General features: G+C 45.6%; 2 protein-coding genes across 2 annotated transcripts; both read left to right on the top strand.

Moving 5' to 3' along the window:
* The first annotated feature begins 37,009 nt into the window (after positions 1-37,009).
* On the top strand, positions 37,010-48,908 carry DUSP5 (dual specificity phosphatase 5). The gene is made up of 4 exons (XM_030204767.1): positions 37,010-37,526; positions 40,688-40,821; positions 43,817-44,036; positions 47,358-48,908. Exons 1-4 carry the CDS (start codon positions 37,151-37,153, stop codon positions 47,756-47,758), a joined length of 1,131 nt encoding a protein of 376 aa, XP_030060627.1. The 5' UTR covers positions 37,010-37,150; the 3' UTR covers positions 47,759-48,908.
* Positions 48,909-93,847: 44,939 nt separating this feature from the next.
* SMC3 (structural maintenance of chromosomes 3) lies at positions 93,848-284,490 on the top strand. Its single transcript, XM_030202767.1, has 29 exons — positions 93,848-94,006; positions 102,911-102,986; positions 105,519-105,557; positions 108,873-108,940; positions 119,684-119,755; positions 133,241-133,320; positions 135,932-136,010; positions 147,601-147,718; positions 154,830-155,005; positions 155,714-155,794; positions 160,047-160,211; positions 161,326-161,447; positions 173,164-173,377; positions 183,625-183,728; positions 198,441-198,540; positions 209,655-209,815; positions 224,225-224,366; positions 230,912-231,062; positions 233,707-233,859; positions 240,292-240,443; positions 249,173-249,331; positions 249,996-250,103; positions 250,455-250,563; positions 263,857-264,104; positions 272,910-273,122; positions 275,414-275,605; positions 277,555-277,732; positions 281,876-281,982; positions 284,053-284,490. Exons 1-29 carry the CDS (start codon positions 93,992-93,994, stop codon positions 284,122-284,124), a joined length of 3,654 nt encoding a protein of 1,217 aa, XP_030058627.1. The 5' UTR covers positions 93,848-93,991; the 3' UTR covers positions 284,125-284,490.
* The last annotated feature ends 3,868 nt before the right edge of the window (positions 284,491-288,358 follow it).

Below are 288,358 nucleotides of genomic sequence, written 5' to 3'. Positions count from 1 at the left end.
TACCCCCTTTATGGCCAAGAAAGGAAAACACAGTGGGTCCAGCAGGGGTCAAAGGTCGTTGTCTGTCTAAGTTGATTCTTCCGTGTATACTTACAAGATCAAAGAATCCTTCAAAGAGCATTCCACATGCAAGACAAGGGTAGCGATGATCTATGAAAGTACATATCTTAAAACCATATATTACATCCATATATTTTAGATGTCATATTTACTGATATAATTTGGATTTTGGCGCCTGCTTTGGTGTGTTTGTTGGATATTGTGAGGTCTGCCTCTGCCTGTTTAAAGATAATTCATGCCTTCCTTTTGTGTCGGTATCTTCTGAGCTGTATCACAGGAGCAGAAGTAATCTATTTGCAGGTATAATAAATCTATTTAGTAATGAATGATGTGAGTATCTCTTACTCTGTCACACCCAGTATTTTTTTTGCAATTTGTTCAGGTGTTTAGTTCTGCCACTGACGTTTACAGAGAAGCTAGAAAGAATATCAACTCCTTGCAAGCAATGAGACAAAGGCAGGCTCCCCTCTCCCTGAAGGAGTCATTCCTTAACCTCAGTAGGCAAGTTGTTCATTGATCTATGTACTCAACTGGCTAGAAGCACTTTATCATTTACTCAGCACTTTGAGGGATAGGGGAATGGGGTCTATTTATATGTGCATGTGCATTAAAAAATCTCACTAAAGGGAAATGATATACTGCCTTTCTGTGGTTTTTTTGCAACTACATTCAAAGCGGTTTACATATATTCAGGTATTTATTTTGTACCTGGGGCAAGGGAGGGTTAAGTGACTTGCCCTGAGTCACAAGGAGCTGCACTGGGAATTGAACTCAGTTCCCCAGGATCAAAGTCTACTGCACTAACCACTAGGCCACTCCTCCACTAGCAACATTCCATATAGAATCTCAAATAGGGAAAGGGAAATGGGACTTGATATACCACCTTTCTGTGTTTTTTTGCAACTACATTCAAAGCGGTTTACATATATTCAGGTATTTATTTTGTACCTGGGGCAAGGGAGGGTTAAGTGACTTGCCCAGAGTCACAAGGAGCTGCAGTGGGAATCAAACCCAGTTCCCCATGATCAAAATCCACTGCACTAACCACTAGGCTACTCCTCTTTTTAACCAGGGATGTAGCCAGACCTCAGGCTTTTTGGCGGGGGGCTAAGCTCAAAGTGGGGGACACAAATTTTGCCCCTCCCCCATCATGCAACCCCACACACCTGAACTGGTGGGGGCCTCAAGCTTGGCGCTTCTCTTGGCTTGCTGCCTCCGTACAAGGCCCCTACTACTGCGCATGTTCGGTTTGCTCAAAACTGAGCATACAAGGGAGAGGCCCACCTCCTACACATGCGTGGTTTTCATGCCTTTATGTGTGTGTGTGGGGGAGCGTGGGCCTCCCTCGCACATGCTGTTTCACAAAAAACAAGCATGTGCGAGAAGGGGGAAGGGTTGTTGGCAGTGGTGTACCAAGGGGGGGCGGTGGGGGTGGTCCGCCCCGGGTGCATGCCGCTGGGGGGTGCCGTGGTGCGCGCCTGTCGGCCACGACTTCGAATCGCTACGCTAAATTCTCTCGTTCGCTGCAGCTCCCTCCCTCTGCCCTGGAACGAGAGAATTTAGCGTAGCGATTCGAACTCACAGCCGACAGGCGAGCACCGCGGCACCCCCCCTCTAGCGGCGTGCACCCGGGCGGGTGTCATTTTGCCAGGGGGGGGTGCATCGGCAATCAGCCCCAGGTGTCATCGACGCTAGGAATGCCACTGGTTGTTGGCATGGCAGCAGCCCAGGAAATGCATCAGGCATCAGTTGGAGGAGGGCTTCTGCTGGCAGGGCTTGGGGACCCCCACCAGACAAAGCAGAAAGCAGCACCTCAGTTTTTTGGGGGGGCCAAATCCAAATTTGGGGGCCCAGGCCCTCAAGGCACCCCTTGGCTATGCCATTGCTTTTAACCCTCATGGCTAGCTTTAGCCCTTATTTTTAGTGATGTTGAAAGGGAGACTTTGAGGGGCATAATTGAACGGCATCAGCCATCTCCGTGGCCGGCCATCTCCGGGGCCAGCTCCGTAAATGGGCGGAGCCAACCGTATTTTTGAAAAAGATGGCTGGCCATCTTTTTTTTTTGATAATACGGTTGGGGGCGCCCAAATCTCAACATTTAGGTCAACATTAAATATGGTCAGCCTAAATGCTGAGATCGCCGGATTTAGAGATAGGCGCCCTCAGTTTTCGCTGATAATGGAAACCGATGGCGCCCATCTCAGAAACGAACATATCCAAGGCATTTGGTCGTGGGAGGGGCCAGGATTCCTAGTGCACTGGTCCCCCTCACATGCCAGGGCACCAACCGGGCACCCTAGGGGGCACTACAGTGGACTTCGTAAATTGGTCCCAGGTGCATAGCTCCCTTACCTTACAGAACAGGCCCCTGTGGCCCCACGTAGCTACGCCCCTGGGAGGGATATGACTGAGGTCTACAAAGTCCTGGTGGTGTGGAGCGGGTGGAGGCGAATCGATTTTTCACTCATTCAAAAAGTACAAAGACCAGGGAACATTCAATGAAATTGCATGGAAATACTTTTAAAACAAAGAACAGGAAATATTTTTTCACTCAAAGAATAGTTAAGCTCTGGAACTCATCACTGGAGGATGTGGTAACAGTGGTTAGCATATCTGGGTTTAAAAAGGATTGGACAGTTTCTGGAGGAAAAGTCCATAGTCTGCTACTGAGACAGACGTGGGGAAGCAACTGCTTAACCTGGGATTTGTAGCATGGAATGTTGCTACTATTTGGGTTTCTGCCAGGTACTTGTGACCTGGATTGGCCACTGTTGGAAACAGGATACTGGGCTGGATGGACCATTGCTCTGACCCAGTATGGCTACTCTTATGTTCTTACTTATGTGGTAAATCAAATTTCTATTTTCCAAAGATATTCAACAACACACAATCACATCCGTCATCCTTGCAGAGTCTGGGAACGTGTAGTGACTCTGAATTTTTAAAATGTCAGTGTTTTTTTTTTTTTTCAACTCTCTGTTCCACATCCTGGGTTCACCAGTGCAGAAACATTGATGATGACGCAGCGTGTGGTGAGCCCAGGATGTGAGTGACATAGACAAATGAAACGTGGTGTCTCCAGACTGTGCGACGTTGAATGTATGAGTACCCAATTCACACATTTTTCAAAAAGGAAGCTTCGGCAGACTTGATGAAAGTATCACTGTAGAGAGAGGAACGGAAGTGTGTTGCCCAGATGAGATGCACGATGGACTTGGTGAATGTGTAATGCTATTTCTGGGACTGCTTTGGCACCGGTGGAACAAAATATCACATGTGAAAGATCATAGATAACTTCAGTACACACCAGGAAATCTGTGGTCATGCCAAGACGCTGTTTGCGTAAATTTGACGGTCTCTTCACATCTTTGAGAAAGGGTTGTTGACATGTTATGACTTGGATCTTTGTGTTGAATGTTTTTGGCACTAGAGTGCAGTGGCGTAGCCAGAACACAATTTTTGAGTGGGCCGGCGGGTTGGATGGGTGGGCACTACAACCCCCTCCCCACACACACACACATGGTCCAGCACATTTAAAGTTATCGGCGCTGCCTCCACTCACCTTCTGCCACTGTGGTGCTGCCTCCTCTCCTGCACTTCATGGTCTCCGTCTCCCACCCCCGCGGCAGCGCTCTATCGGCGCTGCCTGCCTGACAGCTGACAGACACGGCGCGACGATGTCCTGCTCCGGGACCTTCCCTCTGCCGCGTGCAATCTGCCCTGCGTAAACAGGAAGTTGAATCAACGCAGCAGAGGGAAGGCCCCGGAGCAGGAGGATGTCGCGCCGCATCTGTCAGCTGTCAGGCAGGCAGCGCTGATAGCAAATTGAAAGCGCTGCCGCGAGGGTGGGAGACAGAGACTGTGAAGTGCAGGAGAGGAGGCAGCGCTATGGCGGGGGTGGGAGAAGGTGAGGATGGGCCTGAGACAAAACTGGGTGGGCCTGAGCCCATCCAGGCCCACCCGTAGCTACGCCCCTGCTACAGTGTAAACCAAAGATTTAAGAGAGAATCAAGGGTGGGGGGAGGACTACGGGGGACAAAGTGTAACGGGTTAAACTAGTGATAAGATCTCTGGAATCATGCATATTGCTTAAGTTTCTTTGGCCCACAGTAAAAAGTGGCCTGCAGTAGTGTGGGTGCATATTTTGGGCGTGCACTGGGCCATTTTTTACCACGGCTGGGGAAAAGGGCTTTTTTAATGGGCCAGGAAATGGGCGTGCGCTGAAATTATAACTAGCACACGCCTATTTACGGACTAAGCCCTTACTACCACTGGACTTTGTAGTAAGGCCTCACATGCTACCCAGCCCAGGGCCGCCGAGAGAGTGGGCCGGGCCCGGGGTCCCGCCCCCGAGGTCACCACCGCGCCCCCCCCCCCTCCATACCACCCCCAAGGTCACCGCCACCGCTCCCCCCTCCACCCGCCCCCCTCCGTCTGCCACCGGGCCGGGCCCCCTGCATTGAAATCACAGCGCCTCTCACCTCCGTGTGAAAGCGTTGCAGGCAGCAGGGCAGCAGATCGCCTCCCTTCAGCCCTCCTTCCCTCCTTGTGTCCCGCCCTGGTGGAAGTTACGTCAGACGAGGGAGGGACACAGGGAGGGAAGGAGCCCCCCTTGGAGGCTCGGGGAATTTTGTCCTCCCTGCGCCCCCCTCTCGGTGGCTATGCTACCCACGCGGTAACCATGCAGTGTGCACCAACTTCTGATTACTGCTGGGAATTCATTGTTACTGTGTAAGCCGCATTGAGCCTGCCATGTGTGGGAAAGAGCGGGGTACAAATGTAATAAATAAATAAATAATGCCAACCCCCCCACCCCCCCCCCCCCCCCCCGCAGTAGAAAACAGAAAATTACTTTCAACCACGGGATTCGGCACATGCCAAACTCAGAATTCCCACTGGGCACACGCGCTAGACTGACGGTAGTGCCGATTTGGCGCAGGTTACCTGTGCGTTAGCCCTCCCTGCGCCTTAGTAAAAGGGCCTCTATGTTATTTAAGTCAAATGTGCTGAAGTTGGTTGTACTGGGTTTTTTTTTCCTGAGGTTTAATAAACAAATCTAAATTATCAACAAAAATAACATTATATTTCATGGATCAAAACCATTTTTATCCTTGAAACGAATGGGACGTCTAAATATGTAAGATGGACCATTATGCTGGAAAAAGGAACTCACTGGAGAAAAGAGACGATGGAAATGTGATAGAAACATTCAAAAATCTGGTACAGAGGTGTCAAACTCATTTCAACGATGAATCAGATTTGCTATAAACATATAGGAAACAAACCATAAAGAAAGAATGAATTATTAACAGTATTGTACCCAAATTAATATTATTAGTACCATTCAACATGTCTACATTGCTACAAAGGATAGACAAAGAAGGGGGCATTAGAGAGGAAAAGAAGGGAGAAGCCCAGAAATCACCTACAGTCTGTAATGACAGTGGTCAGGAACAGGAGCGTAGCCAGACTTCAGCGGGAGGGGGCGGTGCTGACCCCCCCCCCCCCCCCCGCCATTTTGACCCTGCCATCGCTGCCACCACCACCTTTGACTCCCCCCCGGCGCCAACCCTTTTGAACCCCCCTTTACCCCGCCACCAACCCTCCCCCACCGCCGTCGTCACCGTCAGATACAGGGCCGCCGAGAGAGGGGGACAGGGGGGACAAATGTCCCCGGGCCTGGGCCTCCGGGGGGGGGGGGGCCCGGCACCGCTGCAGTCCGGCCTGCCCTCCGTAGCTCCCGGAACTAACCTGAAGCGCCTTCACGTTCGCATCGCAGCAAGCAGCAGCAGCATCAGCAGGGCAGACCACTGCTTCCTTCCGTGTCCCGCCCTCGCCTGATGTAACGTTCGCGAGGGCGGGGCACGAAAGGAAGGAGAGGTCTGCCCTGCTGATGCTGCTGCTGCTGCTTGCTGCGATGCGAACGTGAAGGCGCTTCAGGTTAGTTCGGAGGGCCCGGCAGCGGGTGGAGGGGGGGCCCGGCGACTTCGGGTGGGGAGGCGCGCGACGTGACCTCGGGTGGGGGGGCCCGGGGGTGGTCTTGTCCCGGGCCCGGCTCTCGGCGGCCCTGGTCAGATACCTTTGCTGGCGGGGGACCCCAACCCCCGCAGCCGAAGTCCTCTTCTCCAGCGCGACCGCGTTGCTGATCTGCAAGGCTTCTGTTTCTGTGAGTCTGACGTCTTGCACAGAAACAGAAGCCTTGCAGATCAGTAATGCGGCCGTGCCGGACAAGAGGACTTCGGCTGGCAGGGGTTGGGATCCCCTGCCAGCAAAGGTACCCGACGGCGACGGCGGTGGCGGGGGAGGGTTGGTGGCGGGAGGGGGGGGTCAAAGGGGTTGGGGGCAGGGCCAAATCTACAGGGGCCCATGCCCCCGTGGCCCCACGTAGCTACGCCCCTGGTCAGGACCAACTAAACCAAATAAGAAATCCTTATGTAAAAGGGTGAAATGGGTTCTTACTAGAGATTAGTGAGTCCCACAAGGGAGGTGGAGGTGGTGTTCTGAAGATTTAGAAATGGAATAAAACCAAGAGCGAAGAAAGTTCTGGACTTCGTCTGGGGGTGGGATATGGATCGTGACTTCATGGAGCAGCCAGGAGCTACTCAAGCATGGCTGTGCTAGTGATATGGCAGCTGCACAGGGCACAAGGGAGATGAGGGAGCAAAATTCACTCCCCATCCGTTGTCTCTCCTGTTCTTTTGCAGCACAGTAGGTAGGGTGGGGGCACTAGGGGGTGTGATGCATAGGCTGCGATTCCGGCTCAGAACGCTCCTGGCTACAAATGAATCTAAAGAATGTAATGAGCCTCAGTAATACCAAAACCAATCTGCTGGTAGATACTTAAGCAGTAAATCAAAACTCCATTATCCAAAGATACTCAACAATGCTTCTGACACGCGTGGGAGTGCTCCATTCTGCAGTATTTGAAGGAGCGAAAGGACAGGATTGCTTTCACTTGTGGAAATGCAATTTAGCAGTACAGTGGATAGCAGAGCTGCTTTGGATTTGAATTTTAGATGTAATTATTCATCTTTCCAAATCTGAGCTAAAAGAGAGTCATAGGCAGGTAGAGTGGGTGGATCCCTTCCCCAGAGGTCTTATAATCCAAGGTTCTCATATACTAACATACATTGATAAGTTAACACGTGTTAATGAGATTTAATGCCTTTTGAATAAAGCAAGGCTCATTATATCAGTGGGACAACCTGTGTACTAACTTTATTAACAAACATTAACTAGTTAACACAGAATTTGTGTCAGAAAACGTAGTGTTAACTACAACAGTAGAGAGTCTCAATTATCCATCTTAAACGGGACCGACCCGTGGTCAGATAATAGAAAAGTCGGATAATACAGAAAACAATGTAACCCTATAAAAAATGCGCATAGCCAGACCTCAATTTGGAGGGGGGGGGGGGGACCTGAGCCCAAAGTGAGGGAGCTCATTTTACCATGACTCCCCACTGCTCTCCACCCCGCCACAAATCCACATACCTGGGTTGGCAGAGGTTCCCAAGCCCTGCCAGTAGAATCCTTCCTCCAGCGATGTTCGCCGGCACCATGCTGCCTACCCTGCTTCCCCCTCCCCTAGTTCACTAAAGCTAAGCATGCGTGCACGTGGGGGGGGGGGGGGGAGAAGCAGGGCAGGCCGCATAGTGGTTGCTAACATTGCTGCAGGAAGACTTCTGCTGGTGTGCCTGGGGGACCCCTACCAGCCAAACCAGCAGACTTTGGGAGACCCAAATCCAACTTGGGGGGGGCAAGGCCCTCCTGGCTACATCAGCAGCAGCCAATCTGAGCACAAATACAGTGATGACATCACCAGGGGGGTCTGTCGGACATGCTGGATGGTCAGATTGTCGGGCAATTGAGACTGTACTGTAGTGTTATTAAACACTCATGGACCATACAGGTCTTTATCTGTCGTCATTTACTATGTTATGCATATAGGGGGGAAAATCTATAAATTGCACCTAAAAAACTTGGCACCATATATCTGTATTCTATAAATTGGGCCTAAAGTTAGACATGGTTTATAGAAAGGAAAATGGGACTTGATATACTGCCTTTCTGAGGTTTTTGCAACTACATTCAAAGTGGTTTACATATATTCAGGTACTTATTTTGTACCAGGAGCAATGGAGGGTTAAGTCAAATGATTTGGCCAGAGTCACAAGGAGCTGCAGTGGGAATTGAACCCAGTTCCCCAGGATCAAAATCCATTGCACTAACCACTAGGCTACTCCTCCACTAGCAACATTCCATTAGAAGCCTGCCCTTGCAGATCAGCAATGCGGCCGCACAGGCTTCTGTTACGTGCAGGACGTCAGACTCACAGAAACAGAAGCCTACGTGGCCGCGTTGCTGATCTGCAAGGGCAGGCTTCTACATGGAATGTTGCTAGTGGAATAGCAACATTAACATTCCATGTAGAATCTCAAATAGTAGCAACAGAATCTCAATAGTAGCAACATTCCATGTAGAATCTCCAATAGTAGCAACATTCCATGTTCCACTGCACTAACCACTAGGCTGCTCCTCCACTAGCAATTAAGCATGGGGATCGCACCTACATTTAGGTGCTGCCATTTGCACCAATGAAAATGTAGTGCAGTATAGGTACAGAGCCCCCTTATTCTAAGATTATGTGCCTAATTAAAAGCCATTTCCAAGCCCCCTTTTCAGACTTCTGCATAAAATGTAGGCATGGATCCCATTTGCCAATATTAGTGCCAATAATTGCTTGTTAAGAAGCCAATTATTGGTGCTAATTACCTCATTATTCAATTAAAATGCAAAGTGGAAAAATTGGACACATGCATTTTTTAGCGCTTTTTATAGAATAGGGGGATAGTGCTACCAGTTCTTCATCCTAACATCATAGTACTGAAACTTCTTTGTTGGGTATTTCAATTTTTCTTTACTGTGCACTTGAGTAGATGATAACCCTGTGAGTGGTTCTGTTTGGTCCTGGTGGAATTCAGCGGTTTGCTGCCAAGAAGTAATATAAGGGTTAGCAGAGAGAAGGAGTTGCCTGGTGGGCTGGTTTCCCACCCAATTGGGCTGGTTTTTAAGCCAGGATGCGGGAAATTATCGAAGGTTGCGGGCTGCGGGAAATTAGGCTTCTTTTTCACTGCATCTGTGCAGGGTGTGGGCTCTTTTTCGGGGCTTCTATTGGTCCAATTTGGTCCAATAGAAGCTTTTCCGGGGCGGGGTTGACATCGGGGGCGGGGTTTATGACGCCAGAGGTGTCATTGGGGGCGGGGAAATGACGTCAGAGGTGACGTCAGGGGGCGGGGTCTGTGACGTTGGAGGCGGGGTCGATGACGTTGGAGGCGGGGTTTGACATTGGGCGGGTTTTGGGCTGGTTTAAGACTGATTTTGGGTGGGGAAAATTTTTCCCATCTGGCAACCGTTGCTCCAGAGATGCTTGAGGTGGTGGTTGGTGGCACCGTTGGTGACATTATGGAACAAGCTGTGAAAACCTCCCAACGCACATTTCCTTGTGCACCCAATTCCTCCTATGTTCAATTTACTTATCCGTTAACCCTATTAATATTACGTTTGCTACAAATTGTATATTCTTCTTCCAGCTTTGTAATTCTTTATATTGTAAGCCGCATTGAGCCTGCCATGTGTGGGAAAGCGCAGGGTACAAATGTAATAACTAAATAAAATATTCAAGTGTACAGTGCTGGGTACATCTAGTAACGCTATAGAAATGATAAGTAGTAGTAGTAATAGTAGTATTTGGGATTCCGGAATCTTGCTACTCTTTGGGATTCCGGAATCTTGCTACTCTTTGCCCCTTATCCCTTATTTGTCCTGTTTGTCTGTCCTGATTAGATTGTAAGCTCTTTCGAACAGGGACTGCCTCTTCAAGTGTACAGCGCTGTGTACGTCTAGTAACACTATAGAAATGAGAAGTAGTAGTAGTAATAGTAGATATGTATTTATTTGTTCAGTATTTGATATACTGCCCTTAATCTGAGCAGTTTACAAAGGAAAGTAATGATTGGAGCAGGAGAGAAAACAAACAAGCATAAATGACATAGCAGAGGACAGAGTTCGATTCATGGAAAAAACAGAAGGATGGGGAAACAATATCCATAGTTTCTCCTTTCTTTTTTTTTAAATATCCAATTAATCTCAAGGAATTTTATTATTCCTAGGTATGAAAACACGGTTAAATCATCATGGATTGGTTTTCTACAGCTGCAATGCGTCTCTGAGAGAAAGGTTAACCAAAAGAGTTCATTCTAAAATGGAGTTTCACACACAGGAAAACATAGAATTTACTCTACACAGTCTGCCCACGCTACTCTACTGAAGGATCTCTCCCAGCTGTCAGCTGTACTTCATTTCATTCATTTTGTGAATTAGCCTGACTTTACAGTTAATCAATAGAAATCAAACAAAATTAAAACATGGAAAAGAAAATAAGATGATACCTTTTTTTATTGGACATAACTTAATACATATGTTTTAATTTTGTTTGATTTCTATTGATTACCTTTAAGAGTGGACTAACACGGCTAACACACCTCCTGACTTTACAGAAAGCTCAAGGCAAGGTACTGCGGTGGGTCGTTTCATGCTCTTGGCTGGGAAGTGGAGCCAGGTCAGCCTACCGCCCAGACCAGGTGACTAGCTACCTACCTCCAGATGCTGCCAAAGCCCAACAGCTGCCTGCTAACTGGCACTGACACCCTGTTTTGGGAACTTGATGCAGCTGTGCCATCCCGCTGCTTTGCAAAGTCACTTTGCCTAGCTCCTCTTCCTAGCCCTGCACCATTCTGGGAATTTGAACCAGGACACAGCTAGCCAGTCAAGTTTCCAGGACATCCACTGAATAAGCATGAGGTACATATGCATGCACTTCCTCCATTCCATGCAAATCTATCTCATGCATATTTATTCTGGGTACCCCGAAACGCTGACTGGCTAGGTGTGTCCTGAGAACTGGGTTGAGAACCCCTGGTTTAGACCAATACACAGGATCCCCATTATTTGTACCCTATGTCTTTTATTACTACCATCAAGATCTATCCAAATTCTGCTTGATTACTGCCTCTTCCGCTGGTAGGTTAATGCAGAGCAGACGAAATACACAGAAGAACAAACCTTCGCAACCTTGAGCTACTGAAAAGGTATGAGCAAATCTAAATTTGATCCATCCTAATTACCAGACAAGGAAACCAATACCAGAAATAGACAAAATGAACTTTAAACACTTGAATACCCCACCTACATTGTCAATTACTGAACTTTAACGCACTACCACTTGATCTCTTACCCCGGAAAAATCTTTAACGCTTGACTGCTTGATTCACTTGTAATGTACAGACTTTACTACAATACCACTATGTATTTCTTGATCCGGAACTGTATAATGTAAGCCACACTGAGCCTGCAAATAGGTGGGAAAATGTGGGATACAAATGCAACAAATTAATTAAGGGGAAATGGAAATTGGACTTGATATACTGCCTTTCTGAGGTTTTTGCAACTACATTCAAAGTGGTTTACATATATTCAGGTACTTATTTTGTACCAGGGGCAATGGAGGGTTAAGTGACTTGCCCAGAGTCATAAGGAGCTGCAGTGGGAATTGAACTCAGTTCCCCAGGATCAAAGTCCACTGCACTAACCACTAGGCTATTCCTCCACAAGGTAACAAAGACACATGAAAGTGCAGACAACAGTGTGGTAGGGTGCTGGTAAAAGTCTTTACTGTGAACAAGACTCGACAAGGGCCGAGTTTTGGCCACTAGGCCTGCATCAGGAGACTCAGCAGTAGACAGTTGGCTCCTATTGTAGGTCTTCCAAGTGCTCATGATCACATGTATAAAGACTAGTAAACAAATGCCATTCAAACAACCATAAGTACATAAGTACATAAGTAGTGCCATACTGGGAAAGACCAAAGGTCCATCTAGCCCAGCATCCTGTCACCGACAGTGGCCAATCCAGGTCAAGGGCACCTGGCACGCTCCCCAAACGTAAAAACATTCCAGACAAGTTATACCTAAAAATGCGGAATACACGCTACCTCCAACTGCTACAACACGGCACATGTGTGTCAGCATTCTGACAGTTGGAGGTAGCGCTTATTGTGGTGATTTGATGGCGTTTAAAAACTGCTTGAAGGATAGGAAACAGAGAGTGGGGTTAAATGGGCAGTATTCACAATGGAGAAGAGTAGTTAGTGGGGTTCCTCAGGGGTCCCTGCTAGGACCGCTGCTTTTTAATATATTTATAAATGATTTAGAGATGGGAGTAACTAGCGAGGTAATTAAATTTGCTGATGACACAAAGTTATTCAAAGTCGTTAACTCGCGACAGGATTGTGAAAAATTACAAGAGGACCTTACGAGACTGGGAGACTGGGCGGCTAAATGGCAGATGACGTTTAATGTGAGCAAGTGCAAGGTGATGCATGTGGGAAAAAAGAACCCGAATTATAGCTACGTCATGCAAGGTTCCACGTTAGGAGTTACGGACCAAGAAAGGGATCTGGGTGTCGTCGTCAATAACACACTGAAACCTTCTGCTCAGTGTGCTGCTGCGGCTAACAAAGCGAATAGAATGTTGGTTATTATTAGGAAAGGTATGGAAAACAGGTGTGAGGATGTTATAATGCCGTTGTATCGCTCCATGGTGCGACCGCACCTTGAGTATTGTGTTCAATTCTGGTCGCCGCATCTCAAGAAAGATATAGTAGAATTGGAAAAGGTGCAGCAAAGGGCGACTAAAATGATAGCGGGGATGGGACGACTTCCCTATGAAGAAAGACTAAGGAGGCTAGGGCTATTCAGCTTGGAGAAGAGACGGCTGAGGGGAGACATGATAGAGGTATATAAAATAATGAGTGGAGTGGAACAGGTGGATGTGAAGCGTCTGTTCACGCTTTCCAAAAATACTAGGACTAGGGGGCATGCGATAAAACTACAGTGTAGTAAATTTAAAACGAATCGGAGAAAATTTTTCTTCACCCAACGTGTAATTAAACTCTGGAATTCGTTGCCAGAGAAAGTGGTGAAGGCGGTTAGCTTAGCAGAGTTTAAAAAGGGGTTGGACAGTTTCCTAAAGGACAAGTCCATAAACCGCTACTAAACGGACTTGGAAAAATCCAAAATTCCAGGAATAACATGTATAGAATGTTTCTACGTTTGGGAAGCTTGCCAGGTGCCCTTGGCCTGGATTGGTCGCTGTCGTGGACAGGATGCTGGGCTCGATGGACCCTTGGTCTTTTCCCAGTATGGCATTACTTATGTACTTATGTTTGCTTACTTGTATTTTATATACGCAATTGTGAGAACTGGGAAGACTACGATAGGAGACAACCGGCTAGCACCAAGACTTGTTTCTTTGTTGCCTTGGTAGGTTAATGCAGACATCCATCAGCAGAATGGAGTAGCCTACTCCTGGATTCTATACATGGGCGCACCCAAATTTGCACTCAGTCCTAAGAGCCGGGTGCAAATAAATGAATTAACGAACTATTAACTATCATTAATTGGCTGCTACCAATCTATTATTGAAGTTAATTGGCACTAATTTGGATTTGCGTGTGGCTCGTGCTGTGAACGATTCTGTAACAATCCATGCCCGAATCCTCTGCACAGCCTCAAAAAGGGCATGGCCATAGGTCAGGGGCATTCTAATGAATTAAACACAGTGTTACAGAATTTGGGAGATGAATGCTCAAGTTGCACACCAAGTTTTATACCAGGTTTCAGTTGGCATAAGTCCTCACACCCAAAGTGAGTACGAGAATCCCCATGTGCCCTTTATAGAACAGCGCTGAGTGCTGATTTTTCCCAGTGCCTAGTTTTGGTGCCATACAGTGGCGATCCTAGTACATAAGTACATAAGTAGTGCCATACTGGGAAAGACCAAAGGTCCATCTAGCCCAGCATCCTGTCACCGACAGTGGCCAATCCAGGTCAAGGGCACCTGGCACGCTCCCCAAATGTAAAAACATTCCAGACAAGTTATACCTAAAAATGCGGAATTTTTCCAAGTCCATTTAATAGCGGTCTATGGACTTGTCCTTTAGGAATCTATCTAACCCCTTTTTAAACTCCGTCAAGCTAACCGCCCGTACCACGTTCTCCGGCAACGAATTCCAGAGTCTAATTACACGTTGGGTGAAGAAAAATTTTCTCCGATTCGTTTTAAATTTACCACACTGTAGCTTCAACTCATGCCCTCTAGTCCTAGTATTTTTGGATAGTGTGAACAGTCGCTTCACATCCACCCGATCCATTCCACTCATTATTTTATACACTTCTATCATATCTCCCCTCAGCCGTCTCTTCTCCAAGCTGAAAAGCCCTAGCCTTCTCAGCCTCTCTTCATAGGAAAGTCGTCCCATCCCCACTATCATTTTCGTCGCCCTTCGCTGTACCTTTTCCAATTCTACTATATCTTTTTTGAGATACGGAGACCAGTACTGAACACAATACTCCAGGTGCGGTCGCACCATGGAGCGATACAACGGCATTATAACATCCGCACACCTGGACTCCATACCCTTCCTAATAACACCCAACATTCTATTCGCTTTCCTAGCCGCAGCAGCACACTGAGCAGAAGGTTTCAGCGTATCATCGACGACGACACCCAGATCCCTTTCTTGATCCGTAACTCCTAACGCGGAACCTTGCAAGACGTAGCTATAATTCGGGTTCCTCTTACCCACATGCATCACTTTGCACTTGTCAACATTGAACTTCATCTGCCACTTGCACGCCCATTCTCCCAGTCTCGCAAGGTCCTCCTGTAATCGTTCACATTCCTCCTGCGACTTGACGACCCTGAATAATTTTGTGTCATCGGCGAATTTAATTACCTCACTAGTTATTCCCATCTCTAGGTCATTTATAAATACATTAAAAAGCAACGGACCCAGCACAGACCCCTGCGGGACCCCACTAACTACCCTCCTCCACTGAGAATACTGGCCACGCAATCCTACTCTCTGCTTCCTATCTTTCAACCAGTTCTTAATCCATAATAATACCCTACCTCCGATTCCATGACTCTGCAATTTCTTCAGGAGTCTTTCGTGCGGCACTTTGTCAAACGCCTTCTGAAAATCCAGATATACAATATCAACCGGCTCCCCATTGTCCACATGTTTGCTTACCCCCTCAAAAAAATGCATTAGATTGGTGAGGCAAGACTTCCCTTCACTAAATCCGTGCTGACTTTGTCTCATCAGTCCATGTTTTTGTATATGCTCTGCAATTTTATTCTTAATAATAACCTCCACCATCTTGCCCGGCACCGACGTCAGACTCACCGGTCTATAATTTCCCGGATCTCCTCTGGAACCCTTCTTAAAAATCGGAGTAACATTGGCTACCCTCCAGTCTTCCGGTACTACACTCGATTTTAGGGACAGATTGCATATTTCTAACAGTAGCTCCGCAAGTTCATTTTTTAGTTCTATTAATACTCTGGGATGAATACCATCAGGTCCCGGTGATTTACTACTCTTCAGCTTGCTGAACTGACCCATTACATCCTCCAAGGTTACAGAGAATTTGTTTAGTTTCTCCGACTCCCCCGCTTCAAATATTCTTTCCGGCACCGGTGTCCCCCCCAAATCCTCCTCGGTGAAGACCGAAGCAAAGAATTCATTTAATTTCTCCGCTACGGCTTTGTCCTCCTTGATCGCCCCTTTAACACCATTTTCGTCCAGCGGCCCAACCGACTCTTTGGCCGGTTTCCTGCTTTTAATGTATCTAAAAAAATTTTTACTATGTATTTTTGCTTCCAACGCTAATTTCTTCTCAAAGTCCTTTTTTGCCCTCCTTATCTCCGCTTTGCATTTGGCTTGGCATTCCTTATGATCTATCCTGTTACTTTCAGTTGGTTCTCTTCTCCACTTTCTGAAGGATTGTTTTTTGGCTCTAATGATTTCCTTTATCTTACTGTTTAGCCACGCCGGCTGACGTTTAGTCTTTTTTCCCTTTTTTCTAATACGTGGAATATATTTGTCCTGAACCTCCAGGATGGTGTTTTTAAACAGCATCCACGCCTGATGCAAGTTTTTTACTCTGTGAGCTGCTCCTTTCAGTCTTTTTTTCACCATTTTTCTCATTTTGTCGTAATCACCTTTTCTATAGTTAAACGCTAGCGTACTTGATTTCCTAGTTTCACTTCCTTCAATGCCAATATCAAAACCGATCATATTATGATCACTGTTATCAAGCGGCCCTCGTATCGTTACCCCCTGCACTAGATCATGAGCACCACTAAGGACTAAGTCTAGTATTTTTCCTTCTCTAGTCGGCTCCTGAACTAGCTAGGTCGGCTGCCACCCGGGGCGGATTGCCGCTGCGCACCCCCCCCCCCCCCAGGGTGCAGCATGACACCCCCTCCCCGGTGCATCAAGCCCCCCCCCCCGGCGCAATTACACCCCCCCTCCCCGGCACATCAAGTCCCCTCCCCGGTGCATTCTTGGATGCTGGAGGGTGCAGAGAGCAGCTGCACGCCTGTCGGCTCCACTGGCTCCCTGCTCCCTCTGCCCCGGAACAGGAAGTAACCTGTTCCGGGGCAGAGGGAGCAGGGAACCAGTGGAACCAACAGGTGCGCGGCTTCACCCTCCAGCAGCGTGCACCCAGGGTGGACCGCCCCCACCCTTGCTACGCCACTGGTTCCATATACTGAATCCGACCCCTAGTGGCTAGAAGAGTGGGCTCAGAATTTGGACATTTTCAGGGATAATGGAACAAGATAAAAAAGTCTAAGGCTAAAATTGGTGCCCTAGCAGTCCACTCGAGGGATTAATCCCCCAGTGGTCACTGAACCCCTCCCCCCCCCCCCCAAAGATGTGACAGTATATACCAGGCTCTGTCACAGCTTCAGATATTATGGCCATTCCTATTAGAGCAGCAGGCTGGTCCCAGGAGTAGGCTACTGTCAGAGCCTTCCAAAACTGGTTGATATCTTATTGATCTCTTCAGTACTTCCATTTCAGTTTGATCTAGCTCCCCTTCACACTGCCTTACAGCACCTCTCTCACTGGCTTTTCCACACAAACTTGTTCTTAATCCAGCGAAAACTACTGCCTGCTGGATTAGTGGACCTCTTTTTAAACCCACAAGTCCACTTTCATTATTCAATCTCCCAATCACCCCTGTGGATTTGTTCAAGTGCCTCAGTATTATCATTGATTCCAAACTAAAATTCAAAAAAATAAATCTCTCTGGTCATGCAAAAGGGTCTCTTTTGGCTCTGCAGGTTACGTTCCATCAAGAATTTTCTGAATTTTTCTTCACTTCACACCTTGCTTCACACATTCATTATATCCCGGCTCAACTACTGCAATACAATTTATGCGAGTCTACCTCAGTCTCAACTTCATCGCCTTCAGGCTCTACAAAACTCATGTGTCCGTCTATTGTTCAAGGCTTGGTGATTCAACTCTGTTACTCTATTGTTAGCATAAGTGCATTGGCTCCCTCTTTTCTATCAAGTACAATTTGAAGTCCTTCTTCTTGCCCATAAAACCCTCCACGCCAACAGCCCCCTTATCTTGCATCACTCATTATCCCATACACCCTTTTTCCTGTGTTCTCCATTCTTTGGACGCTAATCATCTAGCAGTGCCAGCCCCCAAACAAGGCTCACTATGAATCTATCCGTCACTTTGCCTTCTTTATCTTAGCACCACGTCTATGGAACAGTCTACTTCCAGACATTAGGTCTGAGCAATCTTTGCCGAAATCCAAGACCAAGTTAAAACCCTTTTTCTTTCAAGCTGCCTTTGGTTTTATGGTTACCCCTTCTTAAGCTGCTTGTCCTTATGTGTAAATTCTAAGACACAGTAGTTATTTTTCCACCCCTTCCCCCTTCCCCACTACCCTCTCTTTCTTACTCTCTCCAAATTTGTTAAGTATGAATGGTTATTATTTATTCGGAGTTCCTTTCTATGCTTGTATTATTTTATATTTTATATTCTATACCACCTTGACCTTCTGTATGAGATATATCAAAACTCTAATAAACATAAGCATTGTCTTCCACTGATCGCTTGGTAGGTCTCAAACGCAAATTGGTGGTCAGCAGAAAACATCAGTAAAAAGGAACATCTTGAGATCAGTTTTGAATAGAACAATTGCACTGGCTTCCTATCAAAGAATGCATCTCTTTCAAAATCTGCACCTTGGTCCATAAGATTATCTGTGGAGTAGTCCCAGATTACATGATTGACCTAATCAATCTCCCAATTAGAAATAGTACCAGTTCATCACGGTCTTACCTAAATCTCCATTACCCAAATTGCAAAGGACTAAAATACAAGACAACTCATGCGTCCAACTTTTCTTACATAGGCACGCGCCTGTGGAACGCATTGCCACAAGTGATGAAAACAACTTATGATTACCTAAAATTCAGAAAGTCATTAAAGACTCACCTATTTGGATGGACATATCCGAAGGACCCAACTTAAATGACTCAACCCTGTAACACTTCACTATTAAAGATCGTATTGGACATTAATGAACTCTTTTACCTCAACCCAACTTGATTGAATCTTATCTTCCCTATCCCAATACAACATTTTGTACCTATCCCGTACCGGATTTGGCGAATGCCTTCATGGTATTATGTAAGCCACATTGAGCCTGCAAATATGTGGGGAAATGTGGGATACAAATGTAACAAATAATAATAATAATAATAGTATGTTCATGAACAATGTCTTTATAAGTAGGTAGAACTAATCTATTTTGATTAAGAGATCTGAGAGCTTGGGACGGACAGTAGTGTATTAGATGACGAGAAAAATAAGCTGGTTCTCCTGTGGTCAGTGCTTTAAATACTAGAAGAAGGATGTACTGGCTGCGCGTTTGGTTGCTATTCGAGCTTATAAGTTATTCGGTGGGTAAGAGTTAACCGGTGAGGTGATTTCAGATAGGGTGTAATATGTTTTAATTTGCCAAAGTTATTGATAATCAAAGCACTGTATTCTGTACCAGTTGTAGTCAATGACATTCTTTAAGCCTAATGTCTTTATAGAGAGAATTGCAATCATCTACTTGACTGATTACCAGCAAATGGATGAGGATATTCAGCACCTGAGGTTGTAGTAAGGATTTCACTGATCTGTTAAGACAGAGTTTATAAAATGAGCGACAAACCACTTGGCCAACTTGTGACCGAAATGTGAGATCTGTGTCCAAACTGACTCCGAGGATTCTAGTAGTGTTAGCCTGAGGAACTGGACTGTCGCATACAAGAATTGGCTGGGCAAGAATGTTTGTGGAATGATAAGTGAAGAGCAGAACCTTTAATTCGGTTGGATTGAGACTGAGATGGCTATCCAGCAGCCAGTTAGTTTGCAATTGATACGTGCGATCATCTGAAGATCCAAGGAGTCAAATGTACAGAGGAGCAGGGCCGCCGATAGGGGGGCCAAAATTCACGGGGCCCGGGCCTCCAGGGGGGCCCGGCGCCGCAGTCCCACCCACCACCGCCACCGGGCCCCTTCCACCCGAACCCTCGCCAGCAGAAGTGCTGTCTTCTGTTCTGACTCCGGCGTGCGCAGCCCACACAGACGCGCTCCTCTCAGCTGACCTTCGCTGTACTCTGCAGGGCTTCTGTGCGTCTGACGTGCAGGACGTCAGACGCACAGAAACCCTGCAGAGTACAACGAAGATCAGCTGAGAGGAGCGCGTCTGTGTGGGCCACGCATGCCGAAGTCAGAAGACAGCACTTCTGCTGGCGGGGGGTTGGGTGGAAGGGGCCCAGCCCGGTGGCGGAGGCAGGTGGGACTGTGGCGCCGGGCCCCCCTCAGGAGGGGCAACGACAACAACCTGGGGGGGTGGCAGTGGGGGCGGGGCCGAGGGCCCGGGGGCGGCCTTGTCCCGGGCCCGGCCCAGTCTCTCGGTGGCCCTGCAGAGGAGTTAGATATCGTCCACATAAATGAACATGGTAAAGTAAAGGGATTGAGCCAATGAGGGTAGAGGTGATAGGAAAATGTTACAGTGTCCCACATCCACCTCTAAAAATGTGCCTGTTACATTCTCCGTTTATTCTTAGCCACTGGATCTCAATTTTGTTTTCTTTAAATGGCCACATTGAAGATCTATTCCCAGCACTAACGTCCCACCTCCTTGCCAAAAATCTTACCTCCCTTGTAGGTTTTCTCCCCATCACCAGATATCCCTTTATCTTACCCAATGGGCAGAAGATGTTTGAGGGGTTAGGAGCGATCCCCACTTTCCCTTGCCCCGCTGGAAACCATCTTTCAAAATAATGCCAAAGCAGCCTTTTTTAAAAATGTTTTAATTGAACAGCAAGGCGACCAGGATGGTAGAGTGACTGGGAAAGGGGCAAGGTGGCATGGCAACCTGGGCCTCCAGGAAGATTGTTTAGAGGGAGATGGGGGCATGCACAGGGCCTAGTGGCCCCCTTAACTGTGTCACCTTCCATTGTATGCTTCCGACTTGCTCTGCCTAGCAATGTGTACTTTTCCCACCCACTGCAATGTGTAGAAAATTACCTCAAAATATACTAACAGTAGTGATGTATCACACTTTAGGAAATCCCCTGGTAAATTTATACTCTGCATCACAGTGCTGCTTCTAATTGCTGGGGAGGACAGGCAAAAACTGTGTTCAAGCTGCCTATACAATAATCCATCCACCTATTATCTAATGTAGAGAAGCCAACAGTTAGGAAAGCTGACAATTTGGAGCGTCTTCCAGAGGCACGTCAATAAAGGCCATTCTAGAAGGTTTTCTCTTACCTCATCCTACTGTATCTTCACGCAGAGCTCCTGAAAGCCGCCCTCTCTCACTGCACTTACAATAGCAAGACTGGAACCGTGAGTGGGAGGCATCTGCACAGCTTGCCTTTGGCATTCTGCACCTCCCGCACCTGCTGGGTTTAAGAATCAGTCTAGAACTGCACTTCCATATTATTACAACTTTAAAAGCTATACACAGCTATATACTGCAGTTACCATGTAAAAGCCTTAAATATAGCTCATCTTCAAAGATGTGAGGTAAATGAGAAACTTCCAATCGTTCGAAAGCCTTTCTGTGGTTTTTCTGTAGAGTAATTCTTCTAAATTATGTGAGCCAGATGAGAAATGTGTCAGAGAAAGGGCAATGAAACATTTTGATCATAAACTAGAGATACTCTTGCGTGATTAGAGACGGCAAAGGGCTAAAAGAAATCAGAGACTGTAGCAATCCCAAGTTTAAATTCCCAGAGGGAATCAAATGGAAGGGAACTTGCATGCCCCTGCGTGCCTCTGGCACAGGGTCAGGTAACAGAGAAGGAAAAATGTGAGCCCCACAAGAAGCCATTAAAAGCATTCGGAAGGCTTGACACATCCCCCTGTGTCAGGTATTCTCCTCTGTTTTATGTGCCTCGTTAATAAAAATGCTTTCTCTGTCTCCTTTACCTGGCTGAGGTGTGCAATGCTTGTTGTGTGGCTCATCGGCTCAGGGGTGCACCTGACTGTCAGGCAGTCCGAGAACATCTAGTGAAATGAGCAGCATGTCCTTGCCAAAATTAGTGTTCCTGCTGGTGACCTATGCTTAAGTCATTCCTACACTCCCAAACAGTATGGTTTGCTACTAAAGCAAGTATGTAACCTCATATGTACAGTAGCTTCCTTCTCCAGTTCCTGTTAGCAATGGCAAAGTGCTTTGGTAGTCACAGAGATATAACTGTATTGTTTATAATAGCATTATGGGAAGTTGTCAGGGCTGGTCCTTCCACTAGGTGGACTAAGCATCTGCCTAGAGCAGAATAATTTGGGGGGTGGCAATGCCAACGTGTCCTGCAAGTCGTCAGAATAGTGACAGACCTGCACATGGGCTCAAGACCTGCAACCTGCCACCCTTTCCAACAGGATGTTTGGGTCAGAGGGGGCAACACGTGGCAAGTCTTGAGTGCACGTGTGCCATGCTCAGGGCTGAAGACAGAGTTAGGGTGGAGGTGACCACAGTGGTGGCAAGGAAAAGAAAAGAGAGGAGAGATACTGGACTCCTAGTGTGGAGTAGGGAAGAGAAGGGAAATGTAGGACAACAGAGAAGAGGGGTAGGGAAGGGGAGATGCTGTACATACGAGGGAAAGAGGAGAAATGCTGAACCATGGGGATGGATAGGGAAAGGGCGATGCTGGACTACAGTGGGGGTAGGGAGTTGGGAAAAGGAGATGCTGGGCTATGGGGTTGGATAGAGAAGGGGAGATGCTTGACTACAGTATGGGGGAGGGGAGTAGAGAAGAGGAGATGCTAGATTACAGGAGGAAAGCACACGACTGAAGGTTCGCTTAGGTTGTCAGATACGCTTGGGCCTGCCCAGGCAATCGTTAAATCAGGTTAGCTTAATTTACATAGCTACTGGATGTAGCAAACATCTCTGTTGGGTGCATGGACTGGAATGAGGATAGCAAACATCTCCGTTGGGTGCATGGACTGGAATGAGGATAGCAGCCACAGTAGGAGGAGGGAAATGGATCAGCAGTGTGGGAGGGCTGGGGCAGTGAAGGCTATGTAACTCCTACTGCGGGTTTAGCTAGTTATTATTCTGCATACAGACTAATGCATGTTTTATATTTCCAAAACCTAAGAGCAAGAATAATGTGTGTGTGTGCAACTATTAATCCGTGACACATTCTTTCAGAAATTATTTCATAGTTCATTTCATTCCATTACAAACTGTTCTGAAAGAATCTCATATTTCCTTATGGCTCATTGTACTTCCTGAATATGTAATGTATGCACCTTATGCAAAAGAGAGAGAGAGAGAGCAGGGTCAGAGTATTTATTATTTGATGAGAAAGAGACGGAGAAACCTGATAATATACTATTTGTCCATAGGTAAGGAGTTCTTCCCCCCTCCCTCCTCCAGTCTGACCATTAGCCCCTGCCTACTGAGACTCCATCTCCCTCCCTCCCCCTTACCACCGTCCTCTGTATTTTTCTAAGGCCTGACAGTTTTGTTGCTGTGTGGTTTCCACCACCTCTGCAGGAAAGCTATTCTAGGCATCTGCCATGCTCTCAGTAAATATACTCGAATGCTTTAATGACTGGGGCCATAATACGCATGATATATTACATTCCAAGCAAGTTTGACTGGCTACATGAGTGTTTTAACTACTATATTAAGCATGTCGCTATAATAGTAAAGGATATTTTGGGGAATTCACTAACAAATACAAATTTAGTCTCTTTGCAGGAGGTGTGTTGCATGTGATACTTTGGCTTTCAGCTAAGATCTGTTAATGTTAGCTGTGAGTCACCTCAGCGGTGTTTTAGGTCATCCAGTTCATTCCCTGGTCCACGTTACAATAGCTTACATTGAGGTATGATTGCTAGAGAACTGGGCATGATTAAATAAGACAATGCTGCCTTTTACATCAGACAAATTGTCTGACTGCAGGGACGTTAAGCCTTTTCAAGAAAAGAAATTTAGACAGCCCCATGTGCTTCAATTAAGTATCATTGTTCATGAGGTGAGAGTTAATCTTAGCTTCTTTGTAACTGAACAGAATCTTCTGGACACTGTGATAGCTTTGATTAGAGCAAAGGGAAAATGTAAGAGGGCAATTTTCAAAGAGATTTCTGGGGCTGAAAAAGCATGTTTGCCCATGGAAATCAATAGCCTGAAAATTGTCCATGGGCAAAACAATGGGCCTAGTGCAAAAACTGCACGTCCTGTTACTGGCTTTGGGTGGGGTGTTTCCAGGGGTGGGAATGGGTAAGGACTAATACACAGCATGTGTACTTTTGTGTTTTCGAAAGCAGGGGTGCTTTCCTTTTGGTTGAAAAAAGCATTTTCACCAAAAGGAGATACAAGAGCATGCAGGACTTTTTCTGAGGTCATTTTCCAAGTAGTTCACACTGAAGTTCACAAGCGAAATGTATCCTGAACTTTAAAAGGTAGGAAGTTTGACATTTTCCCTCCCAGATGCACAAATGTTATGTGCTCTAACCTGCAGGGCTCTTTCAGACCAGAAAGCTAAGGGAAGCTAATCTGGTTATTAAAACATTCTGGGTCCGATACTCAAAACTACCGCCTGCATTAGCATGCAGTTAATGCTGGGTTTGTGCACACGTTACAGTGTGCCAAACGATCCAATGGTTTCAGTGTGAGTGAAACCATTACTGCAGACTGCATTTAAATGCATGTTAATGCAGTCCTTATCCATCCCGCAGCCATGCTCAAAAGAAAACATTTCACTTGCACATTTAGCACAGGAAATGTTTCACCAGGTCTAGAGCGGCACAGAAGGGTTGGTTAAGAGGAGTGGGTGCCTAGTGTTACCTCTTCTCTCCCTCCAATCGGACTAACCTGCCCTGGACTGCTGCTTCCTGCTTCTGCCCTATCCTATAGAACTCCCCCACCCCTCAGCCAAACCCGACCCAGCCCCCCCCCCCCCCCCCACTGAAATTAAATAAAAAAGATTCACAGGTGGTCTAATGGTAAATGTCTGATGCTTAATCACTAGTGATATTCCCATTGGCAGACTTCAATAACTGGGAGGGACTCTCGGAATATTTACTACACAACTATTAATGCCTGCTTAGAACTGGTCCCCACCTTCTCTGAATCACAAGGTGGAAAGTTAAGTCAGCCATGCCAAGGTGTGACATGTGGATACTCCAGCCGGCCCACGAAACACACAGTCAAGTGACACAGTGGTTATATTTCAGGAAAGGGTCTGCACAACCTGACCAGACTTACACCTGAATCAGCATGTAGGGAAGAGGCCTGGAGAGGACAGTGCCAAATAAATTCAACAGGAATATGAGTCTTCACTCTACAGAATTCTAAAGTGTGGTACGTAGATAAGAACTTTTCTGGGAAAGAGTAAAAACTGTCCCCTCAGTCACCTCTTTTTTAGACTTCCAGATAAGCGACTCCATATATGGACTCAAGAATTTCACTGAATCAGGGTCAGTAGGTCAAGGGGCTAATCTGAATAGGAAAAGCCATGGCTGCCAGTTAGCCGTCCCTTGATGGATCACAACTTGCTACTAAAGGATGCCACTTTAAGAGGGCAGATTCCAGGATCTCAGTCCTGGCCTGGTATTTTTATTTATTTATTTTTTGTTACATTTGTACCCCGCGCTTTCCCACTCATGGCAGGCTCAATGCAGCCTACATGGGGCAATGGAGGGTTAAGTGACTTGCCCAGAGTCACAAGGAGCTACCTGTGCCTGAAGTGGGAATCAAACTCAGTTCCTCAGGACCAAAGTCCACCACCCTAACCACTAGGCCACTCCTCCACTGTTGCTACTATTTGAGATTCTACATGGAATGTTGCTATTCCACTAGCCAATACACCAAACCAAAGACAAAGAACTGATGATATGCACCCCATGTACCTATAGGATTTCTTCTATATTTTTTATTAATTTTCTGTACTTGTAAAATAACATAAGCCCAAACATCTGAAGATTCAAAAACATGAATATACTCTAGAATATGTTTGGGAATCCTCAGAAGACACCACTTCCGGCACATTCAATAATGATTGTTTTTTAGCCTAGTGGCATAGCGTCTCCTCATCGGACAATCCCTTAGGTAACTATTTTATAGTGCTTTTGCAAACGCACACTGCAAAAAGTGCTCAAAGCTACATGTGCTCGCTGCTACAAGTGCTCTAAATCAAAATCAAAAACTGTTTAAAAGGACTTATCTTAAGTTCCTCTCCGTGTTAAATACTGTTGGACTCCAACAGTATTTAACACGGAGAGGAACTTAAGATAAGTCCTTTTAAACAGTTTTTGATTTTGATTTAGAGCACTTGTAGCAGCGAGCACATGTAGCTTTGAGCACTTTTTGCAGTGTGCGTTTGCAAAAGCACTATAAAATAGTTACCTAAGGGATTGTCCGATGAGGAGACGCTATGCCACTAGGCTAAAAAACAATCATTATTGAATGTGCCGGAAGTGGTGTCTTCTGAGGATTCCCAAACATATTCTAGAGTATATTCATGTTTTTGAATCTTCAGATGTTTGGGCTTATGTTATTTTACAAGTACAGAAAATTAATAGAAAATATAGAAGAAATCCTATAGGTACATGGGGTGCATATCATCAGTTCTTTGTCTTTGGTTTGGTGTATTGACAAGTTGAATTTACCAAAGATTCCAATATTTAGGAGATTTTGAGTGGTTTCGCTATTCCACTAGCAACATTCCATGTAGAAGTCGGCCCTTGCAGATCACCAATGTGGCCGCGCAGGCTTCTGCTTCTGTGAGTCTGACGTCATGTAGAATCTCAAATGGTAGCAACAGTGGAGGAGTAGCCTAGTGGTTAGGGTGGTGGACTTTGGTCCTGAGGAACTGAGTTCAATTCCTTCAACCACAGAAACAGAAGCCTGCGCAGCCTTCTACATGGAATGTTGCTAGTGGAATAGCAACATTCCATGTAGAATCTCCAATAGTAGCAACATTCCATGTAGAATCTCCAATAGTATCTATTTTATTTTTGTTACATTTGTACCCCGCGCTTTCCCACTCATGGCAGGCTCAATGCGGCTTACATGGGGCAATGGAGGGTTAAGTGACTTGCCCAGAGTCACAAGAGCTGCCTGTGCCTGAAGTGGGAATCGAACTCAGTTCCTCAGGACCAAAGTCCACCACCCTAACCACTAGGCCACTCATCCACAAATGGTTCTGACAACCAAAGCAGCGGACGGTGAAAAAGTCTGGCATGCCTTCCCTTGCTGGTGGCTGCCTGTGCCCGCTGTCAGCTGGGCTGCCCCAGATTCTCTACAAAACTGCATGCATTGCACATTAATCCTCTACCATGGCAGACAGCACTAATAAGCATGTTCTGCTCTAGAAAATAAAATCATGTTAGTTGTGTGCCGTGAAATACAAACTGTAGCCCAGCTGCAGCCTTTTGAGATCAAAACAACAGTACCCCCTAATCTCTACAGTTCAATGCCAGTTTAGCCTATGACAACATCCCAGAGAAGTGAGAGAGACCTTTGCCGAGCTCCAAGAAAGTGGACTTTTTAAAGCCATTACATTTTGACAAATCTTTTATAGATACAGAAAAGCATTTTCTTCAGCTCCTGGGCTTCCTGTTCACTAAAAATTAAAATTTGCAGCAGGGTCCCTTCCCCTTCCCTCCCTGCTCCCATCCCTCATCCTCATCAAGTGAGGGGCCGGTATAGGAGGTGGAAAAGTCATCTCCCCCCCCCCCCCCCCCCCAATCTCAAGTATGAGACCACTTGCGCTTTTTACATAACCCTGGATGTGGACACACAGAAGAATGAAATCCTGCAAATGGAAAGGTGGAGGGAATTCAAATCCTTAACTATTGGCTACCTCCAAGCATTCTGCAACTACAGAGGGTTTCATAACCTTCTGTATTATTTTCCCCATAGAAAGGGATACTGCCTTTCTGTGGTTGCAATCAAAGCAGTTTACATTTTATATACAGGTACTTATTTCTGGGGCAATGGAGAGTTAAGTGACTTGCCTAGAGTCACAAGGAGCTGTAGTGGGAATTGAACCCAGTTCCCCAGGATCAAAGTCTACTGCACTAACCACTAGGCTACTCCTCCACTGGCAACATTCCATGCAGAATCTCCAAAAGTAGCAACAGAATCTCGAATAATAGCAACATTCCATGTAGAATCTCAAACAGTAGCAACATTCCAGAATCTCAAATAGTAGCAACAGCAACATTCCATGTGGAATCTCAAATAGGGAAAGGCAAATTCGATTTGCTATACTGGCTTTCTGCGGTTTTTGCAACTATATTCAAAGCAGTTTACATAGTATATACAGGTACTTATTTGTACCTGGGGCAATGGAGGGTTAAGTGACGTCCAGCGTCACAAGGAACTACAGTAGGACTCAAATCCAGCTCCCCGCCGTTCTCAGGCCACTGCATTAACCATTGGGCTGCTCCTCCACTCTGACAAGATTTACCCTAACATTTCAAGGATTATTTAACCACAACATCCTGTGCCTGACTTCCTGCAAATCCACCCTGCCCTTACATCTCCATACTTACAATTCAACATGACAGTAAGAAACCTTAAACTCCCCCCCCCCCCCCCCCCCCCCCCCCCCCCCATTTTATTGACATTTATCTCAGCCCTGAGGTACAAATATTGGAACAGGATACAGTAGGCTGAGAGAATTAACATGAAGAGCCTGCCACTGGTACAGAACCTGCTGAAGGATGTTTATGCAGCACCGGCTGAAGCCAGATAGGATGTATTCCCCAGACAAATGACTTCTGCCTTCTTACATAAAGCACAGCTTTGTCCAGGATGTCCTTTTCCTGTTTGCATGTATAACACTGTCTTCATTTATACAACAGTGTGCTTGAGGGAACAATCCAACAGATTTCAGAATACTGGTCTTGGAAACAAAGGTCCAACCAGCAAGTTGTAGATGATCCTGTATTCTTGCATGAACTTAGTACTTTTAGTCTTTGATGTTCAAAATGTGTAACTTTATTGGCTGCAAGGATAAAAAGCAAGCTTACAAAGCAAACTGGGGTTTACGAAACAACAGGGTGAGAACAAAGGGAACAGTTTTCTACAGCAAGTATTAAAAGTAAAGGAATCCTTTCCCAAGAAAAGAAAGAGCAGGTTTTGGGCTGAAGTTTGTGTTTTATGATTTGGTTGTTGATTATTTATTACTAGTAAAAAAAGGGCCGTTTCTGACACAAATGAAATGGGCGCTAGCAAGGTTTTCCTCGGCTCCCCTGCAGCCACCTGTGTCCAGCGACCCTCCTCTCCCTCTGCGCCCACTGCAGCCACCCATGACCAGCAACCCTCCTCTCTCCCCTGCCCCCTCCTGCCACCCATGACCAGCAACCCTCCTCTCTCCCCTGCCCCCCCTCCAGCCACCCATGTCCAGTGACCCTCCTCTCCCCCTGTGCCCACTGCAGCCACCCATGTCCAGCGACCCTCTTCTCCCTCTGTGCCCACTGCAGCCACCCATGTCCAGCGAACCTCCTCTCTCCCCTGCCCCCCTTCCTGCCACCCATGACCAGCAACCCTCCTCTCCCCTGCCCCCCTCCAGCCACCCATGTCCAGCGACCCTCCTCTCTCCCCTGCCCCCTCTCCAGCCACCCATGTCCAGCGACCCTCCTCTCTCCCCTGCCCCCTCTCCAGCCACCCATGTCCAGCGACCCTCCTCTCCCTCTGCGCCCACTGCAGCCACCCATGACCAGCAACCCTCCTCTCTCCCCTGCCCCCCTCCAGTCACCCATGCCCAGCGACCCTCCTCTCTCCCCTGCCCCCTCTCCAGCCACCCATGTCCAGCGACCCTCCTCTTTCCCCTGCCCCCCTGCAGCCACCCATGACCAGCAACCCTCCTCTCTCCCCTGCCCCCCTCCAGTCACCCATGCCCAGCGACCCTCCTCTCTCCCCTGCCCCCTCTCCAGCCACCCATGTCCAGCGACCCTCCTCTCTCCCCTGCCCCCCTGCAGCCACCCATGTCCAGCGACCCTCCTCTGGACATGGATCAGATGTGAGGCATGTTTTTTTTCCCCAGGTTCTGAAGTTGACATTATAATGGCTACGGTGATGTCAGCCTGATCTACGGAGCCTAGCAGACCAACTCGGAATGAGCCACAGTCCCAGGCAAGTCAGAACGTTGGAGGTGAGAATTATTATATAGGATTCTTTAAAATGTGACTGCATTTATGATTTATACTAACAAGTCTTTTGTGTATCTATTAACAGTCTTTTAAGAGCTCCTGATGCAGCACTTGAGAGGGCAAAACGTGACCATGTCAGGCTTTTAATTATTTATGTATTTATGCTTTTATGGAGTGAATACATTTGGACTTTTATGTGTTGAACACTTTTGGACTTTTACTATTATCAGTCTGCTGTTTTGCTGCCTGATCGCTTGCCCGTTTGTTTCTTAGGACCTATATTTCAACCATACAAATTTCAGCAGTCCTTTTGAGTCCAATCAGGAACTGAACCTCCCTGGTGCAGTAGCCCCCTTGTCAATCGGAGCTGAGAGTTTCCCCCCCTCCCCTCCTGAGGCAGGTACATAATTTTAAGTTGGTGTCTATGGCCAAAAATATACTCTGCAGATCCTCACGGTCAGGCAGTTATCCAGAAGCAGGTGCATAAGTAGCCAACTTGCTCAACTGATTCAGTATTTATTTATTTATTTATTTATTACATTTGTATCCCACATTTTCCCGCATAGCAGTAGGCTCAATGTGGCTTACAAGTTCCGGAGAGGAGAGTACCAACCCCCGGAATATATACAGAGTGGAAAATAGAGTAACAGTAGGTGCAAGGGTTTTCAGGCTTTCCCCAATGAATATGCATGGACCTATTTGCATATAATGGAGGCAGTGCATGCAAGTAGATATTCATTGGGGAAAATCCTGAAAACCTGACTGGGTTGCAGCTCTGGAGGACCGAGGTTGCCCACCCCTGCATTAGGTGAACCATCAGCTGTTCACCCATCCCCTGGGTGGCTGAAGGCCGCCCTACTCACTGTTTTCCAGCCTCTCCCTTTCCCTAGCCCCCCCCCCCCCTGCAGTCCAGCATCTCCCCTTTCTTAACATCTCCCCATTGTTTTGAATCTCCCCTTCCCTATTCTCTCCTCAGAAGGCCAGCATCACCCTTTCCCCTCCTTCCATTCAGCATCTCCTCTTCCTGTCCCATGTGCAGCATTACACTCCCACTCCCGCCCTGCTGCTGCCCTTCCCCAGCCCAAGTCGCAAGTAGACAAAATGCCGGTGAAGGGTCTGTAAATGCAGACGTGTGCTCATGAGCTGCCATGTTCCGGAAGCAGCAGCATGTGAGTGCAAGCCTGTATTTAAAGGCCTTGCACCTGCGCTGCAAGCACCTACAACTTGGCCCAGGAAACAGGTAGGGCAGCAGGGCAGAGGGAGGAAATGCTGCTCATGGGAAGGAGGAGTGGGGAAGTGGAGAGGAGATGCTGCCACCTTAGGTGGAAATCTTGTTTGCATGGTGGAGAGCAACTCTCAGCCAGTCCAATTAACCCAGCTAAATCACTCAGAAAATTGGCCTCTTCATTGTAATATATCGTCAAACACGGAATCAGAAAACCATCAAAATGTGTGTGAGTCCCACAACAGAAGGGATGAACTTTTGCTTTGACACTTTGTAGTTTGTGAAATCTTATTTTACAGTTGCAAGAGCAGCTACTAGTCTCCAAAACATCCGCTTTTCAGTTTCTTCAACATACTGTCCTGGGTTTTAGTCCTTTTCTTATGATTTCACACTTTTTGTCAGAAACAGCTATGCACCTTTTATTATGGCCTGTATCTTATCTTCTGAGTCCATTCATCTGTTATCTATGCTGTGTTTGTGCTTTACTTTTATCAGTGTGATGCCTACATGAGACTCCAGTGAAGATCTTCTCTTCAGCTGTCTGTGCTGTTTTCTCTTTCCAAAAATACTAGGACTAGGGGCCATTCAATGAAGCTACAAAGTAGTACATTTAAAACTAATCGGAGAAAATGTGTAATTAAACTCTGGAATTTGTTACCAGAGAATGTGGTAAAGGCAGTTAGCTTAGCGGGGTTTAAAAAAAAGGTTTGGACGGCTTCCTAAAGGAAAAATCCTTAGACCAATATTAAAATGGACTTGGGGAAAATCCACTGCTTATTTCTAGGATACGCAGCATAAAATGTTTGGTACTTTTTTGGGATCTTGCCAGGTACTGGTGACCTAGATTGGCCACTGTTGGAAACAGGATGCTAGGCTTGATGGACCTTTGCTCTGTCCCAGTATGGCAATACTTATGTACTTATGTACCTATACCACCATGATGCCTGTAAAGATCACTACAGATGCACTCCAATACGGATTCACTGTAGTAGGAGCCAGTGGCGTAGGAAGGGGGGGCGGTGGGGCGGTCCGCCCCGGGTGCATGCCGCTGGGGGGTGTCGGCGCCTCGCTGGTTCCTTGCTCTCTCTGCCCTGGAACAGGTTACTTCCTGTTCCGGGGCAGAGAGAGCAAGGAACCAGCGAGGCTGCCCTCGCGACGCCATTGGTGGGAGCAACTAAGAAACTGGAGGACTCCAGGATTAAATGAAGTGGATCATAACTAGTTTTCTTGTTCTAACAAACTAGAATGTTATCAAAAAAGCAAGTGTTGTTAGTTCAGTTGTCTCAAAGTTACCTGCCCAGAGCTATTCCTCCATTTATAAATAGATTTGCTCTGGAGATACCTATCTATAGCAGCGATGACTTACTGATTATACGATAGGATCTGTATGTTAACTGATTCAAAATAAACTCATTTTCTATACCTTCAGTTTCTGTACAGTGAAAACAGAACACTGTGCTCCTTCCTGTACTGATGTCAGATAATTAGCTGACATCAGACAGCTAAGAATGTCCTGCTACCTGATGACCTAAGCCCGAGGACACATCCGAAATTCACTTGCCCTGAGCAGTATGTAAAAACTGTGAATTCAGGCTGTAAGTTACAGAGAAAACACACATAAGGATTCCGATTTTCACAAAAGTCACTTTTTACCATCAGACTAAAGGACACCTTGGGGCTCATTTTTGAAACAGAAAAATGTCCAAAAGGCGGCACAAAGCAGCAGATGAGCAGGGGTTTCTTTTGCCAAAATGTCCAAATCCCTATTTTTGAAACCCATTTTAAAGATATTTTTTTAAATGCAGTTTGTCTGCACGGCGTCCAAATCACAAGGGAGCGTGTCGGGGGCATGTTAGGGACAGGATTTGGGTGTTTGCAGAACATGGACGTTTTCTGCCATAGTGGAACAAAGCAAAAACATCCAGGGCTAAAAGTTAGATGTTTTGGTCTAAACGGATTCAATCAAGACTGTCACAAAAAGATGCCCTAAATCAGTGTTTCCCGAGTCCGGTCCTGGCATACCCCTTGCCAGTCAGGTTTTCAGGATATCCATAGTGAATATGCATGAACTTGATTTGCATACACTGCCTCCATTATATGCAAATCTCTTTCATGCATATTCATTGTGGATATCCTGAAAACCTGACTGGCAAGGGGTATGCCAGGACCGGACTCGGGAAACACTGATTTAGGGCATCTTTTTGTGACAGTCTTGATTGAATCCGTTTAGACCAAAACATCTAACTTTTAGCCCTGGATGTTTTTGCTTTGTTCCACTATGGCAGAAAACGTCCATGTTCTGCAAACACCCAAATCCTGTCCCTAACATGCCCCCGACACGCTCCCTTGTGATTTGGACGCCGTGCAGACAAACTGCATTTAAAAAAATATCTTTAAAATGGGTTTCAAAAATAGTGAGTTGGACATTTTGGCAAAAGAAACCCTGCTCATCTGCTGCTTTGTGCCGCCTTTTGGACATTTTTCTGTTTCAAAAATGAGCCCCAAGGTGTCCTTTAGTCTGATGGTAAAAAGTGACTTTTGTGAAAATCAGACTCCTTATGTGTGTTTTCTCTGTAACTATGCAAATCTGTAATATGCAAATCTCTTTCATGCATATTCATTGTGGATATCCTGAAAACCTGACTGGCAAGAGGTATGCCAGGACCGGACTTGGGAAACATTGCCTTAAATGACCAGATGACCACTAGAGGGATTAAAGCATGACCCCCCTCCCACCCCCCAAAGATGTGAAAGAAATAGTACATACTAACCTCCATGACAGCTTCAGATGTTATGGCCAGTCCTATTAGAGCAGCAAACGGGTCCCTGGAGTAGCCTAGTGGTCAGTGCAGTGGACAGTAGAGAAGGGGACTCAGGCACCCAGGCTGCTACACTTACAGTGGAAACTCCAAAACCCACCAAAAACCTACTGTACTCACATACAGGTGACACCTGCAGACATAAGGGCTATTGTTTTTGTACGCTTTTCCCTTCGACATTTTTGTTTTTTTTTGAAAATGATCACAAAAGAAAAAATGCACTGTGCACAAAACGACATTTTCAAAACAAAAAGATGGGCATTTTTCTGGTTTGAATATCGCTATGTTCATCAATTGACTTTTGGATATTTCCAGCAAAATGACCAAAATTGGATTTAGACATCATCAAAAAGGCTCTTCACATGACTTTGTGCTGGTTTTCAGCCCTCCCCTCCCTGTCCCTCCGCACCCACATTTTTTTTAATTTATGATTTACTAGAGAAAATGCCTGTAAAAATTGATGGGATTAAAGGGCTCAAAGATTTACTCTATGAGTTGATTAAGGAAAGGAAGGGGGGATATAATTTAGGAGTCAGATAACCTGACTCCTAAATTATATATAATACCTGAAAGGTATTAATCCGCAATCGAATCTTTTCCGGAGATGGGAAAGGCGGTAGAACGAGAGGACATGAAATGAGATTGAAGGGGGGCAGACTCAGGAAAGATGTCAGGAAGTATTTTTTCACGGAGAGGGTGGTGGATGCTTGGAATGCCCTCCCGCGGGAGGTGGTGGCGATGAAAACGGTAACGGAATTCAAACATGCGTGGGATATACATAAAGGAATCCTGTGCAGAAGGAATGGATCCTCAGAAGCTTAGCTACAATTGGGTGGCAGAGCAGGTGGGGGGAAGAGGGGTTTGGTGGTTGGGAATCGAGGATAGGGGAGGGCAGACTTATACGGTCTGTGCCAGAGCCGGTGATGGAAGGCGGGACAGGTGGTTGGGAGGCAGGAAAAACTGCTGGGCAGACTTATACGGTCTGTGCCCTGAGAAAGACAGGTACAAATCAAGGTAAGGTATACACATGAGTTTATCTTGGGCAGACTGGATGGACCGTGCAGGTCTTTTTCTGCCGTCATCTACTATGTTACTATGTTACTATGTTAACCTGTAAGACATCTTTTCTTCCACCAGCCTCTGTCTCCCTCCTACCAGCCAGCCTCTTTCTTTTAGGACCCCTTTATCTCTTATCCGCCTCCACATCTCTCTTTTTGCCTCACTCCCCGCAGCCTCTTTGTCATCCTCCTACTCTCTCCCACTCATTTCTGTCCTAATCGCAACTCATTCTATTTCTCTGCTCCCCCTCCCTTCCCCCTTCTCACAAGCTTACAGCCATTGCATCCTTCAGCCACCCTCCCCCCAAATAAAAACCCTATGCTGACATGGTATTTTATCTATATTATATAAATGTTCTTGCATGCTGTCTAGTATAGATAGTACTGTTTGTATTGTACTGCCGTTATATAATTGTTTTACAGTGCTGTTAGATGTTTATATTTCTGATACTGTATCATGTTAATCCTATTACTAGGATTTAATTTGTCATCTCCAAGTTTACCCATTAATTGTATGTGGTCATTTCACCATTGTTATGCTGTTAACAATACAGTAAGTTTCATGTCAAGCTACTGTAGATTAAAAACAGGTCAAAAGACAGAAAACAGAGAGTAGGGTTAAACGGTCAATATTCTCAATGGAGAAGGGTAGATAGTGGGGTTCCCCAGGGGTCTGTGCTGGCACCGCTGCTTTTTAACTTATTTATAAATGATCTAGAGATGGGAGTAACTAGTGAGGTAATTAAATTTGCTGACAATACAAAGTTATTCAAACTTATTAAATTGCAAGAGAATTGTGAAAAATTACAAGAGGACAAGACTGGGAGACAGGACATCCAAATGGCAGATGACATTTAATGTGAGCAAGTGCAAAGTGATAGATATAGGAAAGAGGAATCCGAACTACAGCTACGTAATGCTAGGTTCCACATTAGGAGTCACCGACCAGGAAAGGGATCTAGGCATCATCGTTGATGATACGTTGAAACCCTCTGTTCAGTGTGCGGCGGCAGCTAAGAAAGCAAATAGAATTTTAGGTATTATTAAGAAAGGAGTGGAAAACAAACATGAGGACATTATAATGCCTTTGTATCACTCCATGGTGCAGCCGCACCTCGAATATTGTGTTCAATTCTGGTCACCGCATCTCAAAAAAGATGTAGTGGAATTAGAAAAGGTATAGAGAAGGGTGACAAAAATGATAAAGGGGATGGGACAACTTCCCTATAAAGAATGGCTAAAGCGGCTAGGGTTCTTCAGCTTGGAGAGAAGACAGATGAGGGGAGACATGATAGAGGTCTATAAAATAATGAGTGGAGTGGAATGGGTAGACATGAATCGCTTGTTTACTCTTTCCAAAAATACTAGGACTAGGGGGCATGCGATGAAGCTACAAAGTAGTAAATTTAAAATGAATTGGAGAAAATATTTCTTCACTCAGTGTGTAATTAAACTCTGGAATTTGTTGGCAAAGAAAGCAGTTAGCTTAGCGGGGTTTAAAAAAGGTTTGGCTATTTTCCTAAAAGAAAAGTCCATAAGTCATTATTAAAATGGACTTGGGGAAAATCTACTGTTTATTTCTAGGATAAACAGCATATGTATTCTACTGTTTTGGGATCTTGCCAGGTACTTGTAACCTGCACTGACCACTGTTGGAAACAGAATGCTGGACTTGATGGACCTTGGGTTTGTCCCAGTATTGGCAATATTTATGTACTTAATCTGTACCTGGCTGCTGCACAGCACCTGGGTGAATAAAGACTACTACTACTACTAATAGCATTTATATACGGTTAATAAATCCCAATAAATACATACACACATAATCAATCAATCAATCAATCAATCAATTTAACTGATCCTTCCAGTGCCCTTATCAATTTCCAGGAGAAAAGGTGTAGTTGGGGGCTTCCCCTTGGGGACCGGGACCACTGCTGAGAAGGATGATTAATGACACTCGCGGTGAGGATGACTGAACTTGCAACTTCCTATGTCTCTCTGACTAAAGTCTTACCCAGCTGTCCTCTACCTCTCTTTTTCCGCCCTCTAGTGGGGAGGGATCTCCTCGAGTAGGTGAAGACGTGGGCGGCCTCCTCTCCTGCCCATATTTGGACTGCCTCACACGTCATTCTCCTTATATGGACAGTGTCGTCACAGACGAGCGCTCCATTCAGATAAATTCTTCCAGCGGAATCCCCTTCGTGGAAATGTAGTTGAAAGAGTGATCGGTGGTTGTGAGGAGGAGAGAGAGAGAGAGAGAGACGCGGCTCAGACTTTTTTTTTTTCTTTTATGATTGTCCTGTTTCAGACCGGTTTTTCTCGGTAGAGCAGGACTTAAAAAACGTGGATCCTCCTCCCAAGCACACACATGGCTGCAAGGATGAAGGTGAAATCCGTGGGCTGCCGCCTGCTCAGGAAAAGCCTGAGGAAAGAGCTGGCTCGCTGCTTGGTTCTGGACTGCCGACCCTACCTGGCCTTTTCCGCCTCCAGCGTGAAGGGATCCCTGAACGTGAACCTCAATTCGGTGGTGATCCGCCGGGCCAGAGGCGGGCCTGCACCCGTTCAGTTCGTGGTGCCCGATGAGGCTGCCCGCACCCGGCTGCGGGAGGGCGGCGTGTCGGCAGTGATCGTGCTGGACGAAGGCACCCCTCACTGGCAGAAGCTGAAGAAAGACAGCACGGCCCAGATCGTCTTGAACACGCTGACCACCCTGCAGGCAGGACCCAAAGTCTGCTTTCTGAAAGGTGAGCGAGCAAAAAGTGGAAGAAAAATCCTGCCTAAACTGTGGTTTTCAGAAAAGTGGGGAAAAAATGTAAATAGCCTTTGACTCGTATGCATTGATGTGCAAACGGATTACTTTAGTGGGTGCTGCAGCTGGCAGGGAGCTAAAGGTGATTATAAGGCGCGCAAAACACCACGGGGGTGACAGGCTCTCAATCATTTAGACAGCAGGTCTTCAGGAAATGAAAATAAACCTGTGTGTGTGAATGTGTTCTGCTGCAGAGGTGTGAAAGGTTCGCCTTTTGGCATTAGCCTTGGCAGTATTTTGTGAATTGCAGCATCTTAAGAATGAAGCCCAAGTGGCCCCAGCGTGCCAGGCGCTGCAAGCCGACTTCCCTGTTGCTATGAAAATCCCACCTGGGAGTTGACTGAAAAAGAAGTGAAGCATCCAGGGGATGGTCTCTATTTTATCTGCAGGGTCCTGCCAGTTGTTGAAATAGCGCTTAAGAGTTACGTTCTTGTTTGCAATTCTCTCTACAGAAATGCAACTAGAAACGGTAGCAGAATGAACTGTTTGACGCGCATAGTCCTGTCATTTTGAAAATTCGGATCTGAATGGCACCACGCTAGATGCGCAGCAGGGCTAGTAACCGGAGAGAGGCCAGAATTTTAGACCCTGGTTAGTTGTTCACTGTAAGGCGTCACTTTGTTCTGTTTATGGAGGGGGGGAGGGGGTGTCATTGTGGATGTCAGGGACAGAGCCTGGCGCTCGGATGTGATCAGCCATCCGGTGCTGGCGCTGTGGCGGCCCGGGGGAGGACAGCTCTGCCTTCTGCAAGGGGAAGGGAGGGAGCTGGAGCCGCGCTTGGAGGCTCTGATGAAGGGATGAGTCACCTCTTAATCCCTAGGCGGACACTTAACTGCTCACCTGCCGGTTCCAGGGCCTAGGAAACACATACACCCGGATCTAGGATGCTTCAGTACTGTCCCAGGAAGGGAAGGAAATGCAGTTAATAGAACCCTCTGAAAAACAAAAGAGCAGCTTGTGGAGATCAAACTGGGTCTCTTTTAGAAACATGCTTTGAGATGGCAAATAATCTAGCTTGGATATTTGGATAGGGCACTTGAGTTTGGGATCTGTTTTGACATGGTGTGCACCTTTTAATATGTGCCACAATATTTAATTATTTTTATTTATTGCATTTGTATCCCACATTTTCCCACCTATTTGCAGGCTCAATGTGGCTTACAAATATCTGTTATGGCATTGCCGTTCCAGGGAGTCGGATACAATTGGTGTTGTAAACAGAATGAGTATATTTATTTTAGAATCAGTTTTGAGTAGCCTGTGCTAGGAAATAGGGAGGGGGGTATAATGTAGTCAGATACCCTTTAAGATTACCCTGGATAAGGTAAACCTTGGTTTGAAAACATAGTTTTAGGAGGTGAAGTTTCATGTCGATCACCTAAGGCTTTCTGGATATATAACTGACAACCTGAATATGCAAATACAATGCAGTTTTACTTAAGTATCTGTTTTGAAATTCAGTGAATCCTTAGGTGATTAAAGAGGGGGAAAGCATGACCAGACAGGAAACCCAACTTTTTCCCCTTAACTGAATACAGGAAGCACAGCTTTGCCTATTTTGTAAGCAGGAAACAAAAATTAAAGGTAACAAGGATATGAATACAGTATCCCAAACAGTTCACACTGCCTTCCGCCAGTTCACCAAGGGGTGGCTGAGTTTTCCTGGAAAGCAATACATTTGTAATTAAGCAGGGGTTTGCTGCTTTTTTTTTTGTTTGTTTGTTTAAGAGCAGCCAGCCTGCTGTTCTGCTGGAGCCTCTGGCACAATCCAAACAGCCCCATGGGGTCGAGCGCTAGACACCAGGAGCCATACTGTGTACCCCTACCACTTCCCCCCATTCCCATCACAGCAACAAGCTTGTAACCACTGCTGCTGCTTCTCCTTGTCTCTATCCACCAAAGGCGTCTGTTTCCCCAAAGCTGAACACATTCCAGTGCCTGGGGAGTTTGCCTGTGCTTGATTCCACACTGTGCAGGGGTTATTCTTGAGCAATGGACAGCCCCACATCCCTGTCGCATCCCAGATCTGGGAGGGAATCTTCATTTCTTCACCTTGGGTACAGAGGCAGTTTAAGATTTTCCAGGTGGTCCACTCCTCAGTGGGAATCACTCTGTAACCTACGCTAGACCCCAGCAGCAAGACTACTACTACTACTTATCATTTCTAAAGCGCTACTAGACGTACGCAGCACTGTACACTTGAACATGAAGAGACAGTCCCTGCTCGACAGAGCTTACAATCTAATCAGGATAGACAAACAGGACAAATAAGGGATAAGGACAAAGGGTAGCAAGATTCCGGAACCCCAAAGAGTAGCAAGATTCTGGAATCCCAAAGACTACTACTACTACTTATCATTTCTAAAGCGCTACTAGACGTACGCAGCGCTGTACACTTGAACATGAAGAGACAGTCCCTGCTCGACAGAGCTTACAATCTAATACCTCGAAGTTGCATCCTGTGAAATATCAGGCATTTTGAGGTTCACTTACTGCTACTGTAAGGTCCCTGTTGCCATAATCAGACCACTGACCATCAGACTCCAATACTGGACAGTCCAGGTCACAAATACTCAGCAGATCCCAAAATGTAGATTCATTTCCCCTAATTTCTAGGAGTCTCCTTGTCCTGTGGGACTGTGAACATTGCCAATACAGAATCCCTAGCTAGCCTAGGTAATAGAAGCCAGGCTCTGGGTTCAGATCCAAACCTTCATTGTTATAGCATGCGGCACTGAACTATCCAGAAGCCCAATGTTTTTTTAATAGCAAGCAATGCTGGGTAAACAGATATCAACAGAATGAATTAAGTGGAGGAGTAGCCTAGTGGTTAGTGCAGCGGACTTTGATCCTGGGGAACTGGGTTTGATTCCCACTGCAGCTCTTTGTGACTCTGGGCAAGTCACTTAACCCTTGATTTCTCCTGGTACAAAATAATTACCTGTATATAATATGTAAACCATTTTGAATGTAGTTCCTTTCCCTAATTCATAGTAGTGTTTCTGGTCACAATAATCTGACACATTTCAGAGCAAATTAGGGCTGCTAACAAAAGCTGTTATATCTTTTTTTTTTTTTTTTTTTTTCCCGTCATAGGAGGATATGCAACCTTTTACTCCCAGTATCCTGAGTGCTGCATAGAACAAAAATCATTTTCACTAGAAGGAAGTGAACTGGACATAAACCTCAGCCATTGTGAAAAGCAGAGTGCGAAACCTCCTTATGATCAGGTGGGTACGAGGAAGCCCTGCACATCCTGCTTCCTGCTTCTGAAAAGGAACACCTTCTTCTGTTCTTTTTCTAGCTTACCACAGTGTTAGAAACGCTAGGATGGGGCCAGCAAACAGTAAAACCAGAGGGAAACCTTAAGTCTGTAAAATTTTGGAGCTGCATTGGGTGCAAATGCCTTGGGGATTGAGCTGTTGCACTTTTTTGATTTTTTTTTTTTTTTTTTGTCACGGTGCATAAAAAGAAATTCTATCTGTCCTACAACCTAATTCTTTGTCGTCTTCCACAGAATAAAGGAAACACTGATTTTTTTTTTTTTTTTTTTACATCTCGTTAATTTAAAAGCAGACCACTCATGATGCGTACTGATCCTACTGGTGGTGCAGTCTTAGCACTTGAAAGAAACGAATGCCACAAGTTTCTTAAAAGAGACACTATTGTTTTCACCGAATGTTGTCTCTAATGTATTTCAACATATAAACATAGTTACACATCTTTGAAAATAATTAACGTGGATATTATTTATGTACAGTATACAAACACCTCCCTTAGTATCAGTGAAGCCAAATGTCACTCCACCCCATCCCGTCTGTTTGCAGAGTTAAACTTCTGCCTGTCGTGCAGCTACCCAGATTAGGAACCGGTTTCATAGGTCTGATCTGGTTAAAATAAATCATCTTTTACCTTCTCGAAACAAATATGAATTCAGTATCAGTTTTGAAGAACAATTCACACTAGATGGACGCTAGTCAATCAGACTTATGCGACTCGCACGAGACCTTAACCGCACAAGCGCTTTGTTCTGAACATTTTGTGCTGGGGCAACGACGTCCGCCAAAAGTTTTCGGCGTAAGAAAAGAGCAAGAGGTGGTCAAGGCTGGGGCCGTGCCTACAGATTACTGGATGGCAGTGTTATTCTGCTGCTATGCGGGTCACTGTATCTATTTAGTAAGACGACAAAAGTAGCTTATCCTTACTTAATTGGGAGGCCTCGTAATACAGTCAGGAGGTTGCTTATGCATCCACAACCTGAGTTTAAACCTTGCCCTGGGATTTCTGTCAGGTAACCTGCCTCTGGCCAGCTCTGCCAGTATTTTTTCACGGAGAGAGTGGTGGATGCTTGGAATGCCCTCCCGCGGGAGGTGGTGGAGATGAAAACGGTAACAGAATTCAAAAATGCGTGGGATAAACATAAAGGAATCCTATTCAGAAGGAATGGATCCTCAGAAGCTTAGCCGAGATTGGGTGGCAGAGTCGGTGGTTGGGAGGCGGGGCTAGTGCTGGGCAGACTTCTACGGTCTGTGCCCTGAAAATGGCAGATACAAATCAAGGTAAGGTATACACATAAAGTAGCACATATGAGTCTATCTTGCTGGGCAGACTGGCTGGACCGTGCAGGTCTTTCTCTGCCGTCATCTGCTATGTTACTTCCATTCCATAAGTGAGTGCATAGCCTTAGCCTGGGAGTAAAAATAACTGGGGACAGCAACGGCAAACCACTCCAGTAATATTTTACGAAGAAATCATCACGCAAGTGGCAGCCCTCATAAGTCCTCATGACTTGGTACTTGTGTACAAGGGGACTACCTCTACCCTTTTTTTTTTTTAACTTTGATAACCTCTCCATTTAAATTTAGGCTGCATATTCAGTGGTCCTACTTAAATGGATAGGGCTCTGAATATCGAGACGTCATCCACTTATCCCTACGCTCTGGCTGTGTGAATGAATATCATCGACATTCTATATACATCTCAAGTAGAGAGGTGTGGTAGCCATGTTAGTCCACTCTTAAAGGTTATCAAACAAAATAAAACATCTCAGATACACATGTGGACCTGAAGTGCACCTTTTAGACATGTGCAAGGTGGTTATTTGAAATGTAATTAGTGTTTTCACAATACTTTTTTTTTTTTTTTATAAAGGCAGGGTACAGAGACAATTATGCAAACTTAGGAGCTCTCAAAACAGAGTCCAGAATGCCCAGTCTATTATTACACTGCAATATCTTGTTTAATCTAATGATATAACACAAAGAAAAGCTTGGTTATACAATCCTCTCACACAGTTCACTTGTGTTTATGTAATAGTTCTCATCCATTTGGAAGCTAGAGAGGGTTCTAACAGGATAGCTTGAAAGCCAGGGTTAATTATGAGAAACCTGATCTTAGAAACAGGAGACCTAGAAATGCTGCATTCCTACTGCTGACCTGGGAAGCGGATTTGTCTTGAAATCCTTGGGCCAGCCCGAAAGGATCTTGTTAGGATTGCAGCAGGATCCTCGGAGGGAAGGGTGCATTTCTAGTCACGACTTGCCCATGGTATTGGTGCCCCAGAACTGCAGGAGATGGTGCAAGCGGGACTCAATAAATCAATTTGTAGTTACTTACAGCCAATCCCTGTGTTCAAAGGGGTTTGCAAAAGACTGCACAGAAGTGGTGGGAGGTCTGCACCGGTGTTCAGCCTGTGCAGTTAGGAAATCAGAAGTAGATTTTCCAAGCAAGTGCTGAACAGGATGTGTGTGTTCATGTACCACCCACACAGTGATCTGAACAAATGACATGTGCATTTCCACATGCAGCTTTAAAAATACACCGCGGTAGAATTATCCCTGTGCCTGTACAATCAGCACTTAAATTCCTGCCTCGAGAGAAAATGAGTGTTCTGTGAGACCAAAATACTGCAGCTCTCTAGGTGGGTTCTGAAAAAAACCGGAATGTTTAGCAGCAGGAAGTGGTCAGGACACGAGTGGGTTGGATTCGATTTCTCAATTCACAGATGTGGACGAGCCAATGGAAGCCTTTTTTGTGTGGGGGTTTTGCAATTATGATTCATTGCCTAGTAACACTGGGGTGTAGAACCATTGAAATGTGGAGGGTGCTTAACCACATTGGTTTCATTCAAATTGTTACATGAGAGCAAGAAAAATATACAATGTGCTGTTTTCTATACAGTTAAATATATGTCTCTATATATCTTTTTTGCTTTCTATTTAACAGGGCAGTCCAGTTGAAATCCTTCCCTTTCTCTACCTCGGCAGTGCCTACCATGCTTCCAGATGTGAACTTTTGGCTAATTTTCACATCACAGCCTTACTCAACGTCTCTAGGAAAAGTTCCGACGCTTTCAAAGAGCAATATCTCTATAAATGGATCCCCGTGGAGGACAGTCACACAGCAGACATCAGTTCTCACTTCCAAGAAGCTATAGACTTTATCGGTAGGTGCAGTCGTGTTCTAAACCAAGCAAGAGAAATGATACAGTGAATGTTAAGTAAAGCTTGATATAAACCAGGGCCGGTGCCTTAGCGCCCCACCCCCCCTCCCCAAGACATTATCCCCTGGATTGTATATATGGCATTCAAAGGTGTGTGCGCAATTTAATTGAGTAATGAGCCAATTAAAGCAAGTGATTGGGTGCTAACAATTATTGGCATCAATTTGGATTTACGCGTGTATCTCGCTAGGTGCTACTCTATAAAGATGTGCGCATTAATGTTTGCGCATGCAACTGAAAAGGTAATGTGGCTCTGGGAGGTTCAGGGGCAGGTGGGGGCGTACTGTTATAGAATTTGGAGGCACAAGGATTTAAACCAGGGGTCAGCTGATATAAATCCTTGTGCTCAATTTTGGGCAGGGGTCCCAGCGCTATGCACTATTCCAGGGGTTGCCGAACCTGGTCTTGGAGGCACCCCAGCCAGTCAGGTTTTTCAGGATACCCACAATGATTTGCATGCACTGCCTCCACTGCATGCACATCTCTCTCGCTCTCTCTCTCTCTCTCTCTCTCTCTCTCTCCTCTCGTTTGGGAGCCACTGCACTATTGTATAAATGGCAGCCGACTCAGAGCTCATTTATTTGGGCATCATTTGATGGTTCTTTCAGTTTGGGTGGCTGTCAGGATCTGTTGTTTATCTTTGACTGTTCTTTGCTGCCCCCCCCCCCACCCCCACCCAGAAGCTGCTGCTCTGGGCAGCCATTTAGACTGCCAGCCCTGAATATAAGTAGCAGATGTGAACTAGAGACCCAGATCAGTATGTTTGCCTGTGCTGCTGTGATATATTAGTGGTAAATGTACTTACTGTCTCATAATGTAAGAAAACATTGTTAAAAATTCCAAAGGGAGCAGCTGAAACATTGTTACAGTTTATCTTTTGGACCGTATGGTGTATAGTTAATGTCTGACAAAGAAAAGAGTGTAATGGAGATTGAAATCCTCTGTAATAACTGCCTAGTAAAAACTTCAGACTTCACATCTGAAGAAGGAGGAGGCTTTCGGAACTGATTGGGAAAGATCCCATTAACTCACCTGTGACTTAGAGGTGGCCAACCCTTGATGTAACTTTCACATTGTAATTGGAAACTAAGAACATATGAACTGCCATACTGGGACAGACGGAAGGTCCATCAAGACCAGTATTCTGTTTCCAACAGTGACCAATCCAGGTCACAAGTACCTGGCAAGATCCTAGAACAGCAAAACAGATTTTATGCTGCTAATCCTACCATATGCAGTGGATTTTCCCAAGTGCATCATAATAATGGCCTATGGACTTTTAGGAAATTAGCCAAACCTTTTTTAAAACCCTGCTAAGCTAACTGTTTTTACTACATTCTCTGGCAATGAATTCCACAGTTTAATTACTCATTGAGTGACGAAATAGTTTCTCCGATTGTCAGGCTTAGTTTCTGACAAGAAAGCAAAGATATTTTGGTTTTGCACACTGAGTACAAAACTGTCAGATTAGCCTAATTTAGTGCAGTGGCCTAAGAAACAGGGGAACTGAGTTCGATTCCCACTGCAGCTCCTTGCAATTCTGGGCAAGTCACTTAACCCTCCATTGCCCCAGGTACAAATAAGTACCTGTATATAATATGTAAACTGCTTTGATTTATAAACCACAGAAGGATGGTATATCAAATCCCATTCCTTTACCTTCCCATCATGGAAGTTACAGGAGAAAACATTTATTTACAATGTGTAAGTGGCATGGAGAAGTGGCCTAGTGGTTAGAGCACTGGTCTTGAAATCCAGAGGTGGCCGGTTCAAATCCCACTGCTGCTCCTTGTGATCTTGGGCAAGTCACTTAACCCTCCATTGCCTCAGGTACAAACTTAGATTGTGAGTCCTCCTGGGACAGAGAAATATCCCAGTGTACCTGAATGTAGCTCACCTTGAGCTACTACTGAAAAGGTGTGAGCAAAATCTAAATAAATAAATATTATATAACACTGGACTTTATGATAAAGCCCCACCAAGTAAAATAGCTAAGTATTGCCATACTGGGAAAGACCAAAGGTCCATCAAGCCCAGCATCCTGTTTCCAACAGTGGCTAATCCAGATCACAAATACCTGGCAAGATCCCCAAAAAGTATAGAACATTTTATCCCAGAAATAGTGGATTTTCCCCAAGTCCATTTAATAACGGTCTATGGACTTTTCCTTTAAGAAGCCATCCAAACCTTTTTTAAACTCCACTAAGCTAACCACCTTTATCACATTTTCTGGCAACAAATTCCAGAGTGAAGAAAAAGTTTCTCTGATTCGTAGATGACTGTGAGCTGGTTATATCTACGGTCCTACTAGTGTTTCTAGTATCAGTGGTAAGAGATGAAGCATCTCTATAGCTAATGAGGATCAGCCTAGCAGGGGTAGCCAAAATTAGGGTTGTGTGTGTGTTTGACCTGGAATAGAAGGGGCTGCAGTACCCACCAAGGCAGCAGGCTTCTGGTGTGTACGAGTCAAAACCTGTCTCTGCACTCTCCCTCCTTGCAGTAGTACATCCCCAGGTCCTCAATAATTAAACTGGAGGAAAATTAGCACTCTTAGCTAAAGGCTTATGCAGGGTTGTGGAATTCACCCAGCTAAGACAAAGTGTTGGTTATGAAAGCACTTCCAACTCCGCTTAGATAACTGCTGCTCTCTTTCCTCCCTTTGTTGTAAAGTACAAAGAGGCTGGACTAAGAGAAGCCAAACAGACAGGGTGAGGGCCACACCAGGGCTGGTAATAAAAGGGTGGGGTCCTCACCAGCATTTCTAATAAAAGGGAGGGGAAGACTTTGAATAGGCAGAACAGATTGTAAATAAACAAGTACAGCATGCAGTTAAGCCTGTTTCCCCCCCCCCCCCCCCCCACTTTATCAGCCACGCAGAACTGGGTTCTAGACCCCATTGGACTGTGAAGCTAATTTCTGTTGTCTACCCATGCAGAGAAGCCCGAGGGCTTTTAGTTCTGCAAGGTAAACTCTATCATGCCACAGTCAATAGACTCTTAACCCCTCCTTCTGACTAAAGGTGAATCATTTGGAAAGCTGAACTCCCTACAGCTGCTCTTTAAACATGAATGAGATTGGTCATGCCTACTCACAGATGCTCATGATCTGTCTGTATAAACCTGGTGCTTATTCATTGCAGATTAACTCATTACTGTGTCACTTAGTTTTGCGGGTAGCAGGCTGCCTGCACTGCTTTAATTTATTTTAGTATCATCCCCGCACGACGTTCACCATATCCTTTTTTTCTTTTTTTTTTTTTTGCAGACACCGTCAGACGAGCTGGTGGCAGAGTCCTTGTTCACTGTGAGGCTGGCATCTCGCGGTCCCCTACCATTTGTATGGCTTACCTCATGAAAACCAAGAAATTCCGCCTGGAGGAGGCTTTTGACTATATCAAGCAGCGTCGGAACGTCGTCTCGCCCAATTTTGGTTTCATGGGACAGTTACTGCACTATGAATCCGAGTGTCTCTCTTCCACTGGCAGCGCTCACACGGCATCCTGCAAGAGAGAGGCTGTTTCTTGCTTCACGGAGGAGCTGACTTTAAGGAAGAGCTTCGATGCCTCTTGCTACGCCTTTCCTACCTCAGTTTTGACTTCCGTACCCATTCACTCCCCCGTGCACCAGCTGAAACTGAGCCCCATCACGGCGTCGTCTTCAGGCTGATGCTGTCTGACCTCTAGGAGATCAGGAGGGCTTCGCTGAGGAACACAAGACTCAATGTGCAATATCAGAGTCGCCCGGAGCGCGCGAGGCGTTTCTTGGGCGACAACTGACACGCAGTATGGCAGGGACGTCAGTTCAGGAAAGAAGTGACTGAAAAGACAAGGAACGAGCCTACAGTCTTTGATCTAACTGTGTTGCTATCATCTACTCCTAGTGCTGTGAAATTCTGACAACGCCGTCGTACTAAAGACGTACTACCAAATAGAAGTCCCTTTCTTCCCTCGAACACGAATAAAGGGGTGCAGAAGCAATAGCGTCATTTGCTTTGAACATCTAAAGGTCAAGGCAGAGAAACTCCATCCATTTCCATCTCATTATTTGTGACAAGGGATTTTGTTACTCTTGTTTTTCAACATACATGTTATTTTTTGCTATCTAAGCGGGGTGGGGGTGGGGCGGGAGGAGAAATGTGTACTTGAAAGCAGACGGCTACAGATAATAAGCTCTTAGCTGCTTGCACTGCTTTGCAACGCCATGGTCCTTAGCAGTTTCTAACTGAGGTGCATGTTGAAAAAGAACACCTCCTCCTCCTTCCTCCCACCTCGGTATTTCCTGCCTCCCTCCCTGGAAATCCCCGTGGTTTCAGAGCCTATATGACAACTGTCCAGTGGGTTTATTATGAGAGAAACAGTTGTATCATTTTATGCAGCGGTCAAAAAAACTTGAACGTAGATTCCACCTCTCCTGTGTCTCTTGTTTTGTGTTTGTATAATGCACTGTTACGGAAGTAGGGATTGGCCAAAATAGAGTTCAAGGGAATTCTATTCCTAAGAAATTCTACTTCTGCAGAAGAACAAAGGTACTTTTTTTGCTGTGTAGGACGTAAATAACGCTCTGCTGGCAGCAAAGAACAGACTGCCTCATGCTCTGCTTTAGCAGAATTGCTGTTGAAAACTGTGATCTTTTGTGATACATTTTATTGAACCCCAAATAATGCCCTAGGACGTGAGTTGTTATGATCTGAAGACGGGACCTAATGTGATCTCAAGAGACATGTGGTCTCCAAAGCATGATGGGCATTATATAAAAAAAAAAAAAAAAGTCAAGCTCCTAAATTTTGGGCCTTGTTTACTAAGCTGTGCTGTAGGTGCACTAGTGTTTTTAGTGTGCGCTAAACAGCGCGTGCTAACGCTAGAGACACCCATATATTTCTGTGGGTGTCTCTAGTGTTAGAATGTGCTAAAAACGCTAGCACACCTTAGTAAATAGGGCCCTTAGGCTCTTAAGTTTTCAGTTGAAAATTCATCTAAATTTAGGACCTTAAGTTTTATGCTTCTAAATTTAGGCCTGTCATTAAGTTTGCCTAGAATTGAGCCTAACTCACGAGCCTAGTGCTAAAATTAGTGCTTACGCTCCTAACTTTTTTTTCTCCCTGCCCCTAAATCTGCCCCTAAGACCACCCACCTTTCACGTTCCTAAATGTAAAAATGTATTGAAACTTTGAGTATAAATGTAGGCCCCCCCCCCCCCCCGGCCCTAGTAAAGCTTCAAAGAGGCCAATTTAGGAGCATAACTCACAAAAGTTAGAAGCACAAATCCTTTGAATATCAGGCCCAACATAGGGCCTCTTTTACCAAACCACGCTAGTGATTCCCGCACGGCAATGCCAGCGAAGCCCATTCAGTTTTAATGGGCTTCGTCAGCATTGCCTAGGGTTACCCATATGGCTCCAGAAAAAGGAGGGCAGATTGAGCCAGTCTGGATTTTTAGTTCCATTGCTTTCAATGGAAGCAAAACCTGGACTGGATCAATGTGTCCTCCTTTCACTGGAGCCATATGGTAAGCCTAGGCAATGAAAAGTGAAGGGGCTTCCTCGGCATTGCTGCGCTGGGAATCATTATCACGGTTTAGTAAAAGAGGCCCATAGTTTTTGTTGGCCCAGATGAAGAGATAACAACAACCTACAAAGATTTCAGCTTTCCCTAAGAGACCAACACAACTGCTTTAACACCACAGCTGTTCAAAGAGTTTGTCTAAAGCTGTCACCTTCAAGAAATGCTCCAGAGAGCCAGTAACTTTTCCTTTCACAGAAGCACAAACTCATTGTGTGCTTTCCCGTCTGTTAGGCGTTGCAAGCAGCTATGAAACATGATCAACTGAAAAGACACCATAAGAGATTTGTCTTTGCAAATGATCCTCTCCCACCACAGTACAAATGCACAATAACTTATGCGGATTTTCCCCACAAATGTGATTAGTGGTGACTTAACAATTGTGATCTTGCCATACATGAAGAATCCATTACAGTGCATTATATAAGCAGGGCAGTATGAGATACGGTATAGTGCCAGAACAATGAACATTAGGAGTAGCCTAAGGGATTGAGCAGTGGTCTAAGAACCAGGAAAGCCCAGTTCAAATCCCACTATGGCTTTTTGTGACTTGGGCCAGCCACTTAACCCTCAGGTACAAACTTAGATTGTGAGCTCTTGGGGGCAGGGACATACCCTATTATATAGCTAAACGTAACTTGCCTTGAGCTACTACTGAAAAAGGTGTGAGCAAAATCTAAAAACCTCTTCTACTGAAATCACTTGCACCTAATAGGATGGGTGATTAGTCTTTCAAGACTTCAGACCAAAATTAAGAGCATTACAAGGCTTTCAGACCCCAGAAGAAAGGGACTGTTAGAAGTCATTGTCATTCTCCTTGCTGTTGTGTTTTCTCATGTTCTTGTCTCTTGTTAAATTGATTGTCTACACTTTTGTTTTTTTCATATTTTGTCCTGTGTTTTCTAAATCTTGAAACAAGTTCAGAGTGTGGTGCTGTTTTTATTATTTGTGTTTCCGTCTCACAGGAAACACTGCAATAATTTCTTGAAGTTGTAAATGTGAAAGACAACTGAACATTTTTATAAGATGAATAAAATAGAAACTATTTAAACAGTGTGAGTCTCATTAACTTTAAAGCTGACTGTCATTATTAAACTGTTCTCAGCACACAGGGAAGCACAAATTGCTTTTTTTTTTAAATTATTTATTTATAACCATTTAAATTTTTACAAGCGATAAAACAACTTGCTGGAAATACAGAGAAAGTAATATATAGGAATTATTTCAGTCAGGTAATTCTATTCGCTTCCTTAGACCACAAAAGAGGGAGAGTGAAACAAGACAAGGAGATCAATTAAATAGTAAACAGGAAAAAAAAACATGGTATTAACCTGATTATCCCCAGATATTACTCGTCTAATTCATTATTCCACATTGATCATCTGGTTGGCTTCTTCAAGGCCAATACGGTGTATAGTCAAATCATTTCATTGAAAACATACTTATTATCCAGTTTTTAGTTAGAAATAATACATCTGATTACATTCTCTCTCTTTTAAAAACCAGAAGTTATTTAACAATACATATACTTAAGTCTCTAATTCAGATCCCACTGATTAAAGTAATCCCAGTTTTCACAGGCTTCACTCCTTTTAAAGTAATAATTTGAGGAAATATTTCTGAGGAAAACTTTAGGAGTCATACCAGGAACTCAAATTGTTTAATTTATGGGACAGTGTCCTTATACAATTTTTCCCTAAAAGGAAAGGAATAACGCCTTACATACAAATTTTATCCCAAAACATCTTAGAAACAAAAAAGGTACAATTACCCAGGGGGTTAGAAAAGAAGGAATGACCCAAGCACCACAGTAAGCAGCAGGGAATAAAAATAAAAGCTGGCAAACAGCAGAAAAGAGATTAAAGAGAGCAGAGGAGTGGCCTAGTGGTTAGGGTGGTGGACTTTGGTCCTGGGGAACTGAGGAACTGAGTTCGATTCCCACTTCAGGCACAGGCAGCTCCTTGTGACTCTGGGCAAGTCACTTAACCCTCCATTGCCCCATGTAAGCTGCATTGAGCCTGCCATGAGTGGGAAAGCATGGGGTACAAATGTAACAAAAATAAAATAGATACTATTGGAGATTCTACATGGAATGTTGCTATTCCACTAGCAACATTCCATGTAGAAGTCAGCCTTTGCAGATCACCAATGTGGCCGTGCAGGCTTCTGTTTCTGTGAGTCTGACGTCCTGCACGTCAGACTCATAGAAGCAGAAGCCGTACGTACAGCACGTCAGACTCAGAAGCAGAAGCCTGCACGGCCACATTGGTGATCTGCAAAGGCTGACTTCTACATGGAATGTTGCTAGTGGAATAGCAACATTCCATGTAGAATCTCAAATAGTAGCAACAGTGGAGGAGTGGCCTAGTGGTTAGGGTGGTGGACTTTGGTCCCGGGGAACTGAGTTCGATTCCCACTTCAGGCACAGGCAGCTCCTTGTGACTCTGGGCAAGTCACTTAACCCTCCATTGCCCCACGTAAGCCGCATTGAGCCTGCCATGAGTGGGAAAGCACAGGGTACAAATGTAACAAAAATAAAATAGATACTATTGGAGATTCTACATGGAATGTTGCTAGTGGAATAGCAACATTCCATGTAGAAGGCAGCGCAGGCTTCTGTTTCTGCGAGTCTGACGTCCTGCACGTATGTGCAGGACGTCAGACTCGCAGAAGCCGTACGTACAGGATGTCAGACTCACAGAAGCAGAAGCCTGCGCTGCCTTCTACATGGAATGTTGCTATTCCACTAGCAACATTCCATGTAGAATCTCCAATAGTAGCAACAGTGGAGGAGTGGCCTAGTGGATAGGGTGGTGGACTTTGGTTCTGGGGAACTGAGGAACTGAGTTGGATTCCCACTTCAGGCACAGGCAGCTCCTTGTGACTCTGGGCAAAGTCACTTAACCCTCCATTGCCCCATGTAAGCCACATTGAGCCTATCATGAGTGGGAAAGCACAGGTACAAATGTAATAAAAAAAAAAAAAAGAGCAGACAAGTGCTTCTGATAAAGGTAGTATGAAATGAAAATAAAACTTGAGCCTCCTGATTTCACTCTTCTGTCCTCTATCTCCTGATGTAGATTACGAGTTTGAAAGAAAAGCCATAGGTTCTGGATGGGATCAGTTTGTGTGGAAAGGAAGTTTCGGCCTGTTAAGGGCTTCACAATTTCCTTCTCCACTTTAGGAAGGTGTTGGCTGGCACTTTAGGGTGGGGAGCTCCTGATACTGGTGTGTTCAAAGCCTGCTCTCCTGCAGCCTGTACCTTTTATTATCCTCCCCATGCCTCAGTGTCCTCAGGCATTGCTGAATAATCATAAGGCCAGCATCCTTCTTTTCCCCTGCTGAGCTTGTCTTGCATAGCAGACACCAGAGCTTGATGGCTGCAGGGGCGTAGCCAGACAACAAATTTTAGGTGGGCCTAGGCAAGAAGTGGGTGGGCACCAAGTGTTCTCCCCCCTCCTAACCACCACCCAAAAAAATATTTCAGCTGGCGGGAAAATGGTTCTTTCCACCTTGGCAGTATGCAGCAGGCATGCGCTGAAAAAAGGAGCGTGTGCAGGTGCCGGTGTCATGGAGAGTAACGCTTTTGTTACCATCAGGGAGAAGTCTACAGCTGGCTGACCTTGAGATCCCCACCAGCTACCACTAAACGTGTGGTACTGTTGGGCGGGCCTGAGCACTAAATGGGTGGGCCCAGGCCCACCTGTGGCTATGCCACTGGATGGCTGTTCTGTCCATCCTAGAAGTTCCTGTATTTAGGTTAACATAGGCAGCCGAGACCCCTCGGGCCCACCATTTATTGCTTTTACCACCATAACCCAATAAAGACTTCACACATAGTATTTGTTGACGTGGCACAACTTGGCCGCAGCTTTATTTTAAATACAAAACATATCTTAACCCTGGGCATACCCAAGCCGCTTCAGCCTCTGGCTCAATAACCCCCAAGCCCAGTCCGCTGCCCTAGCAAGACTGGCTAATCTTGAACAGAGCTCCCCACCGCACAGCAAGGGGGCCGTACCGTAACCGCAGCTGCCAGCTGCCTAGCTCATACCCTCCGGCTTGGGTACCCCGCCAAAGCTGCAACAATTTGTACGTGCGTACGTCATGCTTATACTGGGGAGGGTGGGGCTGGGTGCAGTCTGCTTGCCCTGGACGCTGGAAAGAGGTCGTCTCTGCCCTCTTCGGGGGCTTTTAACCCCTTCTTGTAGCCCCTCCTGTTACCAGCGTGGAGCCTCTGGCGACAGGGTCCAGCCCCTTCCCTTGCCCCGCTCGCTCCTGGCCTCGGGTGCTTGTCCGTCGGGGCATGGCGCCATGTTATTTTCGGCTCCCTGCACCCACGGGGCACTGCGCCTCGCTTTTCTGAAGTGCAGTATTAGAACTACAAAGCTAATTAGGGTCATGCTTGGATGAAAAGCACTAAAGTAACTGCAAACAATTTCCATTTGTAAGATTTCATAGCCAGATTGTTTTTAATTGCTCCCTCCCTCCTTTTTCTTTATACCTTTCCCTTCTAGCCTACTGGTTCTGTGTCCGAAAAGAGAGGTGAGCCAGTCCTAGCTTTACCCTATACTAGCTATGGATTTTTAAGTTCCAGCTGTACAAGGAACGGCAGGGCTATAAGTCCATAAACACAATGGGGTTCAGACTTGGACCATCTCACCCAGACCTTTAAAATCACAGAGCTTATAATACTGCCAGGGCTCCCTAAACTCTGTGGGTTACGCCAGCCATCATATCCAACTGTGATATCCTGCATGCCCCCCCCCCCCCCCCCCCACCCCGGGCAAATAACACAGTAGCCTCACCATGGGCCGGGGCCCCGCCTTCCAGTTCATTATTCAGTCCAACTGATGCGGAGAGAGTGAGTCATGTTCTCCAGTGCTGATGTCAACAGTGCCCCAAGCTGGGCACCCACTGAACCACATCCCTTCCTCTTCTCCTAACAGTAAACATGCCACAGACAAGGCCCACCATCAGAGCAAAGTTAAAAAAAACTGCCACTTTTATGCTGAAATTACAATGCAAATAGCTTCTGGATCTTTGAACAGTTAATCAGAAAATCAAATGTAAGGAGCTCCTCGGTGCACGGGGAGGACATGGTAAGTGTTAGGCTTAATAAAACCTTCTGTGGATACTGAGAAGTAAAACCAGCCAGGCAAAAGTAAAAGTTATATGGTATTACAGCTCTCTTAACAACTGTGTTCTGAAGAACGTTTTATCAGAGTCAGTGTTTTCATTTCACTGAGCTCAATATTCAAAAGGTTTTAGCTGGGCCTAGAGAGTCTCCTGCCTGGTTAAACCCCACTGAAGGGCAGATGATCAAAAGTCCTGCACTGTTCCAAACCGCTCTAAAATAGAGCTGGAAAGGGCCTGGAGAGTCTCCTGCCTGGTTAAACCCCACTGACAGGCAGATGATCAAAAGCCCCGCGCTGTTCCAAACCGCTCTAAAATAGCGCTGGAACAGCGCGGGCGCTATTAGACCAATGATCAGAGATAATGCACGCAAATTAAAGCAGCGCAATTATCTCTGCTCATGGGGTAGAAGTGAGGGAGAATTGTGCCTGAGCATGCGCTCAGCACAATCCTCCCGCACTTGTTTGACAGGTCTGTCCTGGAGACCAATGAAAAGAGAAGGACGCCCATCTTTAAATGGGAAGATGGATGTCCTCAACTGCCCTGTTGCAGGGATGGCCAAATTTCAAGGGGATGTTGGAGGTATAGCGAAGGGGCAGTTGAGGACGTCCAAAATTGGATGTTTCTTTGAGAAAGACGTCTTTCTCATAGACACATCCAATTTTGGACGTCCTCAACTGCCCCGTCACAGAAATGTCCAAATTTTGGACGTCCTCAACTGCTCTCGCTGGCAGGTTTGCTGTAGGGGGGAATGGGGGCCTGCCAGCATGCAAATGCATGCTGGACAGGACTCATCATTCCTCCCCAATGATCTGCAAACCCTAACGCCAGCTCGGAGCTGGTCTAGGGTTTGTCACGGCCAGTGACCCAATCTTTGGCGCGCTGGATGCTGATCATTGGGGATGAATGCGTTAAGCATTGATTCGCATGCATTTGCAGGCTACTTGCATTAAGAGCGATGATTAGCATGCATTTGCATGCTGCTTGTGCTAAGAGCCCTCGAGCGCATTGTTTCACACGCTCGAGGGCTCTGATCATGGGGCGTTAGCAAACGCCAGCGCTAGTATGGGGCTAACAGTCTCTAGCGCCGGCGTTTGCTTTTGATCATCTGCCTGTGAGCTGGCTATCTGGCAATCTTTAGGGGTTCTTAAGCAATTAGTGCTGCCGATATTACCCATAACTGCCTAGGCACTGTCCAGTTAGTGCTGGAGGTGAAATTTAACCAGTTAGCAGTGATAATCAGTCCACTAACCAGCTCAGTAAGCTGATAAAAGTTAGGACGGCAAAAAGGCTGTCCTAATTAGGTCTGCTGAACAAACTGGGCACCTTCCTATCGGCTGGTGCCCAGTTAACTTCCATGTAACTACGCATACCCAGATAGTCAATGCTGAAGCCTGGACATGGCCTGGCATTGAATATCCAAGGTTAACCTAGTAACATAGTAAATGTCGGCAGATAAAGTCCTACACGGCCCATCCAGCCTGCCCAATGAGGTGACCAGAGTTGAATCTGGCACTCTGCACATAGAAAAAGGAAGGCAGATAAAGACCACATGGCATCCATGCCATCTACTCTCCCTTTCGCTGTCTTACAGATCCTCTGTATTTGTCCCAAGCTTTCTTGAATTCAGATACAGTTTTTGCGTCCACCACCTCCCCCTGGAGGTTGTTCCGGGAATTCACCACCCTTTCCATGAAGAAGTATTTCCTGAGGTTATTTCTGAATCTGTCCCCTTTCACCTTCAGCCTATGCCCTCTCACTCTAGAGCTTCCATTCAATTAAAAGAGACTCTCCTCCTGTGCATTCATGCCATGTAGGCATTTAAATGTCTCTGTCATATCTCCCCTCTCCCACCTTTCTTCCAAAGTATTGAGATCTTTAAGTCTGTCCTCATATGCTTTTTGACAAAGACCACTGACCATTTTAGAAGCCAAACCTCTGGACTGACTCCATCCTGCTTATATCTTTTTGAAGGTGCGGTCTCCAGAACTGTACATAATATTCTAAATGAGGTCTCAGGGTCTCACAGAGGGCATCACCTCCTTTTTCTACTGGCCATTCCTCTCCCTATGGAGCAGAGGAGTAGCCTAATGGTTAGTGCAGTGGACTTTGATCCTGGGGAACTGAGTTCAATTCCCACTGCAGCTCCTTGTGACTCTGGGCAAGTCACTTAACCCTCCATTGCCCCTGGTACAAAATTAGTACCTGAATATATGTAAACCGCTTTGAATGTAGTTGCAAAGACCTCAGAAAGGCAGTATATCATCCCATTTCCCTTTCCCTATTTGAGATTCTACATGGAATGTTGCTACTATTGAGATTCTGTTGCTACTATTTGAAGATTCTACATGGAATGTTGCTAGTGGAGGAGTAGCCTATTGGTTAGTGCAGCAGACTCTGATTCTGGGGAACTGGGTTAGATTCACATTGCAGCTCCTTGTGACTCTGGGCAAGTCACTTAACCCTCCATTGCCCCTGGTCAGTGGCGTTCCTAGGGGGGCAGACACCCGGGGCGGCGCCCCCCCCCCCCCGATGCAGCGCGGACCCCCCCCCCCCCCGGTGAAAGACCCCCCCGAGCCCCCCAGGTGCATGCCGCTGGGGGGGGGGGGTGCTGCAGCGCACGCCTGCTGCAAGTTTACTAACTTTGCTCGTTCGCTGCAGCTCCCTCTGCCCCGGAACAGGAAGTAACCTGTTCCGGGGCAGAGGGAGCTGCAGCGAATGAGAGAAGTTAGCAAACTCTTGCAGCAGGCGCGTGCCACGGCACCCCCCAGCGGCGTGCACCCGGGCCGGACCGCCCCACCCCCCCTTGGTACGCCACTGCCCCTGGTACAAAATAAGTACCTGAATATATGTAAACCGCTTTGAATGTAGTTGCAAAAACCACAGAAAGGCAGTATATCAAGTCCCATTTCCCTTTCCCTATGCACTCAAGCATCCTTCTAGCTTTCACCGTCACCTCCTAAAAGACATGGGGGGGTGGGCTTCCGCTAGACCACCAGTGCATTTTGCACCTAGGCAGGAGAGGGAGAGGTTACTGCTAGACACTAGATATATGTTTGGGGGGGGGGAGAAAGAAATGAGTTGGATTGGGGGTAAGGGGCTGATGCATACTGCAGCAATTTTCCTATCAGTGCCTGAGCCAATCACCACTCAGGCACTGACAGGAAAGTTGGCACTTTCTGCTGAGCAGCAGATTACTGCTGTGATTTTAAGGTTTCAATCTATTTATTCAATGTACAATATATAAAACATGAGCAAGAACAAAAAGCACATAATACCATGCAGAGAGCTTGCGTTCTTATAGCTCCTCACAAGAATATCAGCACTGTGCAAATACAGAAACAGATTGAGTCCCCCTCCCCCAAATGAAGCACCAAACCAAGCTACCCACCAACCTCCCTTCCCCAGTACCAGTCAGCCTCATTAACAATAGTACCAAAGTAGGGTTAAATGGTCAGTATTCTCAATGGAGAAGGGTAGTTAGTAGGGTTCTCCAGGGGTCTGTGCTGGGACCGCTGCTTTTTAACATATTCATAAATGACCTAGAGATGGGAGTATCTAGTGAGGTAATTAAATTTACTGATGACACAAAGTTATTCAAAGTCGTTACATCGCGGGAGGATTGTGAAAAATTACAAGAGGACCTTACGAGACTGGGCGTCTAAGTGGCAGATGACGTTTAATGTGAGCAAGTGCAAAGTGATGCATGTGGGAAAGAGGAACCCGAATTATAGCTACATCATGCAAGGTTCCACGTTAGGAGTCACGGACCAAGAAAGGGATCTAGGTGTCGTCGTTGATGATACGTTGAAACCTTCTGCTCAGTGTGCTGCTGCGGCTAAGAAAGCAAATAGAATGTTAGGTATTATTAGGAAAGGAATGGAAAACAAAAATGAGGATGTTATAATGCCTTTGTATCGCTCCATGGTGTGACCGCACCTCGACTATTGAATTCAATTCTGGTCACCACATCTCAAAAAAGATAGTGGAATTAGAAAAGGTGCAGAGAAGGGCGACGAAAATGATAAAGGGGATGGGACGACTTCCCTGTGAGGAAAGGCTAAAGCGGCTAGGGCTCTTCAGCTTGGAGAAAAGGCGGCTGAGGGGAGATATGATAGAGGTCTATAAAATAATGAGTGGAGTTGAACGGGTAGATGTGAAGCGTCTGTTTACGCTTTCCAAAAATACTAGGACTAGGGGGCATGCGATGAAGCTACAATGTAGTAAATTTAAAATGAATCGGAGAAAATATTTCTTCACTCAACGTGTAATTAAACTCTGGAATTCGTTGCCAGAGAATGTGGTAAAGGCAGTTAGCTTAGCGGAGTTTAAAAAAGGTTTGGACGGCTTCCTAAAGGAAAAGTCCATAGAACAATATTAAATGGACTTGGGGAAAATCCACTATTTCTGGGGTAAGCAGTATAAAATGTTTTGTACTTTTTTGGGATCTTGCCAGGTATTTGTGACCTGGATTGGCCACTGTTGGAAACAGGATGCTGGGCTTGATGGACCTTTGGTCTTTCCCAGTATGACAATACTTATGTACTTATGGGTAGCGCAGGAGCCTGGTGCTACTTCCAAAGTTGGCGTGCGCAGTTTCCCCGCGGTATAAAATAATTTTCTATTTTCTACCGTGGGGTGGGGGCGTTCCTGGTGGTAATCGGCAGTGTGGCCACATTGCTGCGTGATGTCCAATTACCGCATTAGTATTGCATGAGCCCTTACTGCCTACTACAAAGGTGGAGGTAAGAGCTCAGGCAGTAAATAGCAGCTCGCTAATTTTAATATTAGCACCTGACATGATCATAACCACCTTGAAGAGCTGAACACAAGACCCCTGAAGACGCTAGTTTTTAGCGAAACATGATCATGTCGGGTCCTGGTTCTTTGGTGTATCGACTACCTATTGCATAATAATTTTATGTGGAACATTTACACATAACAACTAACAGTTGACTGTATCTGTGATTTGGAGTTTTTGGAGTCCTTACTCTCACGGGTTGAAGATAGCTGTTTATTTACAACCAAGACTCTATCTATTAAAAGAGATTTGGCTTGAGTTTGCATTACTCCTATTGAAAATCTACGACAAGACCATCCGACATTTGAGACCGATTTTTAGTATCAAGGATCATTTAAGCCTCCTGAGGCAGGCCTGTGGCCGAAACACAGTACTGTGTCGAGTCTGTGAATAAAGTGGTACTTCAAACATCAGTATCCCGTTTCCCTGGAGTCATTGGTCCACTTCCCACTCCTCTTTATTTGCTGTGTTTTCATGGGAGTTTGTGTTCATCCACCTTGGTGGATTACCTTCTCCTTGAAAGGACTCAAATGTCATGCATTATCAATTTGCAGTATTGAGTAGTTTTGTAACTACGTTTTAAGGTGATACTCTTAAGCACTGCTTTATTTTCAGATGTAAGTCTTGTTATGCTGGTATTAGGATGAAAATTGTGAAACGTATGTGTGAATGTGAGAGAATGTTAGTGGTTTAAGACTTGTATGACTATGAGTTAACAAGAGAAGAATAAGAGGATTAAATTTATATGTATTATTAATAATATAAAGATATTTTTGCATTTCTAACGGTTGTTATTTTGTGGACGTTTACTTAAACACGACCAATTATTGAGTGTAAACCTTAATTTATATTGTGGATGCATATTCATTATGGATACCATGAAAACCTGACTGGGCCAGGTGCGTCCCAAGCACTGGGTTGAGAAGCGCTACTCTAAAATGTCAGTGTGTAGAAGCCAACTTTCCCTGGGTCCATTGCCTTGCTGTGTATGATCTCTCTCCTGGCCTTACAATATACAAGCAAGGCGCCGTGCCCCCCGGGTGCACGGAGCCGCCACTAACATGCTGCCGTGCCTCAACGGGCATGCGCGCGAAAGTCAGCGGGAGGAGCGAGGCGCGGTGGGCAAGTTCCCGCCTCGCAGATGCTGCCCGCTGGGAAGGGTTGGGTTGGGAAAAGGGGATTTAAAACCCCTGGGTGGAGCCCGTACGTCCTCTTCTGACGTCCGGGCATCAGCTTGCACCCAGCCCCCCCCCCCCCTCCCATGTCGATTTGTACCTGTTTATATTTGTCGCAGCTTTGGCGGGGTACCCAAGCCTGATGGTGTAAGCTAGGCAGCTGGGATAGCTGCGCTTACGGTTGAGCGCCCTTGCTGTACGGCGGGGAGCTCTGTTTACGATTGGTCAGTCTTGCTATGACGGCGGACCGGGTTGGCTACTAAGCCGGAAGACGATTGGCTTGGGTCTACCCAGGGTTATGATGTATGGTGTTGTTTGGATTTAAAATAAAGCTGCGGCCAAGCTGTGCCATATTAAGAAAATACCATGTGTCCCGTTTGTTAATATGCAATATCACGAATACCATTAGGACCGAGGGGTCTCGGCTGCCTATGTTATACAGAGCAGTCACATTACAGTCAGTGCTTTGCAAACTGTAAGTGCAGAGGCCACGTTGAAGATTAGCACATTCTTGTAATGACCAGCTTCAGCTCATTCTCTCTCTGTACTCTGTAATTTGATTGTACGGTTATCACTGTCATTCTGTAAATTCTCCTTCTCTCTTGTGTGTGTTCTTTTTAATCTTAACTGCTAAAGGGGTGATCTTAGAAGCCTTGCGCAGCAATTCTCGTGTAAATTACTCCTACAGATTGCCCATACATGTAAATGTTGATTTACACATAAAATTGCAAAGATTCATAGGAGAGATGTTCTGAGAATCAGTGGCGTACCAAGGGGGGGCGGTCCGCCCCGGGTGCATGCCGCTGGGGTGGTGCCGCGCGCCTGTGGGCTCTTCGTTTTCATGCTCCCTCTGCCCCGGAACAGGTTACTTCCTGTTCCGGGGCAGAGGGAGCATGAAAACGAAGAGCCGGCAGGCGCGTGGCACCCCCCCCCCCCCAGCGGCGTGCACCCGGGGGGGGGGGGGGGTTGCCGTTGGATCAGGGGTTTTTTCGCCGGGGGGGGGCATCGCGCTGTTCTGGGGGGGTACTGCACCTGGGGGGCGGGGGCGCATCGGCGATCCGCCCCGGGTGTCAGCCCCCGTAGGAACGCCACTGCTGAGAATCAGGGGCGTAGCTACGGGTGGGCCTGGGTGGGCCCAGGCCCACCCAATTTCAGCTCAGGCCCACCCAGCTGATCTCGCCAGACTTGCAGCCGCGGTGAACTGGCGGGCGGCGGCACTAAAAGCATAAAGCAGCGAAGCTCTTCGAGTCCGTCCTTCGCTTTCCGTTTCCTGCCCTCTCAGCGTCCCGCCCGCCCGAAAGGAAATGACATCAAAGGAAGGCGGGACGCTGAGAGGGCAGGAAACGGAAAGCGAAGGACGGACTCGAAGAGCTTCGCTGCTTTATGCTTTTAGTACCGCCGCCCGCCAGTTCGCCGCTGCAACTCCAGAAGGAAGCCATTTTTTAAAAATCTGTTTCTACTCCCCTGCGCAGCCGTCGCCATTCACTTAAAGCACAGCAAGCAAACCAGTGAGCTGCTGTGCTGTCTGCATCCACGTTGTCTTCTTTATTCAGCAGAGGGTGGTGAGCAGAGGGAAGGATGGGACTGGGAGGGGTAGTGAGCTGAGGGAATGCGCAGAAGATGGATGGGACTGGGAGGGGTGGTAAGTACAGAGTATGGGGAATGGGGGACTAATGAAGTGGATGAAAGATGGGGGAGGAATTTAGGAGATTGGGTAAGGGAGAGACAGAGGGGGGAATGGGAGTGCTGGAGAGGGAATGAGAGGGAGGTGGTCAAAGGGGAGAAAGGAGCATCGATGGACATGGATGGGAGGACAAGGACCAGGGAGAGAGGAGAAATTGCTGGACATGGAGGGGAGGGCAGGGGAGAGAGGAGAATTGCTGGATATGACTGGATAGATGAATGGAGGGCAGGGGAATTGCTGGACATGGGTGGATAGAGGGGAGGGCAGGGGAGAGGAGAGTTGTTGGACATAGGTGGATGGAGGGGAGGGTAGAAGAGAGTTGCTGGACATGGATGGAAGGAAGGGCAGTGGAGAGAGGATGGTTGCTGGACATGGGTGGATGGAGGGGAGGGTAGAAGAGAGTTGCTGGACATGGATGGAAGGAAGGGCAGTGGAGAGAGGATGGTTGCTGGACATGGGTGGATGGAGGGGAGGGCAGGGAGAGAATTGTTGGACATGGATGGAGGGAAAGGAAGGGAAGACAGGAAGGAGATGCACATGGATGGAGGGGAGAAAGAAGAAGAAATTCTGGACATGGATGGAGGGGAGGGAAGACAGAGGAAGGAGATGCACATGGATGGAGGGAAAGGGAGAGAGAAGAAATGCTGACATGGATGGAGGGGAGGGAAGAGAGAGGAAGGATATATGAGGGAAAAGGAAGAGAGGAGAAAAACAGCACATGGATGGAGAAAATAGGCAGAAGCTGGATCCACTGGACAGTCAAGTCTGCAGAGGACCCAGCTTTTACTTACGGATGTAGAGCAAGAAATGAAGAAGAAAGGAGGACAGTAAAGAAATAAATGGAAAGGAAGCTCTGGAAACGGAGTTAAGAGGACAGATAGCAGCAGAATCAGATACTGGGCCAGCATGATCAGAAAAAGAAAGTCACCAGACAACAAAGGTAGAAAAAAAAATCATTTTATTTTCATTATAGTGTTTGGAATATGTCCACTTTGAGAATCAGGTGCTCAACATTAAAAGTTTATATTTATTTATGGCATATTATCCCACATTAAACATGAATTAGATTGGAACCTGGGATCATTTAATTTTTTTTTTCCTGGAGAGAGTAATGCATTGCCTCCCCCCCCCCCCCCAGGCTCTCTCCCCGGCTATAGCCAGCTCTGCAATTTTGAGGGGGGGGGGGGCGCAGAGGTGGACCGGGGAGACAGCCTGTTGTTAAACATTTACCAGCAAACCACTGTCTAGTGCCCACTCATCCAACCTGTTGGCCCACCCAAAAATTGACTTCTGGCTACGCCACTGCTGAGAATACACCTATATGTTCTGAAACTTCCCCTGAGCATTTACTGCAATGTCAAGGCAGGCATAAGAAAATCAAAGAGAAAACCAGAATTACAAGCCCACGGATGCAAGAGGACATAAACCAGGATTGGATTAGCCTCTTTTTAAAATAATTTAATTTATTAGGATTTATTTATCACCTTTTTTTTTTTTAGAATTTATTTACTGCCTTTTTGAAGGAGTTCACTCCATTCATTCGTTTTTCTCATGTATAATGAGTTTTTACCTTTGATGTTTTTTTTCCTCTTTTCCTCCTAACCGGAACCAGTGATAGTAATGGACTCCTGAGTTGATAGGGATGGTTTCAATACATTTGTATTTTTACCCTATGTGGAGCTTCGAGGTTCCAATTTCAGTAATTGATCACTATAGATTTCCGAGTTGGAATCTTCATTACATCACCGAGAGACACCCGCAAACTAATCTTTCTATTTTCAAACTTCCTAGATGGGTGGAACAAATCAAACATATAAATGGCAAGTGACCGACTCACCTGCAAATGTGCAGTAGAGACATCCTTCTCTGTCCCGCCCTCGCGTCAAGACGTGATGATGTCAGTGGAACAGAGAGGGAAACAGAGTCGGACTGTCGGACGCTGCCGCTGGAGCTTGGAAACGAACATCGCGCGCGCACCAACCTCCACCCTCCCCCCCATCCCTGCCGCCGCTCCCGCCCCCCTCTGTATCGGGCCCCCTGCACTGACCCGACAGCGCCTCTCACCTCCATGTGGAAGCGCTGCAGGCAGCAGCAGAGCAATCTGCTGCTGCTGCCTGCAGCGCTTTCACATGGAGGTGAGAGGCGCTGTCAGGTCAGTGCAGGGGGCCCGGCATGGAGGAGGGAGGGAGCGGTGGCGAGGAGGGTAGCTGGAAATCTCGCCCGTTTTAACGGGCTTAACGGCTAGTAAATAAATAAATACCCCCTGCAGCTCTACAATACCCCATTGGACCCAATTGCAAGCGCTATTTGGACAAGGCCTTGCTTTAATAAATTCAATTTACTAGAACAAGATACAATTAGAGCATTATAAACCTTGACATGCTGGATGGGGGAGGAGGAATAGAGGAAGCCCGATTCTTTAAGCTGCAAAACTAATTGAGGAAGTCAGCTTGTCATACGGAGAGGTGTTCACTTCTGTTTCCAGCCATTTGCATTATCACATTACACATTTTTCAGAAGCATGAGTAAGACCTCTAAATGAAGCAAACGAAACTAACTCATAAGGTAATTGAGTCACCAGGGTAAAATACATGAAGCACAGCCCCCACGGTATATCATATTCTGTTTCACATTCATATTAATACCTTGGGTGGAAATAAAGGTTATTATCAAATATAAGGTGAAATGTGTATGATTTGACTAGTTTAACAGGTTTCTTGATGAGCTTTAGGGAGTCACGCCCCCCTCCATTGCAGTTGAATGTCAGTTTTTGCCTTGACCTATTTATTTTATTTTGACTCGATGAAAGGAGCATTATATTAATCCAAAAAAGGTTATCGCCTTACTTTTTTGTTGTTGATCGTTATTTCCATTCATTCAAGAGGATTAGTATGACAACCACACTACTTCACCCATATTAATAAATCAAAAATTTTTTTTTTGTTACATTTGTACCCCGTGCTTTCCCACTCAAGGCGGCTTACATGGGGCAATGGAGGGTTAAGTGACTTGACCAGAGTCACAAGGAGCTGCCTGTGCCTGAAGTGGGAATCGAACTCAGTTCCCCAGGACCAAAGTCCACCACCCTAACCACTAGGCTATTCCTCCACTGTTGCTACTATTTGAGATTCTACATGGAATGTTGCTATTCCAACATTCCATGTAGAAGTCGGCCCTTGCAGATGTGGCCGCGCAGGCTTCTGCTTCTCAGACTCACAGAAACAGAAGCCTGCGCAGCCTTCTACATGGAATGTTGCTAGTGGAATAGCAACATTCCATATAGAATCTCCAATAGTAGCAACATTCCATGTAGAATCTCCAATAGTATCTATTTTATTTTTGTTACATTTGTACCCCGCGCTTTCCCACTCATGGCAGGCTCAATGCGGCTTACATGGGGCAATGGAGGGTTAAGTGACTTGACCAGAGTCACAAGGAGCTGCCTGTGCCTGAAGTGGGAATCGAACTCAGTTCCCCAGGACCAAAGTCCACCACCCTAACCACTAGGCTATTCCTCCACTGTTGCTACTATTTGAGATTCTACATGGAATGTTGCTATTCCAACATTCCATGTAGAAGTCGGCCCTTGCAGATGTGGCCGCGCAGGCTTCTGCTTCTCAGACTCACAGAAACAGAAGCCTGCGCAGCCTTCTACATGGAATGTTGCTAGTGGAATAGCAACATTCCATATAGAATCTCCAATAGTAGCAACATTCCATGTAGAATCTCCAATAGTATCTATTTTATTTTTGTTACATTTGTACCCCGCGCTTTCCCACTCATGGCAGGCTCAATGCGGCTTACATGGGGCAATGGAGGGTTAAGTGACTTGCCCAGAGTCACAAGGAGCTGCCTGTGCCTGAAGTGGGAATCGAATTCAGTTCCTCAGGACCAAAGTCCACCACCCTAACCACTAGGCCACTCCTCCACTCCCAGTTTAATCTTTTTTTTTTGCTAATGATAGGAATAGCCGCCACATTCTGGAACTCTCCCAGAGGGGCTACATCTAACCAGTAGCCTAGCCAAAGGTGGGCCTGGGTGGGCCCAGGCTCACCCACGTTGGGCTCAGGCCCACCCAGTAACAGCACGCCTATGATGTGGTTGGCAGGGATCCCCAAGCCCCACCAGCCAAAAACGCCCAACAACTGTCCCTCCTGCATAACTTGTAAATAGCAGATCTTCGCCTGCAGTGAGCGGCGACTGATACATACTGCTCACACCGGCCCCACAGCCTTCCCTCTGATGTGTTCCCACCTATGCAAAAACAGGAAGTTTCATCAGAGGGAAGGCTGTGGGGCCAACATGAGCAGTGTGTATTAGTTACTGCTGGCTGTCGATGAAAATCTGCTATTTAAAAGGTTTGCACGAGAGGGGAGGATGTTTGAGAGACCTTATGGCATGCAGGCAAGAGAGAGAGAGAGACCAAATCACTTGTGGTACAAGGCAGAGTTCTTCTGCCCACCCATCTTAGGCCCAGGCCCACCCAAAATTGGGTGTCTGGCTACGCCCCTGCACCTAACTCGAGACTCCATCTAATTCAGGAAGCAGGTGAAAGCCTGGTTCTTCTCTCAAGCCTTTAATACATGTGGTGATTGATTTTATACTCACTCCACACCTGGACTAGCTTGCTGCTCATCCTGTAACTTAGACCAGTTCCTCATATCTTGTTTAACTCTCTATATAAGTTGCATCGATTTATCGCATTTGACTTTGTACTGTCCATCTTGTTCCCGTTTGTACTTGGCCCCTTGGCTAAAACACGGCAGCCAGGCTCATATTTGGAAAGACGAGATTTGAAAGCGCAAAACCCCTACGTGAAAAACTGCACTGGCTACCAATCAAAGAACGCATTACTTTCAAAATCTGTACCATGGTTCACAAAATTATCTACGGCGAAGCCCCGGGATACATGACAGACCTCATTGACCTACCAACTAGAAACACATCCAGTTCAACACAAACATACCTAAACCTCCATTACCCAAGCTGCAAAGGACTGAAATACAAATCAACGTATGCATCCAGCCTTTCCTACTTGAGCACACAACTGTGGAACGCACTAGCAAAAACCGTGAAAACAACGTACGACCACCTAAACTTCCGGAAATTACTAAAAAACTAACCTGTTCAAAAAGGCATACCCCATCGAACCAACATAAATGCCTGAACCTTGCTACACAACGCAACCAAAACACGTAATGGCTTCACGTAACTCTCCCGTTCAACGTTTCCCTATGTGTCTGTTCCAATGACCCTTATTCTACCACAACATCACATTGTAACTGTTCATACCGAAGTCGGCGTACAACTCTCCGATACTATGTCAGGAAGTACTTTTTCACAGAGAGAGTGGTGGCTACTTGGAATGCCCTCCCGCGGGAGGTGGTGGAGATGAAAACGGTAACAGAATTCAAACATGCATGGGATAAACATAAAGGAATCCTGTTCAGAAGGAATGTATCCTTGGGAGCTTAGCCGAGTTTAGGTGGAAGAGCCGGTGGTGGAAGGCGGGGCTAGTGGTTGGGAGGCGGGGATAGTGCTGGGCAGACTTATACGGTCTGTGCCCTGAAGAGGACAGGTACAAACAAAAAGTAGTACATATGAATTTATCTTGTTGGGCAGACTGGATGGACCGTGCAGGTCTTTTTCTGCCGTCATCTACTATGTATGTTACCATGTATGAAAGCCACATTGAGCCTGCAAATAGGTGAGAAAATGTGGGATACAAATGTAACAAATAAATAAATACATAGTAATATGTTTCATCATATTGTAGGAACAGCATTAGCATCATGTCTATGTTATTCCAATGTTCTAATGTATGCTTATTAGGTGTTCCATTGGTATTATGATGTCATTGTATTATATCTATGTTATTTGAATGTTCTTCCATGCTGTCTATTATGGTATCATTTGTATAGTAGTGACATTTATCATAGTTCTGTTATATGACTATTCTGCAGTGCTTTAATTGTGTATATTTCGGATACTGTTTCATGTTAGTAGTATTACTAGCAGTGGCGTAGCTACGTGGGGCCTGAGGGGACCGGGGCCCCCGCAGATTCACCCCAGGACCCCCCTCCCGGCGAACCCGCCCCCGCCTACCTTTACTTTTGCTGGCGGGGGATCCCACTCCCCGCCAGCCGACGTCTTCTCAGTCCTTCCTGCTCTTCAATTTGTTTGCTGACGTCCTGCACGTTGTACGGCGGCGGGTTCGCGGCGGGAGGGGGGGCGGCAATATCGGCGGTGGGGGGGTGGCGCCGGGGGGAGGGCTAAAATGTGCCCCCTCCCCCCGGGCTCTGGACCCCTCACCCACGGAAGGCTGGCTACGCCCCTGATTACTAGGTGTCAATTTACTATCTCCAAGCTCTTGTCTGGCAATCACAGATGCGAGACGCTTATTGTAGCCTCTCTGGTTTATAATGCTTTAAGCATTTTCTAACACGATTAGTTCTCTGGAGAGACAACCGGAGACTTGCTTTTACAGACGCGTTCAATACAATCCACTCATAAACACTGCCCTACACTTTAGTTCGATTTAATGCATCCGATGTAAGAACAGGGAAAGGTAACCGATGTGGTGAGAAGGCTCCTGACGCAGGCCTTGCTGGCCGAAACACAGCTGCGTCGAGTCCTGTTCTCCCCTATTTTGTATGTCTTTTATGATTAATAAATATTTTTTTAATCTTCACCGTCGGAGTATCGTCTTCATTTTTCATCATTTTTGTTTTCCTCATTTTTTTTTAGAGTCATCTGCGCTGTGTTTTGTATTATTGGCAATCTGTAAGGCATCCGTCATATCCTTCGTCATAAAAAAAAACCAACAAACCAGAGCAGAGATAGTCCAGAGAAGGAGAAATTTCAAGTTCACCAACAAAGTTTATTAGTAAATGACCCGACTTAGCCAAGTTTCGGCACTCAGGCCTTCGTCAGGGGCCAAATGCACAAATCTTCATGGGTACAAAAAAAAAACAAAACAAAGGTGCTTTCTGCCAGTGCTGAAAGAACAGCAACCATCCCTTAGGCTAACAGCATTACAGGATTTTTGTTTGTTTGTTTTTTGCCCTTCTTGATGCCTGACTCTTCCTCCAGTTGCCTCTAAGTCTTCTACTTGGGAGAGACAACGCCCTGGTTTGGGTCAGAATTTGAGCATCTTCCTCCCATTGCTTCTGCTTCATTTTCCTCCCTACTTTTTCTAGCCGGGTCTCTAGTATATGCTTTCTTACCTCCACCTGAGCCTTTGTCTAAGACACATTCTGGGGCGATGTATGGCAGCGTTACCTGGAAGACTTAGCCACGGTCTTAGTCTATAAACGAACGGTACTTTCCTATTCATTCAATGTCGTTCCTTTTCCTTCTCAATGTTTTATTTTATAAAAATCACTATGCCCCGCTCCATCAGTTAATAGTGGTATATCAAAATACCACATCAATAAATATCCTCCAGCTCTTTCAAACCTTCATCCCTGGAGACTTCCATCTGAGCTTGTCTCTGTGCCAGCTGGCCTTGCAGTGTTTGCACTCTACTCTCCAGCACTGCCATTTCTTCTCCACGCTCTTGTACATTAACCCTTTAGTGTCCAATGTTCCCGTAATAAGCCATAGGGGAACAGATTTATAGGAACATTGGACACTATTGTTCTGTGTGCATCTTCTCTTCCCGTTCTACCAGCTGCTGGGTCAACAGCCCGGTCACTTCTGTCAGCCTGATACCTCTAGCTGGACTGCTCTCTCTCTCTCTCTCTCTCTGACCCTCTCCTGCTGGAGGCTCGATGCCTGTGCCCTTGCCTGCAGCTCCTCAATGGCTCCGCCAGAATTCTGTTAGCTGCCCCTGAAGCTCAGCATGCTGGCATCCTGGCACTGTTGCTGACAAATCTTTCTGCAGCTGCTTCGCTTCAGATCCTGCTGCTTCTGTTTTGGCCTGATAATCCTTGGACTGGACTTCATCAGGCTCATCTGGTCCTTCAGTGCCTGGGCCTCTGGCTGCTGCTGTTTCGCCAGCTCTCCATCTTTGACTTCCAGTTGCTTAACGTTTTCTGCTAATTCATCAGTCAGAACTCTGGTTTATCTATTCAAACTGGTCAGCTGGGACACTCCCCTCCAACTGGCCTTGCAGTTCCAGCAACCAGCAGGTTACTTCCTTTTTCCTTTCAGAACTGGTTTTCTCTTCTACCAGCAGCTGGTACTCTTTCTGGAGCTGTGCCTCTGTTTGAAGTTCTAGCCACCTGCACTGCTCACGTGACTGGCTGACTTTATGTTTCAACATTTTTATTGGTGACACTTCAAAAGAAATACATCCAATAACATGAATACACCGAGATTCAAAGAAAACATATCCTCATCCTATATAATAATTATCACCTCCAACAGGATGTGCCTGGGACCGTGCCTGCCGGAAGTGGTCTGCTAGGCAGGCACGCACTGACCTCAGTGACATCAGTGACAGACAATTTGGCAAAGCAAAACAATCTGAGCGCTGGCCATTAGGACACAGGGTTGATAGGAGAGTTTTAAAAGACTGAAGGAACCGAAAGTGTTAAATGGGGGGAGGGGGGGGAGTTCTGATGACTGAAAGACATGAACATTTGGGAAAGGAAAACAATCTGAATGCTGGCCATTAGGACACAGGGTAGATAGGAGAGTTTTAAAAGACTGAAGGAAACGAAAGTGTTAAACTGGAGAAGGGGGGGGGGGGGGGAGTTGTGAATGACTGAAAGACATGCAAATTTGGGACAGGAAAACAATCTCAATGCTGGCCATTAGCACACAGGGTACATAGGACAGTTTTAAAAGACTGAAGGAACCAAAAGTGTTGGGGGGGGGGGGGGGGAGTTCTGAATGAATGAAAGAAATGAAAATTTACGAGAGGAACACAATCTGAATGCCGGGCATTTGTACACAGGGTAGATAGGACACTTTTTTAAAAAAATGAAGGACGTGAAAGTATTACATCTTGGGGGAGGGGTGAGGAGGAAAGCGGTGGGGTATCCGGATACTGGGCGTTAGGGTCCACGGGGGTACATAGAATTTTGAAAGCCTTAAGGAACCCAAAGTGTGGGAAGGAGGAGGACAAGGAGGGGAGAGAATGGGGTGAGGGGCATTAGGAACAGGGGAGGGGGCCCTGTCACACACTCTCATTCTCACACACACACTGTCACACTCTGTCACACACCCGCACATTCACTCTGGCTCTCTCTCTCTCAAACATACACACTCCCAGGAAAACCTTGCTAGCGCCCGTTTCATTCGTTCCAGAAACGGGCCTTTTTCACTAGTGACAAATAAAAGGTTGTAGTCCGTCATCAAGCTTTTAACATCAAGGCCCTCTCCCCCATTACTGCTCTGCAACCTGGGTGAGCTCTTTTGCTTCCTTCAGATCATTGTGGGTCTCATCCGCAGAGATGACAAGTTACCCAGTTCTTGGCTGGCGATTTAGCCAGCCCTGGATTTCTTACCAGCCTCATTCTGATGCTTCATGGGACTTGCAGCACTGATTTCAATGGGCAGGATCAGGCACTGCAAATCCCACACTGCTTTGGGATGTAAGTTCAAAACAGGACCGGCCAAAACGTCTCCAGCCTGGAATTGGGTAACAGCATCTCTGCATCTGCCTGCTTCTGCAGTGTCTCAGTGGAGGACCTCATAAGAGTTACCTGCTCCTGCAGCTGGTTAACCTCCTCCGTCTTCTGCTCCAGATAGCTTCTTAATGCTGTGACCTCCTGTTCTCTGTCACTGGTTAGAAACAGGACTTCCTGGGTCTTAGCTTTTCAGTTTGCATTCTGGCTCTATGCCCATTCTCTCTCTTTCTCCAACTGCTCCTCTTGATAGGTTAGAAAGATATCCAGTGGCGTACCAAGGGGGGGGGGGGGGGGGGGGCGGTCCGCCCCGGGTGCACGCCGCGGCGCGCGCCTGCTCCTCCCAGTTCGCTAAACTTCGTTCGTTCGCTGCAGCTCCCTCTGCCCCGGAACAGGTTACTTCCTGTTCCGGGGCAGAGGGAGCTGCAGCGAACAAACAAAGTTTAGCGAACTCAGAGGAGCAGGCGTGTGCCGCGGCACCCTCCCCCAGCGGCATGCACTCAGGGGGGGGTGTCATTTCGCCGGAGGGGGGGAGGTGTCATCTAGCAGGGGGGGCGCGGCGCATTGGCGCTCCGCCCCGGGTGCCATCGAGTCCAGGAATGCCACTGAAGATATCCCAAGACTGGAACTCCTCTAGCCTCACTCGCAATGCTGCTTTTGCAGGGTTCGTTTCTAAGGACTTGGCACTCAGATGCCATATCTTCTCCGCCTGCTGTTCAATAGTTTCCCATAATCCTTTTTGTTCTGCTTCCACAGCAGGATGGATGAACTGCAACTCCACCACATACTTGCCAGTTTGCTGTGCAAGAGCTCCCCTTTCTCTCTTTCCAGGCCCTGCAGCCTGCCCTGGTATTAATTCGTGGCTTTGACCGTACAACTGGTCCTTAACTTCTACCAGCTGATGTTGGAGAGAGACTTCTTTTCTTCTCGTATGCTATGCACACATGTAGCTGCATACTGCAGTTCCTCTATCAGGACTTCAATCCAGTGGTTGGTTTCTTCCAACTCAATACACTGACCTTTCACTTTATTATGACCTAATCACCTTTTATCAAAATCAACAGGAAGTCCCTTCTGATAGCTTGAAACGTCACGATTAGATTTCACGCTATCAGAAGGGACTTCCTGTTGTGAGCCCAGTGCTCTGATGTGGCTGGATCTCCTGAAGAAGTTATAATGAAACACGGCCTGTGTTGAGATCTGTGGATATATGTATGAATGTGGATTGAAACTGAAAATCGCTGCGAAGGAAACTTGATATAAGGATCCGGTTTGAGTGGAGTCATTTGCTTCAAGACTGACCCACTCTAAAGATGTTGTGAACTTCTTTTTTGGTTTTTTTTATCTGTTCATCAACGGACTAGTGATTGATACTCATCAATGAACTTCATGATGGAACATTTAGCATTTCGTTGTTTAGAATGAAGATAAGATAAGTCATCTGATTTTTATGACGATGCATCTTCTTAATAGGTCATGAAAGCTTGAAGAACTATATTGAGTATCAGTGGGGTTGGAATATAACACAGTCAATGTATGATTAGTTGTTAAATATTAATCAGTGATTATGTTTGAATTGGTATAGTTGTATAAAGCAATGTGTTTGTAATAATATTTAGTGTTGATTTTGATAAAAGGTGATTAGGTCATAATAAAGTGATAGATGACTAGATTGACCAATAATTAAGGAATTTAACCCGTGTTAGTATATTAATACACTGACCTTGAGGCAGGTCCTGAACCTCTACTGGCTGACCTTGAGAGGGTTCCTTCTCTTCACACAGTCTATTAACAATGGTAGGTAAACAGTACAGGCCCTCAGTTCCCTCTATACCACCATAAATGGTTTCACTCAAGCCCTTAGGATGCCCTTGAGATGGGTACTTAACCTCTACCAGCTGCTCTTGCAAGGCCCCTTGTCCTTCATGGGACTTCTGGTTGTTAGGTTGCAAAGTACTCTGCTTCTCAGGCAAAACCTCTGAAGGCAGTCTGGTTGTGACCTTGTCAAGGGACTTAACCTCCTGAGTCCCCTTGACCTTGGGCAGGTCACTTAACTTGGTCCTTCTTTGAGATTTCTTTGGATGGCTTCCCCCTGTGCCTTCTTAGCTACTCCTGTAGGTTCCTTGTCAGCTGAACCCTTGGGTTTCTTTTTACTTTTCTCTTTGGCCTGCCTTCTCCTTTCTTCAGGCACATCCCATTCAGAGGATCAGTGGTTAGCCTTATCCACAGGGTACTGCTGCAGGGCACGGTATTAACTGGTCTCCCACCAGGAAGTACAGGAGCTCTGGTTTGAAACAGCTACCTACTCTGCTCCAAGTTTTGCACTTGTTCCAGTTGCAGCTTACCATATAGCAGCTTCTGGATTTAGCCACAGGTGGGAGTCTCTCCCTTCCTTAGCCAGTTCTGCATTCAAGAGCTGGCCCTTCATCAGGGCAATTCAATTAAATTCAAATCAATTCTTGTATACCGCTAATATCTCTTTTTCCAGGGTTCAGTGAAGTTTACATTCTAGGTGAAACAAGAGCAAATAGAGTTAGTGTGAGGTTTGAGAAACATTAGAGATCATTGGATTAATGCATGCGACTAAAGACATTAAGGAAAGGATAACGGATGATACTAGGAGGTAGAAGTCATGATGGATTGTTATGAAGCAGTCTTAAGGAACAGAAAGGTTTTTAGCCTCTTCCTGAAGTTGAGGTAGCTGTTTTCTGATCTGATGGGAATAGGTAGAGAGTTCCATATTTTGACTCCAAGAATCAGTAATAGAGAGCTGAAAATCCTCTGATTTCTAATTGTCTTTTGGAACGGAGATGCTAGCATCAGTTGTTGTTTCAGTCTGTTAGACTGGACCAGACATAGCGAAGCGGTCTTAGTCAGCAGTTCAGAGGTGAAGCCCTGTAGAATTTGAAAAACTAAACAAGCAGCTTTGAACCTTTCTGTTATAGGAAGCCAGTGCAGTTTGTTTAGATGAGTTGAAACATGGAGAGAGTGGTGGATACTTGGAATGCCCTCCCGCGGGAGGTGGTGGAGATGAAAACGGTAACGGAATTCAAACATGCGTGGGATAAACATAAAGGAATCCTGTGCAGAAGGAATGGATCCTCAGGAGCTTAGCCTAGAATGGGTGGCAGAGCTGGTGGTTGGGAGGCGGGGCTAGTGCTGGGCAGACTTATACGGTCTGTGCCGGGGCTGGTGGTTGGGAGGTGGGACTAGTGCTGGGCAGACTTATACGGTCTGTGCCAAAGCTGGTGGTTGGGAGGCGGGGTTGGTGGTTGGGAGGCGGGGATAGGGCTGGGCAGACTTATACGGTCTGTGCCGGGGCTGGTGGTTGGGTGGTGGGGATAGTGCTGGGCAGACTTATACGGTCTGTGCCAGAGCTGATGGTGGGAGGCGGGACTGGTAGTTGGGAGGCGGGGATATTGCTGGGCAGACTTATAGGGTCTGTGCCAAAGCTGGTGGTTGGGAGGCGGGGTTGGTGGTTGGGAGGCGGGGATAGGGCTGGCCAAACTTATACGGTCTGTGCACTGAAGAGGACAGTACAAATAAAAAAGTAGCACATATGAATTTATCTTGGGCAGACTGGATGGACCGTGCAGGTCTTTTTCTGCCGTCATCTACTATGTTTACTATGAAACACTACAATATCTATTCAATCTGTATATTAGTCTGGCAGCTGTGTACTGTATGATTTGCAGGGGTTTTTTTCTGATATTGACACAATACCAAGATATAGAACGTTACAGTAATCCAAGTGAGGTAGGACTAACATTTGGACTAGTTGTGCGAAGGCTTTTTGGTTGAAGAATGATCTGACTAGCTCTGTCTCATTTTGAATAGTATTTTCTTCCATAGCTGGTTAATATGGGAAGTGATGGTAAGTAAGAGTCAAGCAAGAACCTTAGTACTCTGGTTTCACATTCGACTGTAAAGATTTGACCATTGGTCAAGGATATTGATGATGGGACCTCAACTCCCTGATTTCGGAACCACAGGACCTTGGTTTTTTTGGGGCACTCAATTTCAGGTTATTGGTGAGAGCCCAGGTGCTGAATTGAATCTATGTTTGATGCTGTCACTGATGAGAGAAGCAGGATGTCATCTGCATAGGATAATAGCAGTTCATTAAGTCCCAGGTGTATTGAGGCAAGGGATATCATAAAGAGACTGAACAGGATAGATCAGAGGGGAGGTCCCTGTAGGACCCCGCACTGGCAGTGGGGAGACCAGAAGTTGGAAAGTTGGTTGTTTCGCTTGACAGGATATCTTTGACTTGAAAAGAATTTGCTGAACCAATTGAACAGAGTCCTGCTATTCCTATCTGATCCAGGTGTTTGAGTAGCAATGTGAATGCTGCCAATATATTGAATTGGTCACTTTTGCATAGATGTCATTTATTTATTTAGATTTGCTCACACCTTCTTCAGTAGTAGCTCAAGCTGAGTTACATTCAGGTATTTTGGATATTTATCTGTCCCAGGAGGGCTCACAATCTAAGTCTGTACATTGCGGGTTAAGTGACTTGCCCAAGATCACAAGGAGCAGCAGTGGGATTTGAAGCGGCCACCTCTGGATTGCAAGACTGGTGCTCTAACCACTAGGCCACTCCTCCACTCCAGAATCTTGCTATTCTTTGGGGTTCTACATGGAATGTCACTTCTCTTTGAGATTCTGCAAGGAATCTTGTCGCTCTTTAAGATTCCAGAATCTTATTTATTTAGACTTTGCTCACACCTTCTTCAGTAGTAGCTCAAGCTGAGTTACATTCAGGTATTTTGGATATTTCTCTGTCCCAGGAGAGCTCACAATCTAAGTCTGTACATTGCGGGTTAAATGACTTGCCCAAGATCACAAGGAGCAGCAGTGGGATTTGAAGCGGCCACCTCTGGATTGCAAGACTGGTACTCTAACCACTAGGCCACTCCTCCACTCCAGAATCTTGCTATTCTTTGGGGTTCTACATGGAATGTCGCTACTCTTTGAGATTCTGCAAGGAATCTTGTCGCTCTTTAAGATTCCAGAATCTTATTTATTTAGACTTTGCTCACACCTTTTTCAGTAGTAGCTCAAGCTGAGTTACATTCAGGTAGTTTGGATATTTCTCTGTCCCAGGAGGGCTCACAATCTAAGTCTGTACATTGTGGGTTAAGTGACTTGCCCAAGATCACAAGGAGCAGCAGTGGGATTTGAAGCGGCCATCTCTGGATTGCAAGACTGGTGGCTCTAACCACTAGGCCACTCCTCCACTCCAGAATCTTGCTATTCTTTGGGGTTCTACATGGAATGTCACTTCTCTTTGAGATTCTGCAAGGAAACTTGTCACTCTTTAAGATTCCAGAATCTTATTTATTTAGACTTTGCTCACACCTTCTTCAGTAGTAGCTCAAGCTGAGTTACATTCAGGTATTTTGGATATTTCTCTGTCCCAGGAGAGCTCACAATCTAAGTCTGTACATTGCGGGTTAAATGACTTGCCCAAGATCACAAGGAGCAGCAGTGGGATTTGAAGCGGCCACCTCTGGATTGCAAGACTGGTGGCTCTAACCACTAGGCCACTCCTCCACTCCAGAATCTTGCTATTCTTTGGGGTTCTACATGGAATGTCACTTCTCTTTGAGATTCTGCAAGGAAACTTGTCACTCTTTAAGATTCCAGAATCTTATTTATTTAGATTTTGCTCACACCTTTTTCAGTAGTAGCTCAAGGTGAGTTACATTCAGGTACTCTGGACATTTCTCTGTCCCAGGAGGGCCCACAATCAGTTTGTACTTGAGGCAATGGAGGGTTAAGTGACTTGCCCAAGATCACAAAGAGCAGCAGTGGGATTTGAACCTGCCACCTCTGGATTGCAAGACCAGTGCTCTAACCACTAGGCCACTCCAGCTCTGTGAGGTGAGCCTGAATGACCTTGTTCCCCTCCTTGTGTATCGTTCCCTGCTCTCCTATCAAAATTGTAGTTCAACCTCTACTATCCTACATATCATGTCTTTGTCTTCCCTTCCTTCTAGACTGTAAGCCACCTAGATGATTTTATGTGATGGGCAGAATAGTAAATCCCCAATAAACTTGAAGACTTATTTATTTAATTATTTAAACTGTTTGACATATGTAGTTAGAGCATAAGAAAATAAGAGTAGCCATACTGGGTCAGACCAATGGTCCATCTAGCCCAGTATCCTGTTTTCCAAACAGTGGCCAAGCCAGGTCACTAGTACCTGGCAGAAACCCAAATCGTGGCAACATTCCATGTAGAACCCCAAAGAATAGCAAGATTCTGGAATCCTAAAGAGTGACAAGATTCCATGCAGAATCTCAAAGAGTTGCAAGATTCTGGAATCCTCAAGAGTGACAAGATTCCATGAAGAATCTCAAAGAGTAGCAAGATTCCATGCAGAATCTCAAAGAGTAGCAACACTCCATACTACAAATCAAAGGGCAAGCAGTTGCTTCCCATGTCTGTCTCAATAGCAGACTATGGACGTTTCTTCCCAGGAGCCTTTCTACCACTTGGCCTTAAGCACCAATTGTGCTCCCAGAGGCCTTCGGTCTTGCCATAGAGAACACTTCCAACACTTCCCCCCCCCCCCCCCCCCCCCATACACACACATACAGGAAGTGAGTCATGGAGCAAGAAAACATGACAGAACACAGAAAAGGCTCCACAGCACTCACGGTATAGTTTAATTATTGCCACTGATTATTGCGGGCCAAATGGGACGTGGCAGCAGCAGAAAGAGTGAAGGATGGGGGGGGGGGGGGGGGGGGTGTAAAACTTGAATAAGCCAGGGCCTGTGTAGCCCACCCCATTATGGTGTCCTTGGTAAGAGAGAAAGTGAATTATCCTAGGGCACAAAGTGGAACGTGAGATGTGAACCCTGATTTCCCTGGTCCTAAACCCAGTGCTCTAATGCCTAGGTCACTCTTTTTCACAGAGTTTCTTTCATCTACAACAAGCCAAAAGCCAAACCTTCTCTTCTAGCCCTCTGCAATGTCGCTTTTAAAGACAAGGAACAGAACCAGCCCTAGGACTAATCCCTGTAACACTGTACTGCTCACTCTCCCCTGCAAGAATCTCAGAGAAAATAACATAATAGTTATTACACTTTTGGGGCTCATTTTCAAAGCAGTTAACATAGTAACATAGTAGATGACGGCAGAAAAAGACCTGCACGGTCCATCCAGTCTGCCCAACAAGATAACTCATATTTGCTGCTTTTTGTGTATACCCTACTTTGATTTGTACCTGTGCTCTTCAGGGCACAGACCGTATAAGTCTGCCCAGCACTATCCCCGCCTCCCAACCACCTGCCCCTCCTCCCAACCACCGGCTCTGGCACAGACCGTATAAGTCCGCCCAGCACTATCCTCACCTCCCAACCACCAGCCCTGCCTCCCAACCACCGGCTCTGGCACAGACCGTACAAGTCTGTCCAGCACTATCCCCGCCTCCCAACCACCAGCCCCACCTCCCGATCCTGACTAAGCTCCTGAGGATCCATTCCTTCTGCACAGGATTCCTTTATGCTTATCCCACGCATGTTTGAATTCCGTTACCGTTTTCATTTCCACCACCTCCCGCAGGAGGGCATTCCAAGCATCCACTACTCTCTCCGTGAAAAAATACTTCCTGACATTTTTCTTGAGTCTGCCCCCCTTCAACCTCATTTCATGTCCTCTCGTTCTACCACCTTCCCATCTCCAGAAAAGGTTCGTTTGCGGATTAATACCTTTCAAATATTTGAAGTTAGACTTACAGAGTTCCATAGGTTACTACCTAACTGTATAAGTTGAAAATACTCCTCCTCCACGACTCTTTTGGAATACAAGCTGTGCACCTTTAATTACAGAATAATCATGCACCCTATTTTTCAAAATCTTTTTCCTCACATCTAGAGTTTATCCTCTCTTCATAGGCCGCAAAGGGAAAAGGAAGATGCATCTGAGTCCCAGCATCCTTGGAGGAAAAAAAAGGATGCTTTGAGACTATGATAACTTTTCCTGCACCAGAATAAGACAGCATAAGTTTTTGTTTTTTGATGGGCATGTACTGAAAGCATTAACCCATTTTTTGGTTAGAGTTATCCCCCTGCTGGTCACGTTGTCTGTTGTTCATAAGGTTTGTTTATCCCAACTCTCTCTATTTATTTATTTTTTTTATTTTATTGCATTTGTATCCCACATTTTCCCACCTATTTGCGGGCTAAGTGTGGCTTACAATACATTGTATTGATGGAAGTACAATTTGTTACAGCTCGATTGTGGTTACATTGTGAGGCATTGAGTTTAAAACAGATTGAGGTTTAAGTGTGTTAAAATGAGAGTACAGATGAGAATGTATTGATGTATTACTAACAGTGTGCGTGGACTTCAGGTGTTTTGATCCTTTCGATAGATTTTTTCGAAGAGATGAGTCTTCAATAGTTTGCGGAAGTTGGTCAGCTCGTAGGTCGCCTTCAGGTTACGTGGAAGTTTGTTCCAGAATTGCGTGCTCATATAAGAAAAGGTTGATGCGTGCATCACTTTGTATTTTATGCCTTTGCAATTAGGGAAGTGAAAGTTAAGGAAAGTTCGGGATGATCTTTTAGCGTTTCTGGGTGGTAGGTCTATTAATTCAGACATGTAGGCTGGGGCTTCACCGTGAATGATTTTGTGCACTAGTGTGCATACTTTAAAAGTGATGCGTTCCTTGAGTGGGAGCCAGTGTAGCTTCTCTCGTAAGGGTTTCGCGCTTTCGTATTTCGGTTTCCCGAAAATGAGTCTGGCAGCTGTGTTCTGGGCTGTTTGAAGTTTCTTCAGTATTTGCTCTTTACAACCTGCGTATAGTGAGTTGCAGTAATCCAAATGGCTAAGTACGAGTGATTGCACTAGGCTGCGGAAGACGGATCTTGGGAAGAATGGTCTTATTCTTTTCAGTTTCCACATGCTGTAAAACATCTTTTTGGTTGTGTTGTTTGCGTGATTTTCGAGTGTTAGGTGGCGGTCAATTGTGACTCCAAGAATTTTTAAAGTTTCTGAAATTGGAAGATTTAGTTTTGGTGTGTTTATAGCGTCTCTAGGCTGTACCAAGCCAGAGACACGGACTCTGTGAGGTGGTGAAGACTGTCTCAGTGTTAATCTCCTTGCATATATATCATACGAAGGCTGTGAAGAGTACCAGCTCAGTGATAATTGTTTTCCAGGAATGAGGCAGAAATGTTAATTTTGGCAGGGATGTTGACGCAGAAGAATATTATATTAGGGTAAGCTTGAAAGGGTTTAAAACTGCTCAACTAGAAGTTAACTGTATTTAAACATAACACTCTGAGCCAGACTACAGTGACACTGTACAATTATTCACATTCAATAAAATGCTGGTTTCAGTAATTGCACAGACTGCAAATCCCTCCGCTACGGCTGGATGCTGTCCTTTCTTAGCACTCAACTTCCACATTCCTGTAAAACAAACCAAAAAAAAAAAAAAAAAGGAAAGAAAAACAACTTATGCTTGAATCAGCACACCGAATGTAAAATGCTAAAACAATCTGAGGCTGTCTCATCTGGGTAATAACTGTCATTTACCAGATAAACCACAAACACGGTTATTCTAGAAATTAAACCTTTGTTGCACTAAGTATTATAAGTGTGAGAGAAGGTAATTGAGAGGAAAAACTGTTCAAAGGTATGGGTGAAGGAGTCATCCTGGATGGACTGGCAGTTCAACCCTACATGGTGGGGGGGGGGGGGGGAAGAACCTACAGGGAACCCGAACTCTCATCCACTCTCTCATCACCTCTCGCCTTGACTACTGCAACCTACTCCTCACTGGCCTCCCACTTAACCATCTATCCCCCCCTTCAATCCGTTTAGAACTCTGCTGTGCGTCTTATCTTCCGCCTGGACCGATATGCTCATATCACTCCTCTCCTCAAGTCACTTCACTGGCTTCCGATCAGGTACCGCATACAGTTCAAGCTTCTCCTACTAACCTACAAATGCACTCGATCTGCAGCCCCTCACTACCTCTCTACCCTCATCTCCCCTTACGCTCCTACCCGTAACCTCCGCTCACAGGACAAATCCCTCCTCTCAGTACCCTTCTCCACCACCGCCAACTCCAGGCTCCGCCATTTCTGCCTCGCCTCACCCTATGCTTGGAATAAACTCCCTGAGCCCATACGCCAAGCCCCCTCCCTACCCATCTTCAAATCCTTGCTCAAAGCCCACCTCTTCAATGTCGCTTTCGGCACCTAACCATTGTACCTCTATCCAGGAAATCTAGACTGCCCCCAATTTGATTGACTGCACTTTTTTGTCCTTTAGATTGTAAGCTCCTTTGAGCAGGGACCGTCCTTCTTTGTTAGATTGTACAGCGCTGCGCAACCCTGGTAGCGCTTTAGAAATGTTAAATAGTAGTAGTAACATGAGTTACAACCAGGGCACAGGGTGCAAGGGAAGCCAGGTGTCAACATTGCACCCTGTCCATTGGTTTCCCTTGCTGATGTAATGCAAGTGTGCAGGGCAGGAGTGCAACAGGGGTGCTTGGGGGGAGGGGGGAGGGTGTTGCACAGGGCACGTTTGCAGCTTGCAATGCGCATGGTTATAACCTTGACCACTTTACTCGGCAGAATAGATGGGCCACACTGATTATCATCATTCTCAATACAATCAAGAAGTTAAATAACAATAACCAAGTTGCAGTATTCATACAACCAAACTTACAAATCAATTAAACACAACCCTTGGCTCATTTGCCCAGCATTATCATTGGTGAACAACAACCAAATCCCTCCCCCTTACCCCTCCCACCCAATGTTCCCTCTAAGGGTTGGGGAAGTTCTTCATCTACATTCCTGCCAGTGAGGGTGCTGTGTTCCAGTATCACATTTTCAGTAGAAAGGGACAGATCAGATCGGCAGGACTCCAGAGAACCCGCCTGCCCCTCGCAATTCAAAACGTGAGATTGAAGCACCATTCCCCCTACTGGCAGGAATGCAGTTGAAGGACTCCCGCACAGGATACAGGAAACATTGGCCCCACCCCTTCCTTAGAAATACCCACCCCACACTCCCAGAACGAACTGATGCTCGCCACCATCTGAGAACAGGTCCTATTGGCTGGAGACCACACTGGTCTTTATCTGCTGTCATTTACTAGGTTACTATGGTGCCCCTCCATTTTGTTTTTCAGAACAGATCCAAATTAAACCATAAGAACTACAAATTCCTGCATGCAATGGGGTAAATTGAGGATCTGATCAACTTATCCTGAAAATATTGGGTCAATCCTAAGAAGGTTGGGCTTTTCAATATATCCACAGTGACTATGCCTGAGATATATTTGCATCTACTGTCTCCCTTGTATGAACATATATCTTATACATGGTCATTGTGGATATACTGAACATTTAACTTATTATGAGCTTACCAAGAGAGTTTTGAGAAACATATAAACACTGGATTAAACGTAGATCAAAAAGAGAAGATGGGATGTCACGTTGCAATCTTCTGTCTTTGAGTACTACAAACAGGTCTGTTTTTCAGATTCCCACAGTGAACATCATAAAATATACATGTACATAAGTACATAAGTATTGCCATACTGGGAAAGACCAAAGGTCCATCGAGCCCAGCATCCTGTTTCCAACAGTGGCCAATCCAGGTCACAAATACCTGGCAAGATCCCAAAAATGTACACAACATTTTATTCTGCTTATCCCAGAAATAGTGGATTTTCCCCAAGTTCATTTAATAACGGTCTATGGACTTTTCCTTTAGGAAGACATCCAAACCTTTTTTTAAACTCTGCTAAGCTAACCGCCTTTACCACATTCTCTGGCAATGAATTCCAGAGTTTAATTACACGTTGAGTGAAGAAAATTTTTCTCCGATTCGTTTTAAATTTACTACATTGTAGCTTCATCGCATGCCCCCTAGTCCTAGTATTTTTGGAAAGTGTGAACAGACGCTTCACATCTACCCGTTCAACTCCACTCATTATTTTATAGACCTCTATCATATCTCCCCTCAGTCGCCTTTTCTCCAAGCTGAAGAGCCCTAGCCACTTTAGCCTTTCCTCATAGGGAAGTTGTCCCATCCCCTTTATCATTTTCGTGGCCCTTCTCTGCATAGATTAAATCCAAGAACAGAATTCATTTGCTTGATTTGGAAGTCCTAAAAATGAGACCTGTCTGCGGCATTCGAAGACAGATATTTGCCATTCCTGCCTATTTGCTGTGTTTGTTTTAAGTTATGTTTTCAGCAGGTGCCACCTGCTGGTAGGAGCTTTACAACTTTTTGTTGAAGAAGGACTTTTAGAGACTGGTACAGCCAGCTTATATAGTATATTTTCAGAAGGCAAAAAAAAAAAAAAGGTTTGGATAATTTCCTAAAAGAAAAGTCCACAGGCCATTATTAAGATGGACTTGGGAAATTCCACTGCTTATTTTTAGGATAAGCAGCATAAAATCTGTTTTACTGTTCTGGGATCTTGCCAGGTACTCGTGACCTGGATTTGGCCACTGTTGGAAACAGGATACTGGGCTTGATGGCCCTTCGGTCTGTCCCAGTATGACAATGCTTATGTTCTTATCCCTCATAAGAGACTCCTCAGTAAAGTTTAAAAAACGTCGTGGTATAGTAGGCAATTGTCTTATTGTAGACTGGTAACTGGCTAAAAGATAGGAAACAAAGAGTAAGACTAAATAGTGAGTTTTCCCAATGGACAGAGATAAAGAGTGGAGTTGTTTTAGGCACTCACTAAAGATCTGGAAAGGAGGCAGTGAGAAAAGTGATTAATTTTGCAAACAACACAAAAATTATTCAATGTGGTTGAAATATGAGCAAACTTCAAATTGCTGAAGGGTCTTGCTAGATCTGGGAACTGGTCAATTAAATTTAGAAACAGAGAAAAATGAAGGCACCTTCATCCAATGCCCCCTCATTCCAGAGCTTCATTTCAATTGAAAGAGATTTGCCTCTCGTGTATTTATGCCATGCAAATATTTAAACATCTCTATCATATCTCCCCTCTCCTGCCTTGCTTCCAAAGTATGCATAATGAGATCTCAAAGTCTGTTCCTATACGCTTTATTTATTTAACACATTTATACCCCACATTTTCCCACTTGGTTGCAGGCTCAATGTGGTTTACACAGTACCGTAGAGGCAGGGTCCGGTTCGGTAAAATACAAATACCCAATATAGTAGTAGGCATATAAGAAACATAAATAAAAATAACAAAGAAATAAAAGTCCAATACGGTCCATAGTTTTGCTGTGTCGCAGGAAGTAGAAATTTAATTTGGGTCGGGGGGGGGGGGGGGGGGTAAGGCCTTCTTAAACAAGTTGGTTTTCAGTGACTTCCTGAAGTTAAGATGGTTGTGGATAGATTTCATGGTTCTGGGCAAAGCGTTCCACAGTTGTGTACTTATGTAAGAAAAGCTGGATGCGTAAATTGATTTGTATCTAATTCCATTGCAGTCTGGATAATGCAAATTTAAATCAGTTCGGGATAGACTGGTGCTGTTTCTGGGTGGTAAATCTATAAGGTTCAACATGTATCCAGGTACTTCGCTGTAAATAATCCTGTAGACCAGGGTGCAAACCTCGAAGGCAATACGTTCCTTAGTGGGAAGCCAATGTAATTTTTCACGAAGGGGTTTGGCACTTTCATATTTTGGTTTTCCGAAGATCAGTCTGGCTGCTGTATTCTGTGCGGTCTGAAGTTTCTTAGTTAATTGTTCTTTACAACCTGCATAAATTCCGTTGCAGTAATCTAAATTGCTTAATACCATTGATTGCATTAAGTTGCGAAATACATCTCGTGGGGAAAAAAGGTTTTACACATTTAAGTTTCCACATTGAGTGGAACATTTTCTTTGTAGTGGAGTTTACTTGGCTTCCAAGTTATGTTGAAGACCACTGATCATTTTAGTAGCCGTCCTCTGGACAGACTCCGCCCTGTTTATATCTTTTTGAAAGTGCGGTTTCTAGAATTGTACACAACATTCTGAGGTCTCACCAGAGTCTTCTACAGGAACATCATCATCTCCTTTTCCTACTGGCCATTCCTCTCCCTATGTACCCAAGCATCATCCTTCTAGCTTTCACCATTGCCTGTTTGGCCACCTTAAGATCATCACATGCGATCACACCCAAGTCCTGCTTCTCTTTCGTGCACAAAAGTTCTTCATCCCCTAAACTGTACCATTCCCTCAGGTTTTTGCTTGTGCGACGTGAGGGGAAGCACTGAGCAGGGCAGGCAATGTGGCGGAGAACAGGGCTGGAGGAAGGCTTCTGCTGGCGGGGCTTGGGACTCCCCGCCAGCCAAGGTATGTGGAGTTGTTGGGGGGGCAGGGAGGTAGGGCAAAATGTGCCTCCCACTTTCAGCTCTGTCCCCCCCAATCTTTCAAGTCTGGCTACGCGTACGGAGGCAGGGGTGGCCCGAATGAGCGAGGGAGGGGTGGCAACTGCCACTGCATCCTGAATGGGGGGGGGGGGTCATGGGTCCTCCACCCACTACCATTATTGGTCACCAGCATCACCACCTATACATGCATGAGAAACACTCAATAATGAGACCTACAGTAGTTGATAGATACCATCACATATGCCTTGATTGGTGTGGGATGGAGTGAGTAGGGATGTGAGAGTGCAGCACAGGACCCAGAAATTAGTTATCATGGGCTCCAGGGATGTACATAAAAGGCCATTCTAAAACTCTCCAAATGCACATGCAAATAATACAAAAGTCTACAACCCCTTTTTCAAAATGGCTGAGATAGACGTTTGTTAAGTATCAATGTGCATGGCTGCTGGTCATTTCAGAAGACAACATGCAAAAGTACAAATTCTGCCTTTCAGATATCCAGAAAGTCACTATATAGACATCTATCCAGCCATTTTAGAAGAATAAACACGGTGCAGCTACACAGTAAAGCATGACATCCAAACAGCATACCCTGATCAGAAAGGTCAATATCAGTGCAGAAGAGGCGGGTGTTATTTTGAAAGAGGTGCTGAAGCATTGCAGGACCCTTTTTGGCTAGCCTGGTCGGTACATAAGTGCTTACGCAAAGAGGAAGCTGTGGATCAGAAGCTGCCACAAGGTCAACTCCCATTTCAACAGGGATGCAGAAGACCTGGAACGGAGAGAGCTCAGCCCAACAATGAGGCGGTGGCAAGTGGCAGATCCCAACTTAGCTAAGGTGATGTATTGGCAGAGCAGGAGAGTCAGGTTCTACAAACAACTGATGAGGAGTCTTTGCATGGTGCGAGTCAGATGGACACATCTCACTAGGCTGAGACTACAGGTATGTCTGATACACCTCTCATCTCCTTTTCCCTCACTCGCTGCTTCCACCCCATTCATTGGGCCAGCCTCGATCAGTGGCTCCTGTGCAAAATAGTAGCGATAGATAGAAATGGCTAGGACTAGGCTTTGTAGAACGAAAGGTGACATGTCTGGCCTGATATACAGATGAATCCAGAGTTCTCTTCATAAGTATTCTCTCCCACTGACATGTTGCTGTTAGCTCTCTTATCACTATATTTGTATGCTTTGGTGGTCTGTAAGATCCTTCCAATGGATTGTCATCTTCCTGATTACCATTGACACTAAAGCAACCACTTTAGGTAGATGCAACCTCTCCTTCTCTTCAACCATTACTGGGTAGGGTCTAGCCATAGATCTTCCAACCTTCAGACTCGCATCCAGCGTATCTCATTCAGCTCTTGATCGCTGTATGCATTGGGAACGCCTTTGTTAGCATCACAGTTCCTTTGAGCAAAGGGTCTGCTGGCTTCTCACCCTCTGCAGGCTGGTCTTCTAAAATCTTAAGGACCACCAACACCTTTGAAATTAAGAAGGGCAACTTTCCTTTTCAGAAAACATGGACTGCTGTAGTGCCCTCCACCAAGGGAATCTCCCCTTCCTCCAAGAAGTGCTCTCTAATTTTGTCCATGTTCTTGAGGGCTCTTCCCCTTGTGAGTAGGGGTTCCCCCAGTAGAAAAGATTGCTCCTATTGGCCCTCTATACTTTTGTTTGCCATTGCAAGGCTGCTTCCGTGGAATACATTGCCAAGTGAATTATATACTGTGATTTTTAGGAAATAATTTAAAACCATCAGATGGAATGTCCAGAGAAATTTTCATGAGCCAAGAACTTGACAAATTTGAATTTTCTTAGTTGTGGCCTCTTGTCACCAGAGATATCATTAAGGCGTTATTTCAAGGAAGTTTTGCTTTTTCATGATTATGGTAGAATTATGAAACTAAATTGTTATTACTAAAGTATGACTTGAGAGAATGAGAGAGGAAGAAGAATCTTTAGATTTAACTGATTTTCTTGAACCATCTCAAGATATCATTTCTACTCGCTCTACTCTCATGGTCACCTTTGCCTCTGAACAGGATAAGATTTAGAGTCTTAAAAATTACTTTAGAAAGAAGGATGTAAGTTACCATGGTCAAGTTATTGAGCATTTTCAGATGTGGCTTGAGCCACACAATTAAGGTATAAAGAATATTTGGTCCTTAAAGTCTGTATCCTTGCAGTTTGAATTGTACGCAGAAATGTATAGGGAGCCGATTAAGTGACTTGAGGAGAGGACTAACATGAGCATAGTGACACTGGCAGAATATAAATCGTGCAGCAGAATTTTAAACAGATTGAAGGGGAGAGAGATGGCTTAGTGAGAGACCTGTGAGAAGCAAGTTGCAGTAGTCTAAGCAAGAGGTGTGGATAAGGGTCTCGGTGGTGTGCTCAGAAAGGAAAGGACAAATTTTGGTGATATTATAGAGAAAGAAACGACTGGTTCTAGCAATCTGTTGGATATGTGCAGAGAAAAAGAGAGAGAGGAGTCAAAGATGACCCCAAGTTTATGAGCTGATGAGACAGGGAGGATGAGTGCTATCCACAGAGATAGAGAATGGGGGAAGAGATGAGTTGGTTTTAGGGGGAAAGATAAGAAGCTCAGTCTTGGTCAGGTTTAGTTTCAGATGGTGGTCAGACATCCAGGCAGCAATGTCAGACAGGCAGGCTGAGACTTGGGCCTGAATTCCTGCCGAAATTTCTGGTGTGGAGAGGTAGATCTAGGAGTCATTAGCATAAAGGTGATATTTTGAATTCTGATTTGAATTTTGATATATTATGGCCATTTAAGCTGTGGGTTCTTTGTTATCTCAGTTTTGACTATTTTCTCCCAGTGATATTTTGATTGACGTTATTCCTTGTGGATATTATTAGGGGGATCCTGCAGTTTTTGTAGGCAACAGATTTTGGGTATGGCCACATTCGCATGGCTGTATAACATATTTTCCCCAGTGCATTTCTCTTGTTTGGCCAGCAGGTGGCGTCATCCCTCTGCTTTAAAGCACTCTTATCACCTCTTAATTTGAAAAGCCAAAGGAGAATAAGGTAAAACACAAACCAATGCTGGATCTTCACCTCAATTGGAGGGTTCCAATAATAGGTTTTGCAGTGCATATAAAACTCTGTAAACACACTTGATGACAGATTGAGGGTATACTTCATCTGAAAACCATTGCCATATATCCACAGCTTTAATTTTGAAGTCTTCCACATCCTCACACAATCTTTGCAATTGCAGGAATTGGCCCACTGGCAAGTTTGTTCTCAAATGTTTGGGGTCAAATCTATCAAATTGAAGCAAATTGCTGCGATCTGTTGGATTACGGTAAATTGTAGTTGTAAACCCCCACCTCTGCATGTACATTAAGAACCCCACACCACCCCAAAGCCCTCCCCCTCTCTCTTACGCTCCCCTTCCCCAACACAGCACCCGCTCCTTCCCACCCCCTCCAATAACATGCAAACTATTTCTTACCGTCCCGCTCCCCTTCTGGGGTGGAGCAGGTTCCTTCTGGCATCCTGGCTAGTCCTCAGCGTATTCATTGCTCTGCCAAGAGCTCTCCGTACTGTCTGAGGCACTGGAAAAGTCCCCTGTCAGCACACTGGCCACCCTGTCAGCAGCAGCAACTGATGGGAACTGCAGGGGGTTCTTGGGCCGGTCGCTGTGGCAATGTATGTTCCCTTGATGCCAATGTGGCATGGCTGCCCCCTTGAATCCTTGGCAAAGGCACTGTGTGTGTGTCGAGGAGGCAGTCTGACTCCCCTGCCGCTTCCTTGCAGCCATGGGTTGAGTAGGCGATGGTGTATGGCTGGTGCTCACTGTTCTGGCTTTGGAGACTCTGGCAGTGTTACATAGGCCAACTGCTCATTCAATGTTTTCATCCAGCAGAAAAATGTCCACATGATTTATGACGCATGATGCAAAAAAGCTGAAGTCAGACTCTGTATATACAGCAGTACTAGAGAAACAGAAATGCAAGATATCAGAGATGTGCATTTCCAAAAGCTAATATGTTGCAATTAATAAACTCAAATTAAAATACTTTTTTTCCTACCTTTGAACATTTTAATTTTCCATTTGATTGGTCCAAGTATCTTTTCTCTGTTTTTCTCTCCTGGCCTTCCATGGTCTCTTCTCTCTCCACATCCACCATCTATCTTCTCTCTGCAACCCTATCCATCCAGTCCAGCATCTTTGTTTCCCTGTCCCTATCCTCCCATGTTCAGCATCTGCTCTCTGTGTCCCTATCCTCCCCCCTTTATGCAGCATCTCCCCTATATCCCTATCTTGCCTTGTCCATCATCTCCCTTTCCCTATCCCTCCCCCTGGTCCAGCATTGCCTGCGTCCCTAACTTTCTCCCTGTGGTCAGCATCGCCCCTCTGAGTCCCTATTCCCCCCATGTCCAGTATTGCCCTTCTGTGTTCCTATCCACCTCCTCATGTTGAGAAATACCCAAGTCCCTATCCCCCACCCCCACTCCCACCCCAGCATTGGAGTTCTGTGGCCCTATCCCCCTTGTCCAACAAAGGGTAATGGATTTAATATACTGCCTTTTCATAGTATAACAGAAGCAGTTTACATGTAATATATGCAGATACTTTTTCTATCTCTAGTGGGCTCATAATCTAAGTTTTGTACTTGGGGCAACGGAGGATAAGTGATTTGCCCAGGGTCACGAGGAGCTGTGGTGGGAACTGAACCTGGTTTCCCAAGTTCTATGGCCACTGCACTAACCATTAGGCTACTCCCTCTGTGTTTCTATTCCCACCCACCCCCCATGTTCAACATTGCACCTCTGTATCCCTATCCCAGCCCTCCACCCCCATATGGAAACAGGTTTCATCACTGAAGGCAAAATGCAGCAGAGGAAGGCCCAGGTCTGCTGGTTGGAGGCAGCCTGCCTTAATTGCTGCTGCTGAATGCAAGTTTGGAGGACTACACAGGGAGAGAGAGAGAGATGTTGGACTGGAGGTGAGGGGGAAGAGACATAGAGATGCCAGCACAGGGTTAAATTTACCAATAGACAACTTGGTTACTCTTTATACAGCTTATGCAACCCTTTTGCTCATTTTTTTTTTTTTGTTACATTTGTACCCTGCGCTTTCCCACTCATGGCAGGCTCAATGCAGCAGGCAATGGAGGGTTAAGTGACTTGCCCAGAGTCACAAGGAGCTGCCTGTGCCGGGAATTGAACTCAGTTCCTCAGTTTCCCAGGACCAAAGTCCACCACCCTAACCACTAGGCCAGTCCTCCACTCATTGGTAGAAGTGGCCCTGAGTGGACAGGCCCACCCCCATCCATGGTCAATCTATCTCATGCATATTCATGGTTGGTATCCTGGAGACCTGACTTGCTAGGTGTGTCCTGAGGACTGAGTTGAGAACTCCTGCTCCTTAGTAATGAAAACCATGCTCTAGTTCCCTACTTTTGGTGTAACCTTCTGATTCTCTCCTTGAGCAAAAACAAACAGTATTTTACTCATATAGCTCCGAATTTTCTTAGGAAAGATTTTCTTGAAAGGAGACCAATTCCTTTCACCCTACTGTTCTTGAAAATAACTTGCTTTGAGCTACTACAGAAAAAGATAGGAGCTAAATATGTACAAATAAAAATAAAATCCCAAACCCCTAGATAGCCTATGGAGCTCATTTTCAAAGCACTTAGATTTACAAAGTTCCATAGGTTACTATGGAACTTTGTAAGTCTAAGTGCTTTGAAAATACGCCTCTGGTAAACTGAGTTAAGGAATTTCTTCAGGGGATTAATAGACTGCTATGGTGGAACTCTCCAGATTCACTGGGGGGGGGGGAGGGAACAACATTAATTGGAGGGTGAAGAACCCAGCCCAGAGGGAGGATTAGCAGAGAGTGACAATAATGTGTCATAGTTGGGGAGGGGTTGGCAGGTTATAAAAGTAATAGGATTAAGTGAGCACATCATGGTCTTTGGCTGCTTTCATCCCCATCAGGACCCGTGAGGAAAAGGGGTATCCCGGTCAGGCCCAAATAACCTAAGGCTGATTAAATAGGAAGTTTTTGCCAACAAAAGCATTAGCTGGATTATGAGTGCTCCGGGGGGGGGGGGGGGGGGGGTTAATCAGCCCGGGAGCAGAACAAGAAAAGCCTATTGGGTGCCATAGCCAGAGGCAGCAGCTCTGAGGCAAAGAAGTGCATCTCTGGAAGGAAGGACAGACGGGGAGGTCTGGTCCTGAGTGGGTCTGGCAGTTGGGTAAAAGCCTAGTGGGACAGCTTACTGCAGAAAGCACGGGAAGAAGCACAACCTTGGATTGTTCTTCAGAAAGGATGGGTACTGGAGGACTGGATGGAAGTGTAAATATGTAAATACCCTAGGATCTATAAAGGAATTATTAATTCATTAATTGGAGCTGTTTCCAAAAGGTATTGGCACAAAGAACCTTCTTTCAGCAAAGTGAACTGTTGGGTATAATCTGAACTGTTTGATATTAAGACAAGTATGAAGATTGGATATCTGCCTGTTGCAGCGTTCCAATAAAGTTTTCATCTGCATTACCAATAGTGCTTGCAGCGCTTTTGACAGACTTTTCTAAATAGTCTTTCTAAAGACTACTACGTCATTTTTGAAGAACCAATCTCATTGCTATTTAGCAATTCTCCGTGCAAGAGACTGCTGTAAGATTTTCAGAGGATTTCCATCATCATTGCTCTGCAGCACTCTGCACAGCAGACTCCTGATGCAGGCCTGACGGCCGAAACACGACGTTGTGTCGAGTCTTCAAACCTTCAATAAAGTTTTTATTTAAGAACATCCTCCAGTTTCTGGTATCCTTGGTCGTACTCCCACTTTTTGTACATTATCAAATCTATGTAAGCCACATTGAGCCTGCAAATAGGTGGGGGAATGTGGGATACAAATGCAATAAATAATAATAATTAATGCTTTCTCTTTATTACAAAATCAATAAATATATTATGACTAAAAAAAAAAAAAAAAGAATAACGCTTACTAATGTTCGCAAACAGGACGATAAGCCAAAAACGCTCTAGGTTGCAGCAGCGCTGAGAGCACATACAAACCGCTGACGGCCGGGGGCGGGGCCGGTGCGTGTTTTAGAGGCGGGGTTGACTGGGCGATAATGACCAACCACTAGTATTCAGCAGATCAGCTATCTGATCCCGCCCTCAAACGTACAGTACACAATGAACACACACTTAGCTTTGGCGCCGAACCTTTAACCTCGAGGCTCCTACCATGCTCAGTACGTTAGGGGGGGGGACACACATTTCATACTTTGCTTATTCCCCAGCGAGCGATTTCACACTAAAAACGCATACTGCCCTCGATGTAATTTCACAGCGCACAGTAGACGATGCGAGACAGAGTTCGCCTGAGAAAGTCTCAGAAAGCCCTTGTGACACAAGTCAAAGCACTCTCCTCCCCCCCCCCCCCAGTCTTCGGCTGACTTGAGCGCGCCTGGATCGCCATTTTGTTTCTCGGGGACAGTGGTCCCGTATGTGGGGGGACGGGTATCGGAAGAAAAAAAAAAAAAAGAAGCACAACAGCTCTTCGAACTTGTTGTGGGGGGAGGGGAACCGGAACCTCAGCAATTTCGTTTGATATTATTCACCCGAGGGTGACGGGAACATGTACATAAAGCAGGTAAATAAAGACGGGGCGGGAAGAATACACGGATACAGAAAAAAGGAGGGACCCGTGAACTAGGGCCTGTACGGTGTCAGTGTTTAAGAGGAGATGGTGGGTGTGTGTATGTATCTGGGGCAGCTTTTTGGGCCCTCTTGTATGTGTGTTAGAGAATGGTCAAAACCAAAAAGGTGGGGGGGGGGGGGGGGGGGTGGACCGAAGACTCGACAGCCAAGGTTGGTTGAAGTAACTTTTGTTAGCACATTTGGTGCTAATAAAGTTTATTTATTTTATTTATTGCATTTGTAGCCCACATTTTCCCACCTCTTTGCAGGCTCAATGTGGCTTACAATGCATCATGAATGGTGGAAATATATAAGAAAATAGACATTTAGTTTTACAGAAGGAGGAGTGGCCTAGTGGTTAGGGTGGTGGACTCTGGTCCTGAGGAACTGAGTTTGATTCCCACCTCAGGCACAGGCAGCTCCTTGTGACTCTGGGCAAGTCACTCAACCCTCCATTGCCCCATGTAAGCTGGATTGAGCCCGCCATGAGTGGGAAAACGCGGGGTACAAATGTAACAAAAATAAAATAGATACTATTGGAGATTCTACACGGAATGTTGCTATTCCACTAGCAACATTCCATGTAGAAGGCTGCGCAGGCTTCTGTTTCTGTGAGTCTGTACGTACGTGCAGGACGTCAGACTCACAGAAGCAGAAGCCTGTGCGGCCACATTGTTGATTTGCAAGGGCCGACTTCTACATGGAATGTTGCTAGTGGAGTAGCAATGTAGAATCTCAAACAGTAGCAACAATGGAGGAGTGGCCTAGTGGTTAGGGTGGTGGACTTTGGTCCTGGTGAACTGAGTTCGATTCCCACTTCAGGCACAGACAGTTCCTTGTGACTCTGGGCAAGTCACTCAACCCTCCATTGCCCCATGTAAGCCGCATTGAGCCTGCCATGAGTGGGAAAGCGCAGGGTACAAATGTAACAAAAATAAAATAGATAGTCTTTGAGATTCTACATGGAATGTTGCTACTCTTTGAGATTCTACATGGAATGTTGCTATTCCACTAGCAACATTCCATGTAGAAGGCTGCGCAGGCTTCTGTTTCTGTGAGTCTGACGTCCTGCACGTACGTGCAGGACGTCAGACTCACAGAAGCAGAAGCCTGCGCGGCCACATTGGTGATCTACAAGGGCCGACTTCTACATGGAATGTTGCTAGTGGAATAGCAACATTCCATGTAGAATCTCAAATAGCAACAGTGGAGGAGTGGCCTAGTGGTTAGGGTGGTGGACTTTGGTCCTGGGGAACTGAAGAACTGAGTTCGATTCCCACTTCAGGCACAGGCAGCTCCTTGTGACTCTGGGCAAGTCACTTAACCCTCCATTGCCCCATGTAAGCCGCATTGAGCCTGCCGTGAGTGGGAAAGCACGGGGTACAAATGTAACAAAAATAAAAACAATAAATAAAACATGATAGTGGTATGATAAGCAGGTATTATAGGCAATTCTGTATGTATGCGGAGGAGTTCACATTTGTTGATCTTTTGGTATACCTTGTTAAAGAGATGGGTCTTCAGTAGTTTGCGGGAGTTAGTTAATTGAAGAATCGTTCTTAAGTTGCGCGGCAGCACATTCCAGAATTGTGTGCTCAGGTATGAAAAGGTTACATCAATCAACCTTGGCTCTCAAGATTCTTTGGTCCACCCCTTCTTCTTGGTTTTGACTGTTGATATATACGTAGGGGTTTCTTTACCCTGACCAGTTGGTGGTGGTTCTGTGTTGTTAGAGAATGACATTGGACAAAGTTTGTCCCTGTCCCCACCCCATCCCTGCAGGTTCTGTATCCATTCTCATCCTGTCCCCAGCCCCTCCCCGAGGGATCTGGCCTCATCTGCAGAAGCCTTGAACATTTATGATTTTATATTTAAACCTTTTTATTAAAGTATAAAAAGGAACAATATGCTGTGCAACTGTTGTAGAAAACAGTAATAACAGTGAGCAACTATAATATTCCCCTACCCTTCCAACCCAACAATAGCTGACTTCTACTACCCCAAGCAGTGGCGTTCCTCTTTGTATCAGGTGTTCAGCGCTGCGTGCATCTGGTAGCGGTATACAAATGATAATAATAATAATAATAGTTAGTTCTTCCATTAAAGGCCTGGTTGAAGAGCTAAGCTTTCATCTGCTTCCTGAAGTAGAGATAATCTTGTGTTAAGCGAAGCCTTTCAGGCAGTGAATTCCAGAGTGTGGGGGCTACTCCGGAGAAGGCTCTCTTGTGGGTATCACATTGTGTAATTTCTTTTGGAGAGGGTGTGGTTAGCAATAGTCCTTGAGAGGACCTTAGCATCTTTGGTGGTGTGTAGAGGATCATCCTAGTATTCAGGTACTCGGGGCCATTTTTCTTTAAGGTCCTTGAAGATCAGACAGAGAGATTTAAATTTAGCCCTGTATTGTACTGGTAGCCAGTGAAGTTTTTGCAAAAATGTTTTGATGTGGTCACGCCACTTGCAACCTTCTATGAGTCTTGCTGCTTCATTCTGAATCAACAGGAGCTGGTGCAGGCCCTTTGTAATCAGACCATTGTATAGTGCATTGCAGTAATCCAGTCCTTATGTTATCATGCAATTCTCAAATGGGATAAGATTTACCTTCTTGATGTAAGGAGAGAGGTAGCGTAGCTGTCGCAAATAGTAGAAGCAGCTCTTTAAGGTTGCTTGGATTTGGGGAATTAGAGTAAGTGTCGAATTTAACTGTATTCCAAGGTTCTTGACTTGTGATTTGGGGGGGGGGGGGGGGAGTTCATACTTCCCAAAAGGGATTTTGATGTCAGGTATGTATCTACTTGTGTTAGGGACCCAGAGAAGCTTGGTTTTACTTGGGGCCAGGCAAAGTTTGTTCTGTTTAGCCCATTCATGAATTGATGTTAGACAGGTAATCAGTTTATTCAAGGCTGTAGGTAAGTCAGGTTCAATGGGTATGAGTAGCTGCACATCATCAGCATAGGTGTAGAACTGAGTGTCCACTGACCGAATCAGCTCAGCTAGTGGCTTGAGGTAGATATTGAACTGAATAGGTGACAGTATCGATCCTTGTGATACCTCGCAGGTCAGTTCCCATGATGGTGATGAGTTGCTGCCAGACTTTATTGATTGTTGCCTGTCAGATAGATAGGATCTGAACCAGGCAAGTACTGTTCCATTGATATCTGTTTCTGTCAGTCGTGCTAGCATGATATCATGATCCACAATGTCAAAAGCTGCTGAGAAATCTAGCAGTATTAACACCGAGGTGAATCCCCTGTCTTGGTTTCTGTGAAGATCATCTATTAGGGATACAAGGACTGTTTCTGTTCTGTAACTGGGTCTGAATCTAGATTGACATGGATCTAGCCAGTTTCTCTCTTCTAGCCAGTCATTAAGTTGAACACAGACTGTTTGTTCTATGAGTTTTCCTAGAAATGGGATGTTGGATTCTGGCTGGTAACTTTCAAGTTTGTTCTGGTCAGGGTTGTTTTTCTTTAGCAAAGGGTGAACCACTGCCATTTTTAATGCTGTTGGTAGTTGCCCATTAGAAAGAGAGGTGTTCACAATTTTTGTGGCGCCTTCTATGAGGCCCATACTTGCCTACTGCACTATCTTTGATGGGCCGGGGTCGAGGGATCAGGTAGTTGGTCGAAGGTCTCTTAGGATTTTGTTAAGGCTCTCTTCTGTCGTTGGGTTAGGAGGGGGGCGAGTTTGTGCACAGGACTGGGTGGGATTGCTTGTAAATCCTGCCGGAGACTTTTAATTTTGTTGGCAAAGTATGCAGCAGAATCATTGTAGTTCAGTTTCGACTGGGCAGGCTGGTTCTGTTGTGGGGGTTGCAGTTGGCTGTTTACTATACTGAACAACTGCTTGTTTGAATTGACAGCCTGTGCAATGCATTGAGAGAAATACTGTTTTTTTGGTTGCTGTTAAAGCTTGGCGGTACTTTGTCATGTGCTTCCTACAGTTTAGCCTGTCTTCATCCAGGCAAGATTTACGCCATCTCCTTTCCAGTTTCTGTCCGTGTTTAAGGATCCGAAGTTCTGGAGAAAACCAAGGTGAGCGTTTGTGAGTGGGGCATAAGACCTTTTTTAGTGGTGCCGTTTTCTCTAAGGTGGTTGGCTAAGTGTGTTTTCCAAATGTCAACCTGTTCTGACACTACAGTTGTCTTTTCATCCACATGTGGATAGTCCAAGACCTCTAGGAAATTCTCAATGGTCAGCTTTATTTGTCTCCGATCTCCTTCCAAACTCTGGGAGGTGCCATTTGTTTCAGGCGGTCACTTAGGGAGAATTTAACTAGAACATGGTCTGACCATGATAGGGGTGTTATTTCAGTAGTTATCCCAGAATTATGGGATATCCACCCCTTTGTAGAATACCAGGTCTAGTATGTGACCCTTTTCGTGGGTTGGAGAGTTGATCACCTGTGTAAATCCTAGTGCAGGCATTGTGTCCAGAAAGGCAGCTGTGGTGGTATCTGGGGTTTTGATGTGTAGATTGAAATCTTCCATGATCACCAGCCTAGGGTAATTCAGGGCCACTTGAGTAATCAGGTCTAGGAGTTCTTGCACAGATAATGTGTTGTTACAAGGTGCTCGATGTACTGAGCAGCCAGACTGGTTTCTCCTCTTCAAGCTGGATTAAAAGAGATTCTGATTCATGTATCTGGTGGATGGATATTCTGCGCAGTTTGATTGTATCCCTAATCAAGACTGCTACCCCTCCACCCCGTCTTCTTGGTCTTGGTTGATGTTGAAGCCTGTTGGGCATAGTTAAGCCAGTGGTAAACCCCCACTTTCATCTAGCCAGGTTTCACTTATTCCTAGTATGTCAAGATGCTGTTCATGTATGTCATCACCGAGGATTTCTTTGCAGCTGATCTGTTTGTTTTTCCAAAAAATCAAAATATCATTGTCTGCATTGCTCAAACGTAAATAACAGTCCAGTTCATTTAACAGGCTTCAAAGTGGAAAATGACACAGGGACAGAGTTTGTCCTCATCCCCATCTATCCCTGCCCTGTCCCCTCAGGCTCAGTCTCTGTCCCCGTTACTGCGGGTCCCCATCCTCGTGTCATTCTCTAGTGTGTGTGTATAGCAGAAGAGCTAGTGTCTGGCAGCTTGGGCCCTCTGTGTGTTTGTATATATACATAATATATGTAATTTGTATGGTCTGATAAATGTATGACCTAGAGGACCCACATGGCCACACTGGGTATGTGTAGCTTAGAGCTTGTAATTGGAACTATGTAAGAGATATCAAGTTACCCATCTCCAGGCTCGAGACTATTTGTCCAGGCCTGATTTTGCCTTTACATTGCAAAGCTGTGTAAGATTTGTAGTGCCTGATGCTACCTATTGAAATTAGTGTTTTAAGTCCCATAATTCATAGTGTTCAGAAATTCAAGACTGTCCCACAATCTCCAGCCTGGAGCCAGGTTTCTTAATACTGGTGATAGTCAAGTATTCAAGCTGAAGAAGAAGGGTTATTATCACCAGTATTTAAGCTGAAGAAGGATTGCCGGTCCCCTTTTTCGTAGCAGCTGTTTACAGTGGGGCAGCCTCGGAATTTTATTTTTGTTACATTTGTACCCTGCGCTTTCCCACTCATGGCAGGCTCAATGCGGCTTACATGGGGCAATGGAGGGTTAAGTGACTTGCCCAGAGTCACAAGGAGCTGCCTGTGCCTGAAGTGGGAATCAAACTCAGTTCCTCAGGACCAAAGTCCACCACCCTAACCACTAGGCCACTCCTCCACTGTTGCTACTATTTGAGAGTCTACATGGAATGTTGCTATTCCACTAGCAACATTCCATGTAGAAGTCGGCCCTTGCAGATCACCAATGTGGCCGCGCAGGCTTTTGCTTCTGTGAGTCTGACGTCCGACTCACAGAAACAGAAGCCTGCGCAGCCTTCTACATGGAATGTTGCTAGTGGAATAGCAACATTCCATGTAGAATCTCCAATAGTATCTATTTTATTTTTGTTACATTTGTACCCTGCGCTTTCCCACTCATGGCAGGCTCAATGCGGCTTACATGGGGCAATGGAGGGTTAAGTGACTTGCCAGAGTCACAAGGAGCTTGCCTGTGCCTGAGGTGGGAATTGAGCTCAGTTCCCCAGGACAAAAGTCCACCACCTTAACCACTAGGCCCTCTCTCTCTCTCCATCGCTAGCAGCTAAGTAGATGGTTTGGGGGGGTTTATAGCAAGGGCTGTATTTTCTGCAATAGGGGTTATCCGTTCAGTCAGCTACACTTAACCGGGCTGGGTTCAGTCTGTGTTAGTTTGGTGGTTGGTGTCTCTTATCAGGTGATAGTCAAGGAGGAAAACAAGTTTTTTCAATTCACTCGTTTTTCTCATGCACTATGAGTTTTTACGTTTGATGTTTTTTTTTTCTCTTTTCCTCCTTGCTGGAACCAGTGATAGGAATGGACTCCTGAGTTGATAGGGATTGGTTTAATACATCTGTATTTTTCCTTCGAGGAGCTTTGAGGTTCCAATTTAAATAATTGATAACGTTTGATTTCTAAGTTGAAATCTACACCATATTATTGGGAGACACCCGCAAACTAAATCTTTATGTTCAAACTTCTTAGTGGGTTGGAATATTTATCTATTACGTTTGATTTTCCCTGTTTTGAGATAGAGTGTTATTAATAATTTTAACACATTAATCGCTTTCTGCCTCCCCCTGGCGTCCCTCTGAACTTACCTGTACAGACGGCAGAGCTAAGCATATGCTGCTACTCTCTAGCCAGAGCCCTCTCTCTCTAGCGTCCACGCCTCCTCCAATGAAACTTCATGTTTTGTGCAGACAGGACACTATAGAGAGGGAGGTCTTTGACAAGAGAGAAGCATTGAGTGCTTAGTGCTGTCCTCTGTACAGGCAATTTCAAAGGGTCGCCAGCGGAGTAGGGAGGGAGAATGAGATGCCGTTGAATGCAGGGGCAGCAGAAAGAAAAATTCTGCAGGTGTGTGCGGGGAGAAGGGGTAGGAGAGAAAAAGATACGGGGGGGGGGGGGAGGGAGACCTGGACCAAAGCATCCTGTCTCAAGTGAGGTTTATATGTGAGACGGTGGCCATGGAGGGAAGGGAAGAGAGAAGGGTTAAGATGATGCCTATAGAGAGGAGGTGAAGAGAAGGGAAGCTTGGTGGAGATGGTGCCCATGGAGGGAAGGGAGATGGGAGGAGATTGGAAGAAAATTGAATGGGAAAGATGGGTAAAGGACAGGAATTGAAGGAGGAGAAAAAAGAAATAGTGAATATAAAGGAGGCCCTGGAAACAGAGTTCAGAGCACAGGGAAAGAACCAGAGACAGGGAAAGAGATGGATTAGAAAGATAAAATCACTAGAGAACAATGATAAGATTTTATTTGTATTTTAGTAATAGAAATATTTCAGTTTTGAGACTTTACATCTGTTGTGTATATATTTCATTCATTGTACAGGAGGCAATATAAGGGAGACACTTCATAAGATTAATCGCACAATTACAAATTTTAATCAATGTGCAGCCCTAGTAAATTATAATTGTGACTGACTTCTTCTGTGGTTCATGAAGAACATGTATGTAACTTAATTGTTCTTCATGAACCACAGAATAAGTCAGTCACAATTACAATTTACTAGGGCTTTCTGTGTAACCTAATAAATGATGGTAGATGTAAATTAAAATCACCTAACCAGTTTTTTCCCAGTAAGGAGTAACTGATGCTCTGTGCAAGTTGCCTTCATACTTTATTTATTTGAAACATTTCTAAACTGCACTAGTTTAGAAGTATAGTGCAGTCATTTCACTATTTTTTGGAGGAGGTTTTTCAATTTTTGTTTTCACTCCTTTGCTCTAGGAGAACATTTCAGGCATCCACCACCCTTTCTGTGAAACTTTGTTTCCTAACATTGAGTCTGCCCCCTTGAAGCTTATGATCCTTGCTTGTACAGTTTCCTTTCCATTGGATTTGAATTTTAGGTTTAATAGCTTCTCTCTAACAAATAGTGGAGGAGTAGCCTAGTAGTTAGTGCAGCAGGTTTTGATCTTGGTGAACTGGGTTCGATTCCCACTGTAGCTCCTTGTGACTCTAGGCCAGTCACTTAACCCTTCATTGCCCCAGGTACAAAATAAGTACCTATATATAATATGTAACCGCTTTGATTGTAATCAAAGAAAGGCGGTATATCAAGTCCCATTCCTTTTCCCTTAAAAACTCAAGGTAATTTGCATATTCAGTTGGTAGGTCCCTGCCCAAGAGGATAATCTAAATTGTAATGGAAAGTGAAATAACTTAACCAAAGTCACAAGGTGCATCAACGAGAGAATAAAAATTTTAACCTTAGTTTCTTCTGCTCTAACCAATAAGCTCTCCTCCACTTCACTGGAAAAGGCTTGCTTCTTATACTTTATTATTATATTTCAGATATTTGAATGTTTCTGTCATCTCCTCTTGTCTCTCTTCTTCTTTAGATTATATATATTTAGGTCCTTAAGTTTTGTTTCATGTACCTGTTGGTACAGACTTGCACCTGCACCATTTTGTTTCTTTCTTTGGGCTAACTCAGGGTAGCCTAACTTTTTTCTGAGCTATAGCCTCTAGAGCTGAACATGATAGAAGGTCTAACAACCTGTACAGGAGCCTAATCACCTTCTTGTTTTTTTCTGCTGGTTATCCAGCAGAAAAATCGTAGAAACTGGTGTTGGGTATCCAGCACTACAAATCATAGAAACAAGCCAGGTCTTCTACCTGGCAACATTGCAAGGCCACCCAAAGCTAAGTCTCCTAGTTGGCGGCATTACCATGAAGGCATTGAACTGTCCTACAACATTTTAAATATCTAAATCAAAATAACCTTCCTTAATTGTATTGTTTATCCTGATTATTCTTTAGGTGATCATTCAGGGTTTTCGAAGCTATAGAGATCAAACTATTGTAGATCCTTTCAGTTCCAAGCACAACGTTATTGGTAAGTAATATTTTGTGCTTTCTGCACTGTGATGAAGCATGGTATCATTGTTAATCGTAGATTCAGATAGTTAATCCTGACCTTTTTGCAATGGGGTCTTGACCAGGAATGGTAGAAAATTGTTTTTTTGGAAAAAGTTTAAGAAACAAGTCTCCTTAAGGATAACTGCACAACTATCCAGACTCTAGCCACAGACAATATTGAACAGCTTTTTTTGGCTTCAGATTCCTAGATAAACACTATCAATACAATGTTCTTCTAGTTGAACTCTCTCGAGCCCCTCAAGTGTTTTATGAAATGTGTGGCAATTGCAGCAAGATATGTTTGTTTTCCTGTACATGCACAATTGGCTGATTTCTGCAAACAAATCCCAAAGAGCAGAAACCTCCCCAAAATGATCAATAGAACTACTCACAAACTTGAGATTTGTTATAAATTTACAAATTTCATCCCTACACAGTCAGTAATTCATAAGAGCACCACCATCCACAGCCTACTTGCCTCAGCCGGGCTGAAGCAATAACGGCTGTAGTGACCAAGACTACTTCCAAGAAAAAAGCATTGGGAAGACACATCCTGAAATTACTTGGTGACCTGACATCAAGAGTACATATGGTGCACTTACCACTTCTACACATGAGGGAAACTCAGCAGTACTTAGTTCCAGTGGAACCAGTATACTCAACCGTGCTCACATCAGATGACAGTAACGAAACAGTTCAAAAGAACAATTTAGTGATGGAAAGAGCCAGCCAATTTCCCATGAGGAAAACACATTCATCCTCCTCAGCCCCATCAGGTATTAACAACAGATGTTCCAAGACAGGCTGGGATGGACAGCTGGGCCATGTTCAGATACATTGTTCTTGGACACCTGCAAAGAAACATTTCCATATCAGTCACCTTGAGCTCAGAGCTAAATGATATGCACTGCAGACATTTGCAAAGTAAGTAACCAATTCTGTCCTGTGAGTTCAGACAGACAATCAGGTCACTATATTAAAAAGCAAAGGGACATGGGCTCTCATTGCCTTTGTCAGTGGTTCCCAAACCTGGTCCTGGAGGCACCTCAGCCATTCAGGTTTTCAGGATATCCAGAATGAATATTCATAGGAGAGATTTGCATACAGTGGAAGCAGTGCTTGCAGATCTCTCTCATGAATATTCATTCTGGATATCCTGAAAACCTGACTGACTTGGGTGCCTCTAGGACCAGGTTTGGGAACCACTGGCTTATGTCAAGAAGGTGGAGAAAGAGAACAAACTTCTCACAGGTATTACTCCCACTTTAAAGGTAGGGACAGGAGGTAAGCTTGTCTGTATCAGATGATGGTATGTGTCACGAAACGCCTAGCCACCCGCCTGGGTCTACTCTGTGGCACTTAGAGGGTCTATTCTCAGCACAGCTCAGGTCTGCCTGCATCTGCCTCTTGTGCTCTACACTAGCACCCTCCTCCCACCGACTGGGTCCCAACCGCCTCTGGGCAAGTCTCCCGCTCTCAAATTATCCCCAGTGATTTCTAGGTTTTTGGGGCCATACTCCCAGTGGTCCCACAGTTCCTAGAAAGCGCTCACAGACCCAACACACAGACCACCAGGATTCTTAGTCAGTCTAGACAAGCAGAGGCAATAAACTAAAAATGTTTATTGTCATGAAAAATTAGAGCAATGAACAGAAAAGGTGCAATCAGCAAAACAATAGCAGGCAACTGAAATATGGATCAATTATAAAACTAACTAAACATTTGTTTGCTATCTAAATAGTACCTGGGGAGATCAGGGCATATAACTGTTCACAAGTTATAAAATATAACTGTTCACAGGGCCTCAGTAAAGAGATCCTTGTCTCTTTTCTCCCTGGCTAAGACTGGAGAAAAGGTCAGTACATCCTAGCTGAATTTTGAGCTCCTGTTCCAATCAGAGCCGAGAATAACAAGTTTTGAAAATAACTGGCCACATCACGGCAGGTTACCTCTTATCTGTGTTAACTAAAGAGGGAACAGTCATTTCTCTGTATCAGCTTATAATCAGTACAGTTTACTGGCTTAAACCCCACTGTTTTGTCACAGTATGTATTTGTTTTTGGTGTAGTATGGCAATCAAGTGGCTACAAAGTGTGTATGTAGAGGGTGGAGAGTTAAAAGGTAGAAACTGTGGTTAAAAAAAAAAAAAGGGGGACATATTTGGGATACACATGGAGACAAGTGATAGTAGTAGAATTGTGAAGTCTTAATAGGGGATATGAAGGAGGAAGCTGCTGTATAGGCAGTAGAAATATTTGTGCATATCTAGTCAAGTAATAGAAAATCAGAGGGAGTCTCAAGCTGGACAGACTGGGATGTATTAGTTGATCTTTTTCTGTTGTTCCTTACTATATTATGTTCTTTTTATAATTCCATTCCACTGTTTGAAAGGTGTGTTATGTGTTTACGAAGTTCTTCCCATTTTGCTCCTTCCCCAGATCACACAGATATTCCTTAATTCTTAAGTAGATATAATTCAGACTTTAACTGTGTTTTACTTAATTTTCAGTGGGCAGAAATGGATCTGGAAAAAGTAATTTTTTCTATGGTAAGTATTTATGCATTTTAAGGACCTATTTTCTTTTGTTAACTTGATTAGTGTTCAGTTGTCTAAATGTAATTAATTGAGATCCCTTATCCTGCTAGACCAGTCCAGATGAGTGGTTTATACCCCTCTTCCAGCAGATGGAGGCAGAAAACACTGACAAGACAGTAACATCACCACCAGTATAAGAAGCAGTTCAGCCCTGGAGCTTGCTGGTGTTTCTCTGCCTCCAGCAGATGGTGCAGGTGGACTAGTGCAGCAGGAGGATCAGAGGTCTTGACTCCGTGGGGCGTAAGCTATGGGCTGTGACACTGTGGTAGAGTTCTTGGCTTGGGGGTGCTCACAGGAATGTAAAAATTCGTTTTTGGGGCTTTGCTTAATTGACTGCCCCTGTGGGTGTCTCCTTTCACTGCTCAGCATTGGGGCATCTAAGAGCCTATTCTTTAACAGCATCAGAGGCCTGGATTTCAATATAAAATTTACTAGCACAACCTGGCATCAGGGTGTCCCTAGGCACCTGCAGTTACACCAGTCCTGGTTCTTGACATAACCATGGACACCTAAATGCGGCAAGGGCATGCATAACTTACAGTATTTAGTTAAAAACTTTTATTCCGCTTGATCCATAGTTCTCAGCAGATCACATAATTTCATACACAGTAGAAAAACAAACTAGACATTACCAAATGACATCATAGAATAACTGTTAAGAACAATCATAGTCCCAGAACAGATGTTAAATCATCATTCATTACCCCTACTGTAGGCTTGCGTAAACAACAGTATCTTGAGCTCTCTTTTAAACTCCTTTAAACTCTGTAATATTTCTGATTTGAAGAGGCAACTTATTCCAGTAAACTGGACTAGCAATATAAAATATCTTACTTCTGTACTCATCAGATTGTATGACATGATGAGATGGAATATCAAGTAATTTCTGAGTTGCCAATCTCAACAATCGATTTGGCTGGTAATTATGGATCCTCGTCAATATCTCTGAGACTTGTGTGAGAATCTTAAAAACCAAACAGATGATTTTAAATTGAACCCTATACTCAATGAGCAACCAGTGTAAGCACAAAGGGTGCTTGCAAACAAAAATAAAATTGTAAAAAATGGAGAAATTCAGTAATTCAGAAACTTATCCACCATCTAGGTATTATCCTACTGATAGTGGATATTCCTGCTTTGGTGAGTTACAACTGAGAATTTCCCCTAAAAATTTCTACAAATCTTTAAAAATAAATGTACTGACATTGGTATAGATAGGTTTTTGAGCTCCATATATATAGGAAGTTCTTTCTTATATATTTGAGTTACTGATATTTCATTGCACATGTCCTTCAAGGAATTTTTGAATTAAGTACCCTGGTTTGTTAAAGAGATGGTAGCTGCCCTCCTTATTAAGTTGGATATGGAGGACTAGCCCAGGGCTGAGATGTTCAAGTTTCTGGACTATGACTCTCCACCCAGAGAGGTTGTGACTGTCCCTCTTCACAGAATCCAACGAGAGGTTCAGGTGAAGAATTGGGAGTCCCCTCTGTCCTAGTTTACCCCAAGAACATTGACACCATGTATTGGATTCAAAGTGCACATGGATTTGATAGATCACAGTTGCCTCATTTTTTTTGGTGGCTGAATCTGTGCTCAAGTGGGCCAGGAGTTCCAAGGATTTTGCTTCGGCTCCCACAGGCAGAGAGGCTCGGACAGTGGATTAGTTTGGGCATAAGATGTACCAGGTCTGGATGCTCATTTCCCATATACATTCATACCAGCTGTACTTGAGCCTTTCTTTGGTCCTTGGTGCTCAATCTGTCTGACTTAGTGGACACTCCCTCCAGAGCAGGCTGAGCCATTTTTCCACTTGGCCAAGAAGCAGAAGGCCTGTTGTAAATTTCTGACCAGGGGCGCTTTTGACTTTTGACGTAGCCTCCCGGATCTCTGCCCAAAGTACAGTGATGTGTAAACTCTCATGGCTGCGTGTCTCTGACTTGGACCTGATGATCAAGCAGAAGTTGGTAGATGCTACTTACAGTGGAGACAACCTTTTTGGGGAGAAGGAGGAAGAGGTTGCTGACCTTATCAAGAGACACACTGATACCATTGATACCCTCTCCCGGTGGACACCTTCTGTGCCCTTCGCCTCTAAGAGGTTTTCTGGCAAGTCAAAACAAGGTGCTTACTACTCTCAAAGTTGTAAGTACACTACTCCTTCTCGCCCTGCTCAACCAGCTCAACTCTAGCGTTCCAAAAGGTCCAACTTGCTCCCCAGTCAAAGGAAGGGACGAGCTTTTGACTGACTTCAGGAGAGCATTGCCACTGTCAAGGTGACTGTCCTGGATGACCGGTAGGGGGGAGGCTGAGTTTTTTCCAGGAAAGGTGGCCCTCTTGTAACCTCCGACCGGTGGATTCTTCAAATAGTCCATCTCGGTTATGCTCTCCAATGGCAAAGAAAACCATCAAATTACCCACTGAGAATGTCTTGCCGTAGCTGTCCGCACAGGGAGGTAATAGTAGAGTAACTCATCTTCTCAAGACCCATGCTTTCGAACCTGTTCCACCAGGGGAAGAAGGGAAGGGATTCTATTCCAGGTATGCTCTTGTGCCAAAGAAGATGGGAGGGATGTGTCTCATCCTAGACCTAAGGCCCCTGAACAAATGTCTGGTCAGAGAAAAGTTCAGGATGGTTTCCCTGGGCTCCCTTCATCCCATGATTCAAGAATAAGACTGGTTATGCTCTCTGAACTTAAAGGATGCCAGTGCTCATATCCCACTAATCCCAGTCACAGGAAGTATCTTGGATTCTGTGTGGGGAAATGCTAGTACCGCATTCTGCCAGGTGTTCAGCACGTGTCTAGCAGTAGTCGCAACGTTGCCATGCAGACTGGGAGTTCGTGTTTCCCTGCCTGGATGAGTGGTTTGTCAAGAGCACATCGAAGGAGAGGGTGCATGGAAGTCCATGCGGAGAACTATTCGGGTGGGAGCAGTGCCTCAAGCTCTTAAAGGAATAGTATGCTAGGCAGCGTTTCCGCACTGGGCTCCGTGGATGATGTCACTCATATGTGAGAATAATTGGCCTGCCCTCGGAGAATACCTGCTACAGGTAAGTAACTGATTTTTATGGCATTCTTCTATGTATTTTACAAAAGACCACATTCATCAGAGCCTTTAGTAAAATAATGGGGATCTGTGAATGTCCTGACCTCTCTTATACAAAATGGGTCTTTTATTTGTGCTTAATATAAAATTGTGCTAATTTTTAGTTTTCTAAAAAAAAAAGTGTATTTTATTAACATTGTATTTTTCTTTTTATTCCAGCAATTCAGTTTGTACTCAGTGATGAATTTAGTCATCTTCGCCCAGAGCAACGATTGGCTTTGCTGCATGTGAGTGACAATTAGCGTGCTGTTTTGGTAAACATAAAGACCTCTATAGCCTACTTTCCAAAGGGAGAGTGGACTTACGAGATTACTTTGTTTCTGTATGTCCTATTCACACTATATTTGCAGGATATGTCAAGAGGCAGATGAGAATTCTGACAGGAGTGTGCATTTGTAGATTCACGCATAGATGTGGCCATGCACATGTCCTGGAAAGCAGGCTTCTCTTAGTTCTCGGTGGAATTTCTTGTTACTCTTGTTCTGTAAACTGGTGTTGGAATTTTTTACTGTCAATGTTGTGCTTTTAAAACAACCATTGGATAATGCATATCAGTTTTACTATGTTATGTGTGTTGCTTGTATTGAGCAATACTGTGTGATATTGATAGAATAGTTAATCTGTCAGAAAGCAAAACTGTAGTCTAGAATTTTGATGATCCTGTGCCCTTCATGTTGTGGAAGTAAGGTGATGTTTCACTGTAAACAGTACTGTAGATACTCATTTCCTTAGTGTCAGCAACAGATGAATCCAGAGACGTGGGTTGTGTCCATCTACCAGCAGGTGGAGATAGAGAGCACTGATTTGTACAGTGCCTAGTGGACCTCACGCTTCCTGGCTAGTCAGTATTCTCTATCTCCAGCAGGCGAAAGGACGTGTTCCACTGGCTTCTGACTTGGTTTGCTCCTGCTCTGGCTTTGCTGGTTCAGTAGAGCTGGGGATGTTCTGGCTGAACGGCGTCAGCTTTAGGGGGGTACACCTGGTCACCCCAGGTCCCTCCCCCACCCCTTCCTTCCTCACAGATTTGCCTGAAAAAAAGGAAAAAAAAACTTGCTTTCTGTGTTGGCCTTACACTCTCAATGTGCTGGTCTGGCTTGGGAGAGTTGAGTAAGCCAAGATTTCCTCCCCGCTGGACAGTGAGTTCCTGTGATTGGCTGTGGTGAGTGTGCCTCTTTCTGTCTTGCAGCGACTCTACTCCAGCCTTTTATGGCGGCAGAATTGGTGAAGCACTGTTCCCGCTGTGCAAAGCGGAGAACTACGGCAGGGCTTTGCCCCAGTGGGTGCTCTGGCTCTGATGACCTTTAGATCCTTGGTGGGGAGGTTGAAGCTTGCTCTTCCCGTGCGCAGGACATGTGTTCTGCTTCTCTTTCTGAGGACCCAGTGGCCATTTTGAATTCACCCTCCGTGGTTTACGCGGTTCCCGCCGCAACGTGTTTGAATCCTCAGACTTTTCCTGCTCCTGTGAATTGTGCGGGTGGCGAAGGGGATGCGCCAACTGGTTATCTAGCGGCCTGCTTCAATTTGCCCTTTTCCCCGGAGTTTGTTTTACTCCTCCATCGCGCCTATGTGTTGAAGCAGGCGTCCACAGGGACTGGAGCTTTGTCTGAGATGGTGACTTCTGGTGGCCCGTCCTCTTCAGGCGTCAAGGCCTCTGTGTCTAAGCTGTCTAGGTGGCAGTCTGGATCGGATGGGGATGTGGTAACCCCTCTTTTCCCTGATCCTTCGGTTAGAGGCGAAGGCTCTCCTGGCTTCACCGTGGATGACTTGGAATCCTTCACTGAAGCGGAGTCTCTTGCTTCTGAGTCAGATGACCCCTTCGCTGTGTGAATGTTTCACAGAGAGGAATTACCCACCTTTATTTCTAAGGCCTTACAAGATTTGTATATTTCTTCTCCTGAGGCCCTTAATGAGGCTACTGAGAATCCTAAGATGGCTAGCACTAAAAGACCACCCAGGGCTTTCCCTGTACACACAGCCATATAGGAGCTTGTCTCTGCGCAGAGGGCAACCCCTGATTCGGGGCTACGGATGGCTAGAGCGATGGCTCGCCTATACCCAGTTGCGCAGGACGAATTAGAGCACTTCCGGTTGCTGAAGGTGGATGCCTTGGTACCAGCCATGACCAAAAAGATCACTTTGCCTGTAGAAGGGGGAATTGTGCTCAAGGACGTTCAAGATCGCAAGCTTTAAGCTGCTTTTGAATATGTCCTTTGTATTTTCCACCTTGGCTTTGCAGGCGATTGTTTGTGGCTCTTATGCAGCCTGCATGTCCCTCTCTTGGGTGTAACAGGCGGCTGACTCCTTGTTGGAGTTGGTGGCTGCACCGCTTCCTGGGTTCCCGGACATTTTGGGATTGGCCTACTTGGCTGATGACCTGTATGACTTGGTTAGAGCAGAAGCCAAACAGATGTCTTTGACAGGGACTAGCCTTAGGCTCTTATGGTTGCACCATTGGGCTGCTGGCGCAGCTTCCAAGCAGCACCTGCTCCAGCTACCCTTTAAGGGTACACTTTTGTTTGGAGACGATTTGGAGAAGTTGGTCAAAGATCTGGATGACTCTAAGTCTTAGTGTTTTCCAGAGCATAAGCCCTGGACTTCTCCTAAAGGGACTCCTCAGAGATCTTGTTTTCGACATAGGTGGTATCGCCCACTCCTTCTCTCTTATGCGGGTAGACCCCACTATACCCAGAAACAGTCCTTTTGGACTGATAGGTGCTCTGCTGAGCTTTCTGGAAAGCCTCTGTCCCTCCTCGCTTCTCCTAATGATGGGACGCCGGTTCACTCTTTGGCAGTAGGGGGACACACTTTTACGAGGAGTGGATCGGAATTACTACAGATCAGTGGGTACTGGATCTTATCCACGAGGGCTGCAGGCTCGAGTTCTCCTTTCCCATTGGAGATTTTTTCTTGGTGTCCCCGTATGCCTCTCCATGGAAGCAGGCCACAGTGCAGGCTACTCGGCTGCACCTGCAACGCCCGGGGGCGGTAGTGCTCATTGTCCCTGCTGTGGAGCATGGCCAGGGGAGCTATTCCATATGCTTCATAGTGCTTCATCATTGCGGCAGTTCAGCCCGAAGAATTTCTTAATCCCTGGACCTCAAGGAGGCAGTTCTGCAAGTTCCCATTTGGCGGCCTCCTCAGAGATTTCTGTGGTTTGCCGTTTTGGGTAAGTACTTTCAGTTTCAGTCACTACCCTTTGGGCTTGCTGCGGCTCCTCAGACCTTTACAAAGGTCATAGTGGTGGCGGCGGCCACATTACGGCTTGAAGGGATTCAAGTCCACCCCTATTTGTACAATTAGCTCACCCGAGCATCCTTGTCCCAGGAAAGTCTTTGAGTCATGGCTTGAGTGGTGTCCTTCTTGGGTGGTAAATATACCCAAGAGTTACCTAATTCCATCTCAAATCTCTGGAATATTTGGGAGTGTTCTTCAACACCAGGATGGGTCAAGTGTATCTCCCCAAACTGAGGTCCATCAAGCTCCATAACCAGATTCAGGGCTTGTTTGCTGTCTCCGTCCCCCCGTGTCTGGGATTATTCTCAGGTTTTAGGGCCGATGGCAGTTACTCTGGAAGTGGTACTGAGTGTCGCGACTCACGCGCTTGCCGCGCTCTCGGAGACCATGGCATACCTTCAGGCTTCCTCCCCGGAAGCGCGGGTTTGTGAGTCCTTAAGGCAAAATCACCCTCCAGGTAGGGAGGAAACAAAACTGGACCGGAACTCCGGACTGGAGTTCTACACCGGAACCCTCGGAACTGGAACCCACCGGACGGGTGCGCACTGGAGTGGGGCCCGCTGGACTGGACACACTGGAGTGGCCCCACCGGACTGGAACATACAGGAGAGAAACCCGCTGGACTGGAACCCGGACTGGACCTAGGCTTCACCTACACTTGACTGCCTTCCCCCTCGGGTTGAGCCCTCAGGTTCTGGCAGCCGGTAGGACTTACAGGAACCGCAGGAATGAAGGTCCAGGAGTGCCCCCTGGCCCCTAGGCGATGGCAAGGCAGACAGGCAGGGAATGTCCGGGTTCTGGCAGTAGGCAGGTTCAAAGCAATGGTCACTGAAGGGCTGGAAACCCACAGAGCAAGAAACACAGAAGGGCTGGAAACCCACAAAGCGATAAACACAGAAGGGCAGAAAACCCACAGCGCAATAAATACAGAAGGGCTGGAAACCCACAAGCGATAAACACAGAAGGGCTGAAAACCCACAGAAGGGTAGGAGACCCACAGAGCAAATAACACAGAAGGGTAAGAAGCCCACAGAGCAATAAACACAGAAGGGCAGGGAACCTACAGAGCAATAAATACAGAAGGGCTGGAAACCCACAAGCGATAAACACAGAAGGGCTGAAAACCCACAGAAGGGTAGGAGACCCACAGAGCAAATAACACAGAAGGGTAAGAAGCCCACAGAGCAATAAACACAGAAGGGCAGGGAACCTACAGAGCAATAAATACAGAAGGGCTGGAAACCCACAAGCGATAAACACAGAAGGGCTGAAAACCCACAGAAGGGTAGGAGACCCACAGAGCAAATAACACCGAAGGGTAAGAAGCCCACAGAGCAATAAACACAGAAGGACAGGGAACCTACAGAGCAATAAATACAGAAGGGCTGGAAACCCACAAGCGATAAACACAGAAGGGCTGAAAACCCACAGAAGGGTAGGAGACCCACAGAGCAAATAACACAGAAGGGTAAGAAGCCCACAGAGCAATAAACACAGAAGGGCAGGGAACCTACAGAGCATTAAACACAGAAGGGCTGGAAGCCCACAGAACCTTAAACACAGAAGGGCTGAAAACCCCCAGAGCAAAAGACAAGGAAAGCAAACGGTGCTAACAGCACACTAACCTCGGGACCTAAAGCACTGCGGAGAGAATGGCAATGCAAAGGCCAGGACTGTAGTCTTCAGGTGACTAATAAAGCCCATCAAGACCAGAGCCACATCTGCAGCAATCACCTTGCAACCAAACAGAGGCTTGACACACAAAGCAGTCATTCCATAGGAAGGAACAGCGGGAGCCATCTTGGATACTGGCAAGGATGAGGCAGCGGCAGCCATCTTGGAAGAGGCAAAGCCCACACAGGTGAGGTTCAGTAGGGCAATCAGCACACAGAGCCAGAGAGAAACTAAGACAGAGACAGACACAGAGACAAGCAGAAGCCAGCACAGCCACTGACTCCCAGAAATAGGGTAAGTATGAGGGTGGTCACGGCCACAGACGTGACAGTACCCCCTCCTCAAGACCCCCCTCTCGGTCTCCCTGAGGAGATCAGGTGTCCAGGGGTAACTGTGGTGAAACCTTCTGATCGGTTTCAACCCCCAGACATGGATCACTGGACTGGAAGTCACAAAGAAGTTCAAAACTGGCAGACAGGAGCGGAACTTGTCAACAGGAGGCTCCTTCCAATCACCGCTGGGCCAACTCAGGAACTTGGATGCATCAAGAGGAACCATGTTCAAAAGGAACCCTTCTCTGAGGGAACCCAGACTGAACTCAGGAAGCAAACCGGGACTGGGACCCGGACTAGAGTCAAGAAGCACACCGGGACTGGAACCCAGGCGTGCGTCAGGAGCTTGACTGGAACTGGAACTCAGAGCAGGCTCAGCATCTTGGCTGGAAGTGGGACTAGGAACGGACTCAGCATCTTGGCTGGAACTGGAGCTCGGAGCAGGGTCAGCATCTTGGCTGGAAGTGGAACTTGGAACGGACTCAGCATCCTGGCTGGAACTGGAGCTCGGAGCAGGGTCAGCATCTTGGCTGCAACTGGAACTTGGAACAGACTCAGCATCTTGGCTGGAACTGGAGCTAGGAGCAGGGTCAGCATCTTGGCTGGAACTGGAACTTGGAGCAGGGTCAGCATCTTGGCTGGAACTGGAACTTGGAACAGACTCAGCATCTTGGCTGGAACTGGAGCTAGGAGCAGGGTCAGCATCTTGGCTGGAACTGGAACTTGGAAATGATTCAGCTGCAGGGCTGGACACACCCCTCTGGCCGGACTGGGACGTCTCTCTAGCATTAGCTTCAGGCGGCGTCCGCCGAGTAGGGTTCAAGAGGAGACGGCCCTGGTATCCCCAGAGCATGCTAGCAGGCTGAAATGCAGAAAATGGGTTTCTCCGGGCCCCATGCCGTTGAACACACTTTCTCTCAGCTATTGCTTCGGAGGTCTTCTCCCAGGCTGAATCAAAACAAGGTCTATCACAGTCCTCTTGGAACGTCATCTCATCTTCAAGAGCAGACTCAATATCTTGGCTGACCTCTGCACTCGATGCAGATTCAGCATCTTGACTGGACTTGCAACTCGGTCCAGACTCAGCATCTTGACTGGACTTGCAACTCGAGGCGCCCTCTGCCTCATGGCAGGAACGGCCCTGTAACTGAGGCCTGGCCGAACACACCCTTTGGACAGGGATCGGCGGCTCGATCTGAAGCGCCACTCGAACTGGCCTTCGGAGCTTGATTGGAGGTGCCCTCCAGACTGGAAGCGGAGGTGCCACCTGAACCACCCTGTGGACTGGCACCGGAGGCTTGGTTAGAAGCCCCCCTCGAACTGGACTCAGTGGCTTGACTGGACGGGTCACTTGAACAAGAACCGGAGACTTGACCCGAAGCGCCACCTGCACAGGAATCTGAGGCTCCATCGAAGGCTTCCCACGGACTGGACTCGGAGACTTCAAAGGGCGTACCACTTGAACTAGGACTGGAGGCTCGACCTGGAGCGCCACTTGCATAGGAATCTGAGGCTCCGTCAGAAGCACCCCACGGACTGGACTCAGAGGTTTCAGAGGGCGTGCCAGTTGAACGAGGACTGGAGGCTCGACCTGGAGCTCCACTCGAACAGGAATCCAAGGCTCCATCGAAAGCCTCCCTCGGACTGGACTCGGAGCCTTAAGTGGCATCGTTACTTGGACTTGAATTGGAGGTTCAGTATGAAGCATCCCCTGGACTGGACTCAGGCTCTTAAGCGGCCGCGCTACTTGAACTGGGGTCAGGGGCTTGGTCCGACGCCTCACTCGGCCCGTCCTCAGAGACCTGGTCAGGACCGTCCCTCGGAACGAACTCAGAGGCTTAACTGGCGGCTTCACTCGAACCGGAATTGAAGGCTCCACTTGAAACTCTCCTTGGACTGGACTCAGCGCCGGAGGACTGGAATCCCGAATAGGAACTAACCCGCTATGGTACCGCAGGCTGCTCTGCTGAGGAGACCAGAGCGGAGGAATTCCCCGGCGTCTTCTTTCGGCCTCAGCTTCTGGAGTATCCCGCAGAGCTGGCTCCTCCAGGAGTCTGAGGCGGTACTCACAGAGCGAGATAGCAGGATTCATGTCAGAAACTGGGCTATAGCGGACCAGACGCCACCAGAGACGCTTTCTTTCAGCTGCTGCTTCAGGAGTAGCCTTCAGGGCTGGATCAGACAAAAGTTTATCTCGGTACTCCCGAAGCGTCATAAAAGGACCCAAAAAAGAAACTGGGCTGACATAAAGATCAGAGTCAAAATCAGAAACTGCACCCGGATTGTCCACAGGGAACGAAGCTGTGGACAGGTAGCCAACCTGGACGGCTGATCTTGCCGGACTCATGGCCTTTGCATTCTGTCGCGACTCACGCGCTTGCCGCGCTCTCGGAGACCATGGCATACCTTCAGGCTTCCTCCCCGGAAGCGCGGGTTTGTGAGTCCTTAAGGCAAAATCACCGTCCAGGTAGGGAGGAAACAAAACTGGACCGGAACTCCGGACTGGAGTTCTACACCGGAACCCTCGGAACTGGAACCCACCGGACGGGTGCGCACTGGAGTGGGGCCCGCTGGACTGGACACACTGGAGTGGCCCCACCGGACTGGAACATACAGGAGAGAAACCCGCTGGACTGGAACCCGGACTGGACCTAAGCTTCACCTACACTTGACTGCCTTCCCCCTCGGGTTGAGCCCTCAGGTTCTGGCAGCCGGTAGGACTTACAGGAACCGCAGGAATGAAGGTCCAGGAGTGCCCCCTGGCCCCTAGGCGATGGCAAGGCAGACAGGCAGGGAATGTCCGGGTTCTGGCAGTAGGCAGGTTCAAAGCAATGGTCACTGAAGGGCTGGAAACCCACAGAGCAAGAAACACAGAAGGGCTGGAAACCCACAAAGCGATAAACACAGAAGGGCAGAAAACCCACAGCGCAATAAATACAGAAGGGCTGGAAACCCACAAGCGATAAACACAGAAGGGCTGAAAACCCACAGAAGGGTAGGAGACCCACAGAGCAAATAACACAGAAGGGTAAGAAGCCCACAGAGCAATAAACACAGAAGGGCAGGGAACCTACAGAGCAATAAATACAGAAGGGCTGGAAACCCACAAGCGATAAACACAGAAGGGCTGAAAACCCACAGAAGGGTAGGAGACCCACAGAGCAAATAACACAGAAGGGTAAGAAGCCCACAGAGCAATAAACACAGAAGGGCAGGGAACCTACAGAGCAATAAATACAGAAGGGCTGGAAACCCACAAGCGATAAACACAGAAGGGCTGAAAACCCACAGAAGGGTAGGAGACCCACAGAGCAAATAACACCGAAGGGTAAGAAGCCCACAGAGCAATAAACACAGAAGGACAGGGAACCTACAGAGCAATAAATACAGAAGGGCTGGAAACCCACAAGCGATAAACACAGAAGGGCTGAAAACCCACAGAAGGGTAGGAGACCCACAGAGCAAATAACACAGAAGGGTAAGAAGCCCACAGAGCAATAAACACAGAAGGGCAGGGAACCTACAGAGCATTAAACACAGAAGGGATGGAAGCCCACAGAACCTTAAACACAGAAGGGCTGAAAACCCCCAGAGCAAAAGACAAGGAAAGCAAACGGTGCTAACAGCACACTAACCTCGGGACCTAAAGCACTGCGGAGAGAATGGCAATGCAAAGGCCAGGACTGTAGTCTTCAGGTGACTAATAAAGCCCATCAAGACCAGAGCCACATCTGCAGCAATCACCTTGCAACCAAACAGAGGCTTGACACACAAAGCAGTCATTCCATAGGAAGGAACAGCGGGAGCCATCTTGGATACTGGCAAGGATGAGGCAGCGGCAGCCATCTTGGAAGAGGCAAAGCCCACACAGGTGAGGTTCAGTAGGGCAATCAGCACACAGAGCCAGAGAGAAACTAAGACAGAGACAGACACAGAGACAAGCAGAAGCCAGCACAGCCACTGACTCCCAGAAATAGGGTAAGTATGAGGGTGGTCACGGCCACAGACGTGACACTGAGTTGCTGGTCCCTGGTTTCGGACAACTACAGGAGACATCTGACTTGGCAGCCTTTGGCTCAACACTGTCTGATGTGGTGGCTCCAGGCAGATCATTTGCTTCGGGGTGTTCTCCTACAGATTCCTGACTAGTCAGTGGTGATCACGGATGCCAGTGTCTCGGATGGGGATCCCATTGTCTCTCCCATTATCGCCAGGGCCTCTGGTCCAGAGAAGAATCTCTTTGGCCCATCAGCCGCTTGGAGCTTTGAGTGGCCTACCTTGCTGTGCTGGCATTTTGGCATTTCCTCCAGGGACGGCCAGTGAGAGTACTCTCCGACAACATGACAGCGATTGCATACATCAACCGTCAGGGGGGCACACACAGCCCTCTGTTAGCAGAGGAAGCACTCTTGCTTTTCCAGTGTGCAGAGGCTCACTTGCTTCAGCTCTCTCCGGCTTACATTGAGGGAGCGGAGAATGTGCAGGCCGACTTTCTCAGTCGCATCACTCTGGATCCCGGAGAATGGGAGCTTTTCCCGTGCGCCTTCCAGTTGATAGTCTGGCGTTGGGGTCTCCCCTGCTTGGACCTGATGGCTACCGGCGCCAATATAAAGGCCTCTCACATCTTCAGCAGAAGACAGGAGCAAGGCGCCGAAGGGTTAGATGTTCTTCAGCCTTTGCCAGAAGCAGTTCTGCTTTATGTCTTTCCTCCTTGGCCTCTAATAGGTCGGGTGTTCTGGCAAGTTCAGGCTCACCAAGGTCAGGTGATTCTCGTGGCACTGGACTGGCCCAGGAGGCTATGGTTTGCGGACCAAATTCATCTGTTGGTTGATGAGCCTTTACGCCTTCATCCATCACCAGATCTGCTCTGCCAGGCCACAGTTCTCATGGAGGAACCCTCCCACTTTGGTTTTTCGGTCCGCCTCTTGAGCCGGACTTCTTTGAGAAAGAAGGGTTGTTCAGATTCAGTCATCACCACTTTCCTGCAGGCAAATATTTCTTCACTCAACGTGTAATCTTGGATTGGCCACTGTTGAAAACAGGATGCTGGGTTTGATGGACCTTTGGTCTGGCCCAGTATTGCAACACTTATGTACTTAAATACATTCTCTCTGCCTCCCCCCACCCCCCCAGAAGAAATTTGTAGCAAAGACTGTTGTTAAAATTAGATCCCCACCCACAGGATATTTTTCATTAAATCTTGTGTTGCTGTTTAAACCAAATTGTTTTTAAAAGTGCAATTTTTTTTTTGAAAGAGCTACCTTTCTCTCCCTTTGTTGGAATGATGCCTTTGAGGCAATCTTCACTGTTACTTTGGAAGTTGTTTACAGGCTTTCTGGCAATGAAGATTAGAAGCAGAAAAGTTCTTAAAAGTCTAAAACTGAGGGAGAGGGTTATATATATATACATATATAAGGTATGTAGTTGTGCAAGCTAAGGCTAAATGCCTTAATGATGGACATCCATGTTGTATTTTCTGTTTTTCGTTTTATTCATTTTTAACTATCATGGATTATTGTAATTGTATGTGGGGGGGGAGGGGTTGTGTGTGTGTGTGTTTTGTTTTTTTTAGTTTAGTGGTGGGGATACTATGAGGCATATTTTCAAAGAGCCTTCCAAAGTTCCATAGGTTTCTATGGAACCTTTGGAAGGCTAAGTGCTTTGAAAATATGTCTCTATGCTTACTATGTTAAAAAAAAAATTATAACCAAAATAAATCTTTTGTGGTAGGAAGGAACAGGCCCTCGTGTTATTTCTGCCTTTGTGGAAATTATATTTGACAACTCAGACAACAGATTGCCGGTAAGTTAATACTTGAATTGACAAGTACTTTTTTCTTTGTGGTTAGAATTTATACACTAATAATATTACACTTTATCAGTTTGTCAGCCATTTACTGCCCAGTAATAACTCATTTCAATTCAAAAGTGATTTAAAGAGAGGCAGTGCTTGCTTCTTTTCTGGGGGACAACCCAAGGTGAAGGATAATGTGTCTCAGGTTCAAGATTATTGGTCTATCACACACAAATTATCCTTCCAGCCATCCGACCAGGCTTCCCAATACTGCAGGTTTCATCAGCCTCTTTACAAGGAACTAGAGTATCAACAATGGGATTGATATTCAAAGTGATTTAACTGGGCAGGAGGGGCTCCCACCTGGTTAAATTGCTTGTGTGGGGCTATCCGCTGATATTCAGCGGCACTTAAAGCGGTTAGTGCTACTGAATAAAGTGATCATGGATTTGATATATGTTTGTGCAGCGCTGCGTATGCCTTGTAGCGCTATAGAAATGCTAAATAGTAGTAGTAGTAGTAGATATACTGCTTTTCTGTAGTACAACCGGTTTATATTTATTATATACAGGTATTTTCTCTGTCCCTAGTGGGATCACAATCTAAGACTTTGTACCTGGGGCAGTAGAGGATTAAGTGACTTGCCCAGGATCACAAGGAGCCACAGTGGGGAGTTGAATTCAGCTCTCCAGTTCTCCAGGTTCCTAGTTCATTGTGTTAACCATTAGGCTACTTATCTTCCACTGCAGGACTAACCGCTAAACCAGAACTGGCTATTTTGTGGGCAGTCTGGGGACAGAGTCAGCACTTATGTGGTTAAGTGCTGATATTCAGCACTTAAACGCCTAAGTTAACCAGACAAATCAGACTGCAGAAAACTCAGTCCTATCCTTGTTCCGTTTCACTTAAGCGGTTAAGTGCTGAGTATTGCACTTCATAAGGAAGGGATAACCAGCTGCAGAAACCCAGATACTCAGTGCCAGTGATCAGACATGACCTGACATTGAATATCTGGTCATAACGCCTGCAGCAGCCAATCAAATGCGGACCGCCACTTGCTGAATATTTACCCTGGTATTTCCAACAGTTCTATCCAAAACAACATTATCAGCGTTATGTGAGAGCAGAGATTCAACGTCCAGCTTCCCCAACTGATATCTAATGGCAAAGGCCTTGAATGCAAGATTTAGGTGCCTACCCAGGCTGTGCCCACCAAGACCAGAAAATTTTTGTCTAGCTGCCAGAAGAGGACAGGTTTCAAGATTTCAGAGAGGCTTGGCAATCTGTCACTACAGATTGATGGGTGTTAAGGATCATAAAACAAGGCTACAAAATAAACTTCCAGCAAATTCCTCCACCAAAGGGACCAGAAGAAATTTCAGAAATGCCATGTTTGCATGTCAGAAACCTAACTGATGAACTTGAGGTCCTCCACAGCGCAGTGATGAAAAGTGTCCTACTGAACCAATAGGACAAAAGCTACTACTACTACTACTATTTAGCATTTCTATAGCGCTACAAGGCGTACGCAGCGCTGCACAAACATAGAAGAAAGACAGTCCCTGCTCAAAGAGCTATGTAATAAAAGTGAGCCAAGTATAGGACAATCAAGCCATTGTGACATCACTGATGAGGTTGGCTCTTATTGGTGGCCTGAGGCATTATGACATCACAATATTAGCTCTGGTTACTACTAACCTACTATTTATCACTTCTACAGCACTACAAGGCATACGCAGCGCTGCACAAACATAGAAGAAAGACAGTCCCTGCTCAAAGAGCTTACAATCTAATAGACAAAAAATAAATAAAGTAAGCAAATCAAATCAATTAATGTGAACGGGAAGGAAGAGAGGAGGGTAGGTGGAGGCGAGTGGTTACAAGTGGTTACGAGTCAAAAGCAATGTTAAAGAGGTGGGCTTTCAGTCTAGATTTAAAGGTGGCCAAGGATGGGGCAAGACGTAGGGGCTCAGGAAGTTTATTCCAGGCGTAGGGTGCAGCGAGACAGAAGGCGCGAAGTCTGGAGTTGGCAGTAATGGAGAAGGGAACAGATAAGAAGGATTTATCCATGGCGCGGAGTGCACGGGAAGGGGTGTAGGGAAGGACGAGTGTGGAGAGATACTGGGGAGCAGCAGAGTGAGTACATTTATAGGTTAGTAGAAGAAGTTTGAATAGGATGCGAAAACGGATAGGGAGCCTCCTCTGCTCCAGGTTCCTGCTCATCCCAAAGGAAATGGGAGGGCTATGGCCCCTTCAAGATATCTGCATCCTAAACAGTTTTCATAAAAATTGAGTGGAGGAGTGGCCTAGTGGTTAGGGTGGTGGACTTTGGTCCTGAGGAACTGAGTTTGATTCCCGGCACAGGCAGCTCCTTGTGACTCTGGGCAAGTCACTTAACCCGCCATTGCCTGCCACATTGAGCCTGCCATGAGTGGGAAAGCGCGGGGTACAAATGTAAAAAAAATAAATAAATAAAAATTCAAAATGAACACCCTAGAACTCATCCTGCAGACTTGCATTGGAGTGTTTGGTTATCCACTCTGGACCTAAAATATGCCTACACCTATATCTGAGTCCATGCCCAACACTGGCAATACCTAAGACCATCACAATCCGTTTTAAGTATTGCCCTTCAGCCCATTGTTTGCACCCCGAGTGTTCACAAAGTGTCTAGCCATTGTGGCTGCACATCTATGGAATAACAGAAGTTATCTCTATCCACAACTGGCTTGTGGCACACCCCATACCACAATCCATACTGCCAGCCTTCCAGAACACAGTTGGAGCCCTATGATTCCTCATAAACAAGGAAAAATAAGTGCTGAAACTCGCACAAACTATCAAGTTAATCGAAGTAGACTTAGATGCAAAAGCAGCCAGGGTGCATTTCCCAGAAGACAGGCAGCACATACTAACCTCCTTGGTCCATAGCCTCTGTTAATCTTGATTGGTGACTGTCAAAGACACCCATTGCTTCCTAAGTCACGTGGTTGCTGGTGTCCATGTAGTGCTGTTGGCCAGATTGCACATAGGCTTGCTACATTGGCATCTCATTCTACTGGGACCAACATCATCAACCTCTGGCCATAAGAATCATGCTGACTCCATCAGTAAAACATTCTCTCCTCTGGTGGCTACAAAAGTCCAGGTATCTCACTGGATGTCCCTTGCAACCACTTCTAGACAACATTTCACTCATGACAGATGCCTAACACCATGGGGTTCTAGATCAATTGGGAGTGGACGAATTGGTGCAGACAGTTTAATGCGAATAGTAAGATAAACAGTGATTCATGAAACTTTGTAAAGGCGTTAGTAAGAAAACACACAATAAAAAGTGTCAAATAATCTTGCAAATTGATAGTCGACAAGCAAGTATTGTTTTTTTTAAAAAGCAAATGTTAGCATTTTCTAAAGGATGGACTAATGCTATAGAATCAATTAAAGCAAATTTATTTTAAAAGATGTGTAAAGGATGCACCAATGTAGAATCATTTAACGAAACATATCCAAATAGATTTGTCACTCTTTTAATCAATCAAATTAATGTTGTGGCTGCATCCACGCAAATAATCCATAGTTGAACGATTAGCATAATCCATAACAATCGTTCCATATCATCAAGCTGATCAATCCATAGACTGGTGGGTTGTGTCCATCTACCAGCAGGTGGAGATAGAGAGCAAACTTTTGCCTCCCTATATGTGGTCATGTGCTGCCGGAAACTCCTCAGTATGTTCTCTATCTCAGCAGGTGGTGGTCACACACAGCAGCAGCTCTGGCTAGGCCTCCAAGCCTAATTCTTAGGTTTTGTTGAGTGCCTGGGGTTGAGGGCTCTTTTGAGCAAGTGCAAACCTGGTGGTGCCAGGTCCCTCCTTTTCTCCCCCCTCCCGCTGGCTCCGTTAAAAAAAAAAAAAAAAAATTTTTGAACGTCCTTAAAGGCGTTTATTTTGACGTTTATTTAAACGTTTATTGCAGCTACTCACTGGGACACCAGGTCGTTACAGCTCGGAGCGGCAAGCAGGTAATTTTTACCTTTTATAGCGGGCAGGGGTTTCCCCGATTCTTCTCCTCGTGGCATATGGCGTCGGAGGGCGAGGGCGCAAAGAGTCGCTCCCCGGATCGCTTGAGCGCTTCTAGAGGGGATGCGGGGGTCTTAAAGCCTGATTCGCCCTTGTTGGGTGACAGTTTCGTGACCGATGAATGTCCCGGTCCTTCATCCGGTGTGGCGGTTTTTCCCGCCATAAACGCCCATCCCCCGCTCCTCGCCTCCGCCATCTTGGCCGGCCACGCGGCTCGGACGGCTTCTTCTTGGGCCGCCCTTGAGGTTGGAGACATTAATGCCATGAACGCCCTTAATTTGGGCGACGGCACAAAAGCGGCTAAAGTTAAGCGCCGTTCTTCCCCCGCGGCTCCTTCGCGGAGTGTCGCGCCGGACGCCATTTTGGATGCGCAGCATGTCTCTCCCCCGCTCTTGCGAGCGCCGGTTGAGGGTGCGTCTAGGCTGCAGAAGTGCACAGTCCAGGGGGTTTCTCCCCCGAGTTTGTTTTGCTGCTGCATCAGGCCTTCCTTATGCAAAACGCTGCCCCTGCTCCCTCGTCCGGTAAAGAGGTTGAGGTTTCCAGAGGTAAACGCCCTCGGGTTGATTCCCAGGCCTTGGAGGACTTTGTCTCCTCCGATGTAGATGAGGGCAGCGTATCTGAGTTCTCCCAACTGTCCTTTGCGGATTCCTTGGAGGAGACGGATCCCCGCTCGGATGGAGCGGATGACCCCTCTGCAGCGCGGCTTTTTAGCTCAGAGGATTTGCCCAACCTGTTGATACAGGCCATGGACACTTTGAAGATTTCCTCTCCGGAGGACGTCTCTCCCTCAGCCCCTGTTGGCTCTGCCATTATGCTGGGGACGAAGCGCCCGCCTAGAACCTTCCACGTGCATGATGCCATGCACACCTTAATTTCGGCTCAATGGGATGTCCCTGAAGCGAGCCTTAAAGTGGCTAGGGCTATGTCCCGCCTCTATCCTTTGACTGAAAGTGAACGTGAGGCCTATCTGTGGCCTACCGTGGATTCTTTAATCACTGCGGTGACTAAGAAAACGGCGTTGCCGGTGGAAGGTGGCACGGCCCTAAAGGACGCCCAAGACAGGAGATTGGAGGCGGCCTTAAGGTCGTCCTTTGAGGCGGCTGCTTTAAGTTTGCAGGCCTCAGTTTGCGGCTCCTATGTGGCCAGGGCGTGCCTGACTATGGTGCAGCGGGCTTCCCCCTCGGATCATTCCTTGAGGGCTGATTGGCCGGCCCTGGAATCGGGCTTAGCCTATTTGGCAGACTTGCTGTATGATGTCTTGAGGGCCTCAGCTAAGGGCATGGCTCAGACAATCTCTGCGCGGCGGTGGCTTTGGCTGAAACATTGGTCTGCTGACCACGCCTCTAAATCCCGCCTGGCTAGATTGCCTTTTAAAGGCAAGCTGCTCTTTGGAGTCGAGCTGGACAAAATCGTGACCGATCTCGGCACGTCTAAGGGCAAGAAGTTACCAGAGGTCAGGGCTCGGGCTAGTACTCGTCCCGGTACCTCCAGAGGACGGTTTCAGGAAGCCCGTCGGTACCGCCCGGGCAGGTCGGGTTCCTCTGCCCCCTCTTCCTTTAAGAGGAATTTCTCCCCCAAGCAGCATTCCTTTCGCAGAGACCGCCGTCCCGGAGGTGCTCCCTCCGGTCCTCCCCCAGGGTCTCGTACCCAATGACGGGGCCTTGGTCCACGCCCCAGTGCAGATTGGAGGACGGCTGTCCTCGTTTCTGGGCGAGTGGACCACAATAACTTCAGACGCTTGGGTGCTGGAAGTCATCAGAGACGGCTACAAGCTAGAGTTCTGCCGACCCTTAAGAGACGGGTTTGTACTCTCTCCCTGCAAGTCTCCGGTCAAAGCTGTGGCAGTGCAGCAGACTTTGGACAATCTGATCCGCCTGGGGGCGGTCGTTCCGGTGCCAGAAAGTCAGCTTGGCAAGGGGCGTTACTCCATTTACTTTGTGGTACCAAAGAAAGGAGGTTCTGTCCGGCCTATCCTCGACCTCAAAGGGGTCAATCGGGCCTTGAAAGTGCGGCACTTTCGCATGGAGACTCTCCGCTCTGTTATAGCGGCAGTGAAGGCAGGGGAGTACCTGGCATCCTTGGACATCAAGGAAGCGTACTTGCATATTCCCATCTGGCCTCCTCATCAACGCTTTCTGCGTTTTGCAGTCCTGGGTCGACACTTCCAGTTCAGAGCCCTCCCGTTCGGGTTGGCTACTGCTCCGCGGACCTTTTCCAAAGTAATGGTGGTCATCGCGGCCTTCCTGCGAAAGGAAGGAGTACAAGTCCATCCTTATCTGGACGACTGGTTGATCCGAGCCCCCTCTTATGCAGAGTGCGGCAAAGCTGTGGACCGGGTAGTTGCTCTTTTGAGCTCCCTGGGATGGATCATCAACTGGGAGAAAAGCCAGCTGCGCCCGACTCAGTCCCTGGAGTATCTGGGAGTTCGATTTGACACCCAAGTGGGCAGAGTGTTCCTGCCAGACAATCGGATTGTCAAGCTTCAGGCTCAGGTGGACCAGTTCCTAGTAGCCTCTCCTCTTCGGGCTTGGGACTATGTGCAGCTGTTGGGCTCTATGACGGCCACGATGGAAGTAGTGCCCTGGGCCAGGGCTCATATGAGACCACTACAACAATCTCTGCTGCAGCGCTGGACTCCGATGTCGGAGGATTATGCTGTGCGCCTTCCCTTGGACCCAGCAGTGTGCAAGGCGCTGAGCTGGTGGATGCAGACAGACAAGTTGTCTGCGGGAATGCCTCTGGTGACCCCAGAGTGGATTGTCGTCACGACGGATGCCTCTTTGTCGGGCTGGGGAGCCCACTGCTTGGGAAGGACAGCGCAGGGGCTCTGGTCTCCTGCAGAGGCAAAGTGGTCTATCAACCTCCTGGAACTCAGAGCCATTCGGTTGGCGCTTTTGGAGTTCATCCCGGTACTGGTGTTGAAGCCGGTACGGGTCCTGTCGGACAATGCCACGGCTGTGGCCTATGTCAACCGCCAGGGAGGTACCAAGAGCGCCCCTCTAGCCAAGGAGGCTATGAATCTATGCCAGTGGGCAGAAGCGAACCTGGAGCAGCTGTCAGCGGCCCACATTGCCGGAGTCATGAATGTCAAGGCGGACTTTCTCAGTCGCCATACCTTGGAGCCAGGAGAGTGGCAGCTATCTGCTCAGGCGTTCTTGGACATCACGAAGCGCTGGGGCCAGCCGAGCCTAGATCTGATGGCGTCATCGGCCAATTGCCAAGTGCCGCGCTTTTTCAGCAGAGGACGGGACCCTCGATCCCTGGGAGTAGATGCTCTTCTCCAACAGTGGCCGACTCAAGAGCTTCTCTATGTGTTCCCGCCCTGGCCCATGTTGGGCAGGGTGCTAGACCGGGTGGCAAAGCATCCTGGCAGGGTAATCCTGGTGGGTCCGGATTGGCCCAGACGTCCCTGGTATGCGGACTTGATCAGGCTCTCAGTCGACGATCCTCTGCGGCTGCCAGTGGAGCATGGCCTGTTACATCAGGGTCCCGTGGTGATGGAGGATCCCTCCCCCTTTGGTCTTACGGCCTGGCTATTGAGCGGCAGCGTCTGAGAAAGAAGGGCTTCTGAGACAAGGTCATCGCCACTATGCTGAGAGCGAGGAAGCGCTCTACTTCTACTGCTTACGCCAGGGTTTGGCGTATATTTGCAGCGTGGTGTGAAGCAGGCTCACTTTCTCCCTTCACTGCTCCAATTTCTTCAGTGTTGGCGTTCCTGCAAGAAGGTCTGGAGAAAGGCCTGTCGCTCAGTTCCCTTAAAGTCCAGGTAGCGGCTCTGGCTTGCTTCAGGGGCCGCCTGAAGGGTGCTTCCCTGGCTTCGCAGCCAGATGTGGTGCGCTTTCTCAAGGGAGTTAATCACCTGCGCCCTCCTCTGCACTCAGTGGTGCCTGCGTGGAATCTCAACCTGGTGCTAAGAGCATTGCAGAAGCCGCCTTTTGAACCCTTGTCGAGGGCATCTCTGAAAGACCTGACGTTGAAAGCAGTCTTTTTGGTGGCTATCACTTCAGCCAGAAGAGTTTCCGAGCTCCAGGCGCTCTCATGTCGAGAGCCCTTTCTGCAGTTCACTGAGGCAGGAGTGACTATTCGCACAGTGCCTTCCTTCCTGCCCAAGATTGTTTCTCGCTTCCATGTGAATCAGCAGCTCTGTCTCCCTTCCTTTCGTAGGGAGGACTACCCAGAGGAGTACTCTGCTCTTAAATATCTGGATGTGAGACGAGTCATCATCAGATACTTGGAAGTGACCAATGATTTCCGGAAATCGGATCATCTGTTTGTCCTGTTTGCAGGTCCTCGTAAGGGTCTGCAGGCTGCTAAGCCTACAGTGGCAAGATGGGTCAAGGAAGCCATTGCAGCGGCTTATGTGGCCGCGGGGAAGGTGCCGCCTATCCAGCTGAAGGCTCACTCCACTAGAGCTCAGGCGGCCTCGATGGCAGAGGCCGGGTCCGTCTCCTTGGAAGAGATATGCAAGGCGGCAACTTGGGCTTCGGCTCATACATTCTCCAAGCATTACCGCTTGACTGTGGATGCACGGGCGGAGGCCCGGTTTGGAGCTTCAGTGTTGAGGTCAGGGATTTCAATGTCCCGTCCTGGGTGAGTACTGCTTCGGTACATCCCACCAGTCTATGGATTGATCAGCTTGATGATATGGAAGGTAAAATTATGTATCATACCTGATAATTTTCTTTCCATTAATCATAGCTGATCAATCCATAGCCCCTCCCAGATATCTGTACTGTTTTTATTCTGGTTGCATTTCAGGTTCAAGTTTAGTCTTCAGTTACTTCAGAAAGACTTCGTGTTCAAGTTTTTTCACTTGGATTCTTCAAGAGTTGAGACGAGTTTGTGTTACAGTGAGCTGCTGCATTCCTCTCCCCTCCGTTTTACGGGGCTGGATTGAGATTTAAATTCTGCCGGCACTCCCTCCCGCTTCGTGCGGTTGTAGGGCAGCTTTGTACCCCTCCCGCTTCGGCGGTGTTAGGGTCAGTCAGCTCCTCCCGCGGTTGCGGTTGCAGGATAAGCCAGATCCCCCCGCATCGGCGGGTGTGGTGTCCCTCCCCCGCTCCGCGGGGATGAGCTGGACGGATTCCCCTCCCCCACCTGTGTGGGGATGAGCTGGGTTAATTCCCCTCCCCCGTTTCGGCGGTGGTGAGCTGGGCAGAGTGTCCCTTCGTGGGTGTAATTCTCTAAGTGCTGAGTCCTGCGGATGGAGCTTTGATATCGACATACTGAGGAGTTTCCGGCAGCACATGACCACATATAGGGAGGCAAAAGTTTGCTCTCTATCTCCACCTGCTGGTAGATGGACACAACCCACCAGTCTATGGATTGATCAGCTATGATTAATGGAAAGAAAATTATCAGGTATGATACATAATTTTACCTTCGAAGTTGACAGTCAAGATCCGCTTTATTTCTTCTTCTGCAAGGAAGGCTGTTCTCCAGCAATGAGACATTCTATATGCAAGCGTTTCGTGTTCTGTTCCTTTTGTAGTTTCAGCACTAGCCTGAGTGTTGTTGGATGGATAATTTGCACTGACCATGCAAATGCATTATGCCATCCCTCAACTGTGTTATTTGTTTGTATTGTTTTGTCATAAATAGCCTGGTAACAGTCCAGGATGCTGTAAGGGGAAAGAGCACCACCTCTTCGTCGTCACCAGTTCAGACGGTCATCAACTTCAGGAAACGATTCAAGCTCTATAAGTTCTTCATAAGTATGAACTTTCTCTGGAATCGGCACATATTCAAGAGCATCAAGCATCCAGATGTGCATAGCAAAATCTGGATCCGTGTTGTAATGTCTGGCATAGCCATACTCATGCACCTTATGCCAAATGCATTGTCTGAAATCAAAATGACATCCATGAATTTGTGGATTAAAGATTTCAGTAAATGCATTCATTGATGCCTGTAATTGAGCTTAAACATTTCTACAGCATATTCAAAGGTCATGATTTCACATCTTAGTAGAGTGCTTAATGAGATATCAAAAGCTGCTAATTGTCCTGCACTGAATTAGCCATTATTTTCCCTCAACATAGCTGCTCCAAATTACCCTACGACGAATTGTCCACGCCAAATTGCTCTGTGCTGAATTTACCAGTTACCATTTCACATCCAGAAGATGTAGGGAGGTGTATTCCTCACCATAATCCTCCCTCCGAAGGGATGGGAGGAAAATTGTCTGATTGAGGTGAAAAGACAAAACCACTTTTGGAAGAAAGGAAGGAACCGTATGCATGGACATGCCCATCTGTGAAAAATGCAGAAAGAGGTCCCTGCAAGACGATGCCTGGAGCTCAGAAACCCTTCTAGCTGAAGAAATGGCCACCAGGAAAACAGTTTGCTCCTAATTGCCCTAACACCTCAGCGGTGCGGCACCAATTGCTTGTGCCAAATTGCCCTGACACCCACCTACCATGAATGGGAAGCACATTTTTTACACCTTAGCACATAGGATGTCTGGTCCCCAGGAGAAAGAAGCCTGCTCATAAACAGACTGGCGCGCATAGGCATTGTCCTTGAGCTCGAACATTCAAGGTCTGGCTTCAGGAAAATACATTCTCGTACACACAGATAATTGGGTAGTAATGTTTTATATCAACAAGCCGGGAGGGTCAGGTTTGTTCCACTTGTGCCAGGAAGCAAAATGCACATGTTCCATTCAGGTAACCCTTCAGGCGGTCTATTTACTGGGAGACCTCAGTCAGATGGTGGACATGTTAAGTGAAAAACCGGATCACCACAAATGGTCCCTAGACCTCACCATTGTAGAACATATCTTTAAAAGTGGGGTCAGCCAACATTAGACTTGTTCCTCTCCCAGGACAATAAAAAGTTTCCTCTGTCCAACTCTGCCTTCCTGACTTTCCCACTGGTATCCAAAGTGCTTCAGTAGATATCTTGAGATGGATTGCACTTCATATTGGTATCACCTTGCTGGCCACAACAAATCTGGCTTCCTTATCTACTCACTCTAGCTATAGACTGACTAATACCACCGAGGAATCATCCCATACTCCTACAGCATAACAGACAACTTCTTCATCCAGACATCAAGTTCTTCGCTTTAATAGCCTAGATATTTATTTATTTGTTTGTTACATTTGTATCCCACATTTTCCCATCTTTTTGCAGGCTCAATGTGGCTTACATATTACCGTTAACGGCGTTAGCCGATTCCTGTCTGAACAAATACATGGTATGAATGAATACAAAGTGATATTGTGGTAGAATGAGGTACATGTATGGCAGGTACAACTGGGGAGAACTTAGAGAGGGAAAGGGGGAAGAAGAGTCAGGTAATGTCCATTACGGTCTTTGGTTACATTGTGTCGCAAGTGTCCAGGTATTTTGATGTTGGGTCGGTGGGGTATGCTCTTCTGACCAGGTCTGTCTTTAGTGCTTTCCGAAAATTTAGGTGGTCGATCGTAGTTTTTACTGCTTTTGGCAATGCGTTCCATAGTTGTGTGCTTAGGTAGGAAAAGCTGGATGCATAGGTGGATTTGTATTTGAGTCCTTTGCTGCTTTAGAGGCAAGTAATCCAGAAACTCCTAATCTTGCAGGAGCTGCAGAATATTCTTGTTTCCAGGATGTCCTCCACCAGGAAATATCAACTCAAATTGATCAGGTTTGCATAATGAAGCATTGCAAATTGCTAGCATCCCATAACCTGCCCTCTCCCTCAGGTGTTAGCCTACATATTGCACCTCACTGAGTCAGATTTTAAAAACAAATTTGTAAGGCTACACCGGTCAGCATTCTTAGCTTAGTTAGAAGGTAAATCGCTTTCCGCACATGCCTTTGTTTCACACTTCATAAGAAGTCTGATGAATACTAATCTGCCTTGACGAGACTCACTGGGATCTAAATGATGTTCTAGGTGAGCTCATGGAGATGCACTTTGAGCCATTAGGGTCAGCGCCCCTCAAGTTCCTTGCATGGAAGACAATATTCCATATAATAATCACCACAGCCAGCAAGGTCAGCAAAATCTAAGCTCTGGTTCATTACGCCTCTTGTGCACAATTTTTTCCTTACAGAATTGTTCTGTGCACTAATCCAAAGTTCCTTCCTAAAGCTGTCTGACTTCCACCAGTCTTGTAAAGTACCCAGTTTCTTACCTGTGCCTCACCAAAGTAAAGCAGCAGAAAAGCTCCATACCCTTACCTGTAGAAGAGCACTGCTCTATATTCTCTCCATGCCACAAAAGATATGCAAAAACTTGCAACTGTTTGTTGTGCATAACCCCAGCAGTCCTGGAATGCCTGTATCCAAATGCACACTATCTTCTGGGTTGCTGATTGCATCGCCTTCTGCTATCACCAAGCTAACAAATAGCCTTTTGGGCAAAATAAACCCTCACTGCCTAAGTGCAACAGCAGTAAGTACAAACCCTCACGCAATCGCTGTTCAGGACATTTGCAGAGCTTCAATTTACATCTACTAAATACTACCGCATAGATGCATTTTCATCCACAAACATCGCCATTGGACAAGCAGTCTTGCACAACCTCTCTACACCAAAAACAAGACAGCATTTACCCATTCATTACCCACGGATATCCTACAGTTCACCATATGTTCATGACAACTCTTAGCTTTTTATTTACCATTGTGTACCTGGATCGTCCTTGCTTACTGTAATGGATAGACAGCAGAGAGAACCACACTTGCCCACCCCCTTTCCTCTGATCAGCTTCATCATTTAATAACTAAACTTCTATGATATGGATTGTGAAGAGGAGAGGGAATCCAGCCTAACATGCTCAGGGAAGCCCTGAGCTAGAGGAAAGGAGAGCTCCACTCATCAGGAGGACATCACCATTCAGTGTGACTTCATTCCCCTGCTGTCTACAGAGATCTTCCATTACAGGTTATCAATTCCACTTTATTTGTAATGTAGGGAGGGGGCTTTCTCTGGAGACATCAAGATAAATCAAACACAAATCACCTTCCTGAGGAGTTCTCTTCTAAGCTATATTAATAGAAAGAGGGGTGGGGGGAGGTCTAGCGAGGTAGTGACTACATAGAAACTCTTGTGTATGCTTGGAAAAATCTGTTTTTCTGAGCTGTAAGTTAATCAGTCACGTTGGCGTCATTGGATGATGTTACTTACTGTTGTCTGGCTTATCCTTCTGTGTATGGAGAGTTCCTGTTCAAGGTAAGGAACTGCACTTTACTGCATAGTGCCTGAATGCTAGGTAATGTTAGAAAAATATGTTTGTGGTTTTTATTTTAAAGCAGGCCCATTAACCTGAAGAGCTCTTTTAGTTCCAGAGAAAGTAATATTTGAGACTTCAATATGTTAATTTATTTGTCTTTAAATAATTTGTATTTAAATTTTGTATTTTAAATGGTAGAGGAAAAGTAGACTACAAAAGCTTTTGTAACTTTTTTTTTTTCCCCCAAGATTGACAAAGAAGAGGTTTCTCTTCGCAGAGTCATTGGAGCCAAAAAAGACCAATATTTCTTGGACAAGAAAATGGTGACGTAGGTATTTTTTAAAAATCATTTTAATGAAATTAAAAGAAAATGGATTTTTAAAAAAATAGATATATGGCATTTTCCTTTATACTGTAGATCAATGGGAACCAGGGCTGGCATCTAGCACCATAAGCCTTCATTCACAATACCCGGGGATTTTTTTCCATTATTTTATAATCCTCCAGCCCTGTCGTACCTAGTCTGGTGACTGAAGTAATCATGTTGGGCCAGGGCTCCTCCTGGAACCATCTAATCATGGACCTTGATTCTGACTACCAGGAATCCTCCTTAAGCAGTGACCATGATGAACCTCCCTCCCCTACTCCCTTAGATTTTGGGGAGGGAACTGTGAATGATGGTTCTGCAACATCTCCAACCCTGGTTGACCTATGAAATAGAAGTAAAAAATTGAAACTGGAAAGAATTTAAAAAGCACAATCTAAATTGGGGGTTCTTAACCAGTAGTGCCCGTGCCCCCCAAAGGGTATGGGAAGAGATCAAACAGGGTGCAGAGGAAGAGCTTTGAAATCTGAGGCGATTTATTAAAACGTTCTAGGCAGAGTGAAGGCAGTTATTCTCTTTGCTACAACTTAACTCTGTGGATGGTCAACGCCTGTGGCCATGAAAACAAAGAACAGAAACAGACAATGCACATGACAATATAAGTACATAAGTATTGCCATACTGGGAAAGACCAAAGGCCCATCTACCCTGCGGGTCAGCACCACTATCGTATGGAACAAAGGGAAGAGTATTCCAGAGCCGAGTGATAACCCCTCCCTTCTTGGAGCCCCCCGATGCACAAACCTTTTGGCCCCAACACCCCAGCTGTAATTTAGCAGCCTCTTCCTCAGTCAGTTTTGTTTCTTGGAGAAGCGCTATATCCACTTTTGAATCCCTAAGATATTTCAAAATCTGCTTCCTTTTAATGGGTCTGTTCACCCCCTGTCACATTCCAGGTAGCCATCTTAATCTGTGCCTGTGTCATTTATAAAGAAAAGAAAACAGAATCGCAGTCCCACCTATACATGGGCGCTTTGGGGTTTTCAGGTGCTTTCCAAACAATGGCGTTAATATAGGATGGCAGCTGTCCCCAGCCCCCCACTCACTAGAATCTTGAGAAACCCCACCAAAACATGACCCAGCAGGAGAAAATATCTCTCCCCCACCCCAAATCCCCATCTCTTCCCCCTCCCACAAGGTATACAACCATCGGACCCCCACCCTGAACCCCCCCATCCTCTTCTATAGATATCCCTCAACTATACACATCCAAAACCTCCCCGTGCCCCCCAAAATCTCCACCCACATTTCACACTCATATCGCATCAACCCCCCCCCCCCCCCAACTCATATGCTCAACAAAAGTTCAAAGTAAGTTGCTAGTGTTCGTTCCGGAAGACCTTTATAAAAGCAGAAGGCTGCAAATCATGCCCCCTAGGAAAGTAGCTTGTCTCATTGATACAGATGTAGGAATTCAAGATTCCCCAACCACTGACACATTCTGTGACATTGACTGTTCATCCTCAGATGACTCGTTATCTGATAAATGCTCCCCGCTGTCAGCGAGCGACCAGGCAGGGTTCTCTGGATGTGACACAGGAACCTCCACATTAAACTTTGGCACGCGATCCTCCTTCAGAGAGGGCAGGCACGGGTGATCTAAACCGTCCATGTGAGACTGAAGCATTGTTGCCAACATCCGCTACTTCCCTGTGCCGCTCACCCACCTGCTAAATTTTGGGGCCCCTGAGGAGTTAGCAGTGGAGGAGAAGGGTGCAGATAAGAGAGATTTACCCAGTGAACGGAGTTCCCTCGGAGGAATGTAGGGAGAGATGAGAGTGGAGAGGTACTGAGGAGCTGCAGAGTGAATGCACTTATAGGTCAATAAGAGGAGTTTGAACTGTATGCGGAAACGGATAGGAAGCCAGTGAAGTGACTTGAGGCGAGGGCTAATATGAGCATAACGACACTGGCGGAATATTAGTTGTGCAGCAGAATTTTGAACAGATTGAAGAGGAGAGAGATGGCTAAGTGGGAGACCCGTGAGAAGCAAGTTGCAATAGTCTAGGCGAGAGGTGATAAGAGCGTGGATGAGGGTTCTGGTAGTATGCTCAGAAAGGAAAGGGCCAATTTTGGTGATATAGAGAAAGAAATGACTGGTTTTAGCAGTCTGTTGAATATGTGCAGAGAAGGAGAGGGAGGAGTCGAAAATGACACCAAGGTTACGAGCTGATGAGACAGGAAGGATGAGAGTGTTATCCACAGAAATAGAGAATGGGGGAGGAGGAGAGGTTCGTTTAGGGGGAAAGATAAGAAGGTCAGTCTTGTTCATGTTTAGTTTCAGATGGCGCTGAGACATCCAGGCACATAACTTCAAATTAGTGTCAGTTAACTCTATTTCTCACTGAATATTGGTTGTAAGTGCCAATTAGCTAATTTAACTTATGCATCTAACTGTATGTAGTTTATAACCCGTGTGCACAGTTTGCACGCTAAGTGTAAAATTGTGTGTGCAAAGTTATAGAATGAGGGGATAGTGTAACTGTGGAACATTATTACTTTCATACTCAGACCTAGCTGGCGATCTCAATATTTTTTTTTTTAACTTTTACAGAAAGAATGATGTAATGAATCTTCTTGAAAGTGCTGGCTTTTCACGCAGTAATCCTTACTATATCGTCAAACAAGGAAAGGTGAGCCAATTTTTAAAAAACTGTTTAGGAATCAAGAGTTTATCAACATGGGCTACCATTAAGATGTGGTATTTTACTGCCAACCAGAAAAAAAAAGTAGGAGAGGACCAATCAAATTCCAGCACAAGGGTAGGAAACGCAATTTATTAATCAGACTCAACATAGATCTGTGTTTTGGCACATGTGCACTTGCCTCAGGAGTCAACAGATTTTTGAACATTAACAAAAGAAAGACAATGTATATATAAATATATAATGAAAAATGTAAAACAGGCAAAATATTTATCTAGCCTAATGGTAAAACAATGACAATAAAAGAATATAAAAATATTTTAAAAGTACAAACATGGAACTCCACCAATAAAAAGCAAATATAAGGACCCACATAATAGACATAGAACTTATTAAAATGCTAATTGTGAAAATATTAGGGCTGCACATCGATTAAAATTGGTTGCATAAAGCGACCCACTCACATTTTCTCCTGTACAATGCAATACAGAGATAGCAGATGTAAATTTTCAAAATTGACATTTCAATTACTAAACTAAAAATAAAATCATGTATTTTACCTTTGTTGTCTGGTGATTTTATCTTTCTAATTATCTTGTTCAGTGTCTTTGCTTCTACTTCCCTGTGCTCTGAATTCTGTTTTCAGGGCCTTCTGTCTATTCACTATTTTTTTTTCTCCTCCTTCACTCCCTGCCCTATATTCATCTTTCACATTCAGCTTTCTTCATTTTTTTCTTCCTCAAATCTATTTGTTTCTGTCTCTTTTCTATCTCTTCCTTTCTCTTCCCCTTTATCTATGGGCACCTCCTCCTTTCTCTTTTCTCTCCCCTTCCCCTCCTCTCCATGGACACCGTCTCCCTTTCCCTCCCCTTCCCTACCCTTCTACGGGCACCATCTCCTCCCATCCCCCCCTCCCAAATGGGTCACCATTTCTTCCCTCCTCTGCCCTCCACTTCAAGGTCACCATCTCCCTTCTTTGTTTTTTTCCATCCCCTATTTCCAGCATCTGTCCCCTTCAAACAACACTCCTCCCCCCATCCCATTACTCTCTCCCTTTTTCTCTTGGCATGTGTTCCTGCATTCCTGACCCCCCCCCCCCCCCCCCCCCCCCCCCCCACACACACGGTCCGTATCTCTCTCTCTCGGCACCTCTTCCTGCACTCCTGAAACCCTGTCCCCATTCTGTCACTCTCAGGCCCAGATGATCAAGACTCTGACGCTGTTCTGAACAGTGCTGTGAAATACCACCACAACAGCGCCCAAAAATAACTCCCTAATGCTCGCTGCTAATAGTATGCAAATGATATGCCCGCTCCTAGGGTTGAGCTTTAGGAAGTTAAGTGGCAGGATTGTGCCATGGACATTCGCACAAGAGCTGCGCTTAAGCAAAGCTCTTGTGCTCATGCCCAGTCCAAAGGGGGGAGAGGCAGTGCAGCAAAGGCAGAGGGAACCAGCCCGAGAGTGAGGGGCAGTGGAACAGGAGCTGGAGACTGCAGTAGCCTCACTCCTCTTGCACGGCCCTCTCACATTCCTGCAGCACTCTGACTTCGGTTGGGAAGAGAATTCCCTTGCCTGACTCCTTCAAACGCCTCAAAAACTGAACGGCACCTGACATGTCCTCTGTACAGAAGAAAGACGGCTACATTCTGGACAAGTGAGTAACGCCTGCTCTGAGCTGGTGTTGGGTTTTGTGCAGCAAAGGCGCCTTTCTTCAGGATGCTGATTTCTATGCATCTGGAGGGAATGGTGAAATGGCCTCATTTTAATTCTTTTCTCTACGTTTGCATGTGAATTGCACTGATAGCTGGAGAGCTCTTGTTTGCCGCAGTAAGGGCCTTCTGAACATTATGCGCTGGCAAATGTGGGTTCTAGTCCGGCGCTAATGGCCACTAGTACCCGTGTTTGCTTCTGTGCTGAAGGCATTCTGCTTTTCTCACCTCCCTGAAGCCTCTCTCTGTAGCGTTCCTCTGACAGAAGTTCCTTTTTCTGGTTCGGACACTACAGAGAGAGGCAGGTAGAAGGAGGGAGCCAACTTGCAGTTAGGAGCAACCTCTAGCTGATCACATGCAGAGCACAGCCAGCATTTTACAGCCTCAGGATTGTTGTTTTCTCCAGAGTTTATTTTACTGTTACTCCAGGCTTATTTACTGAAGCAGGAATAGTCAAAGTTGCTCCAAGGTGCTTCAGTTTCTCACCCCGCAGCCCCTGTGACTCCTAAATCTCATTTAACCTCATCTGTCTGCTCCTGGAGGTCTATCTCTTCTTCTCCCTCAATTGATGTGGCCTTAGTCTATTCAGTGGAACCATCATTGAAGGAGCCATTAGAGGAGGGAGAGCTCCCTCCTGAGGGTGGGGATGACCCGAAAGTACGGAGGTTGTTTCATAAAGAGGATCTCAGAACTCTTACTTCTGAGGCATCGGTAGTGCTTTCCATTGAGGAGCCTTCTGCTTCAGCGTCAGGAGTTCCATCTTCATTGATCATGTGAAACTTCGTGTGGACGGATGCAGGGTGATGCATATTGGAGGGAATGATCCGAGTCATGGTTGCCTGATGCTGGGGTCCACCTTGGTGGTCGGCAACCAGGAAGGAGATCTGGGTATCGTGTAGATAGTGTGCTGGAGTCTTCTGCTTGGTGTGAGGTGGCAGCAGCCAAAAGAGCAAACAGGATGCTGGGAATTATTGGGAAAGGGATGGTGAATGGGACTGAAAATACTATGGTGCCTCTGTGGTGCGACCTCACCTTGAATATTGCGTTCTTTTCTGGTCACCGTGTCTCAAAAAATATATAGCGTAATTAGTGGGGGTTCGAAGACGAGTGATCAAGATGATGGAGGGGATTGAGCTCCTCTTATGTGGAGAAAGGCTGGACAGGTTGGGGCTCTTCAGCGTGGAAAAGAGATGGATGAGGGGAGATATGATTGGGGTCTATGGAGTCCTGGGTGGTGTAAAACGAGTGGAAGTGGATCGATTTTTTTTTTCCTCGTTCCTGGAGGGCAAAGACTGGGGGACATTCGGGGAATTTGAATGGAAATGCTTTTGAAACAAATTAGAAGAAATATTTTTTCACTCAACGAATGGTTGAGGTCTAGAACTCTTTCCGGAGGATGTGGTGACAGCTGTTAGCGTGTCTGGGTTTCATAAAGGTTTGGACAAGTTCTTGGCAGAGGGGTGCTTAGTCTGCTATTGAGACAGACATGGGGAGGCAACTTCTTGCTCTGGGATTGGTGGCATGGAATGTTGCCACGCTTTGGGTTTCTGCCAGGTATTTCTGATCTGGCTTGGCTACTGTTGGAAACAGGATATTGGGGTAGATAGACCATTGGTCTGACCCACTATTGCTACTCTTATGCTTTTATCTCTTGTTTTCTACAAGTTGTCCAGAGATGAGAAAGGTCCACACATGTTTTGTTGTCCAGTTAGTGTTAGGTTAACGAGTTGTTTAAGGTTGTTGTGTTTATTCTGAGTTTCTCTTTACTGCTTATCTACATAAATACTGAGGAACTGTACTGCATGACGAGAGAGGTGTTTCAGCTCCGTTTTCAGTTCTCTATCTCACCTGCTGGTTGATGGACATAACTATCCCACAGGTTCTGGAATAGTGGGAAGGACTAATGCAAAAAAGTTAACAGAGAAGACCTAATTTCTCCATATAAAAAAAAAAATTGATGATAAAAAGTATGTAAAAAAGAAAGGTGCATTATATATACAGAAAATTGGAATGGAAACAAGTATCATGAAGTAAAAAAAAAAAAAACACCACACGTACAAATTAAAAAAAGATTTATAATAAGTTAAAATGAGGTCTCCATATATAAAATAATCAACACAGGGCTGGGACTAATGACATCAAACTAATAGCATAAAAAAATGCAGGGCTCGCATCGTACAATTAATTTTAAGAAAAAAGGAACAAAGTACAGCATTTGTATATGCAAGAAAGAGCTCACTAAAATATACCATGACCAAATCATAAATGATTAATTTATCTGAACAGAAATAAAAATGTGTACATACAATTGTGGTAACATTAAAAACATAAGTACAAAAATATTGCCATAGTGGGACAGACCGAAGGTCCATCAAGCCCAGCATCCTGTTTCCAGCAGTAGCCAATCCAGGTCACAAGTACCTGGCAGGATCCCAAAACAATACAATACATTTTATGCTGCTTATTCTAGAAATACTCAAAAAACAAAAAAATGGCTTGAACGTGTCTGTAATCAGTGTTGTAAACATACACAAATTTAATCAGACACCGAATGTTTATTGTGATGTATAGCTAAAAGGCTGATAGAGGCGTCTCATATCTATATGGAAGCTTCTAAATCTTCTGAATCTTATGCTTCCAAAAGGTTATTCAAACCAAAAGAAGATTATAATCATTGATCACCTCCAGCCCACCAATCAGTGCCTGGCGTTGCTAATCTTCAGCAAACTAAGTATTCAGAAAACCTTTTCCAAATTATTTATCGTAGCTCCAATGCAAATACTTAGATAAATAAAAAATATATATAAATGCAGGCACTGTTGGTTACAAAATAAACATTATCGTAAGATTGACATATAATGCACCGAATTAACTTATCTTAATGGTTCTGAATTATACAGCCATCTGAAAGGGCCAGAACTCATTCAATCGTATCAACGAACTGGGACCTCCGGTCACATTGTCAGCCCGACAGGACCCTGTTTCGCGGTCTACTGCTTCTTCAAGGGCAAACAAATCTGCAACACGAAGAATCAACATTAATACACACATCTAAATAAACCGGCATATATATCATCAACTATGGCGACTGACCTAGCTTACATCGTCGACGGCTTCAGTTCTGATACGCCCAAAATGGCGGCGGCGTATGCACTATATACTAACTCATAACTCCTCCCACTTAAAACCACGTAATGAACAGCTGATGCTAAATGCATCAGCTAAATGCATCAGCTGTTCATTACGTGGTTTTAAGTGGGAGGAGTTATGAGTTAGTATATAGTGCATACGCCGCCGCCATTTTGGGCGTATCAGAACTGAAGCCGTCGACGATGTAAGCTAGGTCAGTCGCCATAGTTGATGATATATATGCCGGTTTATTTAGATGTGTGTATTAATGTTGATTCTTCGTGTTGCAGATTTGTTTGCCCTTGAAGAAGCAGTAGACCGCGAAACAGGGTCCTGTCGGGCTGACAATGTGACCGGAGGTCCCAGTTCGTTGATACGATTGAATGAGTTCTGGCCCTTTCAGATGGCTGTATAATTCAGAACCATTAAGATAAGTTAATTCGGTGCATTATATGTCAATCTTACGATAATGTTTATTTTGTAACCAACAGTGCCTGCATTTATATATATTTTTTATTTATCTAAGTATTTGCATTGGAGCTACGATAAATAATTTGGAAAAGGTTTTCTGAATACTTAGTTTGCTGAAGATTAGCAACGCCAGGCACTGATTGGTGGGCTGGAGGTGATCAATGATTATAATCTTCTTTTGGTTTGAATAACCTTTTGGAAGCATAAGATTCAGAAGATTTAGAAGCTTCCATATAGATATGAGACGCCTCTATCAGCCTTTTAGCTATTCTAGAAATAAGCAGTGGATTTTCCCCAAGTTCATTTTAATAATGGTCTATGGACTTTTCCTTTAGGAAGCCATCCAAACCTTTTTTAAAACCCACTAAGCTAACTGCTTTTACTACATTTTCTGGCAACAAATTCCAGAGTTTAATTATACATTGAGTGAAGAAATATTTTTTCCGATTCATTTTAAATTTACCACTTTGTAGTTTCATTGTGTGCCCCCTAGCCCTAGTCTTTTTGGAAAGAGTAAACAAGTGATTCACGTCTACCCGTTCCACTCATTATTTTATAGACCTGTGAGGTGCACATGACTGCAATTGGTTTTAAAAGAAGGAAACATAATGCATTTACTTGTATGTGCAAGAAATGGCTCACTAAAGGCACACCGGCCAGATCTTGAAGAATTATTTTGTCTAAACGGGGGAAGAGGAAGAAAAGGTTGAGGTGTAGGGAAAGGGGAGAGAGAGGGAGGAGGAAGGGGGAGGGGAAGGGAAAAGAAGGGAAAAAAGGAGGGGTAAGTGATGGGGAAGAAAGAGGGAGGGGAAGGGCAAAAAGGAGGGGAAGAAAGGGGGAGTGGGGAAGAGATGGGAAAAGGAGGGAGATGGGGAAGACATGGGGAAGAAAGGGGAATGGGGAAGGGGAAGAGATGAGGAAGAAAGGGGGAAGGGAAAAGGAAAGGGTGGGGTATGGGGAGGGAAGAGGGAGGAAAAGGGGAAGAAAAGGGAAAAAGAGGGGAAGGGTATGGGGGAAGGAGGAAAAGGGGGGGGAAGGAGGAAAAGGGGGAGGAAAGGGTAAAAAGGAAGAGGGGAAGGGGAGAAAAGGGTAAAAAAAAAAAGGAAATTGAAGAATACTCATAAAAAGGGTCTAATCAATTTCTGAGTTCAAGACCTTTGGGAAATACTGTGTTGAGCAAAAAATACACTTTTGTTCTTCACGGAGGAGATGTAAATCAAAGTCACCACTCCAACGTTGCTGAAACGTTTTAAAAACAAAAGACTGTAAATCTCGGCTAGAATGTCCCAAATCATTCCAGCGTTCTACTAGTGGTGCTGAGAAAATATTCCTGTTAGTGTGGCTGCTGTGTTCTCTGCTCCTAGTTTTTATCATCAATTTGATTTTTCTAATTTAAAGCAAGGACATACAATAATGTAAACTACGTGGGATATATTACAATTAGAGATTTGTTCTAACTTTTTTACATTGCATTACATTACAATTAATATTTCTAGGCTGCACATACCAAAAAAAAATTCAGATCAATGTGGCTTACAGAACAAGTAGGGCAGACCCTAGATCACAGGAAACAACCATCTATCACTAAAAAGTTAACAAACAGATCATTGAAATACAAATTTATGATAAAGCCAGGTCTTTACAAGTTTCTGAAAAATCTGGTAATTGTTTTCATGGCATAAGTATGGTGGTAATATATTCCACTGTTTGGCGACTTAATAGACAAAGTGGAAAATTCTGATTTGTAAATAACACCCCGGGGGATGGAAATTGGAGGGAGAGGTACTGTCTAGAGTCTTTTGCATAGTTCTTCTCATGCAGTACAATTAAAGATGATATATAATGTGCCTGGCCACATAAAATCGGAAACACGTAACAGTATAACTTAACTCATAAAATTGCAGAGTTCCCTACCAAAGAGCAATTCAAGCATTAGTGATTTTATTAGTGGCCTTGATCCGCGACCCGATGAGCAACCAGCAGACCGTTCGTTTTCACGCTTCTCGCCTCTCTCTGTAGATTCTGTAAAGCAGGAGTTCCGCAGATTTTCCAGGAAATATTGCAAGCTGGATGTTTGCCCAAACTACTTACTCCATTGTGCCCCTACCTGCTTTCTAACTGACTTGATGCTACATCTCAACTTCATGCTTGGTAATGGCAAATTCCCTGTAAGCTATGGAAACATCTTACCCCAGTACCCAAAGATTTCAAGTAAAAAAAGCAATGACCTGTTCAACTATCGGCTGATTGCATCTATTCCACTTTTTGTGAAACTTATGGAGAAAATGGTGAATAAACAACAGTGAATATTTTGAAAAGTTCAATATTTTGCATCACTCACAGTCTGGATTCCGTCCGCTCCATAGTACTGAGTCTGTGCTCATCACTCTCCTGACTAACTTTAAGAGGGAAATAGCTGTTGGAAAGAGCATTTTGCTTTTACAGTTCGACATGTCTAGTGCCTTTGATATGGTGGACCATGACATCTTACTGCGACCTCTTGATTACTTTGGAGCCAGTGGAAATGTCTTAGCCTGGTTGAGAGGCTTTCTAACCTCAAGAACGTACCAAGTTAACTCCAGCTCTAAGTTTTTGCCTCTTTGGAAAGCAGACTGTGGTGTGCCGCAGAGTTTCCCACTTTCGCCAACTCTCTTCAACATAATGTTGATCCCTTTGGCCACGGCCCTTTCCAAACTTGGGCTCAACCCGTTTATTTATGCAGATGACATCACTATCTTTATCCCTTTTAAAAAAGACCTAAGTGAAATTACCAGTGAGATACGACTAGGATTGCACACCATGCTTGACTGGGCCAACTCATTTAAATTCAAACTCAATGCTGAGAAAACCCATTGTCTAATTCTCTCCTCTCCCTATAACAAATTCACTCCCCCAACATTAATCACTCCTGAGCTTGTCTTGCCAGTCTCAGAGTCCCTAAAAATATTAGGTGTCATTGTTGATAGAACCTTAACCTTGGAGCAGCAAACGAACTGTACAACCAAGCAGATGTTCTTCTCTCTTTGAAAGCTTAAGCGTATACAACCTTATTTCCCTAGAGAAGTATTCCTCAGCTTAGTTCAATCACTTGTTATAAGCCGCCTTGATTACTGCAATGGAATCTATGGGGGATGCACAGACATGCTTCTAAAAAAAACTACAGACTACCCAGAACACAGCGGCTAGGCTCATCTTTGGTAAATCAAGATTTGATAGTTCAAGACCACTGCGTGAGAAGCTGCACTGGCTTCCTGTGAAGGACCGAATCGCTTTTAAAATTTGCACTTTGGTGCACAAAATCATCTATGGTGAAGCCCCTGCTTATATGGACACCCTAATTAACCTGCCGCCTAGGAACTCTCACAAATCAGCTTGTTCATACCTAAACCTCCACTACCCAGTTTTCTATGGCCTCAAGTATAAGACCACTTATGCATTCTCCTTCTCCTATCTCAGCACTCAATTGTGGAATGAGCTGCCTCAATTGGTCAAACTTACTCCTGATCACCCGACCTTCAAGAAGCGCCTCAAGACTTTCCTTTTTAGTAGAACATACGCTTCAAACCCGCCTGGCATCTCTTCCTTCTGAATTCCAACTGACGTAGCGACACATTGTTCACCCCTACTCTTTCCCCTTTTCCCTCCTTAGCTATTTCCCTTACCCTATTACGACGTTAATTGTTTGTTTGCTGAATTGTTGTATGTTTTTATAGATTGTTGTACGCCACATTGTGCCTGCCCATGGGTGGGAATATTGTGGGATATAAATGCTATAAATAAATAAAACAAGCTTCAGTTGACAACCAGTGAAGTTTACAAATTAACGGTAAGGCTCTCTCAAGCTTAGAGGATTTAAAAATCAGCTGAGCCACAGTATTTTGCAATGTCTGCAATCTGTGGTGAATCGAGGCACTGCATCCTGCATATATGATGTTATAGTAGTCCTAAGTGTGACAATAACAATGTCTGAATAAGTAATTGAAACATTTGCTTCAAAACAGGATCTGATTCACCTCAACTTCCATATTAGTTAGAAAACTTTTGCAGTCAACAGTTGCACATGTGTGTCAAAAGTTAAGTGACTACCCAAAGTTTCACCCAATATCTTCAAGTGTGAAATGATCTTCAGAATACTTCCGGAGAGGATGACTTATCAACAAAAATTTGGTCTTGTCAGTATTTAATTTTAACTTTGAAGACATAGGCCAGGTTTCCAAGCAATGTAAAGCTATTTTAACTCTGCTGATGACATTTGGTATTTCACCGTCAAATGGGATTGAAATTGTTATGTCATCTGCATAGATAAAAGGCCAGAGTCTCCAACGTTGATCCCAAGGAAATCGTCAACATTTCCACGTCGCTTGGAACATTTTGGATATTGCATTTCTGGCTTGGGGTTCAAAGGAACACAGAACACATGACGGCAGGTAAGGACCAAAAGGCCCATTCAATCTACCCATCCTCAGTAACCACTAATTCTTCCTTTCCTAAAGGATCCCACGCTTTCTTAAATTCTGACACAGTCCTCGTCTCCACGACCTTCACCGGGAGGCCATGCCACGCATCCACCACCATTTCCATGGAAGAGTATTTTCTTAGATTCCTCCTAAGCCTATTTCATCTTAACTTCATCGTATGCCCCATTCCAGAGTTTTCCTTCATTTGAAAAAGGCTCATCTCTTGTATACTAACGCTACTGAGGTATTTAAATGTCTCTATCAAATCCCCTCTCTCCCGTCTCTCTTCCAGCGTATACATGTTGAGGTCCATAAGCCGGTCCCTATATGTTTTATGACTGAGACTGCTTACCAATTTTGTAGCCGCCCTCTGGACCGACCCCTTCCTGTTTATATCCTTCTGTAGGTGTGGTCTCCAGAATTGCACACAGTACTCTAAATGGGGCCTCACCAGAGACTTATACAAGGACACTATCACCTCTTTTTTCCTGCCAGTCATCCCTTCTTACCAATATTATTTGGATTTTGCTCACACCTTTTTCAGTAGTAGCTCAAGGTGAGTTGCATTCTGGTATGCTGGGTATTTCCCTGTCCCTGGACGGCTCACAATCTAAGTTTGTACCTGAGGCAATGAAGGGTTAAGTGACTTGCCCAAGATCACAAGGAGCAGCAGTAGGAATTGAACCAGCCACCTCTGGATGTCAAAAGACAGGTGCTCTAACCACTAGGTCACTCCTCCACTCCTACCAGATGGCCCTTCTGCAATGTTACTCACAAAGATGTTAAAAAGAGCCAGCTTGAGGATCGACTCCTGCGGTACACCACTGATAACATCCCTTTCCTCAGAGCACGCTCCATTTACCACTACCCTCTTCTCCTTCCATTTAACCAATTTTTAACCCAGTCAGTCACTTTAGGTCCCATACCATGAGCACTCAGTTTATCAGTCACCTGTGTGGAACCGTGTCAAAGGCTTTGCTAAAATCCAAGTACACCACATCTAGCACATCTCCCAAGTCCAACTGTTTGGTCACCCAGTCATAGAAATCAATTAGGCTTGTCTGACACGACCTGCCTCTAGTGAAGCCATGCTGCTTCGAGTCCTGAGGTCCATCTGATTCGAGAAACCTCACAATCCTCCACTTTAGAAGTGTTTCCATTAGTTTGCTCACCAACGAGGTCAGACTGATAAGTCTGTAATTTCCAACCTCCTCCTAGCGTGACCATTATGATGTTTGAAAGGTTGCCGTCAAAATCATTGAGAATATTGAAGTGTGTGGAGTCCTTAATGTATGATTTAATTAACCAGATGTAAGGTCGTAAAAAATAAACAAACTTGGACAATGGTTCATGACTAGAACCATTGCTGGAGGCAATGGGCCTTTTGGGGGGGGGGGGGGGGGGGTGTCTTTTGTGGACTAGTAAGTTTTGGGTAATATATAGATAGTTGGTATAACGATTTAGAAAATAGTGTTCTTTTGGGTTTAAATACCCAATCTGTGTGGCAGAATCTACAATTTCAGCTATTTCTCTTTGTAAAACTAATGTGGGATCTTAGGTTAATTGAACGTAGTATTTCCTATCACTCACTTGTTATTAGTATCTAGGTCTTATTAAATAAAATGGGACTCATGCTAAAGTATCACGATTTAGTGGTAAAATAACACATCTTAATGGTAGCCCATGTTGATAAGTTTTCAGGGTACAAATTAGCTTCATAATATTTTAAACACCGCCGGTTACAACTTGTACACTGGCAGTTACCAGAAAAATGAATGTTACTACCAAATAATTCTCCCCCCTCCCAATTAGATCAATCAGATGGCCACAGCTCCTGATTCGCAAAGGCTGAAACTGTTAAGAGAAGTTGCTGGAACCAGAGTGTACGATGAACGCAAAGAAGAGAGTATCTCCTTGATGAAAGAAACAGGTAATATATTAAATCTAGCAGGGATGGGCAAACCTTTTGGCTTAGGAGCCACATTGCCTGGTTTGGGAGGCTGGTGTGGTTTGAAAAGTGGGTGAGGAGGAATTAGGTATTATGCTGGAAAAAGAGGAAGATGAAAAGTACATAGACTATCACTATATGGAAATAAAATTCACATTTGCCCTTTCCATACCGGTTTCCAAATTATGGGCCCTCTAGTCAATAGGTGATGCTGGTATAGGTGCTGGTCAGTAGGGGTGAACTTGTTAATTACAATGTTCAAGTCTCTTGAGCTGTGTTAATTTTCAGCTGTGGAATTTAGGAGGAACGCTCCAATGACTTGGGCATATTTCATTAGAAAGGGTATTCCTTGCCACCCCCAACCCACATAAATATGAAACAAATGGGGAAAAGCATTGAGGAAGCAAGAACAGAACTTTTGGATTCAATTTTGGAAAAATACTTAAAAAAAATATTTTTCTAAACTTAGCAGTGGTGCAGATAAAGATTCTGATGAGATCATTATATGCTGCCTGCTTTGATTTATGAGTAGGATGCCAGTTCTCTCCCCCTATGCTGGAAAGGATGTAACATGGTAGGAGATTTTCATCATATGTGGTGGGGGTGCTCAAAAATTCAATCTTACTGGACCAAGGTCCAGAAAACTGTCGTATCAATTAGTGGGGTACACCTCCCATTATAATATACTATCTGGGGTGAGAGGGCCCAGTGCAGATCCCTAAGTGTACAGAATGACTTATCCAGTGCCTCCTAGTGGAAACATGGTGGCCATTGGATAAGCAATGAAAAACTAATTTATCCCCAACTGAATTGGAGTGGCTAAACAAAATCTTGAACATATATGCAATTTCGAGATTCTCATGAGCTACGACATAAGAAACATGACATCCGGCAGGTATGCTTACCCTATAAAATAATATGTGACCTGAGAATATGGGAAATAGACCGAAAGTGGTAGTCAGTCAGGACATGCTGTATATGGGTAGGTTGGGACTGTGTGGGTCATGAAGGAAGGAAGTTTGAGGTTAAACTGGAAAAGGTTAATGTGTCCAACTTGCTTGTAGAAAAGTTGTGCCAGGATACCAATGCATTTTGTATTGTTGGGAGGTTTGAGTGGAATTTTTTTCAATAAAAAGAAAGTGGATACTAGCTCTTGCAGGCTAAGAGACCTAGCATACAATTCACTTGAGCTGTCGATATCAGTCAGAGTCCTGAAAGTAAGATTTTAATGGTGTAGCGATATTGCATGTCTTAAAAGCGATTCCTTTTCGTCCAGACCAGTCCAGAACTGGGTTAAATCCCTCTACCAGCAGAAGGAGACAGAGAAAAAAAAAAGTAGCCCCAAATAATTCGCCTCTTGAGGGTATTGTGCAGCCTGGAATGATCAGTATCTTTGTCTCCAAGCGGATGGTAGATGATAGTGCAGCTCCTTCTTGGTGCTTTCTGTTGGCTGTCCTGACTTGATTTGTTCTTGATGTCAGTTGAGCAAGGGGTTTATGCTGGATAAATTTAGTCATTTCTGACCTGGAGGTTCTATTTAAGCTACGATGATACTTGATGGTGTCGGGTCCCTCATCCCCAGTGATGCTGGGACCTTCCCCCCCCCCCCCCCCCCCCCCCCCCCCAAATCTCCAGCTACACTCCTTCCCTATATGGCACATAGAAGGTGTGAAATGAGACTAAGGACAAGGATGGTTATTTTATTCCACTGTATGGGACTGGCAGTCAGCTGTCTGGCAAGTATGAAAATTCTTACACTCGCTTATACAATTTCTTGGTAATCTGAGGTAAGTGGGTCTTTATTTCACTTTGTCAGCAATTTTTCTCTTCGGAAACTGATGTTCCGTGGCTTTGAGATAGGTTTATTTGTGATTGGCTGTTGGCTATTGCTAATGGTGGAAATTCTCCACACGTGGAACCCCCATTTTCTGTTATGGTGGTGCTATTTGTTGTTTATTTTTGTGCAGCTTTTTATATCTTTAGCCTATCTGAAGACTTTTCTGTATGTATGTGTATTTTAAGACGATCAGAAATTTTTTTCTTCCTGCTCTTGGTTGTTGGTTTTCTGTGACGCCGGTTTTTCTTTTCCCACCGGAGTTTTTTCACGCAAGGCAGCCCAAATAGCTCTTAGTGTCCCCTTCAGACAACTGGCCCGTCTCTTTCCAACCTGCGGTGAAGTGGAATTTCTAATTCTCCAGGTATTATTGATCATTTGATTCTTTGATTTTATATATGAGACTGATTGCTGTCAAATTCTGCTGCCTTTCTGTATCCAAATTCAGTTGCTACACATTTGTTTCTAGAAGCCGTTTCAGACAGGTTTTGTTTTACCTTGATTTTTTTTCTATCCTAGTGTGCTTTGTTAGCAGGTCTGCAGTGTCTCTTCTGCTCTGTAGCTGGGGATTTCGTGTTGTTGGGCTATATATGTTTATCCAGTGTGTTTATGGTACATTGGGAATGTCAGCAGATCTCCACTACATTCAGAATTATTTTTTGATATCTTGGTTGTTGTCCACAGTTCTCACTTTGTTCTTTTTTTAATTATTATTATTATTTATTTCAAAAATATATATCAAGAAAACAATCTTGAATGGAAATTTTTCATATCAAGAAATAATTCCAAAAGGTAATAAAGAATGGAAAACTAGGCAATTATACAAAGCCCTAGATATGAAAATTGCAGACCACAACAGGAGGAGATCCAAGAAAAGAAAAGAAAAGAAAATTCAAAAAGTAAACATTATAAATATAGCAATTAGGCACTGAAAACTCCCAACCCATTGTGTTGACACCGCCTTGAGTGAATTCCTTCAAAAACATTGAGTGAATTCCTTAAAAAAGGCGATAAATAAATCCTAAAAAAAACCCCAATGAAACCCATCATATTTATAACTAACCTGTTCAAAAAGGCATACCCCACCGATCCAACTTAAATGCCTGATCCCTGCTACACAACAAAACTAAAGTACTTAATGGACAAAACGCAACGCTTCCGATGTACGTTTCCCTAATGTGGTTATGCCACATGAACTTCATCTTACCACAACATCACTTTGTATTTGTTCTCACCAGAGTCTGCAAACGCCTCTCCGGTACTATGTTTGTTTGACAATATAAAAAAAAAAAAATTATTAGTTTCCCATACTCTTTTAGTCTTTTTTGCCATTTTAAAGTTTACTTTCTTTTTCTCGCAGCCGACCTTTAGGTCGCTCGGTCGGGTTCTCCCCTTTTTCTGCACTTCCCTTTTGGCACAGTCGCGTCGTTTGATTTTGCCGAGGCTGTGTTTTCTTCCATGTCATCAAAGACACCCAGCGGCTTCAAACGTTGTACTCGGTGCAACCGGACCTTCTCAGGTACGATTACCCACGCTTGGTGTATCCAGTGCCTTGGGCCCGACCACAGCCCAGCCGCTTGTAGTCTGTGTCTTCATATGAAGAAACGGACCCAAGCATCTCGATAGGTTTAACGGGAAAAACGTTTTGGAGCCGGGTCTGGTCATTCAACGTCGACATCGGTGCCGAGGCCGGCGTCGACATCGACAGGAGTATCGACGTCGGGGAGCAAGGTAATGGCTGCTGAGAGACCATTTCGCGCTGGGAGCAGTGAGACGTTGAGTGGGTCTCCACCTGTCTCGAGGCCTCTTGCTATGCAGGCCCCCCGGGACTGACCTTCGTCGGACCCGGCCCCGAGGAGACATGAGGATTCCATGTCTTCCTCATTGGTACCGAGGAGTCTCGATGACGGGCGTAGAGCAAAAGCTAAGAAGCACCGTCATCGTTCTTCTTCGACGCGTGGTACCGGGAGCTCAGGGGCGTCGAGAGAGTTGGCACCCGAGAAGCATTGGCGCCAAGAGGACCGCTCCCCTTTGATGCAGGAGATGCCGATGCATCGGTCTTCAGGCAGCCCGGTACCTGCTCCTGAGCCTCCATGGATTTTGACACCGCCTGTTCCACTGGCCCCACAGTCTTTTCCGATGGCGGCTCTTGACGAACGTATCCGAGTCTTGTTTCCAGAACTTCTGGAAGGCTTACTGCGACAATCAGCTTCGATGTCGGGGGTGCTTGTGTCCCCTGTGTCATCTGCTGTAGCGGTGCCTGGCCCTTCAGCTGTGGCGAGGTCTCTGACCTCGGTGCCACCTGCGGCATCTGCGTCGGCTGCCACCCAGGTCAACTCCCCTTCGACGTCGGGGGAGGAAGCTTCGCCGCAGTCGGATCGGGCGTCGACTTCTCGACATCGCCACGGAGGACATCGTTCCTCGGTGTCGAGACAGGTCCAGTGTCAGAGTACTTTCACTCAGGTTGTGTCTGACACTGAGCAGGAGCGCTCGTGGGAATCAGAGGAAGATCCCAGGTACTTCTTTTCCGATGAGTCTTTTGGGGTGCCCTCTGACCCTTCTCCTCCGCTGGAAAGATTATTATCTCCACCAGAGAGTCTTTCTTTCTCCTCTTTTGTCCGGGAAATGGCTACGGCTATTCCTTTCCCTGTGGAGGTTGAGGATGAGTCCAGGTCTGACATGTTGGAGGTCCTGGATGATTCTTCTCCACCTAAAGAGGCTGTGGCAGTCCCTCTCCATAAGGTACTGAAGGAAGTCCTTATGAGAAACTGGTCCGCCCCTCTGTCTGGCCCTGTTGTTCCCAAGAAAGCAAAATCCCATTATCGGATCCACGGTGAACCTGGAATGATGAGGTCCCAATTACCCCACAATTCCATGGTGGTGGATTCCACTCTCAAGAGAGCCAGGAGTACTAGAGACTATGCTTCGGCGCCCCCAGGCAGAGAAACTAGGACTCTTGATTCTTTTGAGAGAAAGGTGTTTCAGGCTGCTATGCTCGCGTCCAAGATCCAATCTTACCAGCTCTTCACGAGCATACACTTGCGGGACTCGATAAGTCAACTGTCCAGCTTGGTTGATGCACTCCCTGTGGAGCTGGCCGAGCCTTTTCGCCAGGTGGTTAGGCAGCAGAAAGCGTGTCGCAAGTTCCTGGCCAGGGGTACTTTTGACACTTTTGACGTAACATCCAGGATTGCTGCTCAAGGTATAGTGATGGCGCAGACTCTCATGGCTGCGTGTCTCTGACCTGAATCATTCGGTCCAGCAGCGGATGGTGGATGTTCCTTGCCGGGGGGACAATCTTTTTGGAGAAAAAGTAGAGGATCTTGTTAACCAGATTAAAAAGCATAATGATGCTGTGTATTCTGTCTCCCACCGGGCGCCTTCTGCCACAGCCTCCTCATCTAGGAGGTTTTTTGGAGGGAAGAGAAGTGCTCCGTATTCCTACTCTAGGAGTATGTACACTCCTGCTTCTCGGCAGCCTGCCCAGACTCAGCCCCAGCGCGCTCGTTCTCGTCAACAGCATGCGTCTAAGGCCCATTCTGCTCCCCAGCAAAAGCAAGGGACGGGCTTTTGACTGGCTCCAGTTCAGCATAGCCTCTATCAAAGTGTCCGTGCCGGACGACTTGCCGGTAGGAGGGAGGTTGATGTTTTTTCACCAAAGGTGGCCTCTTATAACCTCCAACCGGTGGGTTCTTCAGATAGTCCAGTTAGGATACACCCTCAATCTGGAATCCAAATTGCCCACCGGGAACTCATTCTTACAGCCCCCAGCACAAGCAGGTACTTGCAGAGGAACTCTCCGCCCTTCTAAAGGCTAATGCGGTCAAACCCATTCCACCAGGGGAAGAAGGGCTGGGATTCTATTCCAGGTACTTCCTTGTGCAAAAGAAAACAGGGGGGATGTGTCCCATCCTAGACCTAAGGGGCCTGAACAATTATCTAGTCCGAGAAAAGTTCAGGATGGTTATTTTGGGGCGCTGTTGTGGTGGTATTTCACAGCACTGTTCAGAACAGCGTCGGAGTCTTGATCATCTGGGCCTGAGAGTGACAGAATGGGGACAGGGTTTCAGGAGTGCAGGAAGAGGTGCCGAAAGAGATACGGACCGTGGTGGTGGTGGGGGGGGGGGGGGGGGGTCAGGAATGCAGGAAGACATGCCAAGAGCTTAATGTGTCCATACGATCCAGAATCTTCTCTTTAGAGGCTTTAATGTCCTCTTGGATTCTAGAGAGAAATTTGCGCAGTTCGCTTGAAATACCTTTTTTTTTATGGGGGGCAGCCGTGTCTCTGCCAAGGAAACTGCTGAGTCTGAGTCAGATGGGGATACAAGTGCCGGTGACTCGTGGTGATTCACTGCCTTGCTCGCTTCACGGCCTGTCAGTCTTTCCGATTCTTTCTTCCGGGCAAAAGAAACTTTGCTCATGTTTGCAAAGATTTAATTAGCTTCACAGGCAGCTTTTAATTCACTCGGAGGAGCTGATGGCATCAGATTCTGCTGGTAGATGGGTGCGAGGATCAGGAGCAAAGAAGCTAGGCTACCATCTCGCACGGTGACGTCACTTCCTCTTAATATTTTACTTATTGACTTTTTTGTAACCAAGGCCTCATTTCCAACCTTTACCCCTGTTTGATTTCATTTAATTCATGTACACTGCTTAGGTAAATCTAACTTATAGGTGGTATATCAACTTAATAAACTATAAACCATTTCTATCTGAACGTTCCCTGCTCATGCTTCTGGCTGTGTATATAGTTTAGATTGGAGAATTTGTTCCTTACCAGTGAGTTCCCTGGGTAGATTCTGGGTTTCTTCTTATTCTGTTTCATCATTTCTGGTTGTATATGTAACCTGCTTTGGATTGAGTATACTGAAGTGTCAGGCTGCACCACTCCTTATAGTGGTGATGTCAGTGGAATTTTCACACAGGCCTGGTGTTAGACATTTAGGGGCCCAGGGCAGGAAATGGAAAGGGGGGCCACAAAGCCCACTTGCAGGCTATTTTTTCTTCAGCTTGAGTCAGGCCTGGGGACCCCTGTGACATGGGAGCCCAGGGCAATTTCCCTGTTTGCCACCCTCTAACACCGGCCCTGATGATCATACTTCCAATCTGCTGGTACGGGGACACACCCCATTGGTTCAGACTGGTCAAGCTGGAGTCAAGGAAATGAAATTAATAGGTAAGAATAATTTCACCTTTGTCCAATGTTTATGTTCCATTTTAGTTTCTTTTATTTATTTTGTTTTTGTGTTTTGTGTCAAGAGGGAAAACGAGAAAAAATCAATGAATTGCTGAAATACATTGAAGAGCGATTACATACTCTGGAGGAGGAGAAAGAAGAACTTGCTCAGTACCAAAAATGGGATAAAATGAGAAGAGCCCTGGAATACACAATATATAATCAGGAACTCAATGAGACGCGTGCCAAACTTGATGAGGTAGCATAGAACCTATGAATTTCAGCTATCTATAGTTTTCTGGAAGTGGTGACTGATTTGTAATACAAATGAGGGTAGAAAATTTCAGGCCTGGGCCTCAAAGGATCTGCTACTACTGCAGCAGAATCCAGTCCAGAAATAGATGCGGTGCATGGCTGGGCCTGTTTCATGCCCATTTTGAAGACTAGATACCAAAGGTGAAGGGAAAGAGTAAAGGGGCGAAAGTTATTGGGGGGGGGGGGGGGGGATTTCTAAAACAGAAACATTTGAGCAATAACAATTTTTTTTAAGGTGGTATATTGTGTAAACCTTTCATGTGCAGAAAATGACCATTTTAAAAAATTGAAATGTCACTCTCTTTTTTTTTTTTTTTTTAACTGTTTTGCTTCCTCCCACAAAAAGGGGTGAGTGCGCCAGGGTAAAAGATTTGTCATAATCTTACTCCCTAGTTAGTTAAAGACTTGCATTTCAGAGACTCTTGAAAGCCCGCAAATGGTTCCATTTTATACAGTGTAGAAGTGGAAAATAATGTAGTTAATTAAGGGGTCTTTTTACTAAGGTGTACTAATGATTAGCACACACTAAATGATAAGACGCCCATAGGAATATAATGGGCGTCTTATTTAGCACACGCTAAATCCATTAGCACATTTTAGTAAAAGGCCCCCTAAGTTTGTTGATAAGTTTTTGTGTGCTGTTTAATTTCAGCTTTCTTCAAAGCGTGAGACCAGTGGAGAGAAATCAAGGCAACTGAGAGATGCTCAACAGGATGCAAGAGATAAAATGGAGGTAGGACATAGAAGAGTCAACCACTAAAACCAATTCAGTCATTGTCATTCATCAGTAGATAAGCTTCAGTATAACTTCTGCCTCTAATTATGTCCCATGCTTTTGATCTTTTGCCTGATACCTAACCCAAGATTTTAGATCTTCAGTTAACCAGCTAACTCATTCTTGTTACTGCACATTTTAAGATACAACAAAAAAAATAAAATCTGGAAATCTGAAGAAGTGTTCAGAGAAATATACACTAGTATTGCAAAAATAAAAATTTCATTTCGTATCATAATTATGTCTTCATGTGTGGCATCAGCAAAAATACAGTGGGAAGTGGGCCGATTCTCAAGAGACTAGGACAACAGACTAATGTTTATAGTAATTTATTGAAGACTCAACACAGAGTCGTATTTCGGCCACAGGCCTGCCTCGAGAGTCTTGTTAGCTGCGTGAATAGGTAAATCTCCGAAAGATAGTTTCCTTAAAATGTTTATGGTTTAACACCTTTTCAGCTCCTTAGCTGATTTTTTACTAAAGATCTTTTTTAAGACCAAGGAAACTATCTTTTGGAGATTTACCTATTCACGCAGCTAACAAGACCAACTACGTACTACAGCATTTTAAAATTTACTACTCCCCAGAAAGAGTAAACTTTCTAGACACCACAATTTACATCAATAGCGATATACAAACATCTATGTACATGAAGCTTACGGACAGATGCATCTACCTCCACAATTCCTTCCATCCTTCACATACAAAAAAAATCCATTATACACAGCAAAGCCAAACGATCTTCCGCAGATACATGGCCTACTGAACTACGGTCTGGGTCTCATGGAGGATCAGTGCCCCTTTGGTCTTACGGCTTGGCCATTATAAAGGCTTGGTTGAGATAAAAAGGTCATTCTGATTCGGTCATTGCTACCTTGATTCAGGCTTGAAAACGCTGTACATCCATGACGTATGCGAGGGTGTGGAGGACATTTGAGGACTGGTGTTCTGAGCACAGATTATCTCCCTTCTCTCTACTCATCCTAGCATTTCTCCAGGAATATCTTCAGAAAGGATTGGCAGTGGGTTCTCTAAAAGTTCAGGTTGCGGCTTTGACCTGTTTCAAGGCATGACTACAGAAGATGTCTCTTGTGGTTCACCCAGATATAGTTTGATTTTTGCAGGCAGCGGGCTGTACGCCGTGTGGAGAGTGGAACCTTCAAGCTCTTCAGAAACCTCCTTTTGAGCCTCTCAGTAAGGCCTCCTTGAAAGATCTTATGCTAAAGACGGCGTTCTTGGAGACTAGTGCGTCAGAACTTAGGGTTTTGTAGCTTTAGTTTCTCTCTCTTGTCGGGATCCCTTTCTTCGCTTTTCGGAGGCGGCGGTCTCCCTGCGCACGGTACCTTCCTTTCTTCCAAAAGTGGAATCAGCATTTCATCTCAGCCAATCTGTGGAGCTTCCATCCTTTGGCAGAGAGATTGAAGAGGCTCAGTATTCTCGGATGTGCGTAGAGTCCTCATTAGGTATCTGGAAGTCACGAATGAGTTTCACAAACCAGACACTGCTTTTTGATAAACAGAAGCTTGGCCTCATGGCTTCCAAGCCCACAGTTGCTAGATGGCTGAAGGAGACTATTGTATCTGCTTATTTGCTTGCAGGGTAACAGGCTCACCAGGCCTTGCGGGCTCATTCAACGAGGTATACAGTGACATCATGGGCGGGGAGACTACTTTACTGCCTCTTGTGGCAACGTGGTTCACGCTCCATACCTTTGCCGAGCACTACAGGGTGGGTGTTGTGGTGAGCTTGGAAGCCAGTTTTGGGGCATTGGTCCTCAGGGCAGCTGCGCCAGGATCCCACCCACTCTAGGGATTGCTTTTAAACATCCCACAGGTTCTGGAATAATGGGAAGCTATGTAATGGAAAGAGGAATTTGGTCTTACCTGATAATTTTCTTACCATTAGTCCTTCCCACTATTCCAGAGCCCCGCCTGAAGTTTCTGAGATGTTTATTTGGTGCAAGGAAATGGGTCAAATAATGACTTTCACCTTGCATGGTGCTTTCTGCATATCTCTTGTTCTCTACATGTTTTCTGATCTGGTTAGTGTTAGATTGGTGAGTTGTTTAAGGTTGTTGTGTTTATTCTGATTTTCTCCTTACTGCTTGTCTGCATAAATACTGGATGCCAAGAGAGAGATGTCTCAGCTCAGTATTCAGTTCTCTATCTACTTCCTGCTGGTTGATGGAAGTCCCACAGGTTCTGGAATAGTGGGAAGGACTAATGGAAAGAAAATGATCAGGTAAAACCTAATTTCTTCATTTTATTTTTTCCATCTGTTTTTCCATCTGTTTTTCATCAGTTCTTTCATCACCCGATAGAGGGGTCCTTTTACTAATGTGCGGTAACAGATTTAACGCTTGCTAATGATTAGTGCATGCTAAATGCCGCTCAGCCCATTATATTCCTATGGGCTTCTTAGCATTTAATGCATACTAAGTTGTTAGTGTGCACTAAATCTATTAGTGCACCTTTGTAAAAGGACCCCATAGTCACGTCTATAAATTTTAATTAAATTAACTCCATTTAATTATGAATTGAGAATTTCCTGAACATGTTGGAGCTAGTGTTCATTTTGATCTGGTTATGTTGCTACATCTGAGTCTTCCTAGATACTTAAATTCATCTTCTGATGCCAGTTGTTTAATGAAACTTCTATTTGTTAGCTGTAAACCATCTTCTATGGTTTTGCTTCCTGTACTGTAGTCATCCATGTTGCACTTTTTTCTAATCAAGGAGGAGGTGATCCACCAAGGTGGATGAACACTAACTCCCACGAGAAAACAACAGTTAAAAGGAAGTGGGAAGTGGACCAATGACTCCAGGGAGACGGGATACTGATGTATAAAGTACCACTTTATTCACAGACTCGACACAGTACCGTGTTTCGGCCACAGGCCTGCCTCAGGAGTCTTAAATGATTCTGGTACTAGGAATCGTCTGAAAGTTAGGTGGTCTTGAAAAAGACCTTTGAATGATTGAAACAGATACTTTAAAGTCTCTGTGTAGTCTGTCAAAAGTAAGATTCCATGTAGAATCTCAACTAGGGAAAGGGAAATGGGACTTGATATACAGCCTTTCTGAGGTTTTTGCAACTACATTCAAAGCGGTTTACATATATTCGGGTACTTATTTTGTACCAGGGGCAATGGAGGGTTAAGTGACTTGCCCAGAGTCACAAGGAGCTGCAGTGGGAATCGAACTCTGTTCCCCAGGATCAAAGTCCACAGCACTAACCACTAGGCTACTCCTCCACTCCAAAAAGCAAAAGGAAGGTGCAACCACATAACGAGTAGATTACCACCAAGGGTGCATTGAACAAGGAGTAACAGAGAGATTTAAAAACAAAACAAAAAATGGAGGCAACGAATATAAATCTCTTGCATAATCATTGTGGAAATCGTGAAAACCCAACAGGCTGAGGGATCCCCAGGACAGGTTTGGGGATCACTGCACTGAGATGACATCTCAGAATGTTGAGTTTGAATATTCTTCAAGTTCTTTTCCCACAGAAACAATTATTTATTTATTTCAACTCGAGCACAGGGAGGGCTTTCAATTAAAATGTATTTAAAATAAAAACTTTGTGGTAATTTTTTATGTCCTTATCATGTAGTAAATTGTTGTTATTCGGTTAAAGGAGCCCTCTTACAGAGCTACAGTAAGCACTAATGTGTGTTTAACCATGGCAAAAAAATGGCATCCTGCGGTAATTTTGGGATGTGTGCATGTTACCCATGCACTAAAAAAGAAAAAAAAATTTTTAGCGCTGGGGGCTGGTGTGGGGGGCAGAGAGTGGACGCGTTCTGCACTAGTTGATTAGCACTTGCTTAGTGCATGAGCCCTTGCTGTCTGCATAATGGGTGGTGGTAGGGGCTCATGCGCTAATGGCAAAATTAGCGCATGGCCATTAATTTAGAAAAAAAAAAGAAAATTTGTCCTTTTTACCCCAGCAGTAAAAATGGCTTTAGCGGGCTGGGAAAACCCACATAAGGATGTTAAGGCCACTTTTTACTGCTGTTTGATAAAAGTAGTGAATAAGTTTTGATTCATTTAGGTTTTTGCCCACACACAAAAATATTTTCTTTAAGTACGTTTTAAACATATTGGTATTCATGTCAGTGTTGGCAAATGAAATATGAATGAGAGGTTGAGGTGTTTGTTTTTAATGCTGCATTGTAAGAAACAGTGTGCATTACTTTTTTTTGTAGGATATCGAGCGACAGGTTCGAGAGATGAAAGCAAAGATCTCTGCCATGAAGGAAGAGAGAGAACAACTAAGCTCTGAGAGACAAGAGCAGATTAAGCAGCGGACCAAACTAGAGCTGAAAGCCAAAGACTTACAGGATGAATTGGCTGGAAACAGCGAGCAGAGGGTAAATAGTGAACAAAATCTGCATTGCAATAGATATACTTATGTGAACAAGTAGCTTTGCTAGTACCTGAGAGAGAAGTTTGCGTCCTGAACCTGTTTTCTACTATTCAGAATTCCTGGGAGACCAGTATCTAGCCAAATTTGGGGTAAATACTTAGCAGCATGAGCAGTAACTGTGGTGTATGGTCAAAGATTGTCACCACAATGGGGAAAGGGAAAATACCCAGGTAGTTGGAAATGATGGCTTGTAAAACCCTAGTAGAGCCAAAAGCCCAAAGGAGTAGCAGGAAATTGCCAGGTCATTCCAAATAGGTAGATGGAAAAAAGATTTTACCAGCTTAAATAAAGTACTTATGGCAGAATTTTGTGGAAAGGGTTTAAGTGTGAAAACACAAATTCTCCCTCCTAATGCAGCCTAGTGTTGTGGGTCATGAAGAATCCCATCTCATAGTGCTGACTTACACATGTAGGCTTGTTAGTGAAGATGTCTTTTGTACGCTGCAGGCTTTTGCACTGTGATGCTGCAAGATTCTACAAATCACTCTTCTCTGTTTCTGAGTTCAGCCTTTAGCCAAGGGTTTATTTTTGAACTTGTGTTTTTTGACAAGTCACATGTCCAGACATATACTGTACCTACACTTAGAGCTCTGGAATGAGGGGGCATACGACAAAGTTGAGCGGTAATAGGCTTAGGAGCAACCTGAGGAAGTATTATTTCACAGAAAGGGTGGTGGAGGTATGGAATGGCCTCCTAATGGAGATGATGGAGTCGAGGACTGTTCCAGAGTTTAAAAAGGCATGGGATAAGCATGTGGGATCGCTTAGGAACAGGAAGAATTAGGGGTTAAAGAGGATGGGCAGACTGGATGGGTCATATGGCCTTTATCTGCCGTCATGCTTCTATGTTTCTCTGTTTCTGGAAATAAGTGCTTAAATTTGATATTTATCTCTGGCCTGGAGGTTTAACAGAGGGTATTTATTCCACTTTAACAAAAAATATTTTGCCCAATTTACTACAATTTGTAAATTAAAAAGGTGAGTCATAATTTATTCCACATTTTTGTTTGTCTTTTGTCATGTGTTAAGTAAGAGTAGTTGTCTGTTTTTACTTTCAGAAACGTTTGCTAAAGGAGAGACACAAGCTTCTAGAAAAAATTGAAGAAAAGCAGAAAGAACTGGCAGAAACAGAACCCAAATTTAATAGTGTGAAAGAAAAAGAAGAGAGTGGAATTGCAAGGTCTGTAGTCTGGGCAGTTTAAAATAAAACACTGTATATCAAGGGTAAGAATGAACAAAGCAGTGGTTCATTCGAATGACTGGATTTTCACTGTATTTTTTAAAGACAGGGATCCCCAAACCTTTTACATGAAGGGGCTATATAGAACATTTCAAATTGTCAAGAGAGCCAAATGGGAGTAGAGACCCCCTTGGAGAACATTTGATAACTGGGCACGAGAGGGGACCATATCGGGATCTTTCGGATCCCTCTGGCAAAAGAGGGAGGCAGGATCCCCAAATAACACTTCCTCCTCCTCCCTTTCCTATACATCTGCCCCTTGGAATGGTGGGTAGTTGGCAGGGTTACTACTACTACTTATCATTTTTATAGCACTACAAGACGTACGCAGCGCTGTACACTTGAACATGAAGAGACAGTCACTGCTCGACAGAGCTTACAATCTCTGTCCCACTCACACCACCCTGATAAATGCCTCTCTTTCTTTTCTTCTCCTCTTCTTACCCCCTTCATTCCAGTCTTACCCATTCTTACTTTTCCTTTTTTTCTGTCTCCTCTTACTCCTTACCTCTTATTTCTTCCCCTGCAAAACCAGAGCAGAGGAGACACATGCATGCAAACTCTTTGCTTTGAATCACTGAGAGAAAGAAACACCAATATGTACCATTCATCTATCAGCTGTGCAGCAGTGTGGTATGCATGCACATTGCTAATGCTGCCTAATAATAGGGCACACACTCCCAGTCCTGCATCTTTGGAGCAAAGAGAGAAACATCTTCCCTAGTAGTGATATGTGCTCATCCGGGTGATGAATACAAGGTAGTACTGAGCTGCAATTGTGAAGACTAGAGGTAGTTGAACAGGTTCACTTGAAATAGATTCGACACTCCCGAGCCTCAGAAGTAGTGGCAGCCTCCGCTCTGTCGCTTTTGCCTTGTTTTTGAAGCTTTTGCTGCTTCTTGGCAGAAGTGAGGAGGATCTGAGCAGTGAGAAGTCTCTGCATAGAGTGATAGAAGGGAAGACTGCTGGAAATGAGCTGGGCTATTCCACATTCTGCTTATTGAAATCTCCAAACTGGAGACTGAAGGAAGGAGAGGGCACTTAGGCAAAAAGTCTTGCTCTGTAGGTTGGATCTGATTTGGGGACGGAAAGCATACAGGGCCGTAAATTTGCCCCAAAGGCCACGCTTTGGCGACCGTGATTTAGGTCTGTTTATTTCTAGTTTATAACTTGCCTTTCCACAAGTACTAAAGGTGAGGTACAGCATTCAGTTCCCACAAGATTACTTGTTGTTTTGTTTTGTTTTTTTCATTTTGGGTTGGATAGTATTTATCAAAATAGAAACTATTCTCTAAAGCAGTATGTCTTTTCCTTTCCCATTGTACTACTACTACTTATCATTTCTTTAGCGCTACTAGACTCAGCTGATAGATTTATGGAGGGTAGGATTTGCGATTGGACCAACCGATAGATGGACAAGCATAGGCAGAAATTTGGAGCACTTAGCTTGTTATAGAGAACTTGTTTAAAAAAATACAGTGGGGGAAATAAGTATTTGATCCCTTGCTGATTTTGTAAGTTTGCCCACTGACAAAGACATGAGCAGCCCATAATTGAAGGGTAGGTTATTGGTAACAGTGAGAGATAGCACATCACAAATTAAATCCGGAAAATCACATTGTGGAAAGTATATGAATTTATTTGCATTCTGCAGAGGGAAATAAGTATTTGATCCCCCACCAACCAGTAAGAGATCTGGCCCCTACAGACCAGGTAGATGCTCCAAATCAACTCGTTACCTGCATGACAGACAGCTGTCGGCAATGGTCACCTGTATGAAAGACACCTGTCCACAGACTCAGTGAATCAGTCAGACTCTAACCTCTACAAAATGGCCAAGAGCAAGGAGCTGTCTAAGGATGTCAGGGACAAGATCATACACCTGCACAAGGCTGGAATGGGCTACAAAACCATCAGTAAGACGCTGGGCGAGAAGGAGACAACTGTTGGTGCCATAGTAAGAAAATGGAAGAAGTACAAAATGACTGTCAATCGACAAAGATCTGGGGCTCCACGTAAAATCTCACCTCGTGGGGTATCCTTGATCATGAGGAAGGTTAGAAATCAGCCTACAACTACAAGGGGGGAACTTGTCAATGATCTCAAGGCAGCTGGGACCACTGTCACCACGAAAACCATTGGTAACACATTACGACATAACGGATTGCAATCCTGCAGTGCCCGCAAGGTCCCCCTGCTCCGGAAGGCACATGTGACGGCCCATCTGAAGTTTGCCAGTGAACACCTGGATGATGCCGAGAGTGATTGGGAGAAGGTGCTGTGGTCAGATGAGACAAAAATTGAGCTCTTTGGCATGAACTCAACTCGCCGTCTTTGGAGGAAGAGAAATGCTGCCTATGACCCAAAGAACACCGTCCCCACTGTCAAGCATGGAGGTGGAAATGTTATGTTTTGGGGGTGTTTCTCTGCTAAGGGCACAGGATTACTTCACCGCATCAATGGGAGAATGGATGGGGCCATGTACCGTACAATTCTGAGTGACAACCTCCTTCCCTCCGCCAGGGCCTTAAAAATGGGTCGTGGCTGGGTCTTCCAGCACGACAATGACCCAAAACATACAGCCAAGGCAACAAAGGAGTGGCTCAGGAAGAAGCACATTAGGGTCATGGAGTGGCCTAGCCAGTCACCAGACCTTAATCCCATTGAAAACTTATGGAGGGAGCTGAAGCTGCGAGTTGCCAAGCGACAGCCCAGAACTCTTAATGATTTAGAGATGATCTGCAAAGAGGAGTGGACCAAAATTCCTCCTGACATGTGTGCAAACCTCATCATCAACTACAGAAGACGTCTGACCGCTGTGCTTGCCAACAAGGGTTTTGCCACCAAGTATTAGGTCTTGTTTGCCAGAGGGATCAAATACTTATTTCCCTCTGCAGAATGCAAATAAATTCATATACTTTCCACAATGTGATTTTCCGGATTTAATTTGTGATGTGCTATCTCTCACTGTTACCAATAACCTACCCTTCAATTATGGGCTGCTCATGTCTTTGTCAGTGGGCAAACTTACAAAATCAGCAAGGGATCAAATACTTATTTCCCCCACTGTACCATTTGTTGGCTGTGTGTATATGGGAGGGTTTGTTTTATTAAAATAGTTTGACTTTTCCAGTTGTTTCACTATTGCAACCTTCAGATTTTAAAATTATTGCATACCTTATATACTTGAATATAAGCCCATCTAAATATAAGCTGAGATAACATTTTTCCCCTAAAAAGGGGGGGAATTATATTCAAGTATTCCTTTCCCATGGTGACTGGCATTTCTTTTCCTTTTCCCTGTCCATCCTCCTCCTGCGGTTACTGGCACTTCTGTCTTCCCTCCCCTTCCCCCACGGTTGCTGGCATGTCTTTCTTCCCCTTCCTCCTCTCCCCCCACAAAGTGATTGGCATTTCTCTTACCAGCAAGCCTGGACGCTGATGCTAACATGGGAGTAACTGCAAGCAGGGCCCATCCGCAGCCTTGAGAATCTGCATGCTCGAGGCCTGCTGGCTCCCCCTCAGGAGTTGGCAGGCCTCAAGCATGCACAGATGCTCAAGGCCCTGACCGGCCCTGCTTGCAGTTACTTCCGCGTCAGTCAATGTCCAGGCTTGCCAGTAAGAGAAGTACCAGTCACTTTCAGAACGCTGCCGCACGTCTTATATTCCGCCAGAACCGATATACTCGCATCACTCCTCTCCTCAAGTCACTTCACTGGCTTCCGATCAGATACCGCATACAATTCAAGCTTCTCCTCCTTACCTACAAATGCACCCGGTCTGCGGCTCCTCACTACCTCTCTACCCTCATCTCCCCCTGTGTCCCCGCCCGTAACCTCCGCTCACAGGACAAATCCCTCCTGTCAGTTCCCTTCTCCACCACTGCCAACTCCAGGCTCCGCTCATTCTGCCTTGCCTCACCCTTTGCCTGGAACAATCTTCCTCAACCCCTACGCCAAGCTCCCTCCCTACCCATTTTCAAATCTCTGCTTAAAACTCACCTCTTCAATGCCGCATTCGGCACCTAACCTCTCATGAATATTACCTACCAGACGGACTCTACACTTGTCTTTAGATTGTACACCTGTCTTTTTAGATTGTAAGCTCCTTGAGCAGGGACTGTCCTTCCATGTTAAATTGTACAGCGCTGCGTAACCCTAGTAGCGCTTTAGAAATGTTAAGTAGTAGTAGGGGGGGGGGGGAGACGTCCCAGTCACCCCCCTCCCTCCAGAATAGCTTTGGAAATCTGCAATATACCAAAAGCTGTTGATCGCTTTTGTAATATCTACCAACTCCCAGCTCGAAAACATAACATTGATACAAAAAGAATACGTTCTGCTTAAATGATGCATGCCTTTGTAATTAGTAGTGTCTTGAGTCAGATGGGTCCTATGCAGACAAAAGTAGCTTCAAAAATTAAAACCAGACTGTTTTTTGAAGAGGAGCAATATGAAAGAAATAGTGGATCCCCTAAATGCTGTTCAGATGGTGATGGATACTCTTAGTACAACTTACTAAGTAGAAATAATGTTTGAAGAATAGCATGTACAGGACTTAATTTAGGTTAGTTGTATAGTGTTTAAAATCATGAGTACTAAAGCCATGTTATTACAAGGCAATGTTTATATTGCTTTAACTATAGTTGTCTTGCATATCTGCAAGCAGATTATTTTCCATATGTTTTTCTGAATAGAGGGTATCAGTTTTTTTGAGGAGCTGAATCTAATTTTTTTTTATATATATAGTTTGCGGGGGGGGGGGGGGGGGAGAATGTGCTGGCTAGCTGAGATCCCAACTTTTGGGACCAAAATCCTCGGCTTATAGTTGAGTATATACAGTATATTCTCTCCCTGTTTTGTTTCCTGCACAGGCCTGCAGGAAGATAAATTGGTGCTGCAAACTCAGTTGGTCAAGGCTGGCAGCAGGCTTTGTAGCTGACACCAGGCAACATTTTCCAAATTGTAGTTGAAAACTTGGAATCAACATCTAGCCAGATATTATTGAATTAAGTAGGAAATTCAAAGTGCTAAACAAAAATAAACTGAACTGACTCAGTATGTACCTTATTAATGTTGCACGTGTAGTGAAAGGATTTATCATAAATGATGATTTTTAAAGAATTCCTTTTCATCCTGCTATAGCAGTCCAGACCAATGATTATGTCACCCTACCCAGCAGATATAGGCAGAGAAACCTAACTCCCCTAGTGACATCACTGGTAAGGAGTGGTGCTGGTTGGGCAGGATTCTTCGATATTGGCCTGACTCCCCAGGGCACAGTTAACACCTGATGCCCAATGGTCGAGTCTTTTGCCTGATGGTAGCTCCCAGTAATCAAACCACAGACCTATTTCGCTGGTTGAGCTTTGAGGGCTGTAGCTCCTAAGCATATGGGCTTTCACTAGTTATGGCTGGCTGGCAGGTGTTCTGTAGGGCCTCTTCTAGTAGGATAAGTAACTTTTATTGTTTTTTGTCTCCCCATTTTTTCCTTACCTCCTCCCCTCAAATCTTAGATGGGCCTTTTTAGAGCATGGGATTAAAAAAGAAGTCAATACAGAAAGGCTTCTGTGCTGTCTTGTGTCCCACAATAAAGTTTATAGGAAAAAAAAAAGAGAAATCAATGAGGAACTATAACTAAAATACCAGGGGAGGTGCAACTCCAGGAGTTCCTCAGAGCTGGTTCTGTGCGTCTTGGGTCTGCAGAGCCGACTGGCCACACTGGATCCATTCAGTGTTGGACTGCCAGAATTCCACATGGCCCAGTGGGGGGGCGGGCATCATAGAGGGTGGTTTGGCACATGACAGGAAGGTGGAGTTGCTCCTCAGCATTGGTGTGTAGACTGCAGCCGGGGGAGGGGATGTAAATGGCAAGAGCTGTGATGTGCTGGACTCAGCATCTTCCAGCCTGCCAGAAGTGGCTCAGTTGGAGTTGGGCATGGCTTTTCATTGAAAGAGTAAACAAGGCCAAACCTGTCTAATTATGTCTCATTAATGTCTTGTTTTTGGCGCCTCTTCATTACTAGCCTATTTAGCACAGGCTTAGCCTTTTTTAAGCTCCCTATGTAAATTTAAACAGGCCTGTAGGATCATTCCAGGAATGAAACAGAAGTCCTACACCGCTGACTTCAAACTGAATGTCATTGCGAGAGTAGAAGAAACAAGCAGCAGAGTGGCAGCAAGAGAGTTTGAGGTTGGAGAGTCGTCTGTTAATGAAAGGAGAAAAAGGAGATTGAGAAAATGAACCCAAAAATGTGCACATTGTGGGCCGAAAGCGAAATGGCCTCAATTGGAGAATGACTTGAAGGAGTGGGTGTTTTCTCGGAAGGAACAAAATCAAGCTATCTCTACTGTCGCAATTCAGATCAAAGTGAAGCTTCTGGCAAATGAAAGAGGCATCCCGGATTTCAAAGTGGGTTTCACCTGGATTTCTAGATTCATGAAAAGAAATGGACTTTCAGTAAAAATGAGAACCACTGTAGGCCAGCGACTTCAAGATGATCAGTAGCAAAAGTTGATCGATGTCCATGAATTTGTCTACAAAGAAATTTCTGCACTCGGTATCTCTGCAATGGATGTTATTAATATGGACAAGGTTCCGGATGTCTTTTGACATCCCAGCCACCAGGACTGTAGCTGCTTCAGGTACGAAAACTGTAGCCATTTCAACCACTGGACATGAGAGAGCTTGCTTCACTGTAGTCTTTGGAGTGAAATTAAAACTGATGGTAGTTTTCAAGAGAGTTAGAATGTCCCATGAAAAAATGCCCACCAGTGTGGTTGTCCATTGCAATAAGAAGGGAGGTATGGACTGTGACCGTATGAAAGTATGGGTAGATCAACATTATAGGGCCAGACATGTTTGTTTGTTTTTTTTTGTTTTTTTTTTAAAGAAGTCCTTACTAATTTTCAACGCCACGGCTGGCTACAAAGAAAAAAAAACATTCAAAATTATATAAACTCCACTGGTGCCCATACAACTGTTTTACCTGTGGCCTTACCTATAAGCTATAGCTGCTAGGTACAGTGGTTAACCATCTGTTCAAGACGTCTGTGAGAAGAGAGTGGGATGAATGGATGTGGTCTGGGATTCACAAATTCACACCATAAGGATGACTGAAGCAGGCAACGTTTTCGGAAGTCTGCAAGTGGGTAACTTCTGCCTGGGGGAAAACAATGCCAGAAACCTTTGCAACAGCTTCAGAAAGGCTGTGATTATCTACAAGCAGAGTGAGACAAATTCGGATACCAATAGCAGAGGTGAAGATGCCAATAGCAGTGACGATGACATCACTTCAGAAATTACAGAAGAGCATCTACAGGTGGCTATTAGATATTTCAACGATGACAGTGAAGTGGGAACAGACTTTGAAGGGTTCAAGCAGTCGGATGATGATGATTGATGATGACTGAACTGAAATTGGCCTTTATTTAAATTGAACTGAAATAGCCATGCCTACATTTCAATGATGACAGTTAGGCAGGGAACAGACTTTGAAGGGTTCAAGCAGTCGGATGATTGATGATGACTGAACTGAAATTGGCCTTTGTTTAGATTAAACTGAAATAGCCATGCCTATAGTCAATCAAGCCTTGTCAAAATTCAAGCTTTATTAAATAAAAAAAATTACAAACTACAGCTCGCTATTTCATTTGTTGGCAACTTGTAAAATAAAATTGGTATAGCGCACTCTTTGAGATACGCTAAAAAGACTATAGTGTGCACATTATTTGAATGAAAATACAGTAGTTCCTTCCATTGGTGCAGGGGAAGGCAGTCCAAGTAATGTCTGACAAAGCAGTCACAGCAGCGTATGTGAGCAAGTATGGAGGAGCTAGGAATGCTGTAGTGGCATAGGAGATCAGCTGGCTTTGCAACTGAGCGGAACTAAGGATTTCAACAGTACATATTGTGGTAGTGGAGAATACTCAGGTGGACTTTCTTGGCAGGTAGCCTCTAAACCCTTGAAAGTGGGAGCTGAGCACTTCAGCCTTATAGCTGATGGTGGAGCATTGGGGGCTTTTACTCTTCAATTTGATGGTGATGTGGCAGAATGCAAAATGTGCCCTCTATTTCAGCCACAGGAAAGAAAGGGGAACAGCAAGCATAGACACAGTGGTGTAACCCTGGCCCCTGATCAGCCAGGTTCTCTGAAAGTTTGTGAGTCATCCTGATGGCTCCGCATTGGCATTGAAGGCCCTGGTACACAGGTCTGATTCATTTGTTGGTGGGTGCCCCTGTGCCATCACCAAGGGGACCAGAGGCAGGGTCTTGTCTTGATAGAAGATTCAAATGCCTTGTGGATAGCATTCTTATGTGAAAGGATTACTCATCATTGGTTAGAATTACCGTACTACAAGCACGCAGAAGTTCTACATCCTTGGCATATGCCTGGGTGAGGTGACTGTTTGAGCTCTGGTGTTCAGATCTTGTCTTATCTCCCTGGAATGCGGGGCTGTTCTCCAATTTTAATGTTTCGAAAGGTGGGTTTGATCAGAGGGGCCTTAACTTCCTTAAGGTTCAAGTAGCAATTCTTTCTTGTTTCAGAGGTAAGGTGAACAGTGTTTCCTTGGTGACTTAGAAGGATGTCATATGGTTCTTGTGGGGAGCTGATCATATTCAACCACTGTTGCAGGCCACCACAGTAGGATCTTAACTAGATGCTCTGTGCCTTTAGTCCTACTTTTGTATAACTCAAAATAAATTCACTGTAGGGTATGTTATTATGTGTAGTCTCCAATATTCTAGAAACTACATCATAATAGAGACCACATAAGTACATAAGTAATGCCATACTGGGAAAAGACCAAGGGTCCATCGAGCCCAGCATCTTGTCCACGACAGCGGCCAAGGGCACCTGGCAAGCTTCCCAAATGTACAAACATTCTATACATGTTATTCCTGGGATTTTGGATTTTTCCAAGTCCGTTTAGTAGCGGTTTATGGACTTGTCCTTTAGGAAACCGTCCAACCCCTTTTTAAACGCTGCTAAGCTAACCGCCTTCACCACATTTTCCGGCAATGAATTCCAGAGTTTAATTACACGTTGGGTGAAAGATTTTCTCAGATTTGTTTTAAATTTACTACACTGTAGTTTAATCGCATGCCCCCTAGTCCTAGTATTTTTGGAAAGCGTGAACAGACGCTTCACATCCACCTGTTCCACTCCACTCATTATTTTATATACCTCTATCATGTCTCCCCTCAGCAGTCTCTTCTCCAAGCTGAATAGTTGTGCCTCCTTAGTCTTTCTTCATAGGGAAGTCGTCCCATCCCCGCTATCATTTTAGTCGCCCTTCGCTGCACCTTTTCCAATTCTACTATATCTTTCTTGAGATGCGGCGACCAGAATTGAACACAATACTCAAGGTGCGGTCGCACCATGGAGAGATACAATGGCATTATAACATCCTCACACCTGTTTTCCATACCTTTCCTAATAATACCCAACATTCTATTCGCTTTCCTAGCCGCAGCAGCACTCTGAGCAGAAGGTTTCAGTGTATTATCGACGACGACACCCAGATCCCTTTCTTGGTCCGTAACTCCTAACGTGGAACCTTGCATGACGTAGCTATAATTCGGGTTCTTTTTCCCCACATGCATCACCTTGCACTTGCTCACCAACTATTTCAGCATTATTTATTTATGTGAAAGGTGCTCAGTGTCAGTGTGTTTATCCTGCTATTGGTTAAACTGCAGTTATCCCATCATAGCAGCACGGATTCTGATAATAATTGTCCAATATTCATCAAACTTCAATTGGTCAGATGAAAGAAAAATGACCACTTGTCTGATCGATGATTTCGCATGGTGCTTTTTTTCAAGGTTATCTTCCAAAACCCTATAGTAGGATCCAATGTAATTTTTCTGTGTGATGATTAAAATCCAAACCCACTCAGTGTCCATTCAAACAAAAAATTGTTTTCAATTCAATAACAATGGTCCATGTTTCACCAACTAGCATTATCAGGAGACAAGACTTAAAAATGTCCAGTTGCTATCGGTGGTCAGCATTTCTTTAAACGGGCTGCTGCAAGCTCAATTAACCCTGGATATTCAATGCCAGTCCTTGTCCAGGTACTGACACTGAATATCCAGGCGCAAGGTGGCTGCTACTGCCGCTGAATATTGGCAATGCCTCAGTAACTCCTGGCTCCGCCCCGGACTGCACCAGCACTTATGGATAGTGCTGTGGTGGTCAGAGCAGATACTAAGCAGAACTATCTGGTTAAGGGATGCTGAATATTTGCTCTAGGGCCAGCCAATGTGATGTTACTAGTCAGGAGCCTCTCCTACCCAGTTAAATCACTTTCAGTATCGACCTCGGTATTTATTGTGGCTATCTGCTCAACCAGATGGGTCTCATCATGGCTGACCTTTACTTGCAGGGATCACTATTTATCATTCACAGCCAACTCTTTTTCTGTTCACATGGTACTTTCCTTCTTTCATAAGATTGTCTCTCCTTTCCATATGAATCAGGTAGTTTCTCTTCCAGTATTTTTGAAAAGTATGAAGACATGGTTGGCCTGGGTGCTTCATAAGTTTGGCTATTCACCTGACACAAGATGACGAACTCATTCCAGAAGTCCACTCGGCTCTTATTCTTGTTTAATGGTCTATTCAAAGCGGAGGCAACTTTCAAGTTCTCTTTGGCACACTGGATTAAGGCAACTATTCAGGCAGTATATATGTTCAACCAGAAGATAGTATCGGCAGGGCTCATTCTACAAAGTCTCTAGTGACCTCCTGGGTAGAGGCCAGGTGGTAGCTCCGGAAGATATCTGCAGGGCAGTGTCTTAGCTGTTACTGCATTCCTTTGCGAGACACTGCAAAATTGATGCCTGGGCCAGGCTTAATAGTTCCTTTGACAGAGCAGTGTTGGAGAGAGCCTTGTCTTCCTCCCAGCCTCAGGAATACAGCTTTTGTACATCCTATTGGTCTGAACTGGTCTAGCAGGAAAAGGAAACAGAAATTTGGTCTTACCTGATAATTTCCTTTTCTTGATGCCTGCTAGATCAATCCAGGGCTCACCCAGGAAGGCTGTAGTGTTTGAAGAATCAGGTGCAGCATCTGCCTTGCTTGCTCTGTTCTGTATTTCTGATTTGTAACTTATTACATCTGCAGAGGGGGTCCCATAGGGCAGGGGTTCTCAACCCAGTCCTTGGGATATATCTAGCCAGTCAGGTTCTTAGGATATCCACAGTGAATATGTATGAGATAAATTTACATGCACCAACTCAACTGTATGCAAATGTATCTTGTGCATATTCGTTGTAGGTATCTTGAAAACTTGATTGGTTAGCTGTGTCCTGAGGACTGAGTTTAGAAGTATAGAGGCTTCTTGAATTTTCTTTTAATGTATATTAGTTTGTTAAACATTGCCTTTGGCATTAGTATACTGACAAATTCCAGGCTGTCTCCATTTGTTGGTAGGACAATATAGCCTGTTTGCCTGAAGTGGTCTAGCTGTAAACAAGGAAAGGGATTTATTAGGTAAGACCAAATTTTACCTTAGTCTCTAGTTAGCTTTCTTTGTATTTTTACTCCTTAACATTGTAGTCAATGTTGAGGGCAGTTTTATTTCTGAAGAATAATTAATACTGTACAGCTTTTCTGAATTTTGTTGGAATTGTTTCTTTGTCTTTCAATTTAGATTGGCTCAAGCTACACAGGAAAGAACAGACTTGTACGCTAAACAAGGTCGGGGCAGCCAGTTTACATCCAAAGAGGAACGCGACAAGTGGATTAAAAAAGAGCTCAAATCCCTAGATCAAGCTATTAATGACAAGAAAAGGCAGATTGCAGCCATACACAAAGATTTAGAAGATACAGAAGCAAATAAGGAGAAGAATTTGGAGCAGTATACTGTAAGAACTACTTAAATTATCATAACCTTTTAAAATTAGTATATTTTAGGCTGACCTGTTACCCACTAAATATTTCTTTAATGCGAAAGCCCTGGATTCCAGATTTGTGGTTTTAAATTTTAGATGACTCGGCATTCAGCAGACACCACACTGGTGGTGATAACCACAGAAGGTTAGTGGAGATTGGGCGGCAACACTGGTAATTGGGAAAGCAAAGCCAGTGCTGGGCAGACTTCTACGGACTGTGCCCTGAAAATGGCAAGGACAAATCAAGGACGAGTATTACATACAAAGCATCACATATAATGAGTTTATCTTGTTGGGCAGACTGGATGGACCGTACAGGTTTTTATCTGCCGCCATCTACTATGTTACTGTTATAGCTGCTAGTTCCTTATCATTCCACAAGAGCAGTCCAGATGAATGGGTTTGCCTGCCAGCAGTTGGAAACTGAGAACTTTTGACTAATGATATCACACTGTATAAGTATTCTATGCAGTTCTGATCCAGTTAGTATTTCTCAGCCTCCATTAAATGGTAGGTCAGCAGTCTGGGCAAGTCTAGAAGGCTTAGCATTGTTGTAGTTTGGTTGTTTTCCAGACTAAAAAAATTAATATTTCCATATCATCAAGCTGATCAATCCATAGACTGGTGGGTTGTGTCCATCTACCAGCAGGTGGAGATAGAGAGCAAACTTTTGCCTCCCTATATGTGGTCATGTGCTGCCGGAAACTCCCCAGTATGTTCTCTATCTCAGCAGGTGGTGGTCACACACAGCAGCAGCTCTGGCTAGGCCTCCAAGCCTAATTTTTAGGTTTTGTTGAGTGCCTGGGGTTGAGGGCTCTTTTGAGCAAGTGCAAACCTGGTGGTGCCAGGTCCCTCCTTTTCTCCCCCCTCCCGCTGGCTCCGTTAAAAAAAAAAAAAAAAAAAAATTTGAACGGCCTTAAAGGCGTTTATTTCGACGTTTATTTAAGCGTCTATTGCAGCTACTCACTGAGACACCAGGTCGTTACAACTCGGAGCGGACAGCAGGTAATTTTACCTTTTTATAGCGGGCGGGGGTTCCCCGATTCTTCTCCTCGTGGCACATGGCGTCGGAGGGCGAGGGCGCAAAGGGTCGCTCCCCGGGTCGCTCGAGCGCTTCTAGAGGGGATGCGGGGGTCTTCAAGCCTGATTCGCCCTTGGTGGGTGACAGTTTCGCGACCGATGCATGTCCTGGTCCTTCCTCCGGCGTGGCGGTTTTTCCCGCCATAAACGCCCATCCCCCGCTCCTCGCCTCCGCCATCTTGGCCGGCCACGCGGCTCGGACGGCTTCTTCTTGGGCCGCCCTTGAGGTTGGAGACATTAATGCCATGAACGCCCTTAATTTGGGCGACGGCACAGAAGCGGCTAAAGTTAAGAGCCGTTCTTCCCGCGCGGCTCCTTCGCGGAGTTTCGCGCCGGACGCCATTTTGGATGCGCAGCATGTCTCTCCCCCGCTGTTGCGAGCGCCGGTTGAGAGCGCGCCTAGGGCTGTTGCCCAGGCTGCGGAAGTGCACAGTCTGGGGGGTTTCTCCCCCGAGTTTGTTTTGCTGCTGCATCGGGCCTTCCTCATGCACAACACTGCCCCCGCTCCCTCCTCTGGTAAAGAGGTTGAGGTTCCCAGAGGTAAACGCCCTCGGGTTGATTCCCAGGCCTTGGAGGAATTTGTCTCCTCCGATGTAGATGAGGGCAGCGTGTCTGAGGTCTCCCAACGGTCCTTTGCGGATTCCTTGGAGGAGACGGATCCCCGCTCGGATGGAGCGGATGACCCCTCTGCAGCGCGGCTTTTTCGCCCAGAGGATTTGCCCAACCTGTTGTTACAGGCCATGGACACTTTGAAGATATCCTCTCCGGAGGACGTCTCTCCCTCAGCCCCTGTTGGCTCTGCCATTATGCTGGGGACGAAGCGCCCGCCTAGAACCTTCCACGTGCATGATGCCATGCACACCTTAATTTCGGCTCAATGGGATGTCCCAGAAGCGAGCCTTAAAGTGGCTAGGGCTATGTCCCGCCTCTATCCTTTGGCTGTGAGTGAACGTGAGGCCTATCTGTGGCCTACCGTGGATTCTTTAATCACTGCGGTGACTAAGAAAACGGCATTGCCGGTGGAAGGTGGCACGGCCCTAAAGGACGCCCAAGACAGGAGATTGGAGGCGGCCTTAAGGTCGTCCTTTGAGGCGGCTGCTTTAAGTTTGCAGGCCTCAGTTTGCGGCTCCTATGTGGCCAGGGCGTGCCTGACTATGGTGCAGCGGGCTTCCCCCTTGGATCATTCCTTGAGGGATGATTGGCCAGCCCTGGAATCGGGCTTAGCCTATTTGGCAGACTTGCTGTATGATGTCTTGAGAGCCTCAGCTAAAGGCATGGCTCAGACTGTCTCTGCGCGGCGGTGGCTTTGGCTGAAACATTGGTCTGCTGACCACGCCTCAAAATCCCGCCTGGCTAGATTGCCTTTTAAAGGCAAGCTGCTCTTTGGGGTCGAGCTGGACAAAATCGTGACCGATCTCGGCACGTCTAAGGGCAAGAAGTTACCGGAGGTCAGGGCTCGGGCTAGTGCTCGTCCTGGTACCTCCAGAGGACGGTTTCAGGAAGCCCGTCGGTACCGCCCGGGCAGGTCGGGTGCTTCTGCCCCCTCTTCCTTTAAGAGGAATTTCTCCCCCAAGCAGCATTCCTTTCGCAGAGACCGCCGTCCCGGAGGTGCTCCCTCCGGTCCTCCCCCAGGGTCTCGTACCCAATGACGGGGTATTGGTCCACGCCCCAGTGCAGATTGGAGGACGGCTGTCCTCGTTTCTGGGCGAGTGGACCACAATAACTTCAGACGCTTGGGTGCTGGAAGTCATCAGAGACGGCTACAAGCTAGAGTTCTGCCGACCCTTAAGAGACGGGTTTGTACTCTCTCCCTGCAAGTCTCCGGTCAAAGCTGTGGCAGTGCAGCAGACTTTGGACAATCTGATCCGCCTGGGTGCGGTCGTTCCGGTGCCAGAAAGTCAGCTTGGCAAGGGGCGTTACTCCATTTACTTTGTGGTACCAAAGAAAGGAGGTTCTGTCCGGCCTATCCTCGACCTCAAAGGGGTCAATCGGGCCTTGAAAGTGCGGCACTTTCGCATGGAGACTCTCCGCTCTGTTATAGCGGCAGTGAAGGCAGGGGAGTACCTGGCATCCTTGGACATCAAGGAAGCGTACCTGCATATTCCCATCTGGCCTCCTCATCAACGCTTTCTGCGTTTTGCAGTCTGGGCCGACACTTCCAGTTCAGAGCCCTCCCGTTCGGGTTGGCTACTGCTCCGCGGACCTTTTCCAAGGTAATGGTGGTCATAGCGGCCTTCCTGCGAAAGGAAGGAGTACAAGTCCATCCTTATCTGGACGACTGGTTGATCCGAGCCCCCTCTTATGCAGAGTGCGGCAAAGCTGTGGACCGGGTAGTTGCTCTTTTGAGCTCCCTGGGATGGATCATCAACTGGGAGAAGAGCCAGCTGCGCCCGACTCAGTCCCTGGAGTATCTGGGAGTTCGATTCGACACCCAAGTGGGCAGAGTGTTCCTGCCAGACAATCGGATTGTCAAGCTTCAGGCTCAGGTGGACCAGTTCCTAGTAGCCTCTCCTCTTCGGGCTTGGGACTATGTGCAGCTGTTGGGCTCTATGACGGCCACGATGGAAGTAGTGCCCTGGGCCAGGGCTCATATGAGACCACTACAACACTCTCTGCTGCAGCGCTGGACTCCGATGTCGGAGGATTATGCGGTGCGTCTTCCCTTGGATCCAGCAGTGCGCAAGGCGCTGAGCTGGTGGATGCAGACAGGCAAGTTGTCTGCGGGAATGCCTCTGGTGTCCCCAGAGTGGATTGTCGTCACGACGGACGCCTCGTTATCGGGCTGGGGAGCCCACTGCTTGGGAAGGACAGCGCAGGGGCTCTGGTCTCCTGCAGAGGCAAAGTGGTCTATCAACCTCCTGGAACTCAGAGCCATTCGGTTGGCGCTTTTGGAGTTCATCCCGGTACTGGTGTTGAAGCCTGTACGGGTCCTGTCGGACAATGCCACGGCTGTGGCCTATGTCAACCGCCAGGGAGGTACCAAGAGCGCACCTCTAGCCAAGGAAGCTATGAGTCTATGCCAGTGGGCGGAAGCGAACCTGGAACAGCTGTCAGCGGCCCACATTGCCGGAGTCATGAATGTCAAGGCGGACTTTCTCAGTCGCCATACCTTGGAGTCCGGAGAGTGGCAGCTATCTGCTCAGGCGTTCTTGGACATCACAAAGCGCTGGGGCCAGCCGAGCCTAGATCTTATGGCGTCATCGGCCAATTGCCAAGTGCCGCGCTTCTTCAGCAGAGGACGGGACCCTCGATCCCTGGGAGTAGATGCTCTTCTCCAACAATGGCCGACACAAGAGCTTCTCTATGTGTTCCCGCCCTGGCCCATGTTGGGCAGGGTACTAGACCGGGTGGCAAAGCATCCCGGCAGGATAATCCTGGTGGGTCCGGATTGGCCCAGGCGTCCCTGGTATGCGGACTTGATCAGGCTCTCAGTCGACGATCCTCTGCGGCTGCCAGTGGAGCAGGGCCTGTTACATCAGGGTCCCGTGGTGATGGAGGATCCCTCCCCCTTTGGTCTTACGGCCTGGCTATTGAGCGGCAGCGTCTGAGGAAGAAGGGCTTCTCAGACAAGGTCATCGCCACTATGCTGAGAGCGAGGAAACGCTCTACTTCTACTGCTTACGCCAGGGTTTGGCGTATCTTTGCAGCGTGGTGTGAAGCAGGCTCTCTTTCTCCTTTCACTGCTCCAATTTCTTCAGTGTTGGCGTTCCTGCAAGAAGGTCTGGACAAAGGCCTGTCGCTCAGTTCCCTTAAGGTCCAGGTAGCGGCTCTGGCTTGCTTCAGGGGCCGCCTGAAGGGTGCTTCCCTGGCTTCGCAGCCAGATGTGGTGCGCTTTCTCAAGGGGGTTAATCACCTGCGCCCTCCTCTGCACTCAGTGGTGCCTGCGTGGAATCTCAACCTGGTGCTAAGAGCATTGCAGAAGCCGCCGTTTGAACCCTTGTCAAGGGCATCTCTGAAAGACCTGACGTTGAAAGCAGTCTTTTTGGTGGCTATCACTTCAGCCAGAAGAGTTTCCGAGCTCCAGGCGCTCTCATGTCGAGAGCCTTTTCTACAGTTCACTGAGGCAGGAGTGACTATTCGCACAGTGCCTTCCTTCCTGCCCAAGATTGTTTCTCGCTTCCATGTGAATCAGCAGCTATGTCTCCCTTCCTTTCGCAGGGAGGACTACCCAGAGGAGTACTCTGCTCTTAAATATCTGGATGTGAGACGAGTCATCATCAGATACTTGGAAGTGACCAATGATTTCCGGAAATCGGATCATCTGTTTGTCCTGTTTGCAGGTCCTCGTAAGGGTCTGCAGGCTGCTAAGCCTACAGTGGCAAGATGGGTCAAGGAAGCCATTGCAGCGGCTTATGTGGCCGCAGGGAAGGTGCCGCCTATCCAGCTGAAGGCTCACTCCACGAGAGCTCAGGCGACCTCGATGGCAGAGGCCGGATCCGTCTCCTTGGAAGAGATATGCAAGGCGGCAACTTGGGCTTCGGCTCATACATTCTCCAAGCATTACCGTTTGACTGTGGCTGCACGGGCGGAGGCCCGGTTTGGAGCTTCAGTGTTGAGGTCAGGGATTTCTATGTCCCGCCCTGGGTGAGTACTGCTTCGGTACATCCCACCAGTCTATGGATTGATCAGCTTGATGATATGGAAGGTAAAATTATGTATAATCATACCTGATAATTTTCTTTCCATTAATCATAGCTGATCAATCCATAGCCCCTCCCAGATATCTGTACTGTTTTTATTCTGGTTGCATTTCAGGTTCAAGTTTAGTCTTCAGTTACTTCAGAAAGACTTCGTGTTCAAGTTTTTTCACTTGGATTCTTCAAGAGTTAAGACGAGTTTGTGTTACAGTGAGCTGCTGCATTCCTCTCCCCTCCGTTTTACGGGGCTGGATTGAGACATAAATTCTGCCGGCACTCCCTCCCGCTTCGTGCGGCTGTAGGGCAGCTTTGTACCCCTCCCGCTTCGGCGGTGTTAGGGTCAGTCAGCTCCTCCCGCGGTTGCGGTTGCAGGATAAGCCAGATCCCCCCGCATCGGCGGGTGTGGTGTCCCTCCCCCGCTCCGCGGGGATGAGCTGGACGGATTCCCCTCCCCCACTTGTGTGGGGATGAGCTGGGTTAATTCCCCTCCCCCGTTTCGGCGGTGGTGAGCTGGGCAGAGTGTCCCTTCGTGGGTGTAATTCTCTAAGTGCTGAGTCCTGCGGATGGAGCTTTGATATCGACATACTGAGGAGTTTCCGGCAGCACATGACCACATATAGGGAGGCAAAAGTTTGCTCTCTATCTCCACCTGCTGGTAGATGGACACAACCCACCAGTCTATGGATTGATCAGCTATGATTAATGGAAAGAAAATTATCAGGTATGATTATACATAATTTTACCTTATGCATATAGTTCTGAGGTGCTTGTGGAAAGGTTCTACACTCGACTGGAGTTGGGAGGTCATGCTCTAATTGGCCCTAGGTGTGTCACATCTAGTTATTATTATACAGAGCTTGTAGCCCAAAAATACTAAAAATCATTGCAGATTACATATCTATATATAATTGAACCATTTGTCAAGGAGTTCACAAAAAAGATAAAACAACAGATACCAAAAAAAAATCCAAATCAATTTCCATCTGGTATTACAAATTTGTGAAATAAAAGTCTTAAGCATTTTTCTAAAATCTACACCTCCCGTTTACTAAGCCATGCGGCAATTCTGACACAGTCCTTTCAAAGTGAATGGACTGTGTCGGCATTAGCACACAGCAGCCGCCAGTGCAGCTTAGTTAAAGGGGGGGGGGGGGAGGGGGTTAGGAATTTCTATTTTTTCTGATTTCTAACAGCAAGAAATTCCATAGAGAAGCGGGTTGGTAAGAAAATGAAGATAACAGCAATTTTGTAGATTTAACCTTTTTCAAAGTAGGATAACCCAGCAAAACTTGCTTGCGCAATCGGTCAGATTTAGGGCCTAATAGTAAATGAACCAAATCAATCATGTAGAAGGGATCTCTCCATAAAGAATTAAAAAACCATTACACCTAACTTAAATTGGACCCTAGCGTCTGTTGGGATCTGGTGTAGCTCCTCATAAAGGGATTAACTGAATCAAATCGACTAATGAATAAATCAGTGAGTGGATGGACTGTACCTGCCAGGAAGTGCTTTATTCAGTATCAACAAGTCACATTTCAGCGCCTGTGGGAAGAAATTGCAAACCAAGCGGAACCCTGTAAGCCAGTATGCTATTAAGTGATATGGAGGGGCATAATCGAACAGGGCACCCAAGTTTTCCCAAGGGCGTCCTCGCAGGATGTCCCCACGAAGGGGCGGGGAAACACGTATTATCGAAACAAGATGGGCGACCATCTTTTGTTTCGATAATACGGTCGGGGATGCCCAAATCTCAACATTTAGGTCAACCTTAGAGATGGTCGACATAAATGTTGAGATGGTCGTCCCCAGTTTTTGGCGATAATGGAAACTGAGGACGCCCATCTCCAAAACGACCAAATCCAACTCATTTGGTCGTGGGAGGAGCCAGCATTTGTAGTGCACTGGTCCCCCTGACATGCCAGGATACCAACCGGGCACCCTAGGGGGCACTGCAGTGGACTAACTGATGCACTAAATGAACGGAAAAAGCCCTTCCCTTACCGATCCCTTAGTGATTCGGAAAGGAACGGGCATGCATGAAGGAAATCGCATGCAAATGAGCTGCACGCTGTTAGCTCATTTGCACACGATTTCCTTCCTAAGGAGGGGAAGGCAGTGCAGAGCAGCCAAGCGTTATGCATGGCTGCTCTGCGCATGCCAAAGACGGCTTCATACATGCAGACAAGCTGCGTGTATAATAGCCGTCTACAACCTTAAAAAAACACAAGTCCAGGTGAAAACGTCCAAGTGCTCATCAGGGACGTCTTTTTTTTTTTTTTTTTTGAGTATGGGTGAAGGATGTCCATGTTTTAGGCGCCTTCGCTATGCCTCTGTCCCTGCGACGGGCAGTTGAGGACGTCCAAAATGTGGATGTTTCTGTGAGAAGGACGTCCATGCCTTTGCTGTGCCTCTGATACCCCCTTTATTTATTTATTTGGATTTTGGATCACAAGTAGCAGCAGTGGGATTTGAACCGGCCACTTCTGGATTGCAAGACCAGTGCTCTAACCACTAGGCCACTCCTCCACTCCACTCCCTTGAAATTTGGCCGTCCCTGTGGGGGGGGGCAGTTCAGGATGTCCAAAATGTTTGAAAGAAGGACGTCCACACCTTCGCTATGCCTCCGCTGACACACACACTCCCCCCCCCCCCCCCCCCCCCCCCGCCAAGGAACCTGCATACTGCGATGGACCTGAGTATGATATTTGAGGCTGGCAAAAAAAGTGTTTAAAGTTGTTTTTTTTTTCAGGGTGGGAGGGGGTTAGTGACCACTGGGAGAGTCATGGGAGGTCATCCCCGATTCCCTCCGGTGGTCATCTGGTCAGTTCGGGCACTTGTTTGAGGTTTGGTCGTAAGAAAAAATGGACCAAGTAAAGTCGGCCAAGTGCTTGTCAGGGACGCCCTTCCTTTTTCCATTATCGCTCGAGGACGCCCATCTGTTAGGCACGCCCCAGTCCTGCCTTTGCTACACCTCCGACATGCCCCCGGGAACTTTGGTCGTCCCCGCGACGGGAAGCAGTTGGGGATGCCCAAAATCGGCTTTCGATTATTCCGATTTGGGCGACCCTGAGAAAAGGACGCCCATCTCCCGATTTGTGTCGAAAGATGGGCACCCTTATCTTTCGAAAATAAGCCTGATGGTGTTCCTGCTCGTAATTGCCCCTCTGGGGGATTTTGGATGAGCTGTGTGCGCCTGTCTCCTACTCAAGAGTGGGGGCCTGTGAAAACCTCTAGGAACTACGTATGACATTAGTATTTATTTAAAAAAAAAAACAACAACAAAAAAACAGTGTGCTGAGCAGCTAAAGAGTGGTATATTTTCCTCTGTGACCAGCATTGGAGCCAGAGTAAGCTGTGGTGGTGGGTGGGAATAGAGTGTTTATCCATTGTTTACCTCAGACTAAGGTGTGATCTGTGTCAGAAGCAGTAGCAAGGTGGTGGCGCCCATCAGGCGGTTAGGGCAGGTGGGCAGTGCCATGAGTGCAGTCTCTTAAAGGCCAAAGCCTCTTCTTTGTTTCTCGCAGCAGGCAGAGATGAGCCACAAAAGATGAAAAAGGCCTGGGGCTCCCTCTATAAGCCTTTTGCTGAGGCGGGAAATTCTGTCATCCAGAGGAGGTGGTCAGCGTTCAAGGGCCTCCAGTCCTCAGCCGTTCAGTTGCCCTGAAGGGAACTAGTGTTTTATTCTGGCAGAGGAGAACCAAAGCACTCCAAAGGATGGAGTCAGGTTTTTTGCCTGAGTTTATTTTGCTTAGGCACAAAGCATTTTTGATAAAGAAGGTGTCCGTGTCAGAACCTGCGCAGTCTGTTAGGGGACAGGATTTCACTAGAGCAGAGCCCCCTGTATTTAAGAGATCCCGCTTGGTGGTGGTAAATTTCCAGAAGCAGAAGAGGTGCACTTAGAATTAAAGAGGGTGGTGGGACTTGTTTCTTATACCAGTTTGGGGGACCAGGAGGACTGGATCAGTTGGAGATTCCCCCTGGAGAAGATGCATCCATGGTCTGGCATTTTCATAGGGATGAGTTGCCCTCTCTTATTTTCAAGGCAAATATTAAAAAGCCAGGTCAGGCCTTCCCAGTTTATGGGCACTAAAGTAGATAACGGCAGAATGGAACACCCAGATGTGGGTTTGAAGGTGGCCAGATTGTATCCAATTCCTATGGCTGAAGAAGAGCTTCTGAGGCTTCCAAAGGTAGATACCGTTGCCCCAGTAGTTACCAAAAAGATGTCTATTTTAGTGGAAGGGGGGGCACTGCCTTTAAGGACCCTCAAGATCATTGTATAGGGACTTTATTGAAACAGGCCTTTGAGGTTTCAGCCCTGTCCCAGAGTTTTATAGACTTGAATGTAGAGTAGAAGTACAAGGTGCTTAGATTGTAAGTCTTCTTGGGCAGGGATATCTAATAAAATCTAAAATACAAATCCTAAGATGGGTAGAATGTGGATTCCAGTTGCGAGTTTTACTTATAGATGTCTTCTTTCTTTTTTTCTTTCCATACTAGAAACTGGACCAAGATCTCAGTGAAGTAAAGGCTCGTGTAGAAGAACTGGACAAAAAATATTATGAAGTGAAAAACAGAAAAGATGAACTGCAGAGCGAAAGAAAGTCAGTAGTGCAGAAGTTATTTTTTTTTATATATCTGTGACAAGTTGATGGATATTTGTTTTGTTTTAATGCAAATTTAGTTGTTCAGGACTTTGGTTTTTTACCTCTCCCAGCTTGTAAAAATTCTGCCATAAAATTGAGCAATTTTTTTTTTTAAATCTAGATCTCACTCTTCTCATTGAGAACCATAATGGTAAAAGATTAGTATTTCCCAACTGTTTCAAGCCCAAGGCACACCTATATTAATAAAATAGAGAGGACACATTCATGTACATAAAAAAAAAAGGGAAAACATGTGATTCACATTGTACCATTCCCTGTGGTCTTTGCAGTCCAAATGCATGACCCTGCATTTTTTTTTTAGCATTAAATGTAAGCTGCCAAATTCCAGACCATTCCTCTAGCTTTGCTAGTTCGTTCCTCATTTTGTTTATCCACAACATCAGGGGTGTCTACCCTGTTGCATATTTTGCTATCATCCACAAAGAGGCAAGCCTTACCAGACTGCCCTTCAGCAATATCGCTTACTAAAATATTTTAAAAACCGCCCCAAGAACGGAACCTTGTGGCACACCTCCCATAACATCCATTTTTCTCAGAATGAGCTCCATTTACCACTAACCTCTGTCGTCTTCCACTCAACCAGTTCCTAACCCAGTCAAGTCACTTTAGAGCCCATATCGAGGGCACTCAGTTTATTTATTAGTCGTCCATACAGAACAATATCAAAGACTTTGCTAAAATCGAAATACTCCACATCAAGTGTTCTCCCTCGATCCAACACTCAGGGTCACCCGTCAAAAAAATTAATCAGATTTGTCTGATGAGACCTGTCTCTAGTGAAACCATTTTGCCTTGGGTCCTGTAATCCATTGGATTCCAAAACCTTTACCATTCTCTGTTTTAAATTTTTATTTATTTTATTTTTGTTACATTTGTACCCCGCGCTTTCCCACTCATGGCAGGCTCAATGCGGCTTACATGGGGCATTGGAGGGTTAAGTGACTTGCCCAGAGTCACAAGGAGCTGCCTGTGCCTGAAGTGGGAATCGAACTCAGTTCCTCAGGACCAAAGTCCACCATCCTAACCACTAGGCCACTCCTCCACTGTTGCTACTATTTGAGATTCTACATGGAATGTTGCTATTCTTCTACGTAGAAGTCGGCCCTTGCAGATCACCAATGTGGCCGCGCAGGTACGTGCAGGACGTCAGACTCACAGAAACAGAAGCCTGCGCAGCCTTCTACATGGAATGTTGCTAGTGGAATAGCAACATTCCATGTAGAATCTCCAATAGTAGCAACATTCCATGTAGAATCTCCAATAGTATCTATTTTATTTTTGTTACATTTGTACCCTGCGCTTTCCCACTCATGGCAGGCTCAATGCGGCTTCATGGGGCAATGGAGGGTTAAGTGACTTGCCCAGAGTCACAAGGAGCTGCCTGTGCCTGAAGTGGGAATCGAACTCAGTTCCTCAGTTCCCCAGGACCAAAGTACACCACCCTAACCACTAGGCCACTCCTCCACTAATTTCCATTAATTTACTCACCATAGAAGTCAGATTTACCGGCCTTGTAGTTCCCAACCCCTTACTTCTGTGGAGAGGGACCACTCCCAGCTCTAGAGAAGCATTGAAAAGGTCAGCCAGCAGAGCCACTAGAACTTCCTTAAGTTCCTTTAGAACCCTTGGATGTATGCCATCTGGCCCCATCGCTTTGTCCATCTTTAATTTTGCCAGCACCTCACAAGCACAATCCAATGAAAATCGTTCAGGGGCTACCCCCCTCCATTCCTATTTGTGTCTGTCTTCTGCGGTCCTGATCCTGGCCCTTCAGCTGTGAACACAGAACAGAAAGATTTGTTAAGCAATTCCACCTGATCTTTATCAGCTTCCACATATTCCTCCCCTTCACCTTTGAGTCTCACAATGCCACTTTTGCACATCCTCCTATCACTAATATATCTAAAAAAAAAAAAAAGTCTTGTTCTCCGAGGACAAGCAGGCTGCTTGTTCTCACTGATGGGTGACGTCCACGGCAGCCCCTCCAATCGGAATCTTCACTAGCAAAGGCCTTTGCTAGTCCTCGCGCGCCAATGCGCACCGCGCATGCGCGGCCGTCTTCCCGCCCGAAACCGGCTTGTGCCGGCCAGTCCCTCTTTTCTCCGCGCTTGGTACGGTTGTGTTTTACCGTGCGTGCCCCGAAAAGTCGACCTCGCGCTTCGTTTTCGACTCGTTTCTGTGAGAAACTCCTAAAATTGTTTGGATTAACCTCTTTTGGGGTTTTCCTTCCTCTACTTCGAGTTTTTTCGCCCCGTTAAGTTTTCTTTCGTCGTCGGGGTAGGCCTTACTTAGGCCCCGGTCGAAATTTCCTATTTTGCTGGTGCCAAATTTCGCCATTTCGTCTTTCGATTTCGCCGGCGTGATTTTTCCGCCCATGACATCGAAGCCTTCCAGCGGCTTCAAGAAGTGCACCCAGTGCGCCCGGGTAATCTCGCTCACTGACAGGCACGCGTCGTGTCTTCAGTGTCTGGGGGCTGGGCACCGTCCTCAGGCCTGTAGTCTGTGTTCCCTTTTGCAAAGGCGGACTCAGGTAGCGAGGTTAGCCCAGTGGAACATTTTGTTCTCGGGCTCTTCGTCGGCATCGGCACCGGGGGTATCGAGTGCATCGACGTCTTCAGCGTCCAGACCTTCAACCTCGGCGGCCAGTACATCGAGTGCGCCGAGACATCGGACAGCTGCATCGACGTCGGTGGTACCGGGACCTCGTCTGCTGATGTCGTCGGACGGTGGTGCTTCGTCTGGAGTGCAGGTGAGGGCTGTCCATTCCCCTGCTGGTGGCGGTGAGCCTTCGGGTGGGTCTCCCCCTACCCTGAGGGCTCCTGCGGTACAGCCCCCCTGAGACCGACCTTCTTCGGTCTCGGCCCCGAGGAAGCGACGGCTGGATTCTACGTCCTCCTCTTCGGTGCCGGGAAGCTTCGGTGACATGCTTCGTCCCAAGAAGTCGAAGAAGCATCGTCACCAGTCCCCTTCCCATGTCGGTACCGAGAGCTCTGGGTCGCCGAAGGAGTCGGCACCCAGCAGGCATCGGCGACGAGAGGACCGCTCACCCTCTGTTCAGGAGGTGTCGATGCGCTCCACTCTGGACAGCCCGGAACAGCCTCCACGCCCGGAACAGGTTCTGACGTCGACGCCTGCATCGACCTCCATGCCTTTCTCTGCAGCCGCTCTGAACGAGAGCCTCCGGGCCGTTCCCCAGAGATTCTGGGAGAGCTGTTGCGCCTTACCCCTCCGGTACCGGCGGTGCTTGCGCCACCGGTACCGTCGAGCGTGGCGCCGGCTGGCCCATCGCCCGAGGTGAGGTCTCCGGCGTCGGTGCCGCGTGCGGTACCGGCTGCCGTCACCTCCCAGGAAGGCTCCCCGACTACGTCGGCGGAGGGAGCTTCGCCGATGCGGGCGAGGGAGTCTACCTCTCGACGCCCCCATCGTGGACGTGGCTCCACGGAGTCGAGTCGGGCACGGTTGCAGATACAGGTCCGTGAACTTGTGTCTGACACCGAGGGTGAGGCCTCGTGGGAAGAGGAAGAAGACCCCAGATATTTCTCTGACGAGGAGTCTGAGGGTCTTCCTTCCGATCCCACTCCCTCTCCTGAAAGACAGCTTTCCCCTCCTGAGAGTCTGTCTTTTGCTTCCTTTGTCCGGGAGATGTCTACGGCCATCCCCTTCCCGGTGGTTGTGGAGGACGAGCCCAGGGCTGAAATGTTTGAGCTCCTGGACTATCCTTCTCCACCTAAGGAAGCGTCCACTGTTCCCTTGCACCATGTCCTAAAAAAGACATTGCTTGCGAACTGGACCAAGCCTTTAACTAATCCCCACATCCCCAAGAAGATCGAGTCCCAGTACCGGATCCATGGGGACCCAGATCTGATGCGCACTCAGTTGCCTCATGATTCTGGAGTTGTGGATCTGGCCCTAAAGAAGGCTAAGAGTTCTAGGGAGCATGCTTCGGCGCCCCCGGGCAAGGACTCTAGAACCTTAGACTCCTTTGGGAGGAAGGCCTACCATTCTTCTATGCTCGTGGCCAAAATTCAGTCTTACCAGCTCTACACGAGCATACACATGCGGAACAATGTGCGGCAGTTGGCGGGCTTGGTTGATGCGCTCCCCCCTGAGCAAGCCAAGCCATTTCAGGAGGTGGTCAGGCAGCTGAAGGCGTGCAGAAAATTCCTGGCCAGAGGGGTGTATGACACCTTTGATGTTGCGTCCAGGGCCGCTGCTCAAGGTGTGGTGATGCGCAGGCTCTCATGGCTGCGTGCCTCCGACCTGGAGAATAGAATCCAGCAGCGGATTGCGGACTCGCCTTGCCGTGCGGATAACATTTTTGGAGAGAAAGTCGAACAGGTGGTAGAGCAGCTCCACCAGCGGGACACCGCATTCGACAAGTTCTCCCGCCGGCAGCCTTCAGCCTCTACCTCTACAGGTATTTTTGGGGGGAAGGAAGACTGTTCCCTACTCTTCTGGCAAGCGTAGGTACAATCCTCCTTCTCGACAGCCTGCGGCCCAGGCTAAGCCCCAGCGCGCTCGCTCTCGTCAGCAGCGAGCGCCTCAGCAAGGCCCCTCGGCTCCCCAGCAAAAGCAAGGGACGAGCTTTTGACTGGCTCCAGCAGAGCATAGCCGACATCCAAGTGTCAGTGCCGGGCGACCTGCCAGTCGGAGGGAGGTTGAAAGCTTTTCACCAAAGGTGGCCTCTCATAACCTCCGATCAGTGGGTTCTCCAAATAGTCCGGCAAGGATACACCCTCAATTTGGCCTCAAAACCTCCAAATTGTCCACCGGGAGCTCAGTCTTACAGCTTCCAGCACAAGCAGGTACTTGCAGAGGAACTCTCCGCCCTTCTCAGCGCCAATGCGGTCGAGCCCGTGCCATCCGGGCAAGAAGGGCTGGGATTGTATTCCAGGTACTTCCTTGTGGAAAAGAAAACAGGGGGGATGCGTCCCATCCTAGACCTAAGGGCCCTGAACAAATATCTGGTCAAAGAAAAGTTCAGGATGCTTTCCCTGGGCACCCTCCTTCCCATGATTCAGGAAAACGATTGGCTATGCTCTCTGGACTTGAAGGATGCCTACACACACATCCCGATACTGCCAGCTCACAGACAGTATCTGCGATTTCAGCTGGGCACACGTCACTTCCAGTACTGTGTGCTACCCTTTGGGCTCACCTCTGCGCCCAGGGTGTTCACAAAGTGCTTGGCTGTAGTAGCAGCGGCACTTCGCAGGCTGGGGGTGCACATGTTCCCATATCTCGACGATTGGCTGGTGAAGAACACGTCCGAGGCAGGAGCCCTGCAGTCCATGCAGATGACTATTCGCCTCCTGGAGCTACTGGGGTTTGTGATAAATTATCCAAAGTCCCATCTTCTCCCAGTGCAGAGACTCGAATTCATAGGAGCTCTGCTGGATTCTCGGACGGCTTGCGCCTATCTCCCAGAGACGAGAGCCAACAACTTGTCCCTCGTCTCGCGGGTGCGAGCGTCCCAGCAGATCACAGCTCGGCAGATGTTGAGATTGCTAGGCCACATGGCCTCCACAGTCCATGTGACTCCCATGGCCCGCCTTCACATGAGATCTGCTCAATGGACCCTAGCTTCCCAGTGGTTCCAGGCTGCTGGGGATCTAGAAGACGTAATCCACCTGTCCACGAGTTTTCTCGAATCCCTGTATTGGTGGACGATTTGGTCCAATTTGACTCTGGGACGTCCTTTCCAAATTCCTCAGCCACAAAAAGTGCTGACCACGGATGCGTCTCTCCTGGGGTGGGGAGCTCATGTCGATGGGCTTCACACCCAAGGAAGCTGGTCCCTCCAGGAACGCGATCTGCAGATCAATCTTCTGGAGTTGCGAGCGATCTGGAACGCTCTGAAGGCTTTCAGAGATCGGCTGTCCCACCAAATTATCCAAATTCAGACAGACAACCAGGTTGCCATGTACTACGTCAACAAGCAGGGGGGCACCGGATCTCGCCCCCTGTGTCAGGAAGCCGTCAGCATGTGGCTCTGGGCTCGCCGTCACGGCATGGTGCTCCAAGCCACATATCTGGCAGGCGTAAACAACAGTCTGGCCAACAGGTTGAGCAGGATTATGCAACCTCACGAGTGGTCGCTCAATTCCCGTGTAGTGCGACAGATCTTCCAGGTGTGGGGCACCCCCTTGGTAGACCTCTTCGCATCTCTAGCCAACCACAAAGTCCCTCAGTTCTGTTCCAGGCTTCAGGCCCACGGCAGACTGGCATCGGATGCCTTCCTCCTGGATTGGGGGGAGGGTCTGCTGTATGCTTATCCTCCCATACCTCTGGTGGGGAAGACTTTGTTGAAACTCAAGCAAGACCGAGGCACCATGATTCTGATTGCTCCTTTTTGGCCGCGTCAGATCTGGTTCCCTCTTCTTCTGGAGTTGTCCTCCGAAGAACCGTGGAGATTGGAGTGTTTTCCGACCCTAATCACGCAGGACGAAGGGGCGCTTCTGCATCCCAACCTCCGGTCCCTGGCTCTCACGGCCTGGATGTTGAGAGCGTAGACTTTGCCTCTTTGGGTCTGTCAGAGGGTGTCTCCCGTATCTTGCTTGCTTCCAGGAAAGATTCCACCAAGAGGAGTTACTTCTTTCTGTGGAGGAGGTTTGCCGTCTGGTGTGACAGCAAGGCCCTAGATCCTCGCTCTTGTCCTACACAGACCCTGCTTGAATACCTTCTGCACTTGTCTGAGTCTGGTCTCAAGACCAACTCTGTAAGGGTTCACCTTAGTGCAATCAGTGCATACCATTACCGTGTGGAAGGTAAGCCGATCTCAGGACAGCCTTTGGTTGTTCGCTTCATGAGAGGTTTGCTTTTGTCAAAGCCCCCTGTCAAGCCTCCTACAGTGTCATGGGATCTCAATGTCGTTCTCACCCAGCTGATGAAACCTCCTTTTGAGCCACTGAATTCCTGCCATCTGAAGTACTTGACCTGGAAGGTCATTTTCTTGGTGGCAGTTACTTCAGCTCGTAGAGTCAGTGAGCTTCAGGCCCTGGTAGCCCAGGCCCCTTACACCAAATTTCATCATAACAGAGTAGTCCTCCGCACTCACCCTAAGTTCTTGCCAAAGGTCGTGTCGGAGTTCCATCTGAACCAGTCAATTGTCTTGCCAACATTCTTTCCCCGTCCTCATTCCTGCCCTGCTGAACGTCAGCTGCACACATTGGGCTGCAAGAGAGCATTGGCCTTCTATCTGGAGCGGACACAGCCCAACAGACAGTCCGCCCAATTGTTTGTTTCTTTTGATCCCAATAGGAGGGGAGTGGCTGTGGGGAAACGCACCATATCCAATTGGCTAGCAGATTGCATTTCCTTCACTTACGCTCAGGCGGGGCTGGCTCTTGAGGGTCATGTCACGGCTCATAATGTTAGAGCCATGGCTGCGTCGGTAGCCCACTTGAAGTCAGCCTCTATTGAAGAAATTTGCAAAGCTGCGACGTGGTCATCTGTCCACACATTCACATCTCATTACTACCTGCAGCAGGATACCCGACGCGACAGTCGGTTCGGGCAGTCAGTTCTTCAGAACCTGTTTGGGCTTTAGGATCCAACTCCACCCCCCGAGGGCCCTGTTTGTTCTGTTCCAGGCTGCACTCTCAGTTGGTAAATTTTTTAGGTCAATCTCAGTTATGTCCTCGCCGTTGCGAGGCCCAATTGACCATGGTTGTTGTTTTGAGTGAGCCTGGGGGCTAGGGATACCCCATCAGTGAGAACAAGCAGCCTGCTTGTCCTCGGAGAAAGCGAATGCTACATACCTGTAGAAGGTATTCTCCGAGGACAGCAGGCTGATTGTTCTCACAAACCCGCCCGCCTCCCCTTTGGAGTTGTGTCTTCCCTTGTCTTTGTTTTGCTACATATGAGACTGGCCGGCACAAGCCGGTTTCGGGCGGGAAGACGGCCGCGCATGCGCATTGGCGCGCGAGGACTAGCAAAGGCCTTTGCTAGTGAAGATTCCGATTGGAGGGGCTGCCGTGGACGTCACCCATCAGTGAGAACAATCAGCCTGCTGTCCTTGGAGAATACCTTCTACAGGTATGTAGCATTCGCTCCCCCCCCCCCCCCCCCCCAATTTTACCGTTTTGTCTATTTTTTTTTTCTTCCATTTGCATAATCTACCAGCTTCTCTTAGCAGATATTGTTGCCTGTCTTCCTCTTTCTGTGATTTCTTGTAGTTTATAAAGGCTAACGTCTTTTTCCTTACCGTTTCAGCTACTACATTTAAGAACCAAAGCTGCTGCTTTTTCCTCTTACTTTTATTTACTTTCCTTACAAAAAGGTTTGTAGCCCTTAAAATAGCTCCTTTCAGTTTTGTCCACTACTTTTCAATTTCTTCCAGATGTTCCCATCCGGACAGCAATTCCTTAAGGTATTCCCCCATCTGAAAAAGTTAGTTTTTTTGAAGACTAGAACCTTCACTTTTGAATGAACCCTCTCCACACCTATCTTAATATTAAACCACACCATCTGGCGATCGCTGGATGTCAGATGATCACCTACTGTAATATCGGAAACACTTTCCCTGTTAGTAAGCATTAACTCCAGTATGGCCCCATCCCGCATGGGTTCTATTACCAACTGCTAGAATAGTTCCCCCTGTGGAGAATCCAGAATCTCCCTGCTTCTAAAAGACTCAGCAGTAGAGATACCCCATTCACTAGCCTATTAAAATCATCTATTAATAGTAGTTCCCCTTTCACAGCTATATTTTGAATGTCTTCAATTAAATATCTATCCACTTCTGTCTGTAAGGGAGGCCTGTGTATCACACAAATGTAGATATATTTGCCATTCCCTCTTTCCAGACTGACCCACAGTGCCTCTTCCTTACTCTGTAGGTCCCTGCAGTTGTGTGCCTTTAATATTATTTTTAAACACTTTCAAACAATAGGCTAAATATGTCCACAAAAAATACAGCGCAGTTCACTTAATCAGGAGGAAAAGGTCTCAGATGTCACTCGGAAGCTGTCCCATCAAAGTTTTTATGGATCAAAGCATAAACCTGATGGTGATCATTTTAATCATTGACCAAAAACCTTACTTGCAAAACATGCTGTTATTACTTATTCTCTTTTTATGATTTTAAGTTACAAAATAGAATTTCAAAAGGAAAACCTTGTTCTCAATACCCTTCTTAAACTGTAGCTCTACAATGGCAGTTGGTAAACATAGTTGCAGTGACACTTATCTGGAACCATTATAGCCTGACAGGCACTTGTTTCACCAATGCTTCTTCAAAGGGAAGAAACCAGCAGTTACCTAAAAGAGAAACACTGTTATCTTTAGAAATTGGTGAACATCCAACATTCAAAAACAAAAGGATCTCGGCAGTGTACCTACAATTCAACAAAGTTCATCTTACTCGTACCATTACATTTGACCAATATGGCGGCGGTGGCATTCTTAAACAACCCCACTGTCGGAACAGGAAATGACAGCTGAATAAAAAATGAAAAATCAAGAAAAATGCTGCAAAAAACAACGAATGACATTATCATAAAAACAACCAATGCAAACTTTCTTCATTACAAGAAGCAACTCCAGTTCGTTGTGGTATTTAAACCACCAGATTCCAATGATTTTAAACGGTGTATCTAACTTAATTCTCTCTACAATAAAATTTTATTAATGTCTTCCCTCCATTTCGACGGGAGCATATCTATAACAAAGCATACAAAATCTTTAAAATTATGAGAGAAGGTTATACAAAGATTTTGTATGTTTTGTTATTAATAGTGTTCCCGTGGAAACGGAGGGAGACATTAATGAAGCTTTATTGCAGAGAGAATTTATTTTCAAGTGTTTGATATATCACAAGTGATCCCTGAGGTGACTATGCATTTCTACTACTGGTACTTTGCACTGTCTCTAATGGGCTCACAATCTAAGTTATGTATTGTACCTGGGGCAATGGAGGACTAAGTGACTTGCCCAGGGTCACATGGAGCTGCATAGGGAATTGAACCTAGTTCTCCAAGATCTCAGCCCACTGCTGACCGTCAGGCAACAGCAGGAATCAAACCTAGTTCCCCAGGTCCTCAACCCACTGCATTAACCATTAGGCCACTCCTCCACTTCTCAGTTTCTTGGGTGCTTATCAACCTTGCCACCTCCTCTCACGATTCTTTCACTTCTTTCTTGAGGGATTCAAGCTGAAGACACCTTGCACATGGAACCAGGTCCTCTCCTGGGATCACATTTTCTGTGGGCACAGAGGCAGAAGCTATAACTGGGGGCAACAGCTTTGGTGACACAGTGTTTCCCAGCCATACTGCAGTTGCAGAAGTATTTGCACCCTTAGAAAGAAAACAGAAAAAGCCCTACCAACGTCCCTAACTTTTCCTCGGCTGTCCTGTAGGCTAAAAGTAGCAGCTGTCTTCTTCTGTGTAAGGTCTAACCCTCAGACGTGCAGGGACTTCAAAAGAAATTATTTAGGTCTCCTTTTCTTTTGAAATGGAGGTAAAAAAAGAAATCCTGGAGCAAGCAATCAAAGAAACGACATAAAAAGAAATTAAACTATGTGCTTTCTACTAAGATAAGAAAGAAAGAAATCAACAGTTTTCCCAGCAGTATAAAATAAACCCATTTTAAAAATAAATAAATCAGGCACACCACCTGTGGCACAAAAAAGGAAAAAACAACTTCAGTCTACAATGTCTACCTCCTAATTGACTGGAGAGCCTATAAGTCAAAGATCAGCCTTGGGGTGGACACTAACCAGAGGTTTCCCTCAGCTGATATCTATGCTCTAAACTCTAAAACACTATTTATTTAAAACCCTTCCAGAGATATTAAAGGGTACACTGTTGTCCAAACTGACTTCGCTAAATAAATAGAGTAAATTAACAAAAAAGACAATGAAATTACCTATTCAACTTTTTCCTCTCCAAGGTTCAAACAGCCCAAGACTTCAAGCTGGCTTCAGGGACATGTGGAGGAGACAGCATTCATCTCAATTTATTCCCTACTTCCACTTATCACTCCTCCCTAAATATTTACTTACATCCTCTCCCTCCCCACCAATCACATGATTCACAACTGTATTTTGGGGATATTTCTGCACTCGCCTTCCTCCTTTTGTCCCTGCTGGCAACAGAAAGACAGTTTTTGGAGGGAAGAAGAAGAGGAGCTGGAGCTGACACAGCAGGACAAAGAAAAGATCTCTGATTTAACCCTTCCTCTCCGTTTTTTTTTTTCCTGCCTCATCCCTAACTGCTACATTTTGACTCTAGAATAGGAGAGAGAGGGGCTGAAGCAGCTAGAGTAGGTTCTGTTCTTTGCTCTGCAGTGTTTGATTTCAGTCCTACCCATCCCCTTCTATCCTTCAATGATGGGAGGGTAGGGTTGGATTAAGGAGCAGAGTGTTCTCTCCCTTCTGTGCCACCTGGAAGAGCCACAATGAGGAACAGAGAGCAGTTCTCCAGGGCACTATCAAAAATGGGGCAAGAGCCTCATGAGACCATGCATACGCAGGCTGCAAAGAACAAATACTGAGGAAACTTCAAACAGCCCAGAATACAGCAGCCAGACTCATCTTCGGAAAACCAAAGTACGAAAGTGCAAAACCCTTACGTGAGAAACTACACTGGCTCCCACTCAAGGAACGTATCACCTTTAAAGTATGCACCTTAGTTCACAAAATCATTCACGGTGAAGCCCCTGCATACATGTCTGATTTAATAGACCTGCCACCCAGAAACGCTAAAAGATCATCCCGAACTTTCCTGAATCTCCACTTCCCTAAGTGCAAAGGCATAAAATACAAAGTACTGCACGCATCAACCTTCTCTTATATGAGCACGCAATTCTGGAATACACTACCACGCAACCTGAAAACGATCTACGAACTAACCGACTTCCGCAAACTATTGAAGACTCATCTCTTTGAGAAAATCTATTGCAAGGATCAAAACACATGAAGTCCATACACACTAATAGAAATGCATCAATACACTCTCCTCTGAGTTCTATTCCCCCGTATTTTCATCACACTCAGATAAAATTGTTTTACCCTAATGTTCTCTTGCTATTGTTTTATCGCCCTATCAATTCCCTATTGTCACATTCCATTGTTCTATTCCCAAATGATATTTTGACTTTGACTCTGTCTTCCCATAACTCTTCACAATGTAACCTATAATCGTTGTGCAACAAATTGTATTTCCATTATTCACAATGTATTGTAAGCCACACTGAGCCCGCAAATAGGTGGGAAAATGTGGGATACAAATGCAATTTAAATAAATAAATAAATAGCAATGGCCTTGGTTGTCACCACTGGCACACTGGATAAGAAGCACTGATTTACACTACATGGGGATTTCTGCTTCCCTTTTATCTCCTCCTGGACCACAGAACATATAGCCTGCCTTTTTTTTTTTGTTTTGTTACATTTGTACCCCGCGCTTTCCCACTCATGGCAGGCTCAATGCGGCTTACATGGGGCAATGGAGGGTTAAGTGACTTGCCCAGAGTCACAAGGAGCTGCCTGTGCCTGAAGTGGGAATCGAACTCAGTTCCCCAGGACCAAAGTCCACCACCCTAACCACTAGGCCACTCCTCCACTGTTGCTACTATTTGAGATTCTACATGGAATGTTGCTGCTATTCCACTAGCAACATTCCATGTAGAAGTCGGCCCTTGGCAGATCACCAATGTGGCCGCGCAGGCTTCTACATGGAATGTTGCTAGTGGAATAGCAGCAACATTCCATGTAGAATCTCCAATAGTATCTATTTTATTTTTGTTACATTTGTACCCCACGCTTTCCCACTCATGGGAGGCTCAATGCGGCTTACATGGGGCAGTGGAGGGTTAAATGACTTGCCCAGAGTCACAAGGAGCTGCCTGTGCCTGAAGTGGGAATTGAACTCAGTTCCTCAGGACCAAAGTCCACCACCCTAACCACTAGGCCACTCCTCCACTGTTGCTACTATTTGAGATTCTACATGGAATGTTGCTATTCCACTAGCAACATTCCATGTAGAAGTCGGCCCTTGCAGATCACCAATGTGGCCGCGCAGGCTTCTGCTTCTGTGAGTCTGACGTCCTGCACGTACGTGCAGGACGTCAGACTCACAGAAACAGAAGCCTGCGCAGCCTTCTACATGTAATGTTGCTAGTGGAATAGCAACATTCCATGTAGAATGTCCAATAGTAGCATCATTCCATGTAGAATCTCCAATAGCAGCAACATTCCATGTAGAATGTCCAATAGTAGCAACATTCCATGTAGAATCTCCAATAGCAGCAACATTCCATGTAGAATGTCCAATAGTAGCAACATTCCATGTAGAATCTCCAATAGCAGCAACATTCCATGTAGAATCTCCAATAGTATCTATTTTATTTTTGTTACATTTGTACCCTGCGCTTTCCCACTCATGGCAGGCTCAATGCGGCTTACGTGGGGCAATGGAGCGTTAAGTGACTTGCCCAGAGTCACAAGGAGCTGCCTGTGCCTGAAGTGGGAATCGAACTCAGTTCCTGCCATCCTTTGAAACCTGATAAACATGAACCTGTAACTCACCCACACAGCGGCCACCCCTTGTGAATAATGTCTTTGCAGCATCCTCCACTCCAGCCAGCCTTTGGAGTAGAAGTTTAGACCTTTCGTCTTTCCCTGGAATCGAACTGCGATCTTAGAAGTACACAACAGCCAGATGACCAGCTTCTTTTGTTTAGGGTTTTGCAGTGCAGGGTGGAGAAAGCAGAGGTAAAGAGAGGTATGATCAGTGTCTGGTCATTTGTGATAGACTGCCAATTGATTAAAAACTACAGAAATGTGAATGTCCTCCTGCCTTTTATCTTGCGATAGTTGCATAACATGTACTTCTTTTTTTTTTTACATGCTTAAAAATGTTTTCATCTTATTCCTTGCAAGTTCTGTAGTAGGGTGCTTACCGTATTTTTCGGACTGTAAGACGCACTTTTTTCCCCCAAAATTTGGGAGGAAAATGGGGGGTGCGTCTTATAGTCCGAAGGTAGCGAGTTTTGGATCGCCCTCCCCTACTTATGCGACGCCATGTTCCCTGGTGGTTTAGTGACGTCGGGGCAGGAAAGAGCCCCCTCTTGCCTGCCCAGCGCGCTGCTCTCCGTGCTCCTGACTGCTTCCTGACGGTCTCGACGAGATTCTCGGCGGCCATTTTGAATCTCGCCGAGACCGTCAGGAAGCAGTCAGGAGCACGGAGAGCAGCGCGCTGGGCAGGAAAGAGGGGGCTCTTTCCTGCCCCGACGTTACTAGACCACCAGGGAACATGGCGTCGCGTAAGTAGGGGAGGGCGATCCAAAACTCGGACAAGACGCACCGGAGCACCTAGGTTTTAGAGGAGGGAAAAAGGAAAAAAAATTTTTTCCTATTTCCCTCCTCTAAAACCTAGGTGCGTCTTATGGTCCGGTGCGTCTTATAGTCCGAAAAATACGGTATATCTTACATCTGCTTTTTACCATAAAAGTGGCTTCAGGCTTCAGTTCCTTATTACATTTGCTGTAAACTGACTTCTTGACTGTGCTTCTGTGTTTTACTGTGGTGATTACTGCAAAACAGTGCATTTTGTAGATTGTCATTTTGATTGCGTGGAACCTTATATTGCATAAATATCCTTTTATACAAAAGTTAAAGGAATGCTCTCTATCTGTTAACTGCAGTTATTTATGGAGAGAGGAGAATGCTGAGCAGCAAGCTCTTGCTGCCAAGCGAGAAGATTTAGAAAAGAAGCAGCAGCTCCTTCGAGCAGCAACAGGAAAAGTGAGTTAAACTAATTTGTCTTATAAAAATATGTATATGAAATGGAAGTTTATTAACTTATTCATACTTTGTGAATTGTATTTCTGTTTAAATTTTCATTGGATCAGTTTTGTTCTGTTTTGTTTGCTTTGCACACAGGCAGCAGGCAAATTTATTTTGTAGACTTGGAAAATGTATTTTGTCAAAGATTGCTTGGGGTTACATAAGAATAGCCATACTGGGTCAGACCATTGGTCCATCTAGCCCTGTTTCCAAAAGTGGTCAAGCTGGGTCTCAAGTACCCAGAATACCAAAGAGTGGCAACATTCCATGCTACCAATCCCAGGACAATCAGTAGCTTCCCTATGTCTGTCTCAATTGCAGACTATGGACTTTTCCTCCAGGAACTTGTACAAACCTTTTTTAAATCCAGATACTCTAACCGCTGTTACTACATCCTCCGGAAGCGAGTTCCAGAGCTTAACTATTATTTGAGTGAAAAAATATTTCCTCCTATTTCCTCCTTTGTGAAACGCCTTTTGAAAATCCAGATACACAATATCGACCAGCTCACCTTTATCCACATGTTTGTTCACCCCTTCAAAGAAATGTAATAGATTGGTGAGGCCAGATTTCCCTTCACTAAATTAATGTTGGCCTTCAGGCTTATTTTCAAAAGTGATCGCCGGCCATTTCTCGACATAAATCGGGAGATGGCCAGCGATCTGTCAAAAGCGGCGAAATGGGTATAATCAAAAGCGGCGTTTTTGACAGCATCGCCGCTTTCCCGTCGCCTCGCCAGCGAAAGTTCAAGGGGGCGTCAGCGGCTTAGCGAAGGTGGGGCATGGGCGTGGCTACCAGATGGTCGGCTTTCGCGGATAATGGAAAAATAAAAAACAGCGTTAAGCAGTATTTCACAGGGTTTACTTGGTCCTTTTATTTTCATGACCAAGCCTCAAAAAGGTGCCCCAACTGACCAGATGACCACTGGAGGGAATGGGGGATGACCTCCCTGTAGTCCCCCAGTGGTCACCAACCCCCTCCCAAACTAAAACAATAAAAATAAAAACCTTTTTTGCCAGCCTGTATGCCAGCCTCAAATGTCATACCCAGCTCCCTGACAGCAGTATGCAAGTCCCTGGAGCAGTTTTTAATGGGTGCAGTGCACTTCAGGCAGGCAGACCCATATGCCAGGCCCCCCTCCCTGCCCATCTTCAAAGCCTTGCTCAAAACCCACCTCTTCAATGTCGCCTTCGGCACCTAACCATCATACCTCTATTCAGGAAACCTGGACTGCCCCTACTTGACATTTCGCCCTTTAGATTGAAAGCTCCTTGGAGCAGGGACTGTCCTTTATGTCAAATTATGTTAATCTGTACAGCACTGCGTAACCCTAGTAGCGCTCTAGAAATGTTAAGTAGTAGTAGTAGACCCAGGCCCATCCCTACCTGTTACACTTGTGGTGCTAAGTGTTGAGCCCCCCAAAACCCACTGTACCCACATGTAGGTGCCCCCCTTCACCCATAAGGGCTATGGTAATGGTGTAGAGTTGTGGGGAGTGGGTTTGGGGGGGGGATTTGTGGGGGGTGGACTCAGCACCCAAGGGAAGGGAGCTATGCACCTGGGAGGTTTTTTTGTATTTTTTTTTACATTTTTAGAAGTGCCCCCTAGGGTGCCCGGTTGGTGTCCTGGCATGTCAGGGGGACCAGTGCACTACAAATGCTGGCTCCTCCCACGACCAAATGCTTTGGATTTCGCCGGGTTTGAGATGGCCGGCATTTGTTTCCATTATCGCTGAAAAACAAAACCAGGGATCTCAAACCCGGCGAACTCTGACATTTGGCTGGGCTAAACCGTATTATCGAAAGAAAAGATGGCCGGCCATCTTTTTCGATGATACGGTTCCGGCCAGCTGTAGCGCCGCCGCCAAAATAGATCGCCGGCGAACTATTTCACCAGCGATGTTCGATTATGCCCCTCCTTGTCTCAATCCATAGTTTTAAATTTGCTCGGTAATTTTGAGCTTTATAATAGTCTGTACCATTTTGCCTGGCACCAACGTCAGGCTTACCGGTCTATAATTTCCTGGATCTCCTCTGGAACATTTTTAAAAAATCGGCATTACATTGGCCACCCTCCAATCTTTCGGTACCACATGATTTTAAAGATAAATTACATATTACTAACAATAGTTCTGCAAGTTCATGTTTCAGTTCTATCAGTACTCTGGGATGAATACCATCTGGTCCAGGAGGTTTACTACTCTTTGTCAAATTGCTCCATTACATCCTCCAGGTTTGTAGAGATTTCATTGAGTTTCTCCGACTCATCAGCTTTGAATGCCATTTCTGGCACCCGGTATCTTTCCCAAATCTTTCTCAGTGAAGAACGAAGTAAAGAATTCATTTAATCTCTCCGCTAATCCTTTGTCTTCCCTGATTGACTCTTTTGCCCTCGGTCATCTAGCGGTCTAACCGATTTTTTTGCCGGCTTCTTGCTTTTAATATACCTAAAAAATCATTTTTACTATGTGTTTCTGCCTTCAACGCAATCTTTTTTTCAAAGTCCCTCTTTGCCTTCCTTATCAACGCTTTGCATTTGACTTGACATTCCTTATGCTGTTTCTTACTATTTTCAGTTGGTTCCTTCTTCCATTTTCTGAAGGATTTTCTTTTAGGTCTAATAGCTTCCTTCACCTCACTTTTTAACCATGCCGGCTGTCGTTTGCTCTTCCTTCCTCCTTTTTTAGTACACGGAATATATTTGAACTGCGGTATTACAGCGTCCACGCCTGATGTAAATTTTTGACCTTTGCAGCTACTCCTCTAAGTATTTTTTCACTGTTCTCATTTTATCATAGTCTCCTTTTTGAAAGTTAGATGCTAACGTTATGTTTAAACAAAAGAGATCTGCATGAAACAAAATATTTATTTTTGACTTCTAAAACCACTTGTCCCTGAAACATGCCTCAAAACAGAATAATTCATTTGTCTACCTACAATGTAAACTTCTACAAAACTGATGAAGTGAAGATGTGATTCCATGTGCCCCAATGAAAGAAAAGTTTAATTTAATCTTATTTCCATTTAAATTCAATATATTCCATCTTTGTAACACCAGGCTTCCAGTCAGCTGTTCAGGAAAAAAAAAATACAGAGGTCAGGAATCTGCCTCTGCAGAGGATTTTGCCTAATATGGGAAGGCTAGGGCTAGCAGATCTTTCTCAGAGGAGTCCAGAGAGAGAGGCTCATTCTTTCCACTAAAGGAGTATCATGTTCCATCCCTCCCCGACTCCCTTTAGGGATCTTCCACATGAAGTAGATCCCCTGTCTTTAATTCTGTCAGGTTCTCATCAGGAATCCTTCCCCTTACTGTGCCTTTCCCTAACCCCTCTCCTCTGGTTCTTTTTTGAAAATTTGGCTCTAGTTTCCGTCTCCTTTTTTTGGGCTCATTTGGATCCAGAACTGAAATCTGGAGCCAGGAACCTTCATAACCATGCCTTATTTTATATCACTCCTCACCCCCCCCCCCCCCCCCCACACACAAATTTACGTACTGCAGGCCTCAGCTATGTCACAGTGCCATATGCCATTGATCCTTCCATCACCTTGCAATCAGGGACCCTAAATCTACTTACCAGGGTTGCCTTTGTACAGTGTAATATTGTATGGACCCTCCGCACAGAGTGCCTAGTGGTTAGGGTGGTGGACTTTGGACCTGGGGAACTGAGGAGCTGAGTTTGATTCCCGGCACAGGCAGCTCCTTGTGACTCTGGGCAAGTCACTTAACCCTCCATTGCCTGCCGCATTGAGCCTGCCATGAGTGGGAAAGCGCGGGGTACAAATGTAACAAAAATAAATAAATAAATCCAGTTCCATGAGGAAGACTTTAGACGAGTCCTGGATTTCTGGTAGCCCTGTCCTGATGCATTATGGACTGTTTGAAAAATCACCCTCCTGGAACTGGATCACTTGGCAGCTCTGTACACAGCTATTTGATAGTGGGAACATAAAATGAAAGATCAGTGCCAGACAGATGTAGAGAAGGAAAGGAAGGAGAGAAGAAATGGAAAGGCCAACCTGGAAAAGAATTTGGAAGACTGACTCATGAAACGTGGAAAAAAAGACTGGGACCAGCCCAATTAGAAAATTAAATTCCCAGACAGCAAAGGTAGAAAAAAATATTTTTATTTAATAGGACTGAGATGTACCTGCTTTGTAAAATGTACATTTTTTTCTATTTTTATTTTGCAAAGTACAGGATAAAATCCATTTCTGCACTGTTTCTAGAGTCTAGCTTTCTTGTGCAGAGAGGAGGGATTCTCTATTTCAACTTTTGTCTGCATGTTTTTTTTGTGACTCATTCTGTATTAGATTGATAGCATGGAATGTTGCCACGATTTGGGTTTCTGCCAGGTACTTGTGACCTGATTCAACTACTGGATGGGGTTCTTCTCTCTCTTCCGCAGGTACAAGGCCTACTGAAGCAAGGTCCGGTGCTCACAGAGTATCCATGCCCCTTTGGTCTTAAGGCTTGGCCATTAAAAGGGCTCAGTTGAAGCGAAAAGGTTATTCTGATTGTCATTGCTATCTTGCTTCAGTCTCGGAAATGCTCTATATCCATAGCATACGCGAGGGTATGGAGGATGTTCAAGGGCTGGTTTTCTGAGCGTGGATTTTCACCCTTCTCAGATTGCGCGCATCCTATCATTTATCCAAGCAGACCTTCAGAAAGGATTGGCATTGGGTTTTGTAATAGTTCAGGTTGTGGCTTTGGCCTGTTTCAGAGACCGACCAGAAGACCTCTCTTGCAGCTTGGCCAGATATTGTTCGATTCTTATGGGGAGCAGGCCATATGCAGCCTCCCTTTCATATGCCATGTCCAGAGTGGAACCTTAATTTAGTCCTTCAGACTCCCCAGAAGCCTCCTTTTGAGCCACTCTGGAAGGCCTCCTTGAAAGATCTTATGCTAAAGACAGCGTTCTTGGTTGCGGTTGTGTTGGTATGTAGGGTTTTGGAGCTTCAGGCTCTTTCTTGTTGGGATCCCTTTCTTTGCTTTTCAGAGGCAGGAGTCTTCCGAAAGTGGTATCAGCATTTCATCTCAACAGGATACTGGGCTAGATGGACCATTGGTCTGGCCCAGTATTGCTACTTTTATGTTATGTAGATGAGGGTCTGTCCATGTTCTAGATGAAGGATTCTGCTAGCATGTAGTTTCTATGTAGGAATGTGTAACAATGCAGCCTGTTCCAGTTTCCCAGTGGTAGGTATATTGGTGATATAGAGCCCAGTGTAATATATATAGCACTGTCTTTTCATAGGTGGGTTAGGGCTGTTATGGTGTGGTAAGTTTGGTGTTCTAGGGCAATGTTTCCCAAGTTGGTCCTGGAGTACCCCCTTGCCAGTCAGGTTTTCAGGCTATCCACAATAAATATGCATGAAATTGATTTGCATATACTGCCTCCATTACATGCAAATCTCTTTTATGCAGATTCATTGTGGGTAGCCTGAAAACCTGAATGGCAAGGGGGTACTCCAGGACCAACTAGGAAACACTTCTCTAGGGCTCAGTGTAATATTTGTAGCACCGTCTTTTCATAGGTGGGTTAGGGTTGTTATGGTGTGGTAAGTTTTCAGTATAGGATTTAGATGGCATTTTGCAGGGTTTTGTGTTATTTCACAAAGTGTCTGGCTCTATTTGAAAGTAGGCTCAGCCGCTGTAGGGCAAGGGCCACCTTTAGTGGCCCATGTCACCCAAAATAAAAATGCTCAGGACTAGTGGTCTCCATATCCTGTAGAGTCACCACTCAAACAAAAGCCCATCTGATTTAAACAAAGTGTCTAGCAGTGGAAGGAGTGTGTGTGCTGTTCCTGAGGTGATGGTCACAATTTGAATATTTTTACTTTGTAGTTAAGAAGACAGGTTGCCTGCTCTGGCCAGTCCGGGGACCTCTTCTGCGTCCTGCCTTCTGATGTAATTTCCTGTTTCCTTGTAGGCAGAATGCAACACAGACAGCCTGTATTAATCGTTGCCCGCCACAACCACTGCACCTGAGCGACATCACAGGCATTGCTGTCTAGCTGACACCAACCAGCGCCTATTTTGTAAAAGTCTGCTCCTCTTGATTTCAAAACCTGGCTATGCCTCTGAATACTCCCTCACAGAGTCACAACAGGGTGTGCTGCACTTATGGCAGTTAAAACCATAGAAGAAAGGCCTAAAGAAGGAAAGAACTGCCCTCCAGCATATGCAGCTACTTTGAGTGTGTAAAATACCAGAAGATTCCCCAAAGTAGGACAAGAGTTCTTGTTTGAATTGTGACAAACTTTGAACCTTTGTGGCTTAGCAGTAGCACTGCATTGCCTTGTTTGTCACTGTTGAGTTTAAGCTGTCTCCCTGTGCACACTGTGACGTTCCTGTAAGGGTAAAGGTGTAATAGATTTGATATACTACCTTTCAGTGTTAAAATCAAAGTGGTTTATATTTTATTATATGCAAGTACTTTGTCTCTCTCTAGTGGGCTTGCAATGTAAATATGACCTAATAGGAAACAGACCTTTGCTTTTGTTGGAGAAATGCTGAATTAATAGCCTGTGAAAGAAACAGATTGAATTTCAGGTAGATGGCTAAGTACTACTACTACTATTTAGCATTTCTATAGCGCTACAAGGCATACGCAGCGCTGCACAAACATAGAAGAAAGACAGTCCCTTCTCAAGGAGCTTACAATCTAATAGACAAAAAATAAATAAAGTAAGCAAATCAAATCAATTAATGTGAAAGGGAAGGAAGAGAGGAGGGTAGGTGGAGGCGAGTGGTTACAAGTGGTTACGAGTCAAAAGCAATGTTAAAGAGGTGGGCTTTCAGTCTAGATTTAAAGGTGGCCAAGGATGGGGCAAGACATACGGGCTCAGGAAGTTTATTCCAGACGTAGGGTGCAGCGAGACAGAAGGCGCGAAGTCTGGAGTTGGCAGTAGTGGAGAAGGGAACAGATAAGAAGGATTTATCCATGGAGCAGAGTGCACGGGAAGGGGTGTAGGGAAGGACGAGTGTGGAGAGATACTGGGGAGCAGCAGAGTGAATACATTTACATCCCATTTGATTTGGAGATTAAGGAAGAGCCCAGGGCTGAGTCATTGGACATCCTTCAGTTTGATTCTCCCCCAAAGGAAGCTGTGATAGTGCCCCTGTACAGAAGCCTTCAGTTGGTACAGATGAATAAATGGGAGACCCCCCCTCCCCTCGTACATCAGGTGATCAAAAAAGTCAACTCTTTGTAAAAGGTCCAGAAGGCTCCGGGATTAGAGGTGTTTCATCTTCCTCACCAGTCCAGGGTCATCAAATTGCCTCTCAGAAGAGCCAAGAGTTCCAGGACACACTCTTTGATGCTCCTTCGGAGTGAGGCCTAGACATTTTGGAGTCTTTTGGGACGAAGTTGTATCAGAACACTATGTTTGCCTCCTGCATAGCTTCTTACAAGCTCTTAATGAGCATGCACTTGCTGAACATTGTGCGCAGTGTGGCAGAGTTTGCAGATACTCTCCCTCAGGAGAAGGCTGAAAAACTTCATCAGCTAGTAGCTAAAGAGTGGGAGCACAGTAAGTACGTGATATGAGCAACCTATGATGCTTTCAGTGTGGTGCCAGAGCCTCCACTATGAGAATTGGGTTGCGAAGACTAGCCTGGCTGCAAGCCTCAGACCTAGAACCACTGATTCAGGAGAATTTGGTGGGCATTTCCTGCCAGGGAGACAATCTTTTTGGTGGCAAGGTGGAAGAGGTAGCAGACCTCATCAAGAAACATTCTGAAACAATCAAGTCACTATCTCAGCCCACTTCTGTCTCGGCCTCCACATCCAAGAGGTATTCTGGCAGAGGGCAATGGAGTACCTACTATTCTCAAAGTCATAGGTATCCTCTCCCCCTCTCAACCTTCTCAGAATAACCAGGGCTCTCTCACTCACCAAGGCATAAGAGGACCTAGAAATCCCAGCTGGCTCCCCAGTAAAAGCAGGGGATGAACTTTTGACTAGCTCCAGGAGAGCATAACTGGCCTTCTGATGGGAGGGAGGCTGAATTTTTCAAGCAAGAAGGACCTTTATAACCTTAGACTGCTGGGTTTTCAAAATAGTCTGGATAGGCTACACATTGCAATTGGATTATGCTCCTTCAAATTGCCCACTAAGTATATCAAAGTAAAGCACTCAGAACCAGGAATTGCTTACAAAGGAACTCGGTTCCCTTTTATAAACTGGTGTGGTCTAATCTGTTCCTCTAGGAGAAAAAAAAGGAAGGGATTTTACTCTTTAAGTTCTTCCTGTTTACCAAAAAAACAGGGGGATTTAATCCTGCTCTAGATCTGAGAGCCCTGAGCAAATATCTGGCAAAACAAAGTTCAGGATGGTTTCCTTGGGCACCCTACTACCAGTGATTCATGAACATGATTGGCTATTTTCCCTGATTTGAAGGACCCCCTATACCCATGTATAAGTTCATCCCAGTCACAAGAAGTATCTGAGATTCTGAGTTGAAAAACACCACTGCCAGTTCCACATACTGCCTTTTGGCCTCAAGTCAGCAACCAGGTCTTTACAAATTGTCTAGTGGTAGTTGCAGCGTAACCACACAGACTGGGGGTGCACTTGTTTCCCTACCTAGATAATTGGCTAGTCAAGAGCACATCACTGGAAGGTGCAAAGAAATCAATATGCAGAACCATTCGATTGCTGGAGCTACTAGAGTTTGTGAATAACTATCCAAAGTTCAACCTCAGCCCATACCAGCAATTGGAGTTCATGGGAGCTCTGCTAGATACATCTTGAGCCAGAGCTTTCCTCCCAGTCGAACGAATAGAGGCTCTAGCCTCTATAGTCCAGCAGGTATCCATCCACTCAGCAAATATTGAGATTGCTAGGCCACGTGGCTTCCACCGTTCACGGCACACCCATGGTATGTCTCAATTTAAGGACAGCTCAGTAGATCCTGTCTTCCCAGTGGTCTCAGGCCAAGGGGAACCTACAGGATGTCTGTATTTTGGACAAAGGATTCCCATTTCAAATTCCTCAATGCTACAGACATTGATGACGATGCATCTGACCTAGGGTGGAGGGCTCATATAGATGGGCGGCACTCTTAGGTTCTGCTTGGGAGAGCCAATACCAGATCAATCTCCTAGAGATAAGAGCTATTTGGAACATTCTAAAGGCTTTCAGAGATCAGTTGGAGAACCAAATTATTCTGATCCAAACAATCAGGTTGTGATATTTTATGTCAAAGCAGGGAGGAATGGGTTTGTACCTTCTGTTAAAGGAGAAGGGGGTAGGGCAGGGTGGCTCTATCCAAAACCAAGGGAGACGTGTCAATTTCAAAACCTTTATTGAAGAACATTCAAATGACTCGACACAGCTGCCGTGTTTCGGCGCAAAATGCGCCTGCATTAGGAGTCTACAAAATATTAAGACATATATGTACAAACAAGTTGAAAGAAACTATGAAATAAAAAGTTGTATGTGTTATCAGATAAAACATATTGGTAATATATTTAAATATATATATTGAAAATATTCTAAAAAAAAAACATTAAAAAAATATATCAAAAAACGAAAGATGTCATATTAAATAATACCATAAAAATGGAAATCATATATAAAAAGAAGCAATAATAAGATACCTATGCTACATTTAAAATGCCATAAAAAACTACATAAACGAGATAATATGGTGTAAATTAAAACATACTCATGGATAAATGGAATCAGATGCAAAATGAAATTGTGGCCCTTGAGTTGGGGCTATAAGAATAAGATGTAAATTTCATATTACAAACTGTATTATTACAGGAATATAACTCATATTTTTAATATATATGATTTATATTCCTGTAATAATACAATTTGTAATATGTAATTATCGTAGCCCCAGCTCAAGGGCCACAATTTCATTTTGCATCTGAGTTCAGTACAGTCTGATGACATCACAAGCAAGCCAGCATAGCAGATTAAGATAAACTAAAGTCTGTAATACACTGAATATATTCCAACAGGGGGTTTACCCCCTACTCTTCTAAGAGTAGCAGACTGTTGAGGCAAGATTTTCCTTGGCTAAATCGGTGTTGACATCCCATTAAACCACAACTATATGTTCGTAATTTTGTTCTTTATAATGTTTTCTACCATTTTCCCAGCACTGATGTCAGGTTCGAACGTTTGTAGTTTTCCCAGATCACTCCTTGAACCCTTTTTAAATTGACATTAGGTTGGCCACCCTCCAGATAAATTTAATGATGGAATAAAAATTACTAATAGTAGGTCTGCAATTTCATATTTTTAGTTTTTCCAGCACTCCAGTGTGTACACTATCCGGTCCAGGTGAATTTGCTACTCTAAATTGTCAATTATCCTTGATCCAAAGCAGTTAACAAAAGTCAAACAGCAATATAAAATAAACATCTCAAAATCCAAATCTAACCTCTACTCCACTTTCACTAGGGAGAAGGCGGTTTTATTTTTTGACCTGTGTATTTCTTCCCATCTAACTCTACCTTACCTGCCCTTCATATTAGTGGAAGTGGGCAAAAATTGAGTCTGTACCAGGATAGGATTTATATAAAGATTTTATCGGCACATTCACAGCCCCAAATGAAAGCAGATGCTCACATGGCGACATTGCTTCTTTATACTTGTATATTGGCTTTCATATGTCATTAAAGCACTGTTTCATTTCTGAATTATATACTAGGCCACAGGACTCCTGATGAAGATTTGATAATTAAAATACGGCCCATGTTGGATCCACCTACAAAGTGCATGCATCCTTATAAAACATTTGTGCTTTCATTTGGGATTGTGAATGTGCTAATAAAATCTTTATTTAATCATATCCTGGAACAGACTCAGTTTTTGGCCACTTCTCAATTTGCTTGCTCTGTTGTTTCTTCCTATTGGAGTTTTGGGGTCTTTTCTCAACTTGTTTTGGACTTCTTCATATTAGTGGAACACATAGAAACAAACTTTTTATACCTTTAAATTGATAATATCCCCCTTACTAGTGGTTTGAATTGGGTATTTTTCAGCAGCTTATAGTACACACAGCCAAAGAAACTGTTACACGTTTAATATTGTATTGTTTTTGTTACAGGCTATTTTAAATGGTATTGACAGCATAAACAAAGTACTGGAACACTTTCGACGAAAAGGTGTTAACCAGCATGTTATCAATGGTTATCATGGGATTGTGATGAATAACTTTGAATGCGAGCCAGCTTTCTACACTTGTGTTGAAGTTACTGCTGGAAACAGGTAGGATTTCGTTTGTAAAACTTTCCTTTCTATGTATTTGTATGCCAGGTGCAACCCAGGCAATGGAAACTTGCTCTTTCTTAATAGGTCTGATTGTGGCCTAGCATTACATCTTTGTTTTAGTGTTTGAAGCTTTGCTTGGGTCATGAGGTATGTGTAGACTCTTATAGGACAGAGTGGTGAAGGAGAAAAACACAAGAACTTCATTGATAATAAAAGTGTCAGTGCCAAGTGAAAATTCTGTGAATTGTTTAGAGAGAGAAGATCCTCATGTACTGTGAAATGGCAGTCGGAGACCAAGAAAGTGTGGCAGAAGGCTACAGAAATATTTCTCATCGTTTTGGATGCCACAACCTTGATTATCAAGGTGTGCTTAAAAATTCCTTTTAACTACCTTTATCCTTCCTAAATAGACTATAGCCTACTATGTTTGCTTTGTCTCCAAGGATAAGCTGCAGAGCTTCTGTCCTTTCACAGAGAGGATGAAGAGGCTCAGTAGTCTTCCTTGAAGCTTCTCAATGTGCGTAGTACGTAGAGTCCTCAGATATCTGGAAGTCACGAATGAGTTTGGCAAATCGGACAGATTGTTTGTCCTTTTTGGTAAATAGAGGCTTGGTCTTTTGACTTCCAAGCCCACATTATACGAGGCATACAGCGACATCCTAGGTGGAGACTACCTTACTAGCTCCAGCAGATATTTGCATGGCAGCAATGTGGTCGTCGCTGCATACCTTTGCCAAGCACCACAGAGTGGATGTTGCTGCGCGCTCAGAAGCCAGTTTTGGGGCTTTGGTCCTCAGGACGGTGGCGCCAGGATCCCACCCACTCTAGGGATTGCTTCTGAACATTCTACTACTACTAGTTATCATTTCTAAAGCGCTACTAGACGTACGCAGCGCTGTACACTTGAACATGAAGAGACAGTCCCTGCTCAACAAAGCTTACAATCTAATTAGGACAGACAAACAGGACAAACAAGAGATAAGGGAATATTAAAGTGAGGATGATAAAATAAGGGTTCTGAACAAGTGAATAAGGGTTAAGAGTTAAAAGTGGCATCAAAAAGGTGGGCTTTTAGCTTAGATTTGAAGACTGCCAGAGATGGAGCTTGACGTACCGGCTCAGGAAGACTATTCCAGGCATATGGTGCAGCAAGATAAAAGGAACGGAGTCTGGAGTTAGCAGTGGAAGAGAAGGGTGCAGATAAGAGAGATTTACTCAGTGAACGGAGTTCCCGGGGAGGAACCCCCCATTTCCCAACAGTAGGGAGAGATGAGAGTGGAGAGATACTGAGGAGCTGCAGAATGAATGCACTTATAGGTCAATAAGAGGTTCTGGAATAGTGGGAAGTTTCGTAATGGAAGGAGAAATTAGGTCTTACCTGATAATTTTCTTTCCATTAGTCCTTCCCACTATTCCAGAGGCCTGCCCGAGGTTTCTGTGATGTTTAGTCGGTGCAAAGTAATGAGTCAAATAACGATGGTCACCTTGCATGGTGCTTCTTGCATATCTCTTTTTCTCTGCAAGTTGTCCAGAGATGAGAGCGGTTCACACATGTTTTAAGGTGGTTGTGTTTATTTTGAGTTTCTCCTTACTACTTCTCCCTGGACAGATTTCTCTTGCAGCCACACAAATGAAGTGACTCCCCCATGACGTCACGGACCCGGACTTATAGCAAAGCTTAAAGCTTTAATACAAACGTAGATTACTACGCCTGCGTGCAGCTTCCCGCCATATCCACCCCCCATAACCCCCCAGTAGTCACCGCCCCTTTCCAGTTTTATTCTTCCCGCTCTGGCGGTCAGACCCGTTGACTAGATCGTTAGTGCAGCTCTCGCGTTTATTTTTTTCTTTTGTTATTTTTATAATCTCTCTTTCTCACAACAATTACCAACCAATTTAATTTAGCAGCCCTCCTCTTCCCGACCATGTCGGCGAAGAAACATGGCTTTAAACGCTGCTCACGCTGTACAAATAAAATGTCTCTCACAGACCCGCATGACCTGTGTGTCCACTGCCTAGGCACGACGCACTTAGACTCCAGCTGTGAAAAATGTGCAGCCATGCTCCCTCGGACGAGGCAGATAAGACATTTGAAAATGAAAGCAGTAGTAGAGGACTTACCTCAGCAGTCGGGTAAGAAAGCCAAGAGTAAAAAACGGCACTGTGAGGAACCCCCGGAGAGTGCCTTGCCTAGCAAAAGGCAACAGTCTCTGCCACCACAACTCCAACTAGTTGTCGGTGCTCAGACTCAACCCCAGCAAGCACCATCTGCTGAGAAAAACCAGCATGGTCGTTCTGGGCACCGCAGCACTTCTTCCCCACTGCATCCTCGGCACCGGGAGAGTGCCTCCGATCAGATTCGGCACCGGGAGAGCCTTTCCCCTGGCCATAGGCACCGAGGAAGCCTTTCTCCTGCACATCGGCACCGAAGCAGCTCCTCCTCTGCTCATCGGCACCGTCAGGACTCCTCCCACTCGCATCACAAAGCTGGCTCCTCCCACTCATCGCATCACACGGCTGGCTCCGCCCACCCTGTGCATCACAGCCACAGCTCCTCCCCTGCTTCACTCCATCAGGGTTACTCCTCCCCTCCTGAGTTGCAGACTGCTACAAAGCATTTCTCTGACACCTCTCCTCCTGCTCTGGCTCAGGCAATGCCTCTCTCTCCACAGGACAAACAGAACCATTCAGGAGTTCAGGCAGCAGTCTCTCCTGCGGATTTCTCCTCTATGCCACTGTCCCAATCAAACCAGGACATTCTCCATCTGCTGCGTGCTTTTTTGGCTAATCACAATCTCTCAGCTCAACAGCACCCCACAACCAGCCAGCAGCCACCACGTCCAGCGGCGGCAAGGCTTTCGCCCCCGGATCGACCTGCCCCTCGGCAGCGCTCACGCTCCGAGTCCTTTTCAGACTCTCTGGCTGCAGACAATTTTTCAGACTCTGGCTCTTCCCCACCCCCATCTCAGAGATGCTCCAGATCATCCTCTCCTGACGCCCACTCCGATCTCCTCGCGGGCTCTCCGGGTCTACCTTCTGACCCCTCTCCCCCGCTACCATCTAAATCATCTCAACCAGAGGATACTTCCTATCCAAAATTTCTCATCAAATTGGCATCAGCCTTGGATATTCCCTCCTCTTCTCAACCGGATCCCCGATCCAAAAAATTACAGGCTCTGCGCTATAAGGAGGCACCGAAAGACATCATCGCGTTGCCTTTGCACGAAGTGTTGGCGGACCAGCACAAGTTAGTGTGGTCTACCCCATTAACATCTCTCCCCACCAAGAAGAGTTTGGATACAAAATACAAAGTCCAAGATACTTGGGGCTTCGGTAAACCACAACTATCTCACCACTCCATAGTGGTCCAGTCCGCCATGCGTAAACACAAAAGCTCACGAGACCATTCTAATTTTCCACCAACGAAAGACATGAAGCTCATGGATCTCATGGGTAAGAAGATGTATCAAAGCTCCATGCTCAATGCCCGCATAGGGCTTCACATCTTCCATTACACCGACTACCAATTCACCATACTCGACAACTTCTCACGAGCACTGGATTCCCTCCCTGCGACTCTGCAACCTCAATTCCGGCCACTGCTTCAAAATCTGGAAGAATCCGCCACCAATCTAATTAGAGCCGCCCACGACTCATATGACACGTCGGTTCGAGGGGCCGCGGTAGGCCTTTCCACACGCCGGTTAGCGTGGCTAAAAGCATCCGGCCTAAGGGAGGACGTTCATAACAGAGTGGCTGATGCTCCCTGCACAGGGGATAACCTGTTTGGTGACGGAGTTAAGGATATTATCGACAACATCAAACAAGATTGCACCACTCTGGACACCTTGGAAGAGGACAACATCAATCAGCCCAGGTCCGCCTTTCATCGCTCGTCCTATGGCACGCCTAAGAGGAGGTATCAACCTCGGCGACAGTACCCCTTCAATAAATACAACACAAACTACAGGTTTAACAACAAGCAACATAGACCTCAGCAGTCTAAGAAAACATATCGGGAGCGACGGACATCCAAACCAGCGCCCTCAACGGCGCCCAAACCCTTATCCTCTTTTTGACAAGCAGAGGGCTATGCAGCTACCGGTGGGAGGTCGTCTTCAGTTTTTTGCCCCTCATTGGCCCCCTATAACATCAGACAAGTGGGTCCTCTCCATTGTCAACCAGGGGTACCTTCTTCACTTTACGACCCCCCCACCTCTCCCCCGCATAGTCACTTCACAGGTTCCTTCGTCTCAAGTCCATCTACTTCACGACGAGATTTCCCGCCTCCTGCGCATCAGGGCAATCGAACCGGTACCAGAATGTTCCCAGAATACAGGATTTTATTCCAGGTTCTTTCTTATTCAGAAGAAGAACGGCGGTTTGCGTTCTATTCTGGACTTACGCTCCCTGAACAAATTTCTAAAAAAAGAAAAGTTCCGCATGACGACTCTCCAAATGATTCTGCCACTGCTCGATCAGAACGCATGGCTCGTGTCCCTGGACCTGCAGGATGCATATCTCCACATCCCAATCCACCCAGCGTCCAGAAGTTACCTGCGTTTTCAAGTCCACTCTCACCACTATCAATTCCGAGTCCTTCCATTCGGCCTCTCCTCAGCACCACGAGTGTTCACAAAATGTGTCATCACCATCATCGCCCACCTTCGCCAGCAAAGGGTCACGATCTTCCCTTACCTCGACGACTGGCTCATCGCGTCGCCAACTGCTCAGGAGGCCCTCCACTCTCTAGACAAGGTCACCTCACTTCTCCAGACTCTGGGATTCCTCATCAACTTGGACAAATCTCACCTCATTCCCACGCAACATCTCGAGTTTATAGGAGCGGTCCTCCAGACCCCGCAGATGTTAGCGTTTTTGCCCCTCAACAGGGCCACACGGATTTCCATCCTCATCGCCCACCTAACCCAGGTCTCAGTCACCTCTGCCCGAACGTTACTCGTGCTTCTGGGCCATATGGCAGCTACCATTCCAGTACTTCCGCTAGCCAGGCTCCATATGAGACCCCTACAGTGGCACCTCCGGGACAAGTGGATCCAAGCTCTTCAACCGCTATCTGCAAAGATACCGCTCTCTCACAGTCTAAAGACCTCGCTGCAATGGTGGGCCCACGCCCCCCATCTCCTCCAGGGTATGCCCTTCCGGCCTCCCCTACCGTCCGTTTATCTAACAACCGACGCCTCCAAGCAAGGGTGGGGAGCGCATCTGGGCTCCTACATGACTCAAGGACATTGGACGCCCAAAGAAATGACATACAGTATCAACCTGCTAGAGTTGCGAGCCATCAGATTAGCGCTTCAAGCTTTTCAGCCACACCTCTCGCAACAGCGGATTCATGTGCAGACAGACAATCAGGTGGCCATGTACTATGTCAACAAGCAAGGCGGCACCGGCTCCCGACAGCTGTGCCGGGAAGCTCTACATCTCTGGCAGGTGGTCCTGAAGCTTCGGTCCACCATCTCGGCCTCCTACCTGCCCGGAGTGCAGAATACCTTGGCAGACTCACTCAGCAGGAAGCTACAACCGCACGAGTGGTCACTCAAGACCACTGTTACGCAAGATCTGTTCGACAAGTGGGGTCACCCTCTCGTCGATCTCTTCGCATCCCCACTCAACGCCAAGTGTCGCAGATTCTGCTCCAAGTTTCCCAGTCAGCGCAGACTAGCAGAAGATGCCTTTCACATTCCGTGGACAGAAGGCCTCCTCTATGCATTTCCTCCAATCCCTCTCATCTCCAAGACAATCCAAAAGGCCAAGTCAGACGGAGCATCTCTGTTGTTAATAGCTCCGTACTGGCCGAGACAAGCCTGGTTCACGGCTCTCCTGAACCTCACGACAAGCCCTCCACTTCCGCTGCCACTGGAACCGGACCTTCTCACACAGCAGCAGGGCAGTCTTCTGCACCCAAACCTCGCATCCCTCCGCCTCATGGCCTGGCGGATCAGCCCCACTCCAGCCTGATGTTCTCACATGGAGTGCTGAGGGTCCTCCTCGCGTCCAGGAAGGACTCTACTCTCAAGTCTTACAATGCAAAATGGCAGCGTTTCTCTAGCTGGTGTTCCGGCCATCACCTCCACCCTGCCAACGCTTCTCTCTCCCGCGTCTTGGATTACCTGCTCCATCTTTCAGAGTTACAGCTGTCTTACTCCTCCATCCGGCTCCATCTCTCAGCTCTCTCGGTGTTCCATGACCCGGTGGATGACTTATCCCTCATGCAGCACCCTGTGGTGAAGCGCTTTCTCCGAGGACAAGCAGGCTGCTTGTTCTCACGACTGGGTGACGTCCGCGGCAGCCCCCACCAACCGGAAATAAGCTTCGCGGGACGGTCAGCACGCAGGGCACGCCCACCGCGCATGCGCGGCCGTCTTCCCGCCCGTGCGCGACCGCTCCCGCCAGTTACTTTTTTTCCGCGACTGAGAGAGCTGTGTTTTCCCCTCTCTCTCGTTTCAGCCGCCGGATTTTTTCGACCGCGTTTACGCGGATCGTCGCTTTTGGCCTGTTCGGCCTCTTCTTCTTCTTCTTCTTTTTCTTTAAAAAAAAAAAAAAAAAAAAAAAAAAAGAATTTTGCGCGTGTGGAGCACGCGCTCCTTCTTTTCCCTCGCTTTCTAGCGGGGACGCCTCGTTGCGGCCTAGTGGCCGCTCGGTCGGTTACAATTTTCGTGGTGTGATTTTAGCCACCATTGCCGACTTTGACTTCGCCGACGCGATTTTTCCGTCGATGTCCTCGAAGGTCCCGAGTGGATTTAAAAAGTGTGGTCGCTGCGGCCGGCCGATCTCGCAGACCGACACCCACGCTTGGTGCCTCCAGTGCCTCGGGCCGGAGCACAATCTCAAGTCGTGCGTTTTGTGTCTCGGTCTCCGGAAGCGGACTCAGGTTGCGAGGCAAGTTCTGCGGGACCGTCTTTTTGGAACTTGCGCCGGCCCCTCGACGTCGACCTCGACGGCATCGGTATCGAAGGCCGGTTCTTCGGTACCGGTATCGATGCCCGAGACATCGGCACCGATGGCAGCGACCCCAGGAGAACAGGTCCCGTCGGCCCGCCGGTCCGCCGGCGAGAGTGGGGTAGAGAGACCGCGTGGGCAGTCGGCCCCCGTCACTCCCTCAACTCGTGAGCCACGGGACCGAACCCTGTCGGACCCGGTACCCCGAGACCGAGGGGGATCGACCTCCTCCTCCTCCTTGCCCTCCGGCACCGGTGACGTGCATCGGAAAAAAGACAAGAAGCGCCGTCACCGGGAGCCCTCGGTGCACCCTGCAGAGGAGTCGACGCCGAAGCGTCATCGCAGAGAGGAGAGATCTCCGTCGGTGGTGGAGGTACCGACGCGTCGGGGTTCCGGCACCTCGGTGCCGTCTCCTGGCCCCCAGCAGCTTCCGGCACCGACACCCTTACCGGCCCCACCGCCTTTCCCGGCAGCGGGCCTGGACGAGTGCCTCAGAGCCATCCTTCCGGGGATCCTGGAAGGGCTGATGCGCCAGGCTGTGCAAGCACCCCCGGCGCCGATGACTGTGGCGCCGGCGAGCTCTAGCCCGGCGCCGGGGCAGTCGACACCGCCGCCGCTTGCGGTGCCGGTCTCGACAGCCACGCAGGTGGAGTCCCCGTCGACGTCGATGGAGGGAGCTCCGTCCCCGCCGGCGCGGGAGTCCACCGCTCGACGACACCGAGACCTCGGTGCCTCGACGTCGAGCCGGGCCCGGTACCGGACTCAGCTACATGAGCTAATGTCCGATACCGAGGACGAGGACTCGTGGGGGGAAGAGGAGGACCCGAGATATTTCTCCTCCGAGGAGTCTACAGGCCTTCCCTCGGACCCCACGCCGTCACCGGAGAGGAAGCTCTCACCTCCTGAGAGTCTCTCCTTTGCCTCCTTTGTGCGGGATATGTCTATAAGCATTCCCTTTCCCGTGGTCTCTGTGGAAGAGCCGAGGGCCGAGATGCTCGAGGTCCTCGACTATCCATCACCACCTAGAGAGTCCTCCACGGTACCGCTGCACAATGTCCTGAAGGAGACGCTGCTCCGGAACTGGGTGCGACCACTAACTAATCCCACCATTCCCAAGAAAGCAGAGTCCCAGTACAGGATCCACTCTGACCCAGAGCTCATGCGGCCCCAGTTGCCCCATGACTCAGCGGTCGTGGATTCTGCTCTCAAGAGGGCACGGAGTTCGAGGGATACCGCCTCGGCGCCCCCGGGGCGGGAGTCTCGCACTCTGGACTCATTTGGGAGGAAGGCCTACCAATCCTCCATGCTCGTGACCCGCATCCAATCTTACCTGCTCTATATGAGCATCCACATGCGGACCAATGTGCAACAGCTGGCGGACCTGGTCGATAAGCTCCCGCCGGAGCAGTCCAGGCCTTATCAGGAGGTGGTCAGGCAGCTGAAGGCGTGCAGAAAGTTCCTGTCCAGGGGGATTTTTGACACCTGTGACGTGGCATCTCGTGCTGCGGCCCAAGGTATAGTGATGCGCAGGCTCTCATGGCTGCGTGCCTCTGACCTGGACAACCGCACCCAGCAGAGACTGGCTGACGTCCCTTGCCGGGGGGATAACATTTTCGGTGAGAAGGTCGAGCAGATGGTGGACCAACTGCATCAGCGGGAAACCGCTCTCGACAAGCTCTCCCACCGGGCGCCTTCAGCACCCGCCCCCACGGGTGGGCGTTTTTCCCGGGCACGGCAGGCTGCACCCTATTCTTTTGCAAAGCGTAGGTACAACCAGCCGGCCCGAAGGCCTCGTCAGGCACAGGGCCAGCCCCAGCGCGCTCGTTCTCGTCAACAGCGTGCGCCTAAGCAGCCCCCTGCGCCTCCACAGCAAAAGCCGGGGACGGGCTTTTGACTGGATCCACGGGAACATAGCCGCCCTACAAGTGTCCGTACCGGACGATCTGCCGGTCGGAGGGAGGTTAAAAATTTTTCACCAAAGGTGGCCTCTCATAACCTCCGACCAGTGGGTTCTCCAAATAGTGCGGTGCGGATACGCCCTGAATTTGGCATCCCTGCCTCCAAATTGTCCTCCGGGAGCTCAGTCTTTCAGCTCCCATCACAAGCAGGTACTTGCAGAGGAACTCTCCGCCCTTCTCAGCGCCAATGCGGTCGAGCCCGTACCACCCGGGCAGGAAGGGCAGGGATTCTATTCCAGGTACTTCCTTGTGGAAAAGAAAACAGGGGGGATGCGTCCCATCCTAGACCTGAGAGGCCTGAACAAATTCCTGGTCAAAGAAAAGTTCAGGATGCTTTCCTTGGGCACCCTTCTGCCAATGATTCAGAAAAACGATTGGCTATGTTCCCTGGATTTAAAGGACGCATACACTCACATCCCGATACTGCCAGCTCACAGGCAGTATCTCAGATTCCGACTGGGCGCACGGCACTTTCAGTATTGTGTGCTGCCCTTTGGGCTCGCCTCTGCCCCACGAGTGTTTACCAAGTGCCTCGTGGTGGTAGCGGCCTATCTACGCAAGCTGGGAGTGCACGTGTTCCCATATCTCGACGATTGGCTGGTCAAGAACACCTCGGAGGCAGGAGCCCTCCGGTCCATGCAGTGCACTATCCAACTTCTGGAGCTGCTGGGGTTTGTGATAAATTACCCAAAGTCCCATCTCCAGCCAACTCAGTCTCTGGAATTCATAGGAGCGCTGCTGAATTCCCAGACAGCTCAGGCCTACCTTCCCGAAGCGAGGGCCACCAATCTCTTGACCCTGGCTTCGCAGACCAGAGCGTCTCAGCAGATCACAGCTCGGCAGATGTTGAGACTTCTGGGTCATATGGCCTCCACAGTTCATGTGACTCCCATGGCTCGTCTTCACATGAGATCTGCTCAATGGACCCTAGCTTCCCAGTGGTTCCAGGCCACCGGGAATCTAGAAGATGTCATCCGCCTCTCCACCAGTTGCCGCACTTCACTGCTCTGGTGGACCATCCGGACCAATTTGATCCTGGGACGCCCATTCCAAATTCCGCAGCCCACGAAAGTGCTGACGACGGATGCATCTCGCCTGGGGTGGGGAGCCCATGTCGATGGGCTCCACACTCAGGGTCTGTGGTCCCTCCAGGAAAAGGATCTGCAGATCAACCTGCTGGAGCTCCGAGCGATCTGGAACGCACTGAAGGCTTTCAGAGATCGGCTGTCCTGTCAAATTATCCAAATTCGGACAGACAATCAGGTTGCAATGTATTACGTCAACAAGCAGGGGGGCACCGGATCTCGCCCCCTGTGCCAGGAGGCCGTCGGGATGTGGCGTTGGGCGTGTCGGTTCGGCATGCTCCTCCAAGCCACGTACCTGGCAGGCGTAAACAACAGTCTGGCCGACAGACTGAGCAGAGTCATGCAACCGCACGAGTGGTCGCTCCATGCCAGAGTGGTACGCAAGATCTTCCGAGCGTGGGGCACCCCCTCGGTGGACCTTTTCGCCTCTCAGACCAACCACAAGCTGCCTCTGTTCTGTTCCAGACTTCAGGCACACGGCAGGCTAGCGTCGGATGCCTTTCTCCTCCATTGGGGGACCGGCCTCCTGTATGCTTATCCTCCCATACCTTTGGTGGGGAAGACCTTACTGAAGCTCAAGCAAGACCGCGGCACCATGATTCTGATCGCGCCCTTTTGGCCCCGTCAGATCTGGTTCCCTCTTCTTCTGGAGTTGTCCTCCGAAGAACCGTGGAGATTGGAGTGTTTTCCGACTCTCATTTCGCAGAACGACGGAGCGTTGCTGCACCCCAACCTTCAGTCTCTGGCTCTCACGGCCTGGATGTTGAGGGCGTAGACTTCACTGCGTTGGGTCTGTCTGAGGGTGTCTCCCGGGTCTTGCTTGCCTCTAGGAAGGATTCCACTAAAAAGAGTTACTTTTTCAAGTGGAGGAGGTTTGTCGTGTGGTGTGAGAGCATGGCCCTAGAACCTCGTTCTTGCCCTGCACAGAACCTGCTTGAATACCTTCTGCACTTATCAGAGTCTGGCCTCAAGACCAACTCAGTAAGGAATCACCTTAGTGCGATTAGTGCTTACCATTATCGTGTGGAAGGAAAAGCCATCTCTGGAGAGCCTTTAGTCGTTCGATTCATGAGAGGCTTGCTTTTGTCAAAGCCCCCTATCAAGCCTCCGGTTGTGTCATGGGATCTCAACGTCGTCCTCACCCAGCTGATGAAACCTCCTTTTGAGCCACTGAATACCTGCCATCTGAAGTACTTGACCTGGAAGGTCATTTTCTTGGTGGCAGTTACTTCAGCTCGTAGGGTCAGTGAGCTTCAAGCCCTAGTAGCTCATGCTCCATATACCAAATTTCATCACAACAGAGTAGTGCTCCGCACCCACCCAAAGTTCCTGCCAAAGGTGGTGTCGGAGTTCCATCTTAACCAGTCAATTGTCTTGCCAACATTCTTCCCCAGGCCGCATACCCGCCCTGCTGAACGTCAGTTGCACACATTGGACTGCAAGAGAGCATTGGCCTTCTACTTGGAGCGGACACAGCCCAACAGACAGTCCGCCCAATTGTTTGTTTCTTTCGACCCTAACAGGCTAGGGGTCGCTGTCGGGAAACGCACCATCTCCAATTGGCTAGCAGATTGCATTTCCTTCACTTACGCCCAGGCTGGGCTGACTCTTGAGGGTCATGTCACGGCTCATAGTGTCAGAGCCATGGCAGCGTCAGTGGCCCACTTGAAGTCAGCCACTATTGAAGAGATCTGCAAGGCTGCGACGTGGTCATCTGTCCACACATTCACATCTCATTACTGCCTCCAGCAGGATACCCGACGCGACAGTCGGTTCGGGCAGTCGGTGCTGCAGAATCTGTTTGGGGTGTAAATCCAACTCCACCCTCCAGGACCCGAATTTATTCTGGTCAGGCTGCACTCTCAGTTAGTTGTTCTTCGTAGGTCAATTTCTGTTATACCCTCGCCGTTGCGAGGTTCAATTGACCTGGGTTCTTGTTTTGAGTGAGCCTGAGAGCTAGGGATACCCCAGTCGTGAGAACAAGCAGCCTGCTTGTCCTCGGAGAAAGGGTATGATACATACCTGTAGCAGTTGTTCTCCGAGGACAGCAGGCTGATTGTTCTCACCTACCCTCCCTCCTCCCCTTTGGAGTTGTGTGTTTCATATTTTTTGCTAGTCATTCAACTGGCGGGAGCGGTCGCGCACGGGCGGGAAGACGGCCGCGCATGCGCGGTGGGCGTGCCCTGCGTGCTGACCGTCCCGCGAAGCTTATTTCCGGTTGGTGGGGGCTGCCGCGGACGTCACCCAGTCGTGAGAACAATCAGCCTGCTGTCCTCGGAGAACAACTGCTACAGGTATGTATCATACCCTTTCTCAAAGGACTCATGCATCTCTATCCTCCCATTCGCCCTCCAACTCAGGCATGGGACCTTAACCTGGTACTCAATGCACTCACAGCCTCTCCATTTGAGCCACTTCAGTCAACCGACCTCAAATATCTCACTTGGAAAACACTGTTCTTGATCATGTTGACTTCGGCACGGCGCATCGGCGAAATCCAGGCTCTCGTCCACTATCCACCCTATACTCAACTACTACACGATAAGGCTGTGCTCCGTACTCATCCGAAGTTTCTACCGAAGGTGGTCTCGCCTTCTCATCTCAATCAAACCATCATGCTGCCCACCTTCTTTCCTCCTCCACATGTTTCCGAGGACCATAAGAGGTTTCATACGCTGGATTGCCTGAGAGCCCTTACCATCTATTTGAATAGAACTAAAGGCACCAATAGGCCTTCTCAATTATTCCTTTCACTACGCTCTCCTCACCAACCAAGGCCAGTAACCAAGGGGACTCTATCCCAGTGGATTGCGAACTGTATCACCTTATGCTACCAGCTCGCCGCAGCCACTCCCTCACAGATTCCGCATATTACAGCTCATAATCTGAGGGCCATGGCGGCCACGAAAGCTCATCTGCAACGAACTTCCCTGCAGGATATTTGCAAAGCAGCTACGTGGTCCACTGTGCACACTTTTGTGAAACATTACTGCCTGGATACCGCTTCAGCTGCTGATGCGGCGTTTGGCCAGGCGGTCCTTTCTTCTGTGTCCTGAGGCGTCAACTACCACCTCCTCCTCTCACAGGTACCAGTTTTAACTTTTTTCTTCTGTTCCTTTTACAGTACCATGTATGGCCACAGGGGCATCTTGTTCACCTGTTACCTGTGGAGCTGGGGAATCTTCATTTGTGTGGCTGCAAGAGAAATCTGTCCAGGGAGAAATAGAAGTTGCTTACCTGTAACGGTAGTTCTCCTTGGACAGATGATCTTGCAGCCACACAATCCCTCCCAACCCTCCCTTAAGTTGCCGCTAGCTTTTTTACCAAACTGGAAAGGGGTGGTGACTACTGGGGGGTTATGGGGGGTGGATATGGCGGGAAGCTGCACGCAGGCGTAGTAATCTACGTTTGTATTAAAGCTTTAAGCTTTGCTATAAGTCCGGGTCCGTGACGTCATGGGGGAGTCACTTCATTTGTGTGGCTGCAAGATCATCTGTCCAAGGAGAACTACCGTTACAGGTAAGCAACTTCTATTTGTCTATGTAAATACGAGAAGCTAGACTGGATGCCAAGAGAGATATCTCACCTCAGTTTTCAGTTCTCTATCTCCCCCTACTGGTTGATGAGCAAAGCTATCCCTCATGTTTTGGAATAATGGGGAAGGACTAATGGAAAGAAAATTATCAGATGACCTAATTTCTCTTTCAGACACTTATTTTAAGAAAATATATATTCAGAAAAAAATGTTTGTTCTCATAAATATGAGATGTTATCGTTTCCTCTATATGTTATGTATATACAAAAATTTGAAAATTAAAAAGAAAAAGTGATTTTGTTGGTACTATACAGTGTCACAAGCACCTCACCATGTTTTAATCATATCACAGGTCCATTTTTTAAAGTTCAAAATAAATGAAAAAATAATTATTAAATATATCTTTCAAACACATTTGGCCGCTTAAGTTTGATAACAATTCTTGTACTTAACTGCAATCAGGGAGCACCAATCAGTTATAGTTAGACTTCATGGTAATTAATTGAATATGAGCTCCAGTTCACATCACGTTTCACTTCAGTTACTTCAGGGAGACCATTAATCCAGCGCTAAAACTTCAGAATAATACTCATATGTAATAGACTCTCCAAATAAGTCCATGGCACACAATATCTTTAAAAGAAAATAATTACCATATAGTTCAGAACACTATAGTGACCAATACTTGATCGGCTCTGAATTTGGGGTTTCCCTAACATTAGTGGAAGTCCTGATACATAAATAAACTATTCATACTTCAATAAGCAGTATTTCGTGTATTCCTAGAAAATTTTAACTTTTGGTGGAAAAATGTAATATATCAGATTCTTGATTGATAAACAAGTTTATATGTTCTTTCACCTAGGTTATTTTATCATATTGTGGAGTCTGATGAGGTCAGCACAAAGATTTTAATGGAGTTCAATAAAATGAATTTGCCTGGAGAAGTGACATTTCTGCCTCTCAACAAACTGGATGTTAGAGATACAGCTTATCCAGAGACCAATGTGAGTCATTGCTTATTTGCTGTCAATTACTTCTGCATGTCTTGGGCTTAATCTCATAGATTTCCATGTCACTATTCAATGTAAGTCTAATAGACTCTCCACAATAGGCAAAGTGATGTACTGTAGCTACTACTACTACTTATCATTTCTATAGCGCTACAAGGCATAAGCAGCGCTGTACACCATACACAAAAGACAGTCCCTGCTCAGAGAGCTTACAATCTAGATAAGACAGGTAAACAGACAGAACAATTAAGGTTAGGGAATAAAGAGGTGAGGATAAAGGACAGGGCAAGTGAGTTAGGAGTCAAATGCAGTGGTAAAGAGGTGGGTTTTGAGTTTGGACTTGAAAACGGCCAAAGACGGGGCTAGACGTACAGACTCGGGAAGTCTATTCCAGGCGTGAGGTGCAGCGAGATAAAAGGAACGGAGTCTTGAATTATCAGTAGAGGAGAAAGGGACAGATAAGAGAGATTTATCTACAGAACGGAGTACTTGAGGGTGGACGTAGGGGGAGACAAGAGTGGAGAGGTACTGGGGAGCGGCAGAGTGAATGCACTTATAGGTCAATAGGAGAAGTTTGAATTGAATACGGAAACGGATAGGGAGCCAGTGAAGTGACTTAAGGAGAGGGCTAATATGGGCATAGCGACTTTGGCGGAAAATGAGTCGCGCAGCAGAGTTTTGGATTGATTGAAGAGGAGAGAGATGGCTAAGAGGGAGGCCAGTGAGAAGTAGGTTACAATAATCAAGACGAGAGGTGATAAGAGTGTGGATAAGGGTTCTGGTAGAGTGCTCAGAGATGAAGGGACGGATTTTGCTGATGTTATAGAGAAAGAAACGACAGGTTTTGGCAATCTGCTGAATGTGAGCAGAGAAGGAGAGAGAGGAGTCAAAGATGACCCCAAGGTTACGAACTGATGGGACGGAGAATGAGAGTGCCATCCACCGAAATAGAGAAAGGGGGGAGAGGAGAGGTAGGTTTAGGGGGAAAGATAAGAAGCCCGGTTTTGGCCATGTTAAGTTTCAGATGTTGTTGAGACATCCAGGCAGCGATATCAGATAGGCAGGCTGAGACATTGGTCTGGATGCTGGTTGAGATTTCGGGGGTAGAGAGGTCGATTTGGGAGCTCAGATATTACCAACTTTCTAGCTGTGGCTGCACTTCAAATGTGCAAACTTAATTATTAATTTTGAAATGGTGCCTCAGCGGTGGTACCTGATGGTCCAAAGTTATACCATCAAGGTTCATTCATCAACCTCATTGGTCCCTTTATTAATACATTTTTTATGTTAAATATTATTACTTAAGACAATCTTTAAAGCTCTCAAAGCACTTATCTGGGGTTCCTTGTTAAAGCCTTATGCGAAACATGACTCATGTCGGAGTACCCCCTGAGCTGACTTTTTCTTTAGATAATTGATTTGAGAGCATTAGAGCTTTAAAGATTGTCTTTATTAAGTAATAATATTTAACATAAAAATTTATTAATAAAGGATGAGGAGGTTGGTGGATGAACCTTGGTAACTTTGGACCTTCAATTACCATTACTGAGGCCCCATTTCAAATTTTGGGGTCCTTTTACTAAGGTATGCTAGAAAATGGCCTGCGGTAGTATAGGTGCGTGTTTTGGGCACGTGCAGATCCATTTTTCAGCGCACCTGCAAAAAATGCCTTTTAAAAAAATTTATGACGAAAATGGACATGTGGCAAAATAAAAATTGAGACCTTACCACCAGCCATTGACTTAGTAGTAAGGTCTTATGCATTAACTGGGTGGTAATGACCTATGCATGTCAAATGCCACTTAGCGCACGTAGTGGACGCACGCCAGAAAATAAAAATTATTTTTCAGATGCGCGTATCGGATGCGTGCCAAAAATGAAATTACCGCAAGAGCCACGCGGTAGCCGGGCGGTAACTCCAAATTGGCGTGCATAGACGCTTACGTGGCTTAATACAAGGGCCCCTTAATAAGTTTGTACATGTGAGCTGCAGTCGTAATTATAAAGTTACTATTCAGTGTAAATCATAGTCATTTTTTGCATGCATCAGAAGGAAATTCTCTGCAGCCACATCCTTTTTTCATTGTAATTCCTGTGAAGGTTTTTCTTCCAATATGGTGTGTTATGTTCACTGTAACTTGTATGGTCAGCAGCTTTTGTTATAATATAAGCATTTCGCAGATTTGTGAAATTACCAGATCTATTTCAGATTGTGCAAGATGATCCAATATTAAATGACCCATGTCCCCCAAGTTACAAAATTCTTCACCAAGCTAGAAAAGGGAAAAAAGGAGGAGTCATTGCATAATATATAAATCCTTTTTCAAAGTAGAACTGATATCTCATATTAACTCCCCTACTCTCAAAACAATTGCTTGCAAAATCAACAGTGACACTCTATCTGATCCTCTCTGCATCATCCTTTTTTACCGTCCACCAGGGAGGTGGCATTCAACAGAAAGTGTCTTCACTGAATTCGTATCTAACATATGCACTAAATTTGAGGATGTCCTATTAATAGGGGACATCAATATACACCTAGATAATCAGAATGACAATAATACAAAAAATTTACTTGACTTTTTAAACTACTGGCAACTTATACAACCATTCAGCCATACCTCTCACAATAAAGATCACTTACTTGACCTATTAGCCTATAAATTTGCAAACAACAACGTTCATCTAAGTAACCACACTTGGACTGAAACTCCCTGGTCAGATCACAGGAAACTCGAGTTCTCCCTCTACTGGAGGGAAAATACAAAATCAATGGAAAAATAAAGTACTACGACTCCTCACAAAACTAAAGGAAAAATAAATACCATAACCTTCTGGTCTAACTTCTTGAACAATCCTGCCTTTCCTCCAGCAGACAATAACAACCTTATAATTAAATGGGATGACCTATGTGAAAGTGTCTTAAATAACATAGCTCCCCTCAAATCTACATCCAAACCAACCCAGGAAATTTCACCTTGGTTTAATCAATATATCCTTCTTTTGAAAAGGAAATGTAGAACACTGGAAAGAAAATGTGCTAAAGACAAATCAAACGAAAACAAATTAACTTCGAAAATTGCCATCAAAACATTTAAAAATGAGACCAAAATTGCAATAACTCAATACTATAACAAAATAATCGGTGGTAATTTCCTTAATACCAGTAAACTTTCCAATCTGATAAAAAGCCTATTCTCCGAGGACAAGCAGATTTTGTTATACTCACAAGTGGGTCCGGGAACCGGCATAATAACAAAAAAGTTGCCAGAGCCTTTTGTCGCACAGAGTGCTGCGCATGCGCAGAGTGCCATCCGCCCATCGCGCAGCCATGCTTCTCAGTTATTTTTTTCTCCAGTTGAGGAGCAGCGGTTTCTTCTGCAGCTCCCTTTTTCACCCGGGAAAAGAGCTTTATTTTGTGCCGTACGGCTGGTTTTTTTTTTTTTTCTGTTTTTCCTTTTCAGTTACTTTATTTCATTCTAAAAAAAAAAACCCTTATCCTCTTTAGTTTCGTTTGGCCCTGCGTTTAAATTTTTGTTACTTTTCGCTGCTCCTCAGTATTTTCTATTTCCAGCAGGTGGATGGATATGCTTTTCAGCCTCTGGTTCTGAGTGATATGCTCCTGGTCCAGTTAGTCAACTGGTCCCCAGTTGAGCTTTGCAGGTGGATCGAGTCTGCAAAGTAAAAGGGGTAAAAAGAGTCATGAATTTCATATACTGCCTTTCTGTAGGTACAACCAAAGCAGTTTCATATATTATGTGCAGATACTTTCTCTGTGCCTATTGGGCTCACAATCTGTTTTTGTACCTGGGAAAGTGGAGGGTCAAGTGACTTGCTCAGGTTCACAAGGAGCTGCAGTGGGAATTCAACCCAGTTCCTCAGGTTCTTAACCCATTTAGTGGAGGGTCAAGTGACTTGCTCAGGTTCACAAGGAGCTGCAGTGGGAATTCAGCCCAGTTCCTCAGGTTCTTAACCCATTGCCCTGTCTCTGGTGCCCTGCAAATTACTTCTTCTCCAAGGGACAAGAAAGCCTTCGTATTCTCACAGCTGCGTGAAGTCATCCGACGGAACCCAGAGCTGGTGCAGCTCTTTGTGATCCTGGGCAAGTCACTTAATCTTCCATTGCCCTGGAATGAAGGAGTAACCTAATGGTTAATGCAGTGGGTTGAGAACCCGGGGAACTGGGTTCAATTCCCACTGCAGCTCCTTGTGACCCTGGCCAAGTCACTTAACCCTCCATTGCCCCAGGTACAAATAACCTTAGATTGTGAGCCCATTAGGAACAGAAAAATACCTGCAAAAATAGTATATGTAAAACGCTTTGACTGTATCTACAGAAAGGCGGTATATCAAGCACAGAATAAATATAAATTTAAGTACGGAAGTGTGAAATCGAAATTCATCCAAAGTAGAACAAATTCTTCTAAGCCATAAGAATTGGCTGATAAGCAAGCTGTATCTGAACCGGTATGTTTGAAAGCTATGAAACCTTAAATAGTTAATACAATCTGTAGTTTTTCTATACAAGGTAGTGTGAAGTACTTCTTCATGCTATATGTTTAAACGTTTTTTATGGGTGAGAAAACAACAAACAACAATCAAAAAGAAAATGAAACATTACATTCATTCAGAGCGTTCCAAGAAAGATGACAACAATGCTATCATCAACATTAAGGCAAAGTAAGCTGAAACAAATCCCCCCACCCTAAAACTATTCCTTTATTCAAAACAAAAAGCAGCATGGATGGCCTTGGTTCTTATGGCCCTCCACACCATATGCTGAGTCTCCGAATTTGAAGTAGAGAACCTCCTTCGCCATTAATATCTCTTCACCCCCCCAAAAAAAAAAAGCTTCCCCTATCATGCTGCTTACCCCTCCCCCCTTGTATTCTGGCAAAAAAATAGTGGATAACACCCCCCTGCCCAAAGTATTTAGGATCAACCTACATGCTCTGGGAGGCAAAGATTGTAAATAAGGGTCCAAAATAGACAGAAAACATTTTTTGCGCTTAATGATGAGCCTTGCGTGACAGTGTGCTTTGTTGGCATTACCACACCAGGAGCCGCTAGCGTGGCTTGATAAAAGAGGCCCTGAGTAAGTTAGGTATGCCGTTGGAGAAGGAGGAGTGGCCTAGTGGTTAGGGTGGTGGACTTTGGTCCTGAGGAACTGAGTTCGATTCCCAGCACAGGCAGCTCCTTGTGACTCTGGGCAAGTCCCTTAACCCTCCATTGGCCGCCGCATTGGGAAAGCGCGGGGTACAAATGTACCAAAAAAATAAATAAATAAAAATATGAGGGTTTTCTGGAAAACCATAGATCCTGTATATTAAAGAAAGGAAAATGCTCTGATAGTTGGAAACCGCTATGTGGAGTCCCTCAGGGGTCTCTTCTCTGTTATTATTTAATCTTTTCATGTCTGATTCAGGAACTATTTCTTTGCCTGAGGGCTTGTATCTTTCATCTTATGCTGATGATATTTATGTTCTATTACCGGTTTGTTCTGATCAGTTGTTAACCTTTGCTAATTTGCTAATATTAATCTGTGTATTACTAATGTTAAAACTTGGACTCCCAGTCAGTTACTTAAATTGAATGCAGATAAGACTAATATACTGTGGTTCAGTAATGCTGTAGCTGAAATTCATTCATCATTTTCTTTCTCTAATAGGATATCACTACCAATAGCTCAACAATCTCATGTTCTAGGGGTTATTTTGGATTCAGCTCTGTCTTTTGAGCCCCTGATAACTAGACTGATCAAGAGGGTTTTTTTTTTTTTAATTTAAACAGTTAAGATTTACCCTTCTCTTCTTTTTATGAAGAACATTGTGCTCTGGTAGTTCAAGCAATGATACTTTATTGTCTAGATTATTGTAATTCAGTATATATTGGTCTTCCTCGAAAGATATTAACTAGATTACAATTATTTCGGAACATGGCCGGAGAATGATTTTTAGGTGTACTAAATATGACAAGGGTATGCTAAGCAATCTTCACTGGCTTCCAATGCAAGCAAGGGTTAAGTTCACAGTTCTTTGCCTTATCTATGAAGCTTTTAATGGTTTGGCTCCAGATTCTCTCATTAGTTTATTGAAATTCCTGTCTTCTAATAGTATATGTCACTGAAAAAAAATCTCTTTTGAATCTTATCCTTCTCCTTTTGGTCTCAGATATATTAAACATTGGCAGGCTTCTTTTTCATAGTTTCAATTTGGAACAATCTGCCTCTGGAACTGAGGTTAGATTCTTCCTACTATTATTTCAGAAAAAGAGTGAAAACTCATCTTTTCAAAAGATTTTTGGCTGTTTAGATGCATGAATAAATTTATTTTTATTTATGTTTATATATACTGTTTTTTGTATTTTTAAATTACTGTATTTTTTAGCCTACATTTTGTTTTTGTGGGCTTATTAATTTTGTAAACCACTTAGGACCAGTCTATAAATCCCTAGATTAGATTATTTTACTACATTACTGAATAATTCAGAATATGTTCTGCTTTTAAGATCTGCAACTTTTTTATTCTCACATTTTCCAGGATGCTATTCCCATGATCAGCAAATTGAGGTATAATCTAAGATTTGACAAAGCCTTCAAACATGTTTTTGGGAAGACACTTATTTGTCGAAGCATGGAGGTATCTACCCAGCTAGCCAGAGCTTTCACAATGGACTGTATTACTTTAGAAGGTATGTATGTTAAGATTTTAATGGGATGAGACAGACACTAAAATTATTAATCTTCAGCTCCTTGTATTTATAGTGCTATAATACATATGCAATGCTCCTTGAAGTTTACTGCCTAGTCAAGAGACAATCATGGAGAAACCACAATTTAGCAGCTCATTTTGAAATGACATTCTTCCTTCCGACAGTTGGCTCAGGTACTGACAGGAAGGGCGACTTAAAACAAAATAAATAAATAAAGTTGCCAGCAGTCTGCATTGGCCCTGACCATGCTCCCTCCCCCCAATATTTTTTTTTAACTTTCCCTGGTGTCTAGCCTCACCCTTCCTTCCTGATATGACTGACACCCCTCCTGAACACTCTCCCAGAACTCCCCCCCCCCCCCCCCCACACACACACACATACCTTAACCAGAGGCAAAAACAATGCCCACTTGCTCCTACCTCCTGCATCCCCCCTCCTCCCAACTTAAAAAAAAATCCCTGGTGTGCTGTAGCCCTCGTCCCCGCACAATCCCCTTTCTCCAATTAAAAAATTCAAATCCGTGGTATCTAGTGGCACCTCACCCCCAGAACCCTCCCAAAGGCCTCTTCTATGTATATCTTAAGAAGAAGCAGGAGTGATGTCTCTGTCATGACTATGGTACTCCTCCAACCACTCCTCCTGCCTAAACCTTGCTTACTGCAGCCCATAATTCTAAGCCCACAGAAGTGAGACAACTCCCTTCCCCCCCCCCCCCCCCCCCCCCCCAGCATGGTGGTGGATGCATTTGCCACCCAGCTGTGGACTGTCAGAAGGAAGATCACCTCATCTTCTTTAAAGTTGAAGACGTAACAGAAAGAGGGACATTAATTGTTTCATTTGTATTTCAGCAGGATTTAAATGCAATAATGCGTTTATATTTTAAATCTACTGACCGTTTGTTTGCTGGTCAAAAAATTTGGCTTTACTCGGACGTGACTAAGTCTACTCAAGAAAGACGAAAAATATTTCTTTCTATGAGACCAAAAGGTTTGGAATTGGGGGCTTCATTTCTCCTGGCTTACCCTTGTAAATGTATTATTAGATTAAATCAGATAAAATATGTCTATTATTTGCCTAACCAACTTCAGACCTTCCTAGACAGCAAGAAATCTGTAGAGTAATAAAGAAGAAAGGAAAACGGAACCATAATTAAAATTATAATGATTTATGTATATATTATGTTTAAACTTCACTATATTCCTACCCCCCCTTATCTTCCATATTGAGGTCTAAGGAAGTCATGTTATATAAAGAAAATATTTTCTTGATTTCCTGATTTAAAAGCTTATTGTTTAATGGCTGTATTATACTTTGCAGTATTGATAATATCTGTATAAGTATTAAAAACTCAATAAAAATTATAATAATAAAGTTGAAGAGTAGCCTAATAACACGGTGGGCTGAGAATCTGGGGAACTGGGTTTGAGTCGCACTGTGACTCCTTGTGACCCTGAGCAAATCACATAACCCTCCATTGCCTCAGGTACAAAAAACAAAAGTAAGATTGTGAGACCACTAGGGGCAGAGAAAGTACCTGCATACGATAAAATGCAAACCGCTTTGGTTGTACCTCAGAATGGCGGTATATCAAATCTATGACCCTTTAGTTTTTAAAGCCACAGTCAACATCTGATTCAATTAGAAATAATAAGAAATCCTCCTACAAAGCTACCTAGCTTCAGGCAGACCAGGAAGGTATACATGCATGGAGACCACAAAAAGGCAAAAGTTACAGAGAGAGAGAGAACCTCTTCCAAAATTTTCTCATCAAAGAAAAAGCTTCAGAATCTACTATATCTTGGGGGTGGGGGGCAGAATACAATTAAAGAACAGAAGAAGTCAAGTTTTCACAGGGCAATGCCTCTTATCTTCAGAGCCCTCTCTAGCAACTCCAGTGACTCTTCCCATTAGTACCTGTATATAATACATGTAAACCACTTTGACTGTACCACAGAAGGGCAATACAGTAGAATCTTGATTATCTGACATAAAAGGTACTGACCTGTTGTTGAATAACTGAAAAGTAAGATAATACTTGATTAATCCATACATAATGCATAAATAAAAGGCATATAGTATCTGCACGTTCTAAAGCACACTATTATGTCTACTAATGGACTTACAGGGATTAAATCCTAGTGTTAATGCAAATGTGTAAATAGAACCCTAACTATAGAAAGATAAATAATAAAGATTTATTTCCACATATTTTTCAGTGAAAGGAAAAGATCTCAGTGGTTCTCATAATTCCAGTAAGGAATGCATGGAAGAACCTTACAGTCATACCACCATCGTTGGTCATAAAAGCCCTCCGTATTTTTAATTACCTTCACCTTATTTTTATCTATATTTTACTTATTATAAGCTATTATAGTGATACTTAAAAATCATTTACTTGTCATGGTCATTTCTTAATATCAAAATCTCTTCTTTGTCTCTTGAACTTAACCTTAGTGTTTCAAAAGGATAAGTGAAGAGCTTATCTTTTTATGGCTGATTGTATCTCCCAGGCTCAATGGAGCCATCCGTTATGCCAAGTATGACTTCTTCTGGAGCCTGTATCGCAGCAGTTTACTGCTGAGGAACGGGAGCTGACATAATTTTGTTTCCCTTGTGTTCTTAGGTGATCAGGTCAGCCACCGTGGTGCTCTAACTGGAGGTTATTATGACAGTAGGAAATCTCGTCTTGAATTGCAGAAAGATGTCAGAAAAGTAGAGGAAGAACTTGATGAGCTTGAAGCCAAACTCAACGAGAATCTACGCAGAAATATTGAAAATATCCTTTTATTGCATTTTATGTACACATAAGCAGATATAAGATCATTTTCATCTTCAATAAGCGAACATGAGGGTTTTCTTGTTTTTATAAATCTGAGCACTGTAAGAATAGTGAAAGTGTATGGAAGAAAATTACGTCCCAAGGATCAATCCAGACAAATGGGTTGTAACTGTCCACCAGCAGGTGGAGATAGAGAACTCTTGAGTTGTGCCTCGTAAGCTCCTGCGCTTAGTAACCAAGCCAGTATTCTCTATCTCCAGCAGGCGGGGTAGCAGCTCCTGTGTGCTATGGTGACTTCTGTGTGGCCTCCTGTCCTGCTTGCAGGTTCAGTTGAGTTTGGGGTTGAAATTATCCTGTGCCTCAGGTGTAAACCTAGTGGTCTAGGTCCCTCCCTGCTCCCCCGTTGCCACTTTCTACCTCTTTATCTCAGTCTTCCCTTCTCTTTTCTCCTGCCTCTAAAAAAAAAAAAAAAAAGCCACTGCGGTTCTTTTTGAGAGCGCTTGTGCTGTGGGAAGATTGTGAGGCTTCAGTGCTTTGGAAGTCATGAGACTGGCTGTTTTCTGTGAATATTTTTTTTTATTCTCTATGTCTGAGCCTATCAAGTTTTGTGCGGGCTGTGGGGATAAGCACCGGTTCCTGCACACTTTGCTTTACTTTTGTGGACATGCAGCATTTGCCTACTTCAGCCATCAGTACTCCGCCTCCGGGAGTTCAATCCAGCCCCACTCCGATGGCAGTTTTGGCGGACTCAGCACCAACAACTCCTGCACTCTGCGAGGCTTTGGTGGCCATTTTGTCAGCGGGTTCCTCACCCACTACCTTGTCCCAGGATGTTGGTTTGCAGAGGTAGAAGTCTCTGCCCTGCCATTTTCACCTGAATTTGTTGTTTTATTACATCAGGCCTTTTTATTAAAGTCATCTCATGCTGCCTCTCCTTCTTCCCCTCATATTGCTTTTGAGGAGCAGCTTCTTAAGAAATGAAAACTTTCCGTTTTGCAGGATTTTAGAGAATGTTTCTCCTCCGGACTCAGAGAAGGTTTTATCTGTGTATTCTAACTGTCCTAGTTCTGACTTGAAGGTTGTCCAAGAAGCCCGTGTGCTAGGGGTCTTTTTGGACTCTACATTATCTTTTGAGACACATTAATTATGTAGTCAAAAAAGTGTTTCTTATGTTAAAGGCAGCTTAGATCTATTTTTTTTAAAGGCTTTTGCTCTGGTTGTACAGGCTTTATCAGTTCTTGATTATTGCAATTCTGCTTACCTCAGACTACCTCAGAAATGATCTAGATTGCAATTACTACAAAACTCAGCTGCAAGGCTGAGTTTTCGTCACACCAGATATGATAGTGTGTCTCCTTTGTTGAAGTCTTGTCACTGGCTGCCTTTACGTGTTAGAATATTATTTAAAGTGTTATGTTTTGTTCGTAAAGTGATATATGGTCTTGCTCCTCTTCCTTTATCTTTACAACTGAAACATTAATCTTGAAACACTGAAAGTGTACGTTGTTCCAGAGACAGATACATGTTTTTTCCTTTCCCTAATGGATTGAAGTATAGTAGGCATTGGAAGTCATCGTTTTCTATTGGCTTTGTCTCTGTTTGGAATGACTTGCCTTTGGAACTTAGGTTAGAAAGTTATTCTTCTTTTAGGAAAATGTTGAAGACATATTTATTTGAGAAATCTTATGTCTAGTAGATATTTTTAATTTTTAGTTTGAAGTATTAGCTTACCTGGTATGTATTGTTTCCTTTTTTTTTAATTGTTATTATATATAAAGATGTAATATTGTGCATTTTGTATTATTTTTTCTACTCTGTAAACCACCTATGACCTTTTGTTTGGATTAAGCGGTATATAAACTTAAGATAATATCATGAAAACTATTACAGTAGTAAATTACTGCAGTCTAATCAGAAGAAATATTTTGTATAACTGAAATTAGATTCTTCCAGGATAGCCTCCATACTACTCTGACTCTTCCCCTCTTTTTGGACTTTTATGATAACCTAATAATTCTTATCTTGCTAGAGCAATTCACACTAGTGATGATGGAGGCAGAGAAATTTGGATATTCAGTGACATTATTGTAACAAGGTGATACAGCATGGGACAAGTCAATATTTCTGTGCCTCCAGCAGATGGAACTGGTTGGACTGGTGTAGCAAGATGAGAGGAGAGGCCTGACTCCCTAGGCTAGTGCTCCTGGGGATCAGTCCATGGACCTGAACCTAGTTGAGCACAGAGAGGCATTGCCCTCCATAACCCCATACTTCGCCAATGGGCATCACCTAGGTGCAGAGGCTATTAGTGGCCCCTGCCAGCAGGGTGAGTTTCTTTTGTTTGGGCTACCCCCTCCATCCTTCTCTCAACCCTGGGGATTCTGTCAAATAGGCTGATTTTTTAGGTGTATCCACTTTAAAATAAGAAAAACACAGACAGAGCATTGGCTCAGGCACAGTGTGGAAGACAGCCTGGGTGGTGGAGCTAGCTGTGCAGATTGGGTCGGAAGTCAGCAGGGCTCTGAAGGAATCTTCAGCAGCACAGCCGTGTCACAACAGCTTCCCTTTCAGGGGAGCTTATTGTTTGGAGAAGACTTAGAGAAGCTTGTGAAGGATTTGGGGGAGCTCAGGCCCCAAAATCTTCTTGAGGATAGGGCGCATACCCCTAGTGTGCATCAAGCAGTAAGAGATGTTCTAAGGATTTGGGCTGCTGGCTTTGAGGCGGAAGAGTTCCTCCTCTTCAACCACAGCAAAGGTTCAAAAGGGGCAACCTTTTTGAGGAGTGAGAAGGACCAAGGATGTTGGCCTTTGCTTCTCTAGTTCCTCTGCCACCAAAAGTCCACAGTGAAAAGTTCAGGCTGTCTCCCAAGATATCCAGGTGGGTGGTTGACTCTGCTTATTCCACTGGGAGTGGGCCCTGGTGACTTCCCACCACTTGCTCTTGGAGGCAGTGTGTTACAAGTATGCTCTAGAGCTGGCAAAGCCTATTTGGGAGGCCTTTATAGTGTCTCCGAGTGACTCAGAGATGAAGCGTCAAGCTATTCCATCTGTTTGGTGGTGTCCGAGGAGGACGGTTTGTTCAAGCTCAAATTGGATCTCAAGGGAGTCAGTACATCCCTCCAGGTTCTGCACTTCTGCATAGAGGCTTACCTTGACATCACTGTCAGCCCCACAGACACTATCTGTGGTTCTATGCTTGGACCACTGTTTAGAGCTGTCTCATTTGGGCTGGCAGTGGCCCCTTGGACCTTTTCTAGTGTCATGGTAGTGGTGGCAACAACACTATATAAGGAGGGCATATTGGTTTATCTGAGCAGACTTTGAGTTGGACTCGCAGGCAACTACAGCTCGGTTGGTTCAACGTCTGGAAACCCTTGGTTGAGTTGTAAATTACCACGAGTCACTTGTTTTCAACTCAGTTCCTGGAATATGTGGGAGTTTGCTTCGATATAGGGTGTGGAATAGTCTTCCTCACATAGGATAGAAAAAGCAACTTTCTGTCTCAGTGGCTCCTTTTCTTCTCCCATCAAGTCCTGAGGACCTGGGATTATCCTCATGTTGGGGACCAGGGCAGCAACTTTGGCAGTAGTACCTTGGGCAGTTTCATTGGTTTCCCAAGTTGCAGCCGCTTGAAGTGAAGCTGTCCCAGCATCCCTCAGGGAGCAAATGGTCTAATGGAGTCAACCAAGCCAGCTATTGCAGGGGATGCCTCTGGAGTGCCTAGAGTTGGGTAGTGGTGATAATGGATGCTGTTCTCTCAGGCTGAGGGAGAGGGGGGGTCCACTGCCTGGTTCAAGTGACCCAGGGATGCTGGTTGGCACTGGAGGCATCATGGCCAGTCAGCCAGCTGGAGACGTGGGCCATTCGCTTGTTGTTGCTTTGGTTCCGCCCTCTTCTGGAGTGAAAATCTGTTCAGGTGATGTCTGAACAGCACTACAGCAACGGTATACATCAACAAGCAAGGTGGCATAAGGAGTGTAGCAGTGGCGCACAAGGTTGCAGGACTGTACAGGTAGGTGGAATCTGGGGTGGGCAACATCCTTGCAAACAGTCTCGGTCACCAGATGCTAGATTCAGAGGGGAGTGGGAGTTGGATCCCAGGACATTCCAGCTATTGGTGGATTGCAGGAGTCAGATGCAGTTTGATCTAATGGCAGTGAGGCAAAATGCCAAGTGTCTGCCTTTTTTTGGCCACAGGAAGGACGAAGAGGTGGTAAGGCTCAATATGTTGTTTCAACTGGGACTGCATAAGGAGTCCCTTTATGTGTTTCCACTGTAGTTGCTGATTGCGTGGTTGATCTTCAGGAATGCATTTCTGGTGACCCTTGATTGGCCATGGCATCCATGATAAGTAGATTTGTTCAGGCTCCTAATGGAGCCCTCTCTTTGCCTTCCCAGAGGTCCAGGGCATTTATGTCAAGAGCCAGTCCTCTCAAAGGATCCTGATTCCTTCTGGCTTACAGCTTAGCCCTTGAGAGGTGCCATTTGAGTCAGAAAGTTTATGCTTCTTCTGAAGGCCACGAGAACTTCAGTGTCCTTGACTTATGCACGCATCTGGTCTTTATTCAAATGCTAGTGAGAATCATGACTCCACAGCACGGCAGGCTGAATTGTTCGTTCTGTCATTCTTACAGGAGGGTTTAAATAAAAGTCTTGCCCTTAACTTGCTTAGGGTTCAGGTTGTGGCCCTGGTTTATTTCCAGTGCAAGGTTGAAGGTGTGTCTTTGAGTTTACACCCAAACATAGTTCAGTTTCTTTTGGGCAGCAGGGGGAGGGAGAGACCACACATATCTGCCTCCCCCCTTCCCCCCCCCCCCCCCCAAAGGTTATTCTGCAGTAGGACCTCAGTTTAGACCTAAAGGGCCTTTTCTAGGCTGCTCTTTGAACTTTTAAGGAAGGCATCAGTTTGTGTTCTCCTTGAAAGCAGTGTTCCTCATGGCAATTTATTCAATCCAGGGGGTCTTGGAGTTACAGGCCCTCTCTTGTCAAGATCCCTTCTTGAACTTCTCAGAAGAGTTGGTCTCCATTCGTATAGTGCCTTCCTTTTTGCAAAATGTGGTCTCTCTTATTTTAATTAATCTGTCACTTGTCCAGCGTTCCGGTCTGCTGGAAAAGGAGGCAACAGACGTGCTCTCTATAAGCTAAATGTTCATAGGACTCTGCTAAGGTACCTGAAGGTAACCAGTAGTTTCAGGAGATCAGATCATCCTTTTCTGGTGTTCGGTGGGCTGCCCAAAAGGCAAATGGCATCTAAGTCAAACTTTCCTCGATGGATTAAGACGGCATACATTCTTAATTGCAAACTGGTACCAGAAGCACTCAGGGTGCATTTGATTAGGTCACTGGTGGCCTCCTGAGCAAAGACCAGAACAGTTTCTCCAGAAGATATCTGCAGAGCAGCAATGTGGTCATTGTTGCATTTTCCATTAAACACTATAAGATAGATGTTTTGGTCAGAGGGGATAGTGCCTTTGATGGGGCTGTTTTAGAGGGGTCCTAGTCCTGCTCTGAGGGATAAGCTTGGGTACATACTATAAATGTGGACTGGTCTAGGAGGATGATAAGGAAGGTGAAATTATTCTTACGTGTTATCTTTCCTTTTGTCCTGCTCAATCAATCCAACATTTTTCTGGGAAGATTGCAGCCTGGGATTTGTCTGAATGGATTCTGGCTCGTCATTCTAGCTTTGTATTGTCCCTGGTTTCCGTATATTGTCTGTTGTTTGGTTTCACGGTTTTTGGCTTTGGAATTTGCATGCTGAATTGTCCCAGGCAGCACCACTCCTTTTGGTATTGGTGTCATTGAACTAGTCAGATTTCTCTTACGGTCTGTGCCAGAGCCGGTGGTGGGAGACGGGACTGGTGGTTGGGAGGCGGGGATAGTGCTGGGCAGACTTATACGATCTGTGCCAGAGCCGGTGGTGGGAGGCAGGGATAGTGCTGGGCAGACTTATACGGTCTGTGCCAGAGCCGGTGGCGGGAGACGGGGCTGGTGGTTGGGAGGCAGGGATAGTGCTGGGCAGACTTATACGGTCTGTGCCCTGAAGAGGACAGGAACAAATCAAAGTAGGGTATACACAAAAAGTAGCACATATGAGTTTGTTGGGCAGACTGGATGGACCGTGCAGGTCTTTTTATGCCGTCATCTACTATGTTACTATGTTATATTGCTAGCAGGGGACAACCCACTAATGTGGACTGGTCTAGCAGGACTCAAGGAAAAGAAATTAGCAGGTAAGAATAATTTCACCTGTATACCCCATGGAAAAATGTTATAAATTTCTAAAAGTTCAGCTCTTGACATAACCATGTTATTACTTTTGAGATTTTTCAGTTTGTTTAATAATTCTTGTTTCTTTTCTATATATCATTGGTCATAGATTCATTGAATTTTGTAAAGTCTATGTAATATTTCCTTAGCTTTTTGCATGGATCAATAATGAAATTGATCAACTAATGAATCAAATGCAACAGATTGAGACACAGCAAAGGAAATTTAAGGCATCAAGGGACAGCATCTTATCAGAGATGAAAATGCTGAAAGAGAAGAGACAACAGTCTGAAAAAACTTTTATGCCCAAGGTATGGCCCATATTATAGTGTGTTTTTTAAATGTTTCTAGCTTAATCTCAGTATTTTTCCTTTTCTGAAAAATCAGAACACATTTTTCTGTTTTGCAGAGAACATAAAGCATGATCACATAATAAAAGTAGCATTGTTTTAGATATGATAAGCACATACAAATGCTCTGTACAGAGCCTACTAAGTGCAGATACTGTACATAGTGGTGTGTTATTAAAGAAAATGAATGGCTCGTGAGTAGTTCTATTGTCTTGTGAGAAGAGTATGTCATCTTAATGAGATCATTTTAAAACAAAATATAAAGGCTTAGAAAATGCGATCCAGAAAGTGCATTTGTTTTGCGTCCAGTGGAAGTGCAGATGTGTGTTTTAGCTAGCGTACAACAAAGGAGGTGGTAATACCTGTGCACAAGTGAGGAATACTTTGTCCAGTGCTGGAGTCCACATGTCTAGAGGAATATAACCTTGAGTAAAAGAAAGGAATCTACCAGAATGGTGAAGAAATATTCCAGTAGAGTGGTTGGATTTTCAAAAACAACTGTAGTGATTTTTGTATGTTGTTAATGCATACTGAACCAATGGGAGAATTAATACACTAAAAATAATTCAAGAAGAGAGAGAACTAGAACATAGGATACTTAAGAGTGTCTCCATTTTTGAGAAAAGGAACATTAATTATATATAAACACCTACTATTACTACTACTAATAATAATCATTTCTATAGCGCTACTAGATGTACGCAGCATTGTACAAATTATATGCAAGTACTTTCTCTGTCCCTAGAGGGCTCACAGTCTAACTTTTGTATCTGGGGCAATGGAGGGTTAAGTGACTTGCTCAAGATCACAAGGAGCTGCAGTGGTAACCGTACACATGGAGATAGAAGAATAGAAGTGAGTGGTATGGGAAAAAAGTAAACTTATCTTTTTAAAGAAAGAAAGAGGATGGAAGGCATGAATTTATTATATGGGGGAGATGTGTTTGATACAGATACTTGTCCATATCTTTCTTCTCTAATTACACCTTATGCACTGACCAGAACTCTTCAACCACTTGATGATTGTTGCTTAAACATTCCCTCTGTATCTAGAGCACAGTTTTAATCTGCTCAGTCCTGCACCTTTTATTGCACTGCACCCTTTCTCTGGAATGCTGTTCCTGTTTGACCGGAGCCCTCTCTCCAGAAATTCAAAACTGCATTAAAAACGTACCTATTCACAATTGCCTTTGGTACCTAGACTGTGTTAGGGTGTTACGCCCCCTGCAAGTGTCTTGCATTTTCTGTGCATCTCCTTGCTTTTTATTCCTCTTTACTTTTATGAAATGGAATTCCTTTTTTTTTTTCTCTAAATTTTGATTTTGTAAACTACCTTGCTGTGCTGGGCCCTGTATCTCCCTTTTTCCCTCTCATAGAGAAATAGGAAAGGCAGTATATTAAACACAATAAATCATAAACTATGCACAGCTTGAGATTTGTTGTTTAAGGTCTGGAAAAAGTGAAGGCAACTCTGTTTAATAATTGGGAGGCGTGGGGGTTGTTTGGGACCGTGTCTGAAACAGCTAATGTTGGTTGGGATGACTTTTGACTTATGATAGAGATATTTACGTACCTCCATGGTATAAATACACATGAAGTGGACCTATCAATTGAAATGAAGCTCTGGAATGAGGGATGATGTGATAAAAGTGAAAGGGTGTAAACCCGGGAGTAATTTAAGAAAATATTTTTCCTTGTTTTCCATACCAAACCAGTCCAGATGACTTAGTTATATCCTTCTGCCAGCAGATGGAGCCAGAGAAAAACAACTCAGAGCTAACTTCTCTCCCCTTTATAGGGGGCGGATGCTGCCTTCAGTTCCTGGTGCCGCAACTGTGAGTAGGGCGCTCCCGTTGAGGCTGTATGCCCAGATTCCTGGTGAAGCACAAACCGAATCTGGAGGATTCTGCAGGCCATAGTTCTTTAGGGTTCATATCCTTCTCCCCTTGGGAACAAGCTAGAGGGCTAGGATTGGCAGAAGTTGGTCCACAGTGCCCAGGGATGTTAAAGCCGGTCCCCTCCCCACTCCTGATCCTTGTGAGGGTTGTGGCTGGAGCTCCTCAGTATCTCTCCTGTCTCTCTTTTCTTTCCTTACACCCCTCCCCAGGAACTCTGTTCATTATATAAGTCATTCTTATCTGTACCTTTCTTCTCCAACTCCAGATTCCGTTCCTTCTGTCTTGCCGCACCATATGTCTGGAGTAGACTTCTTGAGTCGGGCCATTATGCTCTGGATCTATTCAGCCCCTCTTTTGAGGCTGCTTTTAACTCTTAACCCCTTATTCACCTGTTCTATATTCATGGTATTTTAATCATTCCTATAATAAGTATAACTCCCTAATTCCTTTTTGTCCTGTTTGTCTGTAAGTTCTGTTGAGCAGGGACTGTGGGTACGTCTAGTAGTGCTATAGAAATAAGTAGTAGTAGTAGTTAGTAGTAGTAGCAGTGCCTCCTCCACTACTGTTGGAAGGGGGGGGGGGGCAAAGGTACATTCTCTGAGTGCCAGCTGATTAAAGTTTTTGGAAGAGGAAAAAGAAAAAATTAAAAACAACAAGAAGAAAAAAAAAATGCCTTCAGTTCAGTCTCTTTCCATTCTGCCTCCTGGTCTGCTATAGTGTCAGATTTGGACTCAGTCAGGAGCTCTGATCACACTAACCCTCTCTTTCCCTCCACTTGCTTCCAAGATGTCTAGTGGTGACAGACTTGCTGGTAAGTCAAGGCAGTTTAGTGTGTCAGCTGGTGTGTTTGGCCTGGCCTGGAAACAAGCAGGCAAACAAGCACTAACTAGATGAATGCAATCCGCTTTCCCTCCTCTAGCTTCGAGTATTTCTGGAAATAAGTTGAGGCAACAATGCTGCAGTTAAGTTATTACAGTTCGGTGTGTCATCCAGTGCATTTGGCCTGGCTTGGGAGCAGGCAGGCAAGCAGGTACCAAGTAGGAAGTGCAGTGTATGGAGGTTCAGTACACAGCCAAAGGCAAAGCTGAAGAGGTTCTCCAGATTGAGTTGCGGTATGCCTAGATTAAGAATTGTTCAGTGTTCCAGTTTTAATAGGATCACTTGTGTTTTATTGCTGCTTTGCACCAAAAAAATATATGTAAATCATGCTGGGCCCTGTATCTCCCTCTTTCCCATTGATAGAGAAATGGGAAAGTTCTTGAAGGCTACATGTGTACCTTCAAGCATGGCAGAGTCTGCACAGTTCCAGTTCTCTATTGTTAATATTTCAGCAGTTGGTGCCACAGTCATGTCAGAGCTCCTCTCTCCTGCCTACTCCCTCTCAGGTGGAGGAGCATTAGTGGGAACAGCCTGCAGAGCCAGCTTCTGCTCCTCTACACAGGTGAAGCTTCCCAGAGAGCCTTTAAAGCCAGATTAAGCTTCTGATACAAGAAAAAACTTCTATGGCCTGAGAATTATTTAAAAAAAATTCTAGGTGTCCTACTTTGGGAGCACCTTCATGATCCACTCTGAGCTCTTCCTAGCTCTAATCTGTGTCCCTGCATGGAAGGAACCATAGGATGACTTTGGCAATGTTTGGAGTGCTACAGCTTTCCACTGATCCCCAGTCGCTTCTGCTCCTCCTGTCTCCACTGTCAAAATGGCTACCGAGACTGAAGGTGAATCACTCCTACCAATGCCAGCTCCAGTCTCAAAATGGCTTCTGTGACCTTCAGCGGCAGAAGGCGTTTGACAGAGTACCTCATGAAAGACTCCAGAGGAAATTGGAGAGTCATGGGATAGGAGGTAGTGTTCTATTGTACTACTACTACTACTACTACTTAACATTTCTAAAGCGCTACTAGGGTTACGCAGCGCTGTACAGTTTAACAAAGAAGGACAGTCCATGCTCAAAGGAGCTTACAATCTGAAGGACGAAATGTCAAGTTGGGGCAGTCTAGATTTCCTGAATAGAGGTATAATGGTTAGGTGCCAAATGCGACATTGAAGAGGTGTGCTTTGAGCAAGGATTTGAAGATGGGCAAGGAGGGGGCTTGACGTATGGACTCGGGGAGTTTATTCCAAGCATAGGGTGAGGCGAGGCAGAAAGGGCGGAGCCTGGGGTTGGCGGTGGAGGAGAAGGGTACTGAGAGGAGGGATTTGTCCTGTGAGCGGAGGTTTCAGGTAGGAACGTAAGGGGAAATGAGGGTAGAGAGGGCAGATTGAGTGCATTTGTAGGTTAGTAGGAGAAGCTTGAACTGTATGCGGTACCTGATCGGAAGCCAGTGAAGTGACTTGAGGAGAGGGGTGATATGAGCATATTGTGGATTAAAAACTGGTTAAAAGATAGAAAACAGAGAGTAGGGTTAAATGGTCAGTATTCTCAATGGAGAAGGGTAGTTAGTGGGGTTCCCCAGGGGTCTGTGCTGGCACCGCTGCTTTTTAACATATTTATAAATGACCTAGAGATGGGAGTAACTAGTGAGGTAATTAAATTTGCTGATATGACAAAGTTATTCAAAGTGGTTAAATCACGGGAGGATTGTGAAAAATTGCAAGAGGACCTTACGAGACTGGGCATCTAAATGGCAGATGACGTTTAATGTGAGCAAGTGCAAAGTGATGCATGTGGGAAAGAGGAATGTGCAGACTCTCATGGCTGCGTGTTTCTGACCTGGACCATTCGATCCAGTAGAGGATAGCGGATGTTCCTTGCTGGGGGGATAATCTTTTTGGAGAGAAGGTGGAAGATCTATTTGACCAGATCAAGAAGCATACAGATGCTATTGCTTCTGTCTTCCGCCAGGAGCCTTCTGCTACCACCTCCTCAACTAGGAGGTTTTTTGATGGGTCACGGAGTGCTCCCTGTTCCTATTCTTGGTGTAGGTACAATCCCGTGTCTCGCCAGCCTACCCAGGCTCAGCCCCAGCACACTTGTTCTCGTCAACAGTATGCGCCCAAGGCCCCTACTGCTCCCTAGCAAAAGCAAGGGACGGACTTTTGACTGGCTCCAGCAAAGCATAGCTACAATACACGTGTCCGTGCCGGACAACTTGCCGGTTGGGGGGGAGGTTAATGTTTTTTCACCAAAGCTGGCCTCTTCGGTCAGAGGTTATAAGAGGCCAGCTTTGGTGAAACCTCTGACCGGTGGGTTCTACAAATAGTCCGGTTAGGATACACCCTCAATCTGGAATACAAACCTCCAAATTCTCCACCGGGAGCTCATTCGTACAGCTCACAGCACAGGCAGGTACTTGCAGAGGAACTCTCCGCCCTTCTGAAGGCCCATGCAGTCGAGCCCGTTCCACCAGGGGAAAAAGGGCTGGGGTTCTATTCCAGATACTTCCTTGTGCGCAAGAAAACAGGGGGGATGCATCCCATCCTAGACCTAAGGGCCCTGAACAAAATCCTATTCCGCGAAAAAGTTCAGGATGGTTTCCTTGGGCACCCTTCTTCCCATGATTCAGGAACACGATTGGCTATGCTGTCTGGACTTAAAGGACACTTACACTCATATCCCGATACTTCCATCTCACAGGCAGTATCTTCGATTTCGGCTGGGAACGCAGCACTTTCAGTACCACGTACTACCCTTTGGCTTAGCGTCAGCGCCCAGAGTATTCACAAAATGCCAAGCAGTGGTTGCAGCGTCGCTACGCAGACTGGGAGTGCATGTGTTCCGTTATCTTGACGATTGGCTGGTGAAGAGCAACATGGAGGACTGTTCAGGTGCTGGAACTACTAGGGTTCGTAATAAATTTCCCCGTCCCATCTCATTCCTGTTCAGAAATTGGAGTTCATTGAAGCATTGCTCAACACAACAAAGGTTCGAGCCTACTTTTCCGAGACACGGGCAGACAATCTTTTGTCCTTAGTGCCCAGGGTTCAAGCGTCACAGCAAGTCACAGCTCTGCCATTGTGAGACTTTTGGGGCACATGGCCTCCACAGTTCATGTTACGCCAATAGCGCATCTGCACATGAGATCTGCTCAGTGGACCCTAGCTTCCCAATGGTGTCAAGCCACAGGGAATCTAGAAGATGTCATCCATGTGTCCACCAACTTTGTCCATTCCCTCCAATGGTGGACAGTTCAATCCAATTTTGGGACGCCCATTTCAAATTCCTCAGCCACAGAACGTGCTAACAATGGATGCATCTCTCCTGGGGTGGGGGCTCAGGCACACGGGCTTCACACTCAGGCAGCCTGGTCCCCCCAGGAAACAGTTCTTCAGATTAACCTCTGGAGCTTCGAGTGATTTGGAACACTCTAAGGGCTTTCAGAGATCGGCTGTCCAACCAAATTATCTTAATTCAAACAGACAATCAGGTTGTGATGTACTACACCGACAAGCAGGGTAGCACCAGATCTCACCCCCTGTGTCAGGAAACTGTCCAGATGTGGCTTTGGGCGCGCCATCACAGCATGTTTCTCCAAGCCACTTATCTGTCAGGTGTAAACAACAGTGTGGCCGACAGGCTGAGCAGAGTAATGCAACCTCACGAGTGGTTACTGAATATGGGCATAGCCCACAAGATCTTCCGAGCGTGGGGCATCCCCTCAGTGAATCTTTTCGCCACTCAGCTCAATCACAAGGTCCCTCAGTTCTGTTCCAGGCTTCAGGCTGACAGACTAGCGTCAGATACTTTTCTCCTACATTGGGGAACAGGCCTTCTGTATGCATATCCTCCCAAACCTCTGGTGGGGAAGACTTTACTGAAACTCAAGCAAGACCGTGAAACCATGATTCTGTTTGCACCATACTGGCCACATCAAATATGGTTCCCACTTCGTCTGGAATTGTCCTCCGAAGAACCGTGGAGATTGGAGTGTTTTCCAACCCTCATCACCCAGAACAAGGGGTCGCTTCCTACATCTCAGCCTCAAGTCTCTGGCTCTCATGGCCTGGTGTTGAGACCCTAGAATTTGCTTCCTTAGGTCTTTCGGAGGGTGTCTCCCGAATCTTGCTTGCTTCCAGGAAAGATTCCACTAAGAGGTGTTATTCTTTTAAATGGAGGAGGTTTGCCATCTGGTGTGACAGCAAGGCCGTAGATCCTCTTTCTTGTCCTACACTTACCCTGCTTGAATACCTTCTACACTTATCAGAGTCTGGTCTCTAGACCAAGTCTGTAAGGGTTCACCTCAGTGCCAACTAGTGCTTATCACCAACGTGCAGAAGGTAAGCCTATCTCTGTACAGCCTTTAATTGTTCGCTTCATGAGAAGTTTGCTTTTGTCAAAGCCCCCAGTCAGACCTCCGCCAGTGTCATGGGATCTCAATGTTGTTCTCACCCAGCTGATGAAAGCTCCTTTTGAGCTACTGAATACGTGCCATTTGAAGTACTTGACCTGGAAGGTCCTTTTCTTGGTGACTGTTACTTCAGCTCGTAGAGTCAGTGAGCTTCAGGTGGATGCACCTTATACTAAATTTCATCACAACAGAGTAGTCCTCCGCACGCACCCTAAGTTCCTGCCGAAGGTGGTGTCGGAGTTCTATCTGAACCAGTCGATTGTCTTGCCAACATTTTTTTCTCCATCCTCATGCCCACCCTGGCAAAAGAAGCTTGCACACCTTGGACTGCAAGAGAGCATTGGCCTTTTACATGGAGCGGACGAAGCCCTTCAGACAGTCCGTCCAGTTATTTGTCTCTCTTGATCCCAACAGGAGGGGAGTCACCATCGGAAAACGCTCAATCTCCAGTTAGCTAGCAGATTGCATTTCCTTCGCTTATGCCCAAGCTGGGCTGTCTCTGGAGGGCCATGTTACTGCTCATAATGTCAGAGCCATAGTTGCATTGGTGGCTCATCTTAAGGTCAACCTCCATTGAAGAAAATTGCAAAGCTGCGACGTGGTCTTCAGTCCACACATTCACATCTCGCTACTGCCTTGAGCAGGATACCCGGTGCGACAGTCGGTTTGGGCAGTCGGTGCTGCAGAATCTGTTTGGGGTTTAGAATCCAACTCCACCCCCCTAGTCCCGTTTTCTTCTGTTCCAGGATGCACGCTCAGCCAGTTTGTATATAGTTTCAGATTTATCTATGTTATGTCCTCGCCATTGCAAGGCTCAGTTGACCAACGTTTGTTGTTTTGAGTGAGCCTAGATGCTAGAGATACCCCAGCTGTGAGAAATACTACAGCCTGCTTGTCCTCGGAGAAAGCGAAGATACTTACTTACCTGTAACAGGTATTCTCCGAGGACAACAGACTGAGTATTCTCACAAACTGCCCACCTCCCTTTGGAGTTGTCTTCTCTATCTTTCATTTACTCGTGAATCAACTGAGGAGCGCGGCGAGCGAGAAGGTACTCGGTGCTTGCGCAGACGGATGCACTGCGCACTAGAAGACTCCAGCAAACTTTTTTGCTATTTGGAATGCCGGTTCCTGGGCTGGCACGGATCGCCAACCCATCTGTGAGAATACTCATCCTGCTGTCCTCGGAGAATACTGCTACAGGTAAGTATCTTCGCTTTATCTGCAGCAGGGCCCATAGAAATAAAATGGGTCCTGGGGCAGATTACATGAGAGAATCTTTAGTAAAATACCCCCTAAGACTGAAAAATAGATGTGGTTTGGAAATAATTTTTAAAAACAAAAATACATTTTTTTCTTTTTTTTTTGTATGTTTTTGCATAGCTGCTTCTGTATTTTATAAATCGTTTGCTATAAACAGTAACATCATGGATGAAAAATTGTCTGCAGGCATGTCAATTTTTGTTAACTCTATATTAATATTTAACAGTTCATTTGTTTTGCAGCAACGTAGCTTGCAGAGTTTAGAGGCAAGTTTGCACGCCATGGAGTCAACTCGTGAATCTCTGAAAGCAGAACTGGGAACAGATCTTCTGTCACAGTTGAGTTTGGAAGACCAAGAGAGAGTTGATGCACTCAATGATGAGATTCGTTTGCTACAGCAAGTAAGTGTGACATGTAGTCTTTGAACTGCTGCAAGCCAAAAGACTTAGAGGCAAGGCATAGAGATTAAATTTGCAGATAAATCTGGGCACCTGCAAAACCATATATATTAAGGTGGCATTGCATACATAAATATCATACTTACAAATAATAATAGAAATCTTCCCTAAACACAGGCCGGTTGCTAAATGCCACAGTCGGCGCTGAGCCCGGATATTCAATGCTGGGCTGTTTCCAGTAACCACCATTGAATATCTTTGAGGGGGGGGGGGGGGTTGTTGTTGTTTTGGAGGGTTTTTTTGCTAGCGTCAACTTAACCAGCCAAGCTAATATTCAACGCTGGCTGATGAAGTTTATGGATGCCAAAGATAGGACTGCTATTTAGACGGTCCAATTTGGCCACTGAATATTCGCAGCTAGCCTGTTATATCGTGCGATATAGCTTGTTAGCTGCTATGCGCAAAACGCTAATATTCAGCAGAGATAAGCGCCTATCTCACACTGAATATTAGTGCTTAGCCAGCTAAGTTCTATTTAACCAGCCAGGAACTGTTCCTGGCCAGTTAAAAAGCGCTGAATATCAGCTGGAGAGCACTTCAGGCAGCTGCCTAAAACTAAAAATCAGAAAGTAATTTTCCTTGTTGACTGGTTTTGATGTCTTCTTAGGACAACAGACAGCTACTGAATGAAAGAATTAAACTGGAAGGCACTATTACACGAGTAGAGACATATCTTAATGAGAACCTGAGGAAACGCCTGGACCAAGTGGAGCAGGTGAGATAATTATGCAGTTCTTGGAATTTAATATACATGCAGTGCATTTATTTGTTTTGGGGGATTTTCAGCTCATTCCTAATGTGCTAGAGTCATACACCTTCATGATACATGTGTATTGTGTGGGTAATGTGGTATATACAATGATATCTTAACCAGATCACTTTGTCTTGTTGTATTAGTTTCTTAAGTTCTTAATTGTTAAGTATAGCTGGTATGTTCACTGGACTGCTTTAACAGTTATAACTGCGACTTTGTATTGCTCTTGATGTTCAGATGTATTTTTGATGTCTCTTGATGTGTTGTATGGGTTTTAAGTAGAGCTTACTTAAGGCAATGTTATTTCAATAGGAGTTGAATGAACTGCGAGAAACTGAAGGAGGTACTGTTCTCACTGCTACCACATCAGAACTTGAAGCCATCAACAAAAGATTAAAAGACACCTTGTCACGGTCTGAAGGTAGATATTCTTGAAATAATACATTGATGGATGAATACTTTCTACTTTGCTTCATGAGGTTTTCCTCTTATTTTTATTCCATTGCCATCTACCCCAGCCATTACAGCAACAGACCCAGGGATGAATTATGATTTTTTTTAACCCAAGGCACTTTTGCCTTTATGGGCCGCTCTCTCAATGGCATTTAATTTCTCCGAGAGCAAGTAAGCCAGTTGATTCTCACATGTGGGTGACATCGTCCACGGCGCCTAGTGCGGAACGCTGTTTGGCGTAAAATCTCTTTAAGAGCGCATGGCAGTGCTCCCACCACTCATGCGTGAGTGCCTTTCCGCCTGCCGTGTGAGCACGGAACCATCAGTCTCTCTTCATTCACGGTGAGGAGAGAACATATTGGTCGTGACTCCTCACAGCATCTAAGTGTGTTTGTTTTTCTTTTTGAGCTTTTGTGCCTTCCCTGTGGGTACTTTTTGCCCTAATTGATCATTTTCCCTCTTCGGGATATTTTTCTTCCTTCCCTTAAAGGTTTTAGTTTGTTTTTCCCAGTTTTTAAGTTTTTAAAAAAAAATTTTCTAGGGCTCCCAAGGCCCTCTTAGGCTGGAGTATTGGCAGTTTTTCCCCTTTATTTTTTCAGCGATTTGCCCCTTTTTATATCACCATAGGATTGTTTGATTTGACCATGGCTGTTTTCCTTTCCATGTCAACGAGGGTTCCCAGTGGCTTCAAATGCTGTTTTCGGTGCAAAACATCTCTGGGGCTGACACCCATTCCTGATGTATCCAGTGTTTGGGGCCAGACCATAACTATAACAACTGTGTTCTTTATTTACGTATGCAAAAAAGAACACACAAAAAAGTTCAGAGAGGCTTAGAAAGAGAAAATTTTTGGACCTAGGTCCGAATCGTCAACGTCGGCATGAACATGGGTATCGGCACTTGCACTGGCATCGGGTGCATTGGTCCCTGTGGCTGCTAGACCCATGTCCGACACTGGGAGTGGGCGTGCCTCGAGGCTGACCACTGTGCAGGGCCCCTGGGACCGTCAGCATCAGACCCAACACTGAGGAGGTGTGAGGATTCGACAACCTCGTCAGCACCGAGGGGTGTCGATGCTCAACATCAGCTAAAGCCCAAGAAGCACAAGCATTGATCTCCCTCGACACATGGTGCTGGGAGCACCGGAGCACCAAGGGATTGAGGAGGTGCCAGCATGGGGGTCTCCATGAATCCGGAACCAGGTACCCTTGTTTGACACTGGCAGATCAGCAGGCTGTCCCTGACCTGATGCCCCAGCCTTTCCTGATGTCGACCCTTGATGACCGGTTCTGGGCCATACTCCAGGAGCATTTGGCAGGGATTCTTCAGCAGAGTTCTTTGGCATCAGGGGTGCTGTGCCTGCCATGCCTCTACCTGCTGCCTCACAGGGCCCTCAGCCTGCAGTAAGGTCACAGATGCCGGTGCTGTGTGTAGTATCGGTGTCCACAGCTACCCATGCGGGTACCCCCTCAACATCGATGGAGAAAGCGTCACAAGAATCGAGGGTGGAGCCTACATCTCAATACCATTGCAGGCAAGGACTTAATTCCTCCTACCAGAGGCAGGCTCGGTCTCGGCCCTCTCATGAGGAGTTCTTGGCTGATACCAATTCAGACCACTTATAGGCGTCTAGATTCACAGTACTTCTCGGAGGAGTCCTATGGCATTCTATCAGACCCCTTCCCACCAGATGAGAGGTGAAAGTCTCCTCCTTAGAGTCTCACCTTTCCTGCTTTTGTGAAGGAGATGGTGGGTCCATCCCCATTTTCTGAAGACGGAGGATGAGCTCAGGGCTGAGATGTTCGAGGTAATGGACTACGACTCTCCTAGAGAGGCTGTGACTGTCCCACTTCACAAGATTACTACTACTACTACTTATCATTTCTATAGCGCTACTAGACATACGCAGCGCTGTACACTTGAACATGAAGAGACAGTCCCTGCTCGACAGAGCTTAATATCTAATTAGGACAGACAAACAAGAGATAAGGGAATATTAAGGTGAGGATGATAAAATAAAGGGTTCTGAACAAGTGAATAAGGGTTAGATCTTTTGTGATGTACAAGTAAAGAACTGGGAGTCCTCTCCATTGTTCCCTGTCCTTCCCAAGAAGATTGATACCATGTATCAAATCCAGTGTTCACCTGGAATTGATATGCCACAGTTGCCTCATCATTTCGTGGTGATAGAAACCGCACTCAAACTGGCCAGACATTCCAGAGATTTTGCTTCAGCGCCCCCAAGCAGAGAAGCTCAAACTCTGGACTCCGGGCAGAAAAGGTATCAGGCCTCAATGCTCATATCCCATAAACAGTCATACCAGCTCTACATGAGCCTCTACTTGCAGAACCTGGTGTGCAGTATGATTGATTTGGTGGATTCTCTCCCACCAGAGAAGGCTGAATCTCTTCGCCAGCAGAAGATGTGTTGTAATTAATGGCCAGGGGTACTTATGATACTTTTGATGTGGCATCCACCAACCGCTGGGTCCAAGTCACAGACGCACAGCCATGAGAGTCTGCCCATTGCTATACTTTGAGCACAAATCTTGGATGCCACAAGCTATGGGGATAACCATTTGAGGAGATGGTGGAGGAGGTCGCAGACCTCATCAAAAAACGCACGGATATCATCGACACTTCCTTCCAGCGGGCGCTTTCTCAACCCTCCTCATCCAGGAAGTTTTCGGGTAAGTCTAAGAGGGGTCCCTATTACAGAGGCATAAGTACACTCCTTCTTGCCCTCCTGAGCAAGCTCAGACCCAGCGCACTCATTCTTGTCAACATCGTGCGCCTAAGACTCAGCTAGCTCCCCAGTCAAAACGGGATGAGTTTTGACTGGCTCCAGCAGAGCATAGCCACAATAACAGTGACCATCCTGGACAACCTACTGGGGGTGGGAGGCTGAGTTTTCTCTCAAGAAAAGTGGCCCCTTGTAACCTCCAACTGGTGGGTTCTTCAAATAGTCTGTCTCGGTTACGCCTTACATTGACGTGAAAGACCACCAAATTGCCTTCTGAGAGCATCTGACTTTAGCTGTCATCACAAGAGGAACTCTTTGCCTCTTTTAAAAGTGAATGCGTTCGAGTCCGTTCCATCAGAGTAAGAAGGGAAGGGATTCTGTTCCAGGTTCTTCCTTGTACCAAAGAAGACAGGGATGCCTAAGGGCCCTGAACAAATTCCTAGTCAAAGAAAAGTTCAGGATGTTTTTCCTGGGCACCCTTCTCCTAATGATTCAGGCTCAAGATTGGCTATGCTGTCTGGATTTAATGAATGCCTACACACATATCTCAATACTTTCAGATCGCAGGAGGTATCTCGGATTTCGGTTGGGAATACATAATTTTCAGTACTGCTTATTGCCTTTTGGCCTTGCATCAGCTCCCATGTTTTCACCAAATGTCTAGTGGTAGTGCATTGCTATACAGACTGAGAGTTTGTGTTTCCCTACCTGGATGATTGGCTGGTGAAGAGCATGTTGAAGAATGGTGCTCAGGAGTCCATGTGGAAAACTATTTGGTTGCTAGAGCTACTAGGGTTCATTTTAAACTGCCCCAAGTCATATCTGCTTATCGTTCAGCAATTGGAATTCATTGGAGCCCTGCTAGACATGCAGCAGGTGCAAGTCTTTCCCTGTGCCGAGGGCATACACTCTAATCACATTCGCCACTTGGGTTCGAGCCAGCCAGCAGGCCACAGCTTGACAGATGTTGAGGTTGATAGGCCACATGGCCTGCACTGTGCATGTCACTTCCTTGGCACGTCTCAACATGAGAACTGCCTAGTGGACCCTAGCTTCCCAGTGATCTCAAGCCTCCGGGAATCTAGCGAATGTCATCTGAGTGTCACTGGAGTTGGTTCAATCCCTCCTCTGATGAACAATTTGATCCAATTTGACCATGGGACTTCCTTTCCAAATTCCTCAGCCCCAGAAGGTGCTGAAGACAGATGCATCCCACCTTCTAGAGCAACAGGCAGTCTGAAACGCTCTAAAGGCTTTCAGAGATAAACTATTCAACCAAATTGTACTCATTCAAATGGACAATCAGGTTGCAATGTACAACACCCACAAGCAGGAGGGTACTGGATCATACCATCTGTGTCTCAGGAGGCTGTACGTTTGTGGCAATCGGCTGTCCAGAACAGGATAGTTCTCAGAGCCACATACCTGGCAGACAAATCCAACAGCCTGGCTAACAGACTGAGCAGGGTCATGCAACCATATGAGTGGTCACTCAGCACAGTCATTGCCTGCAAGATTTTCCAAGTGTGGGGCACAACCTCAGTGGATCTCTTTGCCACTCCATACAATCACTAAATCCCTCAGTTCTGTTCCAGGCTCAGAGCACATGACAGGCTTGCGTCGGATGCCTTCCTCTTCCATTGAGGGAATGACATTCTGTATGCATATCCTTCCATCCCTCTCATGAAGTCAAGCAAGACCAGGGAACCATGATCCTGATAGTAACCCAATTGACCCAGGGAAATCTGGTTCCCTTTTCTTCTGGAGTTATCCTCCGAAGAACCATGGAGATTGGAGTATTTTCTGACGCTCATAACACAAAACAAGGGATCTCTTCTACATCCCAAGTTCTGGTCTTTGGCCCACACAGCCTGGATATTTAGAGCCTTGCATCTTCAGAGGGTGTCTTCAGGGTCATGCTGGCTTCCAGGAAAGATTCCACTAAGAGGTGTTGTTCTTTCAAATGGAGGAGGTTTGTTGTCTGGTGTGAGGGCAAGGCCCTAGATCCTCTTTCTTGCCCTACACAGACCCTGCTTGAATACCTTCTACACTTCTCCAAATTTGGTCTTAAAACCAACTCTGTAAGGGTTCAGTGCAATTAGTGCTTACCATTACCATATAGAGGATAAACGCATCTCTGGACAGCCTCTAGTTGTTCACTTCATGTGAGGTTTGTGTTTGACAGACTTCCATCTGTATCACAGGACCTCAATGTCATCCTCACCCAGCTGATGAATGCTTCATTTGAGCCCCTCGATTCTTGTTCTCTGAAATACTTGATCTGGAAGGTCTTGTTTTTGGTGGCTGTTACTTCAGCTTGCAGGGTCAGTGAGCTTCAGGCCCTAGTAGCAGATCCACCTTACATGAAAGTTCATCATAACAGAGTAGTTCTGCCTCGCCTCACCCCACGCATGGAACAAACTCCCCGAGCCCATACGCCAGGCCCCCTCCCTGCCCATCTTCAAATCTCTGCTTAGAGCCCACCTCTTCAAGGTCGCCTTCGGCACCTAACCTCTACACCTCTACCCAAGAAATCTAGACTGCCCCAACTTGACATTTCATTCTTTAGATTGTAAGCTCCTTTGAGCAGGGACCGTCCTTTTTGTTTATTTTGTACAGCGCTGCGTAACCCTAGTAGCGCTCTAGAAATGTTAGGGTGTGTGCAGAGAACTACTACTACTTAAGTTCCTGCCTAAGATTGTGTCAGAGTTCCATCTGAATCAAGTCTGTCACTCTTTCAACATTCTTTCTGAAATCTCACACCCATCCTGGCGAATGCGCACTGTACACCTTGGACTGCAAGCGAGCATTGGCCTTTTACCTGGAGCGTACTAGGCCCTACATACAGTTCATCCAACTTTTTGTTTCTTTTGTTCCCAACAGGATAAGAGTTGCCATCGGGAAACGCACAGTCTCCAATTGTTTGGCAGATTGAATTGCTATCACTTATGCCCAAACTGGGCTAACTCTTGAGAGTCATGTCAAGGCTCATAATGTCAGAGCCATGGCAGCGTTGGTAGCCCACTTGAGATCAGCCTATATAGAAGAGATTTGTAAGGCTGCAATGTTGTGTTCAGTCCACACAGTCACATCTTACTATTGCCTTGAGCAAGATACCCGACGCAATAGTCGGTTTGGACAAAACGTTCTACAGAATTTGTTTGGGATCTAGAATCCTTACAATCCCATTTTGTTCTGTTCCAGGCTGCACTCTCACACAGTTTATGCATAGTTTCAGGTTAATTTGAGTTAGAACTCAGCGTTGCGAGTTCCTGTTCTCCTACTGTTGTTGTTTTAAGTGAGCCTTGAGAATCAACTGGCCTGCATGTCCTCGAAGAAAGCGAAGATACCTGCAGCTGGTATTCTCAGAGGCAACAGGCCATTAATTCTCACATACCCTCCCACCTCCCCATGGAATTGTTTTATATAGCTATATTACTGTACTTATGGTCCTACGCTCACCCAGTGGGAGGGAAGGCACTCGCACATGCGTGATGGGAGCACTGCTACAAGCTCTTAAAAAGACAGTACGCTGAATATCATTCTACACCCGGCACCGTGGATAACGTCACCCACATGTGAGAATTAATGGCCTGCTGTCCTCAGAGAACACCTGCTACAGGTAAGTATCTTCATTATATGATTGAGCTTTCCCATTATGTAACTTCACACTATTCAGAACCTGTGATATAATTTTGTCCATCAACCAGCAGGTGGGGACAGAGAACTGTAAACTGAGCTCAGACATATATCTCTTGGCATCCAGTCCAGCTCCTCAGTATTTTCTATCTCCCGCAGGTGGATGGACACACTTTTCAGCCTCTGGTTCTGAGTAATTTGTTCCTAGTCCAGTTGGTCAGCTGGTCCCCAGTTGAGCTTTGCAAGTGGCTTGAGACCTCAGAGTCATATCTGGAGGTCTTCAGATCCCTGTCTCTGGTGCCCTGCAAATTTACTTCTTCCCTCACTTCACCTCTCCACTGTTTCCTGTGGCACTCTCCTTTCCAGCACAATAACCTTAAAAAAATAGAGCAGAAGGAAAGAGGTTTACTGGAGAGCATGGGACAGAGTATCAGTCCTGATTCTGTCTCATCTGGGGTGAGCTTAAGGGGAGCAGCTGGCACTGGTAAGTCTGACTAAAGTTTGACTTGGAACCACTTGGAGGGCTTCAGGGGAGGGATCCTGACTCACGGCATGGGACCGCATGGTGTGGTGCTTGTGACAGTTGGGACGAATGGCGACTCCCACGGAGGCAGTTTAGCAGTGTTCCCACTGTGGGAAACCCCATCCAGCATCGGGGTGTTGCAGTATGTTCAAGCCCTTCTGGCTCATAAGAGATCTCGTTTAAACCTCCAGGAGTGAGCAGATGAGGCTGTCTGCTTCTCCCTCCTTATCTGATGTGGCCTCGGCCTATTCAGAGGAGCCATCGTAAAAGGAGCCATTAGAGGAGCGAGATGACCCGAAAGTACTGAGGTCGTTTCATAAAGAGGAGTACAGTACTTTTATTTCTGAGGCACTGGTAGTGCTTTCCATTGAGGAGCCTTCTGCTAGTAGTCTTAGAGGTCCTTCCCAATGCATACTGATATTCAGGACCTGATTACAGCAGAATAGGTCTCACCGGACACAGGGCTGAGAGTGTGAAGACAGAGCCATTGCTGACTTCTACTCATTGGTTCCAAAGGCGAAAGAGAAATTGCAGCTTACCAGGGTGGACTCCCTTGTTACAGCAATGACTAAGAAGACCATCTTGCTGATGGAAGGGGGTATTGCCCTAAAAGACATACAGGATAGGAAGCTAGCAGGCTCACTGAAACAAGCCTTCAAGCGACAATCTACAGCGCGTTCTTGGCAAAAGCATGCCTGAAGTGACATCAGCAGTCTGCAACACAAGACGGGTGCCATAACGCCCAGCTGGAAGTGGGGTTGGCATACTTGGCAGATACTATTTATGACATGTTACGGATTACGGTATGTCTTTGGCTGTCACAGTATGTCGGCAGCTCTGGTTGCGGCATTGGGCAGCACATGCAACATCAAAGTTGCATCTAGTTAAACTGCCCTTTCAGGACAAGTAACTATTTGAAGAAGATCTCAGTAACTTGGTGAAAGAACTGGGGGAAACTAAGCCACAGCAGTTGCCAGAGTATAAGCCGAAAGCCTCTGGTCATCAGTCTTCAGGGGGCTCACGATCTTGATTTTGAGACAGCAGACGATACTGACCTGGTCATCAGCAATATGGTCAGAAGCCACACTTTCAGGCATGCTAATCTTCCTTTCGTGCAGACAGGAAGTCCTTCTCTGTCAGTTAGAGTGCCCAGTGCCTCCCGAGCTTCACAGTGATGTGAGTCTGGTCCACTCTTCTCTTCCTCTAGTGGGAGGGCATCTTCAGGAGTTTCGGGAGGAGTGGGCCAAAATCACATCAGGCCAGTGGGTTCTGGATATTCTTACAGAGGGTTACAAGTTGGAGTTTTTTGGCCCGGTCATTTCTCTCTTCTTGCAGTTTCCTTGTTGAAAGGGAACCAGTGCAGTTGAGGTTCAGGCCACCATAGATTGCTTTCTGGTGCTCCAGGCCATTGTTTCAGGTCCCCAGGCCAAACAGGGACAAGGCAGATACTCCGTCTACTTCATTGTCCCAAGGAAGAAAGGCACCTTGCATCCAGTCTTAGATCTCAAAGGTCTAAACTAGGGCTGTAATGAATATTTGTATTCAATTTGATTCAACCCCAAATAGTGCCATGAATACATTATTCGTATTCAGTCGAATAGTGATTGTTTATATTAAAGCTCAGTGCTCATTCTTCTTATTCGGCCGAATGATATTTTTCATTATTCGTATTTCTCCGAATAGTAAAATATGATATTCAGTACAGTTCGAGATAAACCGCTGCCTCTGAGTGTCCTGCTTTTGCATGGAAACGCTAAGAGCGGTCATAGCCTTAGTTCAAGAAGGAGAATTTCATACCGCCCTCAGCCTCAAGGAGGCATACTTGCATATACCTATACGGCCGCCACATCAGAGGTTTCTACATTTTACCATGCTGGGCCGTCGCTTCCTGTTCAGGTCTTTGCCCTTCGGTCTTGCCACATGGCACCAAGAACGTTTACCAAGGTTGTGGTGGTGGCTTTCCTTCATCGCCTTGGAATCAGAGTTCACCTGTATCTCGACTACAGGCTCATTCGTGCGTTGCCCTATTCAGACAGCATGGCAGCAACATACAGTTGTCCGTCTTCTGCAGTCATAGCGTTGGGTGATCAATTTTGAGAAGAGCAGACTAACTCCATCACATACAGTGGAGTATCTTGGCATTCTGTTCAATACAGCAAGAGAGAGGATGTTTCTCGCGGAAAGCTGGAGGTTGAAGCTGGTTTAACAGATTCATCTTTTCCTCAGTCATGGCAGGCTTAGGATCTGGAACTACACCCAGGTTCTGGGCTCATATGCAGCCTTCACAGGAATCTCGTCTCAGCTGCTGGTCTCTGATGTTACAGGAGTATGACCTTCATCGTTTTGGTAAATAGCGGCTTAGCCTCATGGCTTCCAAGTCCACAATTGCTAGATGGCTAAAGGAAACTATCGTGTCAGCTTATTTGCTTGTGGAGAAGTAGGCTCCTCAGTCATTGTAGGCTCATTCTACAAGGCGTACAATGACCCAACAACGCCCCCCCCCCCCCCCCCCACACCCCCAGTCGGAGACTAACCCACGGTCTCCAGAGGATATTTGGAAGGCTGCGATGTGGTCTAGGCTGCATACCTTTTCCAGCGCTACAGAGTGGATGTTGTGGCATGCTGAGAAGCCAGTTTTGGGGCTTCGGTCCTCAGGGTGGCAGCATCATAATCCCACTCACTCTAGGGATTGCTTTTGAACATCCCACAGGTTCTAGAATAGTGGGAAGCTATGTAATGGAAAGAGAAATTAGGTCTTACCTGATCATTTTCTTTCTATTAGTCCTTCCCACTATTCCAGAGGTCTGTCTAAGGTTTCTGAGATGTTTAGTCGGTGCGACATAATGGGCCAAATAACGACTGTCGCCTTGCATGCTGCTTCCTGAATATCTCTGCCCATAGGTGACCCATTTTTGTTTTGTCTTAGAGATTGAGATGCAAAGTTTGTGCAGATGAGATAATTGCAGCTTTGTTGAAAGCATGTAAAAGATCTGTTTCTTTGGCATACATAAGTCTGGAGGGTTTTTGAATCATGGTATGTAGAGTGGGTGTACTAACCATTTCGGGCTTTGATATTTACTCTGCCATAATGTGCTGCTGGTGTGAATGTACATGCTCGTGCAAGGTTGACAGTGACGATTTTGGTTTAATTGAATATTAGAGACATGACTGACAAGGATTTTGTTGAGAGTTTTGGACACTAATTGCACGAGCACATATGATCACACCAGCAGCACATCATGGCCGAGTAAATATAGGATATGACACAAGGACCCACTATAAGATAAATACAGCTATCTTTTGTGAATACCACATGGAATGAACAGTGATTGGCAATTATTTACATACTATTATAATTGGTATCCGATTGGAGGAATAGGTAGGGTCCAGTACTATGATGGTAGCTGGTTTGTTGTGCTTTAAGCTGGTTCTGTGGTTAACTGTGGTTTGGCACTTCAATACACTCTGTGCACTGAAAAATATTTATTATAAAATATATAGTGATTCACTAGTATAAATGTGAGAACGACTGTTTATTAGATATACCAGTTGAAAGGCTAGAACCCTTATTTATTTGTATTGATTAAATTTTAACTGCCAGAACTTTGACCTTTAAAATTGTGAGCCTCCAGAAACAGACATAATACCTACTGTACCTAAATATTTATGACACCTGCATGCCTGAAGACTATTGAGGTGGTGTGTAATCAGGTGCAGTAGGTATTTCCCTGTTCCTGGAGGGCTCAGCATTTAAAATAAGAGTTGTAGTGAGGTATGAAATTGGGTGCCCTAGTTTAGAGTCCACTGCACTGACCACTAGGCTGCCCCTCTGCTCTGCAAGGACATATGGCCATTTCTGTAAAAATGCTGCCAGGTAGACATCCTTGTCCCAGGATTCTTGGCATTCATAATTTGAACATTTTAGATTGTAAAATGGCTGTTAATTTTGGACATTCTCACATTTTCGAACAGGAAACCCCAATGTATTTCCTGTTTGAAAATGGCTGTGGCTGTGAAATGGACTTTTTTTTGGAGGGGGGGGGGGGAGTTATGAGCAGGATGTCCCAATTTTGACATGGACATCCTTTCAAAAATGTCTCTCCACACTTTCCTTTGTTTGGTGCTTTGTTATATCCCATTTGTTTTGGACTAGTCTGGTAGATGATAAGGAAGGAAATTGGTCTTTGCTAGTTTTCTTTCTTTGAGTCCTACCAGCCCAGTCCAGAGTCCTGCATTCGATCGGATGTTTTCCTCCAGGAAAAATGGGTCTTTGGGAATTTTTCTGTGGTTCTGTCTAGTTTGGTGTTGTTTTCTGGTGGAATACTCTGGATTCACCACTTCCAGAAGGATTTAGAGGGAGGTTTTCAATATCCCTGCTGTGTTATAGAAATACTGGTGAGCAGCTGCTGCACAGTGCCCTTTATAGGGCAGAACCCACAAGTCATTGTTCTCTGTCTGCTGGCAGATGGGCATAACACAGTGGTTCTGGACTGGTCTGGTTAATCTGGTAGGACTCATGAAAACAAAATTAGCAGGTAAGATCAAATTTTCCTTTGGCCTAGCTTGTTTACCCAGTTGTTTTTCCCTCTGGTTCTTTACCACTTTGCTTATGTGAGTATATAAATTCTATCAGTCTTCTACCCAATCTCTCAACTTCCTACCACCACTCTCTGTGTATGTCCCAAGTATGTATAAATTTTGTTAGTGTTGGCCACCTCCATTTCTGTTCATAGGCTATTCCAGATGACATCTTCTGTGGTTTGTACATGTCCTATACTTAAATTGACACCAATGGGCTCATTTTCGAAAGAGAAGGACGGCCATCTTTCAACACAAATTGGAAGATGGGCATCCTCCTCACAGGGTCATCTAAATCGGTATAATCGAAAGCCAATTTTGGATGTCCCCAACTGCTTTCCGTCGCAGGGACGGCCAAAGTTCAAAGGGGCGTGTCAGAGGCGTAGCGAAGGCGGGATTTGGGCATGCCTAACACATGGACCTCCTCGACCCATAATGGAAAAAAAAGGGCGTCCCTGATGAGCACTTGGACGACTTTACCTGGTCGTGTTTTTCTTACGAACAAGGCACAAAAAGGTGCCTGAAATGACCAGATGACCACCGGAGAGAATCAGGGATGACCTCCCCTTTCTCCCCCAGTGGTCACTAACCCCCTCCCACCCTCAAAAAATATCTTTCAAAATATTTTTTGCCAGCCTTAGATGTCATACTCAGCTCCATGACAGCAGTATGCAGGTCCCTGGAGCAGTTTTAGTGGGTGCAGTGCATTTCAGAAAGGCGGACCCAGGCCCATCCCCCCCCCCCCCTACCTGTTACGTTTGTGGAGGAAACAGCGAGCACTCCAAAACCCACCACAAACCCACTGTACCCACATCTAGGTGCCCCCACTTCACCTGTAAGGGGGTAGTGGTGTACAGTTGTGGGTAGTGGGTTTGGGGGGGGGGTTGAGGGGCTCAGCACACAAGGTAAGGGAGCTGTGTACCTGGGAGCAATTTATGAAGTCCACTGCAGTGCTTCTTAGGGTGCCCGGTTGGTGTCCTAGCATGTCAGGAGACCAGTGCGCTACAAATGCTGGCTCCTCCCACAACCAAAGGGCTTTTATTTGGTCGTTTCTGAGATGGACGTCCTTGGTTTCAATTATCGCCGAAAATCAAACAGCCAAGTCTAGGGATGACCATCTCTAGGGACGACCTAAATTTCAAGATTTGGACGTCCCTGACCGTATTATTGAACCGAAAGATGGACGTCCATCTTGTTTCAATAATACGGGTTTCCCCGCCCCTCCATTGGGACGTTTTGCGAGGATGTCCTCAACAAAACTTAGACGTCCCTTTCGATTATACCCCTCCACGCCTCCCCTTCCCGTATGTCTTTCCTAAGCTTTGTATTAATTGAAGCAATTACCAGAACTGTTGAGGCTGTTGCTCTTTATGAATTATAGTTGCCCCATGTTCAATAACTATGGCTGCTCAAGAACCTGGAACAAGTGCATTTATTTTGGGATAATTATACTCTTAGCCAGTTACAAAGTGTCACTCCTGCACAATGACTAGGATTTCCTCTCCTTTAGGGGCTGTGAATACTGCATCTGCAGCATTCCTAACTGGTTTGATAGAAGAAAATCAGTTTTAGGAGCTTAACCTTGATCTGCCTGTGAGCCATGTGGACTGTTAGCTAACTATTTAATGTTTTATTTCTAATTCCCCATCTCTCAAGCTCCTGTCAAAACCAGATCCACACACTTTATCTTTTCAACACAACAGCACAATGGTAGTTCTCGTTGTATGAATTATATATGCAAGTGCAACATCTTTGTACTAATATCTTCTCCTGTCTAGATCTGGACACCTCTGTTGACAAAACAGAGGCAGAAATCAAGGATCTACAAAAAAGTATGGATCGTTGGAAGAACATGGAAAAAGAGCACATGGATGCCATCAATCATGACACAAAAGAGCTAGAGAAGATGACCAATCGACAAGGCATGCTTCTCAAGAAGAAAGAGGAGTGCATGAAGAAAATACGAGAATTGGGTTCACTTCCACAGGAAGCATTTGAAAAATATCAGACTCTTAGTTTGAAACAGGTAAATAGTGCATCAGTAGAGCTCTTTTGAGTGATTAAGTTTGTCATTTTCCAGGAAGAACCTAAGCTTCTTAGCTGTAATTTCATAAAAACATCAGTATTTCAACATTTTATTACTTCATAGGCTACAAGTTCCCTGATCCCCAGCAGGTTTAAAAATGACGAAGTGGTGGAGTTGAAAACAGTATCTGAATTCAAGAGAGCTTAGGATAAGCACACAGGATGTCTAAGGGAGGTGATAGGGAGCAAAGATGGCATGGATGGGCAGACTAGATAGGCTATAAGGTCTTTATCTGCCTACATGTTTCTATGTTTAATGTCAAAATAAAAGTATCATAGTGAAACTATCAAGATTATGAGCATTTGTTTGCCTGCCCCTCTTTGATCCCAGCACTCTCTGTCCCTTGCTACTGCTGCTATTGTGTCACTCTTTCAAGTCCATGCCTAGGACAATTGAGCTTGCGCGGCGGTTTGCTGGATCCTCTAAAATGTATAGGCTAAGCCACAGATGAACCACAGTATTTTTTTCAGCAAGAGCGGGAGCATCTCAAGTGTTGAAGGAGCTGAATGAGTGTGCACCCCGCTGGTCTGGTCCCAGCAGATACTGTACTCTGGTCCTTAAACATATTTTATACTTGCAGCCTCCGGGATCTTTTTTGGACTCATAAAGAGTAGATCACTATTCTTACGCTAATGTTATACAATTTATTCTTCTAGAGATGCTGATCTTGATTGTACCTTTTCTAGTCTAAGCAATTGTTTGTTGGCCATCCAGATGTGGATGACTAAGGTAAATTGCTGAATTTAACATAAAGACCCAGATTTCGTAGTGTCCTCAACAGACCAGTCCAGAAATTGTGGGTTTGACCATCGACCTGCAGGAGGAGAGATAATACAGAAATGTAAGCTCTGCCCTATAGGACATTGTGCACCTCCCACAGATCAGTATCTATCTATCTTGAGCGCGCTGTTCACAGCCGCTGCCTTGACTTTCTCTCCTCTCATGCCATCCTCGATCCACTTCAATCCGGCTTTCGCCCTCTGCACTCGACAGAAACAGCACTCTCTAAAGTTTGCAACGACCTGCTCCTGGCCAAATCCAGAGGTCACTACTCCATCCTCATCCTCCTCGATCTTTCCGCCGCATTTGACACTGTCAACCATGATTTACTTCTTGCCATGCTGTCCTCTTTTGGGTTCCAAGGCCCTGTCCTCTCCTGGTTCTCCTCTTATCTCTCCCACCGCACCTTCAGGGTACACTCCCATGGATCTTCCTCCACTCCCATCCCACTATCTGTTGGAGTTCCCCAGGGATCTGTCCTTGGACCCCTTCTCTTCTCAATCTACACCTCTTCCCTGGGCTCGCTGATCTCGTCTCATGGTTTTCAGTATCATCTTTATGCTGATGACACCCAGCTATACCTCTCCACACCTGACATCACCGTGGAGACCCAGGCCAAGGTATCGGCCTGTTTATCCGACATTGCGGCATGGATGTCCAACCGCCACCTGAAGCTGAACATGTCCAAGACCGAGCTCCTCGTCTTTCCTCCTAAACCCACTTCTCCTCTTCCTCCACTCTCTATCTCTGTTGATAACACCCTTATCCTCCCTGTCCCATCTGCCCGCAACCTCGGAGTCATTTTCGACTCCTCCCTCTCCTTCTCTGCGCATATCCAACAGACTGCCAAGACCTGTCGCTTCTTCCTCTTCAACATCAGCAAAATTCGCCCTTTCCTCTCTGAGCACACCACCAGAACTCTCGTCCACGCTCTCATTACCTCTCGCCTTGATTACTGCAACTTACTCCTCACCGGCCTCCCACTCAGCCATCTATCCCCCCTTCATTCAGTTCAGAACGCTGCTGCACGTCTTATATTCCGCCAAAACCGATATACTCATATCACCCCTCTCCTCAAATCACTTCACTGGCTTCCGATCAGTTATCGCATACAATTCAAGCTCCTCCTCCTTACCTACAAATGCACTCAGTCTGCGGCTCCTCACTACCTCTCCACCCTCATCTCCCCCTATGTTCCCGCCCGTAACCTCCGCTCACAGGACAAAGCCCTTCTCTCAGTACCCTTCTCCACCACTGCCAACTCCAGACTCCGCCCATTCTGCCTTGCCTCACCCCATGCCTGGAACAATCTTCCTTTACCCATACGCCATGCCCCCTCCCTACCCATCTTCAAATCTCTGCTTAAAACTCACCTCTTCAATGCTGCCTTCGGCGCCTAACCACTCGAGATATATAAAATACCCCAATCTATCCACCCTATCAGACTAACTGTTCACTCGTCCTCTAGATTGTTCACTTGTCTTTAGATTGTTTTCTTGTCTTTTAGATTGTAAGCTCTTTGAGCAGGGACTGTCCTTCTATGTTTAAATTGTACAGCGCTGCGTAACCCTAGTAGCGCTTTAGAAATGCTAGTTAGTAGTAGTAGTAGTAGTATCTCCAGCAGATAAAGGATGGTTTTTGGTGTAGCTCCTAGACCACTCAGTTGAGGCTGAGTCCTGGAAGTTTTTACACTGATTTTCAGCAGGGCAGATGAAAGTAGATATCTTTTCTTTTCCTGACAGGGGTTGATCTCTACTTAGGGGCACACCCAGTGGTGGTGGTGGGTCCCTCCCTCCTATGATGCCTTCCTTCCTTGTTAGTGGGAAGCAAGCAAAAGAATAAAAAACTTGAGGAAGTACTGTTTCTCACAGTCAGAGAGCTGTTGGCAGAAAGATTGAAGCCTAACTTTGGAGCCACATATACTACTACTAGTTATCATTTCTATAGCGCTACTAGATGTATGCAGTGCTGTACACTGGACATAAGGAGACAGTCCCTGCTCAACAGAGCTTACCATCTATGCTGTAAGTTTTTCTTTACATCTTCTTGCCCTTGACTGTTGGTGAGGTGGAGGGGATAGAGGTGAGCAATTTCCCTACTGCTTGCTAGGGAAGACTTTAACATACTGTGCTAGCTGAATCGGTAAAAAAGGTGCTTTCTCTGTGGCGGTAGATGGGCCGCATTAAGTCAGTGCTCCTTCCCCAAAGCGAGCCAAGGCCTCAGGGAAAGAAGGCTGTTTCGTCGGGGTTGGCTTATGTATCCTCCACAGAAGGTGGCCATTTGCCTTTCTGCTGTCTTGCCCCAGCTACAGATGTCAAGTTTCCTCCTTTTCAACTGCTGTAGATTTCTGCAGATTTAGAATATTGACCACCAGTGGAGATTGCTAGGGCGCATAGGGACTCTGAACCATCGCCCACTCTATGGATTTGGTCGTGTTCCTCCCTCAGTCTCATGGGGGATGATTTCTATGTTGGTGATGTATCTGTGAGAGAGGTTTTCTGCTCATTGTTGTTCTGCTTTGGGAAGTGCTATACTGAATGACTAGAGAGCTGGCTGTCCTATGTCACTGAATCAGTTCAGTGATTTCTGTCTCCAGCTGCTGGTAGATGGACACAACCCCACCGGTTTCTGAGTTCATCTGTTGCATCTAAAGAAAAGAAAATTATCAGGTAAGCCATCATTTTTACATTTATTTAAAGAGAGCTCAAATCTCAAGATCTTCCTTCCAATTACAGAAAGCTTCAGGATGACTTTATTTTTCTAAATGTAGGAGGTTGGATCGCCTGGACCATTTGAACTCAGAATTCCTGCTTTCAACTGCGCCTTCTGATATATCCCCTTTCCTAATTTTCAGGACTGCATGTCTGAAGGACCCCCTTTGCAGGACAGATTCCAGTTGAAGACAGTGGTGTGATCCCCAAGTTATGAAACTTTTTCACAAAGATGAGCTTCCTGCCTAAATAGCTAAGTCCTTGGAAGTTCTTAGTATTTCTTCTCCATCAGATTCATCTCCCTCTTTGATGGAAGATCCGATTATAGCAGGTACTAAGAAGCCTCCCAGAGCTGTTCCTATGCATTAACCTATGGAGGAATTGATTTCAGCACAGTGGGGTGCTCCTGTCATGGGGTTCCAGTTAGGTCACACTATGGCCAACTTTACCCCTTAGTACCTGAGGAGAAGGACACGTTTACACAACCTAAGGTGGCTGTCTTGATGACAGCCATCATAAAGATGACTTATGGTTCCAGTTAAGGGAGGTATAGTGCTTAAGGATATTCAGAATCATAAAGCAGAGTCATTCCTGAAGCTTTCCTTTGAAGTAGCTTCTTTGAATTTTCAAGCCTCTGTTTGTGGTGACTGTGTCACCAGAGCATGTCTCTGCTGGATTCAGCAAACTAATGCTCTGGACCAAGACTCTGACCTTCATTCTGCTCTGGAATTTGCTAGGCTACAGGCAGGATTAGCCTCTTTGGTGGATGCTCTTTATGATCTAATTTAGGCTTTGGCTAAGGATGGCCTTAGCAGTGTCAGCAAGACGCACCTTGTGACTAATGCATTGGGTTGCAGACTCAGCATCCAAGTCTTGGTTCAGCAACCTTCCCTTTAAGGGCAAACTTATTTTAGATGATTATTGAGAAATTGCTGAAGCATCTGGGGGAGCCTGAGCCTCAGCAGATTCCTGAGGATAAACCCAAATCTAGCTTGGCCCATTTGTGTTTTTGTGCCGCGAAATGTTAACAAGCCAGGTTGATCAGGCTCTTTTCAGCATTCCTGTGCTCAGTTGAGGCAGTCCTCATATCAGGGAAGCAAGAGGATTGGAGAAGGCACTCATTTCTATAATGCCTCTTAACCATCCACATGATGGGGTCCAGATCCATTCTTCAGGTGCCTTAATAGGCAGGTATCTGGCCTTGTTTCTCAAGTAGTAGACCAGGATAACCTCCAACCAATGGATACTGAAAGTGATGAGGGAGGGTATGAGGGAGTGAATGGCATAGTAGCAGGCATCCCTAGAAACACGCCCTCACTGAAGTTATAGTTCAGCCTTACAGTGGTGGCCATGTCAGAGGGTCAGGGCTCAGGCAAAGCAGTGGTTGAATTCCCTGAGCCAGAACAGTTCAAGGAAGTCCCAAAGCAAGAGGCTTTCCATGGTGAGACCCCGAGGAAAGAGGTCTCTGGAAGGGAAGGCCCTGAGGGTAAAGATCCTTCCAGCATATCCTGTTAGCTGCAGTACCAGGTGAAGTGGAGTGGCCTTCAGTGGGTGTTGTTACCCTAAGTTTGAAGAACAGGTTTCAGTAAGGTAGGAGAAATAACTTGGAACCCTAGGAGAAATTACTTGGAACCTCAATAAAGAGGCTGTGTTGTTAGGGTTGGAAAAGGATCTAACCTGAACAGTTCCCTGGACAACAACTCTAGAAGAAGAGGGAACCAGATTTGACAATGCCAGTAGGGAGCAATTAGAATCATGGTTCCTTGGTCTTGGCACAGTTTGAGAAGAGTTTTCTTTATGAGAGACAGTAGAGGAAAAGCGTGTAGAAGATCCTTCCCCAAGTGGAGCATCTGTGGCTATACAGTTGGGAGCAAAGAGTCTGGAACGGAACGAGGGAACTTGCTGTTCTGAGGAGAAGCTAACAGGTCTATCGCTGGAGTTTCCCACTGCTGGAATATTTGGCGAATGACCGAGGTGCTGAAATAAGGACTCTGCTCAGTTTGTCTGCTATAGCATTCTGCTTGCCGACTAGATAAACAGCTCTAATAAAGATTTACAGACCTGCAACATTGTCACAGACTGTCACGGAGTCCGAAGTAGTGAGCACTTGGGCCACTGCCAGTGACCGGCAGCAGCAGGTGAACCACCCAAACAGGAAGCGAGGCTGAACTCAGACAGGCTGGTACAAGCAGGACCGGAACTAGCAGGATGGGAACTGAAGCTGTAGATGAACAGGGCTGGAATAAGCAGGACTGGAACTACCGAACTGGAGCTGAAGCTGTAGATAGGATTCTCAAATAGGATTCAGGATTCTCAAACAGGCTTGGCTGGAACAGGATTCAAGATTCTCAAACAGGTTCTGGTGGAACAGGATTCAGGCAGAGCTGGAATGGAAGCTGAAAGCAGACAGGGCTGGAACAAACAATGGAGGAACTGAAGCTGAAGACAAACAGGGCAAACACAAGCAGGATTAGAACTGAGGCGGAAGGCTTGCAGGGCTGGAACAAGCAGGGTTGGAATAGAAGTTGAAGACTGGCAAAACAAGAACTAGCAGGGCTGGAACTGCAACACACACAGACAAAAACTCATCTGAAGACCTGTGTTACAAAGGCAAGCCTGAAAGTTCCCAGGTGCTTAATAAAGACAATTACAGATGAGGTCACAAGTAAGTCTGGAATACTGGAACATCAGAATAGGACTGGAATGGGCTTGGCTTGGCTGGATCCGGATGCTGGAACCGGCTTGGCTGGAACCAGATTCTAGAACATGTTTGGGAAACAGGGAGAAGACAGTCCACAGCAGCCATAGGGCCTGGTCACCAGGAGGCGAGGTGAGTGTAGGCATGGGATACAGTCACAACCGTGACAAACATAGACATCTGTGTTGCTTGGAAACAGTCATGATGCAACAATATGGCCAATCAGTCCTCCAAAATCTCTTTAGGGATAAGAATCCAACTCCATACCACCCTCACTCCTCCAACTCATTTTTCTTTATTTTCCAGACTGCTTTCCAAAAAAATATATATAGGCTAATTGTAATCAGGAATATGTTGGATTTCTGCCTATTGCAGCATATTTCTTGGTTCTGTTTTTTCCTTTTATGTTGAAGGCAGCCTATAGTTATTGAGTCCCATCTGTGATGACTTGCTATCCTGCTTGTTCTTGGAGAAAACAAGTTATTTACCTCTGGCAGGTGGTCTCTCTGTGGACAGTAGGGTATAAATCTTCATATATCTATCTACCTCCCCAAGGAGTTGTCTTCTGTTTCAAACTACATGAGAGACTGAAAGAGATCTTTCCAACAGCGACAAATGGGAAGTAACATGCATTTGTGGTGAGGCTTCTTAAAGTTTCCAGATGGATCTGAGCTGGGATGCCATCTTACTTACATTCTACTGTCAATGACCATGCGGGTAACAGGGCATGATTTTGTCCCCACCTTTGTGCCACTTCTGGATGGACAGGTCATCACCTGACTCTATCACTCCTTATTCTGGGTATTGTCATTGATTCTGGCTTAACTTTGGACCCACAAATTCAGTTGGTAGTGGAATTTCTGTCAAATCAGGGCCATCCAGACCTTGTTGGTCAAGGAAGTAATTAGTATTTCTTTATATGTTTATATGTTTAATAATCATTAATAATATGTTTAATAAGCGTTCCAAAACGTATGAAGAGAGACTTGCTGACCTGAACATGTATACCCTGGAGGAAAGGAGGAACAGGGGTGATATGATACAGACGTTCAAATATTTGAAAGGTATTAATCCGCAAACAAATCTTTTCCGGAGATGGGAAGGCGGTAGAACGAGAGGACATGAAATGAGATTGAAGGGGGGCAGACTCAGAAAAGATGTCAGGAAGTATTTTTTCACGGAGAGGGTGGTGGATGCTTGGAATGCCCTCCCGCGGGAGGTGGTGGCGATGAAAACAGTAACGGAATTCAAACATGCATGGGATGTGCATAAAGGAATCCTATGCAGAAGGAATGGATCCTCAGAAGCTTAGCTACAATTGGGTGGCAGAGCAGGTGGGGGGAAGAGGGGTTGGTGGTTGGGAGGTGAGGATAGGGGAGGGCAGACTTTTATACGGTCTGTGCCACAGCCGGTGATGGAAGGCGGGACAGGTGGTTGGGAGGCAGGAAAAACTGCTGGGCAGACTTATACGGTCTGTGCCCTGAGAAAGACAGGTACAAATCAAGGTAAGGTATACACATGAGTTTATCTTGGGCAGACTGGATGGACCGTGCAGGTCTTTTTCTGCCGTCATCTACTATGTTACTATGTAATCAATCGTCTTGACTACTGCAGTAATAGGATTAGACAGTTTGCTTTCAAATGGCTTCAGACCATCCGTAATATGCAGTTTAAAATCCATCATGTAAAAAGGATGGATTATGTGTCCCTCCTTTTGAGGAATACCACTGATTATCAGTGGCCTATAGAATTAAATGTAAAGTTCTTGCATCTAAGACTAGGCATACCACGTTGCTTGCTTCACTTTTTCATGCTGACCCTTGTCTTTTGCAATCTAAGGGCAACAAACATTTTGCCATCCCTCCTCCATCTTGAGTTCCTCTTGAAGAAATTCACCTTTGCATTTTAGCCCCATTGCTATGGAATCCTGTCCAAAAATAGCTGCATACTGAGGCTCCCTTTTCCCAGGTTCAAATCAGGGATTAAGCTCTACTTTTTCTTTCAGGTTTTTGGTGGCTGAAGGCCCTGGTGCTGGAGGGATAGCAGCTAAGCTGTTTTGCTGGTTTTCTTTCTGTTCATTTTTTTTCTTTTATTCATGGTTTGTGTATTTAAACTGCTTTGACATATTTACAAATGGCATCAAATTAAATTTTGCAATAAACATTCAAGCAACTGTTTTTGACATAGCCAATAACTATACCAGATAGTGCCAACCAATCAGAGGTCAGAAATATATGAAATAGTATGGTTGACAGGGAAAAAGAGAACCTTTTCTTGGATTCTCTATAAGTCCTTCCGTAACTCCTTGGAATTTATAGATCTCCCAATGCTGGTGCAATACAGCTGTCCTTTTAGCAAACGTCAGTGGTTTAAGCATCATTGTGGCTTGGAGGGCAAGGGTTATTTGTGTTTATGGGTTTTTAAACTACAATTATTTCCTAAGCGTGGACCTTTTGCCCTTATTTGCGATGACATGGTTGTAACTCAGCCTTGAATTTTACAGAGTTTGATAAAACCTTTATAAGATCTCCTCATGATTTTTTTTTCCTCTTTCAGTTGTTCCGGAAATTGGAGCAGTGCAACACAGAGCTAAAGAAGTACAGTCATGTCAATAAGAAGGCTTTAGATCAGTTTGTGAATTTCTCAGAACAAAAAGAGAAACTGATAAAACGTCAAGAGGAATTGGATCGGGGGTACAAGTCCATCATGGAGCTAATGAATGTTCTGGAACTTCGAAAGTATGAGGCTATACAGCTCACCTTCAAGCAGGTATTCTGTCCTTGTTCATGACTGAAAAGCAAAGCAGATGGGGAAAATAGGCTGGTAACTCAGCTACTGGCTGATTTTGGTTTATAATTCTGAGCATTCACTATAATAACTTAACAACATTATTTTAGGTTGATACTGTTTTGCCGTGGGATGTTCAAGAACATAAATGTTAATGATCTTAAAAAGCAGTTGATGGTGCTTTCACAAAACTACCTTATGTGAATTTTGGAAGTATTGTGCTATTGTATCCCAAGGTATTTTCAAAATAGCATATACAAAAGGTGAAAAGCACTGTTTGCATATGCACCAACAATTTCAAGATTATGAATGGTGATGATCCGTCTTATCTATGTGACTGAATAACTTGTCTTTATAATGGCCCAGCTCATAGGACTTGTAATCAGAGGTTGTTACATTTTCCATTGGTGAGGCAGATCAAATCATATTGGATGTTAGATTCTTCGTTTAAATACCAAGCAGTCTCAATCTGGAACACATTACCTTTTCAGATTCGTTCACTTACAAGCTCTCTGTATCTAGAAAGACGCTAAAAACCTTATTTTATAAATATATAAATATGTATTAACTTAAAATTTAGATTATACTGAGCGTTGAAGTTTATAATTCCTGTAATGTTGTTTTATCCAGTCTCTTGAACTTGTGTAATCCGCTAGAACTGTTAAGGTATTTGCGGAATGCAAGCTCTGTGTAACATAACATAACATTGCAAAGCGTTAGCGTTCTTAGTGACTGTGCTCATCCTTGTGGTGGGATGATTACAGTTTCTTTCATGACAAGCAATTATGATGTAACAAGCTGAAGAGTGAGAGTACCCTTCTAGAGCTTTATTTATTTATTTATTTATTGCATTTGTATCCCACATTTTCCCACCTCTTTGCAGGCTTAATGTGGCTTACAATACATCATGAATGGTGGAAATACATTAGAAAATAGACATTTTGTGTTATAGAAGGATCTTGGGCAATATGATAAGGATAAAACATGATAATGGTATAACAAGCAGAATATTGTAAGACAGTTCTGATTATATGTGAAGGAGTTGTGTATATTCACATTGGTTGATCTTTGTGGTATGCCTTGTTAAAGAGATGGGTCTTCAGTAGTTTGCGAAAGTTCGTTAGTTCGTAAATCGCTTTTAAGTTGCGCGGCAATGCGTTCCATAACTGTGTGCTCAAGTAGGTAAAGTTTGATGCGTGCATTAGTTTGTATTTCAGACCTTTGCAGTTATGGAAGTGCAGGTTAAGGAATGTGCGGGATGATCTTTTGGCATTTCTGGGTGGTAGGTCTATCAGATCTGACAAGGAAGACTTTAAACATAAGCAGGGCTTTCCCTTACATCTTTGAACCTCATACTCTTGAGTTTTTTCTGATTTGTGAGAGATAGTGGAGCACCTCTGAAACTAACCATTTTGTCCTCCTGTTTTAGGATTTGCTTCTGCCTCTTTGGCAGTTGCAAATATTTGTAATTGGGGGGGGGGGGGGGGGGGGGGGGTTTCTCCTCCTCAAGCCATTTACCAATTTTTCAAACTTTTGTCAATTTCTCTTCAGCTTGATGTATGATTGCAGCATTGAAGCTCCTGAAGGAGTTGCAGTTTTCTGTCTATATACTGTTCTCATAACACACATTCTGTGCATTACTAAATAGTTAGCTAAACTAGCCCAACATCCAAAAAGGAGACTCACTTTTCTTGATCTCAAACTGTATTACAGTTAAGTAGACAAATAACTGCGGTAGTTGAAGTAAGATTCCCCCAGAAGGATGAGTCCTTTGATAAGTGGATGCTGAGTTAAATGACTGTCAGATTGAAGAGATGGATGTGAGTTTCTGAATAGATGTTATCAATAGAAATAAAACAAAACACCAGCAAATACCAGACCTGGTAGACAAAAGAGAAATGTGAAATAAGTGAAATAAACAGTCAGCAATTGAATACCCAACTACGCGTACTATGTGACATAACAGACCAAAATGGTTTCCATATGGATTGAAAGTGTCTCCAGTGACCAGGATGGTAAACAGAAGCCCTATTTATATTCCAGATGAAGAGCGGTTTCAGCTCTAGGATACTAGTTTCATGAACACTTGTAATGTTGGTAACATTACTTTACAGCTTGGCATTTGATATAAAATGTAGGCAGTTGTGATTGCAGGATAAATGAAACATTATTGTGTGTTATATAATATAATTTGCATAAACTGACTTGATGAATTGTTCCTTTAAAGAATACAATGAATTTCATATGATTGTCACTATTTTTTTTTTTTTCAGGTATCAAAGAATTTCAGTGAGGTCTTCCAGAAACTGGTGCCTGGTGGCAAAGCCACACTAGTTATGAAGAAAGGAGACATTGAAGGAAGTCAGTCTCAAGACGAGGGAGAAGGCAGCACTGAAAGCGAGAGGGGGTCTGGATCACAGAGTAGCGTCCCATCTGTGGACCAGTTCACTGGAGTTGGAATTAGGGTAAAGGACATTGATCTTCCGATTGGAGTGGAGGAGTGGCCTAGTGGTTAGAGTGGTGGACTTTGGTCCTGAGGAACTGAGTTCGATTCCCGGCACAGGCAGCTCCTTGTGACTCTGGACAAGTCACTTAACCCTCCATTGGCCGCCGCATTGAGCCTGCCATGAGTGGGAAAGCGCGGGGTACAAATGTAACAAAACAAAACACTCTCAAAAGTATCACTGCTACTGCTCATTTCTTGTATGAATTATACAGAACTCCACAATATGGGCTGCTATTAACATTCCTGATGACGAAGAAATTCTAGGAATAAAATTCAAGTTTGAAATAACCAGTATTTTTATATACTGCTCATCAAGTCAGGTTGCCTGAGCAGTTTTCATGATAAATCAAAATAAAACCTTTGATTTACAGCAGCAAATAAATTCAATGCAACAAAATAAATATAAATATGGTCATGTTCAAGAATACAAATCATACACATATCTAAAAAATTCTTGATGGATCGAATCAATCTTAAGTCAAAAGGGTGTTATCACATTTGATACATGGGATTGAAAGTTGAATATCTTATCCACACCAATTCTTAATATCTTGATAGAAGTTTTAACAGTTATTGAAATTCAGAAATAGATGCGTTACTAATTTGTAGTTAATTGGTATCTCTTGAAAAAAATCAGTGCCACTCAAGTTAATATTGCATTTATGCTTCCTACTATATTTTATTGTATTTTACATAGAAGAATGTTTTTTTTCCTTATCCTGCCAGACTAGTCTAGTCACTTCGGTTTACACACCATGCTAGCAGATGAAGACAGAGGATACCTTTATAGTGACATGATCACTGTACAAAGGCATGGTCCAAAGAGGCAGTTGGTCATTTTGTGTCCAGCAGATGGACACATACAAGACTGGTGCAGCAAGGATTGGGAGTATGTCTCAAGGCTGTTGAGAAGAAGCTTTGAGGCTCCCAAGGTGTAGACATAGGACTGCCCCCTGGTGCAAGAGATACCATTTTCTTCCATGTTTTGGCTTTTGCAGCCTGGTGAGGACGGGGGGATAGTTGCCCAGTTGAAATCAGGAGAGGTCTTTCAGACAGTTAACCTGGGTTAAGTTTGGATCCTTCTTGTCATCCCTTCCCACCTAACTCCCCAAAGATTCATTTTCCCTTTCCTCTGGCTTAAGTGGGGCCATGCTTAGGAAATACTTCCACAGTAGACTTACTCATTCTGCTTGAATTCAAGGCTACATATTAGGGCATACTGCTCAAATAGCATGGATTTGTATTTTAGATTTAATTATTTACCCTTTCAAATCCAAATAAGCAATGAGTTACAATTAAGATACAATAGGCAGTTCCCTGCTACGTAAGTTTAGTGCCTGGGGCAATGAAGGGTAAAGTGACATACTCCAGGTCAGGTCAGAAGTAGCATCAGAGGGAAAAACAGGATTTCAACCCTTGCTCCCCTTATTCTCAGCCTACTACTCTAACCACTAGGGGGGCAGTTCTATAACTGGGTGTCTCCATTTCGGTACCCTGAGGGTACATGGTGTCCAGGCTTCATTATAGAATACTAGCATAACCCGTTATCATGCACCAATAGTTACACCAGCCATAGATCTGGTGTTAATGCAGAAGGCCAAATGCAGCAGGGATATGTATAACTGTGAGCCCTGTCATGCTCCAACCAGGCATATACCCTCCTTGCAAATACATGCTATGTAAGTTAAGTGGGTATTTGCAGAATAGCAGAAGCCACTCCTGTGGGTGTACACTTAAAATGTGTACGTGCTGTTATTCTAGATATGCAGGCACCTAGAATATAGAATTGCTGTTTAGGCGGCTACAAATCAATAAACGATAAACTCCACCTTATGCCTCATAATAAGCTAATTCATGTAGCAACTAGTAGGTCAAATCATTTAATCGCTGTTCTCCCCATTTTTCTAGGTATCATTTACTGGAAAGCAAGGTGAAATGAGGGAAATGCAGCAGCTCTCAGGTGGACAAAAGTCTTTGGTGGCTCTTGCTCTCATTTTTGCTATTCAGAAATGTGATCCAGCTCCCTTTTATCTATTTGATGAAATTGACCAGGCCCTGGATGCCCAGCACAGAAAGGCTGTTTCAGGTAGACTTTGTGTGTATTCCTATTTTTCAAAGAAAAGATATTAAGATGGTATACTGGAATTTAGGGGGAAAGATGGCAGATGACGTTTAATGTGAGCAAGTGCAAAGTGATGCAAGGTTCCATATTAGGAGTCACTGACCAGGAAAGGGATCTAGGCGTCATGGAATAAAAAAAGGTACAGAGAAGGGCGACAAAATGATAAAGGGGATGGGACGACTTCCCTATGAGGAAAGGCTGAAGCAGCTAGGCCTCTTCAGCTTGGAGAAAAGACGGCTGAGGGGAGATATGATAGTGGTCTATAAAATAATGAGTGGAACGGGTAGATGTGAATTGCTTGTTTACTGTTTCCAAAAATACTAAGACTAGGGGGCATGCGATGAAGCTATAAAGTAGTAAATTTAAAATGTATTGCAGAAAATATTTCTTTACTCAACATTGCCAGAGAATGCAGTAAAAGAAAGCTTAGTGGGGTTTAAAAAAGGTTTGGATAACTTCCTAAAAGAAAAATCCATAAGCCATTATTAAAATGGATTTGGGGAAAATCCACTGCTTATTTCTAGGATAAGCAGCATAAAATATATTGTAGTGTTTTGGGGATCTTGCTAGGTACTTGTGACCTGGACTGGCCACTGTTGGAAACATGATGCTGGGCTTGATAGACCTTTGGTCTGTCCCAATGTGGCAATACTTATGTACTAATGATCTCTAGTGCATGGGTGGTTGAGGCAGACCTCCATTGAAGTACGAGGGTCTAGGCATACTCAAACCCAAATCTGTCCCTTGGAGTTCTTTATTAGGTCTAAATTGGAGCACTCCTGAGTTTCTGATTATGACTCTGAAGAGTAGATTATTGCTGGCTTTACCAGAAAACCCATTCCTTCTGGTGCAAAGTCGTCTTTACTGACTTACTAGGAAAAATGGCAGAGGCCAAGTCCATTTATTAGAGACAGGGGAGCAGGGCAGAAAAATTTGGTATTCTCCAGTTTTTCAACTCTCCCAAAGCAACTGTGACAGCGCCCATGTCAGAGGCCCCCTCTGTATTCCGTGAACAAAGAAGGTGGGACTCTGTGTATAATGTCCAAAAGGCTCCCGGATTCGAGAAGGAACAATTTTTTCACTAGCTGGAAATCCACTCACACCTCTGACTTTTAATTCCTATCACCAGCATTATGGAACTCACTTCCCCAGTATCTTCGACTGGAAAGATCTTATTCACTTCTCCGATCTGCTTTAGAAACTCACCTTTTTAAACTAGCATTTGATGCATTTGACCCCTAGTGCCGCCTTTTTCAGCTGGATTCTGCAGTGGGATAAGTGTCCTGAAATGTTTTTGAATATTTTTATGAGAAAGTTTCTTTGTTTTACTGGAATTAATGATTTTTCTCTTTCTGAGTGTGTTGGTTGTGTGGTTTCTTTCCTATAATTTTATGGAGTTCCTTTCCTGATTTTATTTTATTTTATTTTATTTTGAATTGTAAACCGCTTCGAATTGCATGGCAAATAGAGGTGGTATATTAAATCAATAAATGATAAGCAATACTTATTGGTGACTGAATTCATTCTAAAAGAGGCTAAGAGCTCCCATTTTATGAAGCCCCTGGGGAGACAGAACCATGGATACTTTTTGGGAGGTTTTTCAGAACTCTGTGCTCACTTCCCTCATATTTTCTTACCAGCTCTTCATGGGCCAGTACATGTGTAACATTATAAGTACATAAGTATTGCCACACTGGGACAGACCAAAGGTCCATCAAGCCCAGCATCCTGTTTCCAACAGTGGCCAATTCAGGTCACAAATACCTGGCAAGATCCTGAAAAAGTTCAATACCATTTTATGCTGCTTATCCCAGAAATAAACAGTTGGTTTTCCCCAAGTCAATTTAATAATGGTCTATGGACTTTTCCTTTAGGAAGCTGTCCAGACCTTTTTTAAACCCCACTAAGCTAACCGCCTTTACCACATTCTGTGGCAACGAATTCCAGAGTTTGTTTACTTGTTGAGTGAAGAAACATTTTCTCCAGTTCGTTTTAAATTTACTACTTTCTAGCTTCATCGCATGCCCCCTAGTCCTAGTATTCTTGAAAAGAGTAAACAAACGATTCACGTCTACCTGTTCCACTCCACTCATTATTTTATAGACCTCTATCATATCTCCCCTCAGCCGTCTTTTCTCCAAGCTGAAGAGCCCTAGCTGCTTCAGCCTTTCCTCATAGGGAAGTCGTCCCATTCCCTTTATCATTTCCGTCGCCCTTCTCTGTACCTTTTCTAATTCCACTATATATTTTTTGTTTACAAGATTGAAGTATTCAGATGCTCTGCCTCATGACTGGGCTGTGTAACTCCTGTCACTAGTGAGCAAACAAAGGTAGTGAGCAAAGGAAAGGTGTATAGAAAACACATGATCAGGCCTTAGGCAGTAAAAGGTGGTGGGCCACAGGGGCCATGACCCCATCCATATTTTGTCCAACATAGCATCAATAACTAGAGAGTTTGGGGGTAGGGCTGGAATTTGGTTTGTTTGGACCCTTCAACCAAAAAGATATTCTGCTGCCCTCAGGCTGGAGTGACCTATGATGTTTTCAAGACTTCATCAAGAGCTTCTGCCCAAGGTATCAGAGCCCACAGACTTTCCTGGCTCCAAGCTTCCAACCTCATATTATATGCAAAAAGAGCTCACTGATAATGCCTTGCCAAGGAGAAGATCTCTTTGGAAATAAGGTTAAGGAGGCAGCTTCCTTCATTAAGGAACTCTGCAAAACCCTTAAGTCCCCTCTCCCTGTCCATTCTGACCTTGCTTCCTCTTCCTCCAGGCAGTATATGAGTAGGGAGCAAAGGAGGGCCTAGAGTTGCAAATATCCTTCTCATCCTTGTTCCAGGCAGACAAAACAGGGATCTCACTCTTAGACAACAGAGAGCAGAGAAAAACTGTTTTTCTGCCAAAGCACAGATTTTTCACTGGCTCCAGGAGAACATAACCCAGTATTTTAATGCCCTTTCCAGACATCCTTCTAATAGATCCTTTGTATCCTCTGACCATTAGATTCAGCATCATTAAACTGCTTACCAAGGCGCTCTTTTCTTTCTTAGAGGCCAATGCAGTTGATCCTGTTCCACCAGAAAAAGAGAGCAGTATTTTATCCCAAGTATTTCCTGGTGACAAAAAATTGGGGGAAGGGAGGGGGAATTTTGTCCCATCCAAAAGGGTTTTGAACAAGTTCCTGTTTTCAGGAAAAGGTTCACCCCCTGGAAGCATAGAAGGAGCCCTTTGTTTTGATCCCCCTCCCTCCTCTTGGAAGCATAGAAGAAATACCCCCTCCAAAGAAGTCCCCTCTCTTGCAATCCCCCTCCTGAGGGTTAAAATGTCCAACCAGGTCTGTCTCCCTGGGTACCTGGATATGTACTCCGGTGGGTTCTAAGGGGCAGGCACAATTCCCATTCGCTCCTGCCTTTGTGGTAGCTGCCTGCTTAAAATGGCGGCCGTGGCCTCTAGCAGCAGTCTTATGGTACTCATTTTAAGGAGACCAGAGGGTAACTGAACAAAAAAGTCCCACGAGACATGCAATAGTACACAAAGAAGTGGGAACAGGAGGAAGGCTAGTCAAACCTCAGGAACAATGCAGTTAAAAGTTTATTGCTTAAAATATATGTAAAAATAACAAAATCAATATCTCGAAATGTATTTCGAGATATTGATTTTATGTTATTTTTACATACAATCCTGGTGAAAATGCATGAAGGAGATCTACATGCAAGAGAGGCATGGCATGCAAATCTCTCATATGCATATTCATTGACTGTCCCTACAACAGGTTTGAGAACCACTACTCGATAGAAGTTGTTCTCAACCCAGTTTTCGAGGTGCACCTAGCCAGTCAGGTTTTCAGGATATCCACAATGAATATGCATGAGAGAGATTTGCATGCACTGCCTCCTTGGTATGCACATCTATCTCATACATTTGCATTATGGATATCCGAAAGCCTAGGTGGCTTGAAGTCTGGGTATATTTTCTTGGTACTAGGGTATTTAGGTTTTTCCATTTTGTCCCTGTGCTGCTTACTTGTATCTCTTCATAATGAGGAGATACTATAAATGATGTTTTTGGGAAATTTTGTCTTTTAAATCACTCTCTTCTTTTGCAGATATGATCATGGAACTAGCATCACATGCCCAGTTTATTACAACTACTTTTAGGCCTGAGCTGCTGGAATCAGCTGATAAGTTTTATGGTGTGAAGTTCAGAAACAAGGTAACCGTTAGTTCCGAATATAAATAATCAGCAATGAAAGTAGAAATGGTACTCCATAGACAAGCAGGATGACTCAGCCCCAGATGTTCAATAGAACACAGAGAATAGAACAGTACTGTCAAAGCTCAGAACCTACCAGGAAATTATTCTGAGCATATGCAGTCTTTCCCCTATACAGGACCCCACTGCGCTTTTTTCCCAGTATCTTGTATTCCACTCTGTCAGTTGGACATGAGTTTTGCTTCCTCTTCCTCTGCAGTGCTTTTAAGTTTTGCTTATCATTTTTAGCTTAGGTTTTCTTTGGATTTGTATTGGTACTGTTCGCCTTCGTCATCTATTGATGCTTATGCGCTGATCTTCTGCCGTGGGACTCTGCTCTTTGGCACCATGAGAATGACACATTGGCTCGTAACCAGGCCTTCAGAGCTGTAGCCGCTTTCATGGTTTCTGTCCTATGCTAGATCTGGGAGATCAGAGCAATTCTGCCTGGAGGAGAATTTATTTTTCTTATCAATATTGCTAGGTTTTTTGTTTTAATTTTTTTTTACTACCAGGCATATGCGGTGGTTTATAGATAAAAGATGAACTGCTGAATTTTTTTTTTTTTTTTTTTTTTTTTGGGGGGGGGGGGGGGGGGTCCTGTGTGTGTTTCTATCATTCCTAGGCTGTTTCTGCCACTTCTGGTATGTAGTCTTTTCTCAGTGACTGGGAATTTTTGCAAGATGCTTAGTGGTGATGGTAGCATGATTTCAAGTCTTCACGGGGTGCCTGGCTGCCAGCTGTTTTGGTGTTTAAATTCAGTGGTGTAATCACCATGCCTAAAAGTCAATTCCTTCCTTGAAGCATTAGGAGCTTGTTCAATCCATAAGGTGTTCCTTAGTGCAGGAGAAGCCATACATGATCGAAACTGGTTTCAGGTAGGTCCTGAATTTTGAGAGAGCTGTTTCATTCTCAGTGTTGTCAGAGGACCTCACCAGGACTGTCAGTGCTTGAGGGTAAACTAGGCATCAGGGGAACAGGTTAAAGAAGAATGAGGAAAACCATCAGCTAATTGTAAATGAAAAGAGACAGCACTATAGCCCAGAAAAGTTCCGTTCTATTTGAACTGAAACCCTAAAGGAACTGCTAGATCATGAAAGAAAAATTTTGGAAGGTATAGAGCATAAATGCATAAACATATTAGATACTAGTAAAAAAGGCCCATTTCTGGGAGAGATGAAACGGGCGCTAGCAAGGTTGTGGTGCGCAGTGACGCTCGTGTCTCCCGGCGTGTGCAGCCTCCCCAGCCATCGCCACCCATAGTCAGCGACCCAGCTGTCCCCCAGCCTCCGGTTTTGGTGTGCAGCGATCCTCGTGGGGGCCGGCGCGTGCAGCCTCCCCACCCATCCGCACGCATCGTCAGCGACCCAGATGTCCCCCAACCCCCGTGCAGGCACGGGGAGATCGCGTTTCCAGCCCCAGCACCCCATCCGCACGCATCGTCAGCGACCCAGCTGTCCCAGCGACCCACCTGGCAGCTCCGCCCAGCGACCCACCTGGCCCCGAAGCCCCCTCCAGACACCTGCGCGCTGAGTGATGCGGGTCCCATCTGAACCAGGCCGCCGAGGGGCAGGGGGAGATCGCGTGTGCTCGTAGACTGTGCTCCACCCTCGTCGTCATCACGTTCTGACACGAGGGCGAGGCACAGGATGCCTTAAAGTTCCGGTTTTGAGCCATGGGCAAAAAAGATATCTCTGGCGCCTCACACTTCCGGTTTGTAGGCTTCATTTAGAACGTTGGGGTCGTAAATTATGTCCGGAAGGGGCGTGGCTGAGGGCGGGTCTGTGAGTGACAGTGAGTGGTGCATGAGTGAGAGTGAGTGAGCTGACAGCCTAGCCTTCACTGTTTCCCTCCCACAGAGTGAGTTTCAGAATGTTTTCCAGGTGAGAATTATTAATATAGATATGGTAACTTATGGAAATAAAAGGTTGAATTAGCACAAGTGTCTTGCTTTTGGCTGTGCATAAAAATGTGCATTGGCATGTCTTTTAGTCTGTTTTGTAACTTGATAACGTTCCTCTCTTTATGCAGGTCAGTCACATCGATGTAATCACAGCAGAGCAGGCCAAAGACTTTGTTGAAGATGATACCACTCACGGGTAAATGGGACTCCATTACCTTCATGGTGGAAAGCTGTATATTGTGATTCTAGTCATGCTTATACCTAGGATCTGTACATTTGTACTTTGGACATTTGGTCATTGTTCAGAATACATATTTTAACTAGCAGGATCACAAGCTTAATGTGGTTCAAAAGAGCTTGAGTGTCTTTTAGATCTCTGTATATGTTTTTATAAAATGTGTGTTAATTTACCTTTTATATTGGTAGTTTGAGCTTTTATCACCTGCATCTTTTTGTAAAGTGTCCAGTTGCTGTTTTAAAACTTTTTCACACATAGTAGTTTGTTTCCTCCTAATTTGTAATTTTATCATTTATACTGCTGTATGTTTTTTAAATAGTTTCAATTAAAAGATTAATTTTTATGGCTATAATGATTTGGTTGTCATACGTGTTCTTTTATACTAATAATAGGTATTTTAAGAACATAATACAATTACAAATAGCTAGTTGCAGTTTTACCTCTTGCTAACTCGGGTTTTAATGTTGCTGAGATGTTAACTGGTTTATTTTTAACATTCTTCCTGTCCAGCCTATACATAAGTGCTCATTGCTGTCATTATGAACATCTGGATTTTTCATGATATGTAAACATCTTTGAATTGCTGTGTTAGGTAAAATGACTCATACAATTCGTTTTCATAATGGCAAAGGTTAGTTTCCCCTTCCCCCCCCCGGTCTGGAGAATAATCCACCATAAATAAGGGTCATTATTGAAGAAAATCTCTCTCTCTTCTCCTACCTATCCATCTCCCCCCCCCCCCCCCCCCCCCCCACGCCAAACAAAAGTTAGTGGTTATTAGGGATGTGCACAGTCCAAAAACACTGGGCTTATCTTCCAATTTTCAGAAATTTTCTTGATTTTCAGGTGTAGTTTCATTAGGTTGCATGTTAGAACTTTTTAATAGATGCAAATAGATTGTATGTGCATTAATTCATAGGTTTAAGTCCATTTGAGACACCTTAATGAATCAAATGAAACTCCTGCAAACAGTGGGCCATATGCATCTGGTACTTACCCTTATGTAAGGAATATTTCAGTAATTGAGGCAAAACTTGTATTCCAATTTGATATTTTCCTTTGCATTCCCAGATATCCAGTCAGTCGATGCTCTTGATTACACAATGCTCTGAAGGAGGCATGATTGCTTGAGTGATTACTCTGATCCTTTGGGTCAGTTGATGCTGTTCATTACACAATGCTCTGAAGGAAGCATGAGTGCTTTAGGTGACTACTCTGATCTATGGGGTAAACACTGATCCAGACTTGCAAGGTGCAGTCTCCAGCAGGGTTGTTCTTGGGGAATGGCAAGTGTAGCAACTGTCTTGTGTCACCTTGGCTTCCATTGTACATCCTGCAGCCAAGTCCTTCTTTGGTCTGCCACAGGCAGCCTCTTTTATCTCCTACCATTTCTATACAATTCCATCTTATCCAAGAAAAGAGCAGTACTATATTCCAGCAACTGCTGGCTCCTTCTGAAGTTTTAACCATGCTCTGGCTCTGTACCTATGTACTCCCCCCACCCCCCACACACCTTTCAAATACACACTGTCCAAAAGACATGCATATTTACAGAATAGGACTGTTGACATTTATGTACATATATGCGAGTATTCTAACATTTAATGTGCACATAAATATTAGTGCCTGTGTTTTAGAAATACCCCCATAGAGCATTATCCTCCTAGGAAGTTGCAAATTTGGGTAAAGGAGAGCTTTCCTCTGAAGGGGACACCTAGTCTTTAAGATTATTCTGAAAGGTAAACTCACTTCTCTGGTTAGCCAAGTGGTCTCCTTCCCGCTACTTCAGGCCAAGTTGGAGCTGTATATCCTTCCCCAGAAAAAAATAGTTATACTGTCTCATGAAGGACCACAACCCTGATGCATGGAAACACAGCACACAGTGACCTGCTTAATTGGGTTTTCAGTTTCTCTAGTTCTCTCTCCTGGTAATGGTATGCAATGGCTGACCAACTTGATCCCTTTTGCACTGGGTTCCGCAGCCTCTCGATGTTACCGCAGGGATCTCCTTCAAGGTAACAGTATGCAGAGATTGGATGGCTTAAATGTCCTTTGTTGGGATAGTAGCTCCCAGATGTATCCACATCAGGTAAGCCTCTCACAATGGAGGATATTGATGTTGAGAACCTCCTTTTGTCAAATGTCCCCCTGGTCTGGCCCAGTTCTAGTGCCACAGGAATTTTGACCAAAGTTCTTGGGAGCTTCCCCGCATACCAGAGGTCTCAGTTAATCAGCCATGTTGTACATTTTCCTCCTTGGAAAGTCCTGAGCATTTTGAGATTGCATCTTGAGTATTGTGTGCAGTTTTGGTCACCACATCTCAAAAAAGATGTAGAGGAACTTGAGAAGGTACAAAAATAAGGACAGCCAAAATGATTGAGGGAAAGATTCTCCTATGAGGAAAGGTCAAAGAGGTTAGAAGTCTTCCACTTGGAAAAGAGACAGCTGACAGGTCTATAAAAGCCTAAATGGAGTAGAATGAGTAAACATGAATTAATTTTTTTACTCTATCAAAAACTACAAAGACTAGGGGACATTCTATGAAGTTACATAGTAGCACATTTAAAATAGGAGAAAATATTTTTCTACTGAACATATAGTTAAGCTCTGGAAGTCATTGCCAGAACAAATGGTAAAAGCATTTAATGTAACTGGGTTTTAAAAACATTTGGACAAATTCCTGGAGGAAAAGTCCATAGGCCACTATTAAGTTAGATCTGGGGTGGTGTAGAGGTGTTTCCCTTGAATCTCACCCTTGGTAAGCCTGAATACATCATGAGCCATATTTTCGGAACTAATGTAGATTCTGCAGCCAGAAGCCTGGTTACTGCCTGAACCATCTTTTCTGCACGAAAAACAACGTGGATTCTGCATTTCTTCTTGGCAGCTGTGCTTGTGACTTCATTCAAGGTCATGTTTACTCGTTCTCCTTCCCATTTATCTTCTGGGAAGTTGTGTAGGAGAGAGCTTCACAGAGACAGTGTCTCCAGTAGCAACTGTGAACCATGGAGGGGAGTTTGGCACTGCGAGTTTATGATGATGATTTTAAGTGTTTTATTTTTCTTTGATTAAGAGGCACTTGTTTCTTCTTTTTTTTTTTTTTTTTTAAGGTCTTGCTGAATAATTATAATAATTGTGTGAATATGGGTGATTATGGGAGGCAGGGGCGTAGCCAGACTTCCGTGGGAGGGGGGTCCAGAGCCCGAGGAGAGGGGACACATTTTAGCCCTCCCCTCGGCGGCGCCCCCCCCCCCCCCCACTGCCATTGCCGCCGACCCCCCTCCCGCCGCGAACCCTACCCCGCCTACCTTCGCTTTTGCTGGTGGGGGACCCCACTCCCCGCCAGCCGATGTCCTCTCCGTCCTCCTGTTGCATGCATTGCTGACGTCCTGTTCTCTGAGTCTGACATCCTGCAGGTACAACGTGCAGGGCGTCAGCAATGCATGCAACAGGAGCAGGAGGGAGAGGACATCGGCTCGCGGGGAGTGGGGTCCCCCGCCAGCAAAAGGGAAGGTTGGCGGGGGCGGGTTTGCCGGGAGGGGGGTCCAGGCTGCAATCTACGGGGGCCCAGGCCCCCTCAGGCCCCACGTAGCTACGCCACTGATGGGAGGTGCTTGTAGTTTCTAGATATGGGATTGTGGGAAGTAGGGGGAGTTATGGTGCTACTTGAACATGTTCTCTCAGGCACTGGGGTGTTTGTTTTTCTGTAGCCACTTAAGGGCCCTTTTACTAAGCCGTGTAAGCATCTACTTACGCCCAACGCATGCCAAAATGGAGTTACCGCCCGGATACCGCGTGGCTTTTGCGGTAATTTCATTTTTGGCGTGCGTCTGATACGTGCCTCCAAAAATACATTTATTTTCAGACGTGCGTATTGGGCATGTGCCAAGTGGCATTTGACATGCGTAGGTCATTACCACCCGGTTAAAACGTGAGACTTTACCGCTAGGTTAATGGCTGGTGGTAAAGTCTGAGACCTAAAAAAGAACGCACAGCATGACCATTTTTGGAAAAAAAATTTAAAGGCATTTTTTACAGGTGCGTTGAAAAATGATTCTGCACGCGGCCAAAACACGCATCTACACTACCGCAGGCCATTTTTCAGTGTGCCTTTGTGAAAGGGCCCCTTAGTTAATCTATTGTTTCTTTTTACTGTTATTGTGACAGCTGATAGTTTCTACAGAAAGGCGGTATAT

This window comes from Microcaecilia unicolor, chromosome 5, assembly GCF_901765095.1.
Source record: "Microcaecilia unicolor chromosome 5, aMicUni1.1, whole genome shotgun sequence".
Lineage (NCBI taxonomy): Eukaryota > Metazoa > Chordata > Amphibia > Gymnophiona > Siphonopidae > Microcaecilia > Microcaecilia unicolor.
Note: the sequence above shows the minus strand (reverse complement) of the source record. Positions and strands in the feature narration are given on the sequence as shown.

Coding starts and splice junctions, on each gene's coding strand:
- DUSP5 (XM_030204767.1), top strand. CDS start 37,151: ATGGCTGCAAGGATGAAGGTGAAATCCGTGGGCTGCCGCCTGCTCAGG. Junction 40,822..43,816: donor CGAAACCTCCTTATGATCAG/GTGGGTACGAGG, acceptor TCTATTTAACAG/GGCAGTCCAGTTGAAATCCT. Junction 44,037..47,357: donor AGAAGCTATAGACTTTATCG/GTAGGTGCAGTC, acceptor TTTTTTTTGCAG/ACACCGTCAGACGAGCTGGT.
- SMC3 (XM_030202767.1), top strand. Junction 155,795..160,046: donor ATGCAAGAGATAAAATGGAG/GTAGGACATAGA, acceptor TTTTTTTTGTAG/GATATCGAGCGACAGGTTCG. Junction 231,063..233,706: donor GGACTGTATTACTTTAGAAG/GTATGTATGTTA, acceptor TTGTGTTCTTAG/GTGATCAGGTCAGCCACCGT.